The 265,494-nt window shown below is 49.8% G+C and overlaps 2 protein-coding genes across 7 annotated transcripts; both read right to left on the bottom strand.

The window, feature by feature from the left end:
• Positions 1–16,213: 16,213 nt before the first annotated feature.
• LOC127057031 (uncharacterized) lies at positions 16,214–23,616 on the bottom strand. Its single transcript, XM_050965648.1, has 2 exons — positions 21,198–23,616; positions 16,214–20,920 (listed from the first exon to the last, which is right to left on the bottom strand). Exon 1 carries the CDS (start codon positions 23,517–23,519, stop codon positions 22,587–22,589), a length of 933 nt encoding a protein of 310 aa, XP_050821605.1. The 5' UTR covers positions 23,520–23,616; the 3' UTR covers positions 16,214–20,920; positions 21,198–22,586.
• A 9,387-nt stretch (positions 23,617–33,003) lies between these two features.
• DGKG (diacylglycerol kinase gamma) lies at positions 33,004–239,519 on the bottom strand. Of its 6 annotated transcripts, none has more exons than XM_050965403.1 (27): positions 239,367–239,519; positions 154,963–155,305; positions 146,792–146,868; positions 137,394–137,414; positions 135,045–135,210; positions 133,268–133,330; positions 130,783–131,040; positions 129,492–129,662; positions 118,734–118,783; positions 117,240–117,314; positions 116,304–116,423; positions 110,618–110,735; positions 109,132–109,220; positions 108,207–108,323; positions 106,657–106,755; positions 104,941–105,057; positions 104,063–104,136; positions 103,417–103,491; positions 103,189–103,274; positions 102,208–102,297; positions 95,522–95,682; positions 85,189–85,253; positions 72,730–72,820; positions 62,561–62,762; positions 41,207–41,327; positions 38,544–38,604; positions 33,004–33,794 (listed from the first exon to the last, which is right to left on the bottom strand). In XM_050965403.1, exons 2-27 carry the CDS (start codon positions 155,027–155,029, stop codon positions 33,696–33,698), a joined length of 2,733 nt encoding a protein of 910 aa, XP_050821360.1. In that variant the 5' UTR covers positions 155,030–155,305; positions 239,367–239,519; the 3' UTR covers positions 33,004–33,695. The 6 variants fall into 6 exon arrangements, with proteins under 6 accessions (XP_050821360.1, XP_050821359.1, XP_050821362.1 ...); XM_050965402.1 differs by lacking the exon at positions 239,367–239,519 and adding an exon at positions 177,167–177,544; XM_050965405.1 differs by lacking the exon at positions 239,367–239,519 and adding an exon at positions 177,167–177,544 and having other exon boundaries at positions 130,783–130,926.
• Positions 239,520–265,494: the final 25,975 nt, after the last annotated feature.

Here is a 265,494-nt window from a genome sequence, read left to right as displayed (position 1 = left end):
GACGTTTTTCATTCATAAAAAAACGCGTCCTGAGGGGGGGGCCGAGGGAGGGAAGGATTTAAAGAGACAGCGCCCCGCCGAGCAGCCAGGCTTCCAGCCTTGCCCTTGCCCAGCCTCCGCGGCCCCCCGGGGCGTTATAAGGGCTGGGCAGGGCACAGGCGCAACCCAGCAGCCAATAGACTTCGGAGCCAGTACCAGTTAGAGTATCGTTAGGCCTCAGAGTGAACGCCCCAGTGTGCATCGCCCGGGGGCTTTTCCCTCTCTGCAGGCTAAAGGCACTGCATGGCTCCGCGAGAGGTGCCCCTAAACCCATCAGGACCAGCAGCTACCAAGTGCCCTGCCCAAATGGTACAGCGACTGAGGGGACTGGTACAGAGTGCCAGCCTGCTGCTCCACTGCATCTCCCCTTAGAACAGCTCACAAGCTTGTTGGTTGGTGCCATCACATTGATTGGTCATGATTAAGGTTAAGATTCTGTCTCAGGTATTTTTAGTAAAAGTCAGGGACAGGTCCCAGGCAATAAACAAAAATTCATGGAAGCCTGGGACCTGTCCCTGACTTTTACTAAAAATACCCTGGTGGGGAGGGAAGCAGAGCTCTGACCAGGCCTGCAGCTGCTTCAGCCCCACCTCCACTGCTACATCTGCTTCAGAGGAGCTGACCCAACCCCAGCTGCTGCTCCAGTGGCTGGGGACCACTGCTCTGGCAGGCCCTGGGTTTTGCTGCTGGTCAGCTGTTCTGGCAGACCCAGGGCTGACAGCTGCTTCAGCCCTGCCCCAGAAGTCATGGAGGTCCTGGAAAGGCACAGAATCTGTGACCTCCGTGACAGAATCATGGCCTTAGTCACAGGGCTGCCCAGAGGGGGGGACAAGAGGGGCAATTTTCCCCAGGCCCCGGGCTCCGCAGAGGCCCCCATGAGTTTTTTGGGGCCCCTGGAGCAGGGTCCTTCATTCGCTCCAGGGGGGCCGGGCCCTGGAGCTTCTTCCGCTCCCGGTCTTTGCCGGCGGGGGGGTCCTTCCGCTCCAGGGTGGAAGGACCCCCCAACAGTGAATTACCACTGAAGCGGGACCTGCCGCTGAAGTGCAACCCGGTCTTCGGCGGTAATTCGGCTGCGGGGGCCCTTCCGTACCGGGACCCACTGCTGAAGTGCCCCGAAGACCCGCGGCGGGGCCGCCCGCCGCCAAACAGGGCCAGTCTAGACATTTCGCCGCGCAGGGGGCACCCTGCCGCTTGCCGGTCCCGCGGCTCTGGTAGACCTCCCGCAAGCACTCCTGCGGATGCTCCACCGGAGCCGTGGGACCAGCGGATCCTCCGCAGGCACTCCTGCGGGAGGTCCACTGGAGCCGCCTGCCGCCAACGGCCCCAGGCCCCCAGAATCCTCTGGGCGGCCCTGTTTAGTCATGAGGGAGAAGCCAGCATCCTGCAGCAGTGGGGAAGGATGTAGGATGCGTGCAGTGTGTGCACTGCACAAGCTAGGCCTGTGGAGACCAGGACAAAATTCCCAAAGCTGGTGGGATGGGGAATCTGGGGGATGAAAATGCATCCTCTTCTCACTGCCCTGAATACCAGGGATCTCCGTCATCAGCAGAAGTTGGTCCAGTAAAAGACATTATTGCACCCACCTTGTCTCTCTGAATACCAGATATATTTTCAAAGGAAGGCAGCGCTCCCCCGCCTCCCAACACCACACACATTGCCTTCTCTGCCAGGGTATTGTCCCACTCTTTAGATGAGCTCACAGGCCACAGGCCAGCACGTGTGCCCATGCACAAAGATGGTCACAAGGGCTGATGCCCATCACAGAAGCGTCATTGTAAGACAGGGCAATACAGCAAAGGAGGCTAGTAGGTCACACTACTAGAGGAGACAAACTGACACAGAAGGCACACAAGGGGCCCAAACCTTGGTACATGCTCACTGTCATCTCTCTCTCTCTCTGTCTTGTGCACACACTTTCTTCTCATTCAGCCACCATGAGCAGGAGCAGGCCCCAGGGTAACAGAGGCTGCCCTCCGTGTTCAGCCGAACCAGCCCAGCCATGCAGAAGCTGGCCCTGACTCATATGGCATCACTGGCACAGTCCTGGCAGTGGGTGTCATTTTGGCACCTTCAGGCCTTCAGGCTTTGCCCATGCTGCTCCGAAATACCCTTATTTGCCCATGTTAGTTCCTGCGACAAAGCGGGCAACACAGCTCTGACTGTGTAGGGCACAAGGAAAGACAACAGGGTGCTGAGCACTACCGCACTGTCAGAACAAATTATGCTAATTAGCCCTGGCACAACCCCTACCCTCCTCATTTCAGTAGAGGAATAGGGTGTTTAAATCCACTAGTTGGCAGGTTGCACCCTCAGGCTCATAGCTGGAAAAGGCTACATTTCTAGACTGCTGCCCAGTGCCCTACCCGATCCTTGATGGCCTACAATTTGGCTTGTGCTCCAGCAGCTGCTACGAGTGCATGTCCAGTTCAGGGAATGCTTTGATTGACCTGAACCAAACTTTTTCTGGCAGCCAAAGGGCACTTTTTCAGCCCCTCCAAGATCTATGTGTAGATGAGCACCTCCAGTAACACAGAGATGGAGACATGGACTGCAGTCCACCATGTGAGCACCTGCACTGGGGCATGGCACTGGAAGCACAAAGGAGAGTTTCCGTGGTAGTGACTTGTAAGAAGATTGCACAAGGAGTTGTGGGTTCACAATAGGCATTCTCCATCAGCCCTTATCCATAAAAAAAAAAAAAAAATACAAGAAATAGACGGGGGAGGGATAGCTCAGTGATTTGAGCATTGGCCTGCTAAACCCAGGGTTGTGCGCTCAATCCTTGAGAGGGCCATTTAGGGAACTGGGGTAAAAAACTGTCTGGGGATTGGTCCTGACTTGAGCAGAGGGTTGAACCAAATGACCTCCTGAGGTCCCTTCCAACTCCAATAGTCTACAATTCTATAGCAACTGGTATAAATTAGAATCTATGAAGTGTAGAAAAATGATAAGGGAAGCTGAAGACATAAGGAAAACTCCATAACTGGCTAGGCTAAGGACAATAAGAAGTTTTTAAAGTGTATATTAGGAACAGAAGAAAGCCTAGCAATAGTATAGGTCTATTACTAGATGGAGTGGTAAAATAATGACAATGTGATAAAGGCAAAATGTTCAATATATATTTCTGTTCTGTATTTGGAAAGAAGCAGAATAATGTATTCATATCACAATCCCTTAGTAACTAAGAAGGCTATTAAACATCTACTTGGGATAAATATTTTTAAATCATAAGGCCCAGAAAATTTACACCAAGAGTCTTAAAAGAGTTAGTTTAGGAGATCTCTGGCCCATTTAGGTTAATTTCTAATAAATCTTGGAATACTGGAGAAATTCCAAAAGATTGCAAGTGTGCTAATGTCATGCCAATATTCCAAAACGGCAAGTAGGATGACTTGGGTACCAGTTAGCCTGACATCAGGCCTGGGCAAAATAACAGAAAAGCTGATATAAGAGTCAATTAATATAGAATTAAAGCATAAGACTATAATTAATGCCAGCCAACATGCTTTTATGGAAAATAAGTCCAGTTATGGAAGTTGTGATCCGGTCCTTCCTGCATGAGAACTGCTCCCACACCATGCTCAGATGCGTCGGTGGTTACCAGGAATGGTTTGTCAAAGTCCGGGGCCCTTAGTACAGGGTCAGACAGGAGTGTCACCTTAAGCTGAGTAAAGGCCTTCTGACACTCATTAGTCCACTTAACTCTATTCGGCTGGGTCTTTTTGGTCAGGTCGGTCAGTGAGGCAGCAATTTGGCTGTAGTGTGGTACAAATTGCCTGTAATACCCAGCCAAGCCTAAGAAGGATAGGACCTGTTTCTTTAACTTTGGGACAGGCCACTTTTGGATAGCATCCACCTTGGCCTGTAGGGGGTTTATGGTTCCTCGACCCACCTAGTGTCCCAGGTAAGTCACCCTGTTTTGGCCTATTTGACACTTTTTGGCCTTAACAGTTAGTCCGGCCTGCCTGATGCGCTCAAAGACTTTTTTTTAGGTGTTCGGGCCATGAATCAGAAAAAATGGCCACATCATCGAGGTAGGAAACTGCATATTCTCCCAATCCTGCTAGTAGACCATCTACCAGCCTTTGGAAGGTGGCGGGTGCATTTCGCAGCCTGAAAGGAGGCACATTAAATTCATACACCTCCGCATGGGTGATGAATTCTGACCTCTCTTTGGCAGGTTTATCTAGCGGTACTTGCCAGTACCCCTTGGTTAAGTCTATTGTAGATATGAACTGGGCACGTCCCAACTTCTCCAATAGCTCATCGGTGCATGGCATTGCATAGTTGTCTGGACGAGTTACCGCATTTAGCTTACGGTAGTCCATGCAGAAGCGTATTTCCCCATCTGGTTTGGATACCAGAACCACTGGAGATGCCTATGAACTGGTAGATGAGCGGATTATACCCATCTGTAGCATGTTTTGGATCTCCCATTCTATAGCAGCTTGGGCATGAGGAGACACCCGGTAGGGTGGGGTTCTAATTGGGTGAGCATTACCTGTGTCAATGGAGTGGTATGCCTGTTCAGTCCGTCCTGGGGTGGCTGAGAACAGTGGGGCGAAGCTAGTGCACAGCTCCTTGATCTGTTGCTGCTGCAGAAGTTCCAAGCTTGTGGAGAGGTTCACCCCTCCACACCACCGTCACTTTTTCCTTCATAGTAGACACCTTCAGGCCACTCAGCATCATCTCCTCCCTGGGCTGTAAACTGACAAACCTGTAAGTCTCTGGAATAAAAGGGCTTGAAAGAATTAACATGGTACACTCTGGGCTTTAAGGAGGAATTGGGAAATGCTATGAGGTAGTTAACAGCTCCCAGGCGCTCTTGGACTGTGAATGGCCCTTCCCACGATGCTTCCAAGTTTGCCACAGATCTTTCATGGTTCCTGCCAGGAAATTAGATCCTGAATCTGTAAGGATGTCGGAGGGCCAACCTACCCTGGCAAAAATGTCTGTTAGGGCCCGGCACACAGTGTTAGCCCTGGTGTTGCCTAGAGCTACTGCTTCCGGCCATTGGGTAGCAAAGTCCACGAAAGTCAGTATGTACTGCTTTCCTCTGGGGCTCTTTTTTGGGAAAGGACCCAGAATATCCACAGCTACTTGCTGAAATGGGACCTCAATTATGGGGAGTGGCTGGAGAGGGGCCTTGACCTGGTCTTGGGGCTTTCCCACTGTTTGGCACACCTGACAAGACTGGACACACTTGGCAATGTCCTTGCCCATCCCCTCCCAGTGTAAGGACTTCCCCAACCTGTCTTTGGTCCTGTTCACCCCAGCATGACCACTGGGATGATCATGGGCTAAGCTTAAGAGCTTCCTTTGGTACTTAGTTGGAACCACCAACTGTTTTCGCAGATGCCAGTCTTCCTGGTGTCCACCAGAAAGAGTCTCCTTGTATAAAAGTCCTTGTTCTACAACAAACCGGGATCGCTTAGAAGAGCTGAGAGGCATTGGGGTGCTTCGTGACGCCGCCCAAGCTTTCTGAAGGCTATCATCTGCTTCCTGCTCAGTCTGGAACTGTTTTCTGGAGGCTGGAGACACCAGTTCCTCCTTAGACTGTGGACTTGGGCTTGGTCCCTCTGGAAGTGATGTAGGTGATGGGGTTGTTTTTGTTGACGGTGAACCGCTCTCCGCTGGTGCACCAGGTGGTATTTCAGGCTCTGGCTGAGCCTCTTAGGTGTAGTTGTCTGCTGCTTCTGCCAGTTTAGACTCGCTGGCATCCTCTGGCATTGGGGTTGAAAATGGTTTTGCAAGCGCTGGCATCAGTGCTGGCATCGGTTCTGGTGCTGGTTGCTTTTCCAGTTCCTGGTCTGGGACTGGAAGCACTGTGGCTGTTGCAGTCGTTCGCAGGGGATCCGGGTTCACTACCTCTGTCTGGGTCTCTGGTAACACAGACAGGGCCTTTCTGGACAGTTCAGGAATAGGGATGGATTTGGAAGCTTGCCTGGCTTGGCTGCGTGTAACCATTCCCACCCTCTTGGCCTGCTTTACCTGGTTGGCCAAGTCTTCCCCCAGTAGCATGGGGATGGAATAATTGTCATAGACTGCAAAAGTCCACATTCCTGACCAGCCTTTGTACTGGACAGGCAGTTCAGCTGTAGGCAAGTCTACAGCTTGTGACATGAAGGGGTAAATTGTCACTTGGGCCTTTGGGTTGATGAATTTGGGGTCCACTAAGGATTGGTGGATAGCGGACACTTGTGCCCCTGTGTCTCTCCACGCGATAACCTCCTTTCCGCCCACTCTCAAAATTTCCCTTCGCTTCAAGGGTATTTGGGAGGCATCTGGGCCTGGGGATCTTTGGTGTGATAGTGGTGTAATGAATGCACTCGGTTGGGGTTCTTGGGGCAGTTGGCCTTCATATGTCCCAGTTCATTACATTTAAAGCATCGTCCAGCTGACTGGTCACTGGGCCAAGGTGGCTTACTGGAGACTGGTGAGGTGGGATAATAGGGAGTCTGGGGCTTTCCTTGGGTTGTAGGTGGGTCTTGGTTTGCCCTCGTTGATAGGGTTTATTTTCTCTCTGTTTGTCCCCTGTGATATTCGCTCCCCTTGTTAGTAGTTTTTTTCTTCTCTGTTACTTCCACCCATCTGGCTCCAATCTCCCCCACCTCGGTTATAGTTTTGGGCTTCCCATCTAGGATGTACCTTTCTATTTCCTCAGGAACGCCCTCTAAAAACTGTTCCATTTGCATCAGGAGGGACAGCTCTTCTAGAGTTTTAACCTTTGTTCCTGATATCCAGGCATCCCAATTCTTTCCAATGTGGTGGGCGTTTCGAGGAAATGACACATCTGGTTTCCACCTTAGGGCTCTGAACCGCCGACAGGCATGCTCAGGTGTTATCCCCATTCTGATTCTGGCCTTGGTTTGAAAAAGGTTATAATTGTTCATGGTTTCCCTAGGCATTTCAGCTGCCACCTCTGCTAAGGGTCCACTGAGCTGTGGCCTCAGCATTATCATGTACTGGTCTTCAGAGATGCTGTACCCAAGGCAGGCTCTTTCAAAATTTTCTAAGAAGATCAGTGTCATCACCTGCCTTGTAGTGGGAAATTTCTTGGGATGTGGAACCATAACTGGAGAAGGGTTGTTAGGGTTGGCTGGATCCTGCTGCATAGCCTGTGCTAATTCCAGTTCATGCTCTCTCTCTTTTTCCCTCTCTTCACTCTCTTTTTGTTGTTTTTCCATCTCTCATTTGTGGGCCGCATCTTTGGCTTCTTGTTCTCATTTGTGGGCCACCTCTTTGGTTTTTTCTTCTCTTTCTCTTAGCTTCACCTCTTTTTCTCTTATTTCTATTTCTTTCCATGTCTCGCTTGTGGTCTGTGTCTTTGATTTGTTCCTTTGCATCCAGTTTTGCCCGTTCCTTAGAACTCATTTTTCCGGCTTTCTTGTGCTGGGTGTGCCCTCTGCTGTTTACTGCCTGAAATGCTGCTTTTCTGCTTGCTCCTTAGGGTTGCTTAGCAACAGAGGTTTTTTTTAAACACTTTTTAACTAGCCTTTGCCCCACGAGTTAAAAAAAACTCTTTCATTTGCAAATGTGTTTTGTTGGTGTTTGCTGACTCACAGCTGGGTCCCTTTGTTTAAGAAAAGACCCTCGTTAAACCTAACGCTTCTGCCTTCAGAGTACTCAGAAGGAAGAGAGAAAAAAAACTTGCAGACTTTTGCTTTTAAAAACAATCTCCTCTAGCCTGCTTTCAGCTTTGCTTTTAAAAACCCCTCTCTCTCCTGCTTACAAATGGCTAGCAGAGAGAAAAGAGAAAAAAATGCTACTGGCTTATGGATTCTATTTTTCCCACACGCTGCACACCATGTCATGGTATGAACCCCCACTCTGAACCTTAGCGTCCAAAAGATGGGGTACCAGCATGAATTCCTCTAAGCTTAATTACTAGCTTAGAAATGATAGAGCTGCCATCACCCAAAAATATAGTGTTTTGGGGCACTTTCTGGCCCCCCAAACCCTTCCCTGGGGACCCCAAGACCAAAACCCCTTGGGTCTCACAACAAAGGGAAATAAACCATTCCCCCCTCCTTTCTTCCTCCCAGATTTTCCCCTCCCTGGGTAACACTGAGAGATCCCTGTGATTCAACTCCTTGAATCTTAAAACAGAGAGGAAATTCACCTTCTCCCCCCCTCCTAGACTCTTCCTGAGAGAGAGAGACAGTAATCTTAACACAGAGAGAAATCAGGCTTTTCCTCCCCATTCTCTCCTTTTTCCCACCAATCCCCTGGTGAGTGCAGACTCCCTCCCCTTGGATCTTACACAAGATAACTGAAAAAATCAATCAGGTTCTGTAAGCCGGTCGTGTCGGGGCTCGTCCCCCTCAGGCGCGGCGGGGAGCCAGGGCGCCTCCTTACGCACTGCAGTCCGGGAAGGCTTAGCCCCTCGGCAGGTGTTGAGCAGGGTATAAGGTCTGTAAACAAGGTAGAGCCCTGGCCCTCTAGCCGGGGTCGGGGCTCTCAAAGTAAATAAGCCCCAGCCCTTGGCAGGGCGGGCAGTAATAGTTCAGGCTCAGGACTCTAGCAGGGGCTGAGCAAACACAGTATCAGCCCGGGCCCTTGGACAGGGCGGGCAGTAATAGTTCAGGCTCAGGACTCTAGCAGGGGCTGAGCAAACACAGTATCAGCCCGGCCCCTTGGACAGGGCAGGCAGTAATAGTTCAGGCTCAGGACTCTAGCAGGGGCTGAGCAAACGCAGTATCAGCCCGGGCCCTTGGCTCGGGCGGGGCACCAAACACAAGTCTACTTCGCTCTGGCCCTCTGGGTCAGGGCAGAGGCAGTGGCAAAGTCAAAGGGGCCCAGCCCTTGGTCCGGGCGGGGCACCAAACACAAGTCTAATTAGCTCTGGCCCTTTCGGTCAGGGCAGAGCAGTGGCAAAGTCAAAGGGGCCCAGCCCTTGGTCCGGGCAGGGCACCAAACACAAGTCTAATTAGGTCTGGCCCTTTGGGTCAGGGCAGAGCAGTGGCAATAGGCGGGAAGAGGGGGAGTCTGCCACCCGGTTACGGGTGGCAGGGGTAACGCAGGCCCTCCCACTCCACTGCGTTCCAGCCCGGGGCCCTAGCAGCAGTCAAGACCCACTGCGGTCAGTGGGGATCCTGGCCGCAACACACTGACATGGGTTCGGGCTCTTTGGGAGCCAAACCAGGGTAGGCTATCCCCGGGCTACTTCCAACCTCCCCCTCTCTGGGTACCTGGTCCTTGCCAGCGTCATCTGGTGGGTCCCAGACCATGGGTTCCTCCGGGTACCGGTCATGGGGAAGCTCAGGCCACTCCTCGGGGTATCGGGAACACGGCAGGTCAGGCCAACGTTCCTCCGGGTACCGGGTCTGAGGCAGGTCCGGGCAGCGCTCCTCCGGGTAGTGGGCGCGGGGCAGGTCCGGGCAGCGCTCCTCCGGGTAGTGGGCGCGGGGCAGGTCCGACCCAGCAGGAGCCCAGGCACCAGCATCTGTCCTCTCCAGCAGCCTGCGCCCAACTGAGTGCTGGGGCCGGGCTTTTATACTTCCTGTCCCGCCCCTTGACTTCCGGGGGGGGGGGGGGAAGGCCGTGCTGACTCCGCCCACTGAGGCACCTGCTCTGGCTCGTCCCTCTCAGGCGCGGCGGGGAGCCAGGGCGCCTCCTTACAGATTCTTAAAAAGAAAAGCTTTTAATAAAAGAAAGAAAAAAGTAAAAGTTATCTCTGTAAAATCAAGATGGAAAATGTTACAGGGTCTTTCAGCTTATAGACACCAGGGAGAATCCTCCCCCCAGCACAAATACAAGTTGCAACAGAGATACAATCCTTCCAGCAAATACACATTTGCAAATAAAGAAAACAAACAAACAAAAAGACTAAACTGCCTTTCTAACTGGTACTTAATAAATTGAACAGAAGATTGGAGAGTCTGTATACCTGTCTGGTCCCTCTTAGATACCTGAGAGAACAGAGAACAAAAAAAAAACAGCACAAAACAAAGACTTCCCTCCACTGAGATTTGAAAGTAGCTTGTCTCCTGATTGGTCCTCTGGTCAGGTGTTAGCCAGGTTTACTGGACTTGTTAACCCTTTACTATCTGTTTATGACAGGTACCAGTTAGCCTGACATCAGGCCTGGGCAAAATAACAGAAAAGCTGATACAAGAGTCAATTAATATAGAATTAAAGCATAAGACTATAATTAATGCCAGCCAACATGGTTTTATGGAAAATAAGTCTAGTTATACAAACTCAATTTCACTTTTCAATGAGATTATAAATTTGGTTGATAAAGGTAATTGTGCAGATGAAATATATTTGGACTTTTTCAGGGTGTTTGACTTAATACTTCACGACATTCTGATTAAAAACGAGCACTACACAATGTCAATAAAACACTTGTGAAATGGATTAAGCTCTGGCTTCCTGACAGATCTCAAAAAGGAGTTCTCAGTGGGGATATTTCTAGTGGAGTTTTGATGGGATTGGTACTAGGCTCAGCACTATTCAACATTTTCTTCACTGATCTGGAAGTAGATGTAAGCCTGTGGTCTGAATGAGTTCTCTCTTACCAGCTATTAATGAACTGGAGGAAGAGAGGTCAGGAGCAGACCTTATTTGCATAGACACACCTACTTTGCCAAGGTTGACAACACACCTGCTTTATCAAGGTGATCAATTTGCCTGTTTTGGTTTAAAATTCACTTTAAGTCTTGGATGCGGAGGTAATGAAATATTGTTATCCCTCTTGTACGACTGAAAGGCAGTAGAACTGTATTTGTATGCCCAAGTATGGGGATAGTGAGCCACATCTGAGTGAAAGAGAGTGTGAGGACAGCTATTCCTACCTGGTGCTGAGGCTGCTGTTCAAGAGTCCTTGATGCCATGTGACCCTTTCTCTCCAGTGTTTGAAGATAGAGCTGATGAGCCAGCTGAGCATCCTTGTCTTCCCTCAGTGCTCATTAGAGCTGTAATCACGGACAAGCTGGTCTCGGGGCTGGCCCTTGGCCTGGTTGTGGAGGCAGCGTTGCAATGAAAGCGGATGCAGCAGCAGCAACAACAAACAACAACAACAAGGTTCCTGACTATCCTATGAACTGACCAGTCTGGCTGAGGCGGTGGAACCCCAAAACATGGCACTGTGGCTAAAGGCAGCATCAAATGTGCCCCATGCCCAGTGGATCCCAGAGCTGTGATTACTACTAGCTACGTAGTTGTGATGCTGTGGGGCCGGACTGGACCCAGCATGAAGCAGCGCAGTGGAGGGTGCAGTGGGAGCAACAAACAGCAGCACAGATGAGAAGCATCAGAGGCAATGATAGCAAAGCAACAATGGCAGAGCCATAACGCCCACCCACGCACCCTTCCCCAAGACCCTCCTGACTGTGCTCCTGGATGCTGGGACTTTGCTGATTTTGGACAACAAACGGTGAGTGGGGTGTTAAAGGGACATTCATCGATTGGACTTTCATGCTGCAAGGTGGGAAACTGAGGAAAAGGGTGTTTGCCAACGATACCGTGGGTCATTGTTGCTGTGTTTTCCGAGTCAATCCTGAGTTCCCTCTCCCCGTAAGAAAAGTTTTCTTTTGTTGCACTTGGGGAAGTTCTGCTTTTTGAGGTGCCCCGGGGGTGGTGACTGGTTTTTGGACTTGAGCTGGTTTTGGTTTGTAATTTTAAGAGCTATTGGACCCTGTCCCGGCTCCTGCTGACCGCCCCCCCTCCCCCGGCAGAAGGGTTATATAAACATCAAATCACTGCTGATGCAATTTGTGGGTGATGGAAAGGTTGGTGGAGCTCAGGGCAGTCACAAAGGGAGATCTGGATCACTTGGCAAGCTGGGCCCATTCAAACAAAATGTGTTTAAATGCAGCCAGTGCAAAGTTACACAGCTGGGACCAAGGAACGCAGGCCAAAGATATCAAATGGGGGGCTGTATCCTGATGAGCAGGGACACTGAAAAGGATCTAGGAATGAGAGTGGACACACAGCTTAACATGGGCTCCCAGTGTGATGCTGGGGCAAAAAGGCTTTTGGCGCTCCTTGGCTGTTTGAACAAGGGAGTGGGAGATGATTTTTCCCTCTGTGCAGAGCAACAGAGAGACGGATGCTGGAGAAGAGTGCAGCCGAGAGCTACACAAGGGATCCAAGGAGTTCCAATGAGAGACTCCCAGCGCTCCAGCTGCTTATTTTGTCAAAAAGGAAAGGGAGAGGTGACTTGATAAGAGTGTCTTGGCACCTTCAGAGGGAGAAACGACTGCATACTGCAGTCTTCTTTAATCTCATGGAAAAAGGTAGAACAAAAACCAGCGGCTGGAGGCTGAAGCTAGACAAACTTATATTCAAAATAGGGCATGAATATTTACCAGTGACAGTGATTCATCATTGGAAGCAAGGGAAGTGATACATTCTCCATTGCTTGATGTCTTCCCATCAGTAGGCCTTTCTGGAAGAGGCTTTAGCCAAACACAAGTGGCTGGGCTCAGTACAGGGGGAACTGGGTGAGTTTCAGTGGCTCGCAGTGATATGCAGGAGGTCAGACTAGGCCAGGGATACACAGACCTCAGGGGTTCAGGAGCCAAATTAGTGATCTTCATCACGCAAAACAGTCATAGGAGTGTGAATTCATTGTCAGAGTATGACATGGGAAATACTGCGTTAATTCTTTCAGCAAAACGACTGACAAAATATTAGTATTTTATCAACTACAATTGGTTAGTAACACAGTAAAAGCATCCTGATTGGTTAATCACATAGATCGGTTACTAATTAAATCACACACTGTTCTGATACCATGTGCTGTAAAGAGCCACAGAAGACACATTAAAGAGCCACTCGCGGCTCCAGACCATCACTGGACCTTCCAGCCTTAAAGTCTAGGAAACCTCCCATGGCCAGATCCCAGCTCTTGGACGAGCTGGTCCCCCAGCTCAGCAGTCCCCCCTCCATTGCTGTGCCCCTCCCTCTCCTGAGAGCAGGCATCCAGCTGGGCACTTGGTCCCATATAGCCTGGTGACCTGCTCACACTGGCCAGGCAGCAAGCCCTTGCCACCTGCCCTCTGCTCTGTTCTTTCTGGCTCCCAGGCGTCTGGCCCTGGCCCACCTTCTCTGTCCTCAGCCTCCTTCAGTGAACCTTCCTTGGCCCCTCCGCTGGCCCAAGCATCTAAGGGACAAGGCCTGGGGCTGTTTTGCTAGTGTCAAGAATGGGGCAGGTCCCTGCAGCACTCGCTTCAAAACATTGCAACTGCTTCAGGGTGGGAACTGCACTCCTCTTGTGTACCCCCTGCATGCATACACACATGCAAATTCATGTGCATGCACACGCAGGCATGCACACATGCAGGCACACACACACGTAGGCACATGCATGCAGACATGTTCTCGCACATGCGCACACAAATGCAGCATCTGGGGGAAACCCCATGCTGTAAGAGGGCTGTTTTTCAGCCCCTCCTAAGCATGGATTGTTCTTTGAAAGCACCCCCCAAACAGTGGGTGTAGGAGGCACCCTGGCTGCCCAGATGACAGCAGGAATACACCATAGGGCAGAGTGCATGGCCGCAGCGAGATACTGCCCCTCCATGACTGTTGGATGCACTCTGGCCTTGCTCCCCACCTGGCCCTGCTCTGATCGCTCCTCTTTCCAGTGCCCTGATCTGAGTTACCCTTCGCAGCAAGCCCAGCCATGGGGCTCTTCTGTGGTCTCCCTCTGGCTGGTGGTGTTGGTTGGTTCTGAAGCTGAGTTCTGCACAGGTATCCTCAGGAGCAGTGGCATCACTAGGAGTGGAAATGTGTGTGGGCCCCAACTTATGATGGCTGGGCAATGCCAGACTGGCGCTAGGGGCTACAATGAGCAGTGTGGACAATGCAGCACCAGGCTAACTGTCAGAGTCCAAAACCCCCAGGCACTGCCCCTCCGGCTCTGCCTGGGTGCTAACTGGCTACACCTCGGAAAGCCGGGGCCTATCCAGGCTCAGCCGTGGCTACGCCCCTGCACAAGAGGCCAAGCCAAGCAATGTACAACCCTTTCCTGCCTTCCAGTCTTTCTGAAAGACATTGGACCCTTTGCTCCCTGTCTCAGGCTGAGAAATGTTCCCTCCCTGGATGCTGTTTGCAGGGAGTTTGTTGGGTGGCCAAAGCAGTGCTGCTGATACATGGGCAGCAGTGAAAAGGGAGTGTAGCGCTCTGACTGCCCCCTGACAGTAACACCTCTGGGAAGGGCTCTGGGGAAGGAAATCAGTACCCTGCCCCCACAGCGAAATCTGCAGGGCCTGTCCCCAAACCTGGGGTCGATAGAGGCATGGCCAGTAGCCAATGCACGGCGCCATTGGTCGACTCTCTTCCGCATGGCAGTAGGGAGATCTACATACAGGGCTAGTCGATGTGTGGCTCTAAGGAGAACGATTGCTGGAGTAGACTGCAAGATGCTTCCCGGTGCCTGCGTGAGAACGGAAATCTCTGCATGTTCAGCCTTATGGGGGAAGGGAGGACTAGTTTGGCTAAATTTAGAACCCCCTCAAAAAAAAATCAATGGGTCTAAATTTAGCCCAGTACACGCTTCACATTGAGAGCTCAGCTTGGCTTTGGCAACACACAAGTTCCCGCCTGCTGGTGCTTCTTTGTTTGTTCCCTAGAAACAAGACATTGATCGTTTTAAAATAGGAAGCGTTGATTAGTGCAGGGTTCAGTTCCTTAAATGCAAATCATTGCAAGGCATCGGCCCTGAGAAGTCTGATGGTTTAAACGTAGGGGAAGCGCCTTGTCCCTAGAGTCCCCTCACACCCAACATTGTAAAAGGCTGTGGAGAATCCGGCTCAGATGCAGCCTCACATGAGTGGAGCTGTCCCAGTGTAAAACTGTTGGGTGCCTGGTGAATCAGGCTGTGCTCCAGGGGCTTTGGGGAACCCAACCTGCCCCCAGCATCTCCCAGCCCCACACGCTGGACCGACCATTGGTTAAGTTCTGGAAAATCCCTCTGGTGCAGGGATGTGGGGGACTCGCCAAAGCTCACTCAGTTATGGAGACACTGTAGCCTCATCAGAGGCAGCTTCCATTGCAAAGCCCTATTGTAGCATCCCGGAGGCTGCGGGGTGCATTTTAGCCCAACCTGCTTTTCTAAACCAAAGCACAGGGGAGGCAGAGGGGAGCATCTTGGCAAAGCCCGAAGGAAACCCTGCAAACTGGTTTTGAACTCTGGGTAATGTAAAATGACTCTCATTTGAAATGGTTCCCATTGTGTAACTGTTTTGTCTCCTCCTGGCCTCAAGCAGCTAGTTACAGCCCCTTCTCGCTTCCCAGCAAGGGAACCTCCTCAGACACTAACGCATCAGCTGCGTTGAATAAAATCATTTGTAATGATGAAGCAAGGTGATGAAGTACTTCTCTGCTGGGTAGCTTGGGGGTCAGCTTCACTCCCATTATTTCAATGGATGTCATAGCTCCAGTCCCGCTACCAGGGATGCTGTCACAACGTGGAAGCCGTGACCCTGCGAGCCCTGGCGCTAACTAACAGTGGAGGATCTGAGTAGGAGAAGCTTCAGCTCCACGAGGGGCAGAGCTGGTTTTGGCCCCATGGAGTCTCGCAGCTTCTATAGTGGATGAGCTGCCACTAGCAATGGAAGCTGCGGCTTCCGTTTGCAGACAAGTGAGTTTCGCATCCTTTCCCGGGCAAAGTGCTCCAGGCTTGTAGACTGACACATTGCCCAATGGTTGGGGCTGAAAGGACCAAGTGACCAAGCTCTGTGTCTGCAGCAGGCAGCTGGGAAGAATTATTGATATCAGAAATGCTATCAGCTTGCAAGGGCTGAATGAGAAAAAAGCTCCCAGGAGTTAAAGGACCAACTCACCATTCCCAGTTTTGTTCTCTTACTTTTCACCCTTTTGCTTGCTTTTTGAATGTGTCGAACAGAACATGCCTGGTGCCTATTTTTCAGCTTCTCTGTAGCTGTCTCCAGGCCTGCCATGGCATAAGAGCTACTGGAGATGGGGCTTAGACCTGGCCACCATGCCAGGCGGGCGGTGCTACCATCAATGCAGCTTCGGCAGTGCTGAACCACCGGCACCGCCTTTGCTAGCGGAGAGGGTGTTGATGGGTTTGGAAAGGGAAAAAGCCAACATCTGACTGCTCTTGGTGACTCACCCGCTGACATGTCAGCCTCCAGAGTGGTGCTCAGGGGAAGTCTACAAGCAATAATGTAAACGCAACCTGACATATTCCAGGCCCAGCCACGGCTTCATTGTTGTTTTATTTGCTGGAAAACCACATAAATCAGGATTCACATATAAACACATGCTACATTACAATTCTATGCAGGGCACCACACCGACACACACGTGGGAGGACGGGGGTTGGGTGGGGAGGAAAAAGGGAGCTCAACAGATTCCCGGGAACGGGGGACCATGTGGGGGTAGCCACACAGCACAGCTGGGGGCTACGTGTTCTGTTTACACACCCAAGTCTTGGTTGACAGCATCAAGAGCCCCTAAAAGCAGTGCTAGTTTGATGCTAGTGGCACTCAATTCAGTTCTGGAGCCTGTGGAGTCAGGACAACGTGCAGGTTTATGCACAAAAGGAAATCTGAGGGTTCAATCATCTCAAGTGCTGGCTTTTTGGCTGTTGCAACGTGCAACTTGCATGGTGTGGTTACTCCCCCAGCAGGTAACGCCCATGGGGACAGAGAAGCCCTTACCATTAGACAAAGGGATGCCCCGCAAAGCCATCCCTTCCTGCCTAGGTGACTGTTCAGTGCTGGGCAGGATACGTCTGTTCGCCACACCACCAATAACTGCTGTGCCACACCCCAGGGCACCAGGGAGCAGCCTTGCTAAGCAGAGAGCACCGTTTCTTACGCCTAACTTTCTGAAATGCACACAGAGCACTGAATTGGGAAAGAGAAGTGTCTTCAAATACCATTGGCTTGGCTGAACGATCTCCGGCCCCGAGATGCCACGCAGAGGATGGCTTTGGAGGTTGGCATGCCATGCTGCAGAGCTGTGGGGGTCATAGGCAGCTGGCCAGGGCACGCAGCAGGTTTTGTAACACCTTGGCAACCTGGCCAAAGGTCACTCCATGAGCGCTGCGCTGACCTGACCAGGACAGAGTCAAAAGGGGCTTGTATCTCTCCATGCACAGTGACTCAGGAGGCAGGAGAAAGGGCTGGCTGTTTTCCATGGGAAATCCCTTCCACCTCTGAAGTCCAAATGGATGGGAGAGGAGGCAGGAAGCAGAGAGACAAGCAGTGGGCAGGGAATTGTAGCCAGGTGGCAAGTGGAGGGCTAGAAATGCATTTTGGGGGAGAGGAGAAATGGAGAAGGGAATTTCCCAGGAGCCTCCCAGCCCAATGCACTGAGGCCATGTCTGGGAGCCTGCCCTGTATGCCTGCAAAGAGACTGCTGTGTGAGTGTGCGGTGGCGCCTCTGGGCTCTGGGGAACTGGCCCCAGGGAGTGCTGAACTGAAGGACCCTTCCAATGGCAGCAGAGTGGCCTTGGTGAGCCCCACACTACTGGCTCTCCCAGGAGTGCATAGAGACAAAGGCAACTAAGAAGCAGGGCTCAGTCTGGACACCTTTCCTGGGCTGGACGCTCTCAGGCCGGCTTTCCAGACACACCAAAAGCAGGCACTAGCTCTGCTCTTTTGCTGCTTTCCTCCTCCCCAGAATTTCCCTTCTAGCTCCCCAGCTGGTATAAGCGGATGAACCGCCATTTATGCCAATGGAACTGCAGCTATTTATACTGGCTGTGAATTCGCCCCCCTGCAGCATTGTGCCCACGATACACCTGCAGTCTGCCTTAAGCCTATAAAACAGGCTGAGATGCCCAGGCACTAAGAAATGGAGGCACTTTTCCCTACTGGGCCCTCTTCCCCAAATAGCATGGGGGGGGTCTCTATGTTTACTGGGTCATGGTGGCAACTCAGAGCACATGGGCTCAGTTCACAAATAAAAGATGTTTTGTCTTCCTGCTGCCCCTCAGATCTGAGCAATCGAGCTGGGCTCCTGAATCACAGCTAGCCATCAAAATTCTGCAGCTGGCACTGGGTTACTGCATGAGCCAAAAGAGTTTCTAGCTTGCTCTCCCAGAGCTGTGCTGGGAGAACTGGAGTAAAAACTCTTCTTTTTCCAGGAATTGGAGCAGATCAGAATCTGAATTTGTTCAGGAAGCAGGTCTGTTGAATTAAAAAGGTGCTATTTTTATACAGGCACTTTTTTGATTGTAGTCACACTGTACAACGATAATTCGCAGGAAAAGGTGCCAAATCTGCTTATATAAATCCCAATGACCTCATGGTTTTTCACCATATGAATTAAACAGAGAAGGCCTTTCCCCCTGCCAATAGCTTTTACAGTTAAAGAGCTAGTGTTTTCTTTTTCAATACTTCCAGAGGAGCAAGCAGGGGTCTGACAAATTATACCATCTGGAAGGGGGTTTGGAGAACAAATATTGTTAATGTTTCATGGTAATTATCATTTTTATTTCAGCATCAGTACAATATGTGTTCACCTGCTGCTAATTTACAAATGCCATTGTTTAAATCAACGGGAAATGTATTTACACGCTGCCTAGCAGAGCACACAGATGCAATGGAGCAAAGATGAGCTGATCAGCGTTCTCCTCTGCTCACAAAGCCTTTTGCCTGCATGTTTGGAAAATCTGATGCTATTTTCCACTTGCTCAGAGAGTTGCTTAGCAAAAATCCCCTGTATCGAGTTGCATTAGATGTTTACAGTGTTTTTTTTCCATGAACACTTTCCTATTACTCTGTGCATGCAATTGCATCTTAGCAAATGCTTAAAACCCATTGTTTAAAAGGGTCCCGCCATACTCAGAGCTGCATGCTCTGAAATGTGTGTTATGGACTAGATTCTCCTAACCAGCCTAGCTGCACTTGGAGTCAGGAAGGGGGCAAACACAGCTGTAAGTCATGGAGAATCCTTAGGTGGCTGGATTGCCCTAGGGCTCCGGAGAATTGGCTAGAATTGAAAGGGCTGGCCTAATGGGAATGACTTTCAGTGGGAACTGGGTTCCTTGGGCCCCTCTGGATATCTCAGCCTAGGTCTCCAGCTTCTTCCTATTTAATGCAGACTGCCTTCTCCCAATGGTCCGAGTTTTCCCCAGACATCAGGCAAAAGGACAGAAGAGCTGACTCAGCCTTTCATATGAGGTGTATGATCAACCACCCAGAGCCATAGCCATGCTGCCAAACCTCCTTTCTTTCCTCTCTTGAAAAGGAATGACACCCAGCTTTGCTTGAACCCATATCTACCAGCCCTTCCCTGGCTGGGGCTAGCCTAGTGCATCCTAAACTGCAGTGGGTCGGGACCAAGTAAGTGCCTGAGATCCCAAGCCACAGGCGTGTTTCGCAATATGCTTAACTTTAAACGTGTGCTAATTCCCATCGACTTTACCTCTTGACATTCAGCGCGTGTTCAGTGAGAGCACGTCTATGGTGCACTATAAAGCACATGTCCCAGTCAGCTACCTTGAGCTTGGGGGCCTCGGGTTGTGGGGCAATAAAATTGCAGTGTCGATGTTCAGTCTCGGAGCCCTGAGAGCCTGAGTCAGCTGACCCAGGCCAGCTGTGGCTGTGCTGGGGGTCTTTTATTGCAGCACAACCATGCCCTGACAGACCATTCCCATGTTGGGTAAAACAGCCATGTATGGACTTTGCCTTGATTATAGCTAGAGGTGGTTGAGAATTTTTGGACAAAAAGTCTTTCTGTTGAAAAATACCGATTCACTGAATCCGGAACCGCTCATAAAATTGGCTTGGATTTGATGGTTCTCCCAACTCGGGGGGGGGGGGGGGAAGAGGGGGGAAGTTTTGAAATTGTCAAATTTGAAATATTTCGACAAATGGACAATTCCAGTTTTCCAACTGGAAATGACTTTTCCTAAATTTAAGCTAATTCACCCAAAAGGTTTAAAAGAAGAAGGAAAAAAGGTCAAAATTGAAACAAAATATTTCTAAATTTTCAAAACAGGTCACTTGAAACAATCTGAACTGTCAGTTTTCCAATTCAGAAACAGATTCAAGATTTTGACTTTTCATCCTCCGAAAAGGTAGGGGAGAAAACTTCAAATTCTCAAAAATATTTGGGGACAGGAAAGTTGGTTCCTACCCTGCTCTGGTTATATTTCAAAAGCTCTCTGCACCAAGGATCAAGCTGGTCTTCTGAGTGATTAGTTTATTCCTAGTGTGCACTGCTCTGTGGCGCTTGTCTCTGGTTCACTCAGCAGGCTGTTCACAGGAAGAATAGTCTCAAACTTTGTTCTGGGGAGAATGGGCTGCACTCAGCCCTCTCTCTCACAGCCCACCATGGGGGCAGGATGAGGAAGAAATTTCTACTGAATTATGATACAGTCCCTGTGGCACAGCAGAAATTACAGACTGAAGGATCACCCTAAACAACTCCCCTCTCTCCTTGCGGTTCACCCATCGTGTTAGGTGAGTGCCGCATGCCCCCTTCATTCTCCATCGTGACCAAGGCACAGGGTTACAGATTTAGTTCTCTCATCCTGTATTATCCCTATCAGCTCCTTTCAGTATTGTGGTGTCCTCAGCATTCTCTCCATTTTGCTGTGCAGATAGGTGCCCAATAGCATTTTAAGAAACACCTCACTATGGTGCAACACATAGAGGTGGCCTGCTCCCTTTCTATATTCTGGTGTGATGCCTGCGTACAGATGGCTCGCATGGCATGCCCATCGCACCATGGGCTAGGTTCATCCCGGGTGTCATTCCACCCAGGTCATCACAATTACATCAGGGATGAAATTAGCCCTTGCTTTTATAATCTCCCTCCCCCCACAACTATAATTTAAAGACCTCTCCCCCAACAACATTACCCTTACAGTCGGCTGTTTTGGACAGTGCTGCTGGCTAAGAATCCCATGCTCACTGAATTGACAAAAGACGGCTACTCACCTTTGTAACTGTTGTTCTTCGAGATGTGTTGCTCATATACATTCCAGTCAGGTGTGCGCGCGCCCCGTGCACGTTCGTCAGAAGATTTTTACCCTAGCAACACTCGGTGGGTCGGCTGGGTGCCCCCTGGAGTAGCGCCGTTATGGCGCCGGATATATACCCCTGCCGACTCAGCCACCCTTCAGTTCCTTCTTGCCGGCTACTCCGACAGAGGGGAAGGAGGGTGGGTTTGGAATGGATATGAGCAACACATCTCGAAGAACAACAGTTACAAAGGTGAGTAACCGTCTTTTCTTCTTCGAGTGCTTGCTCATATCCATTCCAGTCAGGTGATTCCCAAGCCTTACGTAGGCGGTGGGGTCGGAGTGAAATGTGGCAGAATGTAAAACTGCTGAGCCAGAGGCTGCAGCATCTCTTGACTGTTGAACCAGAGCATAATGCGAAGCAAAGGTGTGGACTGAGGACCATGGAGCTGCGCGAGAGATCTCGTGGGTAGGTACACGATCCAGCAAGGTGGCAGATGAAGCCTGAGCCCTGGTAGAATGTGCGGTGATGTGGCTTGGGGAAATATGAGCCAAATCATAACAAGTGCGGATGCACGCCATCACCCAAGATGAGATCCTCTGAGAGGAAACAGGTAGGCCTTTCCTTCAGTCTGCTACCGCGACAAAGAGTTGAGGCATTTTACGAAATGGTTCTGTCCACGCAATATAAATGCGAGCGCTCTACAGACATCCAGGGAGTGCAATTGTTGCTCCCATTGCATTGAGTGTGGGTAACATGAAAGGCCGAAACCACCTTCGGGAGGAAAGCCAGGTGTGGTCATAACTGCACCTTGTCTTTGTGAAACATAGTGTACGGCGGAACCACCATAAGAGCCCTGAGCTCGGAGACTCATCTGGCTGATGTAATGGCTACGAGGAAAGCTGTCTTCCAAGACAGGTATAGCGGCGAGCAGGTTGCTAACGGCTCGAATGGGGGAGACATAAGTCTGGTTAAAACCAGGTTGAGGTCCCAGGTTGGGGCTGGGCGGCGTACTTGAGGGTGTAATCGCTCCAAGCACTTGAGGAACCTCGAACCCATAGAGTGTGAGAACACGGAATGACCACCTTAGCCTGGGTGGAAGGTAGAGATGGCTGCCAAGTGTACCCTCAGCGATGACACCGCTAGGCCCTGCTGTTGTAGGCCAGAGGTAGGCCAAATAGAGGGGATCGAGACCTCAGTAGGAGTAAGATCAAGCGTTTCGCACCTGTAGGAGAAACGCTTCCACTCGGCCAGGTACGTTGACCAGGTGGAAGGCTTCCTGCTACCCGGTTTAGTCACACAGCAGCCACACCGTGAGGTGAAGAGACTGCAGGACCGGGTGGCGAAGCCTGCCATGGTCCTGAGTTATGAGGTCTGGGTGGAGTGGCAGGGTAATTGGGTTGGCTATTGACAGGTCGAGCAACGTGGTATATCAGTGCTGCCTGGACCACGCTGGAGTGATCATGATGATGCGCGGTCTGCCCCTGTGGAGTTTGAGCAGGACCCAATGAACCAGCGGGAATGGTGGGAAGGCATAAAGGAGTTGGCCCTTCCACAGCATCAGGAAAGCGTCCGAGATCGATCCCGGGGAGAGACCTTGGAAGGAGCAGAACATCTGGCATTTCCTGCTCTCGCGGTAAGCGAACAGGTTTATGTGGGGAAAAGTCTCCACTTCTGGAAAACAGAATGCATCACATCGGGGCAGAGCGACCACTCGTGAGATAGGAAAGACCTGCTGAGTCGAAGCACCAAGGCGTTCCGAACGCCTGGGAGGAAGGACGCTACCAGATTTATCGAGTGGGCTATGCAAAAGTCCCAGAGATGGATGGCCTCCTGACAAAAGGGGGAGGACCATGTCCCTCCCAGGTTGTTTATGTAGCACATTGCCGTTGTGTTGGCTGTAAACACTGAGACACCACGGCCTCGCAGCTGCTGCAGGAACCCCTGGCACGCCAGGCGGACTGCTCTCATTTTTGGACATTGATGTGGAATGCCAGCTCCTGAGAAGACCAAAGGCCTTAAGCTCGAAGGTGACCGAGGTGAGCACCCCAGTAGAGAGATGACGCGTCCGTTGTCAGGGACAGTGAGGGCTGGGGCGGATGGAAGGGCATCCCTGCCCACACCAGGGAGGGAGTTAGCCATCATTCTAGGGAGCCTAGGGTGCTCGAGGGAATGGTGTCTATCGAGACCATTGGGTCCCTGTCTGGGCGGTACGCTGAGTTGAGCCAAACTTGGAGAGGATGGAGGTTGAGCTTGGTGTGTTTGGTTACAAACTTGCAGGCCGCCATGGGACCCAGGAGATCGAGACAAGAGCGAGCTGAGGTTGTTGGGAAAGTCTGCAGACCTCGGATGATTGTTGCTATCGCCTGAAACCACGGCTGTGGTAAGCAGGCTCCGGCTAGGTCGGAGTCCAGGATAGCTCCTAGGAAGTCTAACCTCTGCGTGGGAACCAGAGTGGATTGTTCTATAGTAATCTTCAGGCCTAGATGTGTGAATAGGTCCTTGACGATGCCCACATGCCGAGTGATTTGTGTCTCGGAGTCTCCTCGGATAAGCCAATCGTCCAGATACAGAAAAACACATATCCGACGTCGGCGAAGGTAGGCAGCGACTACAGCCATACACTTGGTCAATACCCGTGGGGCTGTAGAAAGGCCAAACAGCAGGACCGTAAACTGGAAGTATTGACGGTTGGCTAGAAAGCGGAGGTATCTTCTGTGCGGAGGGAAGATGGCAATGTGAAAGTACACATCCTTCATATTGAGGGCGGCATACCAATCTCCAGGATGGGATAATGGTTCCCAGGGATACCATGCAGAACTTCAACCTTATCATAAACTGGTTGAGTCCTCGCAGGTCTAGGATAGGTCTGAGACCTCCGTTCGAGTTGGGGATTAGGGAATAACCGGAGTAAAACCCCTTGCCCCTTTCGTCCATCGGCGTCTGCACCTCTTGTAAGAGGAATTGCTGGTGAGAGGGGTCCCTGAAGGGGGACAGGGTTGGAACAAATTGGAGGTGGTACCCATACTCCACTGTGCGTAGGACCCAGCGATCTGAAGTTAACTGGGACCACGCCAGGAGAAAGTAGGAGTGGGTCCCGGCCTGTAACTGGTACGCTGCCCTCGGGCGCACCTTCGAAAGTTCGTCTTTGGTCCCGGTGGCGATTGCGAGGGACCTTGATCTTGGCCCTCTAGGGGTCCTGATGGTCGTCTGCGACCATCTCGGCCGCGCCGTCTGCCAAAGTCCTGTCACTGGCTAGGCACAGAGTACAGCGGTGTGGCTGGGGATGGAAAGGCCTGCGTTTGGTCGCTGGCGTATGCATGCTGAGAGAGCGCATTAGGACCCTGTTGTCCTTCAGGCTTTGCAGCCTGGGGCTGTTTTTGCCATGAAGAGGCCTTTACCATCAAATGGTAAGTCCTGAATGGTATACTGCAGCTCCGGCCGGAGGTTTGAAACCTGAAGCCATGAGATGCGCCTCATGGCAACACCCGAGGCCAGAGTCCTGGCTGCTGAGTCTGCTGCATCCAATGAGGCCTGGAGGGAAGCTCTGGCCACCTTTTTCCCTTCCTCCAAGAGGGCAGTGAACTCTTGGTGGGAGTCTTGAGGGAGAAGCTCCATAAACTTAACTACTGCCACCCAGGTGTTGTAATTATAGTGGCTAAGCAAGGCTTGTTGATTTGCCACCCAGAGCTGTAAGGCCCCTGCAGAGTACACCTTGCGGCCGAGTAGGTTCATTCGCCTAGCCTCCTTCAATTTCGGGGCTGGCGCCTGCTGGCCATGCCGTTCCCTCTCCTTAACGGACTGAACAACTAGTGAGCAGGGAGGAGGACGTACATACAAGTAGTCGTACCGCTTAGAGGGCACCATATATTTACACTCGACTCCCCTGGCCGCAGGAGGGATAGAGGCTGGGGACTGCCACATAGTATCGGCATTCGCCTGGATGGTCCGACTAAACGGGTAGGGCCCCTCTAGTGGGGCAACTGCCGATAGAGTGCCCACTACCAGGTCCTCTACCTCCAGGACCTCCTCCATATGGAGTGCTACCCTCCTTAGGAGGTCCTGATGGGCTCTCAGGTTGTTGGTGGGCACATCAGAATTGCGGTCCTGAACATAAGAGCTGTCCACATGGGATGACACTGATGCATGTCTGGATGGCCATGGAGGTGCTGAAAAACCATGGGCAGTGTCTCTGACTCTATCGGACCTTGCCCAACTCGGCACCGGGGACTAGTACAGGGAGGCGTACCGGTACCTGGAACGAGATCCAGACCTGCGACCAGAGCAGTGCCGGGAGGTCGACTGAAATCTCGAGGCTCGACGTCAGGAGCGGCTACGGAAGTCACGGTGCCTGTAGTGGTGCCGGGAGCTGGAACGGTGCCGAGAGTAGTGGGTCGGTGAACGGGATACCGACCGGTGCGGCGAGTGCGACCGGTACCGAGGAGGAGAACAGCATCGAGACTGCAAGTGGTGTCGGGAGCGGGAGTGCCGACGGGACCTGGAGCGTCTGCAGGACTGTGATCATGAACGGTGCTGCTCTGTTGTGCCGACTGAGGATGGTCATATCAAGGGAGGCTTGCCAAGAGACTGTATTACCCGCACCGGCGGTGCTGGGGTCAGGCAGCATCGACTCTGTCATGGCAATGAGATCCCTCGCCATTGGGAATGTCTCTGGCATGGAGGGAACAGTAGGCCCAACCACAGTGCGTACCGGGGAGCTGTCAGGCACTGGATTCGATGGCCCTCGTGGGACCGGGATCGACGGTGCCGACATCGTCGGTGCCTCGGCAGGTGTCGGTGACAGGCGATCCGACTTAGACGAGCTCTCTGGCTGCGGTGCAGTTGGCACAGAAGCAGCAGGAGCAGTAAGTTCAACCACGGCGTGTGCCGGGGAGCTGTCAGGCACTGGATTCGATGGCCTTGTGGGACCGGAATCGACGATGCCGACGTCATCGGTGCCTCTGCAGGCGTCGGTGCCGGGCGATCTGACTTAGATGAGCTCTCTGGCTGCGGTGCAAGTGGCATGGAAGCAGCAGGAGCAGGGAGCTCAACCACAGCGCGTGCCGGGGAGCCGTCAGGCACTGGCAGGAGGAGTCGTAGGCTTTCTCCACCTCGGAGAGAGGGAGCGGTGCTGAGTTAACTTCGGTGCCGGCGATGGCCGGTGCCGAAAGGCCTTGGCAGTACAGGCGGGGTCCGGGGCCGAGGAGGCGCTTCTGCCCACCGATTGATCATCGCTCGGTGCCAAAGGCGGAGGGGTAAGTGAAAGTCCCGCTCCTTTTTGTTCTCGGCTTAAAAGCCTTGCAAATGGGGCACTTAGCTGTCAAGTGCAATTCCCCGAGGCACTTCAAACAGCAGTCGTGTGGATCTCCTGTCGGCATCGGCTTGTGGCAGGCCGAGCATGGTTTAAAACCCGGTGAGCTGGGCATGGGCTCTGGCACCGAGTGCGGGGAAGGGGCTACTCCCCGAACCCCGCTAACTATTACTAAACTAACTATGCTAGTAAAGAAAAAATGTATAACTATATGAATATATATATAAAAGGATTATAACTATATAACTATATACATGAGAACTATGAGTAGCTAGGGAAGTGGAGGTCAGCTAAGTCGTGCTCCACTGTTCCAATGACCGACACAGGCGGTAAGAAGGAACTGAAGGGTGGCTGGGTCGGCAGGGGTATATATCTGGCGCCATAGCGGCGCCACTCCAGGGGGCGCCCAGCCGACCCACCGAGTGTTGCTGGGGTAAAAATCTTCCGATGAACGTGCACGTGGCGCACACACACCTGACTGGAATGGATATGAGCAAGCACTCGAAGAACTTTTCCTTCTTGTTTCATTCCTTGCCTACATGTCCAACCATCTAGGGACCTTTGGATTATTTCTCCAGCCTCTATAGGGTTTACAACACCCTTCCTTTCAGTAAACCTAAACAGCTGACCCCCAAAAAGTCTACCCCAAACTCGATACATAGCCATTAGTACCAGCTGTTCTTTGGAGCCTCAGACAGTTTCAGGCATGGAACACTGCTCAGATCTAAACCAATCCGAATGAACTATTTCAATGCAGATTCCAAGGAATGCTGGCTCAGATGCTTTACTAATGCCCAAGTACCCAGTGCATTCTCAAAGTCACTAATGTTGCAGTGCCATGTTCCAAAGAAAAGCAGTTGAGTTTGTCTGGCCTGGCTTATGCCCTGTAGTTTGTGTTTAGGGATCATGTTGTTTGGATTCTCACAGATTTCTCCTCTTTAATCCCCTCATCCCTGCATGCTGTTGAGTAGCCACAGGGAAAGGTCTATGGCAGGCTTGCACAACTTGCGGCCCATGTGGGGTTACTGTGCGGCCCGCGGGCAAGTGGCGTGGTGGGGCTGCTGGGTTCGCCCCCTGCCCGGGGGGAGCCCCTTCTCACAGCCCCGCCTGTGCTGCACTCCACCCTAACAGCCAGAACCGCACATCTCTGTCTCCCGCTCCCCTAGCCTGGCGTACAGTGGGTGGGTCACTTACAGGGCTTGCTGAGGCGGGAAGTGCTGAGCACGAGGCAGAGCTGGTAAGTGCTGAGTGAGGGGAGGGGCACCTGGCCTGGGCTCAAGCTGCAGCTTGGGGGTGGGGGGGAAACTGGGATGGGACCCCCTCTAAGCTTCCCCCTTTGGTTGGGGGTGAGGCGGGGCAGCTACTGCGCTGGTTGGTCCCAGGGCAGCATTCGTAGTGATTGCGACGGGTGGCGGTGGTGTTGAACTGTCTGTGAGCAGACAGGAAATCCTCAGGGGAGGGAGGGGGAGAGAGAGAGAGAGAAAGTGTGTGTGTGTGTGTTTGCACCTACCCTGCCCTGCCTGCTGCCCCCTCTTCCCTGGTCCAGGGACCTTCCCCCTCCCTGGCCCCCATCTCTTCTCCCCCCCCCCCCCCGCCCTCTGTGGCCCCTGTCATGGTGTGTTGGACAGTCACATCCAATCCCTTCACACTGCCCCCCTTTCCCTTTCCCTTATTTCATAGGGGGATCTCTGATTAAATTTGCAAGGTAATTATGAAAAGTACCAATGTTTTTTCTTTCAACGGAACAGGTGTTTTTCATTTTTCCATGATTCATTAAAAAAATTAAAATAATTGTTTGCTTTAATTGAAAAATTCTTAAAGTATCACTCCCCCCCACCCCAACCTTCCTTTTTGGCCCACAGCTATTTTGGTGGAGTGGCACTGGGGAAGGAGGGTTTGTTTCTGCAGGGCAGGCGGCGATGGGGTGGGGGATCTGTTTCGGCGGGGCTGGGGGGTTTCAGCCCTCAGCTGTTTACTTTGGAGTAATATGGCCCTCGCCACTTTGTGAGTTGTGCAGGCCTGGTCTACAGTCTGCCTGTAGCAGCAGAGACGAACATCATGGTCGGAATGATGGAGTGCCTAGGGGCAGGAGGGCTAGTGTGTGTGGTGCCAGGGGATTGAAAGGCCTGTGAATGGTGAGCGGATGAGCAGGCTGTGGGCTCGCAGCCCTACATGTAGTGGAGGAGAATGGCAGGCTGGATGGCAGGAGACAGCTGAGGGAAAGCAGGAGGATGTGGCAATAAAGGCAAGTAGAAGAGCTCTCAGAGGCAGGGCAGATGTTTGGGGTGAAGGCAAGGAGGCTTTGGCAGATGGGGCTGAATGCCAGAGTTCGGTGGGGCAGCGCAGATCATAAGAATGGCCCTACTGGGTCAGAACAAAGGCCCATCTAGCCCAGTATCCTGTCTCCCTCTGGGGCACCTGACACTGCCCATTGTCGGAAATGAACAGAACAGGTAATCATCAAGTGATCCATCCCCTGTCGCTCATTCCCAGCTCCCGGCAAACAGAGGCTAGGGACACCATCCCTGCCCATCCTGGTTAATAGCCCTTGATGGACCTATCCTCCATGAATATATCTAGTTCTTTTTTGAACCCTGTTATGGTCTTGGCCTTCAAAACATCCTCCGGCAAGGAGTTCCACAGGTTGACTGTGCGTTGTGTGAAGAAATACTTCCTTTTATTTGTTTTAAACCTGCTGCCTATTAATTTAATTTGGTGACCTCTAGTTCTTGTGTTATGAGAAGTAGTAAACAACACTTCCCTATCTACTTTCTCTACACCAGTCATGATTTTATAGATCATTCCACTCTTGGAGTCACTCGTCTGGGGTGTGGAACGAGAGCTTAATATTTGCTTTATTATTTTAGTAAGGATTGAAGTTAGCTGTATTGCTAGATGGAAATTGCCAGGATCACACCGCCTGTTTTTGAAGGCTTGATACCTCAGTTGTTTTTCTTCCACATTCTGTGGTACCTCCTTGGTTCTTTATTACACTCTTCTGCTCTACAGAGGCTTTTATATCACATTCATCACTGGAGTATCTGAGCACCTTCCAGGAGTGCGACTTGACTACATAGCTGTCATGGGGTGTTTGCTCTCGCATCCTCTCCCCTGAAGGAGAAGCATGTGGTAGGTTTTTGTGTGTGTTAAATTATACCTGTTGCTCTGTTCTTTGGCCTATTAGAAAGCAAGGCCAAAGAAATGTGCCTTGCACTCGAAGCAGAAAGTGGTGAGATTTGAATGCTCTGTGCAGCAAAATGGGTAGCCACATGAGGGAGCAGAGTAAGCAAGGATCAGGCATGGTGTTGATCATGGCAAGGAGCAGAAGATCAGTTGCTGCAGACACGCTACTAGGCTTGGGGATGAGGAGAAGAGATCAGGGTAGGGGAAGAAGGAAGATGATTCCTTGGGGGCCCCCGATGCCTGGAGCGGGGAGAGCAGAAATTGGGTGGGGAACGAGGACCAGAAAATAATTCCAGTCTAGCTTCCCTCTGTTCTAAACACTTGGTTATTCCTCTCTTCTCTGGACTCTCTCAGGAACTCCCATCTACGTGCTCCTGGTCACAGCCCAGCAAAGTCTGCCAAGCCACACATGGATTAGTTCTGCCCATGTTAGCAAAGACTCTCAAGGTTCCATCCACTCGCTGTAGAGCTTCCAGATGTAGCATGTGGTGCCCATAGGAATGCTCTGCTCTAGAGTCCTCTGCACAGCTCAGTCCCCTCCAATGTCACATCCTCAATCTCCACCGCCTTGGGTAGTTTGAGGAGAGCTCGGTGAACACACCCTGTCTCAGCCCAGTCAAGTGCTTCCATTCAGACTGACCTGTCTTTCTGTGTGTGGGTCAGTGTCCTGGAGGGCTCTCAAGGGCCTGAAGATGCTGGGAGGGCTTCGGGCTACATCCTGTGCATTGGATGCATGCCCTTCATGGCTGCAGAAGGCCAGTGGGAAGTGCCCGATCCTGTGCTAAGAGAGGTTGTCAGTGCCTCCCTGCAGGGGCAAGACATCAGCCTCGGCCTGTGCTCAGGAAGTCACTGTTTGAAACTGACAATCTAGTTAATTTTTGTCCAGGGTCTGATCTTCCCTTTATGGTCAAAGTCCCCTGGACAAGCCTGTAGAGTGACACCCTCGCAGCACCTAGACCACGTTAGGTCTCCATGGCCCATCACAAGCTGGGTACCAGCTTTGGTCTGGTATGGAGACTGAGCTAGCTGCACTGGTTGACAATCTCCACCCAGTGACAGATGAAGATCAAGTCATCTGGGCTGGTGCTGTTAGTTCCACCAGCTGCATTTCTCACAGTCAGCCTTGAGGTGTTGGCATGTCTGCAGGTGTTGCGCTTGTACGGAGATGACCACAGCACATTGTTCTGCTTCCCAAAAAGCGCTTTCAGGGGGAACTGTGCAGGGCTACTGCTTGGTATGGGAAAAAGTCACATCCCAAGAGATGATGCATGTCCAGCCACAGGCACACTGTTTCCTATATGCATGAAATATGGACATTTTGCAGCTGTTTGCAGCACCAAAACAGTCAAGGAGTTGACTCCCATGACAGACCATCAAGGGGCATTGTTTCTGGGAATCTATCCCTTGTGATGACACAGAGCCTGCCTGGAGAGTGAAACTGAATATTCACAGAAAGACTATTGACTTTAAAATTGACTCAGGAACTGATGTTACAGTCATCTCAGAAGGGACTTACAATCACGTTCAACCCCGCCCAGAGCTGAAGTCACCTGACACAGCTCTGACTAGCCCTGGAGGTATTCTGAACTGCATGGGCCAGTTCACCACAGAAACAACTTACAAAGACAAAAGCTTTGCATTCAGAGTGTATGTGATCAAAGTACCACAGATCAACAGCCTTCTCAGCCACAGCAATGGCAGCCATGATGGGCCTAGTGGGAAAGGTGGAAGAACTCAGAGGATTTGATGTTATTGGACTTTTGAAAGGAGATCCATTAAGTAATTCTGAATGCAGTATAATTTTGATCACATTACTAGCAGCTCAAGTTTCCCACAAGTGAATGGAGAGGCTGAGACAGCTGTACAGATAACCAAGAAAATCCTATGCAGGAAGATCCATTCCTTGCTCTTCTGAGTTACAGTGACTACTGGATGGAGTCCATCACAGCTCCTGATGGGAGGACAACTCAGATTCTTTTTCAACATTGCAGCAGGAGTTCTATCTCCAAAGTGGCCAGACATGCAGAGAGTACCCAAATCAGATATAAAGTCTGTAAGAGCTTTTACAACAGAAGTCATTCAGAGAACTGTTGGGTCTAGAACCTGGTGACTGTGTTCATTTCAAATTGGATGAAGAAATGGGATTGACAACTGTAGCTGTCATGAAGAAAAAATTCAGTGCCCAGATCATATGTGGTCAAGACTGACAGTAGGGAGTTCAACAGAAACTGTTAACACCTACAGTTTGCTCTGTTGATTGTTCTTTTGGAGGAACAATCTCTACAGATGGCAGGGGCAGAACAAGAAGATGACTCAAGGATTCCAAGCCAACCGTAGCCGGCAACTACTGGACAGCCAGATGACCAAGGTGTTATGGGTTCGGGTGATGCAATTAGAAAATCAGTATGATTCATACACTTAACAGACTGGTCCATACTGAACTTCAAAGACAGCAGGATAGCATAAATATTGTAAATGGGAGGAATAGAGAACTTAAAGGGGGAGATGTAATGGATGTATTATACTGTTCAGCCTCTAGTGGCATGGTGTATAAAATACCTTATTTAAATGAACCTCAGCAATACCGGGAGAGCAGTAAAGGACCGTATGATGAACACAGCTGGTGTGCATAAGCAAGCGCTGTCACCAGTCCATAGCTGGCACAGAAGATCTTGACCCAGCACTCTGCCTAACTCCCAACCCGTCACGTTGGCGGGTTTGATATTCAGGACATAGATTCAATGGGAATTAGGATGAGACCATCACACTCATACGATCTAAGCCAAATATGAATGCAGGTCCCCTAGGCAGGAAAGCATAGTAGCAAATAACTTGTGTATTACACTCACATTTGAAGCCATGTTGCTTTTGCCTCCCTTCACTGTATACGCTTTACCTTTCTCCCCCTTGCTCCCCCCCGCCCCACCTCTACACTGTTGTGCTTTAGAAAGCAAATAACTCTCTGCAGTGCTATTTCTGGGTTGACTTTGATTTCATCCCCAGACCAGCGCCTCTTCCAAAGTCATTCACAAGCCTGCCATGGATTGGGATGACTCAGCATAAGCGCTTTGCTGCATAGTGAAAGCTAAGTGCCACATCACATCCAAAATTCAACTCGGGCCATTTGTCAGTGGGCTAAAGCAGCCCTATTAAGAGTAGTACTCTCCTGTTAAGGAGACTTTGGGCCTCTCTCTTAGCTGGAACTGCCCTGGAAAATTGAGAAGTTTCATTCCTGTCAAACTTTCTTTTTAAAGGAAAAGAATCTGTTCAATAAATATATAAATAAAAACAGACAGGTGGAGTCCAAAATGGATTCAGTATCCCTTGGAGGCTGGCAGCCTGGCAAGGACCATGTTTGACCAGTTATACATTCCAAGTGTTGTCTTCTCTTGTTTACCCTGAATTTGTTTCTGGCATCCAAGAAACTGGCTCTTCTTGTGTGGCCTCCCCCGTCCCTTCTGGCTCCCTCTCTCCAAACATAGCTCACACCCAAATGGGTTTGAAATTGAATGACAAACTTGCTTCTGTTTAACCGCCCCTGCCCCACCCCCCACAAAAAAAAAGCTAGTGGTGGAGCAATCTGAAACAATGAAATTAGAACAGTTTGAGAAAAGGCACCATCTCCCCTCTCCTCAATATTCTTGAAGCTAAGAAAAATAACTGTTAGAATGTATAGGATCTGGTGACCACAGGGACAGTGCAATGAAACATCCAGTGTCCTTGGACAGCATTAAACAATAAATAACACTCGGCTTCTTGCCAGGTTGCTGTTTCACTGGCAACTTTGGGGACGGGTGGGGAGTTAGTTGTTTAAATAAAAAGAGAGAAACCAACTCTCATTTGCAGTGTTGGGCCAGATATTATACTCCATCGATGCTGGTCTATTTTCAGAGGATAAAAAATTTTCTCTACAGAGTCTAAGGCTTCACCAGGGACAAAACCCTTCCCTGGCACTGAGAGTTTGTTTTCACTCCTGCGATTGAGACATTCTAGGAAAAATCTCATTTTTTTCAAACCATCCAGGTGGTGCCTGCCAGTAGTGCGTGTCTGCGTGTAAACCCAAACCACACCTCATTTCATGTGGAACCATTGGCTGCTCTTTTCCACTTGCTGTTCAAACCACTGCCTCCGGTCCGCTGTTTCCAAAGCAGAACGAGAAGTCAGGAAATTTGAAGAGATGAAGGGTCCTTTTCCACAGGCCTTCCTTGCAGCAGTTGCCAGTGGGATGCAGTGTTGTCACCTCTGGACTTGATTTCTTTGCTTGTTTAGTCTTGAGTTCGGTTTCTTCTCTTCAGGAAGAAGAAGCTGCTCTTCTGGGGAGCACCCAGCAACATTGGCACTTGGCTTTTGTGGGTAATTTTTATCTAAAAATCAATACATAAAACAAATCAATCAGTAAGGCTCAGCTTAGAGAAGGGTTAGTGGGGCTACTCCTCTCAGAAAGAGACTCTCTGTTCCCTGAGAATGTGACAGCAGCCATCTTGGCCAGCATGCTAGGGATGGAACCAGGGACCTCCACTGCTGCAAGGAGGAGCCTTTACAGCTTGAGCTAAAGAGCCAGGCTCAGCTCATCTCTGGATTGGACACTTAACCCACGCTGACCAGAGGGCAACAGTACCACCAAGAGCCAATTAGCTCCTGACTTCCTAAGACTCAAACTCTTGTAATTCACTCGACATTTTATGAGGGACAGAAAGCCTGGACAAGATGCATGGGTTTGGATTCCTCTCTCCAACACACAGCTCTGTCCATTCATCTCTGTGCCGGTCCACATCATTCTTAAGAACACAAGAACGGCAATACTGGGTCAGACCAACGGTCCATCTAGCCCAGTATCCTGTCTTCTGACACTGGCCAATGCCAGGTTCCCCAGATGGAACGAACAGAACAGGTAATAATGAAGTGATCCATCCCCCGTCACCCATTCCCAGCTTCTGGCAAACAGAGGCTAGAGACACCATCCCTGTCCGTCCTGGCTAATAACCATTGATGGACCTACCCTCCAGGAACTTATCTAGTTCCTTTTTTTGAATCCTGTTATAGTCTTAGCCTTCACCTTAGCCTTCACAACATCCTCTGGCAATTAGTTCCACAGGTTGACTGTGCATTGTGTGAAAACATACTTCCTTTTGTTTGTTTTAAACCTGCTGCCTATTAATTTCATTTGGTGACCCCTAGTTTGTGTGTTATGAGGAGTAAATAACACTTCCTTGCTATTTTAATTCTTGCTATTCGAGTCTCCTCAGCAAAGACTGCCAGCCACGAGAAATGGCGATGGGCTTCTGTGATGTCAACAATGATGTCTAGGATGGCTCCACCAACCACACTTCCACGGATAGGCCAAGTTACGTTAGAAGCCAGAGCTCTAGATGGCTAGTGTCCCGCTCAGAGTGCCTCCCTTTGCACCCAAACTCTTTCTGATCTGGCTTCTCTAGAATATAGGCATCACTTTATTCCTAAACAAAGTGGCTGGTTTTCAGTGCCATGGACGGAGGTGCAGTTGGCAGCTCTTCTAATGCCAGCCACAGCAAGACGTTTGCCAGCAATCTCTACTGCACAGTGGTGTAAAAGACTGAAACCAGACATATGCGAGAGTAAAACCATGCCCATGGCCTTCAACCCCACTGTCACGTGGCTCTTGAAGGGGAACCTGTGGTTCCTGACAGAGGCTTTGACACAAAGGTGGGATTGCTATGGGTGAAGTTGCTGGCGCAAGGGCCACAGCATGATGGAACAGTCTGGACAAATATACTACCCACTCTGCCAGGGACGGGTTAGCTGGATGGGGGCAGATGGCTCACAGGACTCTGTCTAGCAGCATTTCCATGGCAGGGTCAAGTCAGCTGAGTCCAAAACATGAGTGTTGAGTAGTTTGACAAGGGGGAGCATTCTGAAAAGCACCAAAGAGATTTAGGAGCCCAGGTCCCATTTTCAGCAGTGACTTTGGCATCTAAGCTCAGAGCCGCCAAGGTATTTTGATCACTGAAACCAGTGTAGTTTAGGCACGTAGGTACCTTGGTGGATCTGGGTCTGAGGCGCTCAGGTCTCATCCACAGCCAGTGTGAATTAGGCTCCTCAGTCATTTGGGTGCTTTTGGAAATTCCATCCAATATCCCTGAAGTGTAGATGTAATAATCAAACAGCAGACGTGAGAGTTAAATGCAATTCTCCCTCCAGCCAGGGGCTGGCAGCATCCCTTTAAAGAGCCTGCTCTTCATGGGTCAGGGACATGGGAGTTGCTGGATTAAGGGCTTCCTAGCTTTGTGAGTGCATAAGGCCAGGCATGTGGCAAAGCTATGCATGGGACGTCTCTCTTTGTGAGCCGCCAGCAGGACCCAATGCCGTGGAGCAAAGGTGTTGGGTCACTCTGGATCATACTGGGATCCTGGGCCAGGGCACTCTGGAGCCTCCGAGCAGGGACACCCACTCTCCCCGGAGACCCTGTCCCCAGTAAGGTGCTTTAATAATCTCCATCCTCTCAAGTGCAATCACTGCAGTGAGTCTAACGTGCTGCAGTAACAAAAATAGCAGGTTGCCAGGGCTCTGACGCCGCCCACCAGGAAGCTCACAAGCATCACTTTAGATGCAGAGGCATTGCGTTTGGGGATGGGGGAGGGGGAGAGGAGAGCTGGTGCCATCGCCCTGTTCAGGCACGGCGAGCTGGGTCATGTGTGTTCACTGTGGGGTCACATTCAGCCCTTGCACTAGCAGAGGCCGGGTCCTGGGATGATCCACCTCAAGGTGGCTGGATGGCATGTGCACCGCACCTCACCCTGGGATGGTGCAGCCATGAATCAGTTCCCTATGAGCCTGGCCAGCAGAGGCAGCTGTTGGGGCACACTGGGTCAGCACTCCCCTCGTCGCTTAGTGCCCCACACTTTTGGGGCTGGTCCCAGGCGGCGTGGATTCTGCCTCAGCTGGGAATGGACTGCGTGGAAGGGAAGAAAAATCTGACTTTGTTTGAATTAAAACAAAGGGGAGAGTTTATTGGGAGATCTGCTGAAATCAGAGCAATGCTGAGACAGCCTGTGCCTGTGCAGTCATTCCTGCCCAGTGAATCCAACCAGGAAGAGCGCTGTGCAATGTGGGGCGAGGCTGGGGCTCTGCTTCAGAGCCAGCACTTCTTGCAGACGCAGCATGGGCAGCACACTCTGCTCCGGGGACAACAGGTTTGGGGACCTTGCAGCTGTCAGAGCCTTGAAGATATTGAGGCGTGGGGCACCCATGGGGTGGAAAGAGACACATGGAAAAGGAGCCAAAATGCAAAGTGACCTGAGTTTTCTGCTGGCATCTAAAAGCCATTGTTTCCCAAATCCTTTCTTCTCATTTAAGGCTGTGCCAACCAGCGGTGCTGACCTGCATTGGCAGGAGGACAGGAAGGTGAAGTATAAAGCCAGAGGTTTCATCTGTATAGAGAGAGCTCCCAAGGCCCCATCCACTCCAGGGCCAGAGCCACTGCATTGTTCCACTGAGTCAGTAGAGCTGTGCAGACATGAACCACCTGAGGCTCGGGCCCATTCAAGCTACTTTTCATTAGAAATAGTGGGAAGGAGGATCTGGACAGTGAGGCATGGGGACCCGACACCTGAGCTGGGCCCTGTACAGCTCCCAACCAAGGGAGTCACCTGGGGCACTTCAGCTTAATCTGCACTATCCCAATAGAGGGGAACCAGGACCTGAAATTAGCACCCCCCCTTTACCCTGGTTTATTTTTTAGCCTAAACCTTTCAGAAATCCCATGAGGGGGGCCGCTCTCCTCTCATGAGCACCTCCTGTTGGCTGGACGTGAACCTGCACTCTTTTCCTGGTGCCCTATAGGCTGTTAATCTCATCAGGCGGGTCTTCAGTAGCCCAGCCCTCTGCGAAAGTCACACAGTCTAACGCATGAAGGAACCCCTTCTGGAGTAACACAGTCCAACAATGGTTGGCCCCCTCCAGGGTCTTTAGCCCCATCTCTAGGCCTGTTTCAATTAGCTTCTTTCTTGGGCATTTAGTACTGAGTCTTATCCCCTTCTTGAAGCTTAGGCTACTTCCCCAGTGTCTGGTAGGGGGACCCGGGTCTGTCCTCTACTCCGGGTCCCAGCCCGGGGACCCTACAACTAGCAGCCACATGCTGCATCCTTTAATAGTTGCTGCTGCTATTTCCTGGGCCACGTCCCACATTGCCCCTTCAGTGTTCTCTGTTTGTTCTCACAGCCTTTCAGTCTCACAGCCCTTCTCACCCTTCTGGTCCCCACCAGTGACTGAGCTGCTCTGGCCCTGTCGCTCCTTTTATCTGAGCTTGCTGCACTCTGATAGGCTGCAGGGAAGCAGCCTATCTAGGCAGGTCTGGAGGACCCATCTTTACTCCTCCTTTTCCTGGGGCAGTGTGTGGCAGGACCGTGAGGCCTCCAGCAGGGGGCCTCAAAGGGCCCGGTGCATCCTGTCACCCACCCTGATGCAGGGGTTCTCAAACTGGGGGGTTCGCAAGGTTATTACATGGGTTGCGAGCTGTCAGCCTCCACCCCAAACCCCACTTTGCCTCCAGCATTTATAATGGCGTTAAATATATTTAAAAGTGTTTTTCACTTATAAGGAGGTTGCACTCAGAGGCTTGGTATGTGAAAGGAGTCACCAGTACAAAAGTCTGAGAACCACTGCCCTAATGGATCAGCTCAGACATCAGCACTCTTTCCCGCTCTGCACTTCAGCTGTACATGTGCTGGAGGTCGGGACTCAAGAGCTTGTGAATTTAAGTCAAATTTTTACTGTATCTTTTTTTTAAATTAAAAAGGCCACCTGCTGTGCTCTTGCTGAGGGTACAGGGACTGGGGAAGGATCACATTGCTTGGGCTTCAGAGGCTTGTATCCAGCCCTCTTCTGCAGGTAAGGGGAGAATCACTGGGAGATAATGGCTTAGGGAGGTGGCAACGGAGTGATGTCCCCTCCAGTCATGGGGGAGGGGGAATAAGAGACAGATGTAGTCAAGTAGTTTAAGTATTTGAATGGGAATTTTCTTTGGATTACAAATCCCTTCTCTGAGAAAATCACCCAACCAACAGCAGCTGCTTTTGATGTAGGACCCTGCCCTTGTGCCCCCATCCAGTCTGCACTGCTGCCAGTTGTGTACTCACTGTGCAGGGAGGCTGCATCCAGGGCTCTCCATCCACCTGCATGGGCAACAGCTTTGTTGTCCTGGAACCCACAAACAAACAAGACACAGGGTGAGGACACAGGAGGGGCTGCCTTTCTCCAGGCAGTCTGCACCAAGGGTCCTGTAGCTCACAGACCTTCCCTGGAGGAGTAGGAGGAGACACGGAGGACATGCCCTGCAGCAGCCCTAAGTGAAAACATGCCCTGAACTGCAAGACGTGGGCACATGAAATCCATGCGGGAGACTGCTGTAATGCCCCAGGCTCAAGGCATCATGTCAAGGATTGCACCTTGTTTTATGAACTACTGCATCTGGCACTGGATCTGATCACTTCCTTTCCCAGGTCAACAGCCTGTCCCTGGATCCTCTCCCCTCCTTCCTTGCACCTTTGCTGTACGCTCTTAGTTCTGCTGAGTCTGTCACTGCCTCTGCCCACGTCTTTGATATAGTCATAGAGTTCAAGGCCAGAAGGGACCACCAGACCCTCCAGTATGACATCCTGCATAGCGCAGGCCCCCAACAACACCCAGCACCAAGCCCAGCCACAGACATGAGACCAAACTATTACAGCTGCCAGGACTCTAGAGTAGGGTGCATCACAGGCAAAAAACAGGAGGAACCAAAGTGTACCAGTGCCCAAGGCCCACTCGGTGTCAGGAAAATGATTACATGAGAGAAACCCAGATAATCCTGACAAGTGACCCGCACCCATGTGCTGCAGAGGAAGGAGAAGCGCCCCCCTTCCCCTAAGGTCCCTTCCAGTCTGACTTGGGGGAAAATTCCTTCCCAACCTCACACAGTGATCAGTTAGACTTTGAGCATGTGAGCAAGACCCAGCCAGCCAAGCACCGGAGAGAGAGAACGTTTGGTGCCACCTCAGAGGGCTGAACCACACCTCCGCCTCCAGTGTCCCATCGCCAGCCAGGCCATTCCTGACGTTTCAGTGGACGGAGGTTAAAAAAAAAGAGGCGTGGTGGAGATGATAAACTCTAGGGGGAGGGTTCCATGGATGAGAGGCACCCTGGGCTGTACATGTGGGTATATCATTAGGGGTTACAGTCTGGCTGGGGGAAGGGCAGCTCCGGGATCTGAATCAGTGGGGTGGAAGGTGTGTGGCTTCTGAGTAATCAGGACTGATACTGAGATCTGAGTCTATAGGAAAGTACAGCCGAGCGGCATTTTGGCAGAGGTGGAGGTGTACAGCTGATATTGCAGTCTGTAAGGCATGGGGAAAGGGATGAAGTACTAAAATCCAGGCGTGAGAATGAAAGCAGAAGGACCCCAGGACACCCTAATTAAGGCCCAGCAGTCTGTCATCCCTCTGAAAATGTCAGGAACAAGGGGAGGCTAATGTGGCTGCATGGGAAACTGGTCAAAGATCTCAGAGGTGGGAACCCCTGCCCTGAAGTGCCTCCCTCAAGGCAGAAGCTGGAAGGTTACGTCACCAATGACTGGAAGGAGGGAGATAATGAACCTGGGTCACCTACTTCTTGGGTGACTACCCTGTCCGCTGGGTGAAAAGTTGTAAGGGAAAGGGAGGGCAGCAGTGGACACACCCTCACCGCCTCCTCCAGCCATTTTGTGAACGGCTGAAACTATTTGTGTGAAATCTGCAAACAGTTTTGTGGCATCTGTGCAAATATTTTTGCCAATTCAATAATGACTAATCCACAAACCAGCTATTGATCAGAAGTCCGGAAGAGGAGATCTGAACACACACAGCCAAATCCTGCAGTCCTTCCACCCTGTTTCTGCCGTCTGAATGAGTCAAACTGCCACTGACGTCAGGGAGAGCTTTTCCCAAGTAAGCAGTAAGACCTTCAGGATTTGGCTCACACAATGAGACGGTGACAAGGGAGGGTTCCTCGTTGTAAAGGAAGCCAGACAACAAATGCACAAACCCACTAATAACTATCACTGAAGAGTCACTGAAAACTAGGGAGGTATCTAAGAGCTGGGAACTACAACATGGCACTATTTTACTATGAAGGAGAGAAGAATGATCTTGTCAATGACTGACTGAACAACTACCCAACCAAACCAGCCAACCAACCCAACCCAAACCATCCCACCCTAGTAAAAGAACTGAGCAAATATAAAGAGAGACACTGTGGCCAATAGACTCCTGAGCAATAGGTGTCAAAGCCTTACACTAAATATTGTCGGGGTATGTGAATAACCATAGGTCCTAGGAGCCTTACTCATGGCCAACGAGCCCTTTGTGCTCGGAGCTCTACAAGCCCCATACATAACTCAGGAGAGAAACAAGGTGGGGGAATAATGTCTTTTATTGGATCAGTTTCTGTTGGTGGAAGGTACATGCTTTCAAGCTTGACCCTTCCACCAACAGAAATTGGTCCAACACAAGGTGTTACCGCATCTACCTTATCTCACTCATATCCAGGGACCAATGCGGCCACAACACTGTAAATAAATCATGCCAGACAAGCAGACCTGCCGGAATTGGAGTTACAGGATTAGTGGGTGAAGGGGAGACAGATGGGGCGGTAACTGGATCTCAGCAGAGCCTCGGACAGGCATTGGATGTACCTGTTAGGATGCTTTCATGTAGTCACAGCCATTTGCCATGGTCTAGCGGGCGTTATTAAGAGCTGGATCAGGGGCTGAGGGCTGGGACAGTACCTGATGGTGACGGATGAACACTGGGCCAGTCTCTTTCCAGCACTCTTCAGTCCGGTGTAGATCTGCCCCATCTCCATCGCTCCCTCAAGACCCACCACTTCCAGGAGCTGGTCACTGAGGTCTGGGAGGAGAGAGAGTCAAACACTGCATGTAGGGTCTGACCTGCCTTGTTCAGACTGAACTTGTGTCCTCAGACATAGCCCCTCACCCAGCCTCTGGTCTAGTGCTCAATACCACTGCTCGTTTCTATTCCTATCCATTTAGCGACAGGAGCAAGACACTTTACAAAGCAGACATTTACACAATGATCATGTTACTCATCACAATGCAGCCACCTCTGGAGTGGAACTCAGCAGCCATTGTAAACATGTCAGCAATACTGCCTAACAGTGTAGGGGCAGGTCATGAGCCCAAATGCAGCGAGAGGGGAATTTATCTGAACATACTGTAGCTCACTGCCTTGGAATTTAGCCTGGGCACTGGGGCTAACAGACATTTGCTTGTAGAAAGAGCTGTGAACCCCTAACAGACTTGGGCTTGTTCTGCAAGAGAGTATCTCTGAACACTCAGTCCAATGCTGGGACGGTGTTTGGGAGCTCAGCAGAGAGTGGGGAAATGACTCCATTGTGTCTAGGTCTGGATGTGCTCCCATCACCTCCCCACCCGGGACCAGCTTCAAGAAGGACAGAGACTTTCCCCACACCAGTCCCCTGCATCACCATGGTTGTGGTGTAGAGGGGCTCTTAATGCACTGCAGCTGGCAGAGGGAAATCTGCTTGGTCACGCACAGAGCAGGGCTATCACAAACGGGGTGTGCTGGGACCAGGGCTGGGCTGGGAGGGGATGGCCTGAGGGCAAACCGATAACTCACAGTGCTGGAGGCTGCTGGTCTGGTCTGCAGTAACTTAGAGCAACACCTGACTGCTGTAACTTATTCTGGAGAATGTTTTGGCCCCTAGGAAGCCCATAAAGCCATCTTTGCACCCCTCCCAGGGACGCCCTGCAGATCAGAGCCCTTGTCTTTCTGGGCATGCTCCATATGCCTGTCAATCCCAAGGAACTGAGCTAGGGCCTCAGTTAGGAACGGCAGAGCTGCCCTGTGTTGGAGGGCTGCGCTGTGACTAGCCCCCACCCCATACAGGTCAGATGCATTTGTGCCCATGGGGAAGACAAAACAAGGGAAAGGTGAGTTTACAATAAGAAGCTCCATGAGAAAAGAAAACACATGAAAAGATTCCTGGCCAGGTGACTCAGGCAGTTGACATCCAAATGTTGTCTCTTGTTCATTATCGTCTCTTCCCCAGTCCCTCCTAGTTTCCTGCCTTGGCCACAGGAGGCAGGACTAGATCCGGGAGCACAGTGACTCTGAAAAAGCCTAAGGGGTGGTGGTAGAAACCAGCTGAGCGTGCTCTCCCAGTGTGATGCTGGGGCAAACAGGACCATCGCAGAGGAGCAGCGAGGTGGGGCTACCTCTGCATACAGCGTTGGTGAGACCATTGCACAAATACGGAATCCAATTCTACTGGTTGCTCTCCAAGAAGGATGCTGAAATGCTGGAAAGGGGACAGAGTAGAAGCTACAAGACTGATCTGAGGTCTAGAAAACCTGCCAGACAGTGAGCCGCTGAGGGTACATCTATACAGGACTGGGGAGATAGAGTTTTCAGCTTGGGTAAATATACCCCTGCTAGCTTTGATTGAGCTAGCATGCTAAAAATAGCAGTGTGCCCACAGCAGCACAGGCAATGGCTCAGGATGGCCACCTGATCAAAATCCTGTCCAGCCCGCTGAGTTTGTACTCGGGTGCCTAGCCCAAGCTGGTGCCTGTGCTGCCATGGGCCACGCTGTTATTCTTAGTGAGCCAGCTCAAACAAAGCTAGGGTGAGCGTGTTTAGGCCCATCCCTTGGGAATCTGTGCCAATGGTTATTTATTTCACTTATCAAAGATACAGTTAAGAAGTGACTTGATCATGGCCTTTAAGTACCTACACCTCTTGTTCAGCTCTGCTGGGAAGAGGCTCTGGCAGTGGAGGGAGGGGCTGTAAGAGGAAGGTGCCAAGAGAGGGAAGAGGGAGGCAGAGAGGAGAAATGTTGAGATAAGAGAGGAATGCTTGTTTTCTGATTAGACCAGACAGTGCTGTGGCTTTCTTCTCTGCTCAGTGTCTCCACATAACAGCACCCCCTTTGGAGTGGAGGCCCCTTGTCCTGAGCCTGTGGGGTGCGCTCAGCAATCTCAGACAGCTCTTTTCCTCAGATGGGAAGAAAACACAGATTTCCCCCAACAGAATGCAATGGCCCAGCCTCTCTGCCCTGGTTCTGGCCTCTCAGGATTTGGCCAGCAGGGAATTCCCCCGGCATGGGGGAACACTGAGCAGGTGGGCAGTAGCGTTGCCAGCTCTTGCACCAACTGCCCTTCTCTCCGCAGTGTGGAGGATGGGAGGGGTTAATTGGGAGCAAGGGGGCGGGTGGAGCACAGCTGCACTCCATCATTTCTCACATGTTGCGTGGTCTCATAGGGACCACGGGCAACTGGCAGTGGTTAGAGCAGTCCCTAAGTGGCTCTAACTTAGGCTGAAGGGCTGGGGTTAGGGCAGACGAACTACGAGAATCAGGGAATGTAACTTGCTCTCTGAAGGCCCCCAAGCATATCTTGGTACAGTGGAGCCATGTGCTCTCAGCAACCTGCCTTGCTAAGCTAATGGGCTGATGCATTTTGTACCAGTGAGAGCTTTTTTAGGGGGTGTGGTTCACTCTTCGATCCAGTCCTATAAGCTCCAGTAACCAGCATGGTCCCAGGTGCCAGATCAGCGTGCCAGGTCCATGTTTGATAGGGTGTGGCTCAGTCTTCAGGCCAGCCACAGGCAGAAGGGAGAATATTTCCCTGTTGTGTCTATGTGGGTCTCTGAATGCACTAAGGAGACCAAAAGGATGTCAAGGCTGGGACTCTGTTCTGCAATCAGCAGCCAGGAGCCCTCGATAGGTGAGAGTCACTGCTGTCCAAAATACAATCTCCCACCCTGAACGTGTGGCCTACGCTATTTGTTCCTGGATATATGCCCTTGCCTTTGGCTGCATTAAAATACATGTTGGCTTAGGCCCAGCTTACCAAGTTGTCCAGCCTGCTCTGCATAACTGCCCTTAGCATTACGTATCACTCCACTCAGCTTTGGGTTAGCTGCAGATTTTACCAGCAGTGAATGATTTTGTATTTCCTCCCAGTTCATTGATCAAAAAGCTGAACAGCCGTGTGGCAAGAACAGATCCCTGGGGGAAACGCCCCCACTGGATATGATTCCCCATTAACAGTGACATTTTGATGTTGGGAAGAGATGGATATTGATCATATCAGTGGTATGGCAAGGCACAGAGAAGCCCTGCAGGATGCAGTACATGGTATCTCCCTGGCTGAGGGCAAGAGGAGACCATCCAGCATACCAACCAGTGCCCTGCCTGCACCACGCCCTGGGCTGAAGCCTGGCAGAGGAGTGCAGGGTCTGCATTAGCCTCTCAGGCTGCTTGCTTACAAGAGGCAGTTCTGATACTGGGCAGCCACTGGCAAAGTGCCCAGGAAGAGTGGGTTCATTGAATAGCCAACTTAGTGCCAAAAGGTCGCACTAGGTAACTGACTATAAATAGGGCTGGGACAGTATGGCCAGAGAAGGATGCAGACGGCAGTCTGCCTAGGGCAGCAGGGTCCAGCTATGGAGGAGAAATGGAAGAGTTCAAAGCTGTGACGCTCTCGCTTTGTTTCTTTGCCTGGGGCAGGAGGCCCCTGAATGGAGGTAACCAGTGGATTTCGAACTCTCCAGCCTGACCCTGTCTGTGTTTCATTCATGCACAGTCTGAAAGCTCAGTCGCATCCAGGGTGTCCTGCCTTCCTCCCCAGAAATCACACCAGCACCAACGGCGCTCATGAGCCCCTCTTGCCCAGGGATGGGCCACACAATACCAAAGCTGGTGAACCCACCTCAGCAAGGTTCTCCTGATGACCTCGTGCCTTTAGTTGCTGTTCAAAACACTAGCCCACCTCAACTGGGAAAGCGGATTGTGTTTTAGAAGCATCTTTGTAGCCACATGGAGGGACAAACAGCGACAGGAACTCACAGAAACAGGCGGGCCAAAGAAATCCAGTAGTGTCTTTACGATAACTCCTGAGTGCTAGAGAACGCTCTGCACGTTTGCACTGTCTTGTGCTGGGGACTCTCCATGGGGGCTCACAGCCCCACTCTGCTCCCTTTGCAGGGCACGTCTCACTCCCAGCACAGCTTGCTCCCATACCACATGCCCCCTACAGCTCCAGTATAGGGAGCATGACTGGAGCACACTGAGCTCCAGCTGTCTCTGCTGGGGACCTCTGCCAGCCCCCTGGCTGCTACTACTGTTTACCATTAATGTTGCCCAAGGCAATAGGCATTCAGATTGTCAGTTGTCCATGGCCCAGATGTGCATGCCCTCCTGCTTACAGGCCTGGTCCCTGGGAGACTGGTGAGTCAAAGAGAACCACTCTGCAAACATCCCGAGGGCTGGTCCATCACGCCAGGAGGAACAGACACTCTGTTGCTTCAGTTGTTCTCCTGAGGCAGCTTCCTCTCAGCCAGATGGCTGGGGTTATCCAGCTGCACAACACCATTGAGCCAGTGACCTCAGGCACCACCCTGGTTTTGGAGCTGAGAACCTATTAATGGAGTAGTTGTGAGTAGGTCTATTAATCTCCTTGAGGCTGGCAAACTTTTGTCATTACCGACTCCATGGTCTCCCCAACAGACACGAGTGCAAAGATGGATTTCACATGGTATATCTTTAGCCTGGAGGTGAGAGCAGGTCTTCTGCAGGCCAGTTTTCGCCTCCTGTAGCACATGAACCTTCCCTAGCCAACCACCGAGGTACGGCAAGACGTGAATTGCCGGGATGTTTGGGTGAGCGACCATGATGGTCACTGGGTATGTACTCAAGGGGGGCAAAAGAAAAGCTGACCAGTAACATGCTGTACTTGTAATGATCCTGCCTTGGGCAGAAATGAAGGAGCTGCCTGTGAGCTGGCCTGACAGACATGTGGATATAAGTGTTCGGTCCCATGGGGTTGGAGATGATGCAGCTGAGTCTAAGGACACTGCTCTGAACTTGCATCTGGGGACTAGGCTGGGGAGCCCTCTGACATGTAAGCTTTCCCACGGCAGAGAAGCACTGTCCCATGGGAGCCTTATGAGTCAGAATCCACTTGGGCATTCGGTCAACAGGAGATCCATCTGCCTGAAGTTCACCAGCTGGGCCAGCAAGGATGGGCAGCCATGGCTTCCATCATGCTGATGGAAGGATGTGTGCAGAAGCAGATTGCTCTTTTGTGGGGCCTTGGGCCAGAGCAAGTGGGGGTCCCCTCCCCATCCCTTCCGCCTGCAGTACTCCCCCACCTCGCCACTCCCACCCAGGTGCTTCTACTGGGGAAATGGGGTTGGGCAAAGGGGCTTGCCCCCCCACACCTAGGCCTGGCTCTCCTGCCAGGGAAATGGGGTCGGGCACGGAGGCTTGCCCTGCTTTGCCCACTGTCTGGAGCTCCTGACAGGGAGTGGGGTCAGGGCGCAGGGGCTTGTCCCAGTCCCTGGCAGGAGCGCTAGGCAGGTGGAGTGGGAGAAGCCCCTCTGGCCAACCCTGCTCCCCAGCAGGAGTCCCGGGTGGAGCAGGGGTAGGGTGCCAGAGCGACCATTTTTCCAGGGCACTGGGCACGGGCCGCACTCGCACAGCGGCTTATCTTCCACTGGACATGCACCAGCCTCACCAAACAAATGTAGTCAGCCTAGCACCTTTCTAGGGTATTTCTAGGTTCCCGGACTGATAAGAGGTTCATCTGTTGGAAGAGTAACATCAGTTATTTAGAGATTTACCAATCTGCAATAGAAAAGCACCTGTCCACTGCTCTGAGCAAATCCCTTAATAAATGACCCACCAATAACACCAAAACCACATAACCCAACACCAACATAACCAAAATCACTAGGCGTCTCCCCACATCACTCCTTGCAGGCCATACCCACCCCCTCTGGCTTGCAGAAAGGATGGGGTGGGGCGAGTGGGAGCACCAGCTCAGCACAAGAAAATATCCTTGATTCCAGCTTCGATCCACCACAGAGCTTGAAAATACATTTCTGGCGTGGCCTTGCAGGTTGCCAAAGTGTGGATTAGTGAGGTTCTGCTGAATGCAACAACATCCCACTGCTGGGACTGATTAGATTGTTTGCCTTCTCCTTGTGGAGCAAGCGATGCAGAATATACTGTTCTCAAACATCAAATTAAACCATTTTGAAAATGGCAAAAAGTTACCGATTAACAAAATGACACTATCATTAGGGAATTAGAAAGACAGGTGGGTAAGATCTTTTATAGGACCAACTTCCATTGGTGAAAGAGACCAGTTTTTAAGCTACACAGAGCTCTGGGAAAGGTACACAGAGTGTCACAGCTACATACAAGGTGGAACAGATTGTTTAGCATAAGCCGTTAACACATATTGTAAGAGACCATTCAAGGTGAAGTGGCCAGTTAACACCCCTCCAATTATAGAACAAAAAAAAGGAGGTTAGTGGGTTACAGACTGTTGAAACAAGCCATAAATCCAGTCTCTTTATTAAGACAATGATTTTTAGGGTCTAGCAGAGTTATGAAATTAAGCGCTCAGGCTCGTCTTTTGAAGGTGTTGTGCAGGTTTCGTTTGAGGGCAAGGACTGACAGGTCAGATATCGCTTTGTGAGAAGTCCACCCCCACAGGTGATGTGAGGTTTGTGTCTTTTATCATTTTCCTGTGTGAGTTCCTTCCAGAAGAAAGTGATTTGTTTCACCCACATAGTTGTCGTTGGGGCATTTAGTGCACTGGGTGAGGTACATCACCTTGGCTCTCTACTATCATTAAGAAAAGGAATAGAAAGTAAATATTTCAGTAAAAAAACTCCAAACCGGATGAAATACAACTAGTACTGAGGTGTCATAAAGATAGAATATAATAGTTGAAATATTCTATTTCTCTTTTTTAAATCAGTAAGAGCAGCTGCTACTTACTACTGTTTGTCTTACTCTCGAGATCATATTTTCATTTCCTGTTTGTGTTATAATGAAATATTTTGACACTTTGAAACAAAATAAGATAAGCACTTAGAGTACTAATCCATGAAGCAGCTGTTTCAGTTTCCTTGTGTTATCCTGGAATCATTTTGCTAGGAGATTGAAAATACTTGCTCGTCTAATGTCATGTTATGCACTACTACCACCTGTCATATCATTAAATAATAAAAATAATATAAAAATGAAAAAAACATAAAATAAAAATGGAAATAAAATTTCAAAATTCCAAAATGAAAAATTTCAAAGCAATAACTTTTGGCATTTTGATTTCTGGGGAAATTAGAAAATATTTGTCTGCATTCCAATTTGGGAATGAAAACAAATTTCAAAATGTCAAAATATCCCACAAAACAGAAATTTGGAGTTTTGACCATTTCTTCTTCTAAGGCTTGCCATTTAAACTCACAAATGGTTACAGTCAAATGATTACAGTTCAGTCGAGTCAGATATTACCTGCAGCATCACTCATCTAGATACTGAGAGGCCAATGCCACAAATCAACATTGAAAAGAAAAGAAAAGAAAAAACTTATCACAACTCAGAGCATCTAATCCAGCATGATATTCTAGGTGATAGAATTCCCAATCAGAGACTGGCCTAGACAAGCAGATACATTAGGTCCTCTTATTTACTGCTCTAACAAAGTTCCCATGTTCAATAATCCCTCCCCACTACTGATACAGAAATTCTCAACATTTTACAAGCTACTTGAAGAAAAATACCTTAGATCTCTGACGAACAGATGGATCAGTATGGATCAGTAATTGGTTAAAGATAGGAGACAAAGGGTAGGAATAAATGGTCAGTTTTCACAGTGGAGAGGGGTATATAGCAGGGTTCCCCAAGGCTCTGTACAGGGACCAGCGCTGTTCAACAATATATTCATAAAAGATCTAGAATAAGGGGTAAACAGTGAGATGGCAAAGTTTGTAGATGATACAAAACTACTTAAGATAGTTAAATCCAATGCAGACTGCGAAAATTCAAAACGGGATCTCACAAAACTGGGTGACTGGCCAACAAAATGGGAGATGAAATTCAAAGTTGATAAATGCAAAGCAATGTACTTTGGAAAACATAATCCCAACTATATGCACAAAATGATGGGGTCTAAATTAGCTGTTACCACTTAAGAGAGAGATCTTGGAGTCATTGTGGATAGTTCTCTGAAAACGTCTGCTCAGTGTGCAGCGGCAAACAAAAAAGCGAACAGAATGTTGGGAATCATGAGGAAAGGGATAGATAATAAAACAGAAAATATCAAAAAGCCATTATATAAATCCATGGTACGTCTACACCTTGAAATACTGTGTGCAGTTTTGGTCTCCTCATCTCAAAAAAAAAATATTAGAATTTGAAAAAGTACAGAGAAGGGCAACAAAAATGATTAGGAGTGTGGAACAGGTTCCATGTGAGGAGAGATTAAGAAGACAGGGACTGTTTAGCTTGGAAAAGAGACGACTAAGGAGGGATATGATAGAGGTCTATAAAATCATGACTGGTGTGGAGAAAGTTGAATAAGAAAGTGTTATTTACCCCATTCACATAACACAAGAACGAGGGGTCACGCAGTGAAATTAATAGGCAGCAGGCCAAAAGTATAATTGTGTTCCAAAAAGAACTAGATAAATTCATGGAGGATAGGTCCATCAATGGCTATTAGCCAGGATGGGCAAGGACACAACCCCATGCTTTGGGTGTCCCTAAACCTCTGACTGCCAGATGCTGGGACTGGATGACATGGAGTGGATCACTCAATAATTGCCCTGTTCTGTTCATTCCTTCTGAAGAATCTGGCACCACCCACTGTTGGAAGACAGGATACTGGACTAGTTGGACTAATGATCTGACCCAGTATGGCCATTCTTATGTACTCCTTGTAATGATTCTAAACAGGCAGGTCCAGGGCCAAATGGGGCTAGAAATCATTAAGAATTGCTCAGTGATGGGGATCTCGGTAGATGTTGGGCCACTGCTTCCCTGCCCTTCCTCCCACAAACACCTATTCCCCCTGGAGCTAAGGAGCAGCACAGACTCATGCTCTGGCGCTCTGGCTACTTGTGGCTGCATTGCGTCAGGCAAAAAGACAGGGGGTAAAGGGGGGTGTCAGGCTTGGATTTTCCCAATCTTTTTCCAGCTCACCCTGAGTGGCAAACTGCCCTGATGATTGTGTTCCACCTTGAAGGCTTTGGCCACATGAGAGTCTGGCTGGTTTTGTCGGTGAAAGCTTTGTGTTCCACCAGCCAACTGGCCATGTGATGCTGCTAATTCCCAAATAGGCCTTTCCGTCCCCAATTCATCCCGTGCCAGAAGCTATTACCGAGCTCTTCCAGAGATCCCCAATCTGAAGTTTATAAAACAATCTCTTCTGCAACTAGCACTGACAAAACCAACACTCTCCTCCCGTCCTTCCCCCACAGCGATTTCAAAACATGATTAACATCTATGTTGTCTGGATCCCCTGGCTCAAAACTGGCTTCCTTGAATCTTCTCAATTAGTTAAAACAATTCCCTCCACTCACCACAGCCCATTCATGGCAAGGACCTTTTGAGGACTGTAAAGGAGAAGGCACTATTGGGCTCATAATGGAAAACAAACCTAGAACATAACGTAAGAATGGCCATACTGGGTCAGACCAAAGGTCCATCTAGCCCAGTGTCCTGTCTTCTGACAGTGGCCAATGCCAGGTGCTTCAGAGGGAATGAACAGAACAGGTAATTATCGAGTGATCTATCCCCGGTCACCACTCCCAGCTTCTGGCAAACATCATCCCTGCCCATCCTGGCTAATAGCCATTGATGGTCCTCAGCTTTACCTCTGCAGGGGCTCTCATCCACTTCTCCAATCAATGCCTTTATGAAACCTAGCAGAGGTGAAACTTCCTGCAAAAGGAAGAAACATAAAGGCTATTGCAGGTGACCGCCACATCGTGGCTGGGCTTAGTAACTCTGCACTTACTTTATTATTTACAGCACTTCGAGATTACTGGCAATCATAACATTGTCTTATCTATTGTCCCAAAGGCAAATGTTCCTTCCAAATGTGGCACATCCAAGCAGAGTGAAATGGCTCCCTGTTTGTTTTATGTCAAGCAACCCCCGAACCCCATGGGCTCAGCCCTGGGGCCAGTGATTTGGAGCGACAGCCCCAGCCCGTGTTCTTACAAACCATGCCGAGTTGTTAGTCTGATACATACAGACTATAGTTCCTAAGAGTTATCCCGGGTGCATGCAGCATGGGAGAGGCTCTCTCTTACATAGCTAGCACTAATCTCAATCAAGAAATTGTGCTTGGGGGAACCTTTTCACCTGCAGCTAGGGGCAGCTGCATTGGAGGTAGACTGGTTGGCAGTTTGAACGAAGAGCTCTGTCATGGTTTGGAGAGTCAGTGCTACATCTGCGGAAGTTCTGCTGCAGGGTCTTCAAACCGTGATTGGAAATGTGCTCTCATATTATAAAATGCAGTAAGTTAGAGAAGACTGTCAGTAGACAGGGTTCACTGAATGACCCAGTGCCTGGAACAATCCTTATTTACAGAGCATTTTCCAAGCGCTCTGTAAACAGTGAATAATTAACACTTACAACCAGGGCTGGCTCCAGGCATCAGCCCAGCAAGCAGGTGCTTGGGGTGGCCAATGGAGAGGGGCGGCACGTCCGGCAATTCGGTGGCAGGTTCCTCGGTCCCTCTCAGAGCGAAGGACCAGCCGCTGAATTGCTGCCGAAGACCGAAGCGGCAGCGGTAGAGCTGATCATGATCGCGTCTTTTTATTTTTTTTACTGCTTGGGGAGGCAAAACCCCTGGAGCCGGCCCTGCTTACAACCCCCTTGCGAGACAGACCTAGGGGACGGATATTGTTCCTTTTACACACTGGTAGACTGACCCATTCAAGAATCTTGCTCAAAGGCAAACAGCAAGCCAGTGGCGGGGTTGAACTAGAACTTGGGGGCTCTCAGCCTCACACTCAGTCAATGAGACAATAGCTGCTTCTATGCCACAACACTAGCAAAGACCCTATTAGACCCCAATAGTTTCAAAGCTTTTCCAAGCCTCAGTTCCTGTCTGCCTCTGACCAGGTCAAATTAAGAAAAGCCACCAACTCTGCAAGTGCAAAGTGAACCCATCTGGGCCCCACTGGTGGTGTGGGATGAGTGATGAACAAAGGCAGGCTCCATGTTTACTCTGGCATAGAGTCACACTAACTATGTGACTATGAAAATGGCAAGGCGTATTGCTGCTGGGGAGAGCGATGGGACAAGCAGGGCAGTCAGGGACTCATTAGCTTAACCAGCTAATCTTGGAGCTTTTAAAAATTTTTTGTATTCCCGGAAACTGGGCCAAATAATCACTGTTCCCCTGACTGCCTTCTGAATTTGTTACTGATGTTTGTCAAAGGCCTCTGGAGGCCATCCAGGCATGTACGCAAATGATCCAGACTTAACACGCTCATGCCAGCGAATGGTGTCAGGAAGGCAATGCTCACCCCAGCCAGCGGTGGTGCTGTCCGAGACTCAGCCCCTCCCCATGTACTGGAGAAGGCTTCCCCCATGTTTCACAGGGAAAGTTCAAGGCCAACGCCCAGACAGAAGCTGGGGCCGAATCGATTTCCACTCCCAGTTCAGTGAGCTGCAATGGTCCCAACTGGGCCTCGGGGAGCAGAAAAACAGGAAAGGCAGAGCGACCTGAGCTCTTCTGGTTCACAGCTGTCATTTTGTTCATGCTGTGTATGCACCCATCAACAGCAATGATCTCTCTGCAGGGTTCAGCTTCCCCTCAGCTTGGCCAAAACCCAGTCAGTTAGTTCCTTGAAGCTCAGCAGCCAGATCCAAGCCCCGAATCCACAGGGGGGCTGTGAGCAGAGAGAGGCAGTGGCTGAAATGGAGTCCCATGATGCTGCCTGCCCTGGCAGCTGCTCCCCCACACACATTCCACATCATTTTCTTTAACAAATCTGGTCACTCAGGAACACCAGCACACAATCCTCCTCCACAGCAGGCGGTCAGACAGGTAGCCTGGGGGACAGAGGCCAGTAACAGATGCTTTCGAGGAAGGTCCCTGAAACTGCACAGACTCATAGAACCACAGGGTGAGAAGGGACCACAAGGGTCAGTTAGTCTAACCCCCTGCCAAAACGCAGGATTTGTTGTGTCTAAACCCGTGGTGGGCAACCTGTGACCCGCAGGCCCCATGTGGCCCATCAGGGTAATCTGATTGCGGGCAATGAGACATTTTGCTGATGTTGATCATCTGCAGGCATGGGTCCCCGCAGCTCCCAGTGGCCGCAGTTTACCGTTCCCAGCCAATGGGTGCTGTGGGAAGCGACGGTCTGCAAGGATGTGCTGGCCACTGCTTCCTGCAGCTCCCATTGGTGGGAACAGTGAACCGCGACCACTGGGAGTTACGGGGGGCCAGGCCTGCGGACTGTCAATGTCAGCAAAATGTCTCGTGGCCCGCAATCAGATTACCCTGATGGGCCGCATGTGGCCTGATGGGCTGCAGGTTGCCCACCATTGGTCTAAACCATCCAAGATAGATGGCTATTCAGCCTCCTTTTGAAAACCTCCAGTGAAGGAGCTTCCATGACTTCCCCTAGGCAGTTTGTTCCATTGTCCTACTGTTCTTACAGTTAGGAAGTTTTTCCTGAGATTTAATCTAAAGCTGCTGGGCTGTAGTTTGACCTCATTGCCTCTTGTTCTATCCTCTGTGGCAAGAGAGAACAACTTTTCTCCACCTTTCTTATGGCAGCCTTTCATGTATTTGAAGACCACCATCATGTCCCCCCTCAATCTCCTCTTTTTCAGCTAAACATACCCAGTTCCTTCAGCCTTTGCTCCTATGGCTTGCTTTCCATCCCTTTGATCATCTTTGTCACCCGCCTTTGGTCCTTTCTGGTTTCTCGACATCCTTTTTATACAGCAGTCACCAAAACTGGACACAGTACTCCAGCTGAGGCCTAACCAGGGCTGAGTAGAGCAGTACTATCACATCCCATGGCTTGCATGCTAAACCTCTTTAAATGCAACCTAACACTGCATTTGCTTTTTTTGCAACAGCATCGCATTGCTGACTCATGTTGAGGTTGTGATCCACCACAACTCCCAGATCTGTCTCAGCCATACTGCTGCCAAGCCAGTTATCCCCCATTCTGTATTTGTGCATTTGGTTTTTCTTGCCTAAGTGCAGCATCTTACATTTGTCCTTGTAGAATTTCATTTTGTTGTCTAGAGCTCAATTCTTCAATTTATCAAGATCAGTTTGAATGTTAGCTCTATCCTCCATAGTGTCTGCAACTTTGTGTCATCTGCAAATTTGATCAGTATGCTCTCTATTCCTACATCTAGGTTATTAATGAAGAAGTTAAATAACACCAGACCTGGAACAGATCCCTGTGTAACCCTACTTGAGACCTCCTTCCAATCTGACATCATTCCATGAATATCAGGGGGTAGCCGTGTTAGTCTGTATCCACAAAAACAATAAGGAGTCCGGTGGCACCTTAAAGACTAACAGATTTATTTGAGCATAAGCTTTCGTGGGTAAAAAAATCTCACTTCTTCAGATGCATGGAGTGAAAGTTACAGATACATTCCATTAATAGTTACTCTTTGCCTATTATTTATTATTTGTTTTACAGTAGCACTAAGATCAGGGTCTCATTGTGCTAGGTGCTATACATACACATAGCAAGAAACATTTTATCAATCCTACGAAGTCCTAGATTTCAAAGTTATCAAGTGGCAGTGAGTTCCAGGGGGTAATAATGTGTTGGGTAAGAAAGCACTTTTGATCAGTTTTGTATTTGCCACCTTTCAATCTCATTGAATGTTCCCTTGTTCTTGTGTTATGAGTAAGGCTACATTTTAGTCATGGGTATTTTTAGTAAAAGTCATAGACAGGTCATGGGCAGTAAACAAAAATTCACGGCCCGAGACCTATCCATGGCCTGGTCTACACTACGAGTTTATCTTGAATTTAGCAGCGTTAAATCGAATTAACTCTGCACCCATCCACACAACGAAGCCCTTTACTTCAATATAAAGGGCTCTTAAAATCGATTTCTGTACTCCTCCCCGATGAGGGGAGTAGTACTGAAATCAACACTGCTATTTTGAATTAGGGTTAGTGTGGCCGCAATTCGACAGTATTGGCCTTCGGGATCTATCCGATAGTGCACCATTGTGACCACTCTGGACAGCAATCTGAATTCGGGTGCACTGGCAGGTAGGTAGACAGGAAAAGCCCTGCGAACTTTTGAATTTTATTTCCTGTTTGCCCAGCGTGGAGCGCTGACCAGCACAGGTGACCATGCAGTCCCAGAATCAAAAAAGAGCTCCAGCATGGACCGTACGGGAGATACTGAATCTGATCTCTGTATGGGGAAATGAATCTGTTATATCAGAACTCTGTTCCAAAAGACAAAATGCCAAAACATTTGAAAAAATCTCCAAGGCCATGATGGACAGAGGCAACAACAGGGACACAACACAGTGCTGCGAGAAACTTAAGGAGCTGAGACAAGCGTACCAGAAAGCCAAAGAATCAAATGGACGCTCACGGAGGGAGGGGCGACTGACGACTGTAGCTATCCCACAGTTCCCAGACTCTCCAAAAACCATTTGAATTCTGGACTGAGCTCTCAAAGCCTGAAGGGTCAAAAACATTGTCGCGGATGGTTCAGGGTATATGTCGTCAGCCCCCACCCCTGTGAAAGCAAAGGGAAAAAAATCGTTTCTCGCCTTTTTTCAATGTCACCGTATGTCTACTGGATGCTGCTGGCTGACGCTGTGCTGCAGCGCCTTCACAGCAGCATCCTCGTGCCTTGCCTTGCCTTATGGATGGCAGATGGTACAGTAGGAATGGTATCCGTCATCATCGTCGTGTGGGTGCTCCTGGCTGGCCTCGGTGAGGTTGGCTGGGGGTGCCTGGGCAAAAATGGGAATGACTCCAGGTCATTCTCTTCTTTAAGTTTTGTCTAATGGAGATTCAGTCCTGCCTGGAATATCATGGCAGCTGGAGGCTTCTGCCTCAGGCTGCTCTCCCAGTCAGCAGCACTGCGCGGTCGCGCCTACCCTAGCCTACTTGCTACCAGGACTCACAGTCAGATACTTAGACCTCTACATTTTGCATCAAATAAAAAAATTAAGCTGCCGTTTAGAATTGTCCCCCAACATACATATCCTGGGACATTTTGTATTTTACCAGTGTCAACCAAAGGCCCACACACATTTTGTATTTTACCAGTGTCAACCAAAGGCCCACACACAAATGGAGATTCAGTCCTGCCTGTGCCTCTATCCTAGTGCTTATCACAGATTCCCATTTTCAGCTATAGGCTGAGCAAGTGCAGAATGGTGGTTCACTCTACGTTGCTGTAAGCCCACCGCCCTCCCCTCCCCCCTTTGATTTCTGCTTGCAGAGGCAATAAAGTCAGTGTTGTTTCTTACTCATGCATTCTTTATTACTTCATCACACAAATGGGAGGATAACTGCCACGGTAGCCCAGGAGGGGTGGGAGAGGAGGGAAGCAATGGGTGGGGTTGTTGCAGGGCACCCCCAAGAATGGCATGCAGCTCATCATTTCAGCGGGATGTCTGGGGCTCTGACCTGGAGTGGCCATTTGCCTCTCTGGTTCTTTAGTAGGCTTGCCTGATATTCTAGGCAGGACTGACTCTGCATTAGACAAAACTTAAAGAAGAGAATGACCTGGAGAGTCATTCCCATTTTTGGCCAGGCACCCCCGACCAACCTCAATGAGGCCGTCTAGGAGCACTCGTGACAGGAGCAGACAGTACAGTATGACTGGTAACCGTCTTTGTCAACTTGCAAAGCAGCAGACGGTACAGTAGAGCTGGTAACCGTCTTTGCTAACTTGCAAAGGCAAGGGGATGCTGCTGTGTAGCACTTCGGTACTGCGTCTGTCAGCAGCATCCAGTAGACATACGGTGACAGTGAAAAAAGGCTGAATGGGCTCCATGGTTACCATGCTATGGCGTCTGCCCGGGCAATCCAAGGAAAAGGGCATGAAATGATTGTCTGCTGTTGCTTTCATGGAGGAAGGATTGACTGACGACATTTACCCATAACCACCCGTGACAAATTTTTGGCCCCATCAGGCATTGGGATCTCAACCCAGAATTCCAATGGGAGGGGGAGACTGTGGGATAGCTATGGGATAGCTACACACAGTGCAACACTCTGGAAGTCGATGCTAGTCTCGGTACATGGACGCACACCGCCGAATTAATGTGCTTAGTGTGGCCGCGTGCACTCAACTTTATACAATCTGTTTCCAAAAATCGATTTCTGTAAAATTGGAATAATCCCGTAGTGTAGACATACCCCATGACTTGTACTATATACCCCAACTAAACCTTGGGCCAGGGGTCTGCGGGTGCTCTGCGGGGGTGGTGTGTGGGCGCTGAGGGGGCTGGGTGGTGGTGGCCTGGGACCCCTGCTGGTGCTGGAGGGGCAGGCGGTAATGGTGCACGTCCCAGGACCCCTGCTGGTGCTGGGGGGGTGGGTGGGGAGGGTTGGCAGGGCTGGCAGGCTCCCTACCTGGTTCTGTGTGTCCCTGCAGCATCTAGCAGGAGGGAAGGCTGGGGGGCTCCCCATGCTGCCATGAGCTCTGGCTCCACAGCTCCCATTGGCCAGGAACCACAGCCAATGGGAGCTGTGGGGGGCGGTGCCTGGGAGCACCGGCAGTGCAAGGAGCTCCCCTGGTCCCTCCACCTGGGAGCTGCAGGGACATGTCGGCCGCTTCTGGGAAGGAAGGAAGGCTCCCCCCTCCCCCTGTGGGAAGGAAGGCTCCCTCCTCCCCCCATCCTGAGCCCCCTCCCACACCCAAACTGCCCCAGCAGTGGCTGGTGTGGCTGGCCCAGGGGCTGCCTGATCTGTTCAGTCAGTCCCAGAGTCAGCCACTGCAGAAGTCACGGAACCCCGTGACAGACATGCAGCCTTAGTTATAAGACAGGAGGAAAAGGAGCACTTGTCTCTCTCCTTCCTATTGGGCGTGTGAAGATAACACATTAGAGACCGTAGGGTGCTCCGATCACACGCCTGACTCCGTATGGCTCCCAGTCATAAGTACAGACATGCCACTAGGGCTATGCTACCAGAACACGGCATTGAGTGCAGTGCTGAGGGAGCTCCAAGAGGCAGCTCAGTCTGATCACTCAGAACAATGGATGACTCACTGGATAACAACGGATGGTCAGATCACATTGGGACAAGAGTTACAGAAGCAGTTTCTCAGCATCATTGCTTCTCGGAACAGCTAGTTCTAGACACAGGTTATTTAACGCTGAACTCTGGCACTGCACTACTTTCTGGGCTTTTTCTCTCTGATCTCAACCTGCCCCTTCTCCAGCTGCAATTTCTGCCCTATACTTTATTGACTTCAGAGACAGCTGTATCTCACTGACACCTGGACAGAAGGTTTTGTCTGCCTCTGCTGTACCTTGGCACCCAGCAGCTCTCCCCCAGCTCCTACTTAAAATAATCCCACAAAGCCTTGCTAGTTTTCTGTCCATGCCCTTTGGAGTTACTTGCGTTACAGTGGAACCCACCCCTCCTGTAGCAGCTCTCTCTTCCTGCAAACTCCCCAGTGGTTAGTTAATTTACCCCCCACCCTTTCATATCATCTTCTCCTTTGCACATTGGGGCTCTGAAATTCCTCTGTCTCCCTAGCCCTGTGGAAGCTCTTCACAGAGCCCTACCACAGAAGCCCTAAATGTCACCCTCAGGAACAATCCCCGGCATCTCCTTATGGTTAAAGATTTTGCTCTGAGATATTGAACAGCAATCTGCAGAGCTATCTCCACTGGATTGATGGGCTAGCAGAACTAGCAGTTAAGCATATGACTCAATTCATATCTAGTGAATGCACACAATCTGTGTTATATAATAATCCCCAATTCGTAGGAGACTGGAGGCTAGACTAAAACTTGAGGAGGCTGAAAAACACAAGGGGTTCTGTTTGTTCATTGTATTGACTCCCTCAAGCAGCCAGAGGGCTTTCTACTAAATCTGTGTTTGCTTATTCTCCATCCTTTGCCTCTGAGGCAGGATGGCATGCTTGCCTCCTCTTTGTTGGGTTCCCTTTACTTTGACTTTGTCACTAGTGCTGACTCTCACACCGCAAAGGGTTTATCTCCATGCCCAAGTCCGGATGAAGGATGGAATTAAAATGGGGAGGGACCAGAGTATAATTCTCTTGAAGCCCTTGGTCTATGTCCTCCTATGGAGGACAAGCTTTGCAAAGCAAGTGTTTAGTTTGGGCCCTCGGAACATAGCCACAAACAGGTGTGGGGAGCTGTGCACGTCAGTGAGACTACACTGAGCCCGATTCCTCACTGCCCTGCACCTCTGCAGCCATCTCCCCTGGGCACAGCTGGCGCAGGTGGAAATCGCCACACCAGGCCCAGGGCCACAGGGAGTCAGGCCCGTTATCTGACTAAGGAGGTTTAAGCAATGGGTAGCGCCCCTCCAGTTTATGCCGCTCTCATGGCTGTCTAAGTCATACTGCGCGGCAGCCTATCAGGGCCCCCAGAGAGGGGAGCCAGAGTACAGCAAAATGCAGCCTGCTTTCATAGGCCACTGTCAAGGGAATAGCAGATGCAGAGCTTTCTTCAAGCACCTTCAAAGTCCCTCCCAAGTCCCCCACAGCGGTGCCAACCCCAAATGTGCAAAAGTCCTGAGTCAGGGCCCAGAAATTATGAGATTGGCTTAGAAATCATGAGAGTTTAAATCACAGTAAATGTTGTTTCTCTGTCTTCTGATCTCTGAGCTGCTAGGTCACCCTCAGCTCATGCCCACAAAAGGTTTTCTCTTCAACCAGGAGGGTTAGAAAGGCAGGCTGAGATACTCACACAATCACCTGACTCTAGGAGTTGGGGCTTGCAGAAAACCACCAGCTATCGTGAAACGTGCAGATGCCAGAGCTGGCCATGCTGCAGTAGGGGCCTAGAGGGAGTGTAACAGGACAAGCTCCGCATTTCATTCCCTGCTTTTCCCCTCAAAGTAGCAATGACTGCTCCAGCAACAGCAGTCACCAGCTACCACCTCCACCCCCTAGCGAGACTCCACCAGCAGGGACAGGAATTCTGGCCTCACAGGGCACTGCCAAGAACGCCCCAGCCCTTGCCGTCTGGGGTCAGACTTTTGAAGAGCCAGGCAGCACCTCACATTCTCCTCCTGCCCCCTCCCATGCTGTCAGGACTCAGCCCCATGGCAGGCTGCACCTCCCCCTTGAGCACTCCCCTCCCCACAAGAACCCTGCACCTGTGCCTCGACTGATCATGTTAATAATCACCTTCCTCTGCTCTGGAGAGCAGCTGCCCACAGCCCAGAGCTCAGGGGCTCCAGAACACCTGCAGGCCCCTGGCTTGCTGGCACAGCCCGAGCTCTTCACCACCAACTCACGGTAACCCAGCCGCACGACAGCTCTGGGGCCCCACCACGGCCAGTCCTGCTGCCCCCGACCTGCACCCGCCGCGCAACACAGACAACAGGAGGAAAGAAGCCATGAAGCCTCAGCCAGTGCCTTAGGGTTGCCAACATTCTAATTGCACAAAACCGAGCCCCCGAGCCCCCTGCTTCCCTGAGGCCACATTCCGGCCCCTCCCCTTCCCCGAGGCCCTGCCTCCCACTCATTATATTCCCCCTCCCTCGGTGGCTTGCTCTCCTCCACCCTCACTCACGGTCACTGGGCTGGGGCAGGGAGTTGGGGTGCGGGAAGGGGTGAGAGCTCTAACTGGGGGTGCGGGCTCTGGGGTGGGGCCAGAAATGAGGGGTTCAGGGTGCAGGAGAAGGCTCCAGGTTGGGGTGCAGGAGGGGGTGAGGGCTCTGGCTGGGGGTGTGGGCTCTGGGGTGGGGCTGGGGATGAGGGATTTGGGGTGCAGGATGGGGCTCCAGGCTGAGGCAGAGGGGTTCTGGGTGTGGGAGGGGGGGCTCCATGCTGGGACAGGGGGTTGGGGTGCAAGGGGGGGTGAGGGCTCTGTCTGGGGATTTGGGCTCTGGGGTAGGGCTGGGGATGAGGGGTTTGGGGTGCAGGAGAGGGCTCCAGGCTGGGGCAGGGGAGTTCAGGGTGTGGGACGGGCTTGGGGTTGGGGCACAGGCTTACCTCTGGCAGCTCCTGGTCAGTGGCACAGCGAGGCTAAGACAGGCTCCTTGCCTGAATTGGCTCTGCGATGTACCCCGGAAGCGGCCAGCCGGTCTGGTTCCTAGGCGGAGGTGAGGCAGGCAGCTCTGCATGCTGCTCTCGCCCACAGGCACCACACCCGCAGCTCCTATTGGCTGTGGTTCCCTGTGGCCCCCTCAACTAGGACCAGACCTGCTGGCCGCTTCTGGGGCGCAGCGCAGAGCCAGGACAGGTAGGGAGCCTGCCTTAGCTCTGCAGCACCGACAAGCGGACTTTTAACGCCTGGTCTGCAGTGCTGTCCAGAGCTGCCAGGGTCCCTTTTCGACCGGGTGTTCTGGTAAAAAACTGGACATCTGGTCACCCTACGGTGCCTGGGAAGATCATCGATCGCTCCCCCCTACTCCCCATGCAGTGCAATCAGCAAACAGCCTCCTCAGACAGAGTCCAGACACACACACCAGGCCCTGAGTCTCACACTGACCTAACTGAGATTTGTGTCCCATAATCCCCACACCATCCACTGGGTTGTCGCTAACCAATCCCGCACCTGCTCTGCTCCACAGCACCCAAGCTGGCTGGCACTGCAGGTTGAGGTTCCCTCACAGCTGGTCCTGTCCCCATCCACACCCAGGGCATTCTATTCACCACCCACCTACACCCAGGGGAAGGGGGGATAACCCACCTGCTCCCTTTGTACACACAGGGAGAGATGGTCCTTGAGTTGGAGAAGGGCAGGAGTATTAACGTCATTGTACACATGGGGCCACGTCAGGATAGTCAAAGGAAACATCTTTTGACCATTCTCCAGGGCTTTCCAATGCCCAAAGGGTTGGCAAATGGACAAAGATTTTTGGGTACCACGGAGAGAAGGGAAGGAGGTGGGATGAGGGCAGTGTGGATTTACCTCTGTTCGGGGCCAGTTAAATGCTCATGAAAGAACCACTCTCAGTCATAAACCTTCTCTCACTCTCCTGTTTTAAGCCATGACCAAAGTGCCTACAGAGATACATGTACGGTTCAGTCATCCCTGCTCTGTGCTTTATCGAGCCCTACCGCCTCCCATCCCCAAGCCTCTCCATGCACTGGGAGTGACGGTGTTCGCAGCTCACCTTGGATGCAGAACTTGAGTTCCTTGGCATCAGTGACCACCGTAGAGTGCAACTTTTCGGGCACTTTCTTGCTGATCCGATTATAGCTGCGCTGTCTCTTGGTCTCGCCCCAGAGATTGGAGCCACCATACATGCTGGGGATGTTGAGGACAGCGATGCCCTCTAGTGAGGTACTGCTCAGGTCCAGCAGCGTTCCGTCACACTGCAAAGAGACAGGCATGGTCAGGCATTAGACACTGACTGACAGCCCAGGTTACAGACACAGCCGAGTGCCCCGCTTGGGCGGGGCCTGTGGGCCCACAACAGAGACACAAACAAGGGACAGATGCAGAGCTCTCAGGAGCTGGGCTTGCAGAGGCATGTCCAGTTCCCCAGAACTCCAGAGAAGGCCTAGGCTAGGAGAACTGGCGGGATCCCGCACGCCAGGAACACCACCGGAAAATGGTCCAGACATCCTGATCTACCGTACGGCAGCTACAGGCACTGAGAGAAGTGTAAAGCGGAGAGCCCAAAATCAGTGACCACACAGCATTCATCAAAGCACAGAGTCGTTATGAGGCAAGTGGAAAAATCACATCAGTCCCTTGAAATAGCACTGCTGCCTTTCTGGAGGACATGCTAGTCAGACACAAGTGGCTGGGCTTGCTGCAGGGCGTTTGGGTTGAAACACAATGGCCTGTGGCATACAGGAGATCAGACCAGATGATCTCTTCTGGCCTTACACTCCATGACTGTGAGATGGGGAGGCATGTCTCTTCGGGGGTGGGGGAGAGAAGAGGAGCCATTTTCATCTGAATGGCTAGTGATTTCCATTACCTGGCTCTGGCCGGGCGGTGAGACCCAGCAGTGTGGAGGGCAGAGGACAGTGAACAGAACAGTGTATTTATGGCATGTGATGTTTGGCCCTGATTCAGCAAGGGACAGGTATCTGAGCATGTGCTTAGCTTTAAGCACATGAGAAAACCTATAGACGGCAACAGGGCTACTCGTGTGGTTCGAGTTAGGCACATGCCTCAGTGCTTTGCTGAACTGGAGCCAGAGGACAGAGCTGCTGATCTCTGGCCTGCACACACAGACAGCCCAGGCTGGGTACAAAAAGTTCAGGCTGCCACTTGGGGAGCAGGCAGCACATGGGGCGTCTGCACTGGGTACCAGCCCCATCCCACGGAAACGGCCTGGGAATCCTGCCCTCAGAGAGGCCAGTGGCGACTTGTGCTGTGGATTGGTCTTTCCACCGGGTGTACTCTGCATGCAGGCAGCAGTTCAGACCAGGCCACATGCAGCCCCTTCACAAACAATGTCTGGTTTTCTTCCCAGCCCTGGGGCTGATAGGCAGGTAGTGCATTTTTTCAGTCTTTGAATGTATTCCATGCGCTGTTCAGAACTGCTAGAGGCATATGGAATGGACAGGAAATACAGTTCATTCATTAAACTGAAACTGGCACAATATCCGCTACAGGACCTGCCTTGCAAACAATGAGTCCCTGCTCAGTCACCAGGGCCGGCTCCAGGCACCAGCTTAGCAAGCAGGTGCTTGGGGTGGCCAAGGGGAAGGGGCGGCACGTCGGGCTCTTTGGCAGCAATTCGGCGGCGGGTCCCGCAGTCCCGCTCGGAGGGAAGGCCCTGCTGCCAAAGAAGAAAACGGTGCGGTGGAGCTGCCACCGATCACGATCGTGGCTTTCTTTTTTCCCGCCACTTGGGGCGGCAAAAACCCTGGAGCCAGCCCCGTCAGTCACCCCCTTATGGAAAACCTGGGAAAAAACACCCAGACTTTGCATTGTGCCTCGAAGACCAACAGAGTCAGGTTGTCGTGGATTAAGTCAAGGGAAGGGAATTCAGAGTGGAGGGCCCTTCCCTGAGAATGCCCTGCCACTGACTCCTCCTCATGCATACCTACCATCTGGAGTTCCAGCGGGGGAGCACCTTTGATCTCAGCATCACGGTCTGACCCCATATGAAAGGTGATCTCTATTACACACAAACCCCAAGCCCTAAACAGCTTAACGCTAGAGCCAGTCAAAACAATTCCTTGCAATATGTAATGTCAGTGAAAAGGGCTTTTTGTCAAACAACTTTTTTCACAGAGTAATTTCCATTTCATGGAAACTTGTCAATGAGGCCAGGAAACATTTTGCCCCAAACTGAAAAATGTAACTGAAAACAGAAATTCTGACCCCCCCACCCCAAGTTTTCTGTTGTGGATTTTTGAAATCCCCCAAAACATTTGCAGGACATTTTGATGAAAACAAAAATATCAATTTTTAAAAATTTCTCATGAAAAATCATTAGCATTTTTCAAATAGCTTTACTTAGAACCAACTTGGGGGCGGGGGTCAGGTGTCAGCACTGAGCATCACCTCGCCCCTCCCGGATGTCAGGAGAAGCAGAGGTTATATAAGCACCTGATCCAGCAGAATCTTACATGCTCTGTTGTTGTAGTTGTGTGGGTCTCAGTATCAGAGAGACAAGGTGGGCGAGGTCATATCTTTTATTGGACCAACTTCTGTTGGTCTGTTGTTCTTCAGCACCTGAAGAAGAGCTCTGTATAAGCTTGAAAGCTTGTCTTTCTCACCAGCAGAAGCTGGTCCAATAAAAGATAGTACCTCATCCACCTTGTCTCTCATGTTGTTGTGCGGGCATTTCTGTTCTGAATATTGTATGTAGGGTGCGGGGAGTGGAGGGGGTCAAATATAACTCTCTGATAGAATTCAAGAACCCCTGTCCTAGCAACGCTCTCTCATTTTTTGGTTCTTTCTTTTGGTTACAAGATGTTTTATATTATACATTTTAAATAAAAATTTAAAAAACCCAGAGAAGTCTGATTAGATATTTTTTCTCATAATTTCAAGTGGAACTGATGTCACTAACCAGACAGTTTCTCAAATCACTGCTCACAGTGCACCCTGTTCTATCTACAGCAGCTTAGAAAACATCCACTGCTCAGCTACCTTTCCCTGTGGCCTCTTCTCTTATTATTTGAACTTACTTTAGAGAATCAAATATTTTGGCTTGTCAAAGCCTTATTCCTTTGATGCCTGGATACTGTTTCTTCTAAATGCGATTTGGAAAATTGGGTTGACTTTGGCAGAAAATAATATTACAGATGTGAAAGAAAAAATTGTCAATTTTGGAGTCTCTTTAGGAAAGCAATAAAGCATTCATTACTTGGAGTCCTTACTGAGGCATCTCAGTGTTGCATAGACAAATCGCAACATTTGAAAATTACACTAAAAGGTATTTGTGGCATTCCAAAGGACTAGAGGGAGGGACAAATAAATAGAGTTTTTAATTGTATAAAGGACTTTAATTCCTCTGCCAGCATTCAAGCAGGTAGAGTATTTTATAAACGAAACAATACTTGCACTGTGGTGTCCATGAAGCGGCCCCTATATACTATTACCCTGACATCATCTTCTGATTGGGAAAGCTGATGACTTATAGGTGGAAAAATTAGGTGTGGTTTCCTCAAGGTAGAAGGGTAAATATCTTCCTTGATGTTGCTAAAACTACCATGCATGTAGGGGGCAAAAATCTTTGCTTGCATTCAAAATGTATTTCCTAGGCTTTAAAGCATCTGTTCTTTTGCCTGCTAAGTTACAGCTGAGCAAGGATCAGAAATGTTATTTTTTTCTTGGATTTTGGTGATGCTAGGGAATTTCTGTCCTCTGTGTTTTCCAAAGAAGAACATGTGTTGGGTAACGAAGAACTCTCTAATTCTCTGTGGCTAGAATTTTGATTCTTTTTCTTGCTGAGTGAGGACCTCAACCTTATTTTTTATGGAATCATAGAAATGTAGGGCTGGTAGAGACCTCAAGAGGTCATCTAGTCCAGTTGTGGCAGGACCAAGTAAACCTAGACCATCCCTGGCAAGTATTTGTCTAATCTGTTCTTAAATACCTCCAATGATGGGGATTCCACAACCACCCCTATAGAATCATAGAAATGCAGGGCCGGAAGGGAATTTTTAAAATAATTCACGCTAAAGTTAGGACATTTTAAATATTCATGCTAAAAAATTAGGAAATTTTAAATATTACCGCATGATTATGTGTGTGAATCTGCCTGCAAATGAATATACCAGTATGCACACACACATACACACTTATCTTTGTATATGCAATACTTTTTTATCCCCTACAATGCTTGGAAGTCTTCTCTTTTTTTAGCTCACCCTGGATTGTGAAAAGCCAGAAATGTTTTTTTAATTTATTTTAAGCTAAACTCAGAATTTTGGGCCTTTGTTTCAGTTACTCATTCTTCAATATATTTTTGAAAATAATAAGTAAAATATCCTCTAACATCTCAAAGTGTGTGTACAGTGCCTAACGCAGTGGGGTAGTGATCCATGACTCGATGCTGCTCATCTCAATGGCATTTCTCTGTTGGTCTTTAACATGATAACTTCTGAATGCTGCGTCTGGTTAATTCCAGACTTCTAGGGTCTGTAAAACTTCCAAGCTGCAGGTCACCAGGCAACGCTATGCTGGTAGAAAAAGGAAGTGCCAAAGACATGCTGATGCAATAGGATATGGCTTGTTTAGGGGCAGGGGGAACAGTAAGGGCCCAGTCCCAGTTGATGTAACTCAATGTAGCTTCACTGAAGTCACACAGATCATTTCCATTGGAGCGAATGGAGCTGGGCAGCTGGCCCTTCCTGTTCCAGTCTTTCAGAGAAGTGGGAGTTGGAGTGCAGGAGATGGAGAAGGGAATAGGAGCCTGAGAGGACATGGGGGGACCTCTGACATACAGACATGTGGGGAGAGAACACTGGGATGCTCCTATGTACTGAGACTGGAACGAGCACATCCACATTGGGTGGTGTGAACATATGCTGGGAGCGGAGATGGCTAAGAGGAAGGCTATTAAACACTAAAGCACACACACGTACCCAGAGTGTCTAGCCAGTCTTTCAAGTGTGGGTCTTTAATGTTAGGCACATGAGTCTGTAATTAGTTACCTAAACTCGGTTGCAGGCACCTAACTGCTAATTCACGTACACACTCATTTAGGTAGCAGAGTATTTAGGGCCAGATTTACAAAGGCAGCTGGCACCTGAAGATGCAGGTAGACACCTTGGGGGGATGAGCTCTCCCAGGATACGCACATTTTTACAGGTATTCCTGTGTCCACGCCGAGGGTGGGATGTATTGCTTGGATAATTCTGACATAGTTAAAGCAGTACAACTCTCTAGTGTAGACACGGTCATAGGCCCCCTGGGTTGACAGTTATCTCATAGTAGATCTATAGCGAGGAACAGGGGTACTCCGGAGATTACAGGCTCGACACAGCAGCCATTGAACAGATGAAACAAATGAAGGAATGGACCCAGGAGTGCAGCGAGGTCGGCTGGCTGGAAAAGGGCACCAGATAAGCCATTTTTAGTCTTTAGGCTAAACATTACTGGCCCAAAGAGGGAAGGGATGGAGGTGGTGACCCAGTCCAAAAGGAATGTGATCGGCCAAATCCTATACACGACAGTGCCTTTATGAGGTTAGGAAAACAGGCATATTAGAAAGGACCCCCATCCTCTGCTGGGATCAGCAGAACTTGGGCGGGTTTGTGCTGACTTTAAGAACCCGGTGCAGACGCCACATACACACACAACACACTGAAGAACATCCAACGAGCAGGGAATGTGTTCCCCCCCACCCTTTTTACCCTCCTCTGTTTGTGTGCCAGCCTGGTACAATGGGCTCTTTGAGAAGGGGCAGCTGGCAGGGAGGCTGGCCGTAGAATGTGCAGCTGGGGGAAAACCAAATTCATTTCCAGGAGCTGTCCCATAATGGATGCCAATTTCCAAAACAAAACTACCATTTCTCTGCCCTCATGGCAGTTGCCTCAGAGCTGGAGGGAGGCCGGACTGGGAATTTCAACTTAAAATGCTGCTAGGTTAACACTTTGCTGCCTGGGACGGTGATTTACATAACACACCCATGTTTGCAATGGACTGCTTGAAACACCTGCATTTGCTCCTGATCAACCGCGCCGATCTCAAATCACAGGATGCATCGTTGTGCAGCCTGGCTTCTGCACAACATTCAGAGACATGCAACAGAAGTCTGGGATTTTAACAATCCCTTCCCCTCTCAATCTTTCCCCTCATCCCATGGCAGCACTACCACCTGTTTGGGGCAGTGTGTATCTTACTGTATCACCTGCATCACACGCTCCCTCACCTTCAAACACAAATCCTAGGTGTGTCTCAGAGATCAACAACTTCACTCTGTTTAAAGCAAGCCTGTAATTTTGCCAGGCTGGCTGATGGAACAGTTCAGGGAGGCCGACCACTCACAGAGTCAGAGATCAATACTAGGGACCACGGGTCCACCTCAGTCTTCAAGTCAGAAATGTGATATCTTGGCAAGTCAGCTCCCCTTCAGTGCCTACACTAATCTAACCATCACTAGTGATGCTGCCTTGACCACCTTTCCTTTACTAATTACTCTGGACTACTTTGGTCTAATTCAGGTTGCTGAGTTTAGCCTGCAGATGCCAAGTGATGGCCTGTGATACATAGGAGGTCACTAGACATTCTGGTGACCCTTCTGGCCTTAAACACTATGACTCTATACTCCCCTGCTCAATGCTCCTAATATCTCATCTAAACATCCTTCTTTAATGACAAACTATTGCTCATCTTTCTGTCCTATCGTCTTGTGTGGCTGGATAAATTGCCTTCCTTCACTGAGGTTTTTACACTGAGGGGTTACAGTCTGTATGCCTATGTTGTCATTAGTATTTATTGTTTGTATTGCAGTAACAGCTAGGAACCCCACCCGAGGATCAGGACCCCATTGCGTGGGGCTATGTACAGACATGGCTGGACCCAGGGAACTCGGTCTGCATGCCAGCCAGCAGGCACCGGGGGGTGGGGGGCACACCAGACCAGTGGGTGAGGCTAGAATAGGAGGATGAGTTGCCATAAAGTGAGCACAACGTCCCAGAAAAGCTGGTCACATGCCTTGCCGATGCCAGTTGAGAGGGATTTGTAGAGACACATTGTGGCAGGTATGTTTTTAAAATGGGATTTAAAGGAGTACAAGGTGGCAGCTTTATGAATTTCTTTGGGGACATTTCCCCGGGAATGGGTGGTGATGGGGGAGAGCGCATGGAGATTGTCAGGGGAGAAGTGGACAGGCAGGCTGGTACCGCTGGGGCCAACAGCTCGACAGGTGAGCAGATCGGATGGAGAGGAGGGCTAAATGGAGAAGGGTGTTAAAGGCCAAGATGGGGAGCTTGTGTTTGCTGTGGTGGAGGAGAGGGGCCTGTGGAGGGACATGGAGGTGGGGTGAAGTGACCCTAGCTGCTGTGTTTTGGTGGTTCTTTGACAGCAATGTCTTCCTCTCCAGGTTTGGAAATCATTCCATACTCCCTTTTGGTCTCCAGTTATGCTGTATCTTTCCTATTCCAAAAACACCTGGCTGGCGTGAACTCGGCCCGGTCTGACTGCCCGGGACAACACAGGGAGGCACCATTACTTCCCTTGCTAACCCAGAATTCTCTTTCACAGGAGAGTAGGAACCCAGCCGCGAGACCCAGGCCCACAGCTGTCTCCCCTCATTTTGTCCACAAAGTGAACCATCCCTACCCTTCAGACACTTCACCCCAGCCCGCCTCCATCAGCTGCAGTCACGGTCCTCTTCCCCCACCCCCCAACTCCCCACCCCCAAAGCCATAGCTGAGGGGCTGAAAGGGGAGGGGCCTGCTGCCCCATCTTTGGCACCTAACTGGTCCTTCTTTGCTTGACTGACATCAGAGGACGGGACCCATCCCCTTGTCCATGCTGGGGAGTGAAGCCTCAGGAAAGCATATCTTGCATTACAATGGACCTAAGTTGTGTGGCAGGCCCCCGGGTCCCACTGCTCAACAAAAGCGAGGCTCTAATTGGCCATGATAGCACTAGTGCTGCACAGAAGGTGACACACATGCTTTCGGAGAGCTCCTCCACTTCTGCTATGCTGTCACATACGCACCAGCTGGCCTCGGAATTCCACCTGGTCCACGCCCAGAGCAGTGACATGAGGGCAGGTGCCTGAGGGGGTCTGGGTGGTTTGTCAGGTAGCAGAGAGGGGGGATTTCCACCACCTCTCTCCCACCCAACGTCTCTCCCCAAGACCTATCCTCAGGGCTGACTGGTTCCTTTTTTGCCCTCCGCCACCCATACCCAACAGTCCCCATGATCCCACCTCCACTGGCTCACTACAGGTAGTTCTGTCTGACCCAGTGGGCGCTCCTGGGACTGGCATTCTGCTCTCTTTGCCTGGGCAGAGCTGGGGAAAGAATTTCCTCATGAAAGATGGAGGTAAATTCCACCGCTGGAGGTAAAATCCACATGCATTTCTCCATCTGTGGATGGGCTGAATGCATGGAGCTGTCTTTGACTAACATCAGCCCCTCCATCATACGCCCTCTGCTATCTATAGCATCTTTCTTCCTGGTTCCACCTCCCACACTTGTCTGCAGTGCAGGATTTCATATGCAATACTATTCATCCTCTTTTAGTTCCCTCTCAGCCTTTCCTATACGGATTGTAATTAAGGGATGAGATACACTCTGGGAGATTATGGTCTCCTGGGATTTTCTTTGCTGGACATGAATTAAATTGCAAGCAGCATGGCCTGCATGCTCAGATCCAAGTCAGCCTTTGTGGCAACCAACCTGTTTTTTCTAGCCCTCATGAATAAGTAATAAAAGGTTCATTTATTCAGAGATAAGGAAAGCAGGAAGTTTATAAAAAAACACACAACAAAACCCCCAGTGCGAACTGTAAACTGACAGAGCTCTTAGCAACCACTGACAAGTGGTTCCCCCCTCCTCCTTTCTCTAATTAAAGGCTGTTTCCATGTCGCCAAAAGGCGGCTGTGTGCGGACACAGCGTTTACAGAGAGAGACTGTTCCAGGCCCACTCTCCAGTACAGCTGCAAGGCACAAACAGGAGTATTCTGTTCTCCCGCAGCTGGCTGCAGTTAGGGCAAGCACCCTGCTCCCAGCTCTCTGGTATGTGTTTAAGGAGAATTCACCTTGCAAATATACAAACTTGACCAAAATATTTTCCTGAGCTGTCTTGTCCATTTTCTTTTCCCGGGCTGCTAATCAGATCTGGTCGTCAGCAGAAGCCTGCTCCTTTCAACCAGCTTCCTCCCTCTCCCCAGCATATCCCGTGACATCATGCCCCAGTGGGTTCATGTCATCGCTCCTGGATCAAGCTGTCACTGAGCGAATCAAGCAGGAGTACAGAGCTGCTTTCAGTGGAGAACACTGCTATTTACATACCAACTACTTGACTGTTTCAGGGAAATATGCTAAAACATTTGCAAGCTGCAGTTACATCAGCATATTTCAGGTCAGGAGTTGGGCTTTCTTGGCCTAACACTCTAACGATCACTATTTATTATTTTCACTGGCATGACGCTCAAGAGGCCGTAGTCAGAATTCGAGCCCCATTCTGCTGGGTGCTATACAACCGCAGAGGAAGAAATGCTGCCTGCCCCAAAGAGTTTACAGTGTATTTGTTGAATGTAACAATGGTGCATTGCTAGAGATCTTTGCTCTGAAATGATACTTTAGGGAAACAAAAATGGAGGTGGGTCTGTATGGTCAGATACCTGCACCGATGGGTAACATTTTCAAAATCACTTACAGGACTTTGGAGCCTATGTGTAAAATTATCAAAAACCTCTCAGTGATTTAGGACCCTAAGTCCCATTTTCAAAAGTGGCAGGCACTTACAGCCAGATTTTCAAAGGTATTTAGACACCTGAAGATGCAGATAGGTGTCTAGTGGGGTTTTCTAAAGCATCTAAGTAGGTTTGGTGTCTAACCAATCCAATGAAAGTTAGGCACTGAGGTGTTTTTGAAAATCTCACTAGGCACCTATCTGCATCTTTAGGTGTTTAAATACCCTTTGAAAATCTGGACATAAGTGCCTAAACCACTTTTGAAAATGGGATTTGGGTTTCTAAATAACCAAGGTGCTTTTGAAAAGGTTACCTTCTGCCAAACAATATTCTGATTTCAGCTTGCTACTGGCCACAATTCACTGCCACTCCTGGAAGTCCCTCATTGGGCAGATATCTGAGAGCCACCATTTCATTCCCAGGAGGAGACTCTGATGGGAAAGCTGTCAATGCCATGCTTGGACAAATGGTCACCGTACGCTGGAGCTCACCTCGATCTCTAGGTAGTCGTGGAGCTTCTTGCAGGTAGCAGCGAACGTTTCAGTAGTGCCAAATTCAAAATACCACAGCTTGTTCTTCATCCTGACACACGGAACACAGAGTTGGGAGGACTCATTAACACATTTGTCTGGAGACATGGCTCCATCCCTAACCCCCTCCCCTCCAGGCCAGGGTTCTCCAGCCCCACTGACAGAGGAATTGTACCGGCCTGTTGCTGAGACTCTGCCCACAAGCTTGTCTTCCAGGAAAAGTGGGATACCGTCACATGGAGTGACGCTGGCCAGCCAATGTGATACATACACATGCCCCGAGACCAACTGAATATGGACTGTTGGGGCAGCTGGCAAGGCCCAAGAGTAGAGAAGTGGAGATGTTTCTGAAGCTCTGCATTCATGCTGGCGAGGGGACGCCAGAAGCAGCTTTGGATACATAAGATGAACCATTGAGCTTTGTGAAGGGTTGTGCATACCCCGCACTGGAGAAGAAAGGGTTAACCCCACACCATGGGTGGTGTAAGTCCCACCCTGCTGGCTGTGTTAGCCATACTCCAACTGCTGCCTCAGTATAAAAGGGAGCAGCCCAGCTCATTCTAGGTGGATGGCTGGAGGGGAAGGACCTTCAACCAAAGCTCCAGCTGAAGAGCTGCCACAACCCTTGCCTGTAAGAGCCAGAGACCCTGTGAGATGGACTGGAGGCCTGGAGCCCAAGGAGCTCTGGAGGACCATCCACGCTGAGGAGCTCAGAGACCCTGATGCCCCATGGACAGCAGCTTCTGGAACTACAGTAGGAAGCAACCCGGGTGACCGAATGGTATCTCCCACCAGAGTGAGGTCTGCGTGTTTTGGTGGGATTCCCTGCTAATGCAGAGATGGACCATGCTGTCACTGTTAGGGCCCTGGGACAGGGCCTAGTGGAGTTGGGTGGGACCGGGACCCCCTACTTGGGTCGTCACTCGCCTGGTGGCGGCACCAACCTTTCCTTGCCATATTGACTCTGGCCATTAGCCTGTGCTGCCCTATTTGAGGGCCACCATATTGACTGTAGCCATTAGGCTGTAACTCTGGCCATTGGGCTGCACTGCCCCAAACCTGAGGGTTATTAGCTGAACACTGGCTGATGAGCCACCCAGCCCCCGAGGGTGATTACATGGATTGCACTGTCCTAGGGCTGGGGGGTTGTTAGACTGACTCTGGCCACTGCGCCATGTTGCCCTGATATGCCAGTCCTGCTTTTGGCCAGGACTGGCATATCACAGGAGCAGCTCCACACCCTGACAGCCAAACCAGGCAGTGCAGAGACAGTCGGGTGTCAAGTGCACTGAGCCGTCTCCGGAACCACTCAAGGTCTGCAGTAACAACTTAGAGAACACAGCAGCAGTCACAACAGGGGTTCTCAGAGGCAGTGGTCCCCTCAGCTCCTCCTGGATGGAGGTGGGGTGGGGGCAACAACTTTTCTCAGTCCCCAGCTTTCCTCTTGGGGGAAAGGCACTGCAAAAGGGGAAGGGGTACAGCAGAGCCAGGCAAAGGAGACTTCCAGCAGGCTCTCTGCTCCACCCCCTTCTGTACTTCCCCATGGGTCAGGAACCCTACCAGTCCCTTGTGGGCAGTCACTCCTGTTGGGAGGAGAGGAACTGGCCCCCAGAGCGGCAGCAGGGGGGCGCATCTCCCCAGTCCCATGGCAGCTCTGGGCACATGGGTTTGAGCGGTGGAGGGCAGCATGGAAAAGAGGCTGGGAGCAGGGCTGGGGATCGCTTTGCCCAGTGAGGTGCAACGAGGGCTAGATTATGGAGGTACAAGGAAGCAGCTATCTTGGTTAAACGGAAACTGAACAGAGGAAAGAGCTGGATCAGGCAGGTCAGGGTGGATCCCAAAAGCAAGACCTCAAAGCTGTCAGTGGGGTGAGTGGTCAGGGTCTAGCAGCAAAGGACCAAAAATACAGAAATATCAGTTAAATACACATTGTCCATTTGAACCAGGGATTAAGGTGATTTCAAACTTTCAGAGTCCCCTGCATGCTTTGGGGTGCTAGCCAAGTAAATAATAGGGTAGTAATAAGCTGATTGAATTAGCTGCTACAAAGCCAGGAGCAGGGAGAGAAGGGAAATGCATCAGGGGTTGGATTAAAATACACTGTGGTCTTGGGGAGAGTGGCTAAAAATCAATGGGATTCACTAGAGACAAATGCAAAATGCTTTCATTGGCACATGCCCAAACACAAATGGGAGTGCCTGGCTAGGAAAGAACAGCACACGCCAGGATCTAAGGTTGTAGGGGAGGATTGATTATACGTGATTCAGCAATGCAAAGCTAGAGCAAAAAAGGAGCATGCTATATTGGGCTGCATCAATAGGACTGCATGTAGAACAAGCCAGGTAATTCTTGCTGTCTCACTATCACTAATTAGGGTCATCAGGGGCACAGGGGACAGCTCTGGGGCCCAGAATTCCCAAACAACAGAACCCGATTTTCAAAGGCTGTTGCCTAAATGAAAGCATCCAAACCAGTACTTGGCAACTGAACTGGTTCTCTGGATACCGCTAGCAGGCAGCCTTAGAAACTTACATTTCCCTGTTGTAATGGTTACTGGGATATTGGCACTAATCCCCGATTCTGAGTTCCAGGAGTCCCACCAATATCCAATTGGTGGATTTGGCAGGTTTAAGAAAGCCAAATGTGCCTCCTGATTTGAGCACCTGACTGAGCAAGTGGGCACCTCGCTGCAGTGCCCATGTTTCAAAACTGCTCAATTGGCAGAGAGTTCAGAAAGTGGGCCCACCAGAAGGATCAGAAGGCTGGGCATGCTCAGTCTAAGGAGGGGAGACAGGACAGCTGTCAGCAAACACTAACCTGAAGGGATGTTACAGAGGGTACAGGGACTCATTATCCTAGTACCTAATGAAAACAGACCTCGTACTAACAAGTCACAGCTTCAGCAGAGACCCTAGTGGATGCCCTGGCCATAGAGGGGGAGAGAGGGGAGTTGCAACAGTGGAAAGCACCCAAAACCCCTCTCTGTTCTGGAGGCCTAAAGATGGCACATATCCCCAGAAGAGTGAGGAACTCTGGCGAGGGCTGGGGCATGGCCAGGGCTGCTGGAAGATGGTTAGTGCATCCTCTAACCCGCCTGCACCATCAACCAACCCCATGGAAACCTGTAGTGGGGTAGACACCCGCTCCTATCCTGCAGGGCTTGAAACAGCCCAGGAGAGGGCTGTGGCTGGGGCAAGAAGCCTGGGCTGATTAGGAAAGGTAGGCTCAGCTGTGGCCTTGCCCCAGTCAGGCCCAGCTGGCCCCTATAAGAGGCTGTGAGCCAGAAGCCCCATCAGGCTCTCTCTGGTCTGAGAGGGAGCAGGGCTGGGCTGGGCTGCCTAGCAGAAAAAGTACTGGAAGTGAAGCAGGGCTGGGGCAAGCCAGAGGAGCAGGGGAGCTCCTGGCTGGCAACTCCCCAGGCTGCACGGCCTGGTTTAAGACCTAAAAGGGTACTGGGTGGCAGAGGAAGGCAGCAGGTCCGAACGCCCTTGCCTGTGATGAGTGGCTGATACTGCAGCCTGTCCAAGGGAGTGGGGCTAGATGGTGACTGGCAGTAGCCCAGACTGAGGTGGGCTTAGTGGGTGGGGAGACTCAGAACCTGAGTGTGGCGGTACTTCCAGGGGGGCAGAAACCCAGAGAAAGGGGGACCGGGGTCCGGGAGGGACACGGGGGCCCAGTGGTAGCAGGTCACCGGCCAACAGAGGGTGCTCCAGATGGCTGGTGAGCTAATTCCCATGGACGACCAGCAGGAGGCGCCACAGGGGTGAGTCCGCACTGCTACAAAACACAAGAGAAAAGGAGACAGCAGGACACATCTTGCTCACCTGCCAGTGCATGAGGGTGATTTACACCTTCCCTCTCTAGCCGCAGGGACTCTGGCCCTATGTCAGTAAAAATGACTAGAGAACACAATGGAGCAATTTGCAATTGGGGGAGGACATGGAATGGCCATGGCTGAAGACAGCCAAGGCTGGATATGACAGGCTGAACAGCTATAGGGTGACAAACTCCATCTGGTCACCACGCAAAAGGATCTGGGAAGGTTTACATGTCTCATTGATATTACGCAGCTAGTAGTCACAAAGATGCAAAGGGCAGCGTGACCGAAGACTTATGTGAAAGTGATAAAGAATCACTGAAACAACTGCATTCTAACTCTGAACAAGGAACTTGATTAGAATAAAGAAAAGTAAGTATTACCCTTAAATCTACTGCCTTTCCAACAAATGCGCATTTCTTCTGCTCTATTCCCAGCAGTGCCAACTCTCATGGTTTTATCATGACTCTCATAATAGTTGATTTTCTTAAAGCCCCAGCTCCTGGAGTCAGGGGATTGTGTGAGAATCTCAACTTGTATTAAAAAAAATGCAAGTTTCTAGTGCTCCTGCTTGCAGAGAAAAACTTGGAAATGTGATCCTTAGGGTATGTCAACACCACAATCGTGTGTAGGCATACCTGAGCTAGATTTGATCTAGCTAATTCAGGTACTAGATAAGTAAAGCTGCAGCCACATGGGCTTCAGCTGGGGCTGTACAAGCCCACCTGGAAGTCATGATAATTATGAGGGTAGCTAACCTGCAGTGAAGTGTGTGCTACCACTGCTCTGGTACTTGACCTAGCTGTAATACACACCTCATGCTACATACAGGACAGGGGTCCAGATACACTGTGATAGTGATGCCCATGGAATAACAATAAAGCAGACATGTGGCTTTCTGGCATTGTCAAAAGGGAAGGCGCTTGACAGAGTTTCCAGGCACCTGGATGAGACGGCTGTGACATATCCACAGAAATCATTTATGGCTCTGGCTACCCTAGCAACAGGGCTGGCCCTAAACTAAATGGTGTCCCAGGAGAGGAGAGTCTTTGGCACTCCCTCCCCTTTGTTAAAGTTTTGAATTCCTTATTGTGTATTGCATGCGTAGCCCATTTTACAACTTGGCTGCACAATTTGCATGCTTGATTTATCCCTATCCTATAAGATGCTCAATTTGCATGCTAAGATCTGTAAACAACAAAAACAGCCCCCAAGTCCAGCATCCCCCCCAAGCCTGGCACCCCAGGTGGTTGCCTGGGTTGCCTGCCCCTAAATCCATCCCTGCCTACCAAAACAGCACCATGTTTACACAAGTAGTTGTAGTCAAACCATGTGAGCAGGTGGGCTTTCCTTGCTTGCATGGCTAGAAATCAAACTATGTTCTAGCCATGTTAAAGGCCATGTTTAACCCGCCTATGCAGGGCTACTATGCATTGCAGGAAGCTGGGGCTGGAGACAGTTTGATCTAAGCAAGCACAGCTGCAGTTTCTGAGCAGACCATGGTCCAGTCCTGCCTTCACTGCCAGTTCTACCCACATACAGCAGGAGCCATTACAGTGCCTCTTAGCAGCTGGGGAGGTTCCTAGCACACACGCGGCCAGAGGCAGTCCTGCCTGGCACAGATTCCTCTCTGCACACACTTGGGAGGCAGCCTGTTCCAGCCTCATCTGGCCACCGACAGGCCATTTTTAACCATGTACAGAGAGGGCCCAGGTCTTAGGCACCTCCATGTCATGGCTGGAAGGGCTCAGCCCCCGCCTGGCACACAGCTCTGCTGAAAAGCCCACCTCATACCTTCAGGTGCTTCAGTAGGAAATCTGGCCCTGGATCTCCGGGGAGAGGGAAATGGGGGAGGAGAGCCACAGGCCCCCACTGGCCACACGCACCCTGGCTGCTCCTCACTGAGAGAAGGCAGCGGAGGGGCTGCAGTCAGACAGCAGCGATTAGAGAGGAGAGGGGCCATCTCCTCAGCTCCCTTCGCTCCAGAGGCTGCACGCAGCTCCCCCAGCCAGGGAAAGCAATGACTTCGCTTTCCGGTGTCGTGTCCAAACCCACCACCTGACAGAGCTGCCTGTGGCCGAGCAGGCTCGCACCGACTGAGCCGGCAGCAAAATCTGTTGGTAGAAGTTCTGCACATTGCACCGGCAGCTCCTGGACGGGGCTCCCTGCAAAATCCCATTGAACCAGGAGGGCCCTGCTCCACCTTAAACCCGATGCCCCCCTTGCGCTGGGGTCCAGGAGACGAAGCCAACATGGAGGCCGGGTGGGCTGCTGGGAAGAGGCAGGAAGACAGCAAGAGAAACAGAGAGGAGATTCAGGCTGGGGGCGTGCCACGGGGAGGGTGTTAGGTGAGGCCACAGTGCTGTGTGGGTGCTGGATCTCTTGTGGGAAAAAGAGCAGGGGATCTGCAGTTTGGAGGGGCCACCTGCCATTGGCCATAAATCATTCGTCTTCACCAAATAAGTGCCCAGGGATCATCCCTTGTGTTACAAGGGCCAAATCTGGAGCCCTGGGAAGTCACTAGAATTTGGCCATTGACTCCAACAGGATGAGATATGAGGGGTTAGCAGGAATGGCTGAATAAGTTATCAGCACCCACACACTGCAGCCCAAAAATAACAAAACCACAGCCTGATTGGAGCTTCTTTTGAGCTGCCTGGGATTTGAGCAAGTGGCGAGTGGCTCCTGTTCTCCCTAACTGTTATTCAGCTGGCTCTTGGTGGCAGGGGAGGGACAGAGAGACAGGGTGCATCTGCCTGAGGTCTTCCCTTGGCTAGTTGTTCTGTGCTAGAATTGTTTGACTCCCCGGGCTGTGCTTCAAAGAGCTGCCCCAGGATCAGAGAGCTCTGCACTGTAGTCCAAAGCTGGAGCTGAGGTTCCCTGGTGCTTCTCTAACAGGTATTTCTGAAAATCAGGACCCTGCGGGGGGATCTGCCTTTCTCTCTTGCACGGACCACAAGCCACTGGCTCCTGCTGCCCATGTGCCATTTTTATAAACTCCAAGTGAACCATGAGCCACCCTGCAGCTCTGTCTGTGCTGGATAGCCTGCTCTTGCTAGCCCTGGAGTTTGGAGCTAATTGTAAAATATGATTGAAAGTAGCTGGGTTTGCAGCCAAATCCTTGCACCTTTCCAAGGCTGAAATATCCAGCCCTACAGGACGGGTGAACCGACAGACCCAATACAGCCTCGATCACAGTGCACTGCATGTTTATTTCCTCAGCCCAGGTGCAGCTTCCGGGCCGCAAGTGCTCCTACTGCTGTTGTTTCTATTTTACAGCCGGGTTGGATGAAGTCTGTCATGGCTCCCCACCAAAGCCCAGATCTTAACCTTTGAAGCATATGGCAAAGCCCCTCTTCTTACTGCCTTCTCCAAAAGGGCTGGTTGCCCCTATTCAACCCGACTCATTAGTCAAAGTGCGGGGCTCTGAGGATGTTCCAGCTAGAAGGAGACACCAATGGAGGCTGCTGTTTTCTTTGCTGTCATCTTGTTTAGTTACTAGGAACCTACAAAATCCTGCTTCTCTGAATCCAGGAGGACCCACGAACAAAGGGAGCAGTTACTTAGCTTGCAGCACCAACTTTCTTTAGCCAACAGACCCAAAATCTTTCTCTCTAGCTATATCCAGGGTCACACTGTGCTCACAGGCTGCTGCTTGCCTCTGCCTCTCTCTCTTCTTGTCTTTTTTACTCTTTTCTCTCTTCTGCCTTCCCCCCACGTCTCTCTACTCAAAACAATACTCAGCCTGGGTGCTTCACATACTCCTTTTGTTTTATGTGACTCAGTGAGCGGTGGGGGCCTCAGGGCAGAGGCGGAGCAGGGATGGCAAGGGGCAGAGCGAGGGCAGGCCTCGGAGAGGGGGTGGAAAGAGGAGCAGAGCAGGTGGGGCCAAAGGAGAAGAATGGGAGCAGGGCCCTGGGGCAGAGCGCAAGCAGGGCCACAGCCCAGGCATCTGTGCGAGGCAGTGGCTGTTTGGGGAGGCTTAGCCTCCCCTGGCCTATTATGCCCACCACCCCTATTCAGTTCCAAGGACCATGCTGGCACCAGAAACCTACTAGGCCATGGCTACACTAGAGAGTTGCAGCGCTGGTGAGGGGGTTACAGCGCTGCAACTTAGGATGTGGCCACACTTGCAAAGCACGGCCAGCGCTGCAACTCCCTGGTTGCAGCGCTGGCTGTACACCCGGTCGAGCCTCGGGTGTAGGGATTCCAGGGCTGGTGATCCAGCGCTGGTCAGCAAGTGTGGACGCCCACCAGCACTTTTATTGACCTCCGGGGTATAAGGAGGTATCCCAGCATACCTTAGAAGCCTCTCTGGTAATCATGCACACTCCACTGCCCTGGGCTCAGCTGACCCCACCTTTAAATGCCCCGGGAATTTTAAAAATCCCCTTCCTGTTTGCTCAGCCAGGTGTGGAGTGCAATCAATCATTCAATCAATCAGCGACCATGCCTCCACGCCCCAAACGAGCCCCAGCATGGAACAATTCAGAGCTGCAGGACCTCATCAGTGTTTGGGGTGAGGAGGCTATGCAAGCACAGCTGCGCTCCAGAAGGAGAAATTGATACCTGTGGGCAGATATCGCAGTCCTTGCTGAGAAGGGGCCATGAACGGGACGCGTTGCAGTGCAGGGTCAAAATAAAAGAGCTGAGGAGTGCTTACTGCAAAGCTCGTGAGGGAAATCGCCGGTCAGGAGCTGCCCCCACAACCTGCCATTTTTACAAGGAGCTGGATGCCATACTTGGGTGTGACCCCACTGCCAATCCGAGGACCACGATGGAGAGTTCAGAGCAGGGAGAAGTGGGGGAGGGTGTAGAGGAAGCTGACAGTGAGGCTACTGGCGTGGAGGGAGACACCCCGGAGTCCCAGGAGGCATGCAGCCAGGAGCTCTTCTCAAGCCAGGAGGAGGCTAGCAAGTCGCAGCAGCTGGAAGTTGCTGGTGAGGAAGAAGCTGAGGAGCGTGCTCGGGGTAAGCAGATTTTTATGTTTTGGGAGAGGACGGTTGGGGTTATGGCTGCCTGCATGCATGCCTAAACGTGGAATAGCCCATTGATTTGCTCTATCACGTCTCTGTAATCTGCCTCGGTAATCTCTTGAAAAGTGCCCATGCTCTGGCTGCAAATGTGCTTTCGCAAGTTTATAGAGAGAGCCACCGTGGTCCTTGTCCCGGTCAGGCTAACTCGTCCGATCCACTGTGCAGCGAGGGGTGGGGGGACCATGGCTGCACACAGGCAAGCTGCATAGGGGCCAGGGCGGAATCCACATTGCTGTGGAAGACCCTCCCTCTCTTCCCAGGTAACACGCAGCAGTGATATATCTGGCAGTAGGAAACCCTGTTGAGAATTTAGGGATACTTCAGTGCAGGGCGCCAGGTTTGCGGTCCCCCGCCAGCCCCGCGGTGCGTTCCGGTCTCCTCACCCCCTTCCAGCACGTAGCCAGCCCCGCGGCGTGCTCCGGTCTCCCCCCCTCCCTTCCCAGCACGTAGCTAGCCCCGCGGTGCGCTCCGGTCTCCCCCCCACTCCTTTCCAGCAGGCAGCCAGCACCGCAGCGCGCTCCAGTCTCCACCCCCTCTTTCCAGCAGGCAGCCAGCACCGCAGCGCGCTCCAGTCTCCACCCCCTCTTTCCAGCAGGCAGCCAGCACCGCAGCGCGCTCCAGTCTCCACCCCCTCTTTCCAGCAGGCAGCCAGCACCGCAGCGCGCTCCAGTCTCCACCCCCTCTTTCCAGCAGGCAGCCAGCACCGCAGCGCGCTCCAGTCTCCACCCCCCCTTTCCAGCAGGCAGCCAGCCCCGCGGCGCGCTCCGGTCTCCACCCCCCCTTTCCAGCAGGCAGCCAGCCCCGCGGCGCGCTCCGGTCTCCACCCCCCCTTTCCAGCAGGCAGCCAGCCCCGCGGTGCGTTTCCCCCACCCTCACCAGCAGGCCGGCATTTACGCGGACCGCCCCCCCCCCGCCAGCAGCTCGCCACCTTCCTGTTCACTACTGTCCCCTGTGCAGGACACCAGCTACCTCCTATTACCCAGTGCAGATAAACCCCAGTGACCCATCGGTCAATTCCCCCTCCCAGGTGCAGTCGGGGCAGAAACACTCACCCCATTGCTCGCCATGCCTTCGCTTCCCTGGCCTCTCTGTGTTATGTTAGGTATGTGGGAAGGATGCTACAAAAAGTCTAAAAACTCCTTCACTGTGTGATAATAAACAATGTAGCCTCCGTGTATTACATGTTTCTATCTATGTTTTTTTTAGTGACCTTGACTAATGCAGCTGGATCACCGGCCTCACGTCGCTTGCAGAACTTGAGAAAAAATCCGCGAAAATCAAAAGAAGAATTGATCAAAGCAGTTATGATTCACTACAACAGAGAAAGTAGGAAGACGCAGGAATGGAGAGAGAAAATGTATGAGTGGAGGCAAACAGAAAGCAGGAGAAAGGAATTGGCTACCAAAAAAACCTCAAAGCACCTGATAAGCCTCCTGGCTAGCCAAACTGACTCTTTCGAGTCTCTCGTAGCCATGCAGGCAGATCTGTACCGTAGTAACCCACACCCCGCCCAAAGCTCTCTTTCTTGTTCCCCAGTATTTGCACAAAACACCTTTCTCCAGCAGCCAGTTTCTTATTACCCCCAGCTGCCCCCAACACCTGTATGATCACCTACAAGCCCTGATAACTACAATTCTTACCCTGTGCACTCCACCCCCATTACTCTGCAGCATAGTAATCCTGAAGTGCAGCAGATATTGAACAGTAATCCAAACAGGACATATTCAAACCTCCGAATGTACAGTCCACCACCCTAACCCCCCTGGCCTTTTATGTACTGTACTTTGAATAAAGGATTTTATGGCTTTTACAATACGTTTTATTATTGCAGGAAGTGGTAAATATTGTACCTCAAGGTAGAAAGGAGCACAGCAAAGGCACCAAACATTACTGTTGGCTCTCAGCATCAAATTGCTCCCTTAAGGCATCCCTAATCCTTGAAGCCCTTTCCTGGGCCTCTCTAGTAGCCCTGCTCTCTGGCTGTGCAAATTCATCCTCTAGGCGTCGAACCTCGGAGGTCCATTCCTCACTGAATCTTTCACCCTTCCCTTCACAAATATTATGGAGGGTACAGCACGCGGATATAATAGCGGAGATGCTGCTTTCCCCCAAATCTAGCTTCCCATAAAGACACCTCCAGTACCCTTTCAAATGGCCAAAAGCACACTCCACAGTCATTCTGCACCGGCTCAGCCTGTAGTTGAACCGGTCCTTGCTCCTGTCAAGCATCCCTGTATACGGTTTCATGAGCCATGGCATTAAGGGGTAAGCGGGGTCTCCAAGGATCACAGTGGGCATTTCGACGTCCCCTACTGTGATCTTGCGGTCTGGGAAAAAAGTCACGGCCCTCAGCTTCCTGAACAGGGCACTGTTCCGAAAGATGCGTGCATCATGCACCTTTCCAGGCCATCCTGAGTAAATGTCAATGAAACGCCCACGGTGATCCACAAGCGCTTGCAGAACCACGGAGAAATACCCCTTGCGATTAACGTACTCTGATGCCAGGTGGGGTGGGGACAGAATAGGAATATGCGTCCCATCTATTGCCCCTCCAAAGTTAGGGAAACTCATTTGTGCAAAGCCATCCACAATGTCCTGCACGTTCCCCAGAGTCACAGTTCTTCTTAGCAGGGTGCGATTAATGGCTGTGCAAACTTGCATCAGCACCATTCCAACGGTGGACTTTCCCACTCCAAACTGGTTCGCCACCGATCGGTAGCTGTCTGGAGTTGCCAGCTTCCAGATTGCAATAGCCACCCGCTTCTCCACTGGCAGGGCAGTTCTCAATCTCGTGTCCCTGCGCTGCAGGATAGGGGCGAGCTCAGCACACAGTCCCATGAAAGTGGCTTTTCTCATCCGAAAGTTCTGCAGCCACTGCTCGTCATCCCATGCTTGCAGGACGATAGGATCCCACCACTGAGTGCTGGTTTCCCGAGCCCAAAGGCGCCGTTCCACGGTGCTAAGCACGTCTGTTACTGCCACAAGCAATTGAGTGTCTTGAGCGTCAGGCGTTTCAATATCATCATCTGACTCCTCACTGTCACTTTGCAGCTGAAGGAATAGCTCCACTGCCATGCGTGATGTGCTGGCAACATTCATCAGCAAGGTCCTCAGCAGCTCAGGCTCCATTTGTAACAAAAATCTCATAAATCACGCTGCAGACTCACAATGCCACCAAACTGCTCGGAATGTGTAGCAAAGCACCACGGGGCGTTGGAACAGGAAGCGGAAAGACCCGCACGCTTCCTTCCCCTTCCCACAAGCCACAGCGCCAAAATGGGACAAGGTGCTCTGTGGGATAGCTGCCCACAATGCACCACTCCCAACAGCGCTGCAAGTGCTGCAAATGTGGCCACACTGCAGCGCTGGCCCTACACAGCTGTACGAACACAGCTGTAACTACCAGCGCTGCAGAACTGTAAGTGTAGACATGGCCCTAGACAGTTGAATTTTGTGCTCCCTGCAAGACAAGATTCTTCCAGTGCAGCACTTCCTCCTCCCACCTCCTCCCATAGCTGGTGGGGAATGCTTCCACCAGCGTCACGATGGAATGGCCAAAGGGTTTACCTGCTGTTGAATTTCTCAGGGTGCTTTTCTCTCATCATATGGAATCGATGAGCGATGGAGGCGTCCTGCAGGGAGAGGGAATGAAGGGACACGTGAGCTGAATTATGGGAAATGCCTGATGACATAAGAGAGACATTTCCAGAAAATCAACATGAACTTGCCAAGAGCTGAGATTCAGAGAAGTAAGCGTCATTTCCTTAGCCAGGAAATAGCTCTTGAGGCTAATGCCTGCAACAGAAGTTTACTCAGGGCTGTGATTTCTGCGCTAAGACCTAGTTAGTTTTTTTTTTTTTTTTTAACAAACATCATCCATGTCTGAGTTACCAGCAAAGCCAAGCCCTAGGAAACAGGTGAGTTTGGACAATAGCTCAGGGTCAGTGTGCTCTGCTGCTGACAGAGCGGGGCCCTGCTTGGAGAAGAAGGAACTGTGGGAGGCTGAGGGCAAAGAGGTGACAAAGGAAAAGTCATGGACATCTCAAATGCTGACGGTATCTGATTTTATCAAAATTTTCCATGACTAAGCTGTGATTTCCCCTGAAGTCCTGCTAATGCCTTAGAACTACAGAAAACCAAACAAAAACAACAACAAAAAATACAGTAAGGGACAATCCTGCACTAGCAGGAAGGACAGGGACTAGATGACTCAATGGATATTTTACTTCTCTGTTTCTGTGCCCTTAACGCCATCATCGTCAGTCTGGGGATTTTACCGTAACTCTAGTCGTGCAGAGAGACTTGGAATCGTGCACTCTGCAGCAGTACTGCATAATGGCTAGCATGCCGTTATCGGGTATTCAAGAGGGGGTCCCATAACATTACACTCATTGCACATAGCATGTGATCACTCTATGATGAGACAGCATTCTATATCGCCCACTACACTAGAAAAAGAGCATGTCAGACACCTGACCACCTAAATTCCCCTCCTCCACCAACTTCTGTAGAGCTACGCCTGCATACCTGAGATGAGAGCTTGGGCCAGCCATGTTAAACGGTCATGTTAAACAAGATGCAACTTGCTAACTTGGCCTCCCTCCTAGACTACCTAAACCCATGTGGGAGCTCTGAGGGGGAGAAGGATGGCAAGTGACCAAACAGCAAGCTAGGGGGAAAAGTGATGGTGTTTCTTTCCTTCCTTCAGCTCCTGAAGGCCAGTTTATCTCAAGAGCTGAATGTGCATAAAAAACTCTATTTTATGCCATTGACTCCCTGTTTCCTATTCCTTAAGCTAATAATACCCTCTCTTATGTGAGGTATTTTAGTCAAACATTTATGAAAATTTCCAACAGTTAAATCCTATAGAACATAATGGGGATCTATTGGGATTACTCTCCAACCTATCCAACACAACAGGGAACAACACCCTTTCTGTAGGTTATTGGAGTTGTGCATTATGATTCCATAGCAGGGCTAGAATTCTCTATGTAATTCTGTGATGCAATTCAAAAATTCAACAGCAAGATTTGAATTGCTGCAAGATAGGTTGCATCTGAAGAAGTGGGTTTTTTACCCATGAAGGCTTATGCCCAAATAAATCTTAGTCTTTAAGGTGCCACCGGACTCTTTGTTGTTTTAACAGCAAGATTATTTTCTATTAAACTCTGTAGGACTTTGGAGAAGGGAGGGAATTATGAGTGAGGAGTTAACACTGAGAAAGACCTAGGCAGTTTGGCTGTGTCACAACGAGGCAGAAGCCATGATGGAACAGCATAAGGATCTGTGGGACTAGAACAGGGGTCGGCAACCTTTCAGAAGTGGTGTGCCGAGTCTTCATTTATTCACTCTAATTTAAGGTTTCGTGTGCCGGTCATACATTTTAACCTTTTTAGAAGGTCTCTTTCTATAAGTCTATAATATATAACTAAACTATTGTTGTATGTAAATTAAATAAGGTTTTTAAAATGTTTTAAGAAACTTCATTTAAAATTAAATTAAAATGCAGAGCCCCCCTGACCAGTGGCCAGGACCCAGGCAGTGTGAGTGCCACTGAAAATCAGCTCGCATGCCGCCTTCGGCACACGTGCCATAGGTTGCCTATCCCTGGACTAGAACCTGCAGCTGGAGGGTCTGGGGTGACCAATGTCTCCACTGGGGAGCCAAGTGAAGCAGCATTTGACAATTGCTAGAGGGTCAGGCACCGCAGGAAGTACCACCCACAGAAGCCCAAGCAAAAGAACCCTGCAGCCACCTGATTGGTATACACCACCTATTTAAACCAGGAAGTTGTCTGAGCAGCAGTGTAGACACTCTGGCTTGTTACTACTACAGACTTTGTCTTTTACCCATCTTACTCCTGATCCCTGCCTTCGGCCCTCTGCCCAGCTTGACTTTGGTGTCCATCTCCTGACTTGGCTTGGTAACTAGTCCCAACTCCTGCCTTCAACCCTGGCCCAGCTGGCACTACTGGCCCAGATGCCTACACCCTGGCCAATACAGGCAGCTTCTCTGGGGTGAAAGGAATTAACCTTTATCACCCAACCAGAGCTACCTCAGTGGTGAAGTGGGAAGCGAGGTGGAATATCACCTGATGCTCCAGCGAGCACAGTTTCCCTCTCTGGCTCCCTGTGTGCCATTCTAATTGTCCTACATAAGAGATTAACTGCCATGACTCGCTATGGAGGATATGTTAGAGGGGAGATTTTAACCAGACTCTCTGCTTGTCTGGAAAGGTGTGACAGCCTGTATGTGCCATGGGACCGGATGTAGCAGCCATGTGAGTGCGGGGGTATAAAGTGAGCCGCTTATGTAGTTTTCAAGCCTCCCTATAAACTATAGTATACAAACTGTGCTGGCGGATCTCTTTCAAGTCTCAGGGCTCGGGTGGCCCTGGCAATGCATGCGCTACACCAAGGACTCAGCAGCCCATTTGTCGCCAAAAAGCCAGCGACAGGATAGCTACCTAGGGCCTTTGGAGAGCCCAGAGTTAAATATATCACTAAGCTACATGCAATCCAAACCTTCCGGTCGGTGCTATGGCTGCTGCCCAGCATTCCTCATGCCCAAAAATAAAAGGAGGAGCAGACAGGAAGTGGCAGTCCAGCTTCCCAAGACTGACACCGCCCATCTCCAGGGCATTCTTTCAGGGCCCTCTGTCAATACCAAACCTCTCAAGCATGACTTAAGCTTTCAGGGTGTCTCCATTTTATTGGCTCCCCAGTACCCTGCAAGCTTCCATAACAAACTGTGTGGAGGAATTTGTTTTATAGCCTCAGTGTCCTTGTTGGTTTTTTTTTGATCAATGGGCTCCCCACCAAAACAAGAAACCCAGCAGCCTAGGACTCTGGCTCAACCTCGCAAGAGCCAAGCCGTCCATAGGCACGATGCAGCAGGGAAGCAGCTGTCGTAAAGAAGCACATTTTGAGGCCACGTGGTAAAGGGCTTGCTAGGAAAAATGATTTTAAAAAATGCAGGAAACTCCAGTAAGATGGGGTGAGGAAACTGTCTGTCTGCTCTGAAATAAACCTCCTGGGAGGACAGTGCTGTGTGCTCACGGATATCTCTTTGGAGAGGGGCCCGGATGACTCACGCTCACAACTCAACCTGTGCCCACACATGGGACCTACTACATGTTTACCACAGTGCTGCTGTATCACACTATGAATGGGTGATATTAACCCCTCCCCTTCCAGGGATGGCTGGGCAAGCCATGACCTGTTGGAAAAAAAATGCTCCATTCATATTCCCGTGCCAGAAGACATGCCTATTCGTTCTGAGCCACGTGAAATGTTTATTGCCTATGGTTGTGCCTTTGGAGCAAAGAACGCATAGTAGTGCTGCTCCCCAAACTAGAGTCACTCTGGTTTCATGTCCCAGCCTGACTTAACAGGGGAGGGAATGGCTGCATGGGACTGGGGCTGGCAAATGGGATTATATGAACTACAGGGCTCTCTCAAAGCTTCAGTGGTACCTGGCAATATCTGGAGAAAGATTTTCCTGCTGGTTCTATAGGCAGCAGTGTTAGTGAGTAAGACAGACATTCTGGAGACTATTTTGAGCTGGTAATCTTACTCTAGCCCAGTAATAATGTGCGCCACAAGCACTCAGCGGAACATTGTAATACCAGCCAGTCCATATGGATTTAATTTAATCAGAGAGACATCAAATCGAAGGCCCTGACTAAGCAAAGCACTTAAGTGTGGGCTTAACCTTTGATCTGAATTTAAATGCTTTGCTGAATTGCAGACTAAATGCCTTCACTTAGTCCCTGGGGAAGAAGGAGTTTGCCAATGATTTGATTTGCTGATGGAAATTTCCTGTGACATTTTCACGCCCACACTAGAAGTAAGCACAAATTTCCAAACTTTTTGAAGTGTGGCCATCCCTCCTCCTGCTGGTGATTGCAAAGCCCACTACCCTTCTCAGCTGGTGGCTCCTACCATCCTTTGGCAACCACAGTAATTGTTTACAAAGAAAAATAGCCAATGTGTTTTTATCTGGCTTGATGCACTTTAGCAACCATAAATAAACAGGAGAGTGAGCATCATGGACCACCAGAGCACAGTGTGAGAACTCCTGCTCTAAGATCTGTCTCACGTAGGGCCAGGTTCTACCCCAGGCAGGGTATGCCCAGCTAAGAGAAAGGAAACTGAGAACCCACAGTCCACCCAGGCAAGAGTTAACTCACGTGTGTGCCTGACACATTCTTGCAGCAAGGTGTTGCTGGGGGAACACTGACCGTGCATGTAAAGATTTGCAGGATTAGGGTCTACAAGGCAAATCTGTGGAAGGGTGGGCACCCCCCCGCCCCTTCAGTAGCAGGACTGGCACCCTCCCTTGCATTAAAAAGTAACCGTTTAAAAAATCTCATTTAACAGCATTTTTGCCCTTTTCCTAGCCCAGACCCCAGCCTGTTCCCTTGTTTTTAAATCCTCCCCTAGTTGCATTTCATGCTGTCGTAAACTCTAGTCCTTTCCTGGTAGTTCATTCTAAATCTGGAAAGGTTACACTGCTGGCAACGTCTCAGCCCTTCCTTTCAGAGGGCTCCCCAGCACACTGTGCCCTCTCTCTGCTGGCTGTTGCATCAGCTCTAGGAGCACCATGAACATGGCCAGGCCACAGGGCAGCAGGAGGCTCCAGCTTTTTAAAGCCCCACTTTGGAAGAGGAAGGGCTCTGCACTGCCTTTCGATCCTGCCTTGCTCCATAGGCAGAGGTGAAAGTAAGCCAGTACGGGACGGTTCGGAGGACTGGTAAGAAAAGGTGCAGTAGCTACCAGCAAAAAAATGGAGCATTCTCTCCTTCGCTGACTCCTCCTCCTGGCTCCAGCAGTATTGAGGGTCCAGGGGCCCGGCTCCACGAATGTTCGGGGCCGGGTCTCCCCCCTGGCTCCACCTGCTGCCCCCCTGCGTCTCCCCTGAGTGTGCCCCAGCCCCCCTTTGCTGTGCTCATGCACCTCCCTAGGTCCCGGAGCAGAGCATTTGTCTCTCCCAGTCCCCTGCAGCTCCATGCTGCCTGCCTGCATTAACTGCTGGCACAGGGTCCTAGTGCCCCCCTCCACTACTGCCAGGGCAATCTGCACTTCCCCCTTGGACCCTTTCATTTTCCAGTGGGACCCTCTACCAGTACAGCCACCTCTCTGCCCACAGTCACTGCTCTTGCCCCACGCTGGGCAAGGAGCAGCCCCAGTGAGGCTACAGTGAGGGGCAGCAGCAGGGGAGGAGGCGCACATGTGATGGCAGCCCCCCCAGCATGGCACCCACCACAGGGGAGGCGAGGGGGATTCCTGGACCTGAGAGGGCCCCTAGGAACACGTGCAGTGACAGTGGAGGGGTGAGTGTGCTGCCGGGGGGGGAGAAGGGGTCCCTACCCCAGAGCTCGCTGCTGCTGGCAGGGAGAGGACAGGGGGGAGTCCTTCTCTCTGGCACCAGTCCCAGCCTGCCTGCACCCCAAACTCATCCCCAGCCCTGCCCCACCCCAAAGACCATACCCCCAGCCAGAGCCCTCATCCCCCCACACCCCAACCCTCTGTCCTAGCCCTGAGCCTCTCCAACACCCCAAACCCCTCATCTCCAGCCCCAGCCAGAGACCTCATCCCCCTGCACTCTAACCCTCTGCCTCAGCCCTGAGTCCCCTCCCATGCCCCAAACGCCTCATTCCCAGCCACACCCCAAATCCACCCCCAGTCTCACCCAACAGCCCTCACCCCTGTACCCCCTCCCTCCACACCCCCTTATCCCCAAACTCCATCCCAGAACCTGCACCCGCTCCCTCCACACTCCCTCCCATCCCCAAACTCCCTCCCAGAGCCTGCACCCCTCCTGCACCCCAGTCCCCTGCCCCAGCCCAGTGCCTGCACCCCAGACCTCCTCCCCCACCCAAACTCCCTCCCAGAGCCTTGGGCAGGTGGGGGGTGGAGTTTGGGAGGGTAGAGTTTGGGCAGGGGCAGGTTCTGGGCACCACCAAAATTTCTACAAACCTGCCACCGCTGCCAGCAACAGCTGGTGCGCCATACCGGGGTGGACTGGCTTCTTGAGGCAGCAATTTAAAAATCTGGAGCCAAGGGCCCTTTAAATTGTCCCTGGAGCCCTGCCACCAGAGCCCTGGGGTAGCGGCTGCAGGGCTCGGGCTCCTACCGCCGCTACCGCCCTGGGCTCTTTAAATCACCGCTGGAGCCCCACTGCCGCTACCTCAGGGCTCCAGGGACAATTTAAAGGGCCTGGGCCCTTTAAATAGCCCCTGGAGCCTGCTGGAGCCCTGGGGTAGCGGCAGCAGAGCTCTGGTGGCTATTGAAAGCGTTCAGGGCTCCCTCTGCCTCTACCACCTCGGGCCCTTTAAATAGCCACCGGAGCCCTGCTGCCACTACCCCCGGGCTCCAGCAGCAGAGCTCTAGCAGCAGGGCTCCGGAGACGATTTAAAGGGCCCTGGAGGGTAGCAGCAGCCGGAGTCCCGGGCCCTGCTGCTGGAGCCCTGGGGCTCCGTCAGCAATTTAAAGGGCTCGGGGCTCTGCTTCAGTAGCAGCAGCTAGAGCCCCGGGCCCTTTAAATCACTTCCTTTAAATTGCCCCTGAACCCCAGGGCTCCCAGCCACCTCTGCAGCTGGGAACTCAGGGAGTGATTTAAAGGGCTTGGGGCTCCCAGCTGCTGCTACCACAGCCCTAGCCCTGGGCCCTTTAAATCCTGATTTAAAGGGCCTGGGGATTTAAAGGCTCCACCTCTTCCAGTGGAGGCCACATCCCTCCTCAGGATTCTGGAGTACTGGCAAGTCCTTTAAGTTACTTTCACCCGTGTCCATAGGGATGCTGATCCTGCAGACTGATGGAAAATCCACCCTCACCTGTGAAGGAAGCAGAGGCGGAGCAAAATCCTGGCCCCACTGCAGTCAATGGCACAGCTCCCATTGGCATCAGTGGAGCCAGCACCTCACCAGTGACCTGCACAGAGACAGAACAGAGTCAGCCTCTCCACCACCCAGGCTCCTTTCCAGTGTCCCAGGCTCAGGTTTCTCATCCTGATGACTCAAGTGTGCTGTTTTCCCACTTTCCCAAACCATGCCAGCCTCAGCCAGGAGAGACTCATTCCTCTCTTCCAGAGAACGCATTGCTAATGACAGCCAACCCCCAGGGGGCCGGTGACTAGCTGGGGCAGCCCGGCCTTCAGAAGGTCACACCAGCAGACTGGCTCCCCCCTTCCAAAAGCTGAAAAAGAAAATAAATGACATTTACTCTCCAGAGAAAAACGGCAACGTACCAAACGAGGGGAAGGTGCCCATCAGATGCCATGGGAGGAGGGGCTGGGGGGACTTAAAAGAGACTCATGCACTTGGGAGCCCATGTCTCATTGAGCCTTAGGCTCCTATGTAACTGATACCCTTATCCACAAAGGGACATTGGCATGGCAACGCTCAACATCACACACCTAACCCCATAGGTGCCCAGAAAATCACAGGTACAACACTGGCATCCACACAGCCCGAGCTTGGCACCTAGGTTCCTTGAACAACAAACAGGGGGAGACGGGCACTTAAGCATGGGCTCCAACAAAGCCAGAGTGATAGGCGGAGAGCTGCTTAAGCTAGCCAATGGGAGGTGGAGATGAGAAGGGCGTGTGCTAAACCCCACTCCTCTTTAGGAGGGCGGGGCCTCAGTCCAGTTGTGGTTCTGGGTTTTAGGCACTTTTGAGACTTGTACCCCTTATATCGTTCCCCATCTGCGAGGCTGATCATTGGTTTGGAAGAAAGAGTCATGCTTGATAAGTCAAGACGTGCTACAAACAGCCGTGAGGACAGGAAAAAAGTGGTGATACTCAGACTGTGGCTCAGGACCTGCGAGTGGCTCTTTAATGCATCTCCTGCAGCTCTTTACAGCCCATGATATTAAAACATTGTGGGATTTAATTAGTAACCGATCTAAGTTATTAACCAAACAGGATGCTTTTACTATGTTATTAACCAATTGTAGTTGATAAAATAATAATAGTTGGTCAGTCATTTTGCTGTGAGAATTATATATAAAAACTAAACGTTTCCCCATACTGTTTGAATATGACCATATAGTGCTATAGAGAATGAAGCCATGAATTCACACTCCTGTGGCTCTTTTGGGTAATTCTGATGGCTAATTTCCCCTGAGGTCTGAACATCACTGGCTTAGACAGATGAACAGGGACTATCACTTGGAGAGGCCACCTGGGAAAATGCCAGCTAATCCAGCCAGGGATGCTACCCAAACCCAGAGCTTTGCGGTGTATTTTGTGTGGCTCTTCTAAGAGTTCACAGAGCTTCTCAAACCTAAAGGCTCAGTCAGTGCCTCTGGAAAGTATCATTAGAGCCATTTCCTAGAGGTAAACCAAGGCACAGACAGATTAGATTTTGAGATTAGACATTTACCTGAGTTTAGAGAAGTTCTTGGGAGGAGCCAGGAATAGAAGCTATGGGCCAAAATCTGACCTGGTTTGAGCAGGGGTGATTCCACTGACAGCACTGGAATTACACCCAAGAGTGTAGCCAAGTTACACAACTTCTGCCTTGTGACTGAGCTCTTGTTTGTCTTTTACTATTTGTCTGCCTTCTCTGTGCAGAGGACAAGCTCCCAAAGGCAAGACACGCATGATGCAGAGCCTCATCTGGGGTAAACAGGCATGAAGAAAGCACTGACAATTAACACTGGCCAAGGATCTGCCTCTCTGCGTGCCTGACGCAACAGGGCCTGGCCACTGCCTTGGGTGTTTGCACATTGCTACAATACACATAGGACCAGCAGGGCAGTTCCCTTTCACCTGCCTCTCTATAGTTTATATCAGAGTGGATTCACTTTTTTTGGAGGATGCATCTAAACAGTGTAAACGCTTTGGGGCCCTGGGAGCATTTTCAGAAACACTCAGCGTTGGTGTAACTCTGTTCCCACTGGAGTTGCCTTTTGAAACGCCCTCCCCCCCAGTGTGTAGGTGTCTGTAAAGCAGGGGGGCGCCCCGCAAGTCGTACAGCGATCGGATACAGAGGGAGTCACAGCAGGGGACTGCTGCTGGGGTGATGACTTCGGATATCAGAATTATGTGACCCCTCAACGAGTGTGTTATGCTGCAGATCAGGGTATAAGATTGAAATAGGCTTCCCCAGGCCCAGGGTGACAGATCCTAGCAGATCTCAGTGGGGGAGCAGCAATGGACTAGATCAGAACTGAGGTGCCCTGGCAGAGACACCTTGGGAAGAGGCTATTATGGCAGCTTGGCTAGCACTCACTCCAGGTACTAACGTCTGCTCTCAGTTCAACCAGCATCACTGCCAATCTGCTGTTACAAAGACCAAAGCCGTTGATTCATTGTCAAGCAATGTTAGCCTGTGGGAGGCCCTTCCTGAGCGGGATTTCTCATTGGGAATATCCCATCCCCACCTGGGTTTGCAGAGCCAGCAGCAGCCCCACCTCTCCAGAGCTAGGTCTACAAAGTGCCTGAGGTACTGTCTGAGTGAGGAATGCCACTGCAAAATAGGGACCGCTCCTCACTGACCTCAATGGGACTAGCTGGGTGAGGAGGGACGACTCCTGGGAGCCAGGCTGGTGGGCCCGACTTGTTGGGCTGCATCCTAGAAGTCTGGAAAAACATCATGAAAATGCTCCACAGGTCGCTGCACACTGCCGTTCCACGCAGCCTGGGCCTGTCACAACATGGCGTGAAGGGCTGTGACTCATATGTAAACCAGCACAGGGCCACACAGTGACTTCAAGGTACTAGCTGCGTGCCCAACATGGAAGGCATAGTACAGCCAAAGGGCTCTGCTATGCCAGTGTCTGTATGCCCACCCAACACACCACTCCTCACTGATCCCGCCTCGCTCTGGCTGAGCCAGGTCTGAGCAGACTCATTGTTCTCCTGCTGGAAGGGAAATCCCAGGACTACTTACCACACCTATGGAGAAATAGTTGTTGATGATGCTGTACGGGACAGGGTCTCCGTTCTCCTCCTTGTCTGTGGGGATCACGTCAATCCGCCACCGGTCCAACATGACCTCGATACTGTGCTCAATGTCCTTCAGCACCTTCAGCAGGCTTCCCCCTTCGTAACCTTGGGAGAGACAAAGGATGGGGTTGTTGTTAGTGCAAGAGAGATGCTCAGAGCAGCACAGTGCCTGCCAATGGGGCACATGGCAGTGCCACTTGGAGTCAGGCGACGAGAGGGTTAACCGGGGCAGCTTGCTAGCGTACACCTCCGCCGGCAATGGGTGGGACACACAGCCCAGTGCCATGCCGAGTTGGCAGGGGTCACTGGCAGCACCGGGGGGGATGCTAAAGTGTGGCCATGTGTAGTACAGAGACTTGCTCATGGCTGGTAGGGTGCAGAAGCAACCAGGGCTGGTGTTGTCAGCAATGAACAGGGCCCAGCACTGACTGCAACGGCAGATCAGGCTGCGAGGGCCTGATAACGACCAACAGGGTTGCTGAGAGGGACTCAGCAAAACCTGGGATCAGAATGGGGAAGATTGTGGGGTAACTGGCAGTGGGCAGGACTCAGCAGGTTGTGGGGTCACTGGCAGTTCCATAGATGTTTCCCTGACCAAAGATCAAACCCAGGCCTCAGTGAGGAAGGCACCAAATTCTGACCACTAGACCATCAGGGAGACACCACATGCTGCTCAGCAGTGACTAGGGTCAGGGTCAGGCCTGTGGGGTCAGGGCAGAAATGGGTCAGGTCTGGGGGGGGTCACTGACAGAGACAGGTCGGGTCTGCAGGGTCAAGGCTGAGGGGTCAGGGCAGAGATGGGTCGGGTCTGCAGGGTCAAGGCTGAGGGGTCAGGGTAGAGATGGGTTGGATCCAGGGGGGTCACTGACAGAGGCACTTTGGGTCTGCAAGGCCAAGGCTGAGGGGTCAGGGCAGAGATAGGTCGGGTCTGGGGGTCACTGGCAGATATGGGTCAGGTCTGCAGGGTCAAGGCTGAGGGGTCAGGGCAGAGATGGATTGGTTCTGCGAGGTCAAGGCTGAGGGGTCAGGGCAGAGATAGGTTGGATCTGGGGGAGTCACTGACAGAGATGGGTAGCCCTGTAGGGCCAAGGCTGCGGAGTTAGGGCAGAGATGGTTTGGTTCTGAGGGGGCCAGAGCAGAGCCAGGTCGGGTCTGAGGGGCCAGGGCAGAGTCGGGTCAGGTCAGGTCTGGGGGGCCAGGGCAGAGCTGGGTCGGGTTCATGGTGCACTGGATGGGTCCCAGCAGGGTGCAGAGATTAGAAGAGAGTGAACAGGTCCATCACTCCCTCCCCCTGGAGTGCCATCACAGTTGCTGGAGGCGAGTGCTGCAGAGTGGGAAGAGGCTTTGCAAAGAGTAACTCCAGGTAGGAATAAATCCACTCACAGGAGTCCCCGGGCAAGCAGCAGATCCCACCTGGACTCCCAGGGTTCTGGGGTTGGCCCCTCTGCATCTTGTTAGAATAGCATCCTATTCACCGGGCCCAGGGTTTTCTACACAGAAAAAGGACGCAGTCGGTTCACATGGGCCACTGGACCTTGTCCAGATCCACTGCCTAGGTTTCAGAGCCAGCTCTCTGGAACTGCAGGAGCAAAAGCTGCGAGTCCAGCTGGGAGCCAAGATGTAGCTGTTCCTAGCCCGTGGTGAGTAACAACCGGGCCAACAGCCCACATGGGTGGCCACAGCACCCACTCTCTACTGAGGCTCTTCTCCAGGGCCCATCACTAGGGTATCCAAGAGCCTCCCGCTGTCCCTTGGCAACAGGATGGGGACTGTGTGTGTGAACATCTTGCCTCTTCTCTGGTCTTGGTGCCTGTTGCTGTTGTTGCGGGAATGGCAAGCTGTAAAGCTGGTATTTTGCTCAGAAAGCGGGGAGGCCTGGGGATCATTCTCACCTCCTCCGGCAGGACGTGCCATGGCCTCGCACCAGCTGCCAAGACAGCTCTCCTCTGCTGGCATAAGGCTGTGTCCGGTGGCTGCTCAGATCAGCGCTGCTGTGGATGTAGCTGCCGGTGTAGCTCTCGGCCCCTTAGCAAGACCTGCTCGTGGAGGTAACTCAGCCCAGTGCCAGACAGTGGCACACCAGTGGGAAACCTGATCTCGAGGTGGATCCGCTGTTCTGCGGGGATCCGGCCTCATGGCAGAGCATGAGGTGGGGCCGGATGGCTGCTGGGTTCTGGCCCAGCTGATGTCAACCCCCACATTCCCAGCCCAGCCCAAGGCCAGCAATCCAGCACTGAACCATGAGGGCCTTGTCTCTGACCACGGCCCAGCATTCGGGGGCACAGTCTTCATGCCAGCAGCCAGTGACAGGCTATTCTGGCAGCAGGAGCTATCTGAATGTCCAGAAGCTGCGAGGGATACTGACCAACTCCCGGCTCTGGACCAAGGAGACTACCAGAGCGCAGAGTCCCTTGAGAGCAGGAGCTGCTGTGGGGTGACCTGCTCTTCACACCTCTCGCCCTTCCTGCCAGGGTCACCTCTGTCTTGCTTAGGTTTAGCTCCCATCACCTGCTTCTCTGCCACATGCCAGGGACCAAGCTAGCTGGGTGATGGGCTGCAGGAGGGGCTGAGTTAGAGCCAGGTCAGTGTTTGAATCCATGCTGCCTCTCTCTTCCGGCTGGGGCTGCATGCAGACACTAAGCACGAAGAGCGACGGTGATGGGCGGCTGCTTCTCGAGCTCTGAGCCCGACCCACAAGGATCTCTCCTGCGCAGTGCTTACTGGCCGACCCAGTGGGGATACATGGGCTGGGTCAGTGGTTTCGAAAGCTGCAGGAATCGGGAGCTGGAGTTGTTTTCTGTGGGGATGTGAATGGCCCTTGTTAAGTGACTTTCCCACTCCGTCGTGCACGGTGATCAGGAGAGGCTGGTGGCCACAGGATTCCCCAACTCAGATGCATACACATGGGAACCTGAGGGGGAAGGAGCAAAGGGCAGATGAAGTGGTGGTGGAAACCCCAACTTGTGCAGTGGCAAACTGGCCAGGTCAGGGAGAGGTGGCCCAGCCCAGCCCGGTGGCGGGCGTGGGGAAATTCAGAGCCAAAACGGGGTGCAAACGCCCTGCTGTACTAGATCAGGGTGCTCCTGGAGAGGCGAGGGACAGCCGACTTTAGTTAGGCCCGAATCCAAACTGGGCCATCCAGTGCATCGCACGCTTCACAGGGCTCCATTTCCTGGCAGGGCATTTGCTGTTTCTCTGGTGCTCCAGTGTGGGAAGTCTGCTGCAGTGCTGCCAGGCAGGAAAATCATTCAGCTTCATGGGGATTTCGGTGCGACACCCCAGGCCTCGCCCCCCGGAGGCTCAGTCCAGTGCCCAGGGGAGCCGTATGATCCCAGGCAGAGAGAGCAGCGAGCCACCCAGCAAGGCACTGGATTGAGGGAGTCCAGAGGGGATGGATGGGAGGCAGAGAAGAGCCAGCAAAGAGCCTGGGACGCCCAGGACAGGAGGAGGGGAAGGAAGAGAGAGGGGGCATGATTACCTTTGGAAGCCAGAGGAAACCCTTCCCTTCCAGCTCCATTCAGGGACTGGGCCTGGCCCAGAGTCCATGCTGCTCACTAGCAAGCCAGGCCACTCTGGGATTTGGAAGACTAGAAGCCTAAGAAAAATCTCTATGTCTTCCCAGTCAGAGCCTTTCCAATCCCACAGAGCAATGGCACCAGTCATGGACTGGATTAGAGCAGCACCTAACGTGCTGTCAGGGCTCAACACGCTAGATGCTGTATGTACATTCAGCAAGAGATCGTCCCAGCCCCAAAGAGATCACAGCCCAAGCTGGCAAGACCAAGGGGGAGAAAAGAATTGTCCCTCCACTGTACAGATGGGAGGGACTGAGGCCCAGGGTGACTCAGCTGAGGTCACCCAGGGATGGAGCTGGGAATTGAACCTGGACTGCCTAACTCCCTGGCCAGGGTCTAACACAAGTCCAGAAGAACTGGAAGTTGGAGAAGGAAGATCTGGGTTGTCAGAGTGTGAACGGTCTCTCTTCTATACTCTGCTCCTCCCGCTCAGAAGGACTGGGGAGCTACAGTGACAAGAATGATCATTCATTGATTGAAGAATGATTCATTAATGATCTGCAGGATGGCATGGACTGCACTCTCAGCAAGTTTGCAGATGACACTAAACTGGGAGAAGTGGTAGATACGCTGGAGGGTAGGGATAGGATACAGAGGGACCTAGATAAATTAGATGACTGGGGCAAAAGAAACCTGATGAGGTTCAACAAGGACAAGTGTAGAGTCCTGCACTTGGGACAGAAGAATCCCATGCACTGCTACAGACTAGGGACCGAATGGCTAGGAAGAAGTTCTGCACTTGGGACAGAAGAATCCCATGCACTGCTACAGACTAGGGACCGAATGGCTAGGAAGAAGTTCTGCACTTGGGACAGAAGAATCCCATGCACTGCTACAGACTAGGGACCGAATGGCTAGGAAGAAGTTCTGCAGAAAAGGACCTAGGGGTTACAGTGGATGAGAAGCTGGATATGAGTCAATAGTGTGCCCTTGTTGCCAAGAAGGCTAACAGCATTTTGGGCTGTATAAGTAGGGGCACTGCCAGCAGATCGAGGGATGTGATCATTCCCCTCTATTCGACATTGGTGAGGCCTCATCTGAGTACTGTGTCCAGTTTTGGGCCCCACACTACAAGAAGGATGTGGAAAAATTGGAAAGAGTCCAGTGGAAGGCAACAAAAATGATTAGGGGGCTGGAGCACACGACTTATTAGGAAAGGCTGATGGAACTGGGATTGTTTAGTCTGCAGAAGAGAAGAATGAGGGGGGATTTGATAGCTGCTTTCAACTACCTGAAAGGGGGTTCCAAAGATGATGGATCTAGACTGTTCTCAGTGGTACAGAACAAGGAGTAATGGTCTCAAGTTGCAGTGGGGGAGGTTTAGGCTGGATATTAGGAACAACTTTTTCACTAGGCGGGTGGTGAAGCACTGGAATGGGTTACCTAGGGAGGTGGTGGAATCTCCTTCCTTAGAGGTTTTTAAGGTCAGGCTTGACCAAGCCCTGGCTGGGATGATTTAGTTGGGAATTGGTCCTGCTTTGAGCAGGGGGTTGGACTAGATGACCTCCTGAGGTCCCTTCCAACCCTGATATTCTACGATTCTAAGAACACAGCTGCCAGTAACAGCTCGGTGGAGACGTAGATGCAGACAGGTTAGCTTTGCAAATAAGCAGGTAGAGAGGCCAATGCAGATGTATCACTTAATAACCCACAAAAATGGAGCCCATGTGAAAAGGGCCTGTCTCACACTCACACACGCAGCTGGTTGCTGTACTTGTATGTGTGCCTCGCTCGCCCATCTCCTGGGCTGGCTTGTCTTCTCAGGCCTGCTCTGTGCACAGACTTGTGCTGGTTTAACTAAAGGTGTGTGATGGAGCCATTGCAGTCCACCATGTAGACACTCTGATTTCTTTTTATATCTGTGCAGCTGAAGTCAGCTCCTTACCAGCTAAGCTACACTGAAATTAGCGCGCCCACCCAGGGCTTTGCACCTGTTTAACAACAGCAGTTTTTAAACCAATGCAAGTTAATCTGGCGCAACTATTCTGTGTAGACAAGGCCCTAGAGCACAGCCTCTTCAGAGCAGGGCCTGTATCTGTTCAGAAAACACCGACTGCACGTGAGTGCAATAGCAGGCTAGCTACATGGAGTGAGGCGCTGGCCGAAGGCACCGTTGCTGTAAGAGAGATTGCCATTCTAACCGGGACCCTGTAGCTTGCTCCATGGACATGGACTCCCATGCCCAGGCAATGCTCTGTGAGGGTGCTAGGGTCTGCTGGCCGTTACAGGATCGGGGCCTCAGCTGGGATTTCATTTCTCCTTTGCTGGCATTCTGATGAAGCATCTGATAAACCATTCCCACAGAAAGCCAATTCTCAAGCTATTTCAAGGAGAGGATGGGGGAGATTGGAAACAAAACTGTGCCATGAAATGTGACTCCTGCAGCGGTGACAGAGAGAACTCCCTGTTATTATTCCCTATTTATAGAAACAGCAGCTGTGGTGTACATGGTACGCATGAGAGGAGACTACGACAAGGTCCCAAGGAGCTCCCTCATCCCAGTTAGCTAGGTGACGTACTTCGAAATGGCAATTCCTAGCTCGTCTATGAGGTAGATCTCAAAGCGCTTTACAAAGGAGGTCAGTGCAGATGTGGAAACTGAGGCACAGAGCATTAAGTGGCCTGTATAAGGTCACCCTGCGGCAAAGCCAGGAATAGAACCCAAGGGTCCCAGTCCACTGCTCTATCCACTAGGCCACACCCTCTCCCAAGGGTAGATGGAAGAAAAGCCCCTCACACCCAATAAGAATTTGAATCCTTTGCCTGGGCCGCTCCAGCAGATCAGCTGTGTGTCTAGGAAAGCAGAGGGGTGACTCACCAGGGTACATTTTCAGCCTGATGCAGCTGAATTTGCCATGTTCACTAGCATTAACAGCAAGTCCTCGTGCATCTGGACAGCACGCACGGCGGTGAGTTTGTGCCATGCATCCACACATCCAGAGAAGGGACAGTTTGCCTCCGGGATGTACAGCACGTGACTGTAAAGGCAGCTTGGAAGTGTGTTCTGTGGTGCTCGGGGCGGAGTGGGCCAGGGGGCCATGTCAGGAAGCCTCACCTCCTCCCCAGCGCAGACACCTGGCCAAGTCATTGCCTGTTCCCAGTGGCAGGACAGCTACAGGGGGGTGCTTCAGCAAGTTTGCCTTGTCTGCAATGCAAAGAGAGAAGGCTGTTAGCACAGACACAAGCCAGCGGCCTCTCGGCTAAGTCCCCGTCCTATCATCCACAATGCAGAGGCTCCCGGGAAAGCGCAAAGAGCTGAAAACCAGACTCAACCTTTCTGGGGAAAAACAGAGTGATTCTGCTTCTTTGTGGCACTGCAGATTCCAGGGAGAGCCTGTGCCAGCCTGGAAATGGGGCAAATGCATGTGAAAGCATGAGCATACCCAGGGAGCAAGCAAGTGTCCTCTACCCCTGGCAATTCCATCCACAAGAGGACAGCTTGCAGGCAGGAGCCAGTGTCTGATAGCTCAGCCTGCTTGCCAGGAGCTGCCAGAATATGCCATTGGTAGGCACCTCCTAACACAAGGCAGCAATAGAGGCTCAGAGGGGTGTCTTCAGAAGAGAGCTCCGCACACCAGGGAGAAGCCATGTGACCCGGTGCGGCGGGCAGGCCACGGGGCAGAGTGTGGAGAGGGGTTCGACCCGAAGAGCCATGGGAGCAGAGAGGAGGAGAGGGAAGGCTGCAGAACATGACAGGGACAGGACAAAGCCAGAGGGGTGGCAGTGAGCAGGGCTGCCGTGGACGATAAACCAGACAGCAGGAGGCAGGCATTTTCCCAGCACTGGGGAAGGCTTGGGGGCAGCAGGAAACCAACGCCAAGTCAGGCAGGAGAGAAGAGAGCTAGGGCAGAATGGGGCCCTGCTGCCCCTTAGCCTAATTTCTGGGAACGTGCAGGTCTGTTCCCACCACATGGAGTCAGACCAGCGAGCTCCATCACAGCATCTCATCCCAGCTACAAGCATGGCTGCTCCATGGTGCGGCAGCTTACACAGCTCCTTAGCTCAGGTCTCTTGGGCACCTGTGATCCTGAGTTACCTATGCAGTCCAGGATCCAGCCAACAGTCCCATCCCCGCCACATGCCAGGACACGAAAGTCTGGGGTGTCCCGGAAAAAATTCAACCTGGAAAGTGGAAGCACAAGGAGGGAGAGTCAGGTGATCACAGGGGATGGCTTATTGCTGGCAGGGGGGTGGGAGAGGACGACAGAGGCAGGGAGAGGTAAGGATGGGGTTTGGGGACGTGGGCTGTCTATTATCTCCATACCCAGGAGTCGGTCCTCCTCGGTCCAAGTTGTACACTTGTCTGGGGTTGAGCAGATAGTGGAATTTCCGAAGGACTCTGTGGAAATAGAAGGCGAGTGAGAGATGGAAACAGAAGGAAACTATCCCTGGAAAGAAAGGAGAGCCATGCAAATGGGCCGTCTGGCCTAGAGGATGCAGACAGAGAATCTACCCACAGGGCAAGGCTGACCCGGGGCAGATCCCATTGCAGAAATCCCGGCCAGAGCCTGCCACCAGGAGGGGCTGCTGTTGTTTACTCTCAATCTTTGCTCATTATGTGGGGCTCCTAGCAACACAAACAGAGAGGAAGAAAAGTCAGCAGCAAAAACTCAGTGCCCCAGGGAGCTGGGGCCCCCGAGCACTCCCCCCTGTACTGCAACTTTCACTCAAACATCCCTTGGCTGGCAGGTGAAGGACAGCTCGGACTAGCTCCAGCTCACCCATATCATGGAAGGACCAGCATGGTTAGTAACGGGGCCCCCAGTCTGCCCCAGGGGAACCTGTGCAGGTTGCCTCTGTCCCATGCAGCTCCCCTCATCTCTACCTGACCCTAAGCTCCCCAGATCCATAGGCCTGATTGGGGAGGGAGCAAATGCTCAGCCAGTGCCTCTGGGGAGCAGAGAACATACCTTTCTCCTTGTCTCCCTCCACTCTTGGGATTCACGAACACCAGCAGAGGGTGGGTCCCGGGCCTAGGGGTGATCTGAAATGCAAAGAGCAGAACACGGCCCGCCCCTGAGACATGTATGAAAACCACTCATCCCCGGGGGGGGGGGGGGAATGGGTGGAGCCTCGGATGAGCTCGAGTCACCAGGCCCTGCTGAAAAGGAAGCAACACAAGCCAGGATGGAGAGAACCCAGCATGGAGGAAGGCATCAGTGAGGGACACTGAGCGCAGGCTTCACACCATGGCTCCACGCCCATTGGGGAACTGCCCAGCGGATGATGGGGGACAGGACAGGGCAGAGCCGTGTGGCTGCTCAGCTCTGCCTGCTGATATTTTCATCATTAACGACGTGCCTCATGATGCAGGCCCCAGGCCCATTGCACCAGGTGCTGTTCAAACATAGAACAAAGAGACGGTCCCTGCCTGCAGTCTATAGAACAGATGGATGCAAGAGACGGACGGGGAGCACAGGGAAACAGGGAGATGATACTAGTGCCATAAACTGACCGCTCACTGAAGCTGTGCCTCAGAAACAACAGGCTGCACAAGGGAGAAATAAAGGCCATTGTGGGGAAAGGATCGCAGGGTCACTGACACACCAGTACAGGCTGTCCCAGAGTTCATTCCAATACCCGGAAGTCAGTAGACACAAGCAGAGCTGGCCAGCAGGGGGAATGTGACCCCAGCCAGCCATCAGAGTGCAAGAATAGTCTAGCTCCCTGTCAGACTCTCATCCCCTGCTGGCCTGGGCCTGAGACTTCAGCACCCTGCCCCTGGGTTTCTCACTCCCAGGTCAGCATCTGAGCCTCCTGAAGACCGAAGCAGCTCAGAGCCACTTACCTGCAGGCCGTGCTCGTCCAACGTGGTGGTATTGAATTTGAAGGTCTGGGCGGTGTCGTCTGGACAGGTGCTGGCAGGGGAATCGCTGTCTGATTTCCTGGGGTGGGACTGTCTGTCCTTTTAGAAAGAAAAAGATGCACGGAATCTAACACACGAATGAAGAGCGGTGCTAAGAAGGGACATTTGTTTGTCAGACTCCAGCTTCCAGGATTGGTCTAGCAGAAACAAGTCCCCATGGGAGCATGAGGGGCTGACAGCCTTGCAGTTTCCACGACAGTGGTCATAGCGTAGGCACAGGACCAAACACCCTGACTGAGAGCCAAGTCACAGTCGCTCAAAGACCTGGAAATCACACGCCAAGGCAACAGCCACACCCAGCAAAACCACAGCCTGCAAGCATTGCCCCCCAGCATCCACTGAGCCTCACTCCAATAGTGCCATCCCCAGAGAGCATGCACCGAAAGACGGGAGATGTCTCCTCATGGCACAGTCTGAGCTGTGATCTGCTGGTTTCTTCCATAGGCCCAGTTACAACCTGCTACATGGTGGGGGAAGACATTTGTGTGTGCATGGTTATAATAGGCCAAGTGCCTGGGCCATGGTGGCCCTGCCCCTTCCCCTCCCTCCTGGGAGTGGGCTTCTGCTGGAAGTTTATGCTTATTTATTATGTGCCATGCAGGTTCCCGTGCGGCTGAGGAGGCAGTATCTGCTACTCAGCTTCCCGGGTCCCTTGGACTCCCCAGGGAGATTATAGATGAATCCAGAAGCTGAGTGGCAGATACCGCCTCCTTAGCCACCCTGGAACTTGCATGGCCCATATACAAGCTCAGCATTCTCCGCCAGCCACTGCCTGGCTGCACCTCTCCAGCACTCCACCCCCCATCCCAGAAGTCCCCACCGCCACTCGCTGGTTCCTCCTCTCCTCCCCGTTTGGTTCCCCTGCCGCCTTGTCCCTCCTGATTGGGAGAGAGAGAGGAGGGATGCACACTTTGAGCAGCGGTGGTGGTGGTGGGGCTGAACAGGGAGCGGGGGAAGGAGAGGAGAGACGCACGCAGCAAACGGGGCTGAGCAGGGGAGGGGGCGGAGTCTGAGGTGGAGCAGGGATGGGGCTTGGGGTGAAGTGTGGGCAGGGTTATGGAAAGAAGAGGTGGAGGATGGGGAGTTCGCCTCCTCGAGGGGAAATTTCAGCTGCCACCCATGTGTGTGTGGTTTTGCTGGGCGGTGTGCACTGCAAAGCTGAGCCGATCCTTTGAAAGCCACAGTGTAATTGGACAGAAGAGGTTTCTTTGTGTTCAGTAAGGCCAGCCATATTGTGGGTGTGAGGAGCTGTGCACTCTTTACCCATCTGGCGCATGGCAGGATAGCAGTTGCAACCTTGCAAATTAAAGCAGCATGGGGTGGTCAGAGTTAAGGTGGTGCCTTGCGGTTCCTTGAGGGGTGCCCTGCGGGCGGCATCGTGTCTGTTGCTAGAGGAGTGAGCATGCTGCAGGGCTGCGATGCTACTGGGCTGATGCAGGTCTATTGGTATAGGGCTGGGATGACTGCTGCCTTGTTTCAGGATTGCCTTGCTCCGCGGGGCTTGCAGGGTGGAGTCATGCACTCAAGCAGATGTGGCTTTGAGTTACCATAGGTTTCGGGGGGGGGGGGGGACATTGAAGAGGGCATGTGCATGCCCGTGCCCCTCACTGCCATATGGGCCGGAAGAGGCTGACTTACCAGAACCACTGGGCAGATGTCAGAGGGCAGCAAGATGTGATCCTTGAGCTGCCCCCCATCACACTCTGGCTTCACATGGGAGGCACATTTGTTGTGAAGCTGGGAAGAGAGAGAAAGGAGCGTGAGTGTGAGACTGCCTCCTCTCCCTGCCCCTCCCCTCCGGGCAGCTGGCCTCTCAGCTCTGGCTCTCCAACCCTTTTTGCTGACAGCATTATGCATGGAAGCTCCAAGCACCACAGACCAGAGAGCCCTGGGCACTATAACATGGGCTGAAGCAGGGGGAGCAGAGTTCAGCTGAGGGGTTTTCTATCCCCCATGCCAATCGCTCTCTGCATTAGCTTTCCCCACTTCCCTGCTTCCTGGAATCCCCTCATATCATTCTGTCCCTGCTTGTTTCCGCCCTTTTCCTGTTGCCCTTGTCACGTCCCCCCCTTTGCCAGGATCTCAAGGGAAGAGGGCTCAGGGCTGCTCTACTACACGTCACAGTTTTGAAAAATATTTTGTCCCACATGGAGATGAAAGTCCCAACTGTGCCATTTTGGGGGGAAGGGATCTCCGGAATGTGCCACTGCAGGAGAACTGAGGCAGAGTTTTTCCGCTTGCCAGCTGCCCTCCTTGGCTCGTGTCAGTTTCCACACAGGTGGAGCATGAAACTAACAAGAGCCTTCCTGGCCTCATTCGGATTTCTGCCATGGAACACTTGGATTTTGCTGCAAGGGGCATCGTGCCGATGGAAGGGTCGCAATCTGCTCCACCCCTAAGTGCTATTGTGCTGGGGAAAGTGACATGTTGTGGATTCCTGCAGCATAATGCCTGAGTGGTCAAATCCTTGGCCCTGTGCTAGGGAGTGCCAGGGTGACTGTCCCTCCCTGGGCTGCCTCTCAGATCTCATCTCTAACCTGAAGGAAGAGACGGTTAAAGTGGGCTGGGAAACCAACTGAGGCTTCTCCAGGCCTGCCACAGCCTTTCCCTCCCACTGGCAGAGGCCATTGCCTGTATTTGTCATGCTGGCACAACGGGCCGTGGGACTTGTCAGATCCTGTGTGAGTGCCGCCAGGGCAGCCGAAGAGCTCGGGGAGCCCAGTTCTCCTTTAGGGCTGGCACCATTCTCCTCCCCCTCGCAGAGCCTGTGCATTGGGCCACCTGTTTCGGCCGCAGAGTGAGCCCAGTGCTGATGGCAGTTGCTCAGTCACAGCCTGAAAAGACACAAGCTTCCCCTGCAGCCCTGGCTGGCAGACCTGGGCCCAGATATAGTGGGGTCACAGGTAGGTCATTCATTGTTCACACCGAGCCAGCCGCTGGCTTCTCAGTGGAGCCGCTCAGCACTCACAGTGACAGCAATTCATAGGAGGGCTCACAAGGAATGGGGCAGGTACCTGCTCATTTCACACAGGCCAGCAGCTCTTCTTCTACTTGTCAGGTGGTAATGGGCTTTTGAACATTCCTGATATGGGCTGGTAACCTAGGAGCAAACGGTTTTGTGTATCCCACCCCCCGGAGCCATTCAGTCTCCCTGACATCCCTGCATAGTGTCCCCTCCACGTACTCACTGTGATTTGACACCATGCACAGTGTAGCCCGGTAATACCCTGGTAGCACTTGATGCTTTTGTGGCACCGGTCACACTTGACTGGGGAGTTCCCCTCGATCCAGGTGTGCTGCATGACCTGAAAGAACAGGTGAGAAATAAAAGAGAGACGGTGTCATCTGGGCCAGCATTGAAACCCAGAGGCTAACAAGCAATGGGACTTGGACACACAGGAAATCTGTTGAGTCAAAGGTCTTCCAGGAGACCCTGGATAAAGAGGGGTCTGGACTGCCACTGCTCCGTTCCCTTGGACACTGGCCTGCTTTGCACACCAGACAACGGCAAAGAGGCCCAAGCACCAGCAGACGCTGTCCTGTTAAAAAGAGCTGCTCTGCGAAGTTCTCGGACATCTGTCTTTGCCCTGTTCTGAGGGGGTAACTGGATGCAGGCTATCCCTGTATGGTCAGCCAGCCACAAGGAAGGCTGCTGGCCCCATCCTCTGATGCTCCCCCTCCTTGGGAGAGCCAGTGCTATTATACCTTTGGGGAGCCTGGCACGTAGCGTAAACCATGGGAACCAAAGGGATCTGCAGGTTAATGGGCAGGGGTGGTTATATGGGGGGGAAACTGGCCCCATCCTCACTGTCCCCAGTATCCATTCTGGTGGAGCTTTGGACCACTCCCAGCTGCATCTCAGGTGAGTCCATTGGCCAATAGTCTGCTAACCCCCCAGCTAAGGTAGAGTGGAAGTCCTGCTACTGAAGGGGAGGGGGGTGCCCACCCTTCCACTACCTCATCTCCCCTGCTGAGTGCAGGTACACAGCTGAGCTGCCAGCCACTCTCACAGTGAAATCCCATGGCTGTCACCGATAACAGCACATCCTGCATGGGCATTAGCAGAGCTGGAAGGGAAACCAGACAACAGTCGTGCACACATGTGCTACTCACATTTGTGTTCCTCTTGGATTTCACGTATGTGCTGATGCACGAGGCAATCTCTTTGGACACACACCGTTCATGGACGGTATATTTACAAACTGCAGCAGAGAGGGGAAAAGAAGTCAGCTGTGACCCCTCGGTACATGCATGCAGCATATACTTCAGAGCCACCCCAGGATACAGACAAGAGCCAGAGTTCCCATGCATCCAGGTGATGAGCTGTGTTGGCCAGAGCCAGAGTCAGAGCAGGGAGACAAGTAGTGGGAGCTATCCACCATCTCGCCTGCCATGTGAAGGGGTGGGCTGCCTGATAGCTTTTGAAACAGAATGAGCCAGAGCCTGCAGGTTTCCAGCAGCACATGCAGGGAAAGGTTGAGCTCCTTCAAACTCCACTGACCTCCAGGGGGAGCTAGGCACTTACTGCCTCCCAGGCACTGCTTGGCAGTTGCAGGCTCAAGTCTCTACCATCGAATTAACAGGAGAGCAGAAAGCCTGGAGGAAGATGCTTCAGGGAGGGGAGAGCAGTGCCCCTTGCTGGCAGAGATGAGTGATGGGCACCATATAACTGTCTAGGGAACTAGGGTATCGAACCTGACCATGAGCACTTTGGAGGATCCAGCAGAACTCAGCAGCTGCGAGGAGAACAGGACCTCAGTGTAGTGGTTATCTAGTCTCTGGACCTTGGGAAGAGGGGTGCCTTACTGGGAAGGAGGGGTTGTTTGCTTAGCTGAGTGTTAATATTGACACTCCATTCTCAGCTCTCCCCGGTTGGGCCAGGGCACTCCAGGTAGAGGAGAAGGACCTGGACTAGGGGAAGGTTTTACATTCCTTGGGCAAAGCCGGGTGAGTTAGGGATCGAGGTTCAGACTAATCTCTGAATTTCCCAGCCTTTGGAGACTGCAGTCAAACATGTCAAGTTACGCAAATGCAGCTTTTGTTAGAATCATAGAGTCATAGAACATCAGAGTTGGAAGGGATCTCAGGAGGTCATCTAGTGCAACCCCCTACTCAAAGCAGGACCAATCCCCAGACAGATCTTTATCCCAGTTCCCTAAATGGCCCCCTCAAGGATTGAACTCACAACCTTAGGTTTAGCAGGCCAATGCTCAAAGCACTTGTTAAGGATAGGAAAGCAAGAAAGGGCCAAAGCCCCATTATCCAGAGCTGGGGTTCTGGCTGCGGCCCAGTTATCCAGGGCTGGGGTTCCGTCCGCAGCCCCGTTATCTGGGGCCAGGGTTATAGACTCATTGACTTTAAGACCAAGAAGGACTATAGTGATTTAGTCTGGCCTCCTGCACATCGCAGGCCACAGAACCTCACCCTCTCACTTCTGCAATAGACTTGCTTTCCTTGGATGCTTGTGGCACCCAAAGCATCCTAAAAGAAATTACAAGGGCTGTGCTGCAAAGCAAGGGCAGGGGCTGAACACTGGTCAGTGTGCTGCAGTGCGACAGGCCATGCATGGGGCGCAGAGAGCTAGGAGAGCGAGACTCACAGGAGCAGCACAAGCCTTGTTTCCGGACCCCCAACAGCATGGTGCGACAGAAGTTACAGTAGGCAGGTTTCTTGAAGTGCTTCAGTCTCCAGGCATGCTGCCCGTCATCCTTCACGTTCTGCAGGCAAAGCACAGTGGGAGTATCATGGTATAATTCCCCACTCTGAACCTTAGCGTCCAAAAGATGGGGTACCAGCATGAATTCCTCTAAGCTCAATTACCAGCTTAGTACTTGTAGCGCTGCCACCAACCAGGAATTCCAGTGCCTGGTACACTCTGGTCCCCCCAAAACCTTGCCCGGGGACCCCCAAGACCTAGTCCCTCTGGATCTTAACACAAGGAAAGTAAACCCTTTCCCTCACCGTTGCCTCTCCCAGGCTCCCCTCCCTGGGTTACCCTGGAAGATCACTGTGATTCAAACTCCTTGAATCTTAAAACAGAGAGGAAAATCCACCTTCCTGCCTCCTTCTCTCTCCCCCTCCCAGACTCTCCCTGAGAGAGAAAGTAATCCTAACACAGAGAGAAATTAGCCTCTCTCTCCCTCTTCCCTCCTTTCTCCCCACCAATTCCCTGGTGAATCCAGACCCCGTCCCCTGGGGTCTCACCAGAATAAAAAAACAATCAGGTTCTTAAACAAGAAAAGCTTTTAATTAAAGAGAGAAAAAACAGTGAAAATTATCTTTGTAAATTTAAAAAATGGAATAGGTACAGGGTCTTTCAGCTATAGACACTGGGAATACCCTCCCAGCCTAAGTATACAAGTACAAATTAAAATCTTTTCAGCAAAATACCAATTTGAACTCCTTTCAGCCAAATACACATTTGAATTCCTTCCAACCAAATACACATTGGCAAATACAGAAAACAACCATAAGCCTAACTCGCTTTATCTACCTAGTACTCACTATTCTGAACTTATAAGAGCCTGTATCGGAGAGATTGGAGAGAAACCTGGTTGCACGTCTGATCCCTCTGAGCCCCCAGAGTGAACAACAACCAAACACTAACAGCACACACAAAAACTTCCCTCCCTCAAGATTTGAAAGTATCCAGGATTGGTCCTCTGGTCAGGTAACAGCCTGGCTCACTGATCTTGTTAACCCTTTACAGGCAAAAGAGAGATGAAGTACTTCTGTTCTATTAACTCTTACTTATCTGTTTATGACAGGGAGTTAGGGAGAAGCACAGTGCGGGTCTAAGGTAGATGGGGCAGCAATTCGCTGACACCAGGGACTGTTTGAGGTTCTGTCTGGAGAAGGCAGCTGATCTGCTTGTGCTTTTCCACTGTGTGTTTAAGGAAAATAGCAGGTCATTTGGGTAGCTTTACCCATTTCTCCCCATTGCTCGTAAAAGCTCCCTAGAGTCAAACACTGACAAACAAAGAGGGTGTCTCTAGCAGGCTCCCGCAGGGGTCAGCAAACTGGGAGGGTGTCTCTAGCAGGGTCCCACAGGGGTCAGTCCTGTATTCGGTACTAGACCATATTTTCATGAATGACTCGGATAATTGAGCGGAGAGTATGTTTATACAATAAGCTGGGAGGGGCTGTTAGCATTTTGAGGGACAGGACTAGAATTCAAAATGACCTTGCCAAATTTGAGAATTGGTCTGAATTCGCCAAACTGAAATTCAATAAAGACGAGTGCAAAGTACTTCACTTAGGAAGGAAATATCAAATGCACAACTGCAAACTGGGGAATAACTGGGCAGGTGATAGTACTGCTAAAGAGGACTGGGGGTAATAGTGGAGCATAAATTGAATATGAGTCAACAATGGGATGCAGTTGCAAGAAAAGTGAATATCATTCTGGGTTGTTTTAATAGCAGTGTTGTATGGAAGCCACGGGAGGTAATTGTCCCACTCTACTCGGCACTGGGGAGGCCTCAGCTGGAGACTGTGTCCAATTCTGGGTGTCTCACACTAGGAAAGATGAGGACAAACTGGAGAGAGTCCTGAGGAGAGCAACAAAAATGATAAAAGGTTTACAAAACCTGACTGATGAGGAAAGGCAAAAAAAATGGGCACATTTAGTCTTCAGAAGAGAAGACAGAGGGGGGGACCTCATAACAATCTTCAAATATGTTAAGGGCCATTATAAAGAAGATGGTGATCAACTGTTCTCCATTTTCTCTGAAGGGACGACAAGAAGCAATGAGATTAATCCACAGCAAGGGAGATTTAGTTTAGAGATTAGGAAAAATTTTCTAATTATAAATGTAGTTAACTCTGGAACAGCCTTCCAGCGGAAGTAGTGGAATTGCCTGTTTGCTGGGGAACTCGGAAATCCCTGCAGATAAGGTTGTCCCTTCGGGTATGTCTACACTGGAGCAGGAGGTATCATTTCCAGCTTGAGTAGACATACCCGCTCTGGCTCTGACCAAGCTAGTGTGCTAAAAATAGAAATATCACTGCAGCAACGTAAAGGGTGGGATGGGACAACCACCCAAGTATGTGCCTCAGGTTTCAGACAGGATCATACTTGGGGTGACTAACCCATCCAGCTGCTCATGTTGCTGCAGCCACACTTCTATTTTTAGCATGCTAGCTCTACGAGCTGGAAATCATACCTCCCGTGTAGATGTACCCATAGTGTGCCAGGCAAAGAGATGTACAAGTTAAACTATTACATAGAATATGCTTCACATCTAGCTTTCTGGTTTGCTAGATCCTCCTGAACAGGTGGAAATACGGCAGCTTGGTACCTACATACGTGGACACATTCCTTATTAACGATAGCTTGGGGGAAGACCACGCTATAAACAAATACAAAACCATCCGGCACTATTCAACCTTTTTCCAATATTAGGCGGCTAAGAACACTCTGAACCAACAGCCCCATGATGCTGGCTGTCATCTTATTTTCTGGGACTGTAAAGGCCATCATTTCTGTACTGAAGAATCCTAGCTCGCTTCTGTATAAACAGTGGGGCTCCAGTCACCCAACGATCTAGAGAGGAATTTCCCAGATAGATAGTCTCTCTCTCAATCTCTCACACACTTGAGTTTAACAAATAATTCATTTCACTCATTTTGCCTCTTTCTGTTTACCAGCTGCCCACAAATAGCTTACAATTGATTCCAATGTACTTGCTATGCAAAGTCACTTGCTGAACAATTAAAGCAAATCATTCCGGCTCAGCCTGTGCCCAGTTTGTTCAACCTTCAAGCTGTGCTGATTCTCGAGAGATTACACACAATACGTTTGTGTTCCCTGATTGGATGAGCACAGCTCTTAGGCTCAGGTTTAAGTCACAGGCACTTTCCAATAGTCTTAAAATTCCCTGTTCCCTTCAACATTCCTGCCAGTCAGTTTGTTCGCTAGCTTATCTGGGGAGGTCAAACACAAGAAGGGGCACAAACACAGCTGCAGTGAATGCGTTTCACATTTCAAATGACTACGGATAGCAAATTTTACTGGGATGAATTCAGGCCTAATATACACTTTACATATAAAGAACATCAGAATGAATAATTAACCTCTGGAAGTCAGGAAATACCTTAACTCTGCCCCTTGTACTTCATCACGCAGTGAATCAGTCCCAAAGCAGACATGGGGCTATCATCAAATATTTGACCTGCTCTTCACATTTTTGAAATGATTAATAATAATAAAAAAAATGATTCTACATGCCAAACAACAAGCCTGGTGTGCTTGAGATCCCAGATGGCTGAGACAAGAGAGAAACTGAAATCTTAGGTGGAAACCAGGGGTGCTGGAACTGCGGGGGAGGGGGCCGTGGCAGTAAGGGTGAGCAACGGGAGGAAGGGGAGGGGTCTTGGGGAGGGAGGTGGCATGGGGCAGGGTCTTGGGGCAGGACCGGCACTAGGGGTTTGAGCGCCCTAGGTGGACGGCAATTTTGCCGCCCCGCGCGCTGGTCCCGCGGCTCCGCTGGAGCCACTGCAGTCGTGCCTGCGGAGGGTCCGGTGCTCCGTGGCTCCGGTGGAGCTGCCGCAGTGATGCCTGCAGGCGGTCCACCGGAGCCGCGTGAGCAGCCGACCGTCCGCAGACAGACTGCGGCAGCTCCACCGGAGCCGCGGACCAGCGGACCCTCCGCAGGCACCACTGCGGCAGCTCCACTGGAGCCGCCTGCCGCCCCCTCCGGCAAAACGGCGCCCACCAATTATTCTGGCGCCCTAGGCGATTGCCTAGGCTGCCTAAATGGTAGCGCCGGCCCTGTCTTGGGGGAAGGGGCAGTGCTAGGGCGGAGCCTCAGAAGGAAGGGGTGGTGTGGGGGCAGGGCCTTGGGGAGGGGCAGTGTGAGGCGGTGGGGCCATGGTTTTGGGTGCTGATGGGCCCCCCACTGTTAGGAAGTTTCTGCTGCCCCTGGTGGGAACGCCTTTTAACAGCCAGCCAAAAGCACTTTTCTCTTTCAAGATCTAAAATCTCTGTCCTCAGGTGTCTCTCCTTAGAGCTGCTGATCCCATTGGCAGCTGGAGCAGCATGGCCTACCCTGCACTGAACACTATCAGACTAGACCACAGAACACAGAGAAGCCTCAGAGCCTGAACTCATGCCTTGGCAAGTAGGTGAAGAGAGACTGTCTGGAAAAGTTTCGGGCCATATTCATCCCTGGTGTAACTCTGGCCCTTTAAAATGTATCTGAGCTGCCGTTTCCCCCCATGCCCACGTACTGCCTGTGAATCGGGACTTTAAAAAGATTTTGTATTTGCTCATTTTCAAGACCCTTTTTCCGGGCTAACTCTGCAGCTGAGGCAAGGCAGCGTGGAGCTGAGAGATGCCAGCTGAGGAGCTGGCCTGCAGTGGCCTCCTGACATTCCAGCCTGTCCCTCCTGCACTCTGAATACATTCGAAAGGACAGTTTGGTCTTTAAGGAAGGCCCCATTCATATTCTATCTAGTCACCGAGCAGATTCCTGCTGATTTCTGTCGAAGGGCTGGCTCTGTGCAGCACATGCACTCCCCACAGCATGGCTGGAAAGAGGGTGAGAAGACATGGTTGCGAGCGTTCAGTTTGTGAGGCTCTGGTGCCCTCCTGTGGTCCTGTGTTGCCCTCTGAATGTTCCACCAGCTGTCCCCAGCATCTGACCTTTCTGCCTATGTCCTTTGTGACCTTTCATCGTCTAACCCCCGTCAACGTTGCCATTACAAATCGCAGGCAGTAATCAGACCAGCCTGCCCCCATCAGAAAGCAGGGTGGTTTTCCTGCTGCCCCCAGGCAACACCTGAGCATGAAGGCATCTGTATCAAGAGGAGTCGTTCGAACACCACACATGCACAGCAGAGGGGGTAGGTGCAGAATAATGGCCCAGGGTGATATGTAAGTGGAGATCTTCCCAGGCCCTTGCTGGGACACTGGCACACTGCAGCCATCTCAGAAGTGAACTCACACCTGGGATGCTGCCACAAAGCACATGCCAAATGGAGTCCTTGGGAGGCCGCAAAGGAGCTCTGTGGGGGCTGTAATGGTCCTGGAGTAGGGTGAAGGAGAAGCAAACCCTGCATAGCTTGCCCTGCCCCTGTGTTCATTTTAACCCTGGCATGGTCAGAACTCTATTCTCTGGGCAGAGTTGTTGCAGGAAGGAAGTGTTCCCCTACCCCCTCTGCCATGCCCCAGTTCCTCCAGCCAAGTGCCTGGCAATTGAGTTATACCTGAACCCCGGGTTGTACATCTCTGGAGACCAGCCCTGTAGGGCCTGTCCCATCTAAGCCCAGCCCTAGGTACTCACAGTCTCCATCCCCAGCAAGACTAGCAAGGGGATGGTGGTCATGCCGCCCCGGATCCACTCTTCCAGCGTCACGGTGCCATCATGATCATAGTCTATTTCCTCCATCATCTCCTTCAAAATCTAGAGGAAACAAGAGTCCATGGGAGTCCCCATATTCCTGAAGGTAGTGATCCTGCTCATTGCACCAAGGGGAAAAAAGGGATAGCTCAGTGGTTTGAGCATTGGCCTGCTAAACCCAGGGTTGATAGTTCAATCCTTGAGGGGGCCATTTAGGATCTGGGGTGAAATAATCTGTGAGGGACAGTACTTGGTCCTGCTGAGAAGGCAGGGGACTGGACTTGATGACCTTTCAAGGTCCCTTCCAGTTCTACATTTCTATGATTCTATCGCACACACCTTGCACAATGACCAGTGCATTACCAGATCAGGGACCCAAGGCAGAGGCCTATGCCATTCCAAGAGGCCAGCACAAAGCCCAGAACATTTCCTCTAGCCCTCTCCATGTTCTCTCCCATCCCTTACACTGGCACGCCCTCCTAACTAGTCCATCAGGTCTCTTCAAGCACCTCTTCTCTGAACAGCCCCGGATGATTAAGAACAGATGCATGAAGATGGGATCTTTGTTCCTTAGATATTAATCTAGTCCTGCCTATTTCTCACCTCGGGTCTCCATCCTTGATATTTTCACCGCAGTTAATTGCCAGGAGCAAGCAGAAGGCTCCTGAACAGCAAAGACCCTGTTTAGAAGCCCAGGAGGGGGGAGCCCAGCGCCTCCACACAGGGATATCTCTGGGGAGTCACATTTGGGGCAGGGGTGTTTTTCCGAGCTCGTAGCACCAGCAGCTCATTCAGGTGGAATTCACCTCAGTCTTCCCCACTCAGTCTCTCCCGACCATCGCCCCCTGCCCAGCAGTCAGAGGCTCCGCTGTCACTTACTGGCTTGAGCTCCGTAGAGTCCCACTCCAAGTATTCTGCCACGTGCACCATTTGATTGATGATCCGATCTAGCTCCTGAGCTCAGATGAAAGGAGGAACCAAAGAGAAACAATCAGCACTGCCCCTAGGACATGAGCAGGCGGGAGATAAGGCATGTGGACCAGAGCCCTGCTGGGCTAGAGGCACACAGAGAGGCAAGCCCTCGCCCAACCTTACACCCCAGCGAGTCCCACTGGTTTCAGTGGAGAGCAGGTGGCACATTTTCCATCAGAAAAGAGTGTTTAGTTGGAATTGAGATTCCAGTGGCTGGGATTCCTGCCAGTTCTCCCACCTGCTCCTTAGCAGCCTGCCTGGGTACGTCCACATGGCACTGTTAAACCCGCTGATGTTAAAACACAGTGTAGACACATATCCCTGGGGGCCGGTAGGTCCCCAGCTCCTTGGCAGCCCACAAGCCTTGGGAGAGCCAGCTCCCGAGATGCCTGGCTCTCAGGCTCCCCAGCTCTCTTCTGGCAGGCTGCTGGGGCTCTGGGCCGCTGGGAGAACTGGAGAAACACTGTGAAAAGACCCAAAGGAAATGTTACCGAGACTTTTTCCATATGAAATGTTGAGGTTCCCGTTCCGTGGGACATGCAGATATTATATTTTCCATTTGGTTTCAGACCTACTTTTTTGTTTTCATCAGGGAGTTCCCCAGGCAATGGGAATCCCAGTTTCTAGCAGCCTCTCTCTCAGCAGGGCTATTCATGGAATTAGGTGCCAGTCAAGGTGACTAAGCATATCAGAATCTGTCTCAAATGGACAAGACAGAGAAATGATGGTGTGTGTGTGGGGAAGTGGGGGGGCTGGAAGAAAGACAGCAGGGATTCCTGCAAAATTAATGTAGGGGCCTCACCAGGAACCTGCAACAACCAGAGAGCGCAAAGCCCAGAATTGAAGGTGTGTGTGGGGGTCTCTCTCTCTTTGCTCGGAATGGGGGTGTGGCTATGACGGTGGCTTTTGCTGTGGTGGGGCATTGACCCTGAGGAAATCATGTCCTTCTCTTTCACCTAGAAACAAGATGGCTGAGTGAGAAGCAGGTGATTCTTTGAGGGAGAGGCACTGACTGCACTTGCATCTGGGTAGCTTCTTTGCACCGTGACTGCCAAGAAGGGGCTGCCTGGCCAGAAGGAGGTGATACATCTGCAGCCCTGGGCCAAATGGCCAGCAGAGACCTATGGCAGTGCATCAGAGGTGCTCCGCTGCAGCGCACATAAACACTACAGTTCTCTGTTGGCCGGCCCGATGAACTAGTGGTCTCTCTGCGAGACAATACATATTCCATAAAGAAATGGCTGGGAGGACAGAGCTGGTTTTTGCAAGTGTCCCTCCAAGGGCCTCCTAGGAGCCTGTATTGCCCTCGCATACCCAGCTGCCATCCCCCAGTATCAGCCAGCTTGTGTGGCTACAGGCAGGTGTCTCCCTGCGTGCAGAGCTCTACATGCTAGGGCTTACCGAGCTGTCCAGGACGCCGTTGCCATCGGTATCGTAGAGACGAAACATAACTGTAAGAGATACAAAGACACGGGATGTTAGTGACAGTGGAGCGTGGGGCGAGCGCCTGGGGCTGCCTCTTTGTCTGTTGGCACTCGCTCCTGGGAGGAATGCAGCCACTGAACCTGCAGCCTCCAGCCCAGACCCTCTCAGAGGTGAGAATATGGCATAGCCAGCTGTTCCTCTCTCCTCAGTCAAGCACAGTCAGTTGGACACCACCAATCCCCAGATACGTACACAGGCTGAAAGCCTCCAGTGCCATGCTGGAGCAATGCCGGATCTCCATGGAATAGCACTGGTATTAAGGTAGAGTGACGCAGTGGAGAACCATGCCCACTGTCCCCATCGCCCCTCGTCCCCATCAGCACTCTGCCCTCAACCCCGGAGTGGCGGTGGGCATAGGAACATCATCTGCCTCAAACGCAGCCCCCCACAGAAGAAGGCTCCCCTGACCCGGGTGCTCTCCACACCACCATGAGGGGAAGCAAGACCGTGTAGCTGTAGTGGCAAGTGACTTCAAGACAAGGACTGAAAAGCAAGGAGCGCTCAATCCAGTGGCAGCTGCCAGAACTGCCAGGGAGCAGAGCTAGCAAAGTGGGGGCTGGCAGACAGACCTCAGTGGACAGCCGGTGTGCCTGGGCAGCTAGGTGGGTGTCGATCCCAGCCCTTTCCCCACCCTTGGCTTTTGCCTTTGGAGCATGTGCTCTACAGGGCAGGAGTGGTGCTACTGCAGTAACACCCGCCATCAAACCAATACAGCAGGGGCGGCCAACTGATGGCTCTGGAGCCACATGTGGCTCTTCAGAAGTTAATGAGGCTCCTTGTATAGGCACCGACTTGGGGGCTGGAGCTACAGGCGCCAACTTTCCAATGGGCCAGGGGGTGCTCATTGCTCAACCCCTAATTCTGCCACAGGCTCTGCTCACACTCCACCCCTTCCCGCCCCCTCCCCTGAGCCTGCTATGCCCTTGTTCCTCCCCCTCCGAGCCTCCTGCATGCCACGAAACAGGTGATGGGGAGGTGCGGGGAGGGAGGGGGAGGTGCTGATCAGCAGGGCTGCCGGTGGGTAGGAGTAGGGTGACCAGACAGCAAGTGTGAAAAATCGGAACAAGGGGTGGGGGATAATAAGAGCCTATATAAGAAAAAGACCCAAAAATCGGGACCGTCCCTATAAAATCGGGACATCTGGTCACCCTAGATGGGAGGCACTGGGAGTGGGAGGGGGGAGCTGATGGGGGGCTGATGACGTATTATTGTGGCTCTTTGGCAATGTACATTGGTAAATTCTGGCTCCTTCTCAGGCTCAGGTTGGCCATCCCTGCAAAATGGGGTCAACATTACTCCAGAAGAGCAAGACATTTGCTAGACAGACAGTGCAGTCTAGTGGACAAAGCCTTGGGCTAGGATGCAGGAAACTTGGATCCTGACTCAGTCACCGGCCTGCTGGGTGACTTTAGGCAAAGCACTTCACCACTCTGTGCCTCAGTTTCCCCATCTGGGAAATGAGCTCCTTTGCAAAGCATCTATTGCTCTACAGATGGACAGTGCCAGGTAACAGGTAGGAAGTAGTTCACTTCCTTCTGGGTATGGCAGGAGAAGCAAGAACACAGGAGACAGGCATTCTCAGCACATCGGAGGCATGGGCAGCCCTGAAGGACAAACATGTAATTGTTTCTGAGCCTCAGATACAGGAGGATTTGAAGGTGATATTGAACTTCTCCCGCCTGACTTCGTTGGCTGGGAGCCAGTAAATTCTTGGCACCCAGGGAACTGTTTGTTTTAATCTTAGAATATAAACTCTCCTGCAGTGCTTAAGGCTTAACAGCTTGACACTTGTGCTCCAGGGTTGGACTGGGCCACCTCAAAGTCTCTCACCATGCAGGGACTTTCCCCTATTGGCTGTGGCGTGTGCTCCAGAATGTAAGGTTTTATTAAAAAAAAGAAAAGAAAAGCACTTTTGGTTACAGACAGCCTTCCAAATACGAACCCCACTTAGACCAGTACGGCGAGATCTGCCTGCATCTGCAGACAGTAGGGTGACCAGATGTCCCGATTTTATAGGAACAGTCCTGATTTTGGGGGCTTTTTCTTATATTGGCACCTATTACCCCCCACATCCTGATTTTTCACGTTGGCTATCTAGTCACCCTAGCAGATAGCCTGAGACAATCGCTTTGAGATGTCTGAACTGCCCCACACATTTAAGGAGACATTGACTCTGGAGTCTAATGACACCTTAAATAGCAACATTGTTAACTGTTTCACTGCTGATCAGAGTCCATAAGACAGGAAAGGGACAGTCATATTATGAAGAGAGGCATTATGTAGTGTGAATGGGAAATTCAGTGGGTATCACGAGCAGTGTGTGGGAAACGATCCCTGCTCATTTTGTCAAATCACCTCGCTGCTAGTACTGCTCTCAAGAGCTGCAGCCATTGTGTATCTAGTTAGCTGTGGGTTCCCACTGTCTCTGGCTACATTTTGTCTTTTTTCCAGCTTTAGAGTGATGTGCAAACCCAGTCTGAGAGCAATGAAGGTGGCAAAGACGGAATTGCTCCAATAAACACACTTTACGCCCAACACCTCGAGTCCCCTGTTTATATAGGGCCACTAGAAATTCTGCCACAATAAAACACATTTTAAGATGCTTTCAAGATGGTTTCATAAACAACCTACCAACAGATACTGCCCCACCCCCCTCCCACAGTGAGCATCATCTCCTCCTCCAAACCCTAAAACTATAACAGGGCCCCTTTAGAAAAATCATAAAAACAAAAGACAACGGAGGCCACACTTGTGCTCCAGGGTTGGACTGGGTCTAGGGGGCAGCCTCGTGCAGTGCTTAATTTGTGCCAGGGCTTGAAAGGGCTGAGCCCCGGCACCTCTAGGTGTGGCAGTTCGTAGCCCAGGTACCTCTGGGCTTGCTGCTGCTGCATCAGTTATGCATGTAAAAAACATTGCCTGAGCCTCAGCATTTAATTGCTTGAGCCCCGGCACCTCTGTCAATACGAATTAAGCACTGGCTTTGTGCAATTGCATTGCCTGCTAATATGACAAGGACCTCTTCCCCTTGCAACTGTTTGATGTGCATGATCCTCAGACAGACACAGGCTGGTAGCAGCATCCATCCCTCGGCACAATAACCTACTCTTCGCTCATCTTCCTTCTGCCACCAATCTTTGTGTCGGCTAACAAGCAGCGGCACGCAGCAGGCAGTGCATTCACCAGTGAATGACTAAAGCAAGCCTCGGGCAGAAGGCCAAGCAATTTTAATGAGCACAGCGGAAGAGATGAGTAATTATTGCCCAGCAATGCTTGGCCTTTCTTGTCTTATTGCTGCTCACAAACAGAATCTATAAATAAGTCTTGTGCATGTTCTGCGAACCATTTAAAATAGACAGTCGCTAGCTCCCAGGATCCCCTGCTGTGCACTCTGGCTCCCCATGGAGCCTGTCTATTCTAGGGACACGTTCTCAGAATTTCCCCTTGGTGCTTGTGCCACTGTCGTCAGCCACGCTGGGAGCCCTAGTGTAGACAAGTTGTCAATGGCCGCCAGGGCCAGCTTTAGGCCAATTCCCCTGATTCCCTGGAATCAGGCCCCGCACCTAAGAGGGACCCGTGCCAGGGCACCTTTTTAATATCTTTTTTTACTCACCCGGTGGCGGTCCACTCCGGGGGTCTTTGGCGGCATTTCAGCGGCAGGGGGTCTATTCCAGGGGTCTTCAGTGGTGGGGGGTCCTTTGGTGCCATGGAAGACCTGGAGCGGACCCCCTGCCACCAAAATGCCGCCGAAGCCCCAGACTGCCACCGGGTATTCGAATCGGGCCCCACAGTTCATAAAGCCGGCCCTGGTGGCTGCCAGTGTAGTCAGCACTAGGTCATTTCAGCCTGCTCTGGGCGAGGATCTCTGAGATGGTGTTGAAAATGTGGCCCTGCTAAGCTAGGGCTCCCAACAAGGCTGACTCAGTATTAGCCAGTGCTGGATGTTTTTAGCCCAAGGCAAGGTTTTAAAGCTATTTAGGCATTCAGCATTCCAATGCCTGTCTCATTTGCCAAAAGGATTTAGGCATAGATGAGCCAAAATTCCACTGACAGTCAATGGGGCTGGGGCTCCTCCAGGTATGTCTACCCAGCAACTGGACATCTACTGCGGGGTTATGTCACCTCCCCTCTGATTTGCTCTTTGACTTGTACTGAGCATGCTCAGTAACACTGCTGAAGATGGTTGCTCTCACTCTATCCCTCCACTATGGGCAGGTGCAGGTCATCTCTGGCTGTGTAGACTTCCAGACTCGGGCTGGGGTCTGGGCTCTAGGACCCTGCAAGTTAGGAGAGTCCCAGGGCCTGAGCTCCAGCCTGAGCCTTTAAATCTACACAGCAATGAAACAGTCCTGCAGCCCTACCCCATAAGCCCCAGTTGGTTGGCGCAGGCCAGCTGCGGGGTTTCCTTTGTAGTGTAGACACACCCTAATTGCCGAAACTCCTTTTGGAAATGAGACGTAGGCTCCTAAATCCACTAGGCATCGAATGCTAAGCACAGTCCTACCAAAGTCCCTTTAAAAATCTGTGCTCGAGTCCCTAGCGTTGAGAGAGGCCAGTGTTCATCAGAGCTGCAGTGCTCTGAATCATGCCTGAGTCATGCCAGAGGACACTGTGAACTGGGTGAAACAGGCACTTCTTTCCACCTGATAAGGATGAGGCTGTTTATTATACGGGCAGTGGAAGGCTGAGGATGGCCTTAATTGGTCATTTCCTTGCTTGCAAGGGCTGGGGTTTGGGAAGAGATGTGAGAGGCTGTCACGTAACCACCTCCACTAGTTGTTTAAATGAAACGTTTGGGGCTTGGAATTCTGTATCAAGCTCCTGGCCCGTCGGCGTACAGGAGGGAAGCACAAGGGAGCGAGAAGACATGGTTCCTACTCTCTGTTCTACCACACGTGCCCTGGGTGACCTTTGACAAGTCACCAAAGGCTAGATTTCATTGGCACTACTCCTGGTGGGAGGTCCCATTCAGTGGGAGTCAGGGTGGGTACCACAATATGGCCCATGCCCTTGGGTTCCCCATAAGAATGGCTTTCCTTGCCCCGCAGGGGAGTTGTGAGGCTGAAGTAGTGGGTTGAGCACTCCAAGATCTGTGGGCGTGGTGCCAGAGATGAGCAAACCACTGTTGTAAAATATCAACTCTAATGCAGGAAAATCTTACCAATCCAATGTATTTCTTCCCATCCTCTCCATACAGGGCATTGATGTGCTGCCCTTCTCTGCTGTGCAAGGTGAAAAGCCAACTCACATAGTATGTCCTGTATAATTAACAATGAGTGAGGGCACCTACAGCCTTGGGAAGTGATCTTCTCCATTATTTAAACTCAAACTGGATAAAAGCAATAAATACCAGGAGTGAGACATAGCAGAAATGTACATGTGCATATTTGAGCAGTCGAGCTTTCCCCATGTTTCTTCCCCAAGAAAGACCCTGAATGTAATTTTTTCATTTGGATTTTTTCCTGAGGGAATGTTTTAAAACAAAATGCAATTGTTTCAGTTCACTTTGAACAGAAATTTCCATTTCCTTTGGTTTTACAATCAAAACATTGTACACGCTTTGGAATTTGGTGCTTTCCCTTTTCTCCATCTTTTTTTTACCCTGGAGACGACAGAAAAAATGTTGCTAGTGGGTTATTTTTTCATTCTTTTCTTCGTGACTTTTCAAAACGTCTGCAGCTTTGGAAAAGTGGCAGAGAGGCCCAAGGAACAATGATGCTCTCTAGCATTGCCTGGTGTTCATTATGTGGGTCGTACTTACAGCAAGTTGAAATTTTTTTTGTCAAAGCAGTTTCCCATCACAAAACACTGTTTCAACTAACTGGAATAATTTCCGTGAGTTTGTAGAGAAAACAGCTGGATTAAAACCATTTCGAAAATGTCATATCTTCCCACATTGACATTTTTGGTATAAAAAGTTTTGATTTTTCATTTCAAAATGACTTTTTGTTTTGAAATGTATGTTATATTTAAAAAGTAAACAAATTACAAATGATCAAACTTGAATGTTTCAAACTTCTCAGAACAAAATGGTTCAATCAGCCAGAACTTTGTTTCATGACAAATTGTGACATTTTGACTTTTTGTCCTGATTCAGAATGCAATTATTTTTCAAAAGCTCAACATTTTCTGTGGGATGGAAGACTCATTTTCCAGTCAGCTCTAGACATGCTTTTCTACATAGCAGACAGAACGTCACATACACATCTGAGGGAGAGGACTGTATAAATACACCCTCTAGTCTAGTAGAAACTACCCTGTGTTACAAGCTGGGAGCTCGGGAGTTTTAATACTAGCTCTTCCTCTGTCCGCTGTGAACATTTTTAGCACCTCACAACCTTACTAATAGGAGCTAGGTTACACTAACAACTAGGTAACTGGCTTTAAAATCTGGAGTGTGTGTAATTTGAAAATGGCCCTTCTTTAAACTGGAGATAGATTTTCCTCAGGCTATTTTTAACATGTATTAATTAAAAAAATTAAATGGCTCCTTCGCTGAAACCAGAAGACGTGGCCCGTGCTAGTCACCTGCTGGTGTTTGTGCATAAGTCTGTTCAGAGCAACTGGCCGTTTAAAACCAAAGCCGGTTGTTGTTCACTGCGGAAGAGTGAACCATGTGGAAGTCACAGAGACACTCTGGGGCTTAGGCAAGGCTGGGCTAGGGGCAGCACTGAAGAGAACGGGAAGGACAGGTGCAGAAGGGAGGGAAGCTAGCATTAGGAGTGAAGATACAGGGGCTGTTGGGAAGTGAGAAGCAGCATGTGGGGATTCCCTGCCTGGGGAGAGGGGATGCAATGGGAAACACAGCAACTAACGAGTGTGCAGCCTGGCAGCACTGCTGCGTTTCATACAGCAGAGCGGATGACCTAACCCCAGCTCCTCTGGGCAGGAGAGAGCACACATAGGCGCTGCCCACGCTCCCCACACAGCCTCCCTCAACATCACGTGCCCAGGAATAGTGGGGGACGTAGCAGCCAAGTGTTCATCCCCATTAGTATTCAGCACAACCCAGTTAACATGTGTGAGAAAGCACAGCCTGACCCCTTTCAGGAGCCTCTCTCTCTACTGTAGGCAGCAGCTTTGGGTGTCGCAGGTTAGCAGCACTTTAATTGACGACATAGGCCGGGGGAGAGGCCACCGTATATGGACTTAAAGAGGAATGTTGTTTAACAAAAAGCTCCCAGAGGTTTGGCTTTCCCACGGCTGTGACTGATACTGTGGCAGTGCCCAGGGACCAGAGCTGCACTGGGCGAGTCACTGGACAGACGAGGAAACTCAGAACCCTCCTTGCCCCAGAGAGCTCCGAGTGAGCTGACGCTTTTCAGACAAACAGCTTAAAAATGCAGCTTCTATCAGCCCAAAAGCATTCATGATTTTGACACAAATTTACAGAATAGTTTCAGTCAATTTCTTCCCCAGGCTCGATTCACAAGGGGACAGGGGGCTGTGTATTGTTGGGGTGCTGAAAGCCATTGAACCAAACTGTAAACCCTGCATGGAAACCACTTCAAGCCAGGGATGTGGCCACACCCTTAGTTCTAGCACCAATGCAAGGGGACTTGGGCACCATTCACAAAACAGCCAGAGGAGGAGGAAGCCCCCTTGCCTCCCTTGTAATCTTTAGCTCTGTGGTAGGCCAGTCACCCGGGATGTGGGAGGGCCAGGTGCCAATCCCCTCAGCCCAGGCAGTGCCCTATCCACTCTGATCCCCCTTCTGGTCCAACGACTACTCAAGTATTTTATACAAACGGAACAGCTTCAGCAGGAGTGTCTGAGAGAGACCATTGTGATCACTGCCCTGCCCCAATCCTTCCTCTCATTCAGCACCTGACAATGTGCCAGCCAGGGGCATAGACATGGGTGGGTCAGGGTGGGGTATGGCCCACCCACTTACCATCCAGGCCCATCCAAATCTGAGCAGGGCTGTAGTGCTGCCACACTGTGGAGGCGTCACTTGGGCACCTGAAATCCAGGACGGAGCTATGCGCCCACCCTTCAGAAAGCTACGCTCCGGCAGCTCTGCCTTGCCATTTTCTGAGCCGCCTCATGCACATGCCCAGCTCATCAGGTGCAGCCCTGAGTGGGGGCACCAGGGCTAGGGCACAGGTGTGGTGTCAGGGGACAAGCTGAGCTAGCACTGTTTGTCCTTGCCCACACACCCGAAAGTTGGGGCCCACCCAAATTTCCACTCCTAGCTAGGCCATTGGTGCTTGGTGTACCTTGACTCAAAGGTGAACATTTAAGGCGCTTTGGCTGTTGAGCTCAATGGGTTTCAGGACCCAAGAGCTGCAAAGCAGAGTGTAAGTTACAAAAAAAATTCCAAAATTTTGAACTGGCATCATTTCAAGTCAGTTTGGTATCAAACTATGCCTGCCCATGCTGCCACGGTGCCTTATGGGAATTGTAGTGCAGGTGCCTCTTGTTCCCATTCTCCCTTATGGGCTGGACTCCCTGGTTGGAGTACATCTCCCATGATGCACCTGTAGGCATGGGACTTTCATCATGCACCACGCAGCTCAGTCAGATGAGAGACTGCTGTGCATCATGGGAGATGTAGTCCAGTGAAGGAGCCCAGCCATGAACTACAACTCCTACAAAGCATTGAGCCACCATAGTTAATGCTGAACTAACCCAAAACATTTTCATTTCTGGTCAGTTCAACAAACTGAAATAGTTTCGATTGGACCGAAACCCTATTTTCCATCACAAAATTATTCTGAAGGAAAAGTCCCAACCAGCTCCATTTAGCACTGCCTTTGGCGAAGTCCCAGCTGCTAAAAAAACAAACAAACTGGGGAAACATGGACATGTCTAGCTAATTCGGCATTTCTTTCTTTCATTGCCAGGCAGAGCCCAAGATTTAAATGGAGACAGAAAACTAGAGCCCTGTGCAGATAAAAAAAGTATATCCATATCTGATCCGCGATCTGACAACATGGTCCATGGATGTCTGCATCCGCAAATATGAAGCAGATATCTGCAGATTTGCAGGGCTCTACAGAGAACCTGTGCTGTCTTTTGGAGAATGGTGCGCCTCTTATCTCTGTCTCCCTTCACTGCCTCTTCAGAACGGAGGTTCCAGGTCAGACTGTTTCCCCAGAAGAGAGGTGTCTTTGAGGGCTCAGTGCAGCAGGATGAAGAACAGGGGCACGGATGGGGGAGTTTGCTGCTTTTTAAAATTTCATCAACATTGCAAATATTTCACCCACTCTGGTGGAGAGGTGAGGCATGGGAGCAGTGATGCTCTGGAGGAGGTGGAGTGGTTACAATACTGGTCTGAAAGAGCTGGGAGGCAAAGGGGGGCAGAAATCAGACACACCATTTATCAGGGAATATCATAGGCCTTGGCTCTTCATCTGCAGCTCCTGGACACCAGGTGGCAAAGAAAGATGCAAGTTCAAATCCAAACTCCTTTTAAAAAAATGAAAATGAGAGAGTATCCTGGACTGAAGCACTTCATTGAAATCAGCAAAGCCACTTGCTTTTTACTGTCATAATCTGGAGTTTTCCTTTCATAGAATATCAGGAGGTCATCTAGTACAACCCCCAGCTCAAGGCAGGACCAATCCCCAGACAGATTTTTGCCCCTGATCCCTAAATAGCCCCCTCAAGGATTGAACTCACAAGTCTGGGTTTAGAAGGCCAATGCTCAAACCACTGAGCTATCCCTCCCCCCAATGGAGTCACACATCTAAGATCACCTCTACTGTCATCCTTATCACTGCCCCACACATCAGGGCCTCTTGGGACAACACAGCAACTCAGATTTTCCAGCTCTAAACAACACAGACCCCCACCACTTGAGGGAAACCAAGGCCTTGTCTGCATGGGACAGGTTTATCATCACAAATTTAAACCGATCTAGTTATAATTGCCTATGTGGATATGCTCATATTGGTGTAAGAGGGGCTTCAGTCTAGCTTAGTTTAGCTTGTGTCTCTTGGGAAGGAGGCTCAAGCTAAACCAAATGAAGCCACATTTCTACTGGAATAGGAGTGTCCACATGGTGGGTAATAACTATACTAGTATAACTGGTAAAATTTTCCCACGTAGCCAAAGCCTGATTTAGCTGTTAGCCTGTGACAGTAATGCAATCCTGATTCCATGCAGTAGAGGGCAGTGGGGTGCAACCACTCTAATAAGTCCATCACAATACAGTATTGCACTGGGGAGAGGAGTCCTCTCTGTAAGCTGGCAAGCTTGTTTCTCCCACCAACAGATGTTGGCCCAATCACAGATATGACCTTCCCCACCATGTATCTCTAATATCCTGGGACTGACATGGCTACAACTATACTGCATGCACCACTGACAGACATAGACGTACGAGTGACAGGGGAACTATGGCAAACACTGACGTTTCTGCTATTTTCTCCTTTAAATATTGCTATTGCTCCAGAAAAGCTCATCTCAGATGCATTTTGCCTTAGCCCAGGTTATAGCGAATTCAGGTACGTTGCTAGAGTCACGCGAAGTCAATGAGCCAGCTGGGAACACAAGACTTTCCTCGCCCTCACAGTCTTTTCTCCCTTCTCCCAGTCACCCATACAGAACAGCCTTTCTGAACCAGTCCTCCCAGCTCTCCCCACCCAGCCCCACCTTTAAACAAGTCTCCTGGAGCCACGTCTCTGGTAGTTTTGGCTCACATGTTCTCTCTCCGTGTCCACCAGCACTTACACTCCAACTTGTCCTCAGCCCGGCCCCTTTCCAGCAGCGACAAGTAGCAAACGATGTCCTTCAGGTAGGCTACCTGAGACATGAGGGCTGGCAGGTGTGGATTAGCCGTTTTCAGGGAGTTGTGGGTCTTGCGCAGGCTGAACGGTAACCTCTTCTCCAGGCTTCGTGAGCCTGTAGGAGGAGAGGAGAAAATTCAAGGCCACCCCAAAAATGCCAGCTCCACCCTTCCTGGTCTTTCCCACGTGACCTGACCCCTCGCCAAGCATTTTGTCCTCAGTTCCATGGTAGGACTGAGAGAATGCAAATAGAATGTGTAAGAACATCCCGTCTTGTAGTATTTTTGTGCTTCCATGGCACCACTTAATTTCACAGAGACCACCAGACAGCTGTCGGCTGGCATGACTCTCAGCCACTAGAGGATCGATGACCCATGGATGAAAGACTGACCTTCTGGCAGGCTAGGCAGAGGCCAGGGGCTGGGCTGTATAGGACATGCTGGTCCCCGAACCACATGCTCTTCTCTGCACCACGCACTGGAGTTAATGAAGGAAATTAAAATAAAAGGGAGAGGCAGCTTGTTGGCTTGCCAAGGCTCAGACCGGACACTCTCAACACGCAGCCCAGCAGGGCCTGGCCCTGCACAGATGGTTGGAGCTGGGGATATTTCCTGCCCTCCTCTTGCTTGTGGAACTCGGGACAGAGATAAGTCACTTTACTACCCCGTCAGCCTCTGGGACCACTGCTGCTATGTAATTAAGACATTGACGGACGGCGTTTCTGTGGGCTTGGAGACTTATGGCTCAAGTCACAAGAAAAGGTGCTAAGATGCTGTGGCCCCCACTGCTATAGAACTGCTGCTCCTGCTGGGATCAGACAGACTGCGCATCATCCGTAACTCATTTGGCTCAGCATTCAGAGGATCAAATTCCCACCCAGAGAACTTCCCCTGGTGGAATCTATTGCCTCACAGAACCCAGCGTCCAAACATCTGTCACGCCCTGTGCAATGGTTTGATTCTGAGACCCTCTCCCACAAATTAAGAGTCCCAGAGTCAATGTCCCCATTTCTCCCAGCGGTCAAGAGAACTGGTACAGCCCCTGAGCTCTGCTGGAAGCACCAAGCTGGCTTTGCAGCCAGATTGGTCCCATTTATCTGCATTTCCTCTCTAGGCAGGAAGATGAGGGAAAAAAACAAGCCCCCAAACTCTGGCTTTTGTCGGCTTCTCCCTATGAGAGGCCAGACAAAGCCAAGGAGCCTGTGGGATGAGCCAGAGGCCTGTAGCAAAGCTCACCTGGGGACTGAGGGCTGAGCACAGCCCCAGCGGAGATCTTCGAGGAGCCTGATGAGTTGTGAGCAGAGTGGGTGTCGGCGGTGGATTTCTGAGAGGAGGATCTGGACCAGTTGGGAGAGGCGTTCCCAAGGGCACTGGTGTTGGCTAGAGGCGCAGGGATCAGAGAAGCGGACTGCTGGTCTGTGAGGCTAGAGGGTGAGCTCCTGGAGTCAGGAGTGTGTCTTCCCAGGGCACTTAAGAGAGTTTTCCCATTGATCCCTGACAGGCAGACACAGGAACGTGGAGAGTGTGACATCCATGACCCAAACTCACCCAACCGTCCCTAAAGATGGCTGAACCAAAGGAGCAGGCCCCAGCGCACGGGCCCAGAGTCCTGCTGGGGCTTGGACAGTGCCAGGTTTGGAGAACCCATCTCGGGAAGCCGCTCCTGGGGCAACACACCTGGGCTGTGTAGCACACACTCTTGCCCTGCCCTGTGGAGTCATTAGCCGGTCCCCAGGCCAGTGTGAAATAAAAAACAGGACTGTGGTCCCCTGGGATCTCCCGAGGGCAGCAGCACCCGGACTCTTCACTCTCTCCATTTGTGAGCAGGGCCGGTGCAAGGATGTTTCGTGCCCTAGGTGAAACTTCCACCTTGCGCCCTCCCCATGCCCCCGCCCTGAGGCCCATCCCCCGTGGCAGCTCCCCCCCTCCACCCTGAGCCCCGTCCCCCGGCCCCAGCTCATCCCTGCTCCACCTCCTCCCCGAGCATGCTGTCACTGCTTCACTTCTCCTGCCTCTCAGGTTTGCAGCGCCAATCAGCACCCCCCTTACTAGCTGCAGGCGGCCCTCCCCGTGCTCCCCTGCCCCAGCTCTCTCCACTTAAATGCCGGCGGTGACCGGGGCGGCCGAAGATCAGGCCGCCGAAGTCGCTGCCGAAGAAAATGGCACCCCCCAAATCCCAGTGCCCTAGGTGACCGCCTAGGTCGCCTAAATGGTTGCACCGGCCCTGTTTGTGAGGGATCTGGGGCTCTGTCCCCTCCCCAGGGGTCGTCCCACTTGGCCGAGGGGGACACAGTTCTAGAGGTTCCATGGAATCTCCGTGGGTGATCTGAAAAACAACCTCCGGGAATCTCCCCTCCCCGTCACCTCCTGCTGCTCTGGCCTTCACCTGGGGCTCCTACCCATGTGGGCTGCCTCAGATCCCTCAGTTGGCTGATCTCTTTCTGGCCACCAAGGGCAGGCTACTCTCTCCAGAGCACGTTCCTGGCTCTCTGCGCTGCCCCTCTCACACATACCCCTGCCTCCAGGAGCTGGAGCAGAGCTGGGCACAGAGCAGCTCTGAGCAGCTGCTCACCACACGCTTCCAGGACACTGGCTGATCCACCTGTTTCCCAGCCTGGGTTTTCAAGGCTGGTCTGCTGAGGTGTCTCCGCTCTCCCTGTCTCCACTTATCTGAGGGATCTTTGGGGAGGGAAAGGGGCAAGTCCCATGGGGCTCTGTGCTGCTGGGGGAGCAGAGAATACGCACTATGGGACTGGGAGCTGTGCACAGAGAAAATGAGAAGCAGCTAGGCTGCAGATGAAAGGCCACCATGGAAAAGTCCTACAGACTGTAACAGGAAAATCCAGGGGGCTAAATAACAGAAAACGCCATCCCCATGCTACCCCATAGTCCCCTATAACCACCGCCAGGGAGATAATTCTCCATTACACTCTAGAGGACACTTTAACTACAGAGAGATTCTCATGTCCCTAGCTAGCTGGAACCTAGAGAGGGAGATCAACACCTGGGAGTCACTGCCTGGGGGATATTCAGCCTGGCCTTGCCAACTGGGCCTGATTCCATACACAAGAGGGTCCACACTGCCACTGCTTTCTCCGGCCTTTGAGCCGGGTTCTTTCTGATGTGCTATTAATTGGCCAGAAGGAGTCAGCAGGGTGATGCAATTCCATCTCCTTTGTGAACCAGCTTTTCACATTAGTCCCAGCACAGGTCAGAAGATTCCTTAGACCTCTGGGCCCCACCTGCAGGTGTTTCTTGGCGCTCCAGGCCCCCATCTCCATGGAGCTCCCTGCATATGAGAGTTAACAATTCATTCCAGACCTGCAGCTGCCTAGAGTGCACTTGAAAAAGATCAGCACCCCTCATTGTACTGACTGCAATTGGGAAAGACCTGGCCAGATTAAAGAATAATGCTCATCTTCTTCTTCTGCACTCAGCTGACTTCAGTAATACATTCCCCTACACTGTAACACCAGACATACAAAGCCCTGCATGTCAACACTTCCAGACCAGCCACTGGGGGGAAGAAGGGTCAGTGGGGGGGGGGGGGGGGGGCAGGGGGAGGACGGTGTCTGTCCTTGGTAAACAAGGGAGACAAAGCTGTAATTTGGGCTGGGTGGAAGCTTGTTGGTTTGTGTCTGTCAGTTGATTGCTTTCCCTCCCGTTTTAGCTGGGCTGAGATTCCAAATGTCATGCCATGAGTCACAAACACAGTGGGTACCTGTGACGGGGGCGCAGGCCACTTCAGTCTGGATGGAGATGCCCGCATCAATAGATTTTGGCTCTGAGTACGTAAGAGAAGCAAAAGAATAAATACACTGAATGTATCTGCAGTCATCTGAGCTCTGTGAGAAATAGTGCAGTAGTACCCACTCCAACCTCCCCTTCCTGGGAAAAAAGTCAAGGAAGCAAAGCATTTAGTGACAAGTACTTCTACCAAAGTTCAGTGGTTGGGCATGGCCACCTCATCATGGATCTGTGGATTCCTTCAGAGCCACATATGCACACTGGCATTTGTCGGAGGATACTCTATTAATTATGGTAAGAATTAACTTTACAGACATAGAATTAGCCTACAATTTGGCACTGGGAGTCAGATGTTCCCATCTGAGGAGCTGTGATAGGAACATGCTGCATTCCCTCTGTCTCTCTATCTCCTCCAGAGCCCTAGGGTGCAAGACCCACATCTGGGAGCAAGGTACTGCCTCTTGTGAATATTACATTGCACTATCGAATCCCACTGGGATACACGGCACCTACTGGAATCCACAGTCATTGCCTTGAGCTGCACAATGTCACATGCTGCACCCACCCACCCTAGTCCTGAGAGGGCCATACTATCCCAATCTGTGGGATGAGTGCTGGGGCATATGGGTCTGCAGTCACTGTCCACGTCTCTGAGGCTGAATGGGGAAACAATGCTGCAGCTCCAGCTGATGTGTCTTGGCCTGGCCTCCCCATGATGGAGGCCACTGTGAGCACTTAAATCCTGTGCTCCAGTCCCTCCACTCTGCTCCCACTGCCTGGTCCTCATCCTAGACCAGGTGCCAGCTACAGCAGAGACCATGTTTTCACGTATAGATCACCACCACAGCTGCACTCTTGTGGGACAATGCCGTCCCAAAGCTCAGGGAGAAGTACACGAGAGTTAGGGATAAAGCATTCTTTGCCACAGGGACCTGGCTACAGAACAAGCTCCCAGAGGAGGGAAGGCCAGGCCAGGCCAGGCCCTGATGAACTTTAGGAAACACTGCAAAACTCTCCTCTCTGAGGAAGCCTTTCCACTGTCAACAGTCTGACCCTCACAACATCAGCACACCCAGCCAGGCCCAAGGGAAAGAGCTTTCCATACCCTGAAAAGGGAGGAGAACCAGAGACTTCACGATGCTCACCACAGCTCTCGCTTTGCCCTTCCACTGTACGCGGAAGCTGCTTAGATATGACAGCATTGCAGAACCTCATGGTTGGCAGGAGTCCGCAGCAGGCTGGTTGTGCGCTCAGTACAGAGACACACGGAGGCTTCCCAGACCATAGGAGTGCCAGCTGCACAGTTCTGTTCGCGGGGCAGGATATCACTGGAACTGGCTCTACTTCAGCAGATTCTGACTATTTACAGTCAGGCAAAATGAAGTCCTAAGTAAATTGTGGGTCCCTTCCAGCGACTGGGAGCAAACCTCTTCCTAGCAGCCTGTGATGTGCATGGCTGTGTAAGGGCAGCCGTTTGGGTGTGTTACTAAAGTACTAAAGAGGGGTCAAAAAGAACTGGAGAATGTTGCAGTGAAAAACAGACACCCTGGCACCTCCAATACACAAGATTCCTAGAGTGTGAGGCTGGAGGGACCATTAGATCATCTACTCTGAGCTCCAGGATGCGACCTGGTAAAGGATATTGACTTCCATTTCTAACCTAACACAAAGTCACAAGTTGCCCATGCTCTGCATCAACTGCTAGTGTGCAGAGCAGACAGGAGAGCAGGAGCAGGCCAGACGTTGCTTACCCAGGATGTTGAGCTGCGAGATGCTGGAACCTTGTCGCCGAGACTCTGGGGAATACTGGCAGATCTTGCGTTTGAAGGACATGAAGAGGTGCTGGCAGAGCTCCTCAGGAATATCCACCTCCAGGTACGTCTTCATGAAGAGCCGAAACCCTTCGTAGTCAATGGGCTATGGAGGGGAAACAAAGGATGCTGTTAGAAATACCCTGCCCATCCAGAGCCACTCTGCTCCAAACCATTGTTTCCACAGGGCAGTTAGCTTTCCACAGTATGCTCCAGGCAGGACTCTTTCTAAGATGCCTATGGGAAAGGGGAAAAGTGTTTTCCAAACATTGCCAGTGTCTGCACCAGGGGGGTATGAAACTGGGAGCTGCTTGGAGAGCCCTTGGGGAAGCCACACCCCATGAGCTTGCTGGAACATGCACAATCCCATTTTGAACATCTACAGGACTGTGAGCGGGGTCTCGTGGATGGAGCTTGGTTTGTGGGAGGTACTTCCCCCAACCCCTGCCAGAGTTTAACCCCTGCCCTTGGGTGTGACGGCTTTAACTCCTCCACACCCAGCTTCCTGCCCTGAAAGCACAGGCCCTCCATGGGCATGACAGCGCACATGCCAGCCAGCCAGGAGCCGCTTTGCTGGGCTACACTGCAGGGACTGGAAAGGGGAAATGTCTTGATGCCACCCTTCCCTTCCCTCCCAGCTAGTGCGACTCTGCCCGAGCTCCCTCCGCCTGGCCATGCAGACGTATCCCCGGCTGCCCTTTCCGTGCTGGGGCACAGGGAGATGATCCCCACACTCTACCGGCCCAGAGAGGAGTTGTTGTGTAGCTCTTTGGCCACAGCAGGAAACAAGTTGCTGAGCCCTGGAGACTTCCCCTTCATTGGCTGCACTGGAGAAGGGTGAGCAGATGTTGGGAAGCTGCCAGCCTCCCTCTTCTCACAAGCCCTCTCGGGGCTGGACGCTGGCACGCTGGCACCAGTGAATGGTAACTGCCCCCTTCCCCTCAGCTCCTGGTGGACAGGAGCCCACCACCTGTCCCCAGCATGGCTGGATCTGACTGGTACCCGTGCTGGCAGTGCCAGTGGAGAGCTGATGTGCCTGGATGGGGACGACAAAGGGAGCCATGCCCTGCTCTTTTCCATGCAGTCTCTGCCTGTCGTGGCACCATTCTCCTGTGCTGCCATTGCACACAGCACTGATCTGAACAGGGCTCTGCAGGAGCTGATGTTTCTCCCCCCTCTTCTCAGCCCCAAGGGAGAGCCCTTGAAGAGGCTACGTGGGGAGAGGTGTGGTAGGCCCCCATCCAGCATGTCTACATGGCAGACATGGGGTCTAAGTGCAGCATGCGGAGAGAGGATAGAGAGCTTTGATCTAGCTAGCTTGTGTACCGAGAGCATTGACTGCACGACAGCATGGGCTGTATAGAGTGTGGGGTCTCAGCACCCAAGCTAGCTCAATCTACATGCGGTGATCACACCCCAGGCCATGCCACTTAGCTTTTTAAATCTTTCCTCAACAATCAAACCCTCCAGTCTCCTGCCTCAGTGCATGGCACATCTCAGCCCAGGCACTGCTCAAACTGAGCTTTCTGAATTTAACTACACAGGCCTTCATTACCCACACAGGCCTTCAACCTAACATTTCATGGCAATGTGCCTGTGGCATCGAGGTCCAAACATCTCTGTTCACTTGGGCAGCGTAGCCAACAGCTTCTGCCGCAGCGACATGCAATCACAGCCGTTTCCATGGATAGTTTTGGAAAGTTAAGGGCCTTGTCCAATATTCAGTGATTTCTGTATGGTATCACCTGTGGCACATGGGCTAAGGTTGGGTCTGCAGAACAGTATGCACAGAGCTATATGGAGGGGTTCTCTGGCCCATCAAGATGGGACTGTACCCATGCTGGATGGCGTGGAGGGGTACCCAGACCCATCTCTGGCTTGGCAGGGAAATACCAAACTCCTTGGACCTGGGAAAGGCTGCAGCTGTCTGTCGTCATTGCAGAGGTTTACTGGCAGTGGGAAAGACACCTGCCAAGTGCACTCCTCGCCACCTCCCATTGCTAGGGGGAAAACTGGCTACCCAGCAGCCGAGACATTGCCAATTGCTTACTGTCTTGTGGAGCCCTAATAAAAGTGGCTCTCCCTGGGCTCTGTACCTTTCTCCTGCTGCTGACTGGTCTTTGCTTACCCTGTGGGGACCTGCTGGCCACAGGTGCATGGCTGGGTGATGGCTTCCCTGTTGGGACTCCTAGCTGAGCATGCGAAAGCCAGCATGCAGAGTCAAAGCTAATAACCTAACCACAGCCACCCATCACAACTCAAGTGGGGAGAAGAAGGCAGGTCTCTTACTTGGTTCAGGGTATCTTGCTTCTGCAGCAGATGAGAGCAGAGAAAACAGAGAGGAGAGTTTAGTCAGCGGCAGGAGGGCAGGAGCCCTGGCAGTGCTAGCACACACCCAGAGACACACTGTGCAGGGAATGGCGTTGCCACCTTACTTTGCAAGCCTCAGGCTATGTGGTGTTTTTCTGGCAGCCCCACCTGCTGGAGTCAAGAGACTGCAGAAGAATCTCAGCTTTCATTTATAAGCAAGGGAAGTTTCCAGTCCACACCACTGCAGAGAAAAGCTTGAAAATGTGACCCAAGTTTGCCTTAAAAGCTCAAAAGCTGGGAGGAAAATAAAAAGAACCCAATGTTTGTTTTAAAAATTGCATGACTCTTAAACTAATCTCATGAGTTTGGGGGACCTGGCTCATACTTTGTGAATGTTTGGGGTTGGTGATGCTGGGGAAGTGGGAAAGAGAGGCCTTTAAAGAGTTAAACTACAAAAGTAACCAGTTGGTGGTTCTGCTGCTGTTCCCAAGGAACCCCTAACCCAACCTTGTGCTTTACTTTGCACTGCCTCAGCTCAGTGGGGTGGAATGGCCTAGCAGGCTGGAGCTCCCAGTCATGCTTTGGCAGCTGCCTCACTCCGACAGAACTTCTGAGCAGTTTTGGGCAGAGCAGGCATTGACCTGCCCAATACCCAGATGCGGAGGAGAGTGCCAGGCTCAGCACTCAGCAGTGAGGCTACAGCCCAAGCACCAGGGGTGATTGCAGGTGGTGATTGCAGGATAGGGGCAGAATGTCAGAAGGAAAAGGGGAGAGAGAGAATGAAGGGAGGAAGGGCAGATGGGAAGGACCAAGCCACAGAAGGGGAGGGAGGCGCTAATGAGAGGAGCAGGGAGCCATGAGGAGGAGAAGTCAGAAGATGACGTTGAAGCGGACAGATGAGAAAACAGCCAGTTGGCAGGTGGATGAGCCGAAGCGATGATGGGTTGGGATAACAACAGCTTGGAAGAGAGAGGGAGGGAAAGGGAAAACATCTGCCAGCTAGCCAGAAGGGTCCAGAAAGCAAAGATGACCACAGAGCTGGACACCACCATTCTTGATCCATCATGGGGACAGCAAGGCTTGCCTTGAGCCAGGGGTTCTCAGCTTGGACCTTGAGGCTGCCAATGGGGGTGAGACCACCTTTCTTTCCTTCATGGCTAGATGGGTGGTGGTGGCCCTGAAACTCTTCCATATGGTGACCCCAAGTTGAAAACCAAGAACCCCTGCCTTAAGGGGTGTACTAAGGAAGAGGACATGTTTGCCCAACTGAAGTGTGGCCATCTTTTCACCCTGACCTTTCAGACTTGGCATATGGGATGTATTTCTCATTGGCTTATGACTCTGTTGGCACACCCAGAGCTCTTGTCTGTCTTGATGGAATTGCAGGTCAGCTAATGAGAATGTCACCAAATGATCTTAAAATTGTGAAGACAAATGGATCTTTATGTTCATCTCAGTATTTATACCCCCCATCGCCACAGCAGTCAAATGGCGCTGAGCCATCATCTATCCAGGGCAGCAAATGGACATTCAGAGCTGGCTCCTCATCTGATGTCACTTGACAAATTTGCACTGCATTCACTAGACCTATACTAGTTCACACCAGCTGCAGATCTGGCCCTCTGCGGGAAGTCACCAATTGTACTGCTCGAGTGGGTGAAGTCCCTTGGCTGTATTATTCCATCACCAGCAGCACGCTATTATCACCCAGAAGTGCACATGCGGTTACCTTCTATTGCTCAAACAAGCTTTTGCATTCACACACACAGAAACAATGCCAGTGGGATTCTGGAGGCATTGTACCTGGGAGCACAAAGTGTGAGTCACTAGAGCCCAGGGTGCAAATTACTTCTTTCCTTGTCTCCCCAGTGCTATTGTTCATACTTTTATCGGTAAGGTCTGAGCCAGGCTTTTGGGCAGGAAAGTGGCAGATAGTTTAAAGTGGGCGCCAATACTTTGGCAGATGCAAAGAATCTATTGGAAAAATCAGTGGGCTGACTAGATTAGCTGGTAATGACATGTAAGCAGGGGAAGCTGGTGGAAAGGGGTAGCTGGTCCAATAACAAAGTGGTTTGCTAAGCCAGGTTTCTACAAGACTTTATTCAAGGACCTTAGTGTCCCCGGGATATAGGGAAAGGACGCAGGCTTTACTTAAACCTCAACTCAAAACAGAAAACACCAAGGTTGGGCAACTGGCCTGCCTTGGAGCAGCTGCCTGACTAGCTCTGCCCCTCCAGAGATTATTCCCCACCACAATAGTATGGATTCCTGTGGTCCCTCTGAGGAACCGCTTTGAGTGTCATGAATGACACATAGCAACAAGCTGCATCAAGCAGGAGAGGGAGGGATCTAGTAACGTGCTGAAAGGGTCAATGTCCCATCCAGTTTCAATTAATGTTCATCTATCCCCTGGAAATGGGAAGACCAGAGAGGCGGAGAAATAACTAGAAATATTGGCAAGAAAAGCATAAAATAATAAAGTGCAACACATGGGAAATAATGAGGCCAGCGTCCATGTGCAGAAAGTAGGAGCAAGTTCAGCAGTAAGTGCTGGCAGTGATAGTGGGCAGAAAATTAGACAGAGGCTCTCAACTGGATGGAGCTGCATAAAAGGCCAGTTATGGGCTCCATTCACAGAGAAGGGAGGTGAAGGACCTTCTCAGGGAGCTCTGTTGCCCCTTCTTCTGGCATGCTGCAGTCCTCAGGACCAGACAGTTACTGACAAATTTGATGGAGTTCAGAGAAGCGCAACAAAGTCCTTAGGGCGCTGAAGGGACTGATTTATGTGGAAAAATTCGAGAACTGAATCCATAGTGGATCGCACAGCTAAGTGATAGCTGAGGGGAGAGGGGTTAGTAGGCTCTGGAAGGGTGAAAATACCAGGAGTGGAGAAGAAATGAACTTGAGGGGGGTTTAACCAGGAATAATTCATCCAGTGAAGGGTTCTTGCCCACTGTACACTTGCCAGTGTCTAACTTCCTAGGGGAAATTGCTCAGGTGATGCGATTTCTGCTTTTTACAAGTGGGCTGAATCGAGTACAAGGGAGCGTTCTGTAGAACACATCCTGTATTTGCTCAGGAGCAGACTAGATGACTCACTAGGTCTCCATCTCTAAAGTCCGTCCCTGTCATCTCCAGGCCACAAGCGTCAAAGGGCAATTCCAATTTGAAACAGCCAGAGCAGTTGGACCACTTGGGGGCCACTGAGAGGAGTAGGAGAAGCAAGTCTGCCAGGACATCTCTGAAAATGCTATGGGAGTGAGCAAACCCACTAAGCTTTTCCCTGAAGGTGCCAACGTGGGTGGGAGGAAGGGGTTTGACGTGGGTCCCAGGACAGCTCCCTCACGCATCGCAGGGAAGGCGTGCGAGGAGCAGCATTTTGTTTACTAAATTACAAACAAGACGCTGGAGGAAATTTTTATCTTGGGTCAACTCCCCCTCACCCGCAGCTGATCTGTGCTTCGAAGACATTTTCAATGTAATTAGTCATTACACTGCTTTCCCCAGAATGTATTACACCTACATGATCCCTTCTGTGTAAGAGGGATACACTCACTGTGAAAGACACGTCATAGGAGAGAAGCAGCCAAAGGCTCCGTAGGCAGGAAGCAGTTAGAACTCATTGAGGTCCACCCACCACACATCATTTGTACAATGGCCTGTTTTCTCCTAAATGCCTGTCCACCGCTCTTCAATAGGCTCACAAGCGCAGCTCCTAGTGATGCCTTTTGTTGCTCTGTTCCATGTGGTAATTACCTTTGGAGACAAGAAGTTCCCTCTGTGCTGGCTCCTTGTCTAAAGTCAGTTTATATTCCTTGGCTCTGGCCCTGTTGTGTTCTTGAATAATTCTGCCACTTTCACTGCCTCTCCTAGCTGAGGACAACCCACTGCCTGTTCTTAGTCACCTCGCTTCGAATGATCCTAAACCAAACATCCCTGAGCTCTTTACAGTTACATCTTCTGCTAAAGGCTCTGTCCTACCGGATCTCATCTGAGCCTTTCAAAAAGCATCGTCTACAAAACCCAGCCATCCCAGGAGATGGGTTACAAGGGACAGACTCTTCCCGACCTAGTCCGATAGGACAGTCCATTGTCCCAGCCTTGTTCATGGCAAAAGAGCGGGAGTTGGAAAGCGTGAGGGGGAACAGAGACAGGTTTCATTGGGGGAGCACAGCCATATAGGGAGAAAACGGGGGTGGGTGTGTTTCATTTGCAAAGAGCGAAGCTGAATGCAGATACGTTGGGCAGGACTTTATTAAACCCTGTGCATGGCTCTCTCTGTCCATGTGACTGAGCTGCTTCCAACCTAACTCCCTGCATTCCCTATTCTGTCATCAATGCCCATCCCTTTGCCCCAACTCACTGATGCTGGGTAGATGTGCTCTTCTCAGGTGCCAGCTAACACCAGTAATGGTCCTGGACATTATCTGGTCTCTACCTGGTAGCACTGGAGGTGCATCAACATGTGCTCAAATCTCTTTGGAGCACTAAGACGTGGCTTTGCCATGACTGTCTCTAGGGATTTGTGGTCTGATTGCCCTATTGCTTGATGGCCATAGGTGTCCGGGTGGAATCATTCCACTCCAAACACCACAGCCAGAAGCTCTTTTTCTCTTCAGGCCTTACCCCTCTTCAGTCTCTGACAGGACTCTGCTGGCGTAAGAGACCGCCTACTCCTGCAGAAGAGCTACACCCAATCCTTTCTCTGATGCATCACATTAGTATGTCAGAGACTCTTCTGGCTGGTGCTATTTCAGGACAGGGGCATCCATTATTATTTGTTTCAGTGTGTCCAATGCTTGCTGTTGGGGACCTGCCCAGTCCCACTCAATATCCTGCCTTGTGAGCTGACGAGTGGGTTCCACCACTGGAGCTAGAACTTGGACAGAATTTTTATCGTTCCTATGAAGCACCATTCCCCTTTCACACCCACTGGAGCTGGCAGGTCTAACTGCCTTGGTCTTGTTGGGACCTGCCTTTAGTTCCTTGCTGTGAGCAGATGTCCAGTGTATGTCACTTCATGCTGTTGCATCATACTTTTTCTGGGTTCAGTTTTATATTCTTGTCCCTCCATCACAGTGGAAAAGATTGTTGTTTTCTGTCACAATCTCGTTCAGTTTCTGTATTGTTGCTCCTCTCCCTACAATAAGAATATCATCTGCAATTATGTTCACCCCAGGCAGTCCTTCCAGCACTTGGGTGAATCTTCTCTGAAACACATCTCGTGCTGGGCTTATGCCCATCACCATGTGCAGCCACGTGTAGGGACCAAATGGTGTTGCAAAAGTTGTCAGCACTCTTTCTCCAGGCTGTTGTACCAAAACCCACTCCTCACATCCAGCTGTAGAGATTCTGGCTTTGGAGAGTTCTAGCGAGATGGCATGAGTTGTGAGCAGTGGACAGTGACATCTTTTCAAAGCCCAGTTCAGTGACTCTGGGTCTATGCAGATGTGTTATTTGCCTGATGGCTGTCCTGGCCTCTACAGGTGCTATGATTCATAGATTCTAAGGCCAGAAGGGACCATGATGATCATCTAGTGTGCCCTCCTGTATAACACAGGCCAGAGACCTGCCCCACAATAAATCCTAGAGCAGATCTTTTAGAAAAAGAGCCCATCTTGATTTTAAAATTGTCAATAATGGAGAATCCTCCACAACCCTTGGGTAAATTGATCCAATTGTTAATTACTCTCACCATTAAAAATGTGCTCCCTATTTTCAGTTTGGATTTGTCCAGCTTCAACTTCCAGCCACTGGATCATATTACACCTTTCACTGCTAGACTGAAGAGTTCATTATTAAATATTTGTTCCCCGTTTGATGCCCCTGCTCTGTAGACTTCTAAGCTCAATGCTAGAGTACGTGGTGCCATTGGAATTTTCCTTCATGGTAAACGCCCAGGTTCTACTATGGAGTGTACTTGCAGTTTCAGCTTTCTTTTGAGACACTCCTTGTCTTGGAACACATCCCCATAGGCTCTTAAAATTACCTCCATTGTCCATGGAACTCCCCCTTTTGCTTCTAGCTCTGCCTCTATAACAGTCTGATGCTCTCCTCGATCAGATCCATGGCTTGTACGGCTGTATGCCCCAGGAGGGGTCAGTGGCACTTACCATCCGCCACCACCACAAACTTCAGCTGGCCCCAGTGGTTGTTTTCCAGGCTAGTTACAAGGAGGTGACACTTTTCTATGGGCTGCATTGTGCACTCATTGTATGTTATTAGACTGCAACTGCTCTTTGTGATGAGCATGTTTGAGAGCAATTCACACCAAGGAGTCACACTGCAGGAGGCCCTGCTAGCCCTCTGAAATCATACAAGGCTTTTCACTAGTAACATTGTTGTATGCACAGAGGTTGGTCTGGTCTCTTATTGCTCTCCTGGCCACAGCCTGAGCCTGATATGCTCTCGGGCTCCAGGAGAGTGTCATGGTGTCAGCACCGCTGCCCACTGTGCCCTCCCTCCCTTGTACAAGTCTGGCTGAATCTTTCTGGATCCTTCCTCTGCTCTGGCACACGCTGCTAAAATGGTTCAACCCACGTTCCTTGCAATGCTGTCCAGTGCAGGGTCCGTCTCCTCTACCTGCTCATGCCGTCTCCCTTGCTAAATGCATCTCCTGATGGGTATGAAACCCTGACCACCTGCTCGCCTTTGCTGTTGTCTCACTGTACATACTTCTGAGGCAGTTGTGCCTCCTAGAGCTGTCATCCTTTCTCTTGCAGCTTCCACTGCACGTCCCAAGGAAAAGCATCTGTCTAGTCTGAGATCACCTTCCCGGAGCAGCCACTCCCATAGGCGGGATCCCAAGTGCTGCAGACTGTCCTGTCCTGAATCAAGGAGTCTGACAAGCAGAGCTGTCCCTTGGGTATGGTGAATTGGGGCGACTGCCCCAGGCCCCACGCTCCAGGGCTGGAGTGCCCACCGACAGCCCCCCTACCAGAACCTCCCCCACCACCTCCTGCCTGCTGGCGGGCCCCACTGATCAGCACCTCCCACTCCCTCCCAGTGCCTACCGCCTGCTGTGGATAGGATGATTTGTGGTGTCAGAAGGTGCTGGGGGGGAGGGGGGAGGAGTGAGAGTGCAGCTTGCTTGGAGGAGGGGGCAGGGCGGGAAGAGGTGAGGTGGGGCCTTGGGGAAGGGGTGGAGTAGGGGCAGGGCCTGGGCAGAGCCGGGAGAGCACCTCCCCAGCAGATTAGAAACTCAGCACCTATGTCCCGGGCCCCGCACCCCCCTAGGGACAGCTCTGCTGACAAGTCCCCAGAATCACATATAGCAGCCAGTGTGCGTAAGGCAGTAGCATAGAGGTGGGTCTCTAGTCACTCTGCAGTTCTGCTTCAGGGAGCAACAGGGCACTGCTGTGAGGCTTGAGGCCATGGTGAGCTTCAGAGCGGTGCCAACCTCTCTGCTCTGTTCCCTAGTATGGTAAATTAGCAGTTTCACTTTCCTGCTGTTGTCATCCTCCGCATGGCCAGGTCTGTGCACAGCTCAGCTCCTCCTTCGCCCGGGTCCATCGCTGGGCTAGGTTTGTGCCTGCACAATCCAGGGCTGGGGGTGTCAAACCGAGTGCCATGGCTCACACTGCCAACTGCTGTGCTGCAGAGAACTCACCGCTTCGGTGCTGCCACTGCGTTTCATTCGCAAAGAGTGAGGTTGGAGGTGGGTAAGCTGAACAAGTGGAACTTTATTAAACTCTGTGCACTGCTCTGTCCATGTGACCATACTGCTTCCAGCCTAGCTCCCCGCACTACCTGTTCTGCTGGTGTCTCATCACTAATAGTCCCTCCGGGGAACATGGGTGTTCTGACTCCAGTTCCACTGATCATGATACAGAAGGGAGGGGCAAAGATCAGGTATTTGGGTAAAAGGTGACAACCAAATCAACCAGTGGAGTTCAAATATTATTGATGGAGGGGAATGAGAAGGTGGAAAACTCCTTCCTCTCTGTGACAGACATGGAGCACAGTTGCCAACTTTCACAAAGGAAATAAGCACCCCCACTTTCACAATAAGCCAAAAAATCAAGCTAATCCCATTTCAAAACAAGGCCAAAACAAGCTAATCCCTAAGAACCCCAACATGCTGTGACTAGATCCCCCAGCATGCAGTCTGGGACTGTGGTGGGCCCACTGGGCATCTCCCTTGCCTCTGCTTGCCTGCCCTCTTCTTGCCGGGAGCCGGTCAAAAAAAAGAAGCAACAAGCTACAACAAGCAACAAGCCACAAGCCAAAAAATAGCCAACAAGAAACTTACAAGCCAATTAAGCCCCACCCCAAAGCTCAATTTCTGCATTTTTTTCATGGGTTTGGCATGTATGACATGGAGGAGCTTTGTGATAATCTGAGAAAATTGATATTTAACCTAGTTATTGAGAGCGAGTCTATAACTTATACTGGATCATAGGATGCTTATCATAGGCCTATAATACTTGAATTCAAAGAGGACAAGCAGGAAAGCAACACAGTTTTCCCAGATAAGAGCATCCAGGTACACACTTGAAAGACAATGGGTCAGGGATACTGCTTCCTGTCTCCAAGTTGCAAGCCTGGTTTTGCCAAAGCTGGGAATTACCAGTCCTCCCAACAGCTCTGGGATTCATGGACTGTCCCACTGTATGCCCAAAACCTCCCTGTCCTCGCTGAAGTAGAACATATCCCACATTCAGGGCTGCCCAAAGGTTTCGCCTGCCCACCTCTCCACCTCCATCTCCAAGGGACTGAAGGGCCAAACCTGAGTGGCTCTGCGTCCTGCTTTAGCCACTTGAAATGCTGGGAGATCTGAGTTATTAGATCAAAGAGCTACACCCAGTTAAAAAGTTACTTGATTCCTGCCAAGAGTGTCAGTTGCCAGGGGCTGTCTAGGGAGTTGTCCGTGAGCTCAGACGCAGACACACACATGGGTCTTGCTGGAGTGTTTGAAGACATTAGGGCCTTCCTCAGCTCCAGGGAATGGTAAGCCTTAGGGAAAGGCAGGCATGCGAACAGACTGGCTATTGTTTTTAAGATCTGTTTTCTCTTAAACGCTTTTGTTCTAAATAAATGATCTCTTGCTTTTAGGAGAAAGTGTGGTCACTGGATACCACTGTCGTTACCCCGGAGGAAACAGACCTCCAGTTGCTCGACATCATCAGGCCTGCAGATGTAATTGCAGTCGATGCATGGGTGATTGCAGCCCAGAGCCTGGTGTGAGAATGGGTGAGTCACATAACTCCATCCTCAGATAGATGACGGCTCAAGGCCTGAGACATGGTGCGCTTGGGAAGACCGGGGTGGGGAGACAGAGGTGCAATTAGCTCAGTAGCTATGACACACTTATCAGCCTTTCTGGCCTGTTGGAAGGGGATGAATATGTAACATGCTGATGTTATAAACCTCCTTACCTGCTCTGGGTTATATTTTGAGAGGACTCCATCCCCTTGGAACTCTTCCAAGACATCCTTCAGCTTCTTAGTGGAATCTAGGAGGACAGAACCACATATGAAGCACTGTGATGCTGATGAAGGAACAGACTTCCCCGCTTGCCATGAAAACCATTAACAGCAGATCAAGTTGTGATGTCACAGGCTTTCCCAGTGATATTAAACCACCCATTTAGCAATAAGACAGCTAGAGGCTTAGCACGCTAGGAACAGTACCATGTACTTACCCACCTATCATTTCCCCTTCTCTGGAGCAGGCACCCGGTGCTCCAGCCCCCATTACAACTGGGGTTATTCCTCATCTTCCATACTCCTAGTTACTTACTTTGAACCTCCTGCTCTAGCTTCACAATGTGCAGCCAGCAGGGGGAGCTGTACTCCCAGGCACTGGGCCCAAGCTGAGAAGACAAACTATCAAGTCTGACTGGTGAACATTAAGAGAGGGTAGCCGTCTGCAGCCAGGGCACTTTAATAAATGCATAAGCGGATAAAGGATATACAAAACATGGAAATGAAGCCAGATCCCCGTCAGAGGGAATCCCATCATCTCTCTGCAGGAATGCTCCACAAGGGATTGAGATATTCTGACTGGAATTTAATGTAAAATTGGGCGATGTTGTGGGTGGTGTCTCATTGAGCACTAATGTCTGCATTCAGGGACGGAAAAATTATAGCTGCGTCAGTAAATTCTCTTGTTCACCTGGTGCGCCCATTACAGCTGAGAAGTGGTCAGCAGTAAAACCAATCTGCACAAACAGGAGAGAAACTTACAACTGAACCAAGATGAAAACCTGCTCTGATTGGAGGGTGGTTTTGGTTGGTTGGTTTTTTGCTTTTCTTCTTCCTTCCCCACCATGTAAAAGGTTTTAATGATGATAAAACAGCAAGAGAGACTGCAAAACCCATATGCAAACACAACACGTCTGTTTTGAAGTGATGGCTAATAGAATACACTGAAGACCAGGTAACTACCCAGCAATGTTTCTTGAACAAAGCACTGTGCTGTTCTACCCACGACACAAGGAGCCCTCACAGGATGGGGGATCTTTAATGAACAGTTCATAGGCCTCACAAACCACTGAATGTATCCATCTGACAATAGAGAGTATGAATGCCAATCCAGGAGGTTCAAGGATGCTTCCAGACAGAGAGTGGGAGCACCACGCAGCTGGGCCGTGTGCAGAAGCCCCTTTCATCTTAGCTGGGCCTGCCTCACTGCCATGTTTTTCCTCACATACCAGTTTCCTGCAGACTCCTGTTCTCAGAACCCTCACCCTGCCCAGGGCACCGATGAGAGGGAGAAAAATCAGCACAAGACTAGAAAAAGTGCCTGCCTGGAAACAGCCCGGAGAGGCCCAGCAGAACCTTCTGCCACTTCAAATGGAGAGGACACACTGAGGAGTTAGCGAGGCTATCAGGTCTCTGCCCAGCTCCACCTGCCATCACTACAGGGCGGGCAAAACAAGAAGGAGCCTCCATGCGTGGCAGACAAGGAGATAAAACCCAGCTGCAATGGATCCCAGAGCAGCAGGTGCCCAGGAGGGAGAACAGTGCCCTACAGGCAGAATGGAGATCCTGCTTCACAGTGAGACCCCAAGGCAGCGCTGACTGGATGATTGTTCTCGTTGCAGTGTTCAAGCTGGGCGGAGCCTTGTGTGGGAACAGTACGGAGCGGCTGCTCTGAAAGCACAGAAGTGGGCACAGCACAGACGGCGGCACTGCGACCTTGCTGCACTAGCCTGGCCAGTACGCCTCTAGCCTGACTTTAAGGAAGCACATCGGAAGATAGGGACACTTATCCGGTGCCCATCGATGAGTGTCTGTAAAGGTGCCAGCTGGAATAGTGGTCTTCTCCATGCATACACCCTCCCACTAATTGCTGACCTGAGACCACTCGGCCATGGTACATATAGGCCACTGAACACCACTGGCTGGTGTTGCCCCTTGGTTAGTTAATGGTCTGGGCAGAGTCTCAGCAAGGCCCAGAGGTGAGAGATTCCACATGTCATTGCTAATGCAGCATTTGCCTCTGGAGGCCATGGAGCCTAAGTGCCTTCCTCAGTGGCACATGCTACTGAAGGGGACTCACCCACAATGAGACATCTAACCCAGGAGTGACTCGGGACCCCCAGGAATGGGAAACAGGCCAGGATGCCCTGCCTCATGCTCCCCAGTTGCTTTTCAAGTCTGACCCCAAGGCTGCACATGACTTGTTCCCAACATCCAGACTGATGCTGGTGGAAGCAGAATCTAAATAAGCTCTCCCTTAACATCTAGTGGTGAGCTGTGGAAAAATACTTCAGAAGCTGATCTCATTTGCATGGACACCCCCATCCTGCCTAGGTGTTCAGCATGATGGGATTGCTTGTCTAAATGATCACTTGTGGCTGGTGTTGGATCCCCAGTCTCCTTATTATTGGGGTAGGAGTAATAAAAGGTTGTTATCCTTGTTGTGTGAACCAAGGGCAGCAGAACTGCACCTGGCATACATCAATGGAGGGACTCACCCTCAACTGAATGGAACTCGCTAGGCAGGGAACATGGGTTCCAAAGCCCAGTGAGTGGAGAGAGGGCAAGGAGAGGTCTTAGGCACCATATGATTCTTCCTCTCTCCATGGTCTAATACAGGGGTCCCCAGTGTGGTGCCCGTGGGCGCCATGGTGCCCACGGGGGCATCTAAATGCGCCCGCATCCTGGCCAGCAGTGGAGCATCCGCCGAAATGCCGCCAAATTTCTGTGGCGTTTCGGCGGTGACGCCGCTCGATGACGCCACTTGCCGCCGACAAGTGATGTCATTGAGAGGCGTCGCCACCAAAACGCTGCAGAAATTTGGCGGCAACGCCTCTCAATGATGCCACTTGTCACTGACAACCGATGTCACTGAGAGGTGTCGTCGCCGAAACGCCACAGAAATTCGATGGCATTTCAGCAGATGCTCCATTGCCACCACGGTCCTTCGTCTGGTGTCCACCAGACGAAAAGGTTGGGGACCACTGGTCTAATACAAGAGCTAATTTAGACTCAATTAAGAGTCTTGTTACATGCTGCAGAACTGAAATCACTGGTACCTCGGGCTAAATATTAGATCTCCTTAGGGACAGTGTCTCTGTTTCAAGAGACTGCCTAGTGTACACCAGCAGTGGGGCTCCCCCACTAACAGCTGAAATCACTGAGAGCTGTGTTATGTGTGTGTGTGGAGGGGGGGCCCTGAAGACACCTTGGTGAGTGGCCAGCTGGACAGCTGGCAGAGATGTGTGGCAAGCAGCCAGCAGAGAAGCTGGTGGAGAGGGCCAGGGCAGAGCCCTGCAGAGGCGTGGCAAGCAGCCGTTGGGGTGACAAGCGAGTGCCTGAGCAGGGCAGTGTGTAAGGTACCGCCTTATCCCACCCCTTCCACACAGGGTGGGAGGTGAACCTCTGAACTCTGGGGTTGCACTAGCCAAGGACAGCAACTGTGAGTGGGATACAGAGAAGGGATGGGCATGTTAAAGGGACTTTTGGGTTGCTGGACTTAAGACCCTGAGGGAAAAGGACACTGACTAAATTACTTGGGGGTGGGTCTTTTGCTCATGGTTTGTGTTTATGAACCCTAGTTGTGGTATTTTCCCAAATTAATGCTGAGTTAATTCCCTCCTTTTATTAAAAGGTTTTGCTACACTCAGGGGCGGCTCTAAGCATTTTGCTGCCCCAAGCCCGGCAGGCAGGCTGCCTCACAGCGACCGGCAGAGCGCCCCCAGTGGCTTGCTGCCCTAAGCACGTGCTTGACATGCTGATGCCTGGAGCCGCCCCTGGCTACACTCAGACTCTGTGCTTGCAAGAGGGGAAGTATTGCCTCTTAGAGGCACCCAGGGGGTGGTGTGTAATTGTCCCGGCCACTGAGTATCCCCTTTTTGTGTTGTATTGTTGAAAAGGAACCCCTAGATACTGAACCTGGCCCTTGCTGCTGCTGGCTCCCCCTGGCAGAAGGGTTACACTAGGTTCTACCAAGTCTTTCTTTCAGAACCCAGCCTTTCCCCCATCTCCCTGCTACTGAGTGTGGCTCCACACCCTGCCCCCTCACCGACTCCTGCAGCCCCTCAGCATTCCTCACCTTGCACCACGCCCCTCCATCCACCCCACATCCTGCAGCAAATCTTCCCTGCCTGCTGTCCATGGGTTGGGGAGGGGACTCATACCTGGAATGGGAGCAGCCTTTCTGTCTCCAGATTTCTGCTGCCCTCCCTCACCTGCACAAAAGCCTGCTATGGAAGGAGACTTGGCAGCCCCTTCCCTCCGCTCAGCTTCCATGTGAGACAGGAAGCCACTTTCCTCCTGCTTGGGAGGGATCGAGCACCAGAGCAGCCAGGAGGAAAATGCTCATGGCAGCTGCCCCCTGCTAGAGACTAACACAAGCAGCAGAGGACAGTACAAAGTGAAATGACTCCAAGTGAAGAGGTCATGAAGGATGGGTGGGATTTCACAGCCGAGACAAGAGGGGCTTCTATGGGAAGGCTGAGTGGATGCACAGGTCAGACAATGAGGTTTCAGGGAAAGGGGGGAGGGCTGCATGCAGGCCAGGCCAAGTGGTGGTGGAAGTAGATGAGGTGGAGGGCTCGCGGGACAGGTATGGAGAGGAGTCTGGGGGCACAAGCAAGGTGAGGTCCGGGTGTGACACCCAGGTCTAGCAAAAGAGCTGTCTGTTAAAAGATGAGATAGACATTGCAGCTGAATGGGAGGAGAGAGCAGGAAAGTAACAAGGAGTCACATAGGCATCAGATAAAAATAGACTCATGGGTAAAACTACAGAGGATCAAGATCTTCACAGCAACGTGGGAAGCTTAAAAGCAAAAGGAGGTGAAGTAGGTCGCCTGGCTGTAGAAGCGGTGCACCCAGTGAACCGTGGTGGAGTGGCAGATCAGTGGGGATGGTTTACAGCTGGCTAGGAACCACCCAGGCAGGGCAGAGCAGCTGAGAGCTGGAGGGAGCACTAGGCTGAAGATGCCATGTTTTTCAATCCAGAGGCTCTCAAGAATGTCATGCTAAATAAATGTTCTGTCATGCAAATAGGGCTCCAACCTTCCCTACCTCTGGGGATAGGAAGGGTACGTGCATTTACGTTTGCGGAGCTCAGACACCAGCTCTGAGTGCCAAAAAAAGTCCTAGTGAGAGAACTCCTGGCCACAGAGCTTGACTGTCTGTCTAAGGAAAATTATTTGCACCAGTCGGGAGTTTAAGGGAGCCCTTTTCACTCCCTGAGAGGAGAAAGGAAATTGGAGCTTTAGATTATCACAGAATTAACTGCGCTTGCAAAGGGACCCAGTAATCCGAGGAGTAGGCATTTTCCTGGGCCCCTTCAAGCCTTCGCTAGCCATATCTGCTTAAAAAACAGTTCGATTAGCAGACCAGAAATCAAAATTTAGTTCTTCGCCACTACCAGCTTCTAGTGATGTTTTTTCTGCAAGAAAACATGATAAACAGGCTGATCAGAGTCAAAGTTAGATTGTTTCAGATAAAAGTAAAATGTAACACAATGTACTCCAGATTAAAACAACTAGTGAGGCTGGTCAAATTGAGCCCATGTATGATTTAAATAGGAAGCACTTTAAATGAGAAGTTAGGGTCAACATTGCGTGATTTGTGTAGTTCTCTGAATTCACAGGTCCAGACAATTTGTCTGTCAAGGTCACATCCTTTTTAGCCTCAGATTGCAACCCCCCTTTCTCTTAATATATTGGAAGGATATTGCACATTCATAAGCCCTTTAGCCCTTCATAAACACTTCCTTTGCTGCTGTGGAATGTTGGACAAAGACAGAGTGAGGTCTGGGAATGGAGAGACTGCGTAGTTCTGTAAGATATCAATTTCCTCTGATATTACTACTAACTCTAATATAGATAAAGTTAGTAATTTTCTCCATCAAACTCATCTCTGAGTTTCCATTTCTTGCCAAACATCAATTAATAAATTGAAGATGTTGCATATCTTTTTTTTTGGACTTAGCATTATCATAGTTATTTTATCGTCTGTGCTTAAATAAAACAGAACCCACTTTCTGAAGCTGCAGAACTTGATTCAGACGCAGGATACTCCACATACATCACTGCTTCCCAAACGTCAGCTATACTTTACAATGTTTTGTTTGTTTCTCCTTAATGTCTTTCTTGGCTCTTTATTTTTTTAACTGCCCTGAAGTTACGAACCTCATTTTTGATAAGTGCTCACTAAGGAATGTTTTGCTCTTTCTGACCTGTCTCTAGAGTGTTCCCTTTTGTAGACTTTCCTGTAAATATATTGGCCGAGTCTAGGCCAGATTGTCCCCTTCTGATTGCAGAAGGCTATCTGACAAGGATTTCCTCCTGCAGATTCTTGCTCAGCGTGCCAGTGCTCGGCAGGGCCTTGACGGCAGTCACAAACAACTAGTCCCAATGCAGCAGTGGAAGGGAGAACAGGGAGTGGGTTCAACGTGGGGAGGATGGGACAGTGATTTGGTCCAAACAATGGGTAAAAAAACTTTAGTTTGGTGCAAAGGGATCAAGAGCTGAGCTTCCCCAATGACTCTGGAGGAGCTGAAGTAAACCATCACCTACAGATGCTGCCTAAACTGAAGGCAGGAGGGATTTCTGCCAGGCAGCCCTAAAGCAGTGGCTAGCCTCCAACTAGTGATGCAAAGCAGGTCCTGCTAAAGGGCTGGAATGTTGCCATTGTAGCTGTTCCTCCTCCTCATCACCCCAGGGATGGAAAATCGCTGAGCCCGCAGGCACCCCCTGCAAAGGGAGCAGAGCTGCTTTCAGACCAGGATCTTTTCAGGAGTGCTGTGGCTACAAATACTTGAGAAAAGTTCCTTCCTAGAATGCTTTAATGGGTGCCAGTTTACTTTTAATTCTCTTTGCTCTGGTCTCAGGGCCCCGAGTGGGTTCAGATAACCTGGATTTAGTCACACAGGATCAAAATAGAGAGAATACCACAGGAAAACACTGCCATTGCCTGAAAGCGGGAATAGACTTGAAGGTCTAATCCAGCCACTGTAGAAATAAGCCCACAAAATCTTCTATGTTTCTGCAGACAGTGTCCCCTAATGAGCAACACGGCTGCTGAAAAATGATGTAGGCTAATCTCTGAAAGATTAAATCATGGTAATAAGGTCAATGAGAGAAAAATGGACCTGACCAAACTCCCCCCCTTTCCTCTCCCCCACAGTTCTACCAACATTAGAGGCAAGACTTGTGACAAACAGGACAGCTCCTGGGACATGGGCGACCCGGTACAGAAATGATGGACAACTGCTGAGTTATGCTCAGTAGGGCTGACTGGAGAACAAGTATTCTCTTTTGTGAAAGACTTCAAGGTGTTAACATTTGTTTGCCTTCTGCCGGGGAATGAAAAGGAGCCTTTCTGAATTTTTTTTGTGAGAAACAAGATAGACCTTTCCCCAGCCCAGCCTAGCTCAGCCCAGCCAAAAGCCGCACACAGCTGAGATATGGAAGACCCACATTCCAATCCCTGCTCTGCCTGCTTCCATTGGGGCACTCACATCCAAAGCAAGTGTTCTCACCACTGGCCTGTTGTGAGTTGAGTCTCCCTGGAGGCCATCCTGCACTGGGGAAACCTTCCCACAAATATTTTGTCAAAACCAATACACCATTTCAACAAACGGTCATTTTCCAACAAGAGAAATTCAGCCGAAAAATTCCTAGCCAGCTGTAATGCTGAGTCAGAGTGTCTGCTCCACAGCTACTGTATTACTGCACCCGAGTTCATCACAGCACTACTATAAAAGACACCGTGATGGGTTAAGTGATAAACAGAGTAACTACACCGTGTTCCTACATACAACATGTGCACAAAGCCTCTGAGAACACAGGTGACTGGTAGAATCTGCAGGATCTATAAAGTTCCATATAAGACCTCTGTGGGTCATTACTGCTCAGTGCTTTAGTTTGCCTATTTCCCAGGCAGTGAGGAGATGGCCTGGTGCTGCACCATGGAATGGGCTCTAGGTACAGTCACTAGGAAAAGAAGATTACAGCCATATTTGTCTTGTACAGAAAGTTCTGGAGATGCCCGGGCTGTTGTCAAGGCCATTCATTCCTCCCCCCCTAACACGTCCCACAGCCAGCCACATGACAGCAGAGCAGGAAGAGAATTCCAGTACTCACAATCAGAATATTGCTGGAGCTGCGCAAATTCTGTCGGGCTGAGGGAGATCCACGCACCATCACTCATCTTTCAGGGGAGCCCTTCGGGAGCCCAGGCCACACTTTCACAGTGAAGGGGGAATGAAGATCCACACCAGCGGAACTAGGAGCTGCCCAGGTTCATTGCCATTGGTCAGTGCCTGCTCTGTCCCAGGGGTGCCAGGTACACATTTCAGATCACCAGCAGGATGAGTGCAGAGGCCTTGTGTTTCAGACCCATCACTACGACCGTTGTGTGGAGGGATTCCATGAGTAGGTGCTTCAGACACAGCAACTGGAGAATGCTATTTCAGCCTCTTCACTCCTAGAATAGGAAGAAATGCAGGAAAAAGAATCACTTACACTGATTATCTGCCTGCTTCTCAGTAGATTCAAAGCCTTAATCAAAGCTTATGCAAGTTGTTTGGAGTCACAGATGAGTAGGCACAATTATTACTCTGAAACGGGCTCACTTCCAACCTCTCTCAAATGATGACACTGCAGACATAGACGCGACCGGGGACAATGAACTAGAAATAGCAGACTCCAATAGTGACCAGCTATTTGACTAACAAACTAGTAAGGCAAAACTACTGGCTGTGATGTCCCAGTGGCTAGTGAAATGTGCTGACTCAGGTTTCTAAGTGGGTGGAGTCACAATCACATTACATGGGGCCTCAAGTAAGACACCTGGTCTTCAGCCCTAGTCACCATAATGCTTAGTAGAAAGGGGCAAATGCTTGCTTGGATCTGAGCCAGTAAGTCTAACGTTTTGTGAAAACCCCCATGTAAATGCTGGGGAAACATGAATAAAGCACGTAGCCCCTCCCAAAGAGCTGCCTAGCTTGGAGGTAACTCATCACCCCTCCCACAGCACCCGGCAGAATGCAGGAGAGGCACTGTTCTTCGTACTGATTGGTGTTGGGCTCGCTGGTTTTATATGGGTAAGGAACACATAAAGAGTGTGCACTGGAGTGTGTGTCCTCGTGTGTTTAATGACACCCATTTCTGCAGTGGGTTATCTGGGAGCACTGCTCTCCCTGGAGACCTAGGGCCTGGCTCTCTGGTACATTACACTGGAATTCTGCCGGTTAGAATAGCTGAGGTGCATAGTTAGACTGTCCGGTTGGTGGCATTGTGCAGCGGGGCTGGCAGGCTCCCTGCTAACCTCCGCACCACGTGGCTCCTGGGACGCAGCCGGCATGTCCCCGCTCTGGCTCCTATGCATAGGGGAAGCCAGAGATAACAGGAATTCAGCCAGGCCTTTCTCCTACAGAGATGTGTGTAACATGCACAAAACTGAACACCGCCTCCTGCCCCTCCCCTCCTCTCCTCTGAGACCCCATCCATGCCCCTCCCCTTCTCTAAAACCCCGCACCCACTTGGATAACAAGGGAGAATCAGCTTGAGCGCCCCTGCAAACCACAGCTGTGGCAGCATGGCATGGGGCAGAGGTGATGCTTCCCATAGGCCGGTCCCAGGCCAGTTAGGGCTTTACAGATCATAACGAACATCTTAAACTCTACCTGGAGACCAGTGGACAGCCAGTGTCAACCCCTGAGTGCCGGGGCCATGTGTTCCCGGGAGATGCCCCACTCTGTAAGTGAGCCACCTCGATCTGCACCAGCGTCAGCATCTGAATTGTTTTCAGGGGTAGCCCCATGTACAGCACATTGCAACAGTCTAATCCTGAGATGACATAGATCTGGGCGACAGTGGTCAGACTCAATCCGAAAGGAAAGGCCACCACCTCCTAGCCGGATGCAGCTGGTAGAAAGCTGACTGGTCTCTGGCTGCTATCTGGCCATCATATTACAGCATGGGGCTTAGAATCACCCCTAAATTCCAAACCCTAGTGACTAATGGCGGACGCACTCCCTCAGATTGATATTACTTCTGCCATCTGCCTCCAACTGCCAGAACCTGGGAGTGGACAACAGGAGATGGATCACTCGATAATCGCCCTGTTCTGTTCATGCGTTCTGAAGCACCTGGCATTTGTCACTTAAGGAGACAGGATACTGGGCTGGATGGACCATTGGTCTGACCCAGTATGTCCGTTCTTATGTTATCAGCCCCAGCTGCTTCCCCCACCCACCATCCCCTCCTTCTTGTCTGGGTTGACCCTCAGCCAGTTTGCTCTCATGCATGCCCCAGTCTAACTAGACACCAGCTGAGGTGCTGAGCTTCATAGTTCAACCTGCTCCATCAGCTCTGTAGCTGCCACAGAGAAGGTGCAAAATGGGCACTGGGATGGAAAGCAATTGAGACTCTATGAGAAGCAGCATGAACCATTATTTTAATTCTGATTTCTCCCCCAAGGCTGTTGAATCTCTCTATCCGTGGGATGATTTCAGAGGTATATCCAAGGCGAATGAACAGCAAGGTATGGGACTGTTTCATTTATAACAGAGGTGCCTGGTTATGGCTGTTAAAAAGATCAGAAAAATATTCTGGACAGAGCAGATGTGCCATAAAAATTCCTAGGACTGTGGCCTCTTCAGATGAAGCTTCCAAACGTCAGACAAGTAGATTAGATAGAATACGGTTGTGGCTGGAAGTTGGACATGAGAAGCTGAGTTAACATCTGGTCTTGTGCTGAATCTCTAGATCTCGAGCCATATACAGTGGCTGCCCTAAAAATTCTTCCACTTGGAAAGATTCTGCCTGTGTGAGTGATTCCATTTTACTAAAGGAATATCAGTAGAATCTGTAACCTCTCATCAGTACTTTAAAGAGCTCTCACTTTGTGTATTTACCACTTACATTTCCCAGAGAAAATTAAATTTGATATGAGTAGAAAGAACTGCACTATTCATTAGCGAAGGGAGAGGACAGGAGGCCTTAAAGCCAGAAGATTTAAACAAATGGAAACTCTCACATCATTCCTTCATCTATGAGAATTGGTCCTAACCCTCTGACAGATCCTCTGACTAATGGTTTGTTTTTTTAAAATCTAAACCAGTGGTTTTCAATCAGGGGTCTGCAGATTATGTCTAAGATTTCCAAAGGGGTCTGCACCTCCATTTGAAATTTTGTAGGGGTCCGCAAATGCAAAAAGGTGGAAAACCACTGATCTACATTAAAAATTGACGAGGAGGGAACACGACTGAATAACTCCTAAATGTAGCTCCCCCAAAATCTCAGTCATTGAGGAAATGTCAGAGCCCTTGTGGGAAGCCTCCTGGAAGTGACAGCTTCCCAACAATCAATCTGCAGCCTTCTGAATCCGTAAGCTCCTTTACTAAGTGAATTGCTTACAGTGACATTTGGGAAAGGTCGGCTTTTCCAGGAGGTACATGCAGAACATATGAGAGCACCTGGGCATGATTTTAGGCTCCTCTGCCTGCTAAATGTTGATTGTCAATTTCAACACAACTCTTATTTTATTAGATGTTCCACACAGAGACCCAGCAGGGTTTGTGAAAGGCCAGCCGGCTTCAGGCAACTTCAGACAGGTGCTCTCATCCATCAGGGCTAGCCATCAGACAGGTGCTCTTTCAATAGATTAAAAAGGCATTTGATTCAGGAGAGCAAGCTTACTTATTTAAAATGAGGGAAATGAACATCTGAGGGCAAACTACAAGCTCTGAATTCCCATCTGTACTGGAGCTGCAGGTACCAGCGACATTGAGCATACTGGTATTAATAACATCCCTCTCTTTTTGTCCGTAGCTCTCCCAGCACTTTACCAAGGAGGACAGGAGCAAAACCCCTATCTTACTGATGGTAAAACTAAGGCACTGAGTGGTGAAGTGCCCAAGGTCACCCCACAGCAGAGCCAGGAACAGAATCTAGGCCTCCAAAGTCCCAGTCCTGTGCCCTTTCCACTAGGACACATCGCCTCCCTAGTCTATCCAGCATGTGTCGAGGAGTGCTGGGGGACACATGCCAGACTGGTCACTCCTGCAGCGTGTGTAATGTACTCACCACATCTATCACATGCCCAACCAAGCTCTGCTCTCCAAATTCTTTCATACAGATCCCAAACAAGACCCAGAGCGCACCATCCATGACCTTTTACCCACTCTTCTTAATCTGGGTTTGGAATCTTTGGTTATGGTAGGGATTGGCAACCTTTCAGAGGTAGTGTGCCAAATCTTCATTTATTCACTCTAATGTAAGGCTTCATGTGCTGGTCACACATTTTAACATTTTAGAAGGTCTCTTTTTATAAGTCTATAATATATAATTAAACTATTGTTGTATGTAAAGTAAATAAGGCTTTTAAAATGTTTAAGAAGCTTCATTTAAAATTAAATTAAAATTCAGAGCCCCCCGGATAGTGGCCAGGACCCAGGCAGTATGAGTGCCGCTGAAAATCAGCTTGCGTACTGCCTTTGGCACCCATACCATAGGTTGCCTACCCCTGGGTTATGGCTTTCAAAACTGTTCAGGTTTAGTGTAAATATAACAGCCCAAATTCCAGGGGTTCTCTGGAACATCTCTAGAGCCTGCTGACTCTATGGTGCAGAGGAGCAATTGGGGACAAAAAGAGGACTTGCTTTTAGGGCCAAAATAATCAAAAGTGATTGGTGATTTTGGATACATAAGAACAGGCATACTGGGTCAGACCAAAGGTCCATCTAGCCCAGTATCCTGTCTTTCAACAGTGGCCAATGCCATGTGCCCCAGAGGGAATGAACAGAACAGGTAGTCATCAAGTGATCCATCCCCTGTTGCACATTCCCAGCTTCTGGCAAATAGAGGCTAGGGACACCATCCCTGCCAATCAGGGCCAGCTCTAACTTTTTTGCCACCCCAAGCAAAAAAAAAAAAAAAAAAGCACTGCCCTGTTGTAACACCCCGCCATGAGTGCCATGCCGCCAACCCCCCCCCAGCACCGCGGAACTCCTCACCCCCCCCAAGCGCCACCGAAGCCCCTGCCTCCCCCAAGCGCCACGCCACCGAAACCCCTGCCTCCCTTAGTGCCACACCGCCGAACAGCCTGAGCGCCACGCCTCCTGAAGCCCCCGCCCCTTCCAAGTGCCGCACCGTGCCATCGAAACCCCTGAGTGCCACGCCGCCTGAAGCCCTCACCCCACCGCGCCGCCTGAAACTGCCCCCCTGAGCACTGCACTGCCCGAAACACTCACTCCCGAGCACCAAGCTGCCCAAAACACCCCCCTCCCGAGCACCACGCCGCCCGAAACACCCCCCCAGCGCCGTGGCGCCCGAAACAACTCCCCATCTCCAAGCGCCGCCCGGCCAAAACAAAAACAAACAAACAAAAAAAACCCCCACCAGTGCCACCCCGCCAAACCAAAAAAAAAAAAATCTTGAGCGCCGCCCCACCCCAAGTGCTTGGTTGGCTGGTGCCTGGAGCCAGCCCTCCTGCCAATCCTGGCTAATAGCCATTGATGGACTTATCCTCCATGAACTTAAATAGTTCTTTTTTTAACCCTGTTATAGTCTTGACCTTCACACCATCCTCTGGCAAGGAGTTCCACAGACTGACACAGATTGCATTGTGTGAAGAAATACTTCCTTTTGTTTGTTTTAAACCTGCTGCCTATTTTTTCATGTGGTGACCCCTAGTTCTTGTGTTATGAGGAGGAGTAAATAACACTTCTGTATTTACTTTCGCCACACAGTCATAATTTTATAGACCTTTATCATATCCCACCATCTCATCTTTTTTTGAAGCTGAAAAGTCCCAGTCTCATTAATCTTTTCTCACATGGAAGCTGTTCCACTCCTCTAATCATTTTTGTTGCCCTCTTCTGAACCATTTCCAATTCCAATATATCTGTTTTGAAATGGGGCGACCACATCTGCATGCAGTGTTCAAGATGTGGGCGTACCATGGATTTATATAGAGGCAACATGATATTTTCTGTCTTATCTATCCCTTTCTTAATGATTCCCACCTGAGACACCTTAAAAGTAGGGTGACCAGACAACAAGTGTGAAAAATCAGGACAGGGGATGGGGGGGTAATTGTAGCCTATACAAGAAAAAGACCCCAAAATTGGGACTGTCACGAGGCAGTGACTCACCTCTGAGGCGCCTCCGTTCGGTTGTCCTGGGAATTAGCTCTTCGACCCAGGAGCATCCTCTGCAGGCCAATGTCCCGCTTGCCACTGGGCCTTAGTCTCTTCTGGACCCCAGTGCCCCTTTCAGGCTGGGGTGCTGCCCCCTGGCAGTATCCCCACAGATCTGGGTATTCCCTCCCTGGGGAACCTCCACCCTCTATCCCCACCTCGCCTCAGACTATGGCTACTGCCAGTCTCGATCTAGCCCCCGTTCACTGGGGCAGACTGCAGTGTAAATGCCACTCATCACCGGCAAGGGGGGTTAGGACCTGCTGCCTTTGCCTATCTCTGGCCTACCCCTCTGCAGCCCCGGTACCTTTTTATAGGCCCTGTTCAAGGCCTGCAGCCTGGGGGTTTTCTAGGTTGGAGCTCCCCAGCTCCCTCTGCCCTTCCCCAGCACTGCTCCAACTCAGCTCCTCAGGCAGCCAGGTCCTTCTCTCTCAAAGGCTAGACAGAGACTCTGTGTGCTCCTGGCCCACTGCCCTCTTATAAGGGCCAGCTGGGTCCTGATTAAGCCAGATGCAGCCTGATTGGGGCAGGGCCCCCAGGTGAGGCTGCTTCCCCCAATCAGTCCCGCTTTTCCTCCCCTGCCACAGCCCTCTCCCCAGGCTGTTTTAAGCCTTTTAAGGCAGGAGCGGGTGATCACCCCACTACAGGGACTGTCCCAATAAAATCAGGACATCTAGTCACCATACTTAAAGGGGCCTAATTTGCCCAAAATTCTGAGCGCCTTTGCAAATCAGGCTCCCTTAAGGTGTCAGTAGGGCACCCAAAGTCACTAGTCACTTTGAAAAAAAAAAAGTCATATCATCTATTCTTCCACATACAACCCTTACACCTATCACTGAATTTCTCTGTAATGCAATTAAGTACCAGTGTCTCTGGATGTTACATAAATAGGACAGGTCTGATCTACAACTAACGTCTACAAGACTTATAGTATGTGTTTCCTTTAAAGGCTGTTAGAAAGGCATTATTTTGCAGTATTTTTCGGTTTGTGTGGGACACCTCCTATGCATCTAATCACATGACCTAAAGTTTTGAAACCAAACAGAATATCTGCTCCAGAATGCCTCTTGCTGCAGAGATTCCATGGAATGATCTCACTCTGTTTCCCCATCTGTCTGAGCTGAAAAATAACATATGGTCAGTTTGATTTTCTATCATTCAAACATAGGACTTCAATTCTTGAACAATTTTTTTTTCCAGTTGGGGAGCTCCCATCTTTTCTGTGCTCATCACAGCTATATGAGTGAACAGTGGATTCACATATTAGCCTGAGTTCTAAGTCCCCTGATTTTGGTGGATTTACAATCTTACTGTCCCCTGTTCCTTTTTTGAAAAACCTTCATAACTTAAAGGGGGCAAAACGACTGACTGCACAGGAGAAACAGTGCATCTCACAGCACTTTATATACTCAGGTTAATCAGATCAAAATCCTTCAGTTTTTAATCTTCTGGTTCTAGTCATTTTAGTTATTTCTTGTGACTCTTGTAGGTACACTACCATATCACATTTAGCACGAAATTTAGACCTTGATTCTGAAAATATTTACGCATGTGAGTAGCGTTATTGAGTTCCTGCTCCTCCATTTTTGTAAGAATCATAAAAAATCTTAGGTATGCAGAAATGATGATGCCTTAAACTTCCAGCAGAAAAAGGTGAACATTTAGGGGACTATTTAGATGCCAAATGTTGCAGCTTGATGCTACAGTGCCTGAGAACTTGATGGTGAAACTGACAAGTCTAGCTCTCTTGCCTAAGAGGAGAGAGATGCAGAAAGCACACCGACAGCACATGATGTGAAAAGGAAACTTGATTTAGTCAAACTGGAAGCAGGGGCAGCTCTATGTATTTTGCCGCCCCAAGCATGGCAGTCAGGTGGTAACGCGGATTTGGTGGCATGCCTGTGGGAGGTCCGCTGGTCCTGCACCTTTGGTGTACCACGGCCGAATTGCCACCGAAGCCTGGTGCGCAGGGGCCTGGAGCCGCCCCCAGCTGGAAGATTTTTGCAATCCAACTCCTTGCACCTGCAATCAGTTGAGGGTCAGATTTTCAAAAAGAGATCAGTACATTGGGTGCAGAATATGGGCTGATTACTTCCGGCCCTAATGGAGGTGGCTAATTGGAAACTGCTTTCTTGGAAAAAATCTGGCACTACATGTCCAGGCTGAGGCTGAGAAATGTCCCTACGTTGGCTCTGATATTAAGGATCACAGTAGCCAATATCCGTATTAGACTAACCTGTTTTTTTCAACAGGCAAAAAAGTAATTACTTGAGACTGGAAATACTGTACAGAGACCACACAATTATTAATTTGTCTCTCCATCCACAAGGAGAAGCATCAAAAGGAAAGGACTGTTTAGCATTTTCTGTGTGCGATCCCCTCTGCTTCTGATTCTTAGACACAAACTCTGACTACTGCCCATTTCAACTAAATGATGAAGATGCATCTAGAACTAATCAAATGAAGGGCGGGGGGAGACCTGCAAATGGCCAAGAAATGCTAACATGAATTGGATAAATTCTTCACAGATCATTCACCCAGCATCAGAACTCAGCCCCAGGTACTTGCCTAATTTGATCCCATTTAAGACTACAGGCTTAAAATAAATCTCCTAATTTGCTCTGCAGCCTTGGTTTACCACTACAGCACACATTTATTCTGGGTGACGGAGGAATTGCTACATAGGTACAAAGAGTCAGATATAACTGGACCAGTTACATACATGTTTTTATCCCTTGTTGATTCTTAAGAAGGAAAAAAAGTGCTGATTCCCAATGGACATAACATGCTGTACAGCCCCGTGTGTGCTGGTATATCATTCTCATTGGCCTGGCCCGAAGTTTTTGGAGATGTCAGAAGCATGAAAATACCCAAAGCTGCAAGCTCAGTGTTAGAAGCCACTGTCGCAGTCTGATCATGTGCACTCGCTCTGTGCATTGGCCAGAGTAGGATGCAGAGATAAAAGCCTCCGTCGCTCCTAGCAAGTGACTGCCCATTTCTGCTGGGATTTCAGAGGTTCATAGGGGGTTCCATGATTGTGGGCATCTGGGCAGGTCTTCCATTTCCCCCTCCCCCTTATATGTCCCTCTTTAACAATAATAATAACTTTCTGACCAATCCTCTTGTTGGGCTCATGTTTAGCCTTGGCCTCAGCACAGAGGTAACACTTTTGTTTTGGGGGGAGAACATTGGAGGGCGGCCGAGGGGCAGGGCTGGCTCCAGGCACCAGCTGACCAAGCACGTGCTTGGGGCAGCACCTTGGGGAGAGGCGGCGCTTGGGTTTTTGGTTTTTTTGGTTTGTTGGGGCAGCCCTGGAGGGATTTTTTTTGTTTCGGTGGTGCGGCACTTGGGGGGGCAGGGGCTACGGGCGGCGTGGTGCTCGGGGGGGCGGGGACTTTGGGTGGCGCAGTGCTTGCGGGGGGGGGAACGGTGCTCTTCTTTTTTGCTTGGGGCAGCAAAAAAGTTAGAGCCGGCCCTGCCGAGGGGGGTGGTAGATCCCTTTTGCCACTTCAGTTACATCCGGGGTCAGAAACAGTCATTTCTCCCATTGGATCAACTTAAAGCCACTGTTGCTCCTCACACCCAATGTGCTCTCACTAAGGTGGAATGCTCTCACCCATCCTGGTCCCCTAGTTTAAGGGCAGCAGGATGGGTCCCTATATGTGATTCTTTTTTTGTTGTCTTTTATTTTTGCCACCTTTCTTTTAAGACTACAGGCAGTCACAATGCTGCTGTTCTTTCACATCCTGTATTCATACTAAAGCACACATCACCCACTCCCATGTGTAATGTCCCCTCCGTCTTGAAAGGTGGTCTTCTGAAGTCAGCGTCTTCCTGTGTCCTGCCCAGGGAACTGGGTCCTTCCATGCTTTTCTCCAGCCCCTGCCTGGTCCTAATGTCCAGTAACTCACTTCTGGGAACATTTGGGCCTTTTCATGGGAAATTGCCCTGCTGCAGCTAGTGCAGCTCTAAGGGGTAGGTCACCTATACACTTCTGCAAACCCAAGGCCACTGAACTCAGGCTTGGCATATGAGAGCAGCCCCAGGGCTGCTCTAACTCCCAGCTGCCTGTGTCCTCCAGGAGCCTTTCCAGCAGTCAGGGATTGGTTGGAGATTCACGACCCTTTTACCTAGCTCTGTCCCTGCCTCAGCCCCTATGCCAGCCTTACCCACAGTGAGTAGCATGCTTACTCCCATAGGCTACTTACCAAGTAAGGTACCACTCGGGGCGTGTGTGAAGAAGGTGGAAGCTGGCACCCTAGGACAATGCCCAGTCGGATATTGGTGATGGACCCAGAACAGGACCCCACCTCCACTTTCTCTCCCCACTCCTGCCTTTCGAAAAGCTTGGCCATGGATGGGAGCTCCTCAGCCCAGGCCCATGTCTGCTGTTTCAGGGACGGTATGCTATGTATAGTGCCATATCTCTCTGGGGCGAACTCACTTGTCTCGGCAGAGTATAACAGCAGCAGATATTATTGCTGTTCTGCAACCTCATTCCTTAATCCTGTCTTACCTGCCTAAACCAAGAGTAACCGTTGTCCTGTTAAAGCCACATAAACAAAGCCACAAATAAACGTGTTACAGGATAATTAAATGCCAGCTAACGAGAGGCAGAATTAAACAGGCTGCAGAATGGAAGTGTTCTTTTCGGGACATCACACCAGAGCAGGGCAACCATCTGGGATCAGAGTGGATCTAGCATCCAACCCATCAGTTAAAGCCAGCAGGGACTAAATTTGTGTAAGCTAAGATAAGAAGAGTTGGAGGAAAAGGGAAAAGTGGAGAGGGAGGGGAGTGATTCCAAGTGTGTGAGGGGCCCCAGCTAACTAACTGAGTTCCAAAAATTGCCCAAGAAAGTCATCATCTCCTCTATGGCTGAGGGATATTTCTGAGCCCCTGTGGAGAAGTCCAGGAGGTGGGCTGTGTCGACACTGGGAGCTAAGGGGTGATTCCCAGCTGAGTGGCCATATTTGCGCAAGCTCACTAAGAACAGTAGTGTAGCCAGGTAGCGTGGGCAGTGGCAGCATAGGTGAACCGCCCTGAGCACAAACCCAGCTGAACCCCGTGGTTACGTACTGCCACTTGCTGCTGCCCGCACTACCCAAGCTCTGCTACTATTTTTAGAGTATGTGTCTGTGAGCTGGGAATCACCCTCAGAGCCAGATGTAGCCAGGGTGAGATGCCCTTAGAGCTGGACACAGGGGACCAACTAGAGCTCTGGGAATCACTGATTTTTAAGCTCACTGTCAGTTCTCAACAAATCAAAACAAAATTGTTTTGGATCAAATGAAATCCTTTAGTTGGTCAAAAATGAAACATTTTGTTTAGATTTTGAGCTTTTTTTTAAACATTTTACCTATTTTTAAAAACAAAATGGAAAGCGATTCCTATAAGAAAAGTCATTTTGAACCAAAACATTGAAATGTTTCCATTTTTTCTGATTTTTTCTTTCTTTCAACAGACACAGTGTGGTGAATCAGACATGAATTTGCAAAATGTTCTGGTCAACCCAAATCTGGATCCCAGTCCTCCCCCCGGAAAAAGCTTTGGTCAAAATATTTTGTCCAGCTCTCGAGTACAAGCTACAAACCCAACCCACACTTCTGAATTCCAGTTTCTGGGGGTCTCTCTCTTGAATCTAAGATCAGTAACTTCTAGTCTGCACCATAACAACACCAAAGAGCTGCAGTCAGCACGGGGTACGGATGGAATTTCAGCTTGGACTTTGAATGTTCTGGCTGCCATGGGGGAGGTTAAAAAATACCCTGAAGTGTTTGGAAAACATCTGTTAATTCCTTCCTCCCGAGTTAGGATACAGTCCTCTAGATGGATATATCTGCTTGAGGAGTACGAGATGGACAGCAACCATTTTTGCTCTGCACTACCATTAGACTATTCTACAGTACAGCATCACTGCAGCATATATGACATGCAGCAGTAACTGAGGGGTATTATTGTTTGTCTCTACTGCCATAACGACTGTGTTAGCCTTATGGCATGCCGGGGGCTGCACCAAGAGCCTCTGTTCTGAAATGCCAGACCTGAAGGTTAAATATACCCTCCCCCTCCACTCTGGCCATGCTCTGCTCCCCTCCCCACCGCTCCCTTTGTCTTCTGCACCCACTCCCAGCTTTGTACTCGCATTCATGCTGCTTAGGATGCCCGGAGCAGCCTTCTAGCTAATGTGAAGTGAGCTCCCTCGGTGAGGATGGGAAAGAAATTGCTCGCTTGCTTTTAGCACTGACAGGTCTGAAGGTAGGAGGGCTCTGGGGTGCTGCGAAGAGGCAGGAAAATGCAAATCGGGACATCCCAGGGGTCTTCCCACAGCAATTTTTGGAATAAGAAATGCCATTTCCTGCGGTTTAGATTTAGATTTTTGGTGGGGGAGGGAACAGCCTCCCTGGAAGCCCAGCTGCCGCTCATCTGGCATTCTGCACGTCAGCAGCAGCAAATTATGTTCTATTAAATCAAACTCGCTTCTGCCTAAAAATAGCTCCCCTACGAGTGTTACAAATAACATCTGATTACTCTAGCTGGAAGACAGGAGAGGAAAACAATTCCTCTTCCCTCCTTCTCCCCCCCCCCCACCTCCCGATCTGCTTTGGGCATTTGACAGCACAGGGAGCATTTTTCTGCAGCCAGTCCCCTTCCCCGTGGCCATGGGTCTTCCACGCACAGTGACAGAGAATTAACACTGAAAACCAGCAGCATGGGCTTGTAAGGCTACAGACCACTGTCTGGGGATGGGGATGGTGTCGAGTGGGCCAGGGAGAGTTTAGTACCTGCAGCTGAACTTGCTTTGTGAAACGGGCAAGTTTTTAAGTCACCAGTGTCCCCTCAAAGCATCCATGCTCTGAGACCCTTGATCCACCCCTTCATTTCCCATCAGACACAGAAAGTGTGTGACAAGCCTTCGAAAGCACAGCTGTGACGTGGGCTTGTGTGGGGGGGATAAAATGGAGCAGGTGATCATGTCTCCCAGGATAATGTAGGAACAACAGACTACCAAGCCAACCTCCCAGCTGGGTTGTCCTACCCCCACACACATCTGTGGGTTTTGTATAATTCACTCCTTCCTGTTCCCTTGCTCCCCATCTCCTGCTGTCTCCTTATTTGCTCTCCTCATTCCAACCACTCTCAGAGCCCCTCACACCCTGTGTTATCACCTATACCTGGACCCACTGGGCGGAACATGCTCCCAGGCCCAGATTCCTCACCCACCCACAGGGTGGCTGTGCTCTACACAAGACGCGAGGCAGAGGAGAACTGGGCACCGTGGGACAATACGCCTCTGTGCTGTGGCCACTGTGTGCCAGCTATGTGGGTGCAACGTGGGCACACGGGGGGTCCTTGTGCACTCCCTGGTGAACCCAACCCCACCTCTACTCACTGTTCTTCTAGATCAGGGTTGGGGCACACTGGTGGGGGAGTTGCAGCTGCTCTTTGGACAAAGCGAGGGCTTTGGGCTGTAGGAATATTAGCAGTGTTCCTGACATTCCCATCATGTGAAATATTCACCCCCTTCCCTCCTTATGGGACATGAGGAAAAGGATCACTCTTCATTTTATCCTTCATCTAACACGTCTTCATCTCCTTTTTCCTGCCCTATCTTCCTGTTCCCATGAGGGTCAGGTAGAGTGGTAAGAAGTTTCATCGACCCAGCCTCTGGTCTCAAAAGTTGTCTCCTGCTTTTGTGCCGTGTTGGTGCTTTGCCGAGCCCCAAACCTTACTGACCTCAACACAGCCCTGAAACAGAAGCTTTGGTGCTTGAGACTGGAGACAGACAGCAAGCGTTTCCTCTTGCTAAGCCAGCTCTGCATTCCAACAGCACCAGCTCAACCCCGGTGTCATGTCTGACCGGGGCAGTCAGCAGGGTTCCCTGGGAGCGAGAGCCCCTCAGAATGAATGTTTGTGCTCTCGGTCCCTTGCTAGCCTGCTTCCAGGAGGAATTCAGCACTGCTTGCTGAATTATTCAATCAAAGTCAGACTCAGCAGGGCCCCAAAGGTGGTTTCCCTCGGATCTAAGAGAGGGAGTAGTGGGTGCTTGGAGGAGACAGTGCTGTCTCATCTGCTTTGATCCCTGTCTACTAGCACCACAGCGCAGCAGGAGTCACAATGCCCCTGGCTGCACTGTGGCAGCTGCAGTGCGAGTTAATAGCTTTTTAGTCCTTCAATTTCTACAAGCACCAATAAGCTCCCATCCCGTGGATGGACCACATACTGCCCAAGGCTGCCACATGCCAATGGATGTCTCACCCCTGCCCAGTCTGTCCCTCAGCCCACCCTCAATGGCCCATGAGGAAAGAGGGGGCTTGTAGTATGTCTGAAAGGCTAACCCCAGGGCTGGGATGGGGAAGTGGGGACAGCTGAAAGTTCTGTCAGCCACTCCCTCCAGTTGCTAAAGGAGGAGCTCCATTTGAGCACCTCAGGTACAGACAGAGGGGCAATCCCTCAGGGAACCAGCTCCCAATCCATTTAGGGCTTTCAAAACTAAAGTCAACAACCAAAATGCCATCCAGCAGCTGGTGAGCTGTGAGGGCTGGTCACAGCGTATGGGCAGTGCTGCTCTCCACTTGGACTGATTCTACACTAGCCCCCATGTTAGCAGAGCACATTCTTGGAACGCCAAAGGCACGGGTAAGACAGGAAGAGCTCTGGGCAAGAGAATTGATCTCTTGATCTCCCCAGGGATAGAGGGAAAAAGTGTTTTCAGCCACAGCTGCGGCCTGAACACCCGGGAGCAGCGTCAGATCCAGTCAGACTCTACAGTGGGTTGCAGCCATACTCCACCACCAGTCAGGGATGCCAACAGATCTCCAAACCTCTTCCCCAAGCCCACAGAAGCAGGGCCTCGTTCTCCAGCCCCAACAACACGTCTGCAAAGAGAGTGAGATGTCACCCAGGAGCGGAGGTTACATGTGACTGCGATCTCTTAACTGTACACCCCAATCTCTGGATGCACCTCTCCACACTGCTGTAATACCCACTGCACCAAGCAGTGGAGAACCAGGCCCACTATCTCATCCTTTCCCAGACTATGTGTCAGCCAGCTGGCCCTCATCCAGTCTCCAGGAGTTGTTTGAGCAGGAAGCGTCACTCAACTTCAGATCCTGTTTCCCTATAGGAATTCTCAGGCTCAAAAGTGGCCAATGCTGCTGGTACAGGCCACTCCTAAGCTCCACCCCTCTAGCGCCTGTTCTCACGCCACCTGGAGCTCCAGCATGGAGAACAATACAGCTTCCTCTCCAGAACCTCAGCCCCTCCCACTCGGAAGGAGGGGACAAGCTAGCGCTTCCATTTTTTCTTTGTGCTTCCGCTTTAAGAAGTCAACAGCAGAAAAAGCTGAAAACAACCCCTGCCAGTCACAACCAAGAATTAATGGAAAGGCTTCAAAAATCCAAAATCTCTAACATGATACCGACCACGAGCTAAAATCCACATGGCTGTGTCTGAAACAAGTTTGTAGACAATGGAAATCAAGTTACAGGTGGAGTGGGGAGAGGTGAAGAGGACTTCCTTGTATGTGTAATGATTAATACATGGGGAAAGGTGTTTTGCTGAACACCGAGCTTCCAATTCTTAACTGAAACATGAAAGCGGATCCTCAGTCAATGGTATAATTTCCTGAAGAGTTTGTTTCACAACAAGCCAGTTCAATCTAATGTGCCTCTTGGACAAGCTGCCTTGTCTTCACTAGCATTTTAACTCAAGTTAAGAACACACCTTTTCCCCCCCATGAAGACAAGGCCTCAGTCCCATACCCTCTGGGTTCCCAGGACTTGGCACTAACCAACAGACCTCGGAACCTCCTTAGTTTGATACCAAAGTATGCAACTGAAAATACACATTGGGAGAATGTTCAACAAAGGCCCTGATGGGAGTTTGCACCCCAAACGTTGGCTATGTATAGCATGTTTGCCTCTTTATCAGTCCTATCAAGTGTGCACATTTTACTAACCCCCCTTTTTAGTCTTGTGACTAGAGTGGTTAAAGGGCCACTTCACTTTTAATAGTCTCTTAGACATGTGTTAACTCCTTACACTAAACAATCTCTTCCAACTTGCACTTCGCTATGGCACTGAGTACCTTTCCCAGACCTGAAGAAGAGCTCTGTGTAGCTCAAAAGCTTGTGTCTTTCACCAACGGATGTTGGGCCAATAGAAGATATTCCCTCACCCACCTTGTCTCTCTTTCAAAATGGCTGTCATTCTCCTGTTACACCAGGAAGCAGGCAAGAACCTGGCTTCCTCATGCACCTGAGGTAGTGTTGCCAACAAGCCAGGATTCTCCTGGAGTCTGAAGGAATTAAAGATTAATCTTTAATTAAAGATTGTGTCATGTGATGAAACCTCCAGGAATACAGCAAAATTGGCAACCCTAACCTGAGGCCTAATTAATCCTTAAGAGAGCAACATTGGGGGGATTCATTGAACACTTAATTTAAAAAAAAACAACCTAACGTCAATATGGTGGGGTGGCTGGCAAAGCTTAGAATGTGCTGATGGTTTTTGAAAACCCAGTGTAGAAATCCTAGATCACAAAGGGTTTAATCGGAGACTAAACCTTGGAATGGTTTAAAAGTCTTTAATCATTTTCAGCATATGGGGGTCAGTCCCAAGCACTGTTCTTTGCTGTGGGGATTTCTGGATCAGATCACCTACTGGGAAGGGCAAAACGAGCTCTTTTAGCTGTTGGGTTTTGTGCTCTATATCACAGGAAAAAAGAGAAAACATCACTCCATACACAGACAAGGAAGCTGCTGCTTCCACTGGCTAACACACCTGGTATATGTCTGGTGTGGGTCAATCTCTCTGCTGACCCCCCTGCTGTTAACTTGTCCCATAAGGAACTCCAGTCTTACTTGCAACCTCTCATTCGTATGCAGAAGCAAACTGGGTCCCCTTCAGAAATGGCATTTTCCAGCCAGGAAGGCCCGTCTTTCATTAAATCAATCTTTTTTCATGTCCTACTCTGGAGAGGCCCCTCAGGCAAGGGGTGGAGTATAAACCTTGCCTGGGCTCTCCCCCCTTCGCGACAACAAACAATACCCAGTCAAGTCATGCTCAAAATATTCAGTGCAATTACATGAGAACTGATTTTGAAGCCTGTCGCTAACCCGACCATGAATTAACGAAGGCTCGGAGAGAGAAAACGCACTTCCTTTGCAGTTTTTCCTTCTCTGTTGCTAGGATCCATTCATGATGCTTTTTACTACACACTACTGCCTCTCTTTACTACAAGTTCGCACAGCCTCCTAAAAAGCTGTCAACCTCTGCATAGATCAAAGGGACGATTCCCAAACATGGCTTTATCCATCGGGGGCTGCCCACCCCGAGAAGAATCAAATTGCAGCACATACGGCAGGTGCTGGAGAGGGAGCGGAAGGCAGCAGACCTGATAAATAACGTTCACCGTCTCTAAGGATATATCTGCACTGCAAATGAAGGCACAATTGTAGTACAGCTGAGCTAGGCAGACCCATGCTAGCTCTCATCTAGCTAGCATTGGTAACACCACTAGAGTGAGTGCAATGGCACAGAATTCGGCAAGGGCTACCAACCGGAACTCGACCCGGGGACCCGAGCAGGCTTGAGTGCCTGCACTACATAGTGATCTGTATTTGGCTAAACTTCGCCCTCCCCCAAACCAGTGTTGCAAACGGCTGACCTGCTAGCCCACTGTACAAGACGTGCTGACATCTCAGTGCACTAGACAGATACCTCTTGCCTGTCCTCCTGCATCCCACTCCATGGGGAGGATTACACACGTTGTGTGACATTTCCACCCACCTACCCCGTGCATGCCCTTGAGCTCACTCCAGGCCCCTGCATGCGGGATCCCTTCCTGTGCACACTTCCCTTCACATCAGACCTAGGCCTGGGCCCCTTTTTACTCAGTTTATCCACTGAAAGAGAAACGCTCATATGGATGGGTCATGGGGCTGGCAGAGGCCCTCCCAGCCCAGCCCAGGTCTTGGTCCCAGACACACCTCTGCAGCAGCCACTGGCACAAGGTCTCTGCAGGTGGAAGATGATCAGGACTGGGAGGAGGCATGGCTGGGGCAGTGCTGAGTGCCAAGCATGGCCAAGAGATGCCACTGCAACAGGCCATGGAGTCAGCATAAACAGAGCCCAGCCCCCCTGAATTGGGGAGGAACAAGCTGCTTCCCGTTCCTCCCCGTCCTGGCACCAGCACCAGTGCAGAGATGAGCCTGGCCCTGAGTGAGCATGTGGAAAAGCTGCCCAGGTGGCCTCTGGCTACTGTAGAGAGGCTCCGATGGCACAGAGTAACCAGGGCCTAGCTCAGTTTAAGCCTCAGTGAACAACAATCACACATAGCACTGCAGCCTTCTGCATTTACACCCTTAGATGCTGCGCTAACGAACGGTGTTGTTTGCAAACTGTGAGCCAGCTCCTCCGCTGGTGTCAATCAAAGGAGCTCTGTGGTCAATGGGCCAAATGACCTGAAAAGTTAGTACACTCTGATGGGAATAAGGGGGAGACCCTTAAGAGGGTTGACGGACTGTGTTTCTGAAGAACACCTGAATCAGAAGACTCAATGTGACCCACAGTTCCCAGTCCTGCAGCACAATTGCTGAGCAGTGAGGTTACTCCAGTCTGACAGGTGCATCACGCCAGCTTCAGATGCCAACATATGCTCCACCCTCCAATTACAAACACAAAGACCGGGCATCCTCGTCTCCACCTTAGTGCCAGATACTGTGATGGACCAACATATGGGCAGCTCCCTTCGCCTGGCTCCCACCTGACACACAGACAATAAACAGACTTTCACAGTGTGCCTGCCAAATGGTGCGGTTTCCAAAGACGCCATGAAATAAGACTACCTGAAACCAGTGAGCTCAGCAGGGCTCAGCTATGCCGCCGCTGCTGCTCCCCCTGCCCCCTCGGCTACGCTGCTCTGTGTACTCACGCTAGCTCACTGAGAGCTAGCACAAGTATGCGTACATGTGCTAGGATATCAGACCCCTACCTTGTAGCACTGGCGTCCTGTCTATGAGTTTTTTAAGAAAAACAAGCGAAGCATTCTGACAACGCCCTCAGGCACTGCAAAGCCCATTTAGCTACCAAGACCTAGTGGGGTCTTAGCCCCGCTTGTGCGTCAGATTTCAATACTTGTTTATTAATTTATTGTGTCACCATCCTACCTGGAATTCTCAGCTCCCTAGTCTCATTTTATGGCGTCTGTGGAAACGGCATCATTCAGTGGGCACGCTGTGCAGGTCTGGTTATTGTCTGCTATGTCAGGTGGGAGCCAGGTGAAGATCGCTGCCCGTACATTGGTCCGTCACAGTATCTGGCACTAAGCTGTAGACGGGGATGCCCGCTCTTTGTGTTTGTAATTGGAGGGTGGAGCATATGTTGGCATCTCAAGCTGGCGTGATGCACCTGTCAGACAGGAGTAACCTCACTGCTCAGCAATTGTGCTGCAGGGTGGGTGTGACGAGGCAGAAAGGCGTTCCTTCAGTCTCAGCACGTAAGTGGTTACAAGCAAAGTCCAAGCGCCTTGTTCGTCACATGGGTGATCTGCGGGTGGACTATCAAAGAAAGGGAATCTGGCACCATAGGGGCTCCCTGGATGGAATGGTCTGTCCTCCATCCCCTCTCCCACCTCACTGAAAGCTGGATAGGCCTCTGGTGGTTGTTCCCAAGTGTTCTGAGTTGTGTTGCACTAAGACACAAGACTCAAAATGAACCAGAGTGGGGGCTGCACTTACCAGCCTTGACTGGTGCATGGGCCTGTCAGCTTACAGGAAATTTGCAGGGCTGGCAGTTCAGAAAAAGGCATTTTTACTTAAACAGAGCAAACTGATATCAGACTTGGTGCCACACAACAAACACAGACCTGCCCAATGCCATTGAAGTCACCTGTAAAAATACCTGTATGTCCTCCCCCCCCCCCCCACAGCGGCACTGCTTTCCGCTGCTAGGGCCAATCCTGTTCTGACTATAGGTCGAAGGTTACCAGGTGCACACCTACCTACCCCTTTTGGGCTAATGAACCCAAGGACTGAGACTTCCACCAGCAGGGCCAGAGGAGGGTCAGTGTGGCTAACCTCCCAGCACTGTCAGAAAGCTCAGCGCACACAGCACCTTAGTGCCTAGTGACCTTCCTGCTTTTCTCTTTTTACAGAATAGTTCTGTCGGCCTGACATAGGAACAGACTGGATTAGTCCATGTAGACCAGTCTCTGCTCTCTGGTACTGGATGCTTCAAAGGACCCTGCTGTAGTCAATTAGGGCATAACCCCATGAAAATTTTCTTCCTAATTCTCATTAATTTGAGGTTGGTTCAGGCTCCAAATCACGAAAACTTACAACAATTCCAAAACTTGAAAAAAAAAATCTATGTGGATAACAAGAACTTCCAGAGTCATCCATAATAAATGTCCAATCCTTTTTTAAAATCCTGCCACGCTCTTGGTTTCAATGGTATCTTGTGGCAATGAGGACCATCGGGTAGCTGTGCCTTGTGTGAAAAGGTGTTCCTCTGTTAGTTTTGAATTTACCATCTTTCGATTTCATTATGAGACAAGGTAAGGACAAATTCCTAATCAGCCTCCTCCAACCCATTCATTATTTTATATACTGTCATGTCCCATCTCATGCTTCTCCTCTAACATAAACAGCCCCAGTATTTTTCACTTAGGTAGAAGCAAGCCAAAGGGATTGCCTGACACCGCTACCCAGCCGGTGGCTGTATCTTCACTAGAGAAAAAGGTGCGTACTTAGCCCGAGTACTTAGGTAACTCGGCTTAACAAAGCATGGTAAAGTGCAAGGGTAGACAAGGCAGCTTGTAGTTTCCACATGGGTTAGCAGGTCTCTTTAAAGATTATGTGTGAGCCTCATCTCTAACTTGACCTGCTAACTCATAGGAAAACTGCAAGCTGCCTTGACTTCGCTAGCATTTTAACTCAAGTTAAGAACACACCTTTTCCCCTTGTGAAGACAAAGCCTCAGTCCCATACCCTCTGGGTCCCCAGGACTTGGCACTAACCAACAGACCTCGTAACCTTACAGGGTTTGATACCAAAGTACGCAAATGAAAGTACACGTTGGGAGGAAAATGTTCAGCAAAGGCCCTGCTGGGAGTTTGCACTCCAAATATTGACTATCTATGGCATGTTTGCCTCTCGATTGGTCCTATCAAGTGTGCATATCTTACAAGTCAAAATAGGCTTATTCTACCTGCTAGCCCTACATCTTCAGCCTGGATGCTGAGAGTCAAGCTGGTTTCTTTCCATCTTGCATATCACTGCCAGTAATAAAGGTTCTGCAGGCTAAATGGAGCCTTCAGTGACACTGAGCTACCCCCACTGTCTTCAGATTTTGCTTTCCTTGATAGCTCATAACCCTATTGCCTGCAATCGGTGGGACAGACGGGGGCTTAAGAGACAATTCTGATGCTGATGCAGGAGATGGACAGTAACGCTCAGCTCTCTCCTTCGGAGCTGTGCTGGCTTTGCAGTGCAAACAGGAGCAGAAGGGAAGGAAAACTTTTGTCCTAAAATGAGCAAAGGCAATCAAGAACCATTGGAGGGAGACCGGTTTGGTTTAAAAGAGAAGGTCCTATTTTTACACAGTCCTTTTTTAAGAGGAAAACAACACTTTAAGGAAAACCTGAATTCCTACCTTCCACAGCAAAGCCTAAAATTTAGCTTAGATAAAAAGAGGTCCATAATCCATGGGAAGCAGGACGTATTGGGGGCGTTTCTCCTTCTCCCTCACCACCCCTACATGATGGCCCATGCTCAGGCTGGCCAACAGCACCCATTTCATTCCAGGTGAGCTTTTGAGGCAGGATCAGAAGGGCATATTGAGATGGACACAGTTAGAATTCAATAGAATCCCCCCTCCCGTGCTCCCCAGTCCAGCCAGCTGCAGTTGTGGGGGCTCCAGTATTTTCAATTATCACTGAGTTCTACTGCAGACCAGCTCCGCACAATGAGCCAGCAGCTCAGATCCCTTATCACAAACTGAATCATAAACAATCATTAAGTAAAACCAGGCAGCAGCGTTTGTCTTTTAACTGAGCAAGCAGCTCCAAGGAACCCTCCCCAGGGTAAGTGCAGCTAGACACACAATGCATGGACACTGTCATTCGCAGTTCAGCCTTACCTCTCAGCACCATGCAGGCTGCCCCAGGCTGCTTCTTCTAGTTTACTCCCTTGGTTGGGAGGACAGAAAACAAATCTTTGGAAAACCCATTCTGTCCTCTGTGCGCTTGGCCCCTGTAATCCAGTAGGGTTAGATGTGGCTGGCAGGAAAAGGATTGCTTGGGGCAGGAGATTGGTGGAGTGGTGTCTATTTTCTTCCCCAATCCTCCTGTGTTGTTCTGGGATGGAGCTCGTTGTCTTCAGTGGCAGCTGCTGTCTCTGCTGGTCTAAGCACTAGCCCACTCAGTCTGTTAGCTCCAGCTACCCCTGTTAAGGTGGATCTCAATCCATTAGCTGCAGAATTGTTATTTTTCTGCCGGTCCAGCTCAGTCTCCCTGCCTCCGACAACACACTTGTTCTGTCTGCTCAGTGTGAATGGAGCAGAGACACAAGAAGAAAGAGGAGGAGCCGGGGAAAACAGCCATGCATTTGTTTAACCCTTCTCTCACTCCTTCTGTCCTGACTGTTTGGGTTCTTCAGACTGAGGGATAAGTGTAGCCAGCCAGAGAGTGAGCCATCACCTAGCAATGTCCTTGCAATTCTTGTTCTGCCCAAAATCCTAGTGCTCCCTTAAATTGACAGGCCACATTAAAAAAAAAAAGCCTCACCATTTCCAGTTAATTTGCGTTCATCTTTTTGGTTAGAATTTCCCAATCCCCAACCAGCTTCAAATGAATCTTCAGGCCATAAAAACCCAACTGGGGCGCTTAGCCCAGCCTGAAGAGGTTTAGACAGACGTGCATTTCAAATTGGTGTTGATTCAAGCTATCTTGGTTAGGGTGTATTTTTCAGCTTGTTTTGGTCTGCCCTTTGTTTCATTGTTTGTTGGGATTTCTAAAATGCTATCACAGCACGGGCGAGATGTCACTAACCCCACAGATCTCTGTGGAGAGCATTGGTAAAAACCGCTTCTCACCACACTGTTATGGGCACTGTCCTGCAGTGTTATGACAACCCCTGCAATGGAAAACTTTCCACTTTGTTTCAATCCACGGGTCAGTTTCCTTTTTATTTTTTTTTAAAGCATCACTGCATTTTCATCCATGGCAAAGGTTGCACTTTCCTAAGGAATGGAACAAACCTCAAAAAACAAAAAAATGCCAAAATAGATAAAAAGCCTTTTCCCCTCTCTTTCCATGACGTTCATGCCTGAATGCTCAGGGGTGACACTATTTCAGGCATGTCGCATTATTTATATTTCATTATATTTATATTCATTAAAGAAGTCATGCATGGACGGAGCTCTCTGACTTCAAAAGGCAGGAAAAGGGCAGTCACAGCTTAAACTGAACTTTCTGGAGAGAAATATAGACTGGGAGGAAGGGAAAAAAATATATATAGTCTGCATGCCTATTCCATTATAACATTCCAATCTGAAGTGTCTTTCCCCTCTGCCCAGCCCCCAATCCCAATCCTAATCCTTCCTATGGGAGGACTCTAGAGAGGACAGCAGCAAGTTCACAGATGTGATTCAGGAACCAGAGTGGCAAAGATCATAGCCAATTATTGCACAGAGAGACTACATGATGAGGCCCATCGGAGCATACGTGTTGTATGCATGGGCAGCAAAATCAGCCCTTTAAAGGAAATTCTTCCTGGGGAAAGGAACGTGGACCTCAGCTCCTTCCTTTCCAACAAACTGGCCAGCTGTTGCTCTTAGCGAACCTGACAGAGGCAGGCTTTCCAGCTCTGGAGAGCAATGGAAGTTGGTGGCTTTGGATTGATGGGCTCTATCCATAACCTCCAGAGGGGATTTGATGGAGTTCCTAGATCCCCCAAGTAGCTCTCTACCTCATGTCAAACCCAGGTTTCCCCAAACTTTAAAGTTCTTGGAAAGATTCTAGTATTAGCAATTGCAGTCTGTATTCCAGAGAGAACAGGCAGGAACCATCAGCTGCTGTCCTTGAAATGCTGAAGCAAATATGTCACTCGGGAGTTTGCCCAGGCAATTACACTCACATTTATCCAAGGGACCAGTAAGCATCTGAGGTCTCTCCAGATGTTTACACCTAGGTGCCAGTAGCACCACATCTTCAGGAACCTGAGCCTCTCTCCCAGGAGCTTCCATCTCCAGGGCTTTGAACTCATGTTTAGAAGGGTATAATCTCAGACCATGCTTACCAAGTTCATGGTGGTAATAGCAGCCTATTAGATGAGAGCTCATTAACCATTTCTTGTCTAGAGAAATGGCTTAATTACAGCACCTCTCTCAAAGAGGTCTAGATGGTTATACAGTAGACAAAGTCCCATGTTTGGACCTTCGGACTAGTTGTGAATGTATCCAAGTGTCTCTTTTCCCTCAGAACACTTTGAAGTCCAGAGCCAAGGGTGGAGTTTTTCTTTCCCCAGAAAGGGAGTAAAGAGCAACACGATACTTCTGCGTTCCCTTGAGTCAGCTTTTGAGACAGAGTCCTTTTCTAATTCTCTTCAGAGCTAACAATTCAGAAACACTAAAAAATTCCTCATCATCAGTCTTGAAAATTTCCCTCACCTGGGAGTTAGAGGCATGGGCTGAAGTGTGTGTGTGTGCGCGCGTGCACGCATGTTGTGAGTTAGTCTGGTTTAGTTTACTTTAGTACTGTGTGACAAAGTTCCCCCTCTACCTTGGTGGGTCCTGTGCTTATTGGCAGATTTGCTCACCTCAGTGATCTTCCCCACAGTCTGGATCAACTCCTCCTGTGTCTGATCAGGAGTTGGGAGGTTTGGGGGGAACCTGGGCCCGCCCTCTACTCCGGGTTCCAGCCCAGGGCCCTGTGGATTGCAGCTGTCTATAGTGCCTCTTGTAATAGCTGCATGACAGCTACAACTCCCTGGGCTACTTCCCCATGGCCTCCTCCAAACACCTTCTTTATCCTCACTACAGGACCTTCCTCCTAGTGTCTGATAAGGCTTGTACGCCTTAGTCCTCCAGCAGCACACCCTCTCACTCTCTGTTCGTTGTGCCTCTTGCTCCCAGCTCCTCACACGTACTTCCTCTCCCCTGGCTCTCCCCTCCCTGACTGGAGTGAGCTCTTTTTTAAACCCAGGTGCCCTGATTAGCCTGCCTTGATTGGCTGCAGGTGTTCTAATCAGCCTGTTTGCCTTAATTGGTTCTAGCAAGTTCCTGACTACTCTAGTGCAGACCCTGCTCTGGTCACTCAGGGAACAGAAAACTACTCATCCAGTGACCAGTATATTTGCCCTCTACCAGACTCCTGTACACCACTGGTCTGGGTCTGTCACAACTGGTACTCTCCCAAGTTCTTACAAACCAATCTTCAGCAAATGGAGTCAACCAAAAGACAAGCCGCTGGCAGCAAATAGCACACATTTGCATAGTCATTATCCCTTTTCATCTGACTGGCCTTGATCAGCAGTGAAATAACACTGGTCTTAAGAGTTACGCACGATTGAGACGAACAGGGTCCCACCTCTCAGAGCTATTGCTTCAGGGTGGCTTCAGACTCACGTAGACTGCACTGCATCAGGTCACTCTTGGTTTATATCTTGTAGGTTATTTTTACAACCATCAAGCTAGAGACTTGAATGGAAGATTCTAGAGCACACGATGACAGCCAGAGCCTCATTATTTAGGCTCCTACCTTCAGTTGAAAGCAATGCAAGTGAGGAGCCTAACTACCTTTGATGATGTGGGCCAATATCCTCTAAATCAGTGTTTCGCAAACTGGGGCCGCCGCTTGTGTAGGGAAAGCCCCTGGTGGGCCGGGATGGTTTGTTTACCTGCCCCATCAGCAGGTCCGGCCGATCGAGGCTCCCACTGGCCGCGGTTCACTGCTCCAGGCCAATGGGGGCTGCGGGAAGTGGCGGCCAGTATGTCCCTCAGCCTGCGTCACTTCCCACAGCCCCCATTGGCCCAGAGTGGTGAATCGCGGTCAGTGGGAGCCATGATCGGCCAGACCTGCAGACGGGGCAGGTAAACAAACTGGCCCGGCCCACCAGGGGCTTTCCCTACACAAGCGGCAGCCCCAGTTGGAGAAACACTGCTCTAAAAGAAATGTCCGCTCATGGAGCCACTATGAGCCAGGCAATTCAAACACTGTTTTAAGAAGAAAAGCAACTGTTTTCACAGCTCAGTCCACCATGCTACCCAGTGCCAGTCTGCTGGAGTGGGGGAACTACTTCAGGGCACAGGGTGCTTCAGGGAATGTGGTCTTTTTAGATGTCCTACCAGTGTGTCTGAACTCAGGACTGTAAGGCACTGTTGGCCTTAACGGATGTCCGGATGCAAATAAATAATACTAATACTAATACCACCCAGCGCTTATATAGCACTTTTCATCAGTAGATCTCCAAGCACTTTACAACCTTCAATGTATTTATCATGACCACACGTCTGTGAGAGACGGACGAGCTCTTACCTCCATTGCACAATGGGGAACTGTTAGCAAAGCCCATCCTACTCCAGTCTAGAGCCAGCTGAGCCAGTTACAAACAACCAAACTTTGCCCCTTTTTCTGTTGGAATGATCTGGGAACGGGCCCCAGGTGGCCATGTTTTACAGGGGATTCAACTCAGATGTTTTGTATGATGACTTCAATCAAATATTTCAGCTTGTTTTTGATTTAAAAAAAAAAGAATCCATTGAAAATTTTATAAGCTAGAAATGTTCATAGCCTGCAATCTGGGGCAACGGAGAGAGAAAAATGTGCATCTGATCTGACTGGTTTGCTACAGCTGCACCTTTAAATGGAGAGACACTCCCCTCCACAGCTGATGGGCCAGTTCATGTCCAGGTGCAGCCTAATCACACCAGGTTCTCTCTCTCATGAATACTTTACTTCTGTTCTCACTGTTCTTCTGTTCACACTAGGCAAGGCTCACTCCAACTGAAAGCACACGGTTGCTTTTTATGTATGGAAAAACAATAAGAGAAAACATCTTTTTTAAAAACCTTTGTTTCTTTCAGCACCTAGGTGCCAAAGATGGTCCCATATCAGCGAGAGTTTGTCATCTATTCACTGCAACTATTACTCTAAGTATTTGTTCTTCGTAATTATTTATTCACACCATGTGTCACATGGCCTTGTCTTCCAGATGCACTCAGAGCTCTCCAGATGTCGCTGATCACTTCTGGCATTGTTCAGCGTGTGCATAAGCATTCACCACCCTTGCTCTTCCCACAAACACACCTGCAAATAAACATATTTGCGAAAAGCAAACCTTAGGAGTCAGGAACACCAAAGCCAAATATTTGAACAAGACACAGGTGATGGAGCTTTCACTACTTCCCTTGACATACTATTTCACAATCCAAGAGGACCTCCCTTTCGGGAAGTGTCTGGGAACTCATTAACATGATGAAATTAGGAAAGGAAAAGCTAAAATGCCGGATGAATCTTTTGCGGTCCCTGGTGCCCAGACCGTGGCCTCACCTCCGCTCTGCCAGCGCTGCACCCTGAGGCCTCGCCCTCACTCAGCTGCTTCCCCCAAGGCCCTGCCTGCACCCTGCCCTGAGGTCCCGCCCCTGCTTGGCCTCTTCCCCCCAAGGCCCTGCCCACTGCTTGCACAGGGGGGAGGGGCAAAGAGGAGCATTCACTAGTAAAAACAAAAGTCAGTGCCTGTGGCTTCCATTGTAAATCTCCTCTGCTCAAAAACTGGCCTCATTTTGCTCGTTATCAAGCACATGTTCACTCTCTTGGACTCAGTAGGTCACGTTCAGCTAAAAACGGGGCCTGTTCTTGAATGAACAGTGTGGATTTGTCACTTGTTTGTGGAACCGGTGCAATTGTTTCCCCTCCAGTCACGTTAGCTTTCACTTTCACCAGCTGACTCTCCTCCTGGGATAGCCAGAGAGTCAAACATTCCTCGAGTTTCAGATCAAGTCTAACCTCCTGCACATGACAGGTCACTGCATTTCACCCAGTAACCCCTGTACTGAGCCCAGTGACTATTCTGCCTGTTGGTACTACAGATCCTTGTGCATGGACAACTGGTAATGAAGAAGCCTCCCCAAACCTCCACTAATGCTTTCCGCTGTAGCCCCAGGGCCAGGCCGAGATGGGGCTCAAAGCTCCTCTGGGTGATGATGGCTTAGGGCTCGGCTCCAGCCAGCTGGCTGGGACTTGGGGCCCCTCTGGACTGCTCCGGGCACCGGTGAGCTGGCCTGGGTTCAGGGCTGAACCGGAAGGCCAGCCAGCGAGTGAGAGGGTGTGGGGGGTAGAGCGGGGTTGAGGCTTTGGGCAGAGGAGGTAGGGGTTAGCTTTCCTGAACGGAGGGTGCACACATTGTCCATGGTGCTGTTTGAGTTACCCCTACCTAGGTAAGCAAGAGATCTCTTTGTTCTTCTGCCAGAAAGTGGAGGGGGGAAGGATTTTACCTCCCTTGGCCCATGGCTCCCTGCCTCCCCCTTTATTGACAAAGGGTTGTTTTGGAGTGGGAGGAAAATGCCAGGGCCCATGTCTCCACGCTGTCACCTTTCATCCCCAGCCCTCTGGCAGCCCAGCTCCCGCAGGAGTCACAGAACATGTGCTCCGACTGCCACTGCCCCAGCACCCTCCCTAGGGGAAAGCCTGCCCAGAGCAGAGGGGGACCCCTTACATGATCTCCCTTGAGCTCCTTGCTGGGAGCTCTGTGAAGGCTGAAGAGCTTGAGTGTTTAAATCCCCAAGGCCATGCTAGCCTGGAGGACAGAGAAACACCACTTGTTCTGGGCTCTTATTCCTTAACTGTACTTGGCACATCAGTCCCAAGGCGAAAGCTGCCTTACTCATCCTACAAAGGCAGGCTCTCCTTGCAGTAATTTTGCTGGGCTGGGTGGAGGAGCGTGACTGGCTCCCAGCCTCTGTCACCTTCGGGCTCGGATGCCTGCACAGGAGCATCCAGAGCAGCGAGAAAATGTATGCAGCCTCTCCTCACCTCCCCCAGCCACATCCACAGGCTTCCCTTCCCCTCCCACCACAGAAGCCAAGGGGAACATGGGACTTGCTGACAGATTCAATCCAAAACCTCACTTATAAACCTCCCCAGACTTCGCTGGTCCTACACTGACCTTTGCCACTTAGGCCCAGCTCCACCCTCCTAGCTCCCTTGATGGGTATGTCTACCCTGCATCTGGGTTGAGCCTCCCAACCTGGGCAGACAGACTCGCGCTAACATGCTAAACATAGCAGTGCTCAAACCTACCCAGCCTCCTAGCCCTGAGAGCCCGAGCTCCAGCCCAAGCTGCAACGGCCACACTGCTCTTTTTAGAGCACTAGTGTGAGCCATGCTAACATAAATTTGCCCACCTACTGGGATTTGAAAGTGCTCCCCATTCACTGTCAGTTTATCAGTTAATTTCTCTCCCCGATGTGCTGTTTTCTCTCTCTCCTAGATCAGGAATGAAGCATTGAATAGAACTGACCCCCACTGCACCCCAGTAGACATCTTTTCACTCATCCCAAGTTTACGCATTTCTTCCTTTGGGACTCTAAGCCAATCTCAATCCACAAGACACTGCTCATAGCCCAGCCACTTTGACACCAAGTCTTATGAAAGTCTCCTTCTCAAAATTAATTCATGTCCTAAAATCTAAATGTATGCTGGCTATTGCGGCCCCTTCAGCCACTGGCTTTGCAAGCCTGTCCAAAAAAGCAATCAAATTTGTCTGGAAAAAGCTATTCTTTGCAAGCCTGAGCTCCTGATTAGTCATGGGTCTGGTGCCCAGTAGGTAGTGAGTAAGTCTTTTTCGCTCTAATTTTTAGGAAGATTGGTAAAGATCACAAACCACTAATGCTATAGACATAATTATCTGAGCAGGGAACCCACTGCAGGGGTAATGGCTGCAGCTGCTCCTACAGCACCGGTAGGTTAATAGCTTGATGACTAAAAGGTGCCGAACGTGAACAGAATAGCCAACCACTGACTGATTGGCACTTAGCAGCCAGCACTCAAGCCCTTTTGCCCAACGTCTCCCCTGCTGAATGCAGAGGCGTTACCCCAGGTGGGCTCTCACGCTCTCGTTTTATCTTGGTGAAACTAGTGATTTGGGGGTGGAGGTTACATTGGTGTGAGTGAAATCAGAATCTCCTCCCTTGCGGTTCAGAGGGAAGAGAGAGTCGTTTGCGCCAAAGAGCAGCTGGGTAACGGGACCACCGCTCACCCCCCGCACGGCCTCTGCAGATTTCAGCTTCAAGCGCAGAATAGTGGAGTGACACACAGTACCTGACTGGAAGGGTAGTGATCTGGATCGACAGCCCACAAAGGTTCTTGCCAAAGGCGTGTGTGTGTGTGTGTGTGTGTGTGTGTGTGTGTGTGTGTGTGTGTGTGTGTGCGCGCGTGTGTGTGAGAGAGAGAGAGACAGTTAACATACCCACACATTTCATTTGGTGGGGAACTTTAACTCAGAGCTGCTTGGTTGGACATCTGAAAGTCACGCTACATCTGTGCGAGCATTTATGCCGCTTTCATTCCAGTTCAAAGCATTAGCAGGAGCAACACCATGCGCATGCCGGAAATAAAATAAAATCAGGAAAAACTGAAGTTGGAATCTTCTCTGAACAAGGAAATAACTGTTGGCATCCTGGAGCCCAAGGGAGTTAGGTGCACACCTGTGAATTCACTAGGACGTGGCTGCTTAACTGCTCTAAAAAATTGCAAAAATCCCTCCTGACTGCTCAGAAGCTGGGGGAACCTGTAGCACCTGCTATCATTGAGGTTGCAAAGCAGGGCCTAGCACAACCCCCCCGCACTGAATCGTTCCTACAGGGTCTCTCCTGGAAAGAACATTTGTTTTTTCAAATCTGAGCAAAATCCACTCAGGAGTCTGAGCTCAGCAAGGCTGGGAAAGAAAAGCAGCACATCCTCCCTTTTTCCAGGAGAGTTCTGGCTGCAGGGTTAGCATGGACCTGGACTGTTCCCTGAGGCCTGCTTCCTTGGTGTGGCTTGCAGTCATAAGCTGGTGGTGGTTTAACATACACGATTCTTTGGAAACTGTGCATAGAGCATGTACATGTATGCTCAATTAGGGAATTTAAGTATTACTAATTGGCTTAATCCCCCCAGGTGGGCAAAGGAGCACAGTTTGCCCACACTCCTGCCCTGGTGCTAGGAGGACAGTTGCGTCAAAAGTGACGTCAGCCCTCAAGGAAGGGCAGGAGTGGACTGGCTTGCCAGGGCTCCATAGATGTCCCAGTGCTTGAGGAGAGACAGTGATTCAGTGCATCTCCTAGGACCAGCCCCTGTACTGTCAGTGCCTTGGCCAGCCCAGCCCAGCCCACTTGATGAGCTGTGGTGAGCAGCTCCAGGACCTTAGGCAGAGCAGGAATTGTGGGAAGTTTGCCCCACTGGTCTCCATCCATCCAGACTTTCTCTGCCCGGGGTTCTAAACACAGGTCTTGCTGGCTGAGTGAATCAGAATCGATAGCTTTAAAACTTCTGAGGTGCTTCAAACTTGGCTTGTTTATGTAGATCTCACTGAGACCAAACACGTCAACTAAGCTTGAATGCAATTATTTCAGTAGCTTTGGAATTCTAAATTTTCATCTTAATCCTCATGCACGGTGCCCAGTGTACCTATGTGTTTGGAAAGGGTTCTCACCCAGCAGCACAACTTCAGTAGAAAAACTTTGTCACATCCAAGCATTACATCTCTGTCCTCCCCTGCCCTTGAGATTTTCTCTATTCCTTGCAATTCTTTTCCCTCACTCTTTTCCCCTCCCCTTGGAATTTCCCCCTGCCCCTGTCCAGTGGGCTGAGCAGGGGTTGCAGTGACTTGGGGAGAGGGCCAACCGATGTGGAGCCTCTCCTTGGAGCATGGGCTGAAGACAGCGGTGGTGGCAAAAGTGGGTGAAGGAAGAGGAAGGGTTCTGTTTCCGGTGCTTAGCAGACATGAGCTCCCTTCTCATCACCTCTTGCATGGCTCCCCCCAGCCCATTTTTCACCAGAGGGGTCATCAGTAAAAAGTCAGCTTTTGCCAGACGTTACCAAACCTTGGTACATCATATCCCACTGTTTTTACCTACACATGAAATTGGCAATAACTGCATCACTGCTGGAGGTAACTGTGAACCTTTTCATGGCAACCACTAGCTGTAGAACACCAACATACTCAACAGGATCTGTGGCTTCTCTGCACCCCAAAAACCAGACAACACATTTAGGGGAGTGATAAATGAAAGGGGTGGGTAGCTCTCATTTACGGACACCCAGCCAGCCAGTTAGTGATAAAGTCCCTTTTGGTGGCTGTTCTCTGCTTGTTTTACCTGTAAAGGGTTAAAAAAGTCTCCCTGAATAGGTAAAAGAAAGGGATTGGGCACCTGACCAACAGAGCAAATGGGATGGCTACAACTTTTAAAAATTAAAACAAGACTCCCCTTTGTGGATCTGTTGTTCTCCATGGAAGGGGGGAACAGGGCAGCAGTTATGCCATGAGAAGCTAAAGGCCAGGTATGAAAATCATCAGAATCATACCTAGAAATTGCTTGTCTGAAAATCCAGATATGTAAGTAGATCAGAAAATGTATAGAAAGACACGATTAGGTTTATTTTGTTTATTTCTTATGGCTTGTGGATTCCACTGTGCTAACCCCAGATGCTTTTGTTGCTTGTAACCTTTAAGCTGAACCCCCAGAAAATTATTTTGGGTGCTTAATTATTGGAATTGCTCTTTTAAAGATCTAGCAGTAGCCTGAGTTTTCAGATGTATTTTCTTTCTTTTTGTTTTTAATAAAATGTACCTTTTTTAAGAACAAGATTTGTATTTTTGTGTCGTAAGACGTCCATGCACATGTTTTTTAGTTAGCTGGTGGCAGCAGCTGATTTCTTCGTTTTTCTTTCTCAGCTCTTCCCCGGAGGGGAGGTGAAAGGGCTTGAGGGTATCCCACAGGAAGAAATTCCCAAGTGTGCCTTCCTGGGTTCCAAAGGTTTTGTATTTGGGTGGTGGTAGCATCTACCCATCCAAGGTCAAAGAGAAGCTGTGACCTTGGGAGTTTAATACCAGCCTGGAGTGGCCAGTATTAATTTTTAGAATCCAACCTTCTGCACTCGAAGTGCCAGAGTGGGGAATCAGCCTTGACAAGGGGCCTCAATACCGAGTTACAAGCTTGATTTCAGGCCCCCCAGTTTTGAACCTTGTGACTACAATTCCCACCCCAATCTCTCCAGGCAGGACAGTTAAGTGGATCCCAAGTGGTCCAGATTGAATCCAAGTGTTTTCTCTGCAGTTTTGCAAATTCAGTTTGGACCAACTCTCTTTGTCTCCGTCTTCAAGGAGTACTATCCCCTTCATTTGTGTACGTATGGATAATTGTTCTCTTTTGCCACACAGGGCTGGACAAAAGGCAATGGGGTCAAACTACAGCACAGCAGCTTTAGATTAAATCTCAGGAAAAACTTCCTAACTTTAAGAACAGTAGGGCAATGGCACAGACACCTAGGGAGGCTGTGGAAGCTCCTTCACTGAAAGTTTTCAAAAGGAGGCTGGAGCCATCTGTCTCGGACGTGTCAGACCCAACAAATCCTGTGTCTTGGCCGGGGGTCTGACTAGATGACCATTGCAGTCCCTTCTAACCCTATGCTTCTATGATAATAACTACACTTATACACTCTGAAGATTTCTGCCAGGGTCTGGCTGGCTTGACATGGTTTGGTTCACAGAATTGTTTATTATTCGTTAAGAGAGGGAGCTTCTCACAATGCAGTCATTACTTAGCCTGGGATCTCTGTTCCTGATAAACTGTGGACTCCATGCCTCTCATTGTGTTCAGTCTGCTCCTGCACTAAATACATTGTACAAGACTGACCCAAGGAAGCTACTTGCAAGTAGAAACTGTCATGCTTCTGTAACATCTCTAGCGTTCAAGTGCTACTGTAATAACAGATTACTCTAAAATCAGCATTAGTGCGACTTCTATCCTCAACACCAGTAGCCCACTCTGCACCTGCATCAACCCATTCTCCACCACAACCTCCCACATAATCTGCCTTTTTACCCATCTGTCAGCATCCTGCTAGACCCAGTCAGCTCAGACCATTCAGAGAGCAAATTATCTAACTCTCCAAAATGACCCTGCAGACGGGTTCCGCCGGGGCTCGACCCTCCCTGAGGGGGAGGGGAGCCACACCGGCCTCGAGGTCTTCCCTGCAATTACAGTCTGCTCTGGCCTTTCGGCAGGTCAGAGCAGTGGCAAAGTCAGCGGGGGCCCAGCCCTTGGTTCGGGTGGGGCACCAAACACAGTTTAAACAGTTACAGGCCTCTCCGACTGGGAAGAGGGGGAATCTGCCACCCGGTTGCGGATGGCAGGGGGAACGCAGGCCCACCCACTCCTCTGCGTTCCAGCCCAGGGCCCTGGTAGCGGTTGTCACCTCTACCGGTGGTCAGTGGGGTCCTGACCGCAACACACTGACATGGGCAACAGTAGCTCTGCAGCCTGACTGGAGTCAGCTGCCCCCGGGCTACTTCCTAATTCCCCCTCTATTCCTACCTGTTCCGGGGCCTCTGTTCCAGAGACGTCCAGGACCATCAGTTCCTCCCAATCCGGGCTGGGCGGCAGGTCCGGTAGGGTTTCGGGGAATTCGGGCCACGCCTGGTCTGGGGGCTCCTAGGGGCCGTAGTAGGGGCGAGGCAGTTCTGGCAGCCCCTCGTCGTAGTAGGGGCGAGGCAGCTCTGGCAGCTCCTGGTCTTGACCTCTGGCTTGGGCAGCCTCCCAGTCACGAGCGGCGGCGGGCACGTCTGCTCCTGCCGGTGGCCGAGCCGCAACTGAAGGCTGGGGCCCGGCTTTTATTCTTCCGGGTCGCCGCCTGACCCTTTGAGGGGCGGGACTTCCGCCCAGAGGCCCCACCCCCGTGGATGACTGATGAGGCTCGACCCTCCCTGAGGGGAAGGGCAGTCACACCGCCTCTCTACAGACCCAAATAGATAAAAATACAAAGTCTGGGTTTAATCATCACTAAAATTAGAAAAACTAAACATCCAGAGCAACAAAACCAGAAACAGTGCAACAGCTGATTAATGCTCCCCTGGAAGAAAAATAGAAACAGTGATGGGCTCAAGTGACATCAGCGTTCGGCGTAATGCTCAAAGAGACAATCCACTTGAAGTATGGTCAATTTCAAAACCTAAATTCAAAATAACTTCAGATCTGCACTGGAATCCCTCTGGCAACTTCTGTGGTTTTAAAACCACATTTTCCTCTTTTTATTTCTTTTTTAAACTCTGCTCTCTCATTGTGTGAAAGACACACACACAGCTGGGGGAACTTACTAAGGGCCTTCGTAGCCCACTGAAGTCAGTGGAAAGATGGGTTGGATTTGGATCAGAGCAAAACGGACTCTGTCCAGGGCTGTCAAATCCACAAATAAACTGAAGAATTGGAGGAAAATATATATTTTCCCTCTTCTCTTGTTATGCTGACCACAGGCATTCACTGTAACAAACTGACACAAGTCAGATAGATATTTATGTTGAGGCTGCCTTTTGTCTAATGTGGATTTTCAATAAGTCATGCAGCACTGGGGAAGTTCCAGAAGCTGGGAAGAAAGCTAATGTTGTGCCAATTTTTCAAAAAGGTAAACGGGATGACCTGGGTAATTATAGACTCGTCAGCCTGACTTCGATCCCGGGCAAGATAATAGAGCGCTTGATACAGGAGGGTAATGTAATTAATGCAAACAAACATAGGTTTTTGGAAAATGGATCCTGTCAAATTAATTTGATATCTTTTTTGATGAGATTACAAGTTTGGCTGATAAAGACAATAAGGTTAATGTAATATACTTAGACTGGAAATTGTACGGACGGCCAGTTAAGGAAGGGGGTCGTGGCCTGGCCCCCACCTGGGACTCCTGCCCCATCCAACCCCCCCTGTTCCCTGACAGCTCCTCTGGGACCCCTGCCCCATCCACACACCCCTGTTCCCTGTCCCCTGTGGCCCCCGGACTCCTGCCACCCCATCCAACCCCTCCTCTCATTCCTGCAGCCCCCCCTGGGGACCCCTGCTCCATCCAGCCCCCCTTCTCCCTGTCCCCTGACTGCCCACAGAACCTCTGCCCCCCCCCCGCTGCCCCATCCAACCCCTCCTCCTTCCTGACTGCCCCCCGGGACCCCTGCTCCCATTCAACCTCCCATTTCCCCCCCAACCACCATCCACACCCCCGCTCCCTGCCCCTTTACCACACTGCCTTAGCACTGGTGACCGGCAGTGCTACAGCCACGCTGCCCCAGGAGCTCACAGCCCCACCACCGGAGCAAGCGAGCATTGCGCCGGCGGCGGAGCAAGCGAGCTGAGGCTGCGAGGGAGGGGGAACAGCAGGGGAGGGGCCAGGGGCTAGCCTACTGGACCAGGAGCTCAGGGACCGTAGTTTGCCCACCCCTGTAATTGACTACCAAAATTCTGCACCAAAAAATTCAAAATTCTGCATATTTTATTTGTCAAAATAATATAATATAATCATACCAGTTTCAATTGTTTTGGTAATTTATTTAAACTATAATGTAGAAAAAAAGTCACAATAACTATTCAGCATTTTCTGAACACATGAAAGTTATGTTACAAACATTTGGTAACTAATATCCTGCATTCCAGTTATAATCTGGGATTTTCGTTTAAAATACATTACCGAAAACCAAAGGGGGGAAAAAAAAAGGTAGAATGTCATTTTAAATTGCTCAGGCTTCCACACATGAAAGTCATTCATTTTTCCTAATCATTGTCCTGGACCTGGCTGGGTACTTTGGGAAGTGCTTGGTTCTGAGTGTCCTGACATTTTATTGACTGCTTGGTAAATGTTTTATTTGCCCTCAAAGGTTTTTTTTAAATGGGTAAGTAAAATAAATCCTGAGCTGTAACCTAACCCCACTGTGCCACTTTGGCACAGGAAAATAGTGAGGAAGCACATAGATCTTCCTAGCTGAGGACTTCCCTTACTGTCATTTATAATTAGACTCCTTTACATCACTCTGGCAATGTAGAGGAATTGACTGAGAATGGGAACAGGGAACAGTTAACTAACAATAGGAACAATAGGCAGGCTGCTACATTTCTGCCTCAGAGAACGAGATCGAAGAGGGACAGAGTCTCCCTCTCTCTTGCTTGTTGGCAAGCACGTATATCCAGCCCTCTCCCCTCTCGCCCGTCTCTGAGGCTGCTCCAGGCACACTGGAACAGATAAGCTACCTAGGATGCAGGGTAAGAGGCACATATTTCCCAGCAGATTTTTTGTGTGTTTTTCTGCATGTGTTCCTCCCCTCCCCCAGAAAAATGTGGGCCATAGGAATTCTGCGCTCTCTCATGGGTGTAGAATCCCCCCAGGAATAAGGCCAGCTTGCCTGGGTAGCAATATAGACTGGAATGCCCAAGGGGACTGTCCGTGACTCTGTGGTAAGACTGGTATAGTGCTTCAGGTGTTCACATTTGGTACTGGGTTGGTGAAATCTAATTATCGAACATACAGTGAGTTTGGGGTCTCTGCCCTGCTTTTTGACACTCTGCCCTGAGGAGGGCATTCTCGGTCATGAACCATTCCAGACAGCGTGACAGACATTTTGACTAAAAAACTAGAATACTACAAATTAACATGGCCCACACTAAATAGGATTAAAACTAGCTAGCGGATAGGTCTCAAAATGAAGCTGTAAACAGGGAATTGTCACTGAGTAAGTGTGTTTCTAGTGGGGTCTCGCAGGGATCAGTTCTTGGCCAATGCTACTTAATATTTTATCAATGGGCTGTAAGAAAACATTAAATCACCACGGATAAAGTTTGCAGACACAAAAATTGGGGAAGGGGTAAATAATGAAGAGGACAGGTCACTGATACGCAGTGATCTGGATCATTTGGTAAACTGGCAGGGGTGAAAATAACATTAAGCACTTACCAGGACGAGGGCCCGGCTCTGGGCCCCTGGAAGGGGCAGGGCCTCGGGTGGAAGGGGTGGGGCTGGGGGTAAGCCTCCCCCAGCCAGCCCATCCATGCTGCCTGGCCTGTGCTGCCCAGGGCTCCAGCGGTGATTTAAAGGGCTCAGGCACAGCAGCGGCAGCCGGGAGCCCCAGGCCTTTTTAAATCGCCAGCCCCATGGCAGCTGCCCCTTTTGTCCCCCATCAGTGGCCTGGCAAAAGAGGCAGTGACATTAAAGTGTAGTAGTAGGATTCTATGTTTGTATTTTGTATAATTTAGAATGAAGGCTAAAGAATAATAATGTAGCATGTATTAAATGTATTGGTGTGTGATTTGACCATATCCTGCCAGCCACCCTTTCTGAAAGCAGAAGGGAATGGCCTAATGGGTGATTGGTAGAGATGCATCAGCCAGAATCTCTGTGCTGATTTCAAGGCAGTGACAGACCTTTTAGGGTCACCACTTAGTTGTAGGTTTAGCATTTTAAAATAAGTAAAAGGATGCAATGGTTGTTTTTTTTTTCTTGCATTGCAATTTGATGTTTCTGTTCAAATGTTCTGTGTAAATCAATTCTGTTTTGTGTGTGAATGAGGAATGTGTGTATTAAAAGATAAGTGTGAAGGCCATTGCCTGACCAGATGTTCTAGGGAGGAACCAAAGACAGATGCAAGGCAGTGGCAGATTTAGAGTCAGTGGAGCCCTGTGCTCACCTTCATTTCTGCCCCCTCTTGGGACCCAGACAAGAAAAAGAACTCTCTCTTTTATCTCCCTCATCCCTGTTTTTCATTCTTTTTTCCTTCATCCTCCTCCTATATTATAAGTAATAGGAAGTAAATGAAAATAAGGTGAGGTACCTTGATGGTTTTTGTAGTGTAACTTTTTTTTCTCCACAGACCGCTTGAAAATTCCTAAGGGTCTCGGTGGACCACTTAATGATCTTTCCAAATATTGTTTGTACCGTTAGCTAACTATTGTAAAGTGCTTTGGATAAGAGCGCTTTATAAAAAAAAACGTAAAAAACATTAAGGTGCAGGGTCTGGCCAGGAGTTAGGGTGTGGAAGGGGGCTCAGGGCTGGGGCAGAGAGTTGGGATGTGAAAGGCTTACCTGGGGCATCTTCTGTTTGGTGTGAGTTGTGCAGGTGGGGATGGGAGGGTGCAGGAGCTCCCATTTGGTGCTCACAATGGGGGTGCAGGAGTGAAGGCAGGGGGTGTGGGTGGCGGCTGAGTGCAGGATCTCCCCCAGCCCCCTGCCCTGACCGGCTCAGGACAGGGGGCTGGTGTGTGTGTGTGTGTGTGTGTGTGTGTGTGTAGGGGGCAGTGCACATGGGGGGGGGCGCTCAGGGCAGGGGCAGTCCCCAATGCGGCCACTGGGTTACCTTACCTGGCTGGCTGGTGGATGCGTCCCTGCCCTGCCACTGCTCCTGTTCACTGCCAAAGGGAGCTGTGGCAGCAGCAGCACATGAGAGCTGAGACCCCCTGGCCTGCTTCTCCCTTCTCCTGGCCTTTTTCCAGGGGACACCAGCAGCAGTGCATGCCAAAGACTGCACCTGTGCTGCCAGGTGTCCAGAGGAGCAGGGCAGCAGGACAGGCGAGGGCGGATGCTCCACCAGGAGAGGGCGCCCGCCTCCCCTACAGCACGCCCCCAACCCGCCCCTCACCTGCCTGCCTCACCTGGCCGCCAGCGCCAGCCGGCAGCAGGAGCCTGGCTCACCGGCTGGGACAATGCACCGCACGCTGCGCCTCCAGCATGGCTCTTAAACGGCTCCCTCCCTGCTCTCCCCCACAGCTTCTGCCGCCGCAGTGGGTGCTGGACAGTGCTGGGCTGCCCAGCCCTGGGGCCCCCTGTAGTTAGGTGGACCCATGCCAAGGCACTGTGTGCTTCATTGTAAATACGCCTCTGATGCAAGGGTGCCAAGAGGTTGCAACACGCCCCCATTGAAATGTCAGAGGAGGGCAGATTGACGACTCTAAACATGAGACAGGCACCTATCAATGGGGACATGATAGCTGTGATAAAACCAGCATGGGGTAACTCCCTGAGAGACTTGATGGAAGAACAAGATAACGGATGAGAAGGACAATTTAAGAAAACAAGCAATCGTCAAACAACAATTGATTACAGCATGACGGTGCAAAGCTCATTGGTCCCAGTGAAGGAAAATCTCTATATAAACAGGATGTCTTGCCATGAAACTTTGGGTTCGTCCTGCCAAGACTTCCCTGGAGCATCATTTCACGACCAACAGAACCAAGCAATAGGGGATGATTAGAGTCCTTGCTCCGACCTGGCTGTTGGGAAAAAGTAGATAGATAGATAGATAGATAGATAGACTGTTTGTACAAACTGTCTAGGTATATACACCCCTGGTCTTACAGGTGCCGGGCCATAAGGGGGAGGATTAGAGTCCTCGCTCCTACCTGTCTGTCGGGGAAAAAATTGCATAGGTGAATATACCCTCGGTCGTAGCAGGATCGAGCCCAAAACAAGGGGGCTCAGCATTCCCTCTCCTGCTCTGTTAGGAAGAGTTTTCAGTGGGTACAGATTTTTTGTAAGTCCCAGCACGAGCGTGGGCATGGAAAAGTTCTAAAGGTAAAAGAGATTCATAAAGAAAATATGTTCAGGCGAAAAGAGTCCCCTAAGGACAAAGCTCAAGAAGATCAGAAAAAATTACTATTCATACAGGTAACTACTCCTTTAAAGAAAATTTTACAAAAATTTGGGGCACAGCCCATGGACTGAAGAAGCATTAGCTGATGTCCATACTATTTCTGATTTGGAAGATAGATTGGCAAAATATCTGTTGGTCTACAGGCCACTAACCCCAATAAAGAGAGACTCGGCTGAAATTTGGCTATTATGGGAAGCATGCAATGAGCATTCCTTTGCTTGGCTAGATGCCAAGAGGAAAATGCCACACTGCATGAGAAACTTGGTGTGTATCTGAACGAGAAACTGATAAATGGAAAATACTGGCCACTAGGGTCCAAAGCCAGTTAGACATTCTCAAAGATACCCTAAGAGAAGTTAAAATAAAAGAGAAGGGATTAGCTGAACAAATAGAGGAAAAAGATAAAATACAAAAAGAGAATCAGGTTTTACAGGAAATGATAAAGAAACTAACGTTAGAACAAAGTAGACCTCCTGCCAGTCATAACCACTGTGAATCTCTTATTAAGTATCTCAAAACAAAATTGGGGTTTGCCACTCACCAGCTAGCGGCTGTGATGGCAGGAGAATGGGACCATGCTCAATACGGCGAGATCCTCGACTGGGAGGGAGAATGGGACCCTAGTGAAGCTTGGAATGGAGATATACAGGATGAGCCCAAGGACTGGCACCTATTGAACAAAACCCTATTGCAGCAATACGACGAACTACAGTCACAACACCCGCAGAAGGAGGGGGAAATACAACTGTCCCTATATCAGCCGCTGACTTAAAAGCCATGGCTGATAGTTTGGGACCCCTAAAAAAGGACAGTTTCTCCAGATGGTGTTCTAATGCGTTTCTGCTCACAATAAGGGAAGAGCTGAACGCCATTGAAGTCTGCCGCTTGATGGGCATCTGTGCTGCTTCAGAGATTCGGGGGTCCCAGACAGGATTAGAGTCGACGAGAACAATAGCATATTGACTTTAATGGGACTTTCTGGAGAGCAAATAGGCAGGCGCAATTTTATAGCACAAGCCGTAGCCACAACCCAAGAGCCCAATGAAGACCCCGAGAATTATTTAACCTGATGGGGTCTGATGCAAATAATGGCCGGCTTAACACTGTTGGGCAGCGCCACTGAGCTGGATCCAGTGGCATTCAGCGTACAATCCTTAAGAGGCTGCGCTGCTTCCCTAGCCCCCCACTACTCCAGGAGACTTGGAATTGGGCAAGAGGGTCGCCCAGCTACTCTAGGGGAATTAAGAGGCCTGGTCCAACAAATAACTACCCTTTCTGGACCATAGCCCACTCAAAAAAAGGAATGAGCTGCCCAAGTAGCTGCATTAGACCCAATAGTTACACACACCAATGAGAGTGGAACAAAGGGAATTATGGGATCCCGAGGAGGATATACTAGAGGCTGCTCCCATGGACGGGGAAACCAGGGGCAGTGGCCAGGAGATCTGTTATACCCACACCTCCAGCAACATCAGACAGCCTCCTCCCAGCAATTAAAGGAGGGAGGTGGGCACATGGAAAATGAGGTTTGCCCAATAGCCTGGCAAACACTAATGCAGCATGGGACAAACCAAGAACTGGTCTCTACTGGCAAAGCCACTGACGGGGGGACGGGGGAGGGAAGAGAAAGGGGCAGCAATGTTAAAGGGCTGCTGTGGTAGCACTTTAGCGTTGGCTGCATACAAGCCAGTACTGGCGGTCACTTTACTGGTACGCCATACTGGCCTACTTTCATCCCCGTAAACTGGGCACAAGCAAACAATATGCATTTTAATACAGCTAACTATAAACGTGTCAATCTAGGAACAAAGAACGTCGGCCACACTTACAGGATGGGATACTCTCTCCTGGGAAGCAGTGACTCTGAAAAAGATTTGAGAGTCAGGGTGGAGAATCAGCTGAACATGAACTCGCATGAGCTGTGGCCAAAAGAGCTAATGTGATCCTGGGATGTATAAACTGGGAAATCTCGAGTAGGAGCAGAGAGGTTATTCTACCTCTGTATTTGGCACTAGTGTGACTGCTCCTAGAATGCTGTGTCCAGTTCTGGTGTCCACAATTTAAGAAGGACGGTGATAAATTGGAGAGAGCTCAGAGAGGAGCCATGAGCATAATTAAAGGAGTAGAAAACCTGTCTTACAGAGATAGACTGAAAGAGAAGCCTGAGGGGTGACTTGATCACAGTGTATAAATAGCTACAAGGGCAACAAATATTAAAAATGGGCCCTCCATCTGGCAGAGGCAGCTCTACCACAATCCCATGGCTGGAAGCTGATGCTAGGTAAATTCAGACTGGAAATAAGGCATGGTTTTTAAAGATGAGAGTAATTACCCAGTGGAGAATTTACAAAGGGTCATGGTGGATTCTCCATCATTGAATTTTTAAACGAAGATTGGATGTCTTTCTAAAAGCTCTGCTCTAGGCATTATTCTGGGGAAGTTCTCTGGCCTGTGTTACACAGGAGGTTAGACTAGATGATCACAATGGTCCCATCTGGCTTTGGAGTCTATGAACTCATTGTGATGGTGCCCCCATAAGACTTTATGGAAATATGCTTATGAATGCATATATATGACAGAGCTGGAATATGTTTTAGGTTACATATGCCATGTAACACATCTATGTAAAGGTCATGATCTACTGAATGTATTCATCCTATTTGTATGCATGTATCATTTTTGTATTTGAAGTTATGAATATTGGATAGGCACTGGCTTGATTTTAACTAGCCTAGTAGATCATTTGGTCAGCTTCTTGAGAAAAATGCAAATTAAATGCCCAATCAAAAACCACTTAAGCTGACAATGAACTTGAAGATGCCAATCCATGTAGGAGCCTTCCCAGGAATGTGGCTTGGCTGGTAAAAACTGAGACATGCATGGACATGTGGCTTGCCCATGTGACTCCAAAACTCCATCTTGGAGCTGGACTTTGCATAGAAGTGAGGAGGGGGTCTCCACTCACAAGAGAAAGTCTATTTAAACCCCTGGGAGACCCCTCCATTTTGTCTTCAGCTGGCTAAGGAGAGAGCCTCTCCACCCCCAAGGATACATGAAAGAAACTGGAACAAAGGACAGTAACTACAGGGGGTGTGAGTGATTGCTAGATTTAGAATAGAAGGAGACTAGTCTGTAAAAGGAAGCTTACTGGGTGAGGTTTTTATTTGTATTCAGTTTCTTAGACATAGGCTTGCGTGTTCTATTTTATTTTGCTTGGTAATTCACTTTGTTCTGTCTGTTACTACTTGGAACCACTTAAATCCTACTTTCTGTATTTAATAAAATCACTTTTTACTTATTAATTAACCCAGAATATGTATTAATACCTGGGGGAAGGGCGCAAATAAATTTTATACAGGGTAAAAGGGATTTATTTGGGGTTTGGGCCCCATTGGCAGTTGGACATCTGAGTGTTAAAGACAGGAACACTTCTGTAAGTTGCTTTCAGTTGAGTCTGCAGCTTTGGAGCACATGGTTCAGACCCTGGGTCTGAGTTTGCAGCAGGCTAGCGAGTCTGGCTCAAACCAGGCAGGGCACTGAAGTCCTAAGCTGCAAAGGCAGGGAAAGCAGGAGCGGAAGTAGTCTTGACACATCAGTTGGCAGCCTCAAGGGGGTTTCTGTTATCCAACCCGTCACACTCGTGTTGCACCAATTTAACTCAATTGTTTTTTGCACAAATTTTAGTGAAATCAGTGCAATTTTTGTGTTCAGACACAGCCTCGATCTCCATCTCCCATCATCAGAACTGCAGATTCACCAGCTAATTCTCATCCAGGGCTCAGGTCCTGTGTGTATCTTCATAGGCTCTTATTCTGATTGTTATGGTTCCCGGTTTTAAGCTTTCCAGTTATTTTTTCTTTTGTCAAGTGCCACAAAGATGATCAGTTGCTGATTATTTTTGAAGCCCTGCAGACAGATTTTATTTTGAACTAGGTCTCTTCTTACTGATTAACTAGCAAAATTCCCCTTCTACCTGCAATCTGACCAACCAATGGCCAGTGACTTAGTTTTTTAACCCTGATGGGCTCCAAGGATATTAGTAATATTGGTAATAGCAGGACAATTGGGCAGTGATTTCATTCTAACTGCTTCACTGCTGCGTGTCTGTACACTGGCCCCAGATGCACTGGGCTGTGAAATTTCCATTTCTCATCTGTAAGGGCTCGGACACACCAACCATAATGAGGGCAGCTGGTGTTAGGTGTCTCTCTGAATGGCATAGGAAGTAAAGAAAGGGTTAATGAGATTTCCCTTGGATGTATCATTAGTAGAGGTCCCTGCTGAGCTTTAATTAGCTCATTACAATACTAATTGCATTATGTTGGCATCTTCCTGGGCTGCTTCCTGTTACGTAAACCAACACGGAATCCCTTGCCATTGTAACTGGATTATTTTACTGCACACATGATTGAAAATGGGAATTGCAAACCATGTTAGTGCCTGAGCGATGGACAGACTGGTTGAGATAAAATTAGAATGTATGCAAAGCTCCAGTTGCCCCCAGCCCCAAAGAGAACACGGTGCTATGAGTGAGACACTTAAAAAACTGAGATTTGGATTGTCAGAATATATATATTTTCCTGCCTTTCCTAGTTTAGGCCAAAACCCCATATGAGAGTTTGTTCTTGAGGGATTTCTGACCAATTGACAAAGCCATAGGAAGTGCCAGAAATGCCACAGGAAAGGCTGCTCTTGAGAAATCTCTTGCGTGAATTTTTACTACATTTGTTCAGCACCTTTTCCTTCCCGGGAAGGACAACGACAGGGAAATTTGCTCAGGTTTCTGCTTGCCGGTGGCTAACTGTGTCATCGAGAGACTAGCAAGGCAGCCTAAAAAGGGGGTCGATTAGCCCCCCAGCTAGAAAAAAGGATGAGGACTTGGGATGTCTCTCTTTTTAAGAGAGAGTCAGCAGCAGATTGTGTTCAACCACCCCAGCCTGCCCCCATGCTTCTGGACTAACAGATTTTTCTGCCTGGGGCTAGGCAGAGGATGATCCACATCTGCAGTGAAGGCAGTGTCGCTGGCAGAGCAGAGGGAGGGCCAAGCCACACTCCAGGACTTTCACTGTCCATGCAGAGAGTTACTGCATGGCAGCTGGTGCATGATAGATTCACACCCTGGCTTGCCACACGTGACCCTCACCATGTAGACCAGCCCTCAGCTGCAGAAGGACAAGCAGTTTGTGGTGGAAAAGGGGAGTCAGTGGAGGGGACAGCACCATGACTAGCACCATGGAAAAGACTAAAATGTCTGAGCCACAGGAAAAACCAAGACTTCCTCTGCCTGTTCTGACGGTCCGCAGTCTCATGTGGGCTCCTTGGGAGCACCACCAAGATGGTCTTGCTTCTTCTGAGCACTCCTTATTGAGCTGCTCCCAGTGGAGCCACCTCACAGGGTTCATAGATGGATCAATTCCAAGGCCAGAAGGTACCACTGGGACCATCTAGTCTGACCTCCTGTATAACACAGGCCAGAGGACTGCTCCAAAACAATCCTTGTTTGAACTGGAGCAGATCTTCTAGAAGAACATCCCATCTGGATTTTAAAAACAGCCAGTGATGGAGAATCCCCCACGACCCTTGGAGAAGCTCAGCTTGGTCTCTGCAGCGGGTAGCACTAGGAAGAGAGCTCCTTGGATTGCAGTCATTCTCTGCAGCATGTTCCTGCCAGGCTGGGTTCAAGTTTAATGTGAAATGGCTCTTCAGACAGCCTCCTCTTCCCAGCAGATGCTTACTCTTCTTTGTCTATCCAGGCAGCTCAGACCAGCCCCAGCGGGCAGGCAGCAACCGGGTGTGTGCTGTGCCACTGTATGCTACTTGGCCTCTTATTCACTGCTGTGTCAGGGCCCTCTGTGAGCACTGGACCCGCATCCCTACCCCAAGAAACTTGCCCTCTTCGGTGCATGCTGAAGTACAGAGTCGAACCCACAAGTGATGTGGGAAGTAAAGCCCCCAGCCTGTTGTAACGCAAGACAGACAATTGCTTGGCTGCTCCTCCATATTTAATTAGCTCTTATTTTTCCAAAGAGCCTCATGTAAACAGAAAGGTCTTTTTCCCATTGCCTTGTGACCTCTTGCCTGGAGGTGCTGCGTGGACTGGTGCAAAAACAGTAACATCTCTGCCACGTGGTGCTGCTGACACTGACCTGGGGCAATGCTATGAAGGAGGAATCCGTCCTTCCTCTGGGTCATGCGAGCTTTGCTGTGCTGCCGGTTAGTCTAACCATGGCTCTTTCTGTTCACAGCTTGGCCATAAGCCGACTTGGATTTTCTCAAAGTCGTATTTTTAATTACTCTGGTGTGCAAGCAATGTACAATCGGCAGGTCTTTTCTGAGCAGTTTGTTACAAGCATTAGGTGGCCAATTTTCAAGCTCTTCCACCTCTTCTTGGCAGTTTCTAATCTCGCCAGCAGCCACCTGGAACCTCCTCACCCTTCTACCCTCTCCCTTCCAGGCTAGTCCCAGGGGATAAGCTTTCTACAGCTTCTCTCCTCTGCAAGTCCCTCCCTTCACTCCCTGGGTCTCCCCAGCTGGGTCCAATCCCTAATTCCCTGTCTCTCCTCTAGGGGGCACACAAGGGGCTAATGGGGCTCCTCAGAGCCCTGTCACTGCCACCGTGGGTTTCCTAGAACCCATCCCACCAGACATACACCAATTTCTGCACCCCTGGCTGATACTGCTGCTGCTGCTGTTTGGCTGCCAAGTTGCCTCCGGTAGAAACCACTAGGTGACCAGTCATAAGAACACAGATGTCGATCCCAGGACTGGCGCTAGGGGTTTTAGCGCCCTAGGCGCACGGCAATTTCGCCACCCCGCACCCTCGTCCCGCGGCTCCGGTGGAGCTGCCACAGTCGTGCCTGCGGAGGGTCCGCTGGTCCGCGGCTCCGGTGGAGCTGCCGCAGTGGTGCCTGCGGGAGGTCCACCGGAGCCGCGGGAGCAGCTGACTGTCTGCAGACATGACTGTGGTAGCTCCACTGGAGCTGCGGACCAGCGGACCCTCCGCAGGCACGACTGCGGCAGCTCCACTGGAGCCGCCTGCCTCCCCCTCCGGCAAAATGCTGCCCACCAATAATCCTGGCACCTTAGGCGATTGCCTAGGCCACCTAAATGGAAGCGCTGGCCCTGGTCGATCCTAACACTGGAGACGTGGTGCTCCTCAAGAATACTTGACCCCACGAGCTGTCTGGCCAGCTCTACACAGACAGGTTAAGAGTAGAGGTGCACGGTCTGCTTTACACATTATTTCACCCCAATCAGGAGTTTGTTCATTGGAACAGAATATGGTGGAGCAAAATGGTTTGGAAAGATTTACCATGGGATATGGGGGATTCTCCATCACTGGCCATTTTAAAATCAAGATTGGATGTTTTGCTAAAGATATGCTCAAGTTCAAACAGGGGATATCTCTGGCCTGTGTTGTACAGAAGGTCAGATTAGATGATTACAGTGGTCCCTTCTGAATCTATTAAACTATTTAACAATGGAGGATGTAAGAACCAACCCCAATCTCAGAGCAACTCAGCCCTTTTCTTTCAGATCCAAAAGGTTTAACTGCGGTTTGTTATTCAATGTTTGGCACATCTCTACACTTCCTGGCTAGTCTTGATTGAGAATCATAGAATCATAGGACTGGAAGGGACCTCGAGAGGTCACCTAGTCCAGTCCCCTGCATGGAGGCAGAGCTCAGTATTATCTAGATCAGTGATTTACAGACCTCAGTGGTTCAGGGCTTGAGCTTCGCAGGTTTGAAAATATTTACTGAACCTCTGCTCCTGACAACTCCGGCTGAATTTAAACCTTGTATATCTATGTATGCGTGTGTATATGCTACAATTGGTTAACAACATAGTAAAAGCATCCTGTTTGGTTAATAATTAAATCACACTGCGTTTTAATATCATGTGCTGCAAAGAGCTGCAGGAGACACATTAAAGAACCACTTGCAGCTCACAAGCTGCAGTCTCAGTATCACTGCTCTAGATCATCCCTGACAGGGGTTTGTCCAGCCTATTCTTAGAAACCTTCAATGACAGAGAAGCGGGAAGGACCATCACTGCAGGAATATGGACCGGAATAAAACTCAGCAGTGCCACAAATCAGATCAGAAAGTTTGTTCTCTTGATATTTCCAAATAAAAAAGAGCCAGACAAACTTTAACCCAGCATTCACATGTTTGGATGCACTCTGAGATTCACACACTCATGTCAATACAGCGTAAGCCCATTGGGACACAGGAAGAACATTGATCTCACCTCAGCTCCTCCGTCAGCCTGGCCCAGATTTAGGAAACCATCCCTGCATGTCAGGGTTCAAAAAATGACTAGATAAATTCATGGGGGATAGGCCCATCAATGGCTATTTGCCAGGATGGGCAGGGATGGTGTTCTGAGCCTCTGTTTGCCAGAAACTGGGAATGGACGATGGGATGGATCACTTGATGATTACTTGTTGTGTTCATTCCCTCTGGGGCACCTGGCATTGGCCACTGTTGGAAGACAGGATACCGGGCTAGATGGACCTTTGGTCTGACCCAGTATGGCCGTTCTTATAAAAGCACTCAAGCACGTGCTTGAACACCATTGGAGTCAATAGCACTTTAGCATGTAACGAAGCACGTGTTTTTCTGAGTCGGGGCCCCTGAGTGCAGACCAAGGTACTGAGATCACGCCATATGCAAGCAGAGATTGATTAGATTCCTCTTGTTCTCATTGATGCCAATGGAGCTCTGCAGGATCCAGGCCCTTATTAGTAAGCACCACATGTACTCACAGACCAGGCAGGGGATAGTTCAGACTGTTGATTACAGAAGCCCCCTGTACTTCTTGCATGAAGACACAAAGCCCATAATATCCTAGCTCTGAGCAGCTCTTAAGCTAAATAAGCCCCAGAGAGCAGAAGCAGGTGGGCTTACTGTGTGCACTGGGCCATGTCAACCATACTATTAACTAAGTTTCCTACCTCACCTTGGAGGAATTCAATCCAAGAAGAAACACCAAGCCCAGTATCAAACTGCTCTGAATAAACAGTTCCAGTACCTCTTTCCCCAAAGCTGCCATTGTCTCTGAGGCTGCCTTGAGCAGGTCATGCTGCTGGGAAAAGGGAAGTGAGTTTAGGAACTGTCAGGTGTTGTTAGCAGCTTGACAACTCTTAATAAGGCCCATCTGGTTGGGATGGTCCAGAGCTGGCAGGATTCCCTCTGGCCGGATGGCCAATGCCTTGGCCAGGGTTTTATAATCAGTATTAATAAACACAGCCGGGCAGTAATTGGCACAGTGAACTGGAGACTTCCCAGGTGGAGAGTCCCTGAGGAGAAGGAAAGAGAGTTCCTTCAAAAGCACCATGGCCGAGTGACAGACACTGCAGTAAAACTGTAGCCCCTGTCCATGTACTGGGGTAAAGCGACGTTCTCAGGGGCAGTAGCACTCATCCAGATACCTGAAGGGGAGAACAAAAGTCTCCCCCGTCTCTCTCTAATTTCCAAGTGAAATATTTAACTTACTAATACACTGCTCTGCCTCCACTTAGCTCCAGTGCGGCTCATTACTGGCACAGTACGGCTGCCCAATCCCTGGGGGAGGACACTCCAAATCTAATTCATATTTGAGGCAAATGTTTATGTATATGCTTAACTTTACACATGCAAGTGTATAAAGAAAAGCATATGAAGGACTGGGCCTACAGGCCAACTTTTTATAGGTATCTAGGCACTTAAAGATGCAGATAAATGCTGTTGGAAAGCCCACTAGGCATCCATTGGCATTTTTAGGTACTTAAATCCCTTTGACACTGTGGCCTTTCATGGGTTTTTCCTCATGTGTGAAAATAAATGTTTTGTAAATATCTCTTGCAGTCGAACAGCTGTTTCTGTACCAGCATGTGGTTATCTGGTCTCTCCATGTAGTAAAGACTGGCATCTTATTTTTGTACTAAGTATGAGCACTAGGAAGAATATTTTTAAGTATTTATTTTATCAAATCCTTGAATTAACAGAAGGAAGCTGGACCGAAGTTTTTCTAACTGTTTTTCTGGTTATATATCATCACTAATTTAAGGATTTTAAAAACATTTGGAAAGGTTGTATAAATAACTATTTTATCAGCATGCTTAGCTCTGCCCATGCTTTCCCCAGATTTTCCACAAGTAGTGGATTAAAGAGAAATCCTTAAACCTTAGTTTTCATTCTCATAGGACTGCATAAGTCAGAGACCTTGACGATGGCCTCAAACCTGCCAACACACGCATGCTTACCCTGACTCCACTGGAACACTTGCAAGTATGATATTAAGCACGTGAGTGCCACTGTTGGCAGGACCAAGGCCCTCACCTGAATTTCATGTTCATCAGCGACACGTCTCAGTCCTGCTGTTCATGATAAACGCCCTATTGACTTCAGTAGGAGCGTGATCATGCCCAAATGCACATGCATGTAGAAGGAGCAGAGTTAGGGCCTTATCCACAGTGGGCGTCTTTGTGTGGCCATCAGTGCATGTTGGGTAAGGCCCATTGAGAACAGTTGGGTTGCCTGCTCGACTGGCACAGTAATGAGCATACGTTCGTGTCAATATAACCGTAGCTTTTTGTAAATGACAATACTAGCAGCAGGTATTGAAGCTTAAAGAATTTGGCGGTGTAATTTCCTGGAGTTTTGTATCTGCTTGGAAGCAGTCATTCAGTGCAGGAAAAAACTGAGGAGCGTAATGAATACAGGGTGATCTTGAGATGAATCAAGAGATTAGTATATAGAATCTGAACATACATAGAGAGAGAGAGAGAGAGTTAGGAATTTATTATGTTACTGCTTCTTCTTCTTTCGTATGGCTGGTGTAGAGCAGCAACTACAATTTCACCTGAAGTTGATCGAGCCAAATGACTACATCAGGAGTAGCAGAATTTATTGCAGTGATGCCTCCTTCATATTTATAAATTGGGCAGTAGGTAGTGATATGTTCAAAAGTCTGTCATGGGGAACCACACTTGCACACTGGGGAGTATTTGATTTTCTATTTGTGCATTAGATATCCACATCTGTTGGCTTGAATTCAGTTCAGAGTTGACCAAGATGACAGTGGAAGGTCAGACCCAGGAACCTTCTGAGTAGAATCTGGCACAAGGTGCTTATTACACAGCAAAAACATCAAGTAGAATGATTCATCTACGTGGGCATCACATAGTAGCCAATGGAGACCCCGAGAAGGAAATGACATCAGTGAATCCACAGCATTCATTAAACTTAACAATGTATGAAAATCAAAGATCTACAGCACCAGAACAAAACTGAGCATTTTCAATGCAAACATAATCTCAGTGCTATCACAGGCTGCAAGCACAGAATGACCAGAACATTAGACAGAAACCTTGGACTAGACGCCTTCGAAAATAAGTGCCTGCAAAGATTCGGGGCATTGCATGAAATGACTTCCTCGCCAACAAAGAGATCCAAGAAACCACCACTCAGCAGCTTGTCTCCACTAGAACTGGAAGGAAGCATTGGACATACTTGGGGCATTTACCCTGCAGGCCAACATACAGACTCTGACCTGAACCTGTCAAGTGAAAACCAACTGATGTGAGGAAATGAGGGTGCCCAAGAGAACCAGAAGAGGAACCCTTAGGCAGGGAGGGCAGAACAGTCGATCTCAACACCACAGAGCAAATGGAAGCAACAGCAAATGTCAGAGAGGAATGGAAGAGAGAGTTTCAGCCCTGTGGACTGGTAACTATAACATTGACTGGTGGGACAGTGTGTGTGGTGTGACTGAATGCATATGCTAATTGCTGTATCTTCAATAAAAGCAGCATATTGCCTTTTCCCCTGAAAAAGATCCCGTGGGCTTCTTACAAGCATAACATGCTGACATTGGCACGGGAAGGAGGTACCAATCCTCACAATCACACTCAAACTCACAAGCTTTGCTGCAGTCTCGGCAAGACGAAAATATCCAACCAACAGGCAGACTGTTACAGGTAAAGTCCATAATGTATTATTTCTGCTGAGAAATTCTGTGGTCCACGTTCAGGCTGTGCATCTGAGCGTGGCTGGGGGGGGGGGCAATGAGAGTGTCAGAGTGGTTGTGTTTAGACACAACAAATCCTGCATCTTGATGCCCTTGCAGTCCCTTCTAACCCTGTGGAAGCCAGAGGGTGTTTTCGTTTGGAGGTGAGAAGCCTGTGAAAGCGTTTGGGTCCTATGCTTGGATGGTCAGGAGTGGGAATTACAGATGGCCTGGCTGCTTGTGTTGCTTTAGCTGGTGATTACTTTTATAAGGCTGCAGTGAAGCTTGTGAGCTTGAGTGCGACTGTGAGGATTGTTATATCCTTCCCATGCCAATATCAGCATGCTATGCTTATAAGCGGCTGCATTGACAGCCAGTGTGCTGGAAAAATTGGATCATAAGTTCATGATGTTTGATGTGAAGGATTTTTCCTGTTTTTTTAAACAAAACAGTGGAGTGTCTCTCTCCACCCAGCACCCCGAGCAGCCCTTCTATGGTCCTGCACACCAGCCAGTTCCCCTCTCTGCCCGCCTGGATTCCTAAAATGCCACCCCTTGTGTTACCTTCTCTATGCTCTGCCTCACTCCCTGCAACATCCATGTGCCCTGGAAACCCAGCCTGTCCACCCAGTCTGTGGAACCCCTTCTCTCTGTCCCACTCCTCTGCCACCCCCTTTCTGCATTCTGCCTCTTGTGCTGCTTGGGAACACGGAGATCACTTATGAAGTGTGAGAGCTGGTGATAGGAGGGGCCTGGGGCACACGGCCGGCGGGGCTGGGATGAAGATGATGCGCAAGATTGGAAGCAGAAAGTAATGGGGTGAAGCAAAGTGGGACACAAAATCCAGCTGTCTCTCCAGACTCTAGTTGGAGCAGGCAGCCCTGGTCCTGGGAGTGTGAAAAGGGCCTTTGAATGGGCTAGGAAATCTCTGTGAAGGGAATTGCACCGATCTTCACTGCTTAATGATTGCCAGGATTCAGACTAGCAGAGCAAACTTGCTCCAGGGGTGTTTTCTGGGCTATGAACACTCTCCATGCAGATAAAAGGAAGGAGGTTTTGCTTTAGACAGAGAGATGTGGGAGTATTTCAGCTACTGCTGATAGTTTAAGCAAGGACCAGTATGCACGTGTTTGCACATCTAGAGGGATCAGATCCCCTTGCCCTGTGTAATTATACAGATGAGCTTCGGGGAAGTGGGGCAGCATAAACACATCTATGTTCCCTGCTAGAGAAAACCCTAATGACTTGTAGTGGCCTGTTTTGACTACAGCCATAATTCTCTCTCTGCTACACATGTAGGTGTGTTCAGATACTAGTGCCTTCAGAGAAGATGAGCAATTCTCATTCTCTCCACATCGAATGTCAACAGGGCACAGCCAGAGGGGCCTTGGGTGGTTTCTGATAAAGCAGAACACTGGAAAATTCACAAATCAACCGTGTGCAGGGCATCAACATTGGTCTCCCTCCTGCATCCGTGAGTTAACTGGTACCTGGAACCAGCCGATAGCCCCTTAGCTGCACCGCATGCCCCACAGGCAGGGTGTTGGGCTCAAGCTATGCCATTTATTTCTCCTCCCTCCCCATTCCCCACCCCACAGCTGAGCTACATTAGCAGGAGACTTGTGAAAGGCTTCTCGGGTCGGGAAATACCGCTCTGCTTTCGAGCCACATTCCCATCATTATACAGCAGCTGTTTATTTTTTACCCAGGTTTGTATGTGCACCCCTTGCCCTGCCTCCTTGTCTAAAGGGCAGAAATCAGCTGCCAGGCTATTTTAGGCGAAACTGATGAAAAAAGTCAACTCTGAACTGTGGTGGCTATATTTAGCCGGAACCTCTCCGTCCGGGATTCAGACTCTATTTGGAAACCCTGTGCCTTGGTGCGCAGCCAAATGTTTCCTTGTTATAAAGTCATCCCTCAGCATATGGCAAATGTTTCTTGTCCCTTGCTGTGTTTTATGAGTAGCCGTGGTGCTGAGCTAGCCCAGGCAGCCCAACAGCAGGGATTTTGATGCTGAAACTGGCTGGCAGCAGATAGTGATTCACCGCTGAGACCCAGAGAGCCTTTCATAAAAACAGCTTTGTTTTTTTTTTAAAGCCATTAAGTCTGGTAACTGCCTTTCCTCCATGCTTCTGTCTGTCAATTGGCAGACGCAGCCTTGTCCAGTAACTCCACAAAGAACAGTCTTCCTCTAGATAGTCACTGATTTCCCATGTCCCTCCTTTTGTAGGAATCAATCAGGGACCATGCGGCAGTGAGGGAAGATCGATCCCTCAGTGAGGGCACAGAGAGGCTCCTTCCTAGGTCCATCTCACTCAGACTGTAAGGCCAGCAGGGACCATCATGATCATCTAGTCTGACCTGCTGCACATTGCAGGCCACAGAACTGCACCCACCCATTCCTGTAATAGACCATTAACCTCTGGCTGAGTTACTGACATCCTCAAATCATGGTTTAAACTATGACTCCAAGTTACAGAGAATCCACTATTTATGCGTGTTTCAACCTCCAATTGACCGTTCCCTTATGCTGCAGAGGAAGATGAAAGGGTCTTGGCCAAATCTGTCCCAGGGAAAATTTCCTTCCCAACCCTAAATATGGCAATCAATTAGACCCTAAGCTTGTGGCCAAGACCCACCAGCCAGACACCTGAGAAATAATTCTCTGTAGTAACTCAGAACCCCTCCCATCTAGTGCCTCATCACTGGCCATTGGGGCTATTTGCTGCTAGCAGTCACAGATTGCCTACGTGCCATTGTAGGAAGTTTCATCATCCCATCATTCCATAAACTTTTCATATGAAGCAGGATTAAAATCTCTCTCTTTCACATTTCAGTGCCTAAACTGAGTCCCGAGATTTGACACAATTACCTTTGGAGAATAGTTTAATTTCCAATGACATTGCTGGGATACAATCAGCACTAACTGTGAGAGAAAACAATTAAAAATCATTCATTTTTTAAATTTGGCCTGGCTGCCTGACTTCCATTTCACTCCCTGTGGCTAACTAGTCACCACTACAAGCTGAAAACTGTTATGTTCATGACATACAAACAGAGACATTGAATAAAAACATTAAAATGCTCTAGCTAAAAATTGCAATGTAATACTATTTTATTTCTTAGAATTCAGTACCTAACACACAAGAACCCCAAAACAGAGCAAGACAAAGCAGGCTGCTCCTGAAAAAACACAAAGGCACTGCTCACTGTACCTTATTCTTGACTGGCTCGCTGCAGACTGATTGTGGCTAGACTCAGATCCCACACCCCCCTACAGACCTGCCTGGCCTGCAAGCAGGACCTGGAAAAATATCTCGAGCATTTCAAGTGATAGTTTACAATTTTAATACCATTTTCAATACCCCCAAAACCACCACATGCAAGCATACCACAAACTGAAAACCACACGCATTGCCACTGTGTCTCAGACAGGCCATTTCAAAAGTGTTGCAATTAAACAGAAAAAGCTTCCCCCTTTAATCATTGTACATACTGCCAGCCTTCCTCCTCGGCTCTGCTCCTCACACAGACCCCCACTCTCCTGGCTCCTGAACCCTGCTACCAGTCCTGCCCCCCCGGGTAGCTGCAATCCTGATCCAGGGGCTGCATTTCTTTGGCTGGCTGTTCTGAATGCAGGCTCCTTGTGTGGGTGACCTTACTCACTGTGAGTAGCCCCTTCCTCTCTGTGTAGTCCCTTTTATTTCACTGGGGCTGCTTGTGAAGCAAGATGCCACTGCTCTGCAATGTGAATAAGGGCAGCAGAAGCTGGCCCATAGCCAGCAGGCCAGCCCTTGTCCATAGGATTCTCTCCCTCCCCCTGAAGTGCCCAGTTTCCTTGCCCAGGTTCCTTGGGATGGGGATGCGGGTGAACGGGGCTTCCCATCAGGAGCCTGTGGCCCTGCAAGGAGTCATTGGAGAGAGGCTCCACTATGGCAAACCATGGACGGCTCAGAGGGACTGTGACCCCACTGCACTGCAGAGATCCCAGCTGTGTTTGACAGCCATCTGGCTGTGTCCTTCTGTTGGGACATGGGGGTAGGGGAGCAAGCAGAACGAGAGAGGCTTGGTTGACACATACAGCTGGATCTCAACAATGCAGGTTGTTTCTCTGGCTGACCAACCTCCAGATTTTTGCTGGCAAGTTCTCATCTAATGAAGCCCAGCAGGTCTGAGGCTGGGGCTATCACTGCTGATGCTTATTGGGCTGACAGAAACTTGGGGCAGGGAGTCATGTCTTTTGCTCTTTGCACAGCAATTCTATCAGATATACCCACCTAGGCACGGCTGTGTCCCAAGTAATCATGTTTGCTAGCTACACAAACACGCCGGGCCCAGCTACACCCACTCACTGCTCTGCCTGGCTTCTGGTGGCTTCCAAAGAGAACATGGTGAGCCCCGCAAGAGGGCTCGCACTTCCGGGGAGTGCAGTGGGGAGATAGATAACTAGAGTCTGGGGCCATCAGAACAGCCAGTCAAGCCAACACAGACCCCCAGCTCAGTAAGGCAGCTTGGGAGGTGCAGAGGGTGGGATGGGACAGTCGGGGAGCCAAGGTGCATGTGGCTCAGGGATCCATGCTGTCTCCCCAGCTCTCCTATGGCATCCCCCACCCTGGCCTCTTTGGCCCCTGCTCTGTTACATTTCTACTTTATAAGGGAGATTGTGTGAGAGCCAGAAAGGCATTGCCACAGCAGGGATCCAAGAGGAGGAGCATTAGCGTGTGCACACTCCCTCCCCCTCCCACTGCTTTTCCCCTTCTCCATTCTCCCCTGTCCTGCTTCCTACTCCTGGAGTCACACCAGCTGATGCTAGCTGTGCTCTGTCTGGCCTGCCCAGGGAAACTGGTCAATTCCCCTTGGTCTCCTGCTCAGGAAAAGAGTCATCTGCCTGAAAAGCAAAGCCAACCGTACCAAGGCCAGTTAATTTTGCCTGTAAAAAGCCAATGACTGTGATTAGCTCCTGGAGGGTGAAGAAAACAGACCAGGAAAGGGAAGAATAGAAAGGTGTGCCACAGATGCTGGGGGAAGACAGAGGAGATTGTAAGGAACAGGAGAAAACCCCCAGAGTAGGAGGCAGAAGTTTTGGCAGACTTGTCCTGTGTGAGTTGGGGCGGCACAAGACACAGGAGAAGGACTGGCCCCTACCCCAAGGAGCTTCCAGAAATAGGCAAAAAAACAGCCCCTACCATGCTTTCTGGCACTGGGAAAGTTGTTGGCAGCCCTTTCTTTAGAAGCCAAGTGTTGTGTCTCACAGAATTAGCAGACAGGAGTGCTGATATTTTGTTTCCTGTTCTTATTCTGTGTTTCCTTTTGCCATATTTAAGCTTCTGTAACAACTAGTAATGTTATTAGTAAAGCCCAGGTTCAAAGGACTTTGTATACATTTACACACATCCTCACAATATCCTGGCAAGGGAAGATGGGGAAACTGAGGCAGGGACATTACAGGCCAGAATTTCAAAAGAGCTCTGCACCCATTTAGGGACCTGTGTGATGAGCCCAAGCTTTCAAGAGTGCTCAGCCCCCCGCAGCTCCCATTGTCGTCAGGCTGAGCACCCACTGAGTGACTCACCGAAGGCCAGGCACTATCAGTATCAAAGTGAGGATTTGAACCCAGGGCTCTTAACTTCCAGTCTCATGCCCTAATCATTAGACCTCACTGCCAGTATTGCAAAACATTTCTTAGGTGTAATTGGAAGAATAATATGGGTCTATACTGTGTTAAAAAGTCTTTAAAACTATTATTACAAATGTATTTCAGAGGGTACCCATGGCAAGGGAGCACACAGACTTCCAGAATTCTGTCCAGGAAACTGGACTCCCATTTCTCGTTAAGGGAGAGGAAAGACAGAGAAGAAGGAAAACCTTGAACCTGAAATTCTTCAGTGGCAGGAGGGTTAGGCCTGGTTCCCATAAAGCAGTGTTTCTAACCAACTGCAGTGGGGTGATATGCAGCAAGTATATGGTTAGTAATAATAAAAAGCCCTTGGGTATTGTACCTCACACAGATACAAATACGGCTGGGGAAGTCTCTGTAAACCCACTGAAAAGCTTTTGTTTAGTTTATAGGACTTGAGCTATTTTTAGCCTGAAGATCCTTGGGACTTTATCTGCCACTGCTGCTGCAAAGGGAACAGCTGGGGGTAATTTAATTGTGTGTGTGTAAAGCAGGTTCTGGCACTTCCAGCTACCTTGTGAACTACTTTACTGGGGGAAGGAACCAACAAACTAGAGATGCAGAAAGAAGAAGCTAAAGCAACATAGACTGGATAAGAGTTCAAGCCAATAGTATAAAGAGGTATATGTGCTTACCTGACCATTTCCCTTCTTTATGGCCCCATTGCACTGGGTCTTCAGTCCACTTGCAGTCTGGAGCAGAACCAGACCTGTCAGTCACTTGCAGGAAGGGGTGAGGCCCAGACCCTGAATTCCCAGCCAGTCAGAGAGAACTTCCACAGCAAATGAAATATCCTGCATGGCCCATGGACCATCGGGGAATGAGCTTCCAAAATGACTCCAGGCAGGCAATTATGGAATGAAATCCTCAGTGCTCCTGAACTGAACTAAAAGCTGCCCTGGGGCCCAGCCAATCTGCCCATTGTGGACTGCGTCTGGGAACCTTATTACTCAGAGAAAGGAAATGCTAAGGTAAACTTAGATACTTTTTCCTGTTCTCTCTCACACTAAGAGCCACTGCCCCATGACAGTGGATTTTAATAGCAGTGTGTATCCAGGGAGGTGGAAAACTCTACAATGATATAGAGATGGACTTCAAGTCCTGTTCCTTGGGATCACAGATTAGAGCACTTGCCTCCCAAAGAGAATGGCTGTGAAGGACTGGATGTTCAGCTTGGGGGATCAGAGACCCTGTGGCCACTTTACAGAGGCATTTCCTTTATCAGCCCATGAACCAGGCACTGCTGCCCTCAGCCTGAGTGCATTCTGATGGGGGTACCCCCTTGTTGTGGGGTAGGATGCCACCCTGTGCTCCTTGAAGGGGTGGACTTGCAGACTTCCTGCCCCTTTGATGCTGGGTGGCAAAACATGAAGAGAGGGGTTGATTTGTGGGATGGGCTGGTGCACTGAATATTAGTCTGGGGGCTGGATCTCTCCATGGAGCCACTTTGTCCCCAAGAATAGTGTAGTTCTGTGTTCCCAAAGAGAGGATGCTCCCAGCCCAGTGCTGTCTGCGAGGGCTAGGGACAAAGTTAATGGAGAGTAGGGTACAGACAGCTCTGTCAAGGGCTTGATCCAGCAAAGCACAAGTACCCCATTGTCCCACTGCCTTTAATGAGGCTATTCATATGGCTTATCTTAATCACATGATTAAGCCAATCATATCTGGTTTGAGGCTGGAGGCCTCAGCAACTGTAGGGCTGAGGCCTAGTTCTCCATCTATAAAATGGGGGTTACTGAGTGTATAATCCTTTGATTGATAAGTTGTCAGATGACCAGGCTCAATTAGTTTATTAATTAACAACAGATGAGTGCAATACAGATTGGGAATGTATTAGCCTAGCTAGTGAGCAGGTTTGCAGAGGTTATGCTGTTATTCTGTTTCACATTATAAGCTCAGTTTTGCTCCTGTTTCATAGATTTGAAGACCAGATGGGACCATTGTGATCAACTAGCCTGACCCCCTGTATAACACAGGCCAGAGACCTGCCACACAATCATTCCTAGAGCAGAGCTTTAGAAACAAACATCTAGTCTTGATTTAAAAATTATCCATGATGGGGAATCCACCAAGACCTTGCTAAATTGTTCCAAAGATTAATTACTCTCACAGTTAAAAATATACACCTTATTTCCAGTCTGAATTTGTCTGGCTTCAGCTTCCAGCCATTGGGTTGTGTTAGATGTTTCTCTGTTAAACTGAAGAGCCCATTAGCAAATATTTGTTCCCCATGTAGGTACTTACAGACTAATCAAGTCACCCTTTAACCTTCTCTTTGTTAAGCTAAATAGATAGACTCAAGGAACTCAACCATGATGAAGGTAGGTTTTCTAATCCTTTAGTCATTCTCATGGCACTTCTTTGAATCCTCTCCAATTTATCAACATCATTCTTAAATTGTGGACACCAGAACTGGACACAGCAATGGTCACCCCAGTGCCAAGTATAGAGATAAAATAACCTCTCTACTCCTACTTGAGAGTCCCCTGGTTATGTTCCCTGGGATTACATTCATCCTTTTGGCCACAACATCACACTGGGGACTCACGTTCAGCTGGTTATGTACTGTGATGGGGCAAGGCCAGATGGCTACAGTAAAGTAGTGAGGCACAAGTATGTTAGCCCCAGGCTAAACAAATCCCTGGTACCATGGTAACCAAATGGCAGTTGCTCCAGGTTAATCAAGACACCTGGGCCAATTAAGATCCTTCTAGAAGGCAGTGGAGATAGCTACACTGATTGGGACACCTGAAGCCAATCAAGGGCTGGCTGGAACTAGTTAAAAGCCTCCCAGTTAGTCAGTGAAGTGTGTGTGTGAGAGAGGCTGGGAGCAACAGGTGCAAGGAGCTGAGAGGGTGTGCTGCTGGAGGACTGAGGTGTACAAGCATTATCAGACACTAGGATGAAGGTCCTGTGGTGAGGGTAAAGAAGGTGTTTGGAGGAGGCCATGGGGAAGTATCCCAGGGAGTTGTAGCTGTCCTACAGCTGTTACGGGAGGCATTATAGACAGCTGCAATCCCTAGGAACCTGGAGTAGAGGGTGGGCCTAGGTTCTCCCCAAACCTCCCAACTCCTGATCAGACACAGGAGGAGTTGACCCAGACTGTGAGTTCTACCAGTGGGGAAGATAATTGAGGTGAGCAAATCTGCCAATAAGTGCAGGACCCACCAAGGTAGAGGAGGAACTTTGTCACAGTACCATGTTCATTTTATATCTTTCTAGTTTTTTAATTAAAATGTTGTGCAGTACCAAGTCAAACACCTTACAGAAGTCTAGGTGTACTACATCAACACTATTACTTTTATTAACCAAACTTTTTTAATGTCTTTTTTTTAAATGATATTAAGTTAGTTTGACAGGACCTATTTTCCATAAGCCCATATTGATTTGCATTAATTATATTACCTTCCTTTAGTTCTTTATTAATTGAATCCTGCATCAGTTGCTCTATTATCTTGCCTGGGATTGATGTCAGGCTGACAGGTCTATAATTAACTGGGTCATATTTATTTATTTATTTATTTTTAAATCACACAACAGTAGCTGTCTTGCAGTCTTCTGGAACTTTCCCAGTACTCCAAGACTTGCTGAAAATCAGCATTAATGGTCCAGTAAGATCCTGAGCCAACTCTTTTAAAACTCTTGGATTCAAGTTATCTGGACTTGCTGATTTTAAAATGTTTAATTTTAGTAGCTTCTGTTTAACATCCTCCAAAGATACTCATGGAATGGAAAGTATTCTCATCACCATATGATAAGACTACAGTATCTTTTTTTCCCCCCAAATATAGAACAGATATTTATTGAACACTTCTGCTTTTTTGGTTTTAATATTGATAATTCTACCATTTTTATCTATTAATGGACCACTACCATTTTCAGGATTCTTTTTGTTCCTAATATATTTAAAAACGTCCTTCTTGTTGTGTCATAAACAGATAGCTAAGGGTTAATGTCTCTTTCACCTGAAGCACCTGACCAGAGGACCAATCAGAAAACCGGATTTTTTCAACTCTGGGTGGAGGGAAGTTTGTGTCTGAGTCTTTTGTCTGTCTACCTGCTTTCTCTGAGCTTTGGAGAAGTAGTTTCTACTTTCTAGTCTTCTGTTTCTAAGTGTAAGGACAAAGAGATCAGATAGTAAGTTATATGGTTTCTTTTCTTTGGTATTTGCATGAATATAAGTGCTGGAGTGCTTTGATTTGTATTCTTTTTGAATAAGGCTGTTTATTCAATATTCTTTTAAGCAATTGACCCTGTATTGTATCATCTTAATACAGAGAGACCATTTGTATGTATTTTTCTTTCTTTTTATATAAAGCTTTCTTTTAAGACCTGTTGGAGTTTTCTTTACTTCAGGGAAATTGAGTCTGTACTCACCAGGGAATTGGTGGGAGGAAGAAATCAGGGGAGATCTGTGTGTTGGATTTGCTAGCCTGATTTTGCATTCCCTCTGGGGGAATAGGAAAGTACTTTTTGTTTCCAGGATTGGGAACAGAGAGGGGGAGTCACTCTGTTTGGATTCACAGAGCTTGTGTCTGTGTATCTCTCCAGGAGCACCTGGAGGGGGGAAGGGAAAAAGGATTATTTCCCTCTGTTTTGAGACTCAAGGGATTTGGGACTTGGGGTCCCCAGGGAAGGTTTTTCAGGGGGACCAGAGTGCCCCAAAACACTCTAATTTTTTGGGTGGTGGCAGCAGGTACCAGGTCCAAGCTGGTAACTAAGCTTGGAGGTTTTCATGCTAACCCCCATATTTTGGACGCTAAGGTCCAAATCTGGGACTAAGGTTATGACATGTTGTCCTTAACTCTGCTGGCCATAGATTTTTTTCTGTGTGTCTCTTGGCTTCCCTTACCAATTTTCTACCATTTCTAACTTCCGATTTTATATTCATTACTATTAACTTTCTCTTTCTTCCATTTGTTATGTATTTTAAAAATATCTTCACTTCCCCTCTAAACCAGGTTGGTTTTTTGCACTGACTTCTTCCTCACTTGTGAGATTGTGACCTGTGACAGGGGCTGCTTACCCTGCACTAGCTTAGACAGGGTTAAGCCCATGGTATTGACAGCGGAATGCCTGCCTCCCTGGCGAGACTTGGCATGCTCCAAGTGCTGTAATAGTATAAAGGGAGGGAGATCAGCTCATTCTGGGTGGGAGGCTGCAGGGGAAGGATCTGCCTGGGAAGCTCCTGCGGAGGGTCAGCCACAGCCTCTAACTGCACCGGAAATCGAAGCTGTCCACGGCCCGCCTGCACCCCAGTGACTGGAGGAAACCCTGGAGATGACTGGCCCTGCTGAACACAGAGGACCCGACATTTCATGGGAAACCCCAACACAGACTCTGGTAGGAAGTGACCGAGGGAGGGTGACACAGTGGTACCTCCCACACAGGGAAACTCAGAATGTTTCAGTAGCCGCCCCCCCCCCCCCGGAGTCAGTGGCAAGCCACTATGCCACTGTTAGGGCCCTGGGTTGGGGCCCGCTGGAGTCAGGTGGGCCTGGGCCCCACACCCCATAAGGGGCACCCCAACACTATAGACTCTGGCCACTAGGCCACGCTGCCCTGCACCAAAGGGCTGCTTTTTAGACTGTGACTGATAGGCCGCGCTGCCCTGACCCTAGGGGTGTGGACCATCATATGGCCTTTTAGGTATCTATAAGGTGTCTTTAAATGATTCCCAGTTATCATTTCCATTTTTCTGATTAAATTCTTTCTCTCAGCTGATTTGGCTCTTATTTATTTTTAGCTTTAGGAAACTGGCCCTACTCAAATACCAAGCATATATACTACTAGTCTGGACTTTATTCTACTTTTCTCCTTATAAATTGATCAAGTCATGGTCACTTGTACCTGAGCTACCATAAATCTTTAGTTCTGTGATCAGTTCTTTTTTATCTCTTAGGACAAGATCTAATATAGAATTCCCCTGTGTTGGCTGCAACGCTTCTTGAGTTAGGAAATTATCTATAATGTTTTATAAATTCCAAAGATGTTCTAGGACTAGCAACATGAAACCTCCAGCATACATCACTCAAATTGAAGTCCCCCATAATCACCCAGGTTTCCCCTTCCCCCTCTCTTTTACATATTATAGACAGGTATATAAGGGTCTGGTCATCCTGTTTTCCCCAGTGTGATTTGGTCTGTAGAAGACACCAGCTAATAGCCCTTCTTATGCTTTATCTGTTAGGACAGTGGTCCATAACCATTCAAGATCATTTTCTTCTGAGTTATCAACGACTCTGAAACAAGTAATGCCATTGTTGACATAGAGTGCAACTCTCCCTCCCCTTTTGCCCACTCAGTCCTTCCTGAATAGGTTATAACCATTGATTTTAGCATTCCAATTGTGTGAATCATCCCACAGGGTTTCAGTAATACCAACCAGATCCAATTTATGCTCATAAATGAACAATTCCAATTCCTCTTGTTTGCTCCTAGCATTTGTGTATAGGCAATTGAAGAATTTCTTCTCCTTCATGTCCTTTGGTTCCTTGATTATTTTTGTTTTCAACATCTAGATTTGTGAGTGCTCATATCTTCCCTCTTTTTACTCTGCCCTTTTGCTGTTAGTTTAACTCCCTCCTGACTCCTCTAGCCAGCCTGTCCCCAAGGAGATTGGTCCCCCTTCTACAGAGGTGGAGGCCATCCAAACCATACAGCCCCCCCTTTCCCCATAGAAGGCAGACCAATGTTCCACAAAACCAAACCTTACACTACTTACCTAGCCAGTGGTTCACTTCCAGAATCTTCTGCTTTGTGTCTTCCTTTGCTCATGGGACAGGAAGGCTCTCAGAGAAGATTGCTTGGACGTTCTTATTCTTCTTCAACACACTTCTGAAGTCATCTACTACCTGTGAGGTATGCTGCAGTGCAGTGTCATTAGTGCTGATATGAACCAACACCATTGGATCCTTGCCCACAGACTTCAGAAACCAGTCCAGTATAACAAGTGGGGTTCCGCAGGGTTCTGTTTTGGGACTGGTTCTGTTCAATATCTTCATCAACGATTTAGATGTTGGCATAGAAAGTACGCTTATTAAGTTTGTGGACGATACCAAACTGGGAGGGATTGCAACTGCTTTGGAGGACAGGGTCAAAATTCAAAATGATCTGGACAAGTTGGAGAAATGGTCTGAGGTAAACAGGATGAAGTTCAATAAAGATAAATGCAAAGTGCTCCACTTAGGAAGGAACAATCAGTTTCACACATACAGAATGGGAAGAGACTGTCTAGGAAGGAGTATGGCAGAAAGAGATCTAGGGGTCATAGTGGACCACAAGCTTAATATGAGTCAACAGTGTGATACTGTTGCAAAAAAAGCAAACGTGATTCTGGGATGCATTAACAGGTGTGTTGTAAACAAGACACGAGAAGTCATTCTTCCGCTTTACTCTGCACTGGTTAGGCCTCAACTGGAGTATTGTGTCCAGTTCTGGTCACCGCATTTCAAGAAAGATGTGGAGAAATTGGAGAGGGTCCAGAGAAGAGCAACAAGAATGATTAAAGGTCTTGAGAACATGACCTATGAAGGAAAGCTGAAGGAATTGGGTTTGTTTAGTTTGGAAAAGAGAAGACTGAGAGGGGACATGATAGCAGTTTTCAGGTATCTAAAAGGGTGTCATCAGGAGGAGGGAGAAAACTTGTTCACCTTAGCCTCCAATGATAGAACAAGAAGCAATGGGCTTAAACTGCAGCAAGGGAGATTTAGGTTGGACATTAGGAAAAAGTTCCTAACTGTCAGGGTAGTTAAACACTGGAATAGATTGCCTAGGGAAGTTGTGGAATCTCCATCTCTGGAGATATTTAAGAGTAGGTTAGATAAATGTCTATCAGGGATGGTCTAGACAGTATTTGGTCCTGCCATGAGGGCAGGGGACTGGACTCGATGACCTCTCGAGGTCCCTTCCAGTCCTTGAGTCTATGAGTTGTAAAGTGATGTCTTGTGTCTTAGCTCTGGGAAGGCAGCACGCTGTCCTGCTGTCCACCAGTCCCTTGCAGAATGTTCTTTGGATTCTTCTGAATAACAAGTCTCCAACAAGGATTGTGTGTCTTCCTGGGATGTTTGAAGAATTCTTTGCAGTAAGCTCAATTTTTTTTCTTCTAGATTGAGCTGAGCAGCTATCCACATGTCTGTCCCGTACATCTCTCTGTTCTCTTGAACCTGCTGGTTCTTGAGTTATCTCCCATAGTTTCCATGCTGAGGACCTGGTATCAGTCGGAAACTTCTAGCTGTGTGGAATTCCTCCTGCCTCTCTTCTTTCTGGTGGCCAGAGCCTGTCCATCCTCATCTGCCTCCAACCATGCGGAATGCCACTGTGGCCTCTTGCCTCTGGAGGTTTATTTATATTCCTCTTGTTTACAACAGACAAAATTCTGCTGATTCCACAGACTTTCCACACCTGTTCTTATCTAGTGTGACAGACCCAGACCAGTTGTGTACAGGAGTCTGGTAGAAGGCAAATATACTGGCCACTGGCTGAATAGTTTTCTGTTCCCTGAGTGACCAGAGCAGGGGCTGCTCTAGAGCAATCAGGAACCTGCTAGAACCAGTTAAGACAAGCAAGCTGATTGAGACACTTGGAGCCAATTAAGAACTTACTAGAATCAATCATGGCAGGCAGGCTGATCAGGACACCAGGTTTAAAATGGACCTCCCATCATTTCAGGGGCATACAAGGAGGAGGGAGTGAGAAGGCGTGTGCTGCTGGAGAACTGAAGAGTACAAGCATGATCAGGCTCCAGGAGGAAGGTCCTGCAGTGAGAATAAAGAAGGTGCTGGGGGAAGGCCATGGGGAAGTAGCCCAGGGAGTTGTATCAGCTGTGTGACAGTTATAGGTGACATTGTAGACAGCTGCTATCCACAGGCCCTGGGCTGGAACCTGCTGTAAAGGGTGGGCCCGGGTTTCCCCTATCCCCCCAACTCCTGACTGGACACAGGAGGACTTGACCTGGTCTGTGAGAAACGCCAGAAAGAAAGGTCTAATTTGGAAAAGGATCTGGCCTGTCCCCGACCCATTAGGAGCAGGGCCGGCGCTTCCATTTAGGCGACCTAGGCGGTCGCCTAGAGCACCAGGATTTGCTCCTGTGAACCTCCAGCAGGCATGCCTGTGGACGGTCCGTTGGTCCCATGGCTCCCCTGGAGCATCCGCAGGCATGCCTGCGGGAGGTCCACCGGAGCCGCGGGACTGGCGAGCCGGCCCTGCACTTAGGGCGCCAAAAACCCTGGCACCACTCCTGACTAGGAGGGACACAGAGACTGCAGGGATTGTTCTCCATTTCCCCCCAGACTGGCCAGTGATGAGATTAGCTGAGTGAACGGCAGGTTTGAGCCTCTAGCAAAAACAGCCAAACTGAGGGCTGCCGTGAACCTCTGAGGTGAACAAATCCTCCAAAAAACCACAAGACCCACCAACGCAGAGGAGGAACTTTGTCACACTAGGTTTTGTACGTAACATTCCAGATGGCAGTAGATTGTAGATGTCTGCACTGACTGTACCTAGCACATGATTTACATTTGGCACATCTCAACAAAATCATTTTGTTTCTGACAAATTCCACATATAAAAAACCACGGGTTACAATAGTTTAACTAGTAGCAGATTTCCACAGTAGAGCATAGCATGTATACAAGACACTCTGGAAATAGATGCTATTGGCTACCAGGGTGACAATCCTTCGTTTTCCTCACCCACCATATGTCATGTCATCTTAGGCTGTGAGCTCCTCCGGTTAGGGACTGTCTCGCATTGGAAGAGTTCAGTGCCCAGCTCAGTGAGTGTTGTAACACAAGCCATAGCATGGCAAGGGTTGGAGGCATAGGTGCCGACTCTATGGGTGTTCCTGGGCTGGAGCACCCATGGGAAAAAAATAGTGGGTGCTCAGCACCCATTAGCCACAGCTGATTGGTGGCTGGGGTTGGGGAGGGCAGAGAGCAGTGAAAGGGCAAGGCCCTCAGTGAGGGGGAGGGGCAGACAAAGGGAGAGGGTGGAGAAAAGGCAGGGCCTCAGAGCCGGGGGGTTACATCCCCAGGGGAAAAAAAGAAACTCAGTGCCAATGGTTGGAGGCACTTTTAAAAATAAAACAATTTTACTACTGGACTTCTCTCTGGGCTTTCCTAACGCCATGTTAACTCCTTGGTGTCTGATGTGGAGTTTTACTGTGTCAGGCCTCAACCGCAGGGCCTGGCACCCACCCACTCACCCTGGTCTGATTGCAGAGCTGGGGCCTGCAGTATTAATGCGTTCATAGCTGGAGCTGTCACAGCATCCCATGCACAGCACTTGGTTATCGGAATGGCACCGCCAGTGTCAAAAGGTTTCATGGGGGGAGAAGGAGATTCCTCCAACGTAATTAGCCCTGGTCATCAGTTCTGTTTTGTTGTAGTGCAGCAATAGAGCCCTGTCTTCCATGTCGTCTTGTTGCTGCAGCCATTTAAAAATAGCCTGGCCAGCTCCCAGAAGGGAAGGGAAGATCACAGGCTTTTTCCAGAGAAATGCCACATCCCAATGCATCCGGCTGTGTTTGGTGGCAGTTCTATTTGTCAGGAAACCCTGCCTGTCTTCTACCTCTCGTGTGAAAGTGAAAGAACCCATCTGCTTTGGGCAGAGGAGAGACCGTTGCCATCTTTCAGCCCCAGCTGTACTAGAGATGGACGTCTTTAATCCCCCGCCTCTGCCCAGGTTAGTGAGCCAAGCTTAGCGCTGGGCTCCTGGCCTTCTTTGGTTGAAATGATTGAATGCAGCATGGAGCTCCTGGAAAACGCTTTGTTTAGAAAAACAAACTCTCTGCGAGGCTGGGAACTCCTCCAGCAGCTTGGAAATTCCCCCTTTCTGAGCTGACTAAGAAGAGGCACTGAGGTGAAATGACAGGCCAGAAGCCCGCGCGCTGGAGGAGAGGAGCAGTCACAGCATCTGGCTCCCCCTCCACCACCTCCCTGCTCAGATCATGCGCCAGGGCCAGAGAAGTTATGCAAAGCCGGTCCTGGGTACCAGACTTGCCATGGGCTACAATTTGGAAACAAAAGTGCTGCAGGGCTATGAGACAGCTGGCCATCTGGGTCCTTCCTAGTGCTCCTGTTTATCAGGGACAGCCTCTTTGTTCCATGCCTATACGGCCCCTAGCATGATGAGGCCCTGGTTCATGCCTGGGGCTCTGAAAACCAAGAACTGTTCCTGTCTCCCACCGCAAACAACAGCAAATCTGCAAACCTGTCTGAATGCCCCATCCCAGGGTATGTGCTCCAGCCTGTGCTCTCCGAGGAGCCTGACTGTGCTCAGCATAAGTTGGGAAGGTGGTGGGGAAAAGAGGCTTAATGTCACCTGCATGTGCTCTTGGGTGCTAGCCCAGCCCCAGCCTGAGGTGCTCTGTTTTACGCTGGCTGCCAAGGGCCCAGGGCTGCTCCAGCAGCCAGGGGAGTAGCACGGAGCTGCAGGCCAAAGCACCAGTGGATTCCCTGCACACTAGGTGTCATCCCCAGAGCAGGTAACTGGGTTTAAGTCTGCTTTGCATTGAAAGGCAAGTGAAACCCATAACAGTAGGAATTTCTCCAGTTCATACAGCAGCTGGGAAGCCTTCCGCCGAGCAATGTCAAGAGTTAATTGCTCTCCTGGCTCCTTCCAGCCTCTTCTTTCATTTGTGTGACAAGAACTCTCTCTCTCTCTCTCTTTGCATATCCCCAAACCACTCACCTTGCCACGTCCTGCCCAAACACAGAACTCCTAAACAAGGGCTTCTGCACTGGTCCCACCTTTCTGAACTACTATTGGCTGGCCTGGCCAGGAGGCAAAGGTGTAAAAGCAGCAGCTGCCCCTCTTGTGTGCACAGCTGAACTTGGTTAATAGAAGGTATAATCACATTACAAGCATGAGTCGTGTATGTGCTAAGTGGTTAAAAGCACATCGGGAGCAGATGTTGCAAATGCTTATAAACCCTGTTTCGAGCTACCTGTTAGTCTCTAACAACTGATTCCTCATTAATTAAAACATTTATTAACCTTTTAAAAACCATTTAGCAGTGGAACTATAGTATAAAGTGTGACCCTAGAACCTCCCCCAGGTTCTGAGCTGGTTCTTTACCATGTACCCCAGCCATGAGATTTGTTTGTGATAGCTCCTGTTCCTAAAATATGCAGGATGGAGCTCAGAATCTTCACCATAGCCACCAGCAGCCAGATCTCCTAATTCCAGCAGAGACTGACTCCCTGTTTGGTCCCACATGGCCTGGCTGGAGCAATGGGAGCAGAATCTTTTTGCATTGCTCCCACCCATGAGATGCCTGCTTCTGGCTGCAGTGACCCTGACACAGAGCCAGCTGCAGAAACCACCTGTACCCCTCTGTCTGCACCTGAGTCCCAGCACAAAGAGCCAAGTTCCCAGAGAGTCCGTTGTGGGGCTGCTGTCAGTGTGTGTTTAATCATAAAATGAAGTTAATTGGGTGACTAAAGACACTTCATTTCCAGCAGACGTATTTGATGAAGGCCAGGCCATAACTTAGCAACTAGGCAGCTCAAACATCCATTAAGGAATACGGAGAACTCCAAGGAATCCTTGCAACATGCAGCCAGAGCAACCCACAGAACAGGCCCTGAGCACCTTCGATCGGGGAACAAAGCTGTTTGTTTTACCATGAATTGCAGCCTGGTGGTGGAAACCTGTGAAAGGGGAAAGGAGCTAATTTTGTAGAAGTTATTCCTGGAGCATTGTTCAGCTCCCTCTTCCTGTGCAACCACCCAGCTCTCTACCCCTCTTCTGTAATCTGCCAGCAAGTCAGCAGTAGCGGAACAAGCTACTGCCTTCTCATGCCCCCTCTACAGTTATCATCAGTGCTTAAATTGTGTGTGTTGGGGTGGGAGGTCACAAGGAGTCACAAAGCCAGCAAATGAAGTGTTTGTAAAATCAAGCAGGGTCACCAAGGGGTTCACTTTAAGTACCGCTTTACTGACACTACTGCTCCCAGATTATGGCAGACCTGCCCGCCCCCCCCCCCCATTTTTCAGACCACTTTAAACACTGGTTATCAAAGGTTCTCCCTTCTCAGATCTTAGAACCACGTCTCTACTAGTGCTCTCCAGCTGACCAGATAATGCCCTGGTTATCCCAGGTCACTTCCTGCAAAACAAAGCAGAAGGGCTGTGAAGTGCCAGCCGATGGGATAACAGCAATGACAATGGGACAAACTGCCTGGGGAAGTTGTGGCAGCTCCTTCACTGGAAGTTTTCAAAAGGAGGCTGAAGCCATCTGTCTTGGATGGGTCAGACCCAACAAATCCTGCATCTTGGCAGGAGGTCAGACTAGCTGACCCTTGTGGTCCATAGAACCCCATGGTTCTATGATTCTATGACTAATCAGACACACCATTGTGATCATTCTCCTAGACGTGATTCTGTATCGAGGACCTCGTGCACGCCGCCCTGCAGCTTATAGGGGCAGAATTAAGTGGTTTGTGGAAACTTCCCTCTGAATTTCCAGGCTTTGTTTAAAATATTCCCTTTTTGAAAGCAAACTCCCTGTTCAGGTACACCCTGTTTCTGTTGATTTTGATATGTCTTCAAACTTAACACTGTATTAATATTTGTCTAGGGTACGTCTACACAGGAAAAAAAAAAAAAAAAGCCTCTGGCAGCGAGTCTCAGCGCCCCAGTCAACAACTTCGGCTTGCAGGGCTCACACTCGAGCTAGAAATGGCAGTATAGACATTCAGACTCAGGGCTGGAGCCCAGGCTTTGAAACCAAGTGAGGGGAGAACCTGGGCTCCAGACCCAAACCAAATGTCCAAACTGTTATTTTTAGCACTACAGTGTGAGGCCCTCGGCAAGCCTGAGTCTGTTGACCAGGCTGTGGCACTCTCAGCCATGCAGGTGTTTTGCTGTGTAGATAAATCCCTTGTTTAAACTCCTAACGCAGTGTTAAAATCAAGAGGTTGTTTTGTCCGGAAGTAGGCCGCTGATTAATTCTGGAGCGGAAGCAGAAAGCAAGGGGGTAAGGAAGTACCAAGGGAGAAACCTCCTCTTCTCGTTTTACTAACGGTGAGTATCTATAGAGCTTATTTCAACCATTAACCACACAATCCTCTCACCAGCCCTGGGAGCTAGGTGGGGAAGGGTAATTACCAAAAGTATTGGCGCCGGTAAAATTAAGGCTGCAGGCCTGCAGCTGTGGTTTGAGGCCTACTGCCTGTCTGAAGTGGAAGAGGTTTGTTTTTCTAAACTCACTGATGTCCAGTGCTTTTGAGTATTTATATTTGCTATACTTGCCTAGCATAGTCAGAGATTTTTACTTTGTTAAATAAAATCACAAAAAATGACACTCCCTGGGGAGCAGCAAGAGATTCGTTCTGTAATGTGGTCACACTCAGCTAAATAGAGCGATCCAGTGATTCTGTTCCTGCAGAATGTTTCTCTAAACAAAAGCTCCCTGTTGTAATGATGCTTGCATGGTCTCTGATGTTTACATGGCTTGTAAATCAGCTACAGCTTCCTACACAAAGATCTAGTTTCAAAAAAGGAATGCAGAATTAACCTTGCACTTCTCAGACCAGGCATCCAAGCTACCTTCGCTCTGCCTGGGGAGATGCTAGGCTGCATTCGTTGCAGAGACTGTATCAAAGAGGTGCCCCTCAGATATACACACATCTCTGATGCCAAGTGTGACTCTCTTTCTGTGCAAGTGCTGTGCTAGAATCAGCCAAGCCTCTGGAGTTTATCTATGGAGCGAAATTAGGTCTATGTCTCATGGTCTTTGGACAATTGGCTGCCACACAAAATCATAAAGCTCGATGCCCTCAGGTGCTGAATGGAGGAACGCTGTGAACGCAACTGCATTACACATGCTGCCTGCCTGTGCACAGGGCAAGGCTGCCTGGAAAGTCTTACCAGCCCTCCAGTTCAGACTGAGGGCTCCTTATGAAAGGGATGATCAGACCACGTCCTGCAAACAGAGTCCTAGGCATGGGTGAGCTTTACGTCCAACCCCATTGTGGGGAACCAGAAAGGGAGTCAGAGGGTCGCCCGTAGGAGGCATGCATTACCTGTGTTAATCTGGGCCAAGTATAATTCTGTGGGCATATTAATGATAGAAAGGCAAGGGAGGTGTTTATGTGATTTGTAAAAATCTACAGAATCATAATGTCAATGGTGTCACCATCTGCGGGGTGTCGGGGGACTTGCAGTCTTTCCCCCTCTCCCCCCGGGTCCCACGGCTCCCAGCTCTAAGTCCCCTGGTTGAGGGGAATTTTGATAATATAGTGTCATCGGAAATGGATCAAGCTGGGCGTCATTTGAAAGCGCTTTCTCCCCTGGACACAATGCTACCAAACATGACAATTCCTGAACAGTTTTGAGAAATGTTTAAAAATAAACATTTTTAGCTATACTTTAACACAGGGACTCATTGCTTACATATAAAAGACACTGATCTTTGGTAATTCAAGGGTAGTTAGCCTTGACATGGAGGACTGAACACCTTTATTCATTAAAGTCATCATCAGTGTTGCCTCTATCTAGGGCAGCACCGCTAGACACATTGTCACACTGATCCTCATCAGTGCTGCACTTCCACATCTCTGTACAAGGCAGGCTACTGGCCAAACACTTGCAGGTTGGTAAGCAGCTGGTCTTTGCACACGAGCATTTGATTAGCTGAAGGATTGATTCAGGAACGCAGGGTATTTCACATACACCTGATGTGATCAGTCCATCCTCCAAGACCCATCCGTGCCTGATAGGGGAAGGTAGTTTTGGATGCCCTTGATCATTCCAGAGCTATTCTATTGCTTGGTAATTTTGTTCTCTTGATGGCAGGTATAAATGCAGTCTTTGTCGGCGGCAATCTTTCTTCATTTGTCTGCTTCTTGGAAAACTTCCACCAATGTAGCACTGAATATTGGTCATGAAAAGATAAACTCGGGCTTTGAATGTCTCCAGTCCATTTATGACCTCATCAGTGACTGTCTCAGCTGTTCTGAGCATCTTCAGAGCGAGGAGAGAGTCTTCGGAGGCTGAATCAAATGTCTTCCAGTAAGATAATTTGGTTTTTCCAGCCAAGTAGTGTCACATCCTGAAAGGACATGGAAACCTGGCAGTGTAGTGGCATTTAATGGTCTAAGTGATGGGAACAAACCTCTGAGCAATACATAAGGATTCTGTTCCCCAGCAGCAGCCACAAAAACAGAATCTTGTGGAAGATTTGGGTAGTGTTTCTGTGATGGGGTTCACCTCATGCCAGCCCTGAAGGGTTTAAGGTGGCTCAGAAGGGGATAATTAGCCTTATTGGCTGCTGCTGGAGGAGACTCGGGCTTGACTGATAAATTACTAATTGCTGATAAAGCCCCGGTTGGGGGAAAAGTTGGGTAAGGTACAAAACCAGGAAGTTTTCAGCAGAAGGGGGCTGCAGGGAGACAGTCTATAGTTGCTCTCTGGGCACAGAGAAGTGGATAGGTGAAAATCAACCCAGGCGTGAGCAAAAGTCCTAGGATCCCAGCCCTGCAGGAAGTCTTTACCCAGAGGTGTTGCTGGGAAGGAAGCCTGTGGAAGGCAGAGTAGGAAGAAGCCCAGGGAAATAGCAGAGAGGGTTGCAACTGTGTAGACCTTCTCCCCTGATTATAGGATCCCTGGGGTGAAAGCCGGAGTAGCGGGTGGGCCCAGGTTCCCCTACTAGCCACAGGGAAGTGGCGCAGAACTGGTGAAGGTGGCATCCAGACAACTGGTCCGGTGAGACATCGGTCCTCTGGAAGGGAAAAACTATATACTGACCTGGCCGGAGGGCTGAATCACAAAGAGAGAGCACCCAGAGTATTGGAAGGCAGAGGGCCATGGGATGAATGATGAGAGCTGATCCCCAGACCCAGCCACAAGTGGGACCCTTCATGGGTTACCTAGGGAGGTAGTGGAATCTCCATCCTTAGAGGTATTTAAGGCCTGGCTTGACAAAGCCCTGGCTGGGATGATTAGTTGGTATTGGTCCTGCTTTGAGCAGGGGGTTGGATTAGATGACCTTCTGAGGTCTCTTCCAACTCTAATCTTCTATGATTCTATGAAGTCATGACCCAAAGTATCCATTCAAATGACATCTTTAGCGATCTCACCCCTAACAACTGCTTTCGTCATGATGTTAATGAGCTCCAGTCTGTCATATGCGAATAGGTTGCCAGTGCGAGTAAACTCATCCTGTAGCTTTAAAGTTGCCCTGTCTTGGCATTTAACAGTCCCTTAATGAGTCTAGATGGTGCTTGCTTCTGGGGTCATCCCAGTCATGCTTAATGTTTCATTCGAAATTCGACCAATTTCTGGAGTTGTCAGGAAAAATAGGGAATGAGCATTTGGGTGCTTTCTTATGTCCACCAAACCACCCCCCCCCCAATGACTTTCATTGCTCCATTTTCATTTTCTGAGCTTTGAACCAAGCACGCAGAAGGGAACTGGCAACCTTTAAACAACTCAATTTCCTTTTAGAAATTCTTCCCATATGTCAGTGTCAAGTTTTTCTACACCTCTTATTTCAGTGAGGTACCAGCTAATTAGTGCAGTATAGCTGGTTAAAGATAAAACAAAAAAAGTATTTCACAAAGTCTTCCAGTGCTGTGAGGTACAAATTCTGATTAGCAGTCCTGACAGATCAAATAAAAATCAGCAAAGACTCAGCCATCTTAATGTATCACCATACCATCCTGAAAGTTGGCTTTGTTGCCAATTCAATCTCTTCGAATTGCGTGATGCATTCTGTGGTCTTGCAGCTCTCCACCATGTGCAATAGGTCATTGAGACTGACATATATGCTGGATGTGACACACCGGTCTGGCTAAGTCCTGTATCCTTTGGGAAATGACTCCAAATACATCAGTTTTCAAAGAAGATACCTATGTAGCATTTGTAAATGGCAAAAAGTGTTCAGGTGTGTGCTTCTATAGCACATCACGACTTTTTCCCTGCAAGAATTTGCTTCTCAATACTGTCACTGTACAAAATCCCCCAGATGTCAGGAATACCAGTGCCATCAACAAAGGAGCCAATTGCACATATCACTGCAAAGAATATGTGTATTTCACCAGGATGTAGAATCCCCCATTTACGAAAATCATCACAGGACATTATTAGCTGCTCAACAGGCCTGTAAAGGCCCATGTCTATATCATGACACATTCTGATTTAGTTCCGCAGATGTATTTGTTCATGTATGCCAGTTGCATAAGGAATGCTAACTGCACTGAGTGATCACTGCGAGTATTGGCATGGTGCATACATGGGCCATTTGCTCCGACACCTTGTGTAGTGCCAAGTTAAAGGCTGACCATGCCGGCATGTACCTTTCTCCTGAAATGGAGTGATATGGTATGTCCTGGCTGTGTGGATCATTTGTGGCTACATAGACTTTAAGGCCAGAAGGTGATCATCTAAGTCTGACCTCCCGCACATCGCATGCCACACAACCTCACCCACCCACTCCTGTAGTAAACTCATAACCTCTGGCTGAGTTACTGAAGTTCTCAAATCTTGATTTAAAAACATAAAGTTACAGAGAATCCACCATTTATACAAGTTTAAATGACCAATGACCTGTGCCCCATGCTGCAGAGGAAGGCAAAACCCCTCCATTTTACATTTTCTATCTCTTCAGCTGAATCTGTAGTCAATTACTTTTTGCCTCTGGAGTGCAACCCACTTTTGCACAATAACCAAGTGAGGTCAAGGTTAATGAATGTAGAAAGTTCTTCTAGAGTTGATTTAACTACTGCTTCATTGAAAGCAGGACTTCCTGACTTCAGACACACTTACTTTTGTCAGAAAATGCCAATTTGATAGGTTTGGTGAAACATTTTGCTCTGAGACTCAATAAAACTGCTGAAATAAAGCAAAGTACTTGGGTGATCTGCCGCCCCACCACCCCTCAGCTCTGGAGGATGGGCAGCTCCTCTTTGGCTCCTGGAGCTGGGGGGTTGGCAAGGAGGAAAAGCAGCCAGGGTCTCTGCCTCTCCAGCAACTGGCCTGGAAGGCTCTTGTCAATTTCACAAGTTAAATTTCACTTTAAATTTAAAATTGACAAGATCCTTACCTGAGGCAGCTAGGAAGGTGAAAAATTCCATTTTGGTGCTCCCAAAACAGAATTTGTCTGAACATGTCCTTCTGCAAAAAGTTTCACATTTTTGATCTTTCATCCCACTTTGGAATGCCTTTTTCTTAAATGCAAACATTTTTGTGGAAAGAGATTCTCCCTTTTGGACAGCTTTACTTAGTAGCACTGGTCCCATGGAAAGTCAACAGGACTTGTGCTCCTAAATCACTTTGATGAACATGTCATCATATATATACACACACACACACAAATTGGTGTGACTTCATTTGAATAGATCTTCAGCCAAAACAGCTGAAGGAAGGGCTGACACTTGGGTAGGGAAATTGTCTTCATCGAGAAGGATCTTGGAGCATTCCACTAAAAACTGGCAGGGTTTGGTCATGTTCAGAGACATTATTTTTCTGTCTGTGCAGGACATTGTTAATGACAAGAGCACTCACACAGCCATTTTTGGAAGGCATGTTGGCAGTGCGGCGCAGTGTATGTGTGGCTGATGAAGCTGTATATATGTGACAGTCAAGATCCAGACACTGCAAGGTGAGAACAGAAGGTTTAAACCCTCCAAAATAAGCAGTTAAATCAACTGATTTCATGCTATTATTTTACTGTCAGAGTGCATCAAGTAAGATCTTTTTTATGAAAGCTGGTAATACACTGACCTTAATAGTCATGATGATATACATATACTACTCCTGGGGGAATTCTGTGCCAAAAAATGAAAAATTCCAGACCAATATTTTCAAGTTATGCAAAATTATGCATATTTGATTTGTCAAAATAACACAATATAATCACACTCCTGCTGTCAGCCCTGGGTGTCCATGCCAGGTATGGGCAGGCGTGCTGGTGGGAAATCACAGATTCTGCAGGGAAAAATAAAATTCTGCAAGGAACATTAATTTTGCATTGTGCAGTGGTGCAGAATTGCAGCAGGAGTAATATACAGTTATAGTTATGAAGGTACATATGTGTATATGTAGAAAATTGCAACTATAACTGTGGTGTGACCTCAGCTTTACCTCACAACAGTGTGAGGAAGTAATCAGGCAGGGACAGGCTACTTCCCCAACCAGATGAGACTGATTTCAAGCATCAAGACATTGTCCAGCTCAGGAAAAAGCAATGAGAAACCATCAAAGCAGGGAACAACTTGAAACTGGAAAGAAAACCCCAGTCTTTGGAAACTAAGAAAGGAGGGTGTTTTCCCCATTTTCAATATCTGAAGGAAAAAAACCTGCACTCCCTTTTAAAATAGGGAATAGTCTTGAGATGAGAGGATGTCCATGAATGCTGGATCCCTCCTATAGCTATAGCTTTCTAGACCTTGCTTGATGGTGCCCAGAGCCTGGACTAAATGCTGTGTTTAAATGTTATTTGTAGAACCTGAGGTCCTTGTAAAATGAGTGACTGACTTGCAGTTGACACAGCTTTCTTAGGCTGCCTGGTGTTCTGGCACAGGCATGCCAGCTAAATGTGCTAATGGGTAGATTCCTGCATATCCGTGGATATCTGCTTTATATCCACAGATATCCACCTATCCGCAGATTATTTTTGTATCCATGCAGGGCTCTATTAATAAGGCCTTCACTTCAGAGTGGCAGGTGTGCACAGCAGGCCACTAGAGAGCATGTCTCATTACCTGGCTGGGGATTCACTTAGTTCCTGTTTGTAGCAGAGGGATTGCTGTGGCTACCTCTGCAGTGATTTTGGGACTCAGCAGAAGTGTAATTGGTACGTGGATAGCATGCCAGCTTTGTTTTACTGGTGGTGTCTGGGCACTTCCCGAGTACCCTTGCTGCATGGGCAGCTTTCCCCTACCATTCCCATGTCTGGGTTCTTTTCCAAACATCACGCTCCTGTGGTTCTCTTACATCAGTTCTCTCTGGATGTGCTTTTATTGCCTTGCTGGATCTCCTCCTGTGTCAAAGAACAGGTGAGGTGAGCTGATTCCATCACGTATGTCATGGGGCACTGGGGGTGGGGCCCTTTCTGGCCAGCTGGTGTCAGCATGGGATTGTGGTTGACTTTTCTGAAAAGAAGCACAGGCACTATTGCCCTGATCCCACAAAGCACTTCATCACGTGCTTAGCTGCACACAGGTGCTTAAGTGCTTTGCTGAATCAGGGCCTAAGTGCAGGCAGTTGGGTGGTCCTCGGCAAACCCACTCTTGGACCTGTCCGTGGGCATCTGCAGCCACCACTTTTGACAGGCGAGACTCTGGAATTTGCCTCTTCCCCTTGTTCCTGTTTTGGGACAGCAGCACCCCATGGATTGTGTTGTCTGCAAGAGCAATTCTGTACTTCTGAAAGCTCCTCTCTGCATGTTTCCAAGAGTTCATCATAGACCCCAGGCGGGACCATTGTGGAGGCTAAGAAGTACCAGTACCAGTACATAGCTGACTCCCCAGGTTCCCCTACCAACTTCCTCTGACTTAGCTTATTGGTTTTGCAATCAACTTAAAGCCACTCACCACCCTTCCTCTCCCGCTAATTGCATGCAGCAGTTTCATTGATTGTTTGAAACTCCCAGCACAACCCCAGACACAAATCGACTCCATCACCCACACAACACACCTAGCACACATAATAACTGCCAGCACACACAGCCCCTCGCCACAGCACACACCCCTCATGTGCCACCTCCACCCATCCACACCGTTCTATCAGCCCAACACACCCTCACTCATACCTCTCACTCATTCCTACTGTAAAACCAGAACTGTAAGCAGTAAAGACATTGGGCCATCACTAGTGTTAACAATAACAAAGGTGGAGGTCTCTATTCACCTTCTGGTTTCTGAGCCTCTAGGGGGCACTTAGGTCATGTTCTCAAGCTCTTTCCAACCTTGAGGGCTAAAATTATTATTATTATTATTATTATTTTTTGGCCAGCTGAGATTCTCATGTCATCACCTGACTCTGGCCCTGGAGCTTTTAAGTGAAACATCAAATCTCACATGACTCATGATCAAAGCAAGAGCGATGGCAGTTCGGCTTACTCATAACCAAGGCAAATAGGTGCATTGAGTCCTGTGGTTTTGACAGAAGCCTCCGCAGAATGGCACAGTTATCCCTAGCAGGGGAGAAGGAAAAATTGCAGACGCAAGGGAAGAGAGAAACGGCTGGGTGCAGGGAAGCTTCAGAGCAAGGAACTGGCTTTGAACTCTGCCCATGGTGTGTTAGCAGGACAGCTGGGATTGATGATTAGAGAGAACACAGCAAGCAGGAAAGGAAGTAGCCCAGACCCTACAAGGCAAATTCAGCCCTATGTCTAACAACCCAAGGAACTCTAAGCCTGAACCATGTCACCCAGGACCAGGAGGAAACCTGATATTCTTCAGCCCTCATCATAAATGGCCCAGTGGCATTTTTGAAAGCACCTTAAGTGAGCTGGGAGCATCAGATGGTTGCAGAGCTTGACACAGCATCAACTAGCCAGTTATGGAGCTGAACTGCTCTCCTGATGTGCTACACCCATTATACTAACATACCTGGGTCTAGCCCTAGCTGCTCAGTGCAGCTCTGCGATTGGGGTTTCACTCTCTCAGGCCTAAGCATAAGCATGATAGACCCCAGGGAATGTCTATGATGAATTAAAGAACATTTTGACTTTTACCAGCTACTCGTTTTCTCTTTAGTTACAATGGCTGCGTCCTGAATTCTACACACCTCTCTGGCACTGTAGTGTGGGCATAAATGTAACATATGGTACACCCATCCTAGGGCATTGCCAGAGGGGCACAAAGGGGCCTGGGTGTAGACCCCCTGAGGTGTTTCTGGATACTGTAGTGGGCAGAGCTCTGACACCACATGCCCATTACCATGGAACACTCGACAGTATGATACGGCTCAGCCCCTAGGGGGCAATGTGTGCAACACCACATTTAAGCTATCCTCAGCCATGCCTTGCAGAGCATTAAAAGTTCTTATGGAAGCCACATCTCTGGCGTATCTCTCCGGAAAGGATGCTCTGTAGCCAATTTGCAGCTGTACAGGAGCCTGAATGCTAGGAGCAGCCCTCCAACCTAGTATATGCAAGGTGTACATGACACCCGCTATGTACACAGATTCCTGCACAGGGTTGCCACCCATCCGATTTTTACCCAGGCAATCTGGGTTTCGGCTCGTGTGTCCGGGTGCCATTTGACAAGCCCTGATGCCTGTTTTTCTTTTTTTTTTTTTTAAATCAGAGGTTGTGGGGGAAGAGGCAAAGAAAGGGCAGGGCCTTGGGGGGAACATTGGGCAGAAGGCAGCTGCCGGCTCAAACCTCTGTTGTTTTCAGACAGTTGCAGATATGTTGCTCGTGCATTAACGGGGGTGCAAGATGACACCCACGCAGAAAGCCAGCAGTGCTCATGCCCTTTACTTGTACTCAGAACCATAGAGCTGTTGGTGCAGGCAGCTTTCTGTGACATTGGCTGTATTTACACACTAAGACCACCAGCTGTGCAAATACTTCAGGCCACATTTGAGATCACGCATGCTTAGTCCTTCCATTGCCATCCATGGGGCTGCTCACCATGTGAGGGGTTAGCCCATGCATAGCCTGATCTTTGCAGGATCAGGCCATACCGGGCACTCTTTGAAACTCCGTTCTGGGAGGCTAGTACAGGCTTGAAACAAGAGTAGCCCCCTGTAATCATTGTTCTTGCCTTGGGGCTGGTAGGCCCTGTTCTCAGCATGAATATGCAGCTGTATGTTAAGTAAATACCCCCTTCCCCCTCCTGATACTGCTGCTCTTCTGTGCTGCCCTCTACTGCAGCTGCGTCTCATGCTTATGAGTAGTCTGCATTTTCATCTATCTAATGGGGTTAGAGGAGGACACACGGTCACACAGCCTTCCCCCAAATCTCCTCATTTGTCAGAAAGATCTTGTTAGCATTGCTGGGCTGCCACACTAAAGGTTGGCCCTAGGAAAGATTTTAATTAACCAGTGTACTGGGTGGATGAGAGACATAAACACACAGAGGATGAATGGGCTTGTGGACAAGGCAATGTGCTGGGAGCTAGGCAACACCCTTCCCCCTGGGTGTGAGTCACTGAATCTCAGCTTCCTGTCTGCACAGCATTACCTTTCTCTCTGCTTTGGTTAGTTTGCCTGTTTGGAGTGGAAGTGGTTTCAGTCAGGGACCATCTCTTACTTTGTGTGTGCACGACAAGTTGTCTCAGAGCATGGCTGTAATATGCAGCATAATACAAAATGTCTTAGCTAGGGGCCAGGACACTAAAGGGTGGGGGTCATGCAAATAAAGAAAACCCCGTGGTCTATGTTCTGCCTCTGTTAAAGAAGGTTTGTCAGGACCCGAGCCCAGCAACCAAGTGTGGCTCAGTCCATGGTTTTCCTATAAGTGCTAAGGCTGCAGAAGCAGCACATGGTCAGGTGGGGAGGCGAAAACTTCTTCTAGTCTTGGCACAGGAGTCCCTCAGAGTCGCTGTGGCCTTTTCCCTTAGACTGACCACTCCCCCCTGCCCCCCCCCCGATGCTCCTGATTTTATTTTCTCTTGGAAGATATCTCCAGCAGCAAATGAATGATAAAAATTTCACATTTGGATGCAGAGGACAGAGCCTAAATATTGTCATGGGGGAATGACTGGAGATAAGTGAAACCCACTGTCATAGTCTAACCTAGCTGGTACCTACCACCCACCTTCCAGCCCCACCACACCCTTCACCCTCTAGCCTAGCTCTCTTCCTCCTTGTCTGCCAGACCCTGTCTGTCTGTGTTCAGTGCATGCTGCACAGCCTCAGTTTCCCCAAGTTTACAAACATGGGCTGGCTCAGGGAGGGGAAAGTGGGGGCAGTTATTACTCCTCACAGCCAGCCAGAGCAGGCTTCCTGGCATTCTACTCCAAATTGACTTTTCCTCCCCTTTGCTGCTTTCTCTGTGTTATATGAGGGCAGCAGTTTGGATTTGAAAAAACAGGATAGTCTTAATAGTTTGACAAAGCCCCTGTACCCTCCCACCCACCCCACCCCCACAACGCCTGCTCTAGCTCCTCTGTTTCAAACCTGGGTGGCTTTATTTGAGCTGGCCATGTCAGCAACCGAAGTCACTTCAGGGAGAAAACAGCGGGGTTCCCTGCCACCTCCACCAAGGCACTTCCATCATTCCAACACAAACCTTCATACCTCTGCCAATACCCCTAAATCCAAGCCTACATCTCACCCTAGCATTCCAGCCCCAGAACCTCACAACTCCTCCAGTGCACACTGGTATCCAGCACAGCTCCACCTCTGTGCCCCAGGCCAGTCCGTCACTCCCCACATCACCAAACACCAGCAATGTACCCAGGCTCTAATCTCAGCATGGTCCACAGAGAAACGGACTATTCAGCTCGCTTCCCAAAAGATGCATCCCTAGCAGCACTCCCCTGAGCCTTCATAGCTGCACAGTCAATGCACGCTTCATCACCTGTCACAGATGCCATCAGCAAATGTACCAAAGCAGAAGCCAACCTAGGGGAGCCTAAGGCCCAGTATCCAAGTCAACTATGTACTGTGAGCGACTGGCTGACATCCAAACGGCCAGTTATGGATTGGAAAACAAAGCAGCCCAACTCAGCACTGAACGCTGTTGTGCTGTACCTGGGAGAGCTGCTGACGCTGCTGAGCGCTGATGGAATTGGTGGGATGCTGAGAACCTGGGCGACTGGGATGGGGCATGCAGCAGAAACACCTTTGAATGCAACAGCCCTGCGGAGGGGTTGCAGTGCCCATGCTACTTTGGCATTGGTTGCACAGCAGTGCTCTCTTCCAATTAGAGCCCCTAGACTCTGAGATAGGATCTAAACGCCATTGGTGGCCAACCAACAGAGGGCAAAGGCCGCAGCTCTTGCAGCGGGCTGCTGCCCTCAAGATTGGAAGACCAGGGGTGCAGGTGACTGGCTGTCTTTAGCTTGAGTGGGAAACCCTGAAAAGATAAAAAAAAAAGCATCAGAGTCTTACCTTGCATTTTTCCCCCTTCAGAGCAAATCTATTTTGGTTGGACTTTGAGGACAAAAGTAAGCCCCGGGTATTATGTTAAAATCCAGGCTCTGTCCCCTTTCCAGCCTGTGCCTACACACGGAGTTAATTTTATGAGTCCCCCTTCCCCCCATCTCCTGGAGATTCTCCTGCCGCAGCCAAAAAACAGGAGAAAATAGCACATTGCCCACTCATTTCCAGTCTCCTTCAAGGAAAATATTTATATTATGCCACAGAGAGGGTTTCCATGGCAGTGATGACTTTAACACTGTTGCCTTGGTAACCACTTGAGGCCATCTTGAACGGTCTGAAAATACCCTTCATAGACAAATAAGGAGAGCCTGTCAGGAATACCAGCCAGCAAATGGGAGGATTAAAGGAGGAGGCATCTCTCTCGCTCCTTCACACCTTGTATTTTCTCTCTCCCCCTTTATTTTCTCTATCTGTACATTGTTCCCTTTCTCTAACCCTCTGTTTTCCACCTCTCTCTGGGCTCTTCCCTCATTTAACGCCCCCCTTCCCTCCAACTCTAACCCTAGCCCCACTCCATCCCTTGCAGTAATTGCTCGACTGGTGCAACATGACTCCTGCACCATTCCTCTAGTAGCATGGGCGTCCATATCCCTTGCTGTGGTTCTCTTCCCCTTCGTGCCCCCTGCTGCGCTCATGCTCTCATTTTGTTCAACTCTTTCCCTGCCGTTCTTCCCTGGCTGGCTTTCCCCTGCCCTCTCTTTTGGATCTGTGCCCCTCGCGGCATTCCACGTCGCTCTCAGAAATAGCACTGAGTGATTTAGAGAGTGAGAGAAGGGGCATGAGGTGCCAAAGAAAATAGATTGGCAGAGAAATCCAAAGCCTGGGGTTTTTAGAGTCATGGACACAGCTTTAGTAGGCTGCTGGGGACTTTGTGCAGAGGGGAGAATGCCCTGAAAACACGGCTCAGGCAAGGACCAGAGTCAGGAGGAGGACATCTTCACTGGAGCCTAGACCTGCCACATACCCAGTCCCACTTCTGACTCCCTTTTCAGATCTCAGCTCATGGGGAACTGCAGTGTGATCGCTTGTTAGCGGGGCTCTACCCAACCTCCAACGTATGAAAGACACACATCTTTCCCTACTACTTCCATTCATCTATCCATTCTCCAGATCCCTCCCCTGAGATATCAGTGAGAAAGACAGCAGTGTGTGTCTATATTCATGAATGAAACCATGAAGGCAAAATAAACTCAGAATTTTTATAAACATAACCAGTCAGTAAAATTTCCTTCCTGCCTGAAAAGCCAAAAAATTTTCAAGTGATTATTTCTGTAGTTGGCTTTGGTTTAACCTTTGGAATTATTTCAAGAGACTATCCTACCTCACCATTCAAGTCTCCATTTGGTCCATATGCTAGTTTGGACCTTCTCTAGAAGTAGTGGGGGATTAATTTTAGCAAAAGATAAAATTTCTTTAGTTTGCTGGTGGGATGGAGAGTTTCGGTGTGACTCCTGTACACAAACTTGAAGAATAGTTCTCATCTGGGGAAACCAGAAAGGGTGAGTGGGGCACCAACACTCTCCTTTTCTGTTGGGCAAGAATCATACAAATCTCAGACTGCAGCTGACACAGCCAATGTCACAGCCAATGGCTGCAGCATTGCACCATTCCTTCACGTGCTGGGTCTGGGATCAGTGAGCTGATGTGAGGGGGAGCAGGGCAGAAGCTGTGGAAATCCTCCAAAAGATGCCAGTAGCACCTGTCTCACCGAGGCATCAGCAGGCCGCTGTGTATCCTATGGAATTCACATTGTGATGCAGAACTATGCTTCTGAGTATAAGCTTCTATTTTAAAAGCTACTGGGCCAGGCTTTCAGTCTGTGTCGCCCCGCCCAGCTCTGCTGAAGTCTCATCAGAGCCAGCATGATGGGCAGCAGCTGAGGCATGGCCAATACATTCCCAGAACTCATGGGTGTGAAGAAAGCATTAAAAACATGAAACAAATGTCACTTGATCCAGTTCTGTCTACCTGAATATGCTGCCAGCCTGAAGCCACTGTGCTGAGGAGTGTGAAAACTATCCCTTCTGTCTCTAGGGGCTGCTGAACTTGAAATCAAACTGTTGGCCATTAGCAGAAACATTTAGCTATTGTGCTTATCCCATAACCCCCAACTGCCTCCTTAGGTACCAAAAGCCCCAAATTCTCCCTATCTAGCATACAACCCTCCCTGTTCTACACCCTTCCCCCCCACCATCAGCATAAAATAAATTGAATTTAGTATCAGAATAAATAATACAGGCATTGATTGTGCCATTCATCTTCAGCATTCATTACTTCGGAAGTTCCCTGCTTTCATCTATCGACAGTTGCTGTAACATTTCCACCAGAGACTGCACAACCCAGGATCTTAGTCTCACATTTTAGATCTAATTTGCCACTGAGCACACAGGACCCTCGGCAATGCCAGCACTGGCCATGAGCAGGGCTTAGGGGTGGCAGAACTAACACAGGGCAGCACATCTTGCTGAGCAGCTGGACAAACTACATTGAAACAACGAGGAGTCCGGTGGGACCTTAAAGACTAATAGATTTATTTAGGCATAAGCTATTATTGAAATGCTTCATTTTGCATTTTTTAAAAAACAAAATGTTGTCAAAATTGGTAGGTCTTTCTACAGACGTTGAGTTAAAAACACCAAGCATTTTTCTCCGTGAAAACATTTTGATGAAATATATCCAACCACCTCTCCTGGTTGCAGAGAGACGTTTAAAAAATGTGACTCAAGTGCAACCTAAAGGCTCAGAGACCAAAAGGCAAAGAAAAACAGTCATGATTTTTAAAACGATCTGCTGCTTTAGCTGGGCCTAGCTCATGAGTTTCAACCACTGAGGGTTGGCAATGTGGGTTGGAAACCTCTTATGTTCTACTCGTGATGGCTTGCTCACACCATCCTCCCAAGTCAGTGCATGGCTGAACCCTGGAGACTAGATCATCGTAAGTATAGCGGTGTCTAGTGCCTGCCTTGCCTAGTTCCATTTCTGTCTGTGGAACAACATGCATTTGCTTTCTCTGCTTGTGACTTTTCTAAGCCCCCTTCTCTTCTCCAGCTACTCTCTCCCCCCTGGAGCATTTCTTTCCACAAACTACCCACTTTTGAATTCTGCTAACACTCAATTCAGTGTCACCTTTGAACCTTTCTCGTTCCCTCCCCATTTCTACAGTCTTTATCTGTCTTCTACATGATGACACTTGACTCCACCTTTGCTTGAGTCCGGTGAGCTGAATATTGCTAAGATGCAGGGCTGGCTCTAGGCACCAGCTTAGCAAGCAGGTGCTTGGGGCAGCCACACTGGAGTGGAGCAGCACGTTCAGGTATTCGGCAGCAATTCAGCGGAGGGTCCCTCACTCCCGGTCGGAGCGAAGGACCTCCCACTGAATTGCCGCAGATCGCGAGCGCGGCTTTTTTTTTTTGTTTTTTGTTTTTGGCTGCTTGGGGCAACAAAACCCCTGAAAAGACGATGGTTGGCTGGCTAAGCTCCCAGCTGATTAATTGTTCAGTGCTGCTGGAATTATGCTGTTAAAATTAGTGGAGCGTTCAGGGGCCTAGAACCCAGTACAGGCCTCTTTTTACTATTGAAATTGAAACAAATCAATAAATCATCTATGCTCCATCCTATGATTTGGCCAGATTAGCGACACACATCTCCCATTCATCCATCTCCTTTCTCAACTCTGAGGTCTGTGATCTTGAGATAATCCTCACCGAAGGCCTCTTCTCTGTACCTAACACGGCTGCACTCTTGGCATCTGCATCCTGATATCGCCACACAAAGGCCGCCTCTCCTATGACTGCAGCACGCTGTGTTGACTCTCTCCCATGCGCCTGTCACTTCAGCCCTGGATCACTGCAGTGCCTGCCTCGCTGGAATCCCAGCCAGGTCAGATTGCTATAAGATTCCTTCTGACAAACACAGTTGTGTCACAGCTGACATCTTGCTGGCTTCCTGTCCTCTCTCATACTCAGTACAGGATCATTCTTAGTCCCTTTCATGGGCACATTCCCTCCACAATCTCACAGCTCCATATTGCCCCAAACCCACTTCCTGCCCTTTCCCAGTGCTCACACCCTCCTTGGAGAGAAATCCTTTGCTGCAACACCCGCCAGGGTTCTCTCTCTGTTTCCTAGCCCAGTGACTCCCGGCCCCCTTTAAAGCATGGCTCATATCTGCAGAGAGCTGCTTTCCGTCAGGTTTCCAGGGGGGTTAGGTTTTGTTCTGAGGAAACAATAAAATAAAGTATTATTTGAAATGGCCTTGGCTCTTTGCCTGGCCCATGGATGTGGTCACCACTGGAACGCCAAGGTGAATCTCTGCCTTGTGCTGTTACTAAACATGCCACATGCCCTGCACCTAAAGTCGTATGTGGGACCTGTCACTGTTCAGGGCAACTGCACCTGTACTTCCCCTCTGTGGTCCAGCCAGGGCATGCACTGTAGGTCCCAGCTTCTCGACCATCACTTGAGGAGGGGACTGTGTCCCTCTCTCTCCTGTCCAGGGTTTTTCCAGGTTGCACAGTTCACTGCGCACACTGGGATGTCCCCAGACTTTCTAGCCAGGCCAGCATCTATGCTTCACTTTCTCTTCAGAGGCTATGAACAGCACCACTCCCTGCAGTTGCCAGTCACCGCACAGCACTTTCTAGGCAAGCACACTTATTCTTAAGGTGAAAGCATTGCAGAGAATATGTATTAAAAACAATAAGAATCTACCCATGAGCTAGCAAGCTTACTGGCAATCACTCCAGCTCCACCGGGCTCTGGGAGGTGTCAGTTCTTCAAAGCCAGAGATATTTAATCTTCATTCAGTAAAGCCTCCCAAGGATGGTGCAGGAAGTGGCCATCGCTGTCAGTCCCCTGTTCCCACCAATTCACATGGAAAATGTGTGTGGAAGGAGACAGGGCTCTGAGACTCTGTCGGGCTATGCCATGTGATGTCATTTACCCCAGTGCTGCGTGCATGTAACACATGACACTTCGAGCAGGGGGTTGGACTAGATGACCTCCTGAGGTCCCTTCCAACCCTGATAATCTATGATTCTATGACCATTCTGACTGGGCAGCATTCTGCACTGCGGAATCCAGCACATGATCTAGGGCCATGGAGAATCAGGCCCAAAGGCTCCTAAAATGCCACTGCCGCAGTCAGAGCATGCACAGTAAGTGGAAAGTCACCAGTAGATCTCAAAGCAATTTACAATGGAGGGGCAGGGAACCAGACACAGAGAGATGAAGTGACTTGCCCAAGGTCACACAACCAGTCAGTGGCAGAGCTGGGAATGGAGGCCAGGTCCTCAGTCCAGTGCTGTAGCCAATAAGTAGCCCTTTCTCATTCCCTGTGCAGGTACTGCCAAGGACACCGAGCTGCAGCTATCAAAGGTATCCAGCCCCACATCTTGCTCTGAATGGTTCGTCTGAATGGAGCAGCAAACAGGAAGCCGGGTAGCAAAGGGGTAGTTACTGAACTGTCCTGCTCAGCTGCCAGATGGTGAACAAGGCAAGGCTCCTAGATAGCCCCAATTCAATCAGTGCTCAAGGTTGTTCCATTTCCCCCACAGCAGGTACTGAAGCCAGCCCAGCTTGTGCATGGTAGGCCATTTCCTCTAGTGAGTTAGGAAAGACTTATTAAAAAGTGGTCCCACTATCTGAACACCGCAGTGCAACATTCAATCCACATCACTCAGGCAAATCAAGCTGGGTTCTCACTAGGGCCCTGCCTCTGTGCAGTGGGGGAGAAGCAGTGCAAACCTGTTGCTGAAGTTGACACCATTGTCGCAAGATTCCCTTGTAAATCCAGACAACTCTGAGGAAGCAACTGCTGTGACACAGGAGGCAGATTTGTCAGGGAAGAAAGCCCAGCAGTTTGTATTAACCATGATGGCTTGATTCAGGCTTCTGGAAGCATCTGTCAAAGCTGGATCATGGGCAGCCAGATGTTATTCAGAGAGGTGGGCAAAATTTTTCAGACAAATACTGTTTTTGTGAAAAGAACCCCCACTGTGTCAGTCAAAACTTATTGACAAAATTGACATGAATAGTTGCGGTCTGTCAGAAAATGGACCAAGGAAGACAAGGTGCTGATGCTGCCCCCCCCCCGCCCCAAAAAGGAAAAAACCTTTAGGGGAATGGCTAGGGCCTTTGCCTGAAATGTGGTAAAATCAAGGTTCAAATCCTTGTTCTAGAACACACCCAAAATAGGGTTTCTTTATTCACCAAAAATTCCAACAAATTCTAGAGTCAGTTCAGTCTAGACTGTTTGTTTCCCCCAGAATGCCACTGGACTGGAAAAAACCTGAGTTACCTGCCAGGCTCTGAATATTCTTGCTGTTTGGATATCACACTCACTAATCCTCAGCCAAAGGATTCTGTTCGGTGCTCTGTTTGAAACTCAGCTTGACCCCTAATGAGAACACAGGTTCAAGAGGGTTTAATCTGTCAACAGTGGGGCTCTGTCTTGATTGCAGCCATCAGTGTGGGGCATTGATATAAACCTGTAGCGTAGACAGGGTAAAATTGAATGAGCGGTGCAGTTTATGTCAGTTTCTAGGAGGGTAGGTACCATGGTGCAAAGAGCCTCTTTGCCTAGCTACACAGGGATTTTGCATTTCAGCAGCTATGCTGACAGCTGGCAAATCGTCAGTGGAGACAAGGGTTTGGTTTAAACATGATTTTGCTGCTGAGTGCCGATGAGGCCAAATGGCATTTAAACCCAGTTAGAAAACCATGGGCTACAACTAAGCTAGCTTAATCCAAATAACTATGATTTAAACTGATTAGGCATACGCCACATAAGCACTGGTATGGTCAAAGTTTACACTGTAAAGTAGTTAGCCTGGCTCCTTGCAAACAATATCCTACGAGGAAAATGAATGAATAGGAGCACAACACATAGGAGTGGTTAAAGGACTGAAAACAGCAAGCAAAGAAAGGCTACTGCCGAAGGTGATGATCAGGCCCCCCTTCTGAGTGCAATTCTAACGTGTCACCTTAGCAAAGTCTCTCCTGACCTTGGCTTGTTCTGCTCTTCAAAATTTCATGCACAAGTCTCCCTTGAGCAGGCCACTTTGTGAACTGCAAGCCACTGTGGGGAGGCAGCAAACCATTTGCCTAGCCCATGAAGGAACTGTTGAGAGCCCCTGCCTACGCACAGGACAGCATTGCACCATTCCCCTAGGAAGGTGACATGCAGGGAGGCGGGGTCCAGAGGCGACTTTTCTCTCCTAGCATGTGGGGAGTGATCAAGGCAGGGAATGGCTCCTGGAGGCTGCTATGCTGCCAATCCAGTGACTCTGACTTGCTTGCACTGCTTTGCATGAGGCAGCATGGAGAGTGCCCCTGTGGTGGGGGGTGTGGCTCAGGCACCCTCACCAAATACAGCGTGATAACTGGGCTCTGTTCTTTCCTTTGACAATTTGTAGTTTATATGTTAAGTAGCTCTGGATTCTGACAGCAGGGCAGGTAAACAAGCAGGTGAGGGGACTGAGGGTTCTTGAAGCTCACTAGCCTGGAGGTCAGCTGTGTGGAATTGGGTTTGCAGCTAAGACAAAACCTATCCTTTTCCCACACCCCAACACAACACAGAGATGAGCCCGCCAGCACCCACAGATGACACCAGCACAGGCAGTGTGTTGGTGCAAACATCCTGTGAGTGATCATGGGTAAACCGGGCTCCAAAGCACAGATGCCCAGCTGCAGGATCTAGAAAGGGGATGCCCAGGCGACCCTGGCTTCAGTTCTCCAAGGGGCAAAGCACTCTGGTCCCAATCCAACAAAGCACCTAAGCACGTGCTTAATTTAAAGAGACATTTCATTGATTTCAATGGGGCTACTCACATGCTTAAAACTAAAATATGTGCTTATACTTGGCTACATAAGGGCCAGAGTGCTCCAGGCTTTGCAGAGTCTAGTGCCTCACTTAACAAACTATATTAAATTCAAGCAAAATTTCTCAACATCTGCTTCCAGTAACATTACTGACCAAACTGTTTTGGTCAGGGCCCCTTCCCCAGAGTCCAATGGCTGTTTTCTGTTTCTTAGATGCAGAGAATACGATGGGTGGGGACGGGGGTGCTTTGGGCTGTTTGCTCCTCCTTTTTATAGTGTCTGTCGCCCTCTTGAAAAACATTTCTAGCTGAGACCCCAGGAGACAAAGGCTATGTCTACACTACACACCTTACAGCGGCACAGCTGTGCTGCTACAGCAGTGCCGCTGTACGGTATGCAGTGAAATCGCTCTTTGCCAGAAGGAGAGAGCTCTCCTACCAATAAAATAAAACCACCCCTACTGAGGGGCGGTAGCTTTGTTGGTGGGAGGGTGTCTGCTGCTGACAAAGCGCTGTTCACACCCCTGACCAACAAAAGTTTTACCGACAAAAGTGCAGCGCAGACATAGCCAAAGAGTCTATGTGGAAGGATGTTCCCTGCTAGGTTTTTTCACCTGTTTGAGCTTCTTTTGTTTTCCATTCCTGCTTGACGACTCTGTTTACTACTTAAAGGCAAATTAAGGCAAGCACACATTCCTTTGTTTAGGACAGACCTGTTTGCCAACTTCTGCCTGAGCAGAGCAGTGGGGTTTGGAACATGTGTGAATAACATCGTACAGGGGAATCTTATAACTTCACATACAGTGTTGCCACACATATTGTATCAGGATGATACTGACCAGCAAATTGAATTTTTAAATGATATCTTACAAGGCATACCATGTACAAAGATTATTATAATAGTGTGTAGGGTGTGAATACAGGGGTGTATTTCATCACACTTCCCCCTCTTACAAAGTTGCAGGAGGGTTAGCCACTGTCTGACCTGGAGGCAGCAGATCAGGGCCCTTTTTCCTGGGCAGGGCTTCTGCTGCCATGTTTTCTTTTCTCTTTTTATGCACAATCTCCATATCAAATTCTTGTCGTATAAGACTCAAATGCAAAAGCTTTAGTCTTGTGTAACCAGATCTATGGATAATGACCCATTAATACCATGAACTTTCTATTAAAAAGTTAGAGCCTTAACTGCTTGACTACCCACACAATGGCATACCATTCTTTCTCTGACAGAATCATTTTGTTCAGTGGGTGTCAATTTCTTGCTTCAGAAGGCAATGGGGTGCTTCTTGTTATTCTCCCCAGTTAGCGTCAGTTCAGCCCCTAACCCGGTGTCTGATGCATGTATGGAGTTCATTTTGTCAAGCTCTGGACTTGCTAGAACAGGGGTTTCAGACAAGATTTTCTTTACCTTATCAAAACCTTCTTGACATATTCTGTCCATAGAGCTTTGTTAGGCTTAGTCTTTTTACATAGATCGGTGATTGCAGATACAATCTCACTAAACCCACACGCAAACGTTCTGTAATGGTTTACTAGACCTATGAAAGATTGGACCTTTTTTTTTGCTTTGAGGTACAGGCCAGTTTACAATGGCTTCAACTTTTAGGGGATCAGGATATTTGACCTCTCCTGACCCAATATCCCAGATAAGGAACTGTGGCTGCTCCAATTTTATGCTTGGGGGCTTTCATAGGATAAGCATCTAGTACTGTGACAGCCCTGAGTTTTCTGTAATCAACGTAGACAACATTGTAAGGTTCTTTCTTAGGGACCAAACCAACAGGTGGTGCCCAAGAGCTGTCAGCCTCTTTAATTACTCCTATGTCTAACATGCTTTGTATTTCTGTAGGAATTTGTTCTGGCACCTTGCTAGTCGCTCTGTGGGGTCTGCTGGGAGATGGCTGCATCCTTCTGTAATGATTTTATGAGTTAGCAAGTGTGTCTCCCCTGGCTTGCTAAAAAAAAAAACACTTCTTCTTTGTGTTTTTGCAGCACAGACAACACCTCTGCCCTTTCAATTGGCGTTAACTCACTGCAGAGATCAATGCCTTCCAGGGATGAGTCATTTTGGAATTCAGCCATCAAATCAATGACTTGGTTTGCCTCAGTTTCCCTTTCTACACAGCAGATCATGTTTACTGTGGCTTCCGTGCTGTGATGGGCACTGTCTGTTTACATGTGCTAGCTATGGGACAATATTACCATGAAGCTTTTTTACATATGTATCGTCATTTACCTCTATCACCTCAAAAGGTCCGTCCCAAGAATTTTGGCATAGGGCCAACGGTGTCTATTGCTACCCTCTGAAATGCCTCTTCTGTCACAGACAAGGGGCGCAGAGGAACTTTCAGGGGTCCTGTAGGTCTCTTTCTTTTCTGACATAATTCATAAGACCTGCAATAATTCCTCACCTCATTCTGTGTTCCTGGCCTGTATAAATTGTTCTTTAACCTCTCGTTGAATCTCTGTGGCTCCAAGTGACCAGCAAAAGGACAATTATGTGCTAGTAACATTAATTCCCCATGGTGCTGGGACCTGAAAAAGCAGGTGTCATAAACGGATAGTTAAGAGTTAATAGAACAGTAGTACTTCATGTCTCTTTTGCCTGTAAAGGATTAACAAGATCAGTGAGCCTGGCTGTCACCTGACCAGAGGACCAATCAGGGGACAGGATACTTTCAAATTTTGAGGGAGGGAAGTTTTTGTGTGTGCTGTTAGTTTTTGGTTGTTGTTCTCTCTGGGTTCTGAGAGTGACCAGACGTGCAACCATGTTTCTCTCCAATCTCTCCAATACAGTCTCTTATATGTCCAGAATAGTAAGTACTAGGTAGATAAAGTGAGTTAGGCTTATGTTTATTTTCTTTATTTGCAAATGTGTACTTGGCTGGAAGGAGTTCAAATTTGTATTTTGCTGAAAGGATTTTAATTTGTACTTGTATACTTAGGCTGGGAGGGTATTCCCAGTCTCTATAGCTGAAAGACCCTGTAACATACTCCATCTTAAATTTACAAAGATAATTTTTACTGTTTTTTCTTTCTTTAATTAAAAGCTTTTCTTGTTTAAGAACCTGATTTTTTTTTATTCTAGTGAGACCCTAGGGGACTGGGTCTGGATCCACCAGGGAATTGGTGGGGAGAAAGGAGGGAAGGGGGAGAGAAAGGTTAATTTTCTCTCGGTGTTAGGATTACTTTCTCTCTCAGGGTGAGTCTGGGAGAGGGAGAGAGAAGGAGGATTTTCCTCTCTGTTTTGAGATTCAAGGAATTTGAATCACAGTAATCTTCCAGGGTAACCCAGGGAGGGGAAGCCTGGGGAGAGGCAATGGTGAGGGAAAGGGTCTACTTTCCTTGTGTCAAGATCCAGAGGGACTGGGTCTTGGGGGTCCCCAGGCAAGGTTTTGGGGGGACCAGAGTGTACCAGGCACTGGAATTCCTGGTTGGTGGCAGCGCTACAAGTACTAAGCTGGTAATTGAGCTTAGAGGAATTCACGCTGGTACCCCATCTTTTGGACGCTAAGGTTCAGAGTGGGTGTTTATACCATGACAGCAGGAAAGCTTGTTTATCTTTTCCAGATTATGAACAAACAGGGAAATGAAGGTGAAGACAACTGAGTTAGCTGCAGAAGCCAATATTTTAAGTTTCTTATGTTGACTTGGCTGACACAGTTGATTCAATTTTTGTTGTTTTTTTTTAAATATTTCATTTAACTATTTTAGTTAAAAACAATTTTAACAAAAACAAACTTGATTTTAAAAAACTTAAAGTTTAACTAAATTCAAAAATTCATGTTTGAATATTATAGGTTTGCCGTTGAAGAAAAAAATCCAGAATCCATTACATTGTTATTTTAGTTAAACAAAACAATTTAAATGTCTGTCTGGTGATAGTCTCCTCCTAATACAGCATGGCAAGAAAATCCTCCAAATATTAATGATTAACCTGTTGAATTGGAGATAGTTCACCTCTCAGTGACTTCATAAATATCTGCTTCAATTACCTTCGGTAAATGAAATAACCACACAATCATTCATTTTCTGATATAGCTGTAAAACTAATCTGAAAAGTTTTCAGAATAAATCACTTAAAAATGTATAGTGGGTATCTTCTAAAAATGAAACCTACATCTATCTCTGAGTTGTGATGAATATGTATTAAGGTTAGAACAACCAACAAGAATGCACTTTTATGTAGAAATCCATGATTAAATCGAGTCTTCCTGACTAGTGATTTAAATCAGTTTGATTCAAATCAAATCCACCCTGGTTTAAACCTGCAAGTGATCCCTGCCCCATGCTTCAGAGGACGGTGAACCCCCTGCCCCCACCAAACCCCCCCCCACGTGTCTCTGCCAATTTGACCTGGGGAAAAATTCCTTCCCAGCCCCAAACATGGCAACCAGTTAAACCCTGAGCATGTGGGCTAGACTCACTAGCTAGACACCTGGGAAAAAATTCTCTGTAGTAACACAGATCCCACCCCATCTAGTGTCCCATCATTGGCCATTGGGGTATGTGCTGATAGCAGTCGCAGATCAGCTACATGCTATTGTAGGCAGTCTCATCATCCCATCCCTCCATAAACTTATGAAGCTCAGTCTTGAAGCCAGTTAGGTTTTTTGCCCCCACTGCTCCCATTGGGAGGCTGGTCTAGAACTTCACTCCTCTGATGGTTAGAAACCTTCATCTAATTTCAGGCCTAAACTTGTTGATGGCCAGTTGACTTCCTGCTGCTGCTCTTCTGTCTGCCTTTCTTTGGCTCTTAACTCTGCTAGCTAACGTTGACGTTCACGTTCTTTGTCTTCCTGTTCTATTTCCAATCTGCCTAGCTCTAGCTTTGCAGCTGTTTCACTGGTGCTCATATTTATGCTTTACCGTTTCTGTTTCCTTTCCCAGAAATAAGCAAACAGAAAATAACAAACTCTGACCTCTCTTTGACTGTTTCCAGCTACCACACTTGAGACTCACTTACACTTTAAGCACTGGCAGAGCAATTTTAAACCTCATTTTAAAACTACATGCTGTGCATAAGCCATAGTTCTTCTTCGAGTGATTGCTCATATCCATTCCAGATAGATGTGCGCGCCGAGCGTGCACGTTCGTCGGAAGATTTTTACCCTAGCAACTCCGGTGGGTCGGCAGGTTGCCCCCTGGAGTGGCGCCGCTATGGCGCCTGATATATACCCCTGCCGGCCCGTCCACTCCTCAGTTCCTTCTTACCTCCGTGTCGGTCGTTGGAACTGTGGAGCGTGGCATAGCTGTCCTCCATGTACCTAGCTTCTCCTTGCTCACTCGTTGTATATAGTTATCGTTAGTGTATAGAGTAATTAGTTCATAGTTGTCAATCAGTTATTGTGTATAGTTTAGCAGGTTCGGGCTCTAGCCCTTCCCCGCACCCGGTGCCCGGGCTCATGCCCGGTTCACCGGGATTCAAGCCGTGCTTGGCCTGTAAAAAGCCGATGCCCATGAGTGATCCCCACGACGCCTGCCTAAAGTGCCTGGGGGAATCGCACATATCTGAGAAGTGCCGCATTTGTAAGGCCTTCAAGCCGCGGACCAAGAAGGAGAGAGATCATCGTTTAAAGACTCTCCTTATGGAGGCAGCTCTTAACCCTCCTTCCTCGGCACCGAGTGCCGACACCACTCCGGCACCGGACCGCGCCGGCACCGTGAAGACACCTCGGCACTGGCCTTCCCCAGCGCAGGGTCCCAACCGAAGAACATCGGCTTCCTCTACTCCTGCGAAGCAGGCTCGTGAGGACCGCCCGGCACCGACTCCTGCTGCGGCCCCGACACCAGTGATACCGTCGACTCTGGCCCCGAGACGTCTGTCGAGTCCGGTCTTGGAGAGCTCCCCGGTGAGACCCATGGTCGAGCTGACGGTCCCCTCTACGCCAGAAACATTCTCTTTGGCCAGGGACCTTATTGCAGTGACCGAGTCTGCTCTGCCTCAACCCCCGGCACCGCCGGTGCAGGTTCTTCAGTCTAGAGGCAAGCCTGCAGCCATGAGACCTCCGTCCCTGGAGTCGACGGGCCGGCACCGATCTCCACCTAGGTCCCGGCACCGCTTCAGGTCCCGTGGAAGATCTCGATCGAGGTGCTGCTCGCAGTCCCGGCACCGCTCACCATGGCGGTACCAGTCGTACTCGCGGCGCAGATCCACCTGCTGGTACTCTCGGCACCGCTCCGGTTCTAGTCATCACTACCGGCACCGAGACTCTTGCAGCCGCTCGTGCCGTCGGCGTTCCCGATCCTGGTCAACCTCCCGGCACTGAGCTGGTGGCAGGTCCCGGTCGCAATCTCGTTATGATTCCCGGTACCGGTCTCTGGCACCAAGGAGGTCTCCACCAACGGGGGCAAGGGACGCATACCAGCCTCATTCAGCCCCCCCCGGCCGTCCCGCCAGCCATCTGTGTCTTCTCAGGCGGATAGCCTATATGCCCTGGACACAGACGTACCTGCTACCTTGTTCCACAAACCCCAGCCTCAACAGCATGGACCGCAGCAGTGGGGGTTCTGGACGCCTTGGGCGTACCATCAAGCCCAAGGCCTTCAGCCGGGTCCCTCACGTTCCAATGTCTCGGAGCACAAGGTTCCTGAGGCCACGATTTCCCGTCCTCCTCCCCCTCCCACGGAGGAAAGGTTATCCCAGCCTCAGGACCCCGAACCCCCTGTGGAGTTGGACGCAGTTCTTCAGGCAGAGCCCTCCACAGACCCGCACCTCCCAGGTCTCTCCTCTTCATCCTCCCCGGACGAGGCTGTGGCTGGAACATCATCTACCAGCCCGCCTCCACTTGACCTTAGGGCGCACCAGGACCTCCTCAGGCGTGTTGCACAGAACATGAACCTGCAGGCCAAGGAGGTCTCGGAGATACAAGATCCAGTGGTGGACATATTGTCAGCGGATGCCCCCACTAGGGTTGCCCTTCCGTTTATTAAAACCATTCAAGCTAATGCCACTACCATCTGGCAGTCTCCGGCTTCTGTTCCCCCCGCTGCGCGAGGGGTGGAACGTAAATATATGGTCCCCTCAAAGAGGTATGAATACTTGTATGTCCACCCTCCCCCTTGTTCCCTTGTCGTCCAATCTGTGAACAAGAGGGAGCGACATGGTCAGCAGGCCCCGGCCCTAAAATCCAAGGAAGCGAGACGCATGGACTTACTTGGCCGAAAGGTCTACTCTGCGGGGGCCCTCCAGCTCCGCGTCTCCAATCAGCAGGCCCTCCTTAGCCGCTACAGCTATAATACTTGGGCCACAGCGGACAAATTTAAGGAGCTGCTCCCTCAGGAAGCATGTCAGGAGTTCTCCGCGATCCTCGACGAGGGCAAAAAGGTCGCGAGAACTTCCCTGCAGGCTTCCCTAGACGCTGCGGACTCAGCTGCACGTACTCTGGCATCTGGCATTACTATGCGCCGTATCTCGTGGTTGCAGGTCTCCGGCCTCCCCCCGGAACTCCAGTATACCATTCAAGACCTCCCATTTGAAGGCCAAGGCCTGTTTTCCGACAAAACTGACCCTAGGCTGCAAAGCCTAAAAGACAATAGGGTCATTATGCGCTCCTTAGGGATGCATACACTTGTAACCCAGCGCAGACCCTTCTGGCCACAGCAACAGCACCGGCCTTACCCCCAACCCCGGCAGAGGCAAGACTTCGCCAGACTGCGAGGCAGGAACGGTCACCGCAGACAATCCGGCAACCAAGGAGGCCAGAACCAGAACCCCTCCAAGCCTTCTTCCGGGCCGAAACGTTCCTTTTGAAGGTGCACCCGAGGGCGTTGTACCAGTTTCGTTGATAGATCCGTCCCCTCCTTTTTCCAACCGTCTTTCCCTTTTCCTCCCTGCGTGGTCCCAGCTAACATCGGACCGCTGGGTCTTACGCACGTTGGAACTTGGATATCACCTGCAATTTGTTTCAAACCCTCCCTCTCAACCCCCCTCGTCCCTCTTCAGGGACCCCTCTCACGAGCAACTCCTTCTACAGGAGGTGCAAGCGCTCCTCGCCAAAGGAGCCATAGAGGAGGTTCCCGAGCTCGAGCGGGGCAAGGGGTTTTATTCCCGCTACTTTCTAATCTCCAAGGCGAAGGGAGGTCTCAGACCTATTCTCGATCTGAAGGAACTCAACAGATACCTAGTAAAGTTGAAGTTCCGTATGGTATCCCTGGGGACCATTATCCCATCCCTGGATCCTGGAGACTGGTACGCCGCCCTCGACATGCAAGATGCCTACTTCCATATAGCCATCTTCCCACCCTACAGGAGGTTCCACCAGTTTGTGGTCAACCGGCAACATTTTCAATTCGCGGAAGCCTTCCTCTAGAGCTACATATTCGGCCAAATGGAAGCGTTTCACCTGCTGGTGCGCAGAACGGAACTTCCTTCCCACCGAGGTCTCCATTGCTAATATCTTAGACTACATCTGGTCCCTCAAGCAACAGGGCCTAGCGATATCATCTCTCCGGGTTCACCTGGCGGCCATCTCCACCTTTCACCCAGGTGGGGATGGCCACTTGGTGTTCTCTCACCCTATGGTGACTAGATTCCTTAAGGGCTTGGAGCGTCTCTACCCCCAGGTTCGCCGCCCTGCCCCTACCTGGGACCTTAACCTGGTTCTGACCCGGCTCATGTCCCTTCCATTTGAACCATTAGCGACTTGCTCCCTTCTCTACCTCTCATGGAAAACCGCTTTCCTGGTGGCCATCACATCAGCGAGACGGGTCTCGGAGCTTTGGGCCCTCACGGTAGATTCCCCGTATACTGTGTTCCACAGGGACAAGGTGCAGCTCAGACCGCACCCAGCCTTTCTCCCCAAGGTGGTATCGGTTTTCCATGTTAACCAGGAGATCTTCCTACCTGTCTTCTTCCCCAAACCCCATTCGACTCGCAGGGAGCAGCAGCTACACTCACTGGATGTCTGTAGGGCGCTCGCCTTTTACATAGAGTGAACTAAGCCATTCTGCAACCCCCCCCAACTCTTTGTTGTGGTGGCTGAATGTGTCAAGGGGTTACCCGTCTCCTCGCAGAGGATTTCCTTGTGGGTAACGTCCTGCATCCGCGCCTGTTATGACTTGGCACACGCCCCCCCGGGCCCCGTGACTGCGCACTCCACCAGGGCTCAAGCCTCATTGGCTGCTTTTCTAGCTCACGTGCCCATTCAGGAAATCTGCCGGGCAGCAACCTGGTCTTCTGTCCATACCTTTGCTTCCCACTACGCCCTGGTTCAGCAATCTAGGGATGACGCAGCCTTCGGCTCCGCTGTGTTGCACTCTGCGACATCTCTCTCCGACCCACCGCCTAGGTAAGGCTTGGGAATCACCTAACTGGAATGGATATGAACAATCACTCGAAGAAGAAAAGATGGTTACTCACCTTTGTAACTGTTGTTCTTCGAGATGTGTTGCTCATATCCATTCCACACCCGCCCTCCTTCCCCACTGTCAGAGTAGCCGGCAAGAAGGAACTGAGGAGCGGACGGGCCGGCAGGGGTATATATCAGGCGCCTTAGCGGCGCCACTCTAGGGGGCGACCTGCCGACCCACCGGAGTTGCTAGGGTAAAAATCTTCCGATGAACGTGCACGCGCAGCGCGCACACCTAACTGGAATGGATATGAGCAACACATTTCGAAGAACAACAGTTACAAAGGTGAGTAACCATCTTTTCTCTGCATCCCTGTGACATGCCAAGGTACAATCCAGACCCATGGGGGGCTGCGTCACCTCTGCCCTGTAACCTGAGTTGGCTTGCAATGTCTTGCTATTGTTACCTCCAACCTGGACAGCTCACAAACAGCCACCAACATGCAAGTCACCCCCAGATGTGTTTGTCTAACTGCATCCTGCCAGTCACCAGCCTTGGTTATTCTGCAGGGTGATTCCAACACACTTCCACTCCCAGACTTTTCCCCAGAAATGTTTGTCTTGTACTGCCTCAGTCCACAAAAATTAAGTCTAATATTTCTTTTAGGGAATAATATACACTAGCTTGTTGTCTTAACTAGAATTACCCAGACACTTCAGCTCAACACACTGGATTAGATAAAACAATAAAACAAGTTTATTACTACAGAGGGAGATTTTAAGTGAATACAAGTAACGAGGCATAGAAGTCAGAACTAGTTACAAGAAAAATAAAGATAAAATGCTTACTGGTGCCTAACTTAACAAACTAGGTGAGATTTAAGCAGAGTTCCTCAAAACAAGGTTCCAAACATTACTAAGCAATCTCTTCTGGTCATGCCCACCCTGCCCCTGAGTCCAACAGCTCTTTCCTGTCTTCACGAATGCAGAGAATGTGATGGGCAGGGAGAGAGAAAGAGGGTGCCTTGGGCTGTTTGCCCCCTCCTTTTTATAGTATCAGCCCTTTCTGGGAAAACATTTCCAGCTGAGACTCAGGAGACAAGGAGTCTATGTGGACTGATGTTCCTTGCTTTTATTTTTTTCCCACCTGTTTGAGCTTCCTTTGTTTTCCCTTCCTGCTTGAAGACTCTGTTTACTGCTTAAATGCAAATTAAGGCAAGCACAAATTCTTTCGTTTAGGACATCCTTTGTTTGCCAACATCTGCCCGGGCAAGGCTGTGGCGTTTGGAACATATGTGAATAACATTATACAGGAGACTTTTATAACTTCACATACAATGTTGCCACACATATTGTATTAGGACAATACTGACCAGCAAATTATGTATGAAGAGCATGTGGGGTATAGTAGTGTATAGGGTGTGAATATAGAGGTGTATTCTGTCACACAGGGCACTTTGAAAAATCCACATAGTTGAGATGTTCCAGACATTCTATTTTTGGGGTCAAGTTTATTAAATCCTGCACAGCATCCTTCAGAAGAGAACCCAAACCTACAGGTTTCTCCCCAGTCCCAATTTGGGCCCAGCCCTTCCGTCCTGATTGTCCTGCTCTCACAGCACTTCTTGCCTTGAGTTTGTCCTTCTGCAGAGGACTTCCCCCTGCTAGTGTGTCCCCGCTTGTGACCTAGGCCCTGCTATGAACAGATTCATGTAGGGGCTTTAGGGACTGCAGCCCAGGGCCTCAGATTTTGATAGGCCCCAAAAATGTATTTAATTTCCTGCGTTGTTCTTCAGTGAGTGACTGTAGGCCAGATCCCTCCACATGAGGCTTCCCTTTGATCCCTTGCTGGGTATCCATTCATTCATGTCTCCTGGGAAGCAGCAGAGCTCTCCCTGTCCCCTCAGGAGCTGAGCCTATTATCATAGAGGGGAGGAGGGGCAGAAAGAATGCCGCAGCTCAGGGTGGTTCTGCTCCCTCTTCCACTGCCCCTTCTGTGAGCAGGGATTGTTCCTTTGCTCATCCCCATAACACACCTCTGGGAACGGGGATGGGGAGAAGAATCCTAGAGCTCCCCTCCAGCCTAGAAGGGGGAGAGGCACCCCACCTGCACCCACCTGGCCTGGGAGAGGGGGGTGAGAAATCCAAGTAGGAGCAGAGGTCAGAATGGGAGGCCACAGCTGATGGGAGGCTGAGTAGAGGGGGTGGATAGAGGGCAGAACTGAGGTGGGGTCTGAGGAGAATGAGGCTAGAGGGCAGAGCTGAGGTGGGACTAGGTAGATGGGGGGAGGTTAGAGGTGAAACTGATAGCGTCTGAGCAGATGCATTTCAGTTTGTTTTCCCTCTGTTTACTCTCTTGCCATATAATTAATTTAGAAGCACTTCATTTACATTTAAACACATTGGAGCTAGACTGTTTTGATACATTCTGAACTGTCAATAGTGTACTTTTTAATCAGGTGCCTAATCAGATGCTTATGCAACATAAAGCGATCAGTAATTGACGTTCTTTCATTAGTGAACTTGTTTGTGTGCAACACAGTACTTTTCTAAAAAAAAACCAGTGTGAGCGAGTGTCACAATTTCAGGCAATGAGGAAGGGAAATTAAATATCTTCATTTCTCGTGAGCTTGACTTCTAATTTTAATTTCATAGGGGGGGTTAGGATATTAATAGCATCACAGTGTATTTGTCTGATTATTTGTTTACAAGATTTTTTTGGAATATTCTCTAGCAGTACACTTAACCATTTATTCTGAGATTAATAAATACAATCCAGCACATGCCTCCTGAAAGAGTGCAGCCCCAGACTGGTGGCAGCTCACGAGACAGCAAAGACCTGAAGAGCCATTTGACCCTAGAGAGCGATCTTTGGCCCACCAAGATTTGAACGTTACATTTGCTAGTGAGCCGGATAAGGCAATTGAATAGTACTGCTCCAGGTAATGAAAGCCATATCATCACTCTGTGTATTACTACCAGTTATATGCTGACATGAAAATGGTTTTGTTTTTCTATTCAGCTTTACAGTTGGTATAACCCATTTAACACCCAGAACCGAAATAACCAAGGTAATTTCACACAGAAGTGCTTGGGAGCGGGCCTGCATGGTAGTGAAACAGTAAAAGGGAAGGAACTGAATGTGCAAAGAGGAGCTCCCAAAACTCTAACCACTCTGATCTCCCATCAAACTGAGTCCAGACCTAGGCCTGCAGTGTCTGCAGGCATCTGCCAACCCCCTGGCAACCCGTTCTCTCTCCAGGCATCTTCTTTATCTATCCCAGCTTGACTGGATCACCTGACCCACCTCATTCTCTCCACCTGGGGAGGAGAGCTGGGGCGGGCTCCATCACCCCTTAAAGAGGCTGGCACCCTGTGATAGGGCTCCACAGAGATCGATGCTAAGTCTGACACTATTCAACATTCTCATCAATGATCTGGAAGTAAATGTCAGGCTGCTTGGAGTGGCTCGAGAGTGTGAGTACCAAGCTATTAAGAAGCAGGGCACAAACCCCACCTGGTTATGAGTTCTATACTTGGTTTTCACCACTTGAGTATCAAGTGTGTACTCCAGAGGCACTATAACAGCCTTAATACAGAGTCACGGACTGTGCCCTTGGGCACTCTGGTCTATCTTGTCTCCCAGGCAAGCCTGCCTTTGTGAAAGATGGTCCCTTACACCAAGAATCGGAACAATATTCAGGTTACTCCCAGTCCCAAAGGGCCAGTCACTTACCCCAGGTCAATTGCACTTTAGATCGCACACCAAAGACAATGCTTTTAGCCAATAAACTAAGGATTTATTAACTAAGAAAAAGAAATGAGTTATGTACAAGGTTAAAGTAGGTAAACCTACACACAGAAATGAATGACAGTCTTAGGTTCTGTGGGAGGAAGCCAGAGAAGGTGGGAGAGAGAAAGAAAAAGGTCAGGCACAGAAGGAAGTGGGAGCCTCCTAGTCTGTTGCTGGCCAGGCCTGTTGTCGGCAAAGTAGCTGTGAAGCCTGTATATAGTTGGGAACTGGTGATGGGAAACCTTTTGACAAAGAGCACAGGTGTTGCACCAGAGTGAAGTGTCCCTGACTCATTGAAGAGGGGCTGAATACCCAGGGGCGCAGCGTGAACCCCGTTACAGGATCCAAAAGGTTGCAGAAGCTTCTATAATAAGCAAGCTCTATAAGCCCTTTAGGGCTAACCCTGGCTAAGCACTGGGAAATCTTTGCTTATGCTTCATATTCCTTGCCTTCAGAGTCCAAGCAGCATAACCATAGTTTCTTCTTGTTAGGTTTGAAGTTGATGGGATGAATCCACATGCATATCTCCTCTTTGCGGGGGAGAGAACAGCCACAAAGCCTTTTCTCCTCTGATGTTTGCAATGCTTTATCTGGTGTCTATGGGCCTTCTTTTGTTATGCAGGAGTTAACACCTCCTATGGCAAACTAGTATTTCACACTTGGAAATGCATCTTTCCTGACTGGTGGTTTACAGTTTCAGAGCAAACACTTAAATATTATCTTATAACATGGGACAGATATTATAAGTGAGATTCATGAATGCAGCAACTTATAAGTATTTCATAAAGTCTAAAAACACTAAATCCATTTTTATAAACCTAATTCCTGTTTTAACAATATTAACACCCAGGTGAGCCAGACTGGTTTCCAGCGATGAGTTTGTGAATGTTCAGCTGAGACCTAGGGCCTGGCAATGGCACAGTAAATATAAAATCACTGCTGATAAAACTTGCAGATGACACCAAGTGATAACACTTGCAGATTGACAGAGTGATAAATAATATTGAGGATAAGGCACTCATACAGATCTGTCTGGCTCACTTGGTAAGCTAGGCCCTTTCAAACAAAATGTTTTAATACAGGCAAATGCAACGTTATACAGCTAAGATCAAGGGTATGTCTACACTACCTGCTGGATCAGTGGGTAGCGATCGATCTATCGGGGATCAATTTATCATGCGTCGTGTAGACGTGATAAATCGATCCCTGATCACTCTCCTGTCGACTGCTGAAATCCAGCTCGGTGAGAGGCGGAAGCAAAGTCGATGGGGGAGCGGTGGCCGTCAATCCCGCGCCGTGAGGATGCGAAGTAAATGATTCCAAGTCGATCTAAGATACGTCAACTTCAGCTACTCTATTCTTGTAGCTGAAGTTGCATATCATAGATCGATCCCCCCCCCCCAGTGTAGACCAGGCCTCAGAAGTGCAGGCCACACCTACAGAATGAGGGCCTGTATCCTGGCAAGCAGTGACTCTGAGAAGATCTAGGAATCATGGTGGCCAGACAACTCAACGTGAGCTCCCAGTGTGGATGCTGGGGTAAAAGTGGCTACTGTGGTCTCTCAATGTATGATCAGGGGAAAGGTGAGTAGGAGAAAGGAGGTGATTTTTGGTCAAGCCGAATGAGGTCTGTGCTCGATGGCATTTGTCTGGGTGCCTGTCTTCTGTAACATGATAACTTTTGACTGCCATGTGCCATACCCAGGTACAATCCAGACTAATAAGTAGCTGTGTCACCCCTGCCCTCTCACCCCAGCCCTTTACACTGCCTTGTTGCTGTAGCCTCCAGCCTGGACTGCTCACAAACAGCCTCCATTATGTAAGTCACTCCCAGCCATGTCTGTGTCTGTGTGCCATGGGCTGCAGCCAGCCACCCCTCAGCTCTCACCAGCCTTGGTTATACTGCAGGGGGACCCCAACTCACTCCTCGTCTTAGATTTACCTCCAGAAATGTATGTCCTGTACTGCCCAGCCTTCTCCTGGACAATACCTTTATATAAAGTCCATATTTCTTTAATAGAAATAATATCCACACAACTTGCCAACCCAATAGCATTTCCCAGACACTTCTATTTAAACACACTGGATTAGATAAAACAAGGCCATGGCAATTCTGTGTTGCTCCTTTTGGCCTGAACTCTTAACCAATATTCAGGAGCCCTGTGGGTTATTTCTGTTAGGAGTAGAAAATGGTGATGGACTCTGTTGCAATCTCATTTATTTACAAAGAATGTATATAAAGTCATGTTTCCCTGAGCTCAGTAGAAATAAAAAAGGAGGCAGTTTTCTTATTCAAAAATTCCAGCCTGCTTCCAACCAGTTCTGTGTTTAAAAGCATAGCCATCCTATCAGTCCTTCTCTAATTTTTGACACTTGATCACCTTTTCTTAAAAAAAAAAAAAAAAGTGCTGTGTTGCACACAATCAAGTTCACTAATGAAAGACCGTCAGTTACTGATTGCTTTGTGTGACAGAGTCAGGCCAGATGGCTACAAGAAAGGGTCGAAGGTAGATACATTAGCTCCAGGTTAAGCAGGTCCCTTTTCCCTGGGTAAGATAACAGGGACTATTCCAGAACAGGCTGGCTAATTAGGACACCTGTAGCCAAATGGGAAGTTACTAGAATTAATTAAGGCTAATCAGGACACCTGGTATAAAAAGGCTCTCACTCCAGTTAGTGGTGTGTGCGTAAGGAGCTGGGAGTGAGAGGACGTGCTGCTGGAGGACTGAGGAGTACAAGCGTTAACAGACATCAGGAGGAAGGTTCTGTGGTGAAGACAAAGAAGGTGTTGGGAGGAGGCCATGGGGAAGTAGCCCAGGGAATTGTAGCTATTGTGTAGCTGTTCTAGGAGGCACTCTAGACAGCTGCAATCCACAGGACCCTGGGCTGGAACCTGGGGTAGAGGGCGGGCCCTGGTTCCCCTCAAACCTCCCAACTCCTGATCCAACACAAGAAGATCTCTGAGGCTAGCAAAATCCACCAATAAGCGCGGGACCCACCAAGGTAGAGGAGGAACTTTATCACATTTGTTACTTAAGCATCTGATTAGGCACCTGATTAAAAAGTGTACCACTATAAGTTCAGAATGTATCAACACAGTCTAGTTCCAATGTGTTTAAATGTAAATGAAATGTTTCTAAACTAAATACATTGCATGAGGGTAAACAGAGGGAAAATAAACTGACGTGCATCTGCTCAGACCCTATCAGTTCAACCTCTTGCCTTTATCCTGAATGGAGGGTGGCCAGTATGCCCAGCAGTCTCACAGAGGGCTGAGATTGGTCTATAGACCAAGGAGATGCCTGCTGGTTGTCACCACCACCCCACAACATATCAATACTCCCCATCTCAGCTCTCGCCATCATTCTGATGGAGCCTAAAATGGTGACACCCTAAACAACCCAGCCCAGAATGAAAGAAAATAAACAATTTTAACAAGATGCAAAGTATACAACCTTAATTAGCTCTTAGTGCCTTTCTGTCAGGACATTCCCCCATCACCAACTCAAAACAATTTTACTCCCATCTAAATCTCCTTGATCTTTTCTCCCTGATTTGCTTTCAACCAAGAGAGAGGGGCCTCTTTCACTGGGCCACAACAAAGTTCTATTGCTTGTGCTGGATGGGAGATACCTGCCCATTTTGTTCTAATAGGGGACTCATTACTGTCATACCTCTTCCAGCCTCAGCTTCCACAGATACATTCTCAGTTTTTCGGGGTAGCTATGCTGAACTCCTGTCCCCCTGATAGCTTTTGGTTTAGTCCAGGGACACAACTGTATCCTGTACACCAGTGCTTCTCAAAGCTGTCCGCCGCTTGTTCAGGAAAAGGCCCTGGTGGTCCAGGCCGGTTTGTTTACCTGCCGCGTCTGCAGTTTCAGCCGATCGTGACTCCCACTGGCCGCGGTTCACCAATCCAGTCCAATGGGGGCTGCGGCAAGGGCAGCCAGCACATACCTTGGCCCGCGCCGCTTCCCGCAGCCCCCATTGTCCAGGAGCAGTGAACCACGGCTAGTGGGAGCCACGATCAGCCGAACCTGCGGACACGGCAGGTAAACAAACTGGCCCAGACCGCCAGGGGCTTTCCCTGAACACGCAGCGACCCGACTTTGAGAAGCACTGCTGTACACCACTTCGTTTATTTGGGGTCAGTACTATATACAGTCCCATTGAAGGTTTACTCAGCTTCGAGTTCCTATCCTTCTTTCTCCTGGGATTGTGGAACCAGACCAAGTCCTCTCTTTTAACAGTTTCCCCAGGTGACCTTATGCCATACAGTCTTTTTATTTCGGCAAAGGCTAGCCTCAAATTTTCCCTACCAAAGGGGCGAGCATTCAATTTTGGACTGTAGACTAATCCAGATGGTTCAGATCTCTTTATTCCTCTTCAGGGACTCCACAAGATGTTTGCTGGGGTCCTTAGCTCCTTCCCAAATGCGAGGAATGATGGGGTGCACTGTGCACTCTCATTGACTGCCGCTCTATAAGCCATGAAAAGGAACTAAATGTGCTGGTCCCAGTCCCTTTGGTGCTGTTCCAAATAGGGAAAAGACTCATCCAGTGCACTAATGCCCAATAGCAACCATGTTAGTAAAACCAGACAATCACTGCACTCTCGAATGAATGATGGGAAAATGATAAAAGACAAACACCACATCACCTGTGGGCAAACACTTCTCACAAAGTGATCACTCTATATCTGACCTGTCAGTCCTGATCCCCAAGGAAATCTACACAACACTTAAAGAAAAGCCTGGAAACTTAAATTCATAACTTTGCTAGACACTAACAAGCATGGTTTTAATAAAGACACTGTATTTATGACTTATTACAACATTTTGTAACCCACTAACTTCCCCTTTTGTCCTATGACTACAGGGATGTTAATGGGCCACTTCACCTTGAATGGTCCTGTGATGGGGTAGATTAGGCCCAAAGGCCCCCAGCTGGAGGCCTCAAGGGTCTGCCACACTCATTCCAGGGAAGGAGCAGTGAAGAGGTCCTCCAAGCAAACTAGAGTGGCTGCAGAAGAAGAAGCCAGTCAAGGCCCAGGAGGGCCATATAAAAGGAGCTGCAGAGCAGCACAGTAGTCAGTTGCTGCTTGGAGCAGGAGAAGAAATGACTGCAGGCCTGGCTACCTCGAAGAGCAGCAGGGCCTGGGGGAGCATTGAGGGAG

The sequence above is a fragment of the Gopherus flavomarginatus genome, chromosome 8, assembly GCF_025201925.1.
Source record: "Gopherus flavomarginatus isolate rGopFla2 chromosome 8, rGopFla2.mat.asm, whole genome shotgun sequence".
NCBI classification, from domain to species: Eukaryota; Metazoa; Chordata; order Testudines; family Testudinidae; genus Gopherus; species Gopherus flavomarginatus.
This window is presented reverse-complemented; position numbering and strand designations above follow the sequence as displayed.

Bases quoted from the DNA above. Each gene is read 5' to 3' on its own strand.
- DGKG (XM_050965403.1), bottom strand. From the start codon at position 155,029: ATGAGTGATGGTGCGTGGATCTCCCTCAGCCCGACAGAATTTGCGCAG. The intron at 146,869-154,962 runs GTGAGTACTGGA...CTGTCCTCCTAG, and splicing joins GCTCCAGCAATATTCTGATT to ATTCCACTAAGAAGCTGAAG. The intron at 129,663-130,782 runs GTGAGCTTTGCT...CTCCTCCTACAG, and splicing joins GCTCAGCCCTCAGTCCCCAG to GCTCACGAAGCCTGGAGAAG.
- LOC127057031 (XM_050965648.1), bottom strand. From the start codon at position 23,519: ATGTGTTTTTCTGTATCTGGACGATTGGCTTATCCGAGGAGACTCCGA.